The 288,358-nt window shown below is 40.7% G+C and overlaps 1 protein-coding gene across 4 annotated transcripts; it reads right to left on the bottom strand.

The window, feature by feature from the left end:
- Window positions 1-66,611: 66,611 nt before the first annotated feature.
- Window positions 66,612-261,949, bottom strand: TNFSF11 (TNF superfamily member 11). 4 transcript variants are annotated; one of them, XM_032150785.1, is made up of 7 exons: window positions 112,292-112,516; window positions 108,482-108,624; window positions 103,221-103,381; window positions 93,666-93,833; window positions 73,830-73,875; window positions 73,646-73,744; window positions 66,612-68,128 (listed from the first exon to the last, which is right to left on the bottom strand). In XM_032150785.1, exons 4-7 carry the CDS (start codon window positions 93,831-93,833, stop codon window positions 67,707-67,709), a joined length of 735 nt encoding a protein of 244 aa, XP_032006676.1. In that variant the 5' UTR covers window positions 103,221-103,381; window positions 108,482-108,624; window positions 112,292-112,516; the 3' UTR covers window positions 66,612-67,706. The 4 variants fall into 4 exon arrangements, with proteins under 4 accessions (XP_032006676.1, XP_032006674.1, XP_032006675.1 ...); XM_032150784.2 differs by lacking the exons at window positions 103,221-103,381; window positions 108,482-108,624; window positions 112,292-112,516 and adding exons at window positions 234,129-234,222; window positions 261,447-261,949 and having other exon boundaries at window positions 66,682-68,128; XM_032150786.2 differs by lacking the exons at window positions 103,221-103,381; window positions 108,482-108,624; window positions 112,292-112,516 and adding exons at window positions 234,129-234,222; window positions 245,671-245,829 and having other exon boundaries at window positions 66,682-68,128.
- Between the last annotated feature and the right edge of the window lie 26,409 nt (window positions 261,950-288,358).

Raw genomic sequence — 288,358 nt, 5'->3', positions numbered from 1 at the left:
AAAGACAATTACAGCCCAGGAAGGCAGTTTCTGCAAGGCAATCAGGATGTGACAGGGGCCAACTGACACAGCCCCCAGTTGAGACTGTGAGGAACAGTCGGACGCTAGTGGTAATTAAAAGTGCCAAGCAGCACTGGGGAGGCTGCCTGGGCTGGAGTTTCTGGGAGGAAGCTCCTTCCCTGCCCCTGCTCCCTGTCAGCAGGAGCAGAACAGATTCTCTTGCTGGGTTGAACTGCTCTAAATAAGACTTTTTGCATGCAATAAAGTATACATAACATAACATTTACCATTTTAACAATTCCGAGTGTACAGTTCAGTGGCATTAAGTATAGTCACATCATTGTGCAACCATCCCAATCATCACATCTCCAGAGCTTATTCATCACCCCCAACAGAAACTCTGTACCCATTACATAACTCCCCTTTCCACCTGCCCCCTCCGTCCCTGGGAACTACTATATTCTTTTCTGCCTCTGTGAATTTTCTAGATATAGCATAAGTAGAATCATACAATATTTGCCCTTTTGTGCATGGTTCATTTTATTTAGCACGTTTTCTAGGTTCATCCATGTTGTAGCACGTATCAGAATCTCATTCTCTTTTTAAGGCTGAATAACATTCCATTGCATGTATATAACACATCTTGTTTATCCATTCATCCTTTGATGCATGTTGGAGTTCTTTTTCCAGCTTTTGGCTTTTGTGAATAATGCTGCTATGGGTGTATAAATGTGTTTACATTTTTACTTTTCATTATTTTGAGTTTATACCCAGAATTGGAATTGCTGGATCATATGGTAATTCTATGTTTAATTATTCTAGGAATCACCATATAAATTAAAAAAATTTTTTTTGAAACAGAGTCTTCTTTTGTCACCCAGGCTGGAGGACAGTGGTATGATCATGACTCACTGAAGCTTTGAAATTCTGGGCTGAGTCAAGCCTCCAACCTCAGCTTCCCAAGTAGCTGGTACTACAAGGATGTGCCACTATGCCCATCTAATTTCTAAACATTTTTTTTAGAGAAAGGGTCTTGCTATATTGCCAAATTCCTAGGCTCAAGCAGTCCTCTTACCTTGGCCTCCCGAGGTGCTGGGGTTACAGGCATGAGCCACCGCACCCAGCCAATAGAAATTTTTAAATGTAGAAAACCTCATAATGTTTTAGAGAAGCCCTTTTGTGGCAGGTTGAGCAACTACCATATATTGTATGGGGAAAATTACTATAGGAAGAAGCTGGGCTGCCCCTCACATAGTAATCCTGTATCTATAATATAATCCTTGGCTGTCAAACATCTTTAGAGCTCTATTCATGTACACACACTACTAGGTGCTAGGGATGCAGCAGTGAAAAAGACAGGAGCCATCCCTGCCAAGGGAAACAGAGGGAGATAAGTTGGCATATGGGGGAAGGGCAGCTAGGGTGAGGGACACCAAAGCTCAGCTGAGAAGTGAAGCCAAGAAATGCCAGTTGCTGCTTATTGAATGCCTAATAGAAGTCAGAGCTAGCTGTTTCTTAACATAGCCTAATTTAATCTTCACAAGTATTATCATTACTCCATTTTACCAATGAGCAAACTGTGAGGCTCGAAGAGGGAGCAAACCCCAAGACATAAAAGATGACACAAATATCTTCACCATCTCATTGGTGTTAAGAGAGGCAGATACAGCCAGGGAGGCAGGGGTTTCAGGCCATTGCTTATAGTACTGAAAATAGTTTCTCCCAACTTCATTTCAGATCATGGTTCTATGATTTATTGGGCCTGTCCATTTATGTGAGGAGATGTGAAAACAAACCATGTGCTTAAATTTCCAGCCACTAACTCATTTCTAGCAATGAGTACATTTGGAACTGGTTAAGAGAGAAAATATAGAATTACAAGCTCTTTTGAGAAATTCTTTGTTAAACCATAAATTCCTCAAAGATAGGTACATCTGTAGTCTAATACTTAATTTGATGCACCACACACTACATACAGTAGGAATTCCATAAATCAATTTGATAAGTATTTATGGAGCAATTACTATATGTTCAATACTGAAATGTGAGCATCATTCTTTTGGCTTTAGGGAGCATGCAGTTTCACTCATGGAGCAATAAGAGGAAACCATAAGACTACATGCATTTAGGTGGTAATTTACATGATATTGGTACAAGCATCTGGATCCAACAGGAATGAAAATAGATGTCTTATATTGAGGGCTTACCTCATGCACTGAGTGACATAAGCTTTCTTATACACATAATCTACTATATTCCTTTTGCCAACCCACTGAAGCATGGATGTGTTGCCTCTCCAGAGGAAACATGGGGCATATGTAGGTTAAGCAGCTTGTGCAGTGTCACACAAATAGCAGATGATCGAGGTGGAATTCCATCTCAAGGCTTTCTGATTCTAAAGTCCATGCTCTTGACTATAAATGCTGAGTTTTAAAAATCACCTTTCATGAAATTCCCAAGCATAGGACAAGACAGAAATTATGGCAGTGATGCGAGGGGTCTGTGATGGCAAGTGACTGTGGATAAAAGAGGAGATTGGTGAGCCCATATCAGGCACTCCACAATAACATAAGTTCAAAGCACAGGGAGGCCCCAGTGCCAAGAATTCCCACCTCCAAGCATGAGTTTTCTGCTCTATAGGAAATAGAAGAGCAGCAAACCTCATTATTTCTTTATTTTTAATGGAGTCTAATTTTAAGAGCAGTTTTAGATTCTCATGAAAATTGAGAGGAAGATACATAGATTTTCCATATGGCCCCTGCTTCCCACACATTCATAGCTTCTCCCATTGTCAATATTCTGCACCAGAGTGATACATTTGCATTTATTTACAGAGTGATACATACAAACTGATGAAACTACATTGATACATCATTATCACCCAAAGACCATAGTTTATATTAGGGTGATAATCTTGGTGATGTACATCCTATGGGTTTGGACAAATGTATAATGGTACATATCATATCCACCATTATAGTATCATATAGAGGGTTTTCACTGCCCTAAAAATCTTCTCTGCTCCATCTATTCATTCCTCCCACTCCCCGACCCCTGGCAACCACTGATTTTTTTTACTGTCTCTATCATTTTGACTTTTCTAGAATGTCATATAGTTGGAACTACATAGCATGTAGCCTTTTCAGATTGGCTTCTTTCATTTAATCATATGCATTTAGGTTTCCTCCATGTCGTTTCATAGCTTAGCAGCTCATTTCTTTTTAGCACTGAATAATATACCATTTTCTGGATGTACCTCAGTTTATTTATTCATTCACCTACTGAAGGACATCTTGGTTGCTTCCAAGTTTTGGCAATCATAAACAAAGCTGTTATAAACATTTCTGTGCAGATTTTGTGTAGACATAAGTTTTGATTCCTTTGGAAAAATATCAAGGAAGGTGATTACTGGATCACACGGTAAGAGTATGTTTAGTCTTGTAAGAAACCACAAAATTGTCTTCCAAAAGGGCTGCACTATTTTTCTTTCCCACCAACAATGAATGAGAATTCCTGTTGTTCCATATCCTTTTCAGCATTTGGGGTTGTCAGTGGTCTGGATTTTGACCCCTCTAACACGTATGTAGTGATATATGATTGTTTCAATTGCATTTCCTTGATGACATGTGATAAGGAACATCTTTTTTGACATAATTCTGTTGTGAGGTGTCTATTAATGTCTTTGGCACATATTAAATCAGTCCGTTTGGATTCTATTCTTGCATTTTTAAGAGTTTTTTGTATATTTTGGATAGTAGCCCATTATCAGATACGCATTTTGCAAATTCTCCCCATCTGTGGCTTGTCTTTCATTTTCTTGACAGTATCTTTTGCAAAAGCAGAAATTTTTAATTTTAATGAAGACCAACGTATAATTTCTTTCTTACATGAAGAATTCCTTTTTATTTTTTTCTTAAACAACAAAAAATTATCTTCTCACAGTTCTCGGGACTGGAAGTCGAGGATCAAGGTGCTGGGGTATGTTTTCTCTGACGGCCGTAATGATGTCATCTGTAAACAATGACAGTTTTATTGTTCCCTTCACTCTCAGTATACATTTTATTTCCTTTTCTTGTCTTATGGCATTAGCTAAAATTTCTAGTACAGTGTTGAAGAGAAATGGTAAGGGACATATTTGCCTTGTTCCTGATCTTAGTGGGAAAACTTCTAGTTTCACACCATTATGTGTGATGTTAGCTCTACATATTTTGTAGATATTCTTCATCAAGTTCAGCAAAGTTCCCTCTATTCCAAATTTCCTGTTTTTTTTTTCTTTTTTCAATCAGGAATGGGTGTTGGATTTTGTCAAATGCTTTTTCTGTGTCTATTCATATAATTATGTGATTTTTCTTCTTTAGCCTGTTGATGTGATGAATTACATTAATTTTCAAATATTGAACCAGCCTTGAATACACGGGATAAATACCCAGGTGTTAAGAATAAGAAAAATAAGTTTTTATTTTACGTTCACTTTTTCATTCTTCAGTGCTCTTCCTTTCTTTATGTAAGTCCCAATTTCGGACCTATATAATTTTTTGTCTTTTTAAAGAACTTTTTTTTTTAGCATTTCTTGCAAGCAAGGCAGGTCTACTAGCAGCAAATTTCCTCAATTTTTGTTTGTCTTAGAAAATCTATTTCTCCTTCCCTTTTGAATAATTATTTCACCAGGAACAGAACTCTGGTTATGTTTTTTTCCCCTCTCTCAACACTTTAAATTTTTCACTCCATTCTCTTCTTGCTTGCATGGTCTCTGAGAAGTCAGACGCAATTCTTATCTTTGCTCTTCTGTAGGTGAGATGTTTTTTCCCTCTGACTTCTTTCAGAATTGTTTTCTTTACCTCTAATTTTACGTAGTGTAGATGTGATAATCCTACGTGTAGTTGTTTGGGCATTTTTTCTTTTTGGTGTTTTCTGAGCTTCCTGGATCTGTGGTTTGATATCTGACATTAATTTGGGAGGTAGTTCTCTGTTATTGTTTGTTTCAAGTATTTCCTTTGTTCCTTTCCCTCTTTCTTCTCTTTTTGGTATTCTCATTACATGTGTGTTACACCTTTGGTTGTTTTCCCACAGTTCTTGGATATTCTGTTCTGTTTTTTTTTCAGGCCTTTCTCTCTTTACTTTTCAGTTTGTGAGGTTTTTATTGATATATCTTCAAGCTCAGGTATTTTTCTTCAGTTGTGTCCAGTCTACTAATAAGCCCATCAAAGTCATTCTTCATTTCTATTACAGTATTGTTGTTGTTGTTTTAACTTTATTTTATTATGGTAAAAGCAATTAACATGACATCTACCCTGTCAACAAAATTTTAAGTGTGTGATACATTATTGTTGACTGTAGGTACAATATTGTACAGTAGATCTCTAGAGCTTATTCATCTTGCTAAACTGAAACTTCATGCCTGTTGGTTAGTAACTCCTCATTTCTTTCTCTTCCCAGGTCCTGGCAACATCATTCTACTCTTTGGTTCTACGATTTTGGCTTTTTAAGATATCTCATATAAGTGAAATCATACACCATTTGTCACAATATTTTTTATCCCTTTTTGATCTTTCTTAGAATTTCCATCTCAGTTTACATTGCCCATCTGTTCTTACATACTGCCTACTTTATCCATTAAAGCCCTTAGCATATTAATCATAGTTGTTTTAGATTCTTGGTCTAATAATTTCAGCATCCCTGCCATATCTGAGTCTGATTCTGATGCTTGCTCCATCACTTCAAACTGTGTTTTTGCCTTTTAGAGTGCCTTCTAATATTTTTGAACTTGGACATGATGCACCAGGTAGAAGAAAATGCTATAAATAGACCTTTCATAATGTAGTAATATGATGTTTGTGGAGGAAAAGCATTCTAAGGTTCTACGATTACTTCTAAAGTCTTTTCATGAGCCTGTACCTCTGGGACTATGAAGTTTTCAAGTGCTTCTCAGTTTTCCTTCCTTTAAGTGGGACAAGATGGCTAGATGACCTGGAGTTGGGTATTTCCCTTTTCCCACATCTGTTAGTCTTTGCTAAAACCCCAGCAGATTAGGCTGTGTTAAATAGTTTCTCCTGAGAGTAGACCTTGTTAAGAAGAATAGAAATCTCTGACATATTTCAAAATGGCTTCTTTTCCCTTCACCCTGCTGGAGCAAGAAGGAATTTTTCTCTGATATTCACCATGAGAAGCAGGTTGAACTCATGGAGGTAAAACTCACAAAGGTGTGAGGATCCCACTGTGACTGGAGACCCTGGAGTTTTTAATTCTCATTCTTGCCTATACTGAGCCCCCAGCAATTTATTAATTACAGTTCAAGATTTTTGAACCCAGCACTGGTTCTTATGGAGGTTTCTGCTAATGGATTTCCACTCTGATAGGTTTTAATTCTCCATATCCATCTCTGCCTCTGATTTGTGAGGGCAGCAGTTTGCCCTGTAACCTCACTTCTCTTACAGATCTGTATTAGGCCATTCTTGCATTGCTATAAAGAAATATCTAACACTGGGCAACTTATAAAGAAAAGAGATTTAATTGGTTCACAGTTCTGCAGGCCTTACAGGAAGCACAGTGCTGGCATCTGCTTAGCTTCTAGGGAGGCCTCAGGAAACTTACAATCGTGGCAGAAGGTGAAGTGGGAGTAGGCACATCACATGGCAAAAGCAGGAGCAAGAGAGAGAAGGGCAGGGAGAGGTGCCACACACTTTTAAATGACCAGATCTCATGTGAACTCAGAGCAAGAGCTCACTTATCACCAAGGGGATAGCCCAAGACATTCATGAGGGATCTGGCCCATGATCCAAACACCTCCCACCAGGTCCCACCGCCAAGATTAGGGATTACATTTCTTTTTTTTAAATTTGAGATGGAGTCTCACTCTGTCGCCCAGGCTAGAGTGCAATGGCGCAATCTTGGCTCACTGCAACCTCTGCCTCCCGGGTTCAAGTGATTCTCCTGCCCCATCCTCCCAAGTAGCTGGGATTACAGGCATGTGTTACCACGCCCAGCTAATTTTGTATGTTTAGTGGAGACAGGGTTTTGCCACATTGGTCAGGTGGGTCTCGAACTCCTGACCTCAAGTGATCCACCTGCCTAGGCCTCCCAAAGTGCTGGGATTACAGGCAAGAGGCACTGTGCCCAGCTAGGGGTTGCATTTCAACGTGAGATTTGGGCAGGGACAAGTACTAAAATTGTATCAAGATCTAAGAATATTTGTTGAGTTTTCAGTTTGTTCTGTTTTTTTGCTTATTGTTAGGAGATAGTGGCTACTTTCGAGCTTCTTATATGCTGGACCAGAAACTGAATGTCAACTGTCATCTTTTAAAGAATAGAAAGTTGTCCTCAGAGAACACTCCCTCCCATAACCTTGCTGCTAGTGCTTGGCAGCCCAAGCTGAGAGAGAACCCTGGGCTTGAAGACCTGATATAGCAAAACTCAGGACTTATAAGGATTTGACCGACCCCATTTTAACAGTTTGGCAGACTTTTTTGAAGCTAGGCTTTGTAATTAAAGCAGGCTAAAGAAATAATGACTTCATGCCTTGCGCTAAACTACTGTTGGAATAAAATTGAGCAAGTTGAGTAAGATATGAAGGAGCCACTGGGGAAAGCACTGGATTCAAACAGGCTTGATTTTAAATTCCAGGTCTTTTCTAGCTATTAATAGTGCAGCCATGGGCATGGGCTGCAGCTTCTCTAAGCTTTAGTTTTCTCATCTATTCAATGAAAAGACCAACAATTACTTCACAGGATTCTGATTTGATTCAGTGCAGCTGTTTACACATGGAGATCATCATTACTATTATCACCATCAACAACATCATCACCACTAATAAAGCTTGTTAAAGCAGAAAGGAGGAGATAATTGATAGAGTGAGGGCCCTAAAGGGACAGGAAGGAGTGAAATCCAAAACACAAGTAATAGGGTTTTTGTAGGTGGGAGGTGGCTACAGGAAGGATAACCCTTCCTCTTGGCTTTGATGTCATGAGGTACTGATGGAAACAAACATAGGAAACTTATCTGTGTGGGAAGGAAAAGAAAAGCAAACTACTTCTTCGTTTAAAGAAAATTTTAAGATTATTTTCTGCCTGGCTTACCTAGTCATGTTCACTTAAGTAATATTAAGCTTCACTTTCTCTTCCTGACCCTTTATCATATAACTGTAGGGACTGGGATCCAGAAAAGTCCTATGTGTTGGGGCTGGGGACACCATCTCAACATGAAACATTTGTGTTCAAAGTCAAGAGCCTGCTTACAGATGCTGAGATGCCAATGGAGGTACACACATTTGTGTGTGCTGATGCTTCAGTTTCAGAGCAGAATTTCTTCTTCTACAGGAAACCTCAGCTTTTGCACTTAAGACCTTCAACTGATTAAATGAAGCCCACTCACATAATGAAGAGTAATTTTCCTTAGCTAAAGTCACCTGATCATAGATGTTAACCTCATGTACAAAATATCTTCACAACACCACCTAGATTCACATTTGATTAAATCACTGGATACTATGGTATGGCTATTTAGATACATAAAACTAACTAACCATGGATGTAGATGGCTTACAGATGGGAGTGCTTATTAGTGTAACTATCCACATGGTGATGGCAGGAAAATTTCACTGAGCTGGACATCTCTAGACCTCAGCTTTGCACAATCTCCTCAGGTGACCTGAAAGTACATGCTTTAAACCCTCTGAGTCTCCGTGTCCTGCAGCAGAGCATAATAATACCTTTCCTGTTTACCTATCACAAGGTTTAAGGAAACAAAGAAGATTTTTTGGAAAAAAAAAATCATGTACTTTGATCATTAATAGCTAATATTTATTAACTACTTACTATGGTCAGACACTGTGCCTGGTTCTTTACATAAGTTATATTGTATAATTCTCAAAACAATCCTATGAGATTACCTTAATATTACTCAAGTGAACATGATTAGGTAAGCCAGGAGAGGAAACTAAAGCTCAGAGAAGTGAAGTGATTTAGACAAGATTACACAGTAAACAAATAGCATCTGGGCTTCACACTGAGCTATATGCAACTCCAAAGCCTATGACTTAACCTCTTTAGTGTATTCAAATACATTAAGACTTTTTGGGCCAGGCTCGGTGGCTCGCACCTGTAATCCCAGCTCTTTGGGAGGCTGAGGCAGGTGAATCACTGGAGGTCAGGAGTTCAAGACCAGCCTGGGCAACATGATGAACCCTAAACTAATAAATATACAAAAATTAGCCGGGTGTGGTGGTGGGAGCCTATAGTCCCAGCTACTCAGGAGGCTGAGGCAGGTGAATCACTTGAACCCAGGAGACAGAGGTTTCAGTGAGCTGAGATTGCACCACTGCGCTTTAGCCTGGGCAACAGAGTGAAACTCCACCTCAAAAAAAAATACATTAAGACTTGTTATGTATTCATATTCATTACGTAGCTTGTAGCAGGTGAACCATATTATTAAATTCACTTTTTGTTTTTATTATTAATTTACTTATTTTTAAATTTTTTTTGAGGAGACAGGGTCTCACTATTTTGCCCAGGCTGGTCTTGAACTCCTGATCTCAAGCAATCCTCCCACTTTGGCCTCCCAAAATGCTAGGATTACAGGCATGCGCCACTGCACCCAGCCCCAAGTTTACTTTTTAATGATCACCTAAAATGCATTATAGAAGTCACTGAACAGTTCTCATTGGATATACAGTATCAGAGAAAACAAATGTTCAACAACATTCATGCACACATGCACAGATACTAATAGGACACAAATCTATCCCAGTTAGTGTCTTAGTTTTTTCAGTGCTTTTTCTGCACCGAAGCAACTTCCCTATTCAAATGAATCTTATCTTTGTCTCCTTATACCCAGTTCTTCAGGAAACATAAAATATGAACAGATAATTCCAATACAAGTTATTACACTGAAGCCACTAAGAGAATGTTACAAAGTATTATAGATATTAAAGGATGCAATAGGAAGCAAGAAATAAAGAAAAGCAAACACATAGACACAAAATTCCTGGCATTGTCTACCATAAAATTTCAGCTGTTATCAAATATGCATAAGAGAAATCTTTATTGGTTCTTCAGAAGTTCGTAATTGCTACAAAACTCTTAGCAGGCTACTCCCTTGCTGCTCTTTTACATTGCTGGGAATGTATTTCAAATGCTACCTACCATAATAAAAGTATCTTAACACTGTTTGCTTTCTGTTGGTATCAAAAAGAACATTAGTTCCCTGAAAATTTTTTGCATAAAGGGAAAATGTTTTCTGCTCTATAAAGCTCTAATCTAGCCTTGGCTATAAGTGACTCTGTAGGAGTTGGAGTAAAAAACATTCTAATCCACTCTGGTATGTACATTAATGCAAATTCTGTGTCATTTCTCCCTGATGATTCTTTGTCATTAGGGAAAGGTTTTTTTTATGGAATTTTATTTATCTCCATATCTAACAAACCCTTTCTCTGCCAACTTGGTGAAACTACTCACTGGCTTTTGCTTCTAGGCTTATGCAAATCACACCCTGATTTAGGTAATAGTACACATTATCTAAATACTTCACCTTTCCCCCACCCTTTCAGGAACATAGCAGTTCGGCACTTCCACAACCCATTGAATTTAGGGTTGCCATTTGACTTGCTTTGGCCGATGAACAATGACTGCAAGTCACTTAAGAATGAGGAATGGTGATTTCCAAAAGACATGCTGTACAGGCAAAAATGTGTATGTCCACTACAACATCAGAGTGCTCCTAAAAAGCCATCTCTCAGCATGTCTCACTCCCACACAGAAGTATCCCCTAGTACATTTTGAGATTATAGAATGTTATTGGAGCTAATTTCCTATTTGCCCTCATAAAGTTATTTGGAGATTTCACCTTTTGCTGTGTTAGTAATTTCAAAGAACAATGTTTTTTAATAATTACTGCAACTACCAGTTGTGTGTTACATGTGTAGTCCCATTTAAATGATCAAGAAGTACTTATATTTGAAAAATCTAGCTTCCCAAGATTGAAAAGTTAAATATGTCACAATTATCCATCTTCTGTCGTGTATCTGTAATGATTTCAAAGGTAGGTTTTATAATCCCCTTTAAGATAGAAAAAAAAGTATTTGATAAATAAAAGCTTTGCTGACATTGCAGTTATTGCATTTAACAGCTTGGGCATATTCATTTCGTGAGGAACGAGATGAAGAGTTTGAAAGGGCCTATAATAAAGTAGCAGTCTAATTTGTGTGGAGGATGATATCTCTGCTCTGTCTTAATTTGGTTCATTAATATGCCTAGATAGTATAAAGTTTGCAATTAAACATGATAAAAACACAAACAGTGCCATCTTTTGGACAATGCTTAAACTCAATGCACATATACAGACACACATACCTGTGTCAGGCTATGTATTCAATACCCACAAGCATTCATCACAGATGCCAGCAAGATCTTGTTTTTTTTTTGTTGTTGTTGTTTTTATTATACTTTAGGTTTTAGGGTACATGTGCACAATGTGCAGGTTTGTTACATATGTATCCATGTGCCATGTTGTTTTGCTGCACCCATTAACTTGTTTTTATCATTAATTAATCTCCAGAGCATTAAAGCTTTTATTGGCATTATAGGAATGCAAGCCACCATGCTTAACTTGCACCTGTTCAACTTACCTGGAATAGCATGCTCAGATTGGCTAACATCTCTATGGAAATGCCACTGTGAACATGTGTTTATTTGGTTCTTAGAGCACCTGAGGAAGGTTTTTTCCTCATTTAAGTTCCTTTCTAAACCTAGGATGAGCTCTCCGTGCTTCTGGGGCCATGGCTTTGCTCTCACTGTGCAGGTTTTATCCCAGCCTCTCCAAAAATAAAAAAGAAAAAGAAAGAAAATAAAGCTAGGATGAAATCTATCTGGCTCAGATGTCAGGTTTTGAAAAACAGGTGGATGGATGTCATGTATAAAAATAGAAATGATATTGTTATTCTGCTTATAACTGTTATTCCTAACTGAAGTGAGAGAATAGACAAGAAAATCCTGTTTCCCAAAAACTCATTTTCTATTGAATAGTGCAGATCAGTTCAGTATGGGGCAATCTGAAAAGATGACCTGCACATCAAGATGCCAGTATTTTAAAAGAGGAATTCCAAATTGCCATTCTAGTCAAGCATTTAATAACTATCTAGCATTATGCTAGAGACTCTGCATGAAGCTGTCCTATGGCCCCTAAAATGATTGGGACAGTTATTGCTTGAAGACTTTGTAGGAGGAAAAATGTTTCAAAGAATGATTTTAAAGGAGTGTGGGATATAAAAACAAGATGGAGGTAATTTTGATGATGATGATATCCAACATTTACTGGACATTTACCATGTACTAGGTACTGTTTAAATATTGTACACAAATAAACTAATTTAACTCTCATGTCAATTTAATGAAGATTTAACCGCATGTCAATTTAATGAAGCTAGATTTCTCCTCACCAAAGGAGAAACTGAGACAGAGAGGGGATTAGCAACTTGTCCAATGTCAAATAGTTAGTCAGCAACTACTTACTAAAGAATCTCAGGTCAAAGAAGACTGAAAAAATAGGTATTTGCCGTGATGAAGTCGTAATGGACCAAAGCTAGGATCAGGGCATGAACATCAGATTCATTCACTCATTCATTCAACAAATATACAATTCCTTCAACACCTATCTTCTGCCAGGTACCATTGTCATGGCAATGGATTGAACAAAACAAACTCCCTGGCATTGCCTTCGAGTGGGGCAGATACTACACAGAAACATACTATAAAGTCTTGAATTGATTGAAAAAGCAGAATAGAGTGAATGAATGCTTGGGGACACTGTGCTAGGCTCAAATGAATACAAGATGAAATAATTGGTACCTGCCCCTCAAAGCACTTTGAGCCTGATGAGGAACAGACAGACTCAGTGACATGTGCTATGGGAGAGGAGAGCACAGGCCGCTTGGAAGCATGTAGGCTTCCCCAGCTAGACTGGCAATGAGGCTTTCAAAGGAGGCTTCTCACAGTTGGTGATGTCTCCACTGAGAATTATAGAATAATAGAATTAACTAGACAGGAAATGCGGGGACATTTAAGGAAAGAATAAATACAAAATACACAATTTGAGAGTTGGGCAAGCTCTGGTAACTGAAGGAAGCTCCATGTAATGGGATCTAAGGATAGATGCAGGAGAGTGGTTGAAAATAGTGGGGTCTGCAAGTTTGAGCAGAGGTCAAATCATACCAAGCCTCGCATGCCCTGAGATGAAGTAGATGCTAACTAATTCTGAGGGCCGTGAGTAGACACTGAGGGGTGGTGATGGGAAATGATGAGACAGATTCTGTTTTCTGCAGAGAGCACTCCAACAACAATGTGTCTCATAGGCTGGAGGGGACAAGGTAAAGACGGAAGGATAAGCACGGAGACCAACACAGCAGTCTAGGGGAGAGAAGAGGGGCTTGGAGAAGAGGATCCCCGTCTGCAAGACTCTTAGAAGAAAGGTGGTGGTTTATTGGATTCGGGGGAGGAATGGAAAGAAAGGGAAACAGGAAGATGTGCAGGTGGCTGGCATGGGTGACTGGGATGGCCACAGTGTCATTCACAAGAAGAGAGAATACAAAAGGAGGGGCAGAGTTAGATGCTGGAGTGCCTGAAACTTGCTAGACATTCCTGCCATCCCAAACGTCACTGTTTCTCCATCACACATGCCATCATCTCTGTCTTCTCTGGGTGTTTGAAAAGGCTGTGGCCCTTACCTGTTTTCCCGCATCTTCTGTGGCCTCTCCCTGAGCTTTCCTCTGGGCAATCCCTCCTCATATCTCAGGTCTAGACTCCAGTGTCACTTACTTCCTGGCCTCCATGGCCCCAGGCATGGTGGAGCCCCTGCATGTGCTCCCCTCGCAGTGATTCTCCCTCTCGGAGGTAACAGTTTCTTCTCACTTGTCTCTGTCCAAAACTAAATAATAAACTCAGCCCACATTCTCCACTACACACTTCCTGCCTCATGGTACATCCTCCAGAAATACTTGGACTTCTATATGAATGAGTGTCCTGTAAATCCCTAGATATATGGGCACCAAGCTCAAAAGAAGGATCTGAAATCAGAGGTATGGATTTGGACGTCATCAGCTGGTGGAAGCAATTTCCCTTCAGTTGATGACCCCACAGCCCTAGGAGAAGAAAGTGGTTGTTTTTTTTCCAACACCATCCTGAAGGGTAGTGCCAAAAAAAAAAAAACCATATATTTATTGTGCTCAAAACACCTTACATGTATCTTCTTTTGATGCTTTCTATCTTCCCAGGAAAGCAGGTGGTGGTGTGCACTCATTCGCCTTCTTTTCTTCCTCTCTCTATTGATTTCTTTTCTGCTCAAATAAAAGGCTTTTCACACTAACAGCAAAGACGACATACACACACTGAAATGATACACAAACAAGGTCTCTTTCCTCAATTTCAGGGAATGAGTTTTCTTTAAAAACAAAGGTAAAAGACGATCTCCTTTCTCCCACTCCCCTTCCAAATCCTCTCCCATCTCTGGGGACCTTCGTGTCTTTTAAGTCTCACATTTCTCTGTGTCCCGCTTAACCTAAGTTTCTCTTTTGAAATAGTCACTCCTCTCTAGGTTGCCTTCACCTAAGCCTGAAATCTTTTCTGTTTGTGGCACAGGACTTAGCACCAAGCATCATGGCATCATTATCCTATGAAGTTCCCCCACCAAGGTGAAGAGAGGCATCTTAGCTGGATGGGGTTAATGAAAATGCTGTTTCTGTGTACACCTTGTGTTCGCTGCCTGATCAAGATACAACTTAGTATGCTAATGAATGCTAATTGGGGTGGGCTATGGTGTGTCCATCTGTCACATCAGTTTATGTCACTGCAGCCCTCTGCGGGAAGGAGTTACACTTTACTACTCCTTTGAAGATTATTTAAATTGAATGTAGAATAAGGAGATTTCGTCCTCAGTTCAAATCTCTGTAATCATCATTATCCACATTTATTTGGTGACCTTTTCTATACCCCTCGAGATGGCTGAGCATCTCAGAAAACATGAAAAATGATAGTGAGACCAATTAATAAGTATTAAACAAATGCACAAAGAGAGTATATATTCTTGCACTTCATTCTTAATGTAGAATTAAGTACCTGACAGACTTTCTGAAATGTGTTGCTGTAGATGCTCTGAATCGCTTCTGAATTGCTGGGTGTAATTTTAAACTGGAATGAAAGCATGATTCTTGGTTGAATGGGTTATGACTTTCAGAAGTCTTTGAAAAAATTATTGTAATAGAAATCTTGAGATTTGTGTGTTAGAAGGTTTTTTGTTAAAGAGTATTAAAGGGAAGGCTTTTATTTTGAGTGTAGATGTGTATCTCTTCCAGTGGTTGGAGGAGTGACTTCAATGCAGGCTGAAATGATTTATCTTTTTTCCAGAATGTTAAAATGAGTCTCTCCTTGGTTCAGATTATGAGGCTGACTCTCCCCACATGTGGAATTTCAGCATTCTTGGACACTCTTCTTTAACTTTAACTAGAAAGGATATAACAGGAAGAGGACTTACTGAAGCAATTTCACTGAAAAGAACTATTGTCATACTGATTCTGTAGCATGATTCCCTCCCCCAGCTGCTTAAGAGGATCTGAAAGAGTGCTAGTTCCCTTAGATTAAGTCTGGTTGGAGGACTTTCTGCAAACTACTGGAAGAGTATTAATTATAAGGACGAGCGCCTGACCCTTCTTGGAAAGCTCAAGTTGCCTTGACAATGGGATAGTGGTGGCCGCATTGCTGTGGCCACTACTATCAGAGCTTAAAGGGTAAAGCCTTTTTGAGTGTTTCCTGTGGAACAGACCTGGGCCAGGCAGGAGATAGGGTCATTGGGAGGGTTATTAGCAGTAACCTTGGTTTAAGGACGGTTATCACAGTAGACCAAAGAAATTTTAATTTATATACAAATTTGCTATAAACTCCTCAGCCCAACATCTACCTTTTGGAAATCCAAGCTCTTTTTTTATACATATGGATGCTAAGGCCCAGTGAGTGATTTCCCAAAGCCACAAGTGGTAAGACTTAGAAACGAAAACATTCAGCAGAATTGCAGCTAGAATCTTCGGGTGAGCTACTAGCCTGCAAATGCAGACCAAATCTAGATAGACACATGGCATCTACAAATTTCCAACAACGACCTCTTTGTGTGCACAGGTATACTTGGATATACTTTAGCAAAAGACAGGTCCTGGGTACAGTCTAATAGAGTTAAGTGTACAAAGATAGCACTGCTTTAGCATTGGCTCAGCATGTGTTTTACATTGTTTTGGAAATGGACATGATGGATTCACTTTGACTCTGTATTCACCATGGGTGGGGAAGCTGCTAGGTCTGACTTTTGGACCCAGATACCTGAGCAATCTGATCAAAGTGGCGTGAGGTGGAAGATGGGGAGTTGTGACTCCTTGTTCTATGTAGGAGCCTTTTCCAGTCCTTCCATTTCTGCCACAACAAAACTGCATCACATCCCACAAAAGGACACATTTCACCATTGCCCTGTCGCTAAGAAGGAGCCAGAAAGGCAAAACCAACAAAACCGCACCAACCACTTTAAACACCCAGATCTTGGAATAATAGGTTTCCAAATAACAGGTTTCCAATAATCATGTTTTAACATCTGCACACAGACTTTCACTGTGCTTTGCGTGTTTACAACCATCTGAATCAATCTCATAGAGATATCCAAAGACTTAAAATGTAAACATTGATTCCTTTGGTCATTTCTTTTCTATATTCCTACACTATTTCATTTTGTATCAAAACCTTTAGATTTGAAGCACAGATCCTCTGACCCTTCAACTCATGCTTCTGGTCTCCAATAAATATCAGGGAAGCTTTCAGAGATGGGGTGAAGAAATCTAATTTTCCAAATTAGAAAGCCCTTTCATTCACAGGCAACAAGACTTCTAGGAAAAGCTAGATGCAACTGTTTAAAATCCTAACTATTAAATCTGGAAGGATTTTGAAGTTAAATAAATGATGAAATAGGTGCTTTCCTCATCTAGTGAGCAAGCTCTGCTTCACTGTGTCATGCAGCCATTCTCTTTAGTTTTATGAGTGTTTTCATTTTGAAAACTTGATATCTTATTACTAAAAATTCTACTCCTTGGAAGGAGGGGATTAGGAAGATACTGTTCCAAAGCAACAAAATTTGGGTTAGACAGGAGAAATAAACTCAAGATTTCTCTTGTATGACATGGAAACTGTAGTTAATAACAATGTATTGTATACTTGAAAACTGCTAAGAGAATAGATTTTAAGTGTTCTCACTGCAAATAAATGATAAGTATGTGAGGTAAGGCATATGTTAACTAGCTTGATTTACTTATTTCACAATGTACATATATATATATAGAAACATCATGTTGTATACCATAAATATATACAGTTTTTGTCAATTAAAAAATTAATTAATTCTGCTTTGAGTTGGTGTTTGCAAAAAAATCAATAAACAAAGAGGAATAAAAAGAAAAAAATGAGGAAAAAGAACAAAAAAAGAAAGAAAATTTAAAAATAAAAATAAATTAATGTTATTTAAAATTAATATTTTAAAATAATTTTTATTTAGTAATACAGATTATTACTAAATTAATAAAAATAACTATTAATTGATTGTTCACCTCCTTTTTCTGTTTTCCTGAGTTTTCCTCCTTTTCATTGACCATTGCTTTATGATCTCCTCCATACAATGATTACATTTCTCTTCTCCTATCACTTTCTCCACTCCAAGATACTGTTTTGGGGGAGAAGGACAGGACTTCTCCACATCCATTTCCCTTCAGGGGCTTTTTGGCCCATATTCTCCTTACCCAGAGGCATACAGGCAGAAGGATAAACCCCGGGGGTGCACACTCTATGACCCACTTCTCATCATGCTGTTCTTTAGGCAGTGACCGCATCAACCTATATTTAAATTTTTGCAAAACCAAGCCAGGTCTCACGTTGTCACACACACAGTAACAGACATCCTGAGTTGGCTTTTGTGCTGTGCTGGCCCCTAGTTTGTTTCTTGTCACTTTTAAGTCAACAGAAATCCATGCAAATGGGAAGGTGCTTGCCTGACACATGATTTATTACTCAGCCTTTGCAGGATCTGTACATTTCATTTGAATATTTGCAATCACATGCAAGTTGTGCCTGGGTGCTGTGTATCTTGAAGGCAGGAATCTTTACTGCACTAACTAAGATATATTATTCACTACTCTAGAGGTAACAAACGGATTGATTTATCCAGGTATCTACCGCTCACCCAGCAGCTGTTGGATTCAGAATCATTGGCTTAGAAAATCCATCAGAATTAAAGAGCAAATTTCAAAATAAATTGTTATCGTTTACATCTGCAGCCTGGCTGCATATACCCTGTGAAATGTTCTTTTTACCTAAATGTTTCTTAAAACCTCTTTTTAGTAAATACAGTTACGAAAGCAAGTGCCTCAGGAGCTTTTCCAGTGACGACAGCCACTGACTTTGTGATGTTGAGGTGGGCTTTCAACTTCATCTGATTTATGTTAACAACAAGCTGGCTCACCAAAATGTGTCAGAACTCTTGAATCATCAAAGGTCTCTTAACTCTGAAGGAGCAAACAATCTAGAAACAGAAAATGGCTGCTCATCCATTCTGCTGAATATTGACAGGAGCCTAGTCCAGTGTTCTCTTCCATGCTGTAAGAAACCATCCTGTTGCATGGCAAAAGTGACAACATCTTGGAGTGAAACCACCATGACAACTGATGTTTAATTCCTACAGACCAAGGTATTCAGCAAGGTCTTTAAACGATGGCTGTGGTATAGATAAGCCCTCATAAAGATGCTTATCTAACTTTCCTAGCGGTCATGTGTTTTGCAAGAAAGTCTGAAGTGTGATCAGCTGCTAATGCCTTTCACCTAAAATCATGCTGTTTAAAGGATGCTTTCTGGAGGGCAGGTTTTGGGGATCCACCATCTTAAGGCTGCCCAAGACATCGCTTCTGTTAATAAGCCCCCATTAAATATTTCTTTCTGAGAAACTGGAGTTGTCAGCCTCTTTCTTCAACCTCTCAGCTCCCTTGGCCTTCGGGGTGGGTTTTCATAGACCTGCTTACTGTGAAACACACATAGTAAGACAGACTTTTTGTGAAGTATGCCCCAGGTCCTAGACATTTCTTGCTAGAAATGTTGATTGTCTCTTCTCTTCTGAACCATTCAGCTTATGTATCCCTTCCAAAGTATCCTTCAGATGACCATGGTTATCATACCCATTTAACAGGAAAATATGAGACTCAGAGAGGAGTCACTTTTGGCAATTTTGTGGCAAATATGAAATGAAATGTTCAGAACTCCACTGACTTTCTACAAAAAATATTTTCTGAAGTGTCCTGATGTGATTGCCTTCAGTGACTTTTCAACCAGTCTGATAATCTCGGCCCCAAGGTCACCTGCTCTCATCTTTTAGCTAGAAGTAAGCCATGTTGCCTAGTGGGGTTTGGAGTGCGATGCCTTGGATAATTTCTGCTCCACACTTGCCCACTGTGTGACCTCCGACACATTATCAGGTTGAACCAGGTGAGATATGAGATTGCCATATCTGTGGGTCAAAAACAGTCAAACATTAGCAATTTTATATGATTCAGCTTTAATTTCTCTAAAATTTCGTTTCTTCCTCTGGGAAAAGAGACAAGCTAAAAGAACTTACTTTTGGGGTTCCTATGAAAATCAAATGAGATAATACCTGTCAAAGCCTAGCATAGTACTTGGTACAGGAGAAGAGCAGCTGCTTTTATCATTTCCAGTGGGGGTGTCAATTAGAAGTCATAATTTTTGATGTGCCTCACTTCAGCTGAGTCTGCTGAAGCTGTCATTGCAGTAAGATTTTGGTGTTCTAATATATTGTGCTATTTTACCTTTTTTTATTTTTCAAAGTTCTTAGAACCCTTTAAAAAAGGATTTTTTTTCTTTTTTTTTTTTCTGCAGAGACAAGTGTCTCACTATGGTGCCCAGGTTGGTCTCAAATTCTTGGACTCAAGTGATCCTCCTGCCTTGGCTTCAGAAGTTCCTAATTGCTACGGAACTCTTAGCAGGCTATTCCCTTGCTGCTCTTTTACATTGCTGAGAACATATTTCAAATGCTACCTACCATAATAAAAGTGTCTTAACACTGTTTGCTTTCTGCTGGTATCAAAAAGAACATTAGTTCCCTGAAAATTTTTTGCATAAAGGGAAAATGTTTTCTGCTCTATAAAGCTCTAATCTAGCCTTGGCTATAAGTGACTCTGTAGGAGTTGAAGTAAAAAACATTCTAATCCACTCTGGTATGTACATTAATGCAAACAACCCCATCAACAAGTGGGCAAAGGATATGAACAGACACTTCTCAAAAGAAGACATTTATGCAGCCAAAAAACACATGAAAAAATGCTCAGCATCACTGGCCATCAGAGAAATGCAAATCAAAACCACAATGAGATACTACCTCACACCAGTTAGAATGGCCATCATTAAAAAGTCAGGAAACAACAGGTGCTGGAGAGGATGTGGAGAAATAGGAACACTTTTACACTGTTGGTGGGACTGTAAACTAGTTCAACCATTGTGGAAGTCAGTGTGGCGATTCCTCAGGGATCTAGAACTAGAAATACCATTTGACCCAGCCATCCCATTACTGGGTATATACCCAAAGGACTATAAATCATGCTGCTATAAAGACACATGCACACGTATGTTTATTGTGGCACTATTCACAATAGCAAAGACTTGGAACCAACCCAAATGTCCAACAACGATAGACTAGATTAAGAAAATGTGGCACATATACACCATGGAATACTATGCAGCCATAAAAAATGATGAGTTCATGTCCTTTGTAGGGACATGGATGAAACTGGAAACCATCATTCTCAGTAAACTGTCGCAAGGACAAAAAACCAAACACCGCGTGTTCTCACTCATAGGTGGGAATTGAACAATGAGAACACATGGACACAGGAAGGGGAACATCACACACCGGGGACTGTTGTGGGGTGGGGGGAGCGGGGAGGGACAGCATTAGGAGATATACCTAATGCTAAATGACGAGTTAATGGGTGCAGCACACCAACGGGCACATGGATACATATGTAACAAACCTGCACATTGTGCACATGTACCCTAAAACCTAAAGTATAATAATAATAATAAAAAAAACCAGCATTAAGCAAAATAAATACCAAAATGTGAATATTGTTGTTTTGCTCCAGTATGCACACTACTGGATTGTCTCAGTCCTGTGAGGTTTTCATTCTAATTTAAAGCAACAAGTTGGTCCTGGTGCCCATTCACAGGTTTCTTTCCTAACCTGGAAAAGCAATTATTGCACCGCCCCTTTTCCCTCTAGAAAATGCTTCAATGCTGGTAAGTATCATTGAGTTGCATAATATGTCAGGCATGGCCCCTAACATTGATTTCATTTAATATAAATAGGCTAAACACATGAGTGATGGAGTGCTAAATTATGTGGCATAGCCTTTAAGTACTACAAATGTTCAGAGAAAGAATGAAGTATGGTGGCCTTCATGGAAGACCTGGACTCAAATTCTCTCCACCAAGTGATCCAGAAGAATGTGCCTCTTCTCTTTTCTGCTTCTGTTCTTGGCTTTATTCTATGACATCTGGCTGTTTGTCAGAAACCTTTAGAAATGCCTGTCTTAAAGCAAATTAAAACAATCTGGAATTCCAGAAGTTTAGACTCCATAACTTACCATCTCCCATACGAAACTGTCCTCACCCCTGTTGCTGGGCTTATGGCTCAAATCCAAGCAACCCTTGTCAGCTTTATTCACTTCTCATCCACTGTTCTTACCCCTGAGCCGGCCCACTAACCTCTGCTCCTTTTGTGAATGTTGCTGCTGCTTCTTCTGCTTTTGCTGCTGCTGCTTCTGCTTCTTTTTCTCCTTCTCCTTCTCCTTCTCTCCCTCCTCCCCTTCCTCCCCCTCCCCCTCCCCTTCCTCTCTCTTCCCCCTCCTCCCCTTCCTCCCCCCTCCCCTTCCTCCTCCTCCTCCACTTCTTCTTCTTCTTCTTCTTCTTCTTCTTCTTCTTCTTCTTCTTCTTCTTCTTCTTCTTCTTCTTCTTCTTCTTCTTCTTCCTCCTCCTCCTCCTCCTCCTTCTTCTTCTTCTTCCTCCTCCTCCTCTTCTCAAAATCTCCACATTTCCATCTAACTCTGTTTTATTTTGCTCACCCAATCATTCAAACCAACCCGACACAGCTAATTATGTCAGGAAAATGGCGGTGCTTTGGAATTTTGTTTTGGTGTGGTGGATTGGCTGTTTCTCTCACTTATTTTCTTACCCAGTTTCATTTGTGTGCTCCTGGCTGCCCCAGTAAATTTAAAGCTCTTCAAGAGCAGAAGCTGTGCTTTCTCTTTGCTCCGATGCTCCCCATAGTGCTCAATGCTCTGCACACAGTGGGCGCCACAGAGTTGTCCCTGACTGATGGATGTAATGAAAGCTCCAACAGCCTCATGAACCAATGGACCACAGAGTGGTGTAATCATGCTGCTGTTTATCTCAACCTCCAAACTCTGGGCAAAAAGCCAAAGCCCACCCAAGATGTTGTAATGGTCTTATAATGACACAGTATTTGTTTACAAGCCTTCTTAAGAGAAAGTCAATTTGTAGCCTCTGAAGCCTTTAAGACATATTGTCTTATTAGCCCTCCTGTTGTGGCTGGGGAGTGATATAACCCTCTGTAGAAAAGGAGCAACAACAGAAGGAACAAATCCTGCTTTATATGTTTCTTAGTGATAGTCACAAGACAATGAACAGAAAAATCTCTGGTCTCCCTATTATTTGAAGCCTTCTTTGATTTCCTGGGCCAGTGATGGCTATCTCATTTTTAAAACCGTAGCATGTAAATTGGTCTTGGGTATTTACAGCAATGAATAAACAATGCTGGCGAATGATAACGTCTGATGATAGTCAAGAAGTAAGTAGGAGATTCCTGTTCATTATCCCCTGAAGCAGAGTTCACAGACACCTTTTCCTTTTCATCTTTGTCTAAAATTGGATGGCAATTAGAAAGCAACAATACCCATTCTTGGTCAGCAATGACCTGCTGAGATGAAATAAGTGCATTTTCCTTCAAGTCTGTGTGGCCAGTTCTCCTCTTTTTACCCCTGGAAATGGATATTAGCTAGATTGAAACATGGGAAGTCTCAGTCATTGGATGGTGATGATATTAAGGCACTTAACTTGTTTTTTCAGATCTGATAGGTTTCCATGGAAATAACAGTTGGAAGCCAGCAACTGAGAAGTCAGAATTCTGGCTTTTTCTGAGCTCTGGCTGCTGACAGAGAGTCAGATTTTCAAACAAGCTGAAGAATCCATTAATCATTGATCTGAGACATCTACCATACTCCATTAAAATAAAAATCCTCATCGTTCATTATTTTTGTGACCTTCTGTTAATCTTCATGATTGTCAACTATTATTTAGATCACCCTCATTGATCTAGGAATTGGCACACAGTAAGGAAACAGCCATGGCCTATAGTCAGGATCCCTGGGTTCAAATATCACAAATTCCAGTGGCAGAAATGTGGGCAAGTTATTTGGGCTCCCAGAGTCTCCATTTCTTCTTACATAAAAGGTAAATTATTATTTTCAGGATCCATTGCATTAAATAAAAGAAAGTATGAGAAGCATTTAGTGTAGGGTACACTGTCAGTGATCAATAAATATTTGTTGGACCTTAAAGGAGAGACTAAAAAGCAAAAAAAAAAAAAATTTCTTTCTGCTTCTGCCCACACCTATATTCATCAACATCCTCACCAAGCTGAGAAGCAATGCACTGCTTTAATATCAGGTTATAACCCCTGACTCCAAATGAACTTCATGGTATATATTGGTTTCCTCTTGCTGCCATAACAAATAACCACAAACTTAGTGACTTAAAACTACACAAATTTATTACCTCGTAGTAGGTTAGACATTCAGCACCTGGGTGGTTGGATTCTCTGCTCAGGGTTTCACACGGATTAAATCAAGGTGTCAGCAGGAGGCGCGGTTCAAATCCAAGGCTTAGGGTCCTCTGCAAGCTCACTGGTTGCTGGCAGAATTCATTTTCTTCTTACACTTTTCACATAGCCCCCTCCGTCTTCGAGCCCCAACAGCACACAACTCCTTCTCATGTGGAATCTCAGACTTCCAATTGGAGCTGGGAGAAAATTGTTTTCAAGGGCTCATATGACTACAGTTGGTCCAACTAGATACTTCAGTATAATTTCCTATCTAAGGTCAGCTGATTAGTCACTTCATTGCATCGGCAAAGTCCCTTTTGTCTTGTAGCATAGCATATGCAAAGGTATAACAATAAGGCATGAAGATCATTGGGGCTAAAATTTGGCCAAGCACATGATGTATCATGTAGAATAGAAATGTATGTCACTCCGGGCATGGTGGCAGGCGCCTGTAGTCCCAGCTACTCCGGAGGCTGAGGCAGGAGAATAGCGTGAACCCGGGAGGCGGAGCTTGAAGTGAGCCGAGATGGTGCCACTGCACTACAGCCTGGGTGACAGAGCGAGACTCTGTCTCAAAAAAAAAAGAAATGTATGTCACTGCTCTTTACCTGTTACAAATAGGTATTGAAAAATGGTGGAAAGTAACTATAATCGCCCAACTGTCCAGGAGCAGAACCAAAGTAACCCAATTTTCTTTTAAATGTTTCTGATAAACTTGTGATCTCCATGCCAAGCACTCTTCATAGTACCCCTGAATGTTTCTCTTCAGGCATATTTTCAGTCTCAGTGTCAGCTACCTGCTCTCTTATCAGTCACCTTTTAATTTGATTCAACAGCAAGAAAAAGAATATTCAGAAAATTAAAAAAAATCTGTTATTTTTTAAAAATTTGATTATGAGACATTAAGAAAAAAACCCCAGTGCTTTGGGAGGCCAAGGTAGGAAGATCCCTTGAGGTCAGGAGTTCAAGACCAGCCTGGGCAACATAGCAACACCCCATATCTACAAATTAAAATATGAAAAAATTAGGTGTGGTGGTGCACACCTATAGTCCTAGCTACTTGGGAGGCTGAGGCCAGAGGATCACTTGAGCCCAAGAGTTTGAGGCTGCAGTGAGCTATAATCACACCACTGCACTCCAGCTTGGGTGACAGCAAGACCCCGTCTCTAAAAAAATTTAATAATAAAACAAAAAGTAAAAATAAAAAATCTAACAGTAAAATATAGTTGTTTTCTCTTTGGAAAAACTCACAATGGAGATAGATTTCAATGGTGTGGCTGTGTCCATGGCAGACCAGCTTCCCAAACCACTCTTCATAAAAGAGTTCCTTCAGGCCAGGCACGGTGACTCATGCTTATAATCCCAGCACTTTGGGAGACCGAGGCAGGTGGATCACCTGAGGTCAGGAGTTCGAGACCAGGCTGGCCAATATGGTGAAACCCCATCTCTACTAAACACAGACACACACACAAAATTAGCTGGGTGTGGTGGCGGGTGCCTATAATCCCAGCTACTTGGGAGGCTGAGTCAGGAGAATCACTTGAATCTGGGAGGCAGAGATTGCAGTGAGCCAAGATTGTACCACCGCACTCCAGCCTGGGCAACAGAGAGAGACTGTGTCTCAAAAAGAGAAAAATGGCTTCAGAGAGTCACATGTTCTCTGAAATATTTTGCAAAAGTCATGGGGCTTGGGCCAATGAAGCCTCATTCTTGACTCTCCCATCCACAAAGAGCAGTGTATTACTTCAGTTCAGCCAATAAGAAGTCTGGGCATGAAGAAAGTCAATAAACAGATGAAAAAGAAAGATCTGGGCTATAAATATGTGAAATCAAAGAGTCTCAGTAGCTTGCTTAAACCTTGCCTAAATCAAGACAAAATAGACATATGTATGCCCGGAGGTTTTCTGAAGTTTGGTCACATTTAATTATTCATGAGAAGGAAAAGAATGCCTCTATGCTTCTTGAGGATAATTGGTAGTTGTGGGGAGAGGGGAATTCTCAGAGATGTTACAAATAAGGTTATAATCAAATGTAAGCTTCCCAGAAAGGTTTACCTGATTTTGAACTACCATTTTCTCTACGTGGGTCATGAAACAAGACCTAAATAGAAAATGTGACCTACTTTAGAGAAAACGGCCCCTCCGGTCCCAGCACTGAGTTTGAACACTGATATTCTACAAGTGAGCTATGTTGTTCCTTCAAGGGAACCTTCTGGGACTGTAAATCTGCTGGAGTGTGGCTTCCTGTGAAGGTGCATGTTACATCTCACCACTCAGAGGGCATCTCTATGCAAATGGACAAATGGCCATAATTCACTTCTTCAGCACTGCTCTGTTCTCTTGGAAAGCAGGCATCCCCAAATCCCCAAGAGCATTTACATTTTGGTTGATAACGTGGTCATTGGGAAATACTCTTGCTCACTTTACAAATAGTGCACTGACTCAGGAACACCTACCTCTAGAGAAAAAATCTCTTACTCAGGGTATTGCCTGGACTTCCCCAGGATATGGTAGATTAAACCCAGTCACCAAGGCTATCTGACTTGTCCAACATTAACTCCCCATGAGAGAGAGACATCCAATGTGAAGCAAAGCTTGAATTTACAAAAGCATCCCTAGTGATATTCATGAATGTGGGCACCGTATGAGTCAGGGTGGAGTAATTGCTTCATAAACAACATCCTAAATTAGTGGAATGTCAAACACAATATCTCATTTCTGTCATAGGCCAAAGCAGTTGCTTCTTGTCGAGTGGTTCTCCTGGCTGCCTCTCCTTACATGGAGACCGAAGATTACACCTGGGATGATGGTCATTCATGTCCCAAGAACTGTCACTTTTAGGACATAATTTTCCTCTGCTTGTAGAAGAGGGAGACTCCATTTTGTCTTCACTGTCCTCCAAATCCTCAAAGTTCTCTCCATTCAACTGGCAAATGGAGAAAAAGAAGGGCGCTATGGTTCCCAAATTGTGCACCAAGGTGCCCTGCAGTGCTACACTGAATTCACAAGGGTGTCATGCTGTGATATTTTTAAAATTTTAGGGAAACCCAGCAATACTCCACATCTGTTGGACAATGCAAAAACTAGTATCTCAAGGTAGTTCCCAATTTCATCATGAAATCATCTGACATTAATTTCGATAATGCTATATCTTTTCGAATCTGGGTATTTAGCAACCACTGTAATAAAAGTCAAGTACTGCATTAAAATCAGTGTGCAATAGGAAATGAAGATAGTGGTGTCCAATGTGATTTACAGATTAAAGGAGTTATGCAATGCTTAAACAGGCGTATACATCCCATTAGGAAGTAATTGTGCTTATTTAAGAATGAAATAAAAATATCATTTGGCTTTTAATTCACATGTACTACTTTTTCAAAGCACAAAGTTATTAGGACATAAATATTTATTAAGTTGTTTGGACCTAACTACATTTTAATTGGAAATGTTAGGTGTTTCTTTGGATGAGGAGTACAACAAAAAATTTACTAAGTCCCTGAGAGCACCATGAACTGAGAATAGAGGATTGTGCTGAGAAATAATTAAGGGCCATCCCCACAAGTACTATAGTCACTTCCATTCACATTCCACTGGTCAGAGTTTACTCAGATAGCTACATCCAACAGCAAAGAAATATGGGAAATGTAGTCCAGCTATGTGCCTAGGAGAAGAAGGAAAATACTTTGATTAAAAATGTGTCATTCTTGGCAGGACACTGGCTCACGGCTGTAATCTCAGCACTTTGGGAGGCCAAAAAGGGTGGATCACCTGAGGTCAGGAGTTTGAGACCAGCCTGGCCAACATGGTGAAACCTGTCTCTATTGAAAATACAAAATTAGCCAGGTGTGGTGGCACACATCTGTAGTCCCAGCTACTCAGGAGGCTGAGACAGGAGAATGGCTTGTACCCGGGAGGTGGAGGCTGCAGTGAGCCCAGATCATGCCACTGCACTCCAGCAAGACAGAGTCTTGCTCTGTCTCAAAAACAAAAAAAAAAAGTGTCATTCTCTACTGCAGAAATGAACAAGCAGGGGCACAAAATTGTCTTGTATTCACAGTTTAACTTGCACTGAAAAATGATGCAGCATCCACTTTCAGGATCTCAAAGCATTCTCATCATCCCTTCTATTCTACAGCCCTTGGGCTCTACAAAGCACATACAAACCATGGCTTCATTACTTCTCATAACCTCATGAGCTGGGCAGAGCAAAGATTCCTCTCTTCACAGATTAAGAAATAAAGTGCAGACACTGGATTATTTTAGGTCACCCAGATAGTGTAATGGTAACAGAAGTCAGACCCAAATCCAAGTTTTACACCACCTCAAGGGTTCTTTCTACTACAGTCAATGGCCAGTCCAGTGGGAATCCACTGCAAAGGTGTAGTGCTTGTGTTTAATGACAGGAATATAATCTGTTTGGTAGGGGGATGGTAATACAAAAGAGGACTGTCAGACAAGCAGCCCCTCTTCTACAAGCAGAGGAAAATTATGTCCTAAAAGTGACAGTTCTTGGGACAGGAATGACCATCATCCCAGGTGTAATCTTCAGCCCCTACTATTCAGGGCAAACACACAGAAGGTGCCTGACCTCTGCCTCTCTCCAGCTGCTATGGTTTAAATGTATCCCCCCAAAGTTCTTGTGTTGAAAACTTAAATCCCCAAGATGGCTGATTAGAAGCAGCTGCAAGTGTTGGCCCCCACTGAGAAGAATGAAAAGGGCAAGTGAATCCTGCACCTCCAACTGTGGTATCCAGGTTCTCTCACTCGGGCTGACTAGGTGGTTGGCGCAACCCATGGAGAGTGAAGAAAAGCAGGGTGGAATGACGGCGCACCTGGGAGCCTCATGGGGTAAGGGGAGCTCCCATCCCCAGCCCAGGTGGTAAGTTACTGTGCTTCCATGGATCTGTGAAACCCACAGATCAAGAGATCCGCTCCTGAGCCCACATCACCAGGGCCTTGGGTCCCAAGCATAGAGCTGTGCAGACCCTCGGCAGCCACTTGGATTGCAGCCAGCAGCAGCAGGCTGGAGACTGCCTAAGACGACCTCGTTCCCAGGGGAGAGGCGACCACCATCACTGCGGCTCCAGTTGGCCATCCTCCCCTGCCAGTGCCAGGGAGACTGGGCGGTTTGGACAGGGAGGAATTCCCACAGCAGAGTGGCTGTGGCAGATCATGACCAGACTGCTTCTTTAGATGGGACCTGGATCCATCCCTCCTCACTAGGCAGGACCTCCCTGTGGGAATTTCAGCAACTCCAACCAGGAGTTTACAGACAGAATTCTGTCTATAATGATCTCCCTGATCTCCCTGAGATGGAGCCCCTAGCGGGAGAGACCGCCACGGTCTCTGCAGTGCAGTGGACTTAGTCTTTTCTTCCTGCTTTCTCTGAAGAGTCCAGGCAGTCTGGACGAGGGGTATTCCACCCAGCGCAGTGCACCCGCCATGCCAAGAGGCAGCCAGACTGCTTCATTAAGCGGGTCCCTGATCCCATGCCTCCTGATTGGATAAGACCTCCCAACAGGGGTTGCCAGACACCTTATACAGGAGTGTTCCCTCCAGCATCGGGGGATGGAACTCCCACAGGAAGGAGCAGGCTGCCATCTTTGCTGTTCTGCAGCATCCGCTGGTGATACCTCTGAAACTAAACAATTGAAAAGGAGAGACTCCTCACTAACTCATTTTATGAGGCCAGCATCATCCATACCAAAACGTAGCAGAGATACAACAAAAAAAAGAAAACTTCAGGCCAATATCCTTGATGAATACGAATGCAAAAATCCTCAATAAAATACTGGCAAATCGAATTCAGGAGCACATCAAAAAGTTTACCCACAACGATCAAGTTGGCTTCATCCTTGGGATGCAAGGTTGGTTCAACATATGCAAATCAATAAATGTGATTCATCACATAAACAGAACCAAAGACAAAAACCACATGATTATCTCAACAGACACATAAAAGGCCTTCATTTAACATCCCTTCATGTTAAAAACTCTCAATAAACTAGGTATTGAAGGAATATACCTCAAAATAATAAGAGCCATTTATGACAAACCCACAACCAATATCATACTGAATGAGCAAAAGCTGGAAGCATTCCCTTTGAAAACCAGCATAAGACAAGGATGCCCTCTCTCACTACTCCTATTCAACATAGCATTGGAAGTTCTGGCCAGGACAATCACGCAAGAGAAGGAAATAAATGGTATTCAAATAGGAAGAAAAGAAGTCAAATTGTCTTTGTTTGCAGATGACATGATCCTATATGTAGAAAACCCCATTGTCTCAGCCCAAAAGCTTCTTAAGCTGATAAGCAACTTCAGCAAAGCCTCAGGATACAAAATCAAGGTGCAAAAGTCAAAGAAGAGAGCCAAATCATGAATGAACTCCTATTCATAATTGCTACAAAGAGAATAAGATACCTACGAATGCAACTAACAAGGCGAGTGAAGGACATCTTCAGGGAGAACTATAAACCACTGCTCAAGGAAATTAGACAGTACACAAATGGAAAAACATTCCATGTTAATCGATAGGAAGAATAAATATTGTAAAAATGGTCATACTACCCAAGGTAATTTATAGATTCAATGCTGTTCACATTGAACAGCATTAACATTCTTCACAAATTGGAAAAAAATACTTTAAAATTCATATGGAACCAAAAAAGAGCTGTTATAGCCAAGACAATCCTAAGCAAAAAGAACAAAACTGGAGGTGTCATGCTACCTGACTTCAAACTATACTGCAATGTTACGGTAACCAAAACAGCATGGTCCTTGTACAAAAGCAGACACATAGACTAATGAAACAGAATAGAGAACTCAGAATTAAGACTGCATACCTGCAACCATCTGATCTTCAACAAAACTGACAAAAAAAAGCAATGGGGAAAGGATTCCCTATTTAATGCATGCTGCTGGGAGAACTAGCTAGCCATATGCTGAAAATTGACACTGGACCCCTTCCTTACACCATATACAAAAATTAACTGAAGATGGATTAAAAACTTAAATGTAAAACCCAAAACTATAAAAACCCTAGAAGAAAATCTAGGCAATACCATTCAGGACATAGGCACAGGCAAAGATTTCATGACATAAATGTCAAAAGCAATTGCAACAAAATCAAAAATTGACAAATGGGATCTAATTAAACTAAAGAGTTTATGCACAGCAAAAAAAACTATCATCAAAGTGAACAGACAAGCTACACAGTGGGAGAAAATTTTGCAATCTATCCATCTGAAAAAAGGCCTAATATCCAGAATCTACAGGAACTTAAACAAATTTACAAGAAAAAAACAAACAAAGAAAAAACATTAAAAAGAGGGCAAAGGACATGAACAGACACTTCAAAGAAGACATTTATGTGGCCAACAAACATGAAAAAAAGCTCATTAGAGAAATGCAGATAAAAAGCACAATGAGATGCTATCTCTTGCCAGTCAGAATGGTGATTATTGAAAAGTCAAGAAACAACAGATGTTGGTGAGGCTGAGGAGAAATAGGAACATTTTTACACTGTTGGTGGGAATGTAAATTAGTTCAATTATTGTGGAAGACAGTGTGGTGATTCCTCAAAGACCTAGAACCAGAAATACCATTTGACTCATCAATCCCATTACTGGGTATCCCAAAGGAATACAAATCATTCTATTAGAAAGATACATGCACACGTATGTTCATTGCAGCACTATTCACAATAGCAAAGACATGGAATCGACCAAAATGGCCATCAACGATAGACTGGATAAAGAAAATGTGATACATATACACGATGGAATACTATGCAGCCATAAAAAGGAACGAGATCATGTCCTTTGCAGGGACATGTATGGAGCTGGAAGCCATTATCCTTAGCAAACTAATGCAGGAACAGAAAACCAAGCACAGCATGTTCTCACTCATAAGTGGGAGCTGAACAGTGAGAACACATGGACACAGGGAAGGGAACAAGACACACTGGAGCCTGTCAGGGAAGGCAGGGAGAGGGGGAGCATCAGGAAAAATAGCTCATGTATGCTGGGCTTAATGCCTAGGTGATGGGTTGATCTGTGCAGCAAACCACCATGGTGCACGTTTACCTATGTAATAGACCTGTGTATCCTGAACATGTACGCTGGAACTTAAAATATATGAAACAATTTTTAAAAAGAAAGAAAACTTAGTTCCCATTACAACAGCATTGAGAGGTGGGAACTTTCAGAAGTAATTAGGTCATCAGAGCTCTGCCCTCATAAACTGATTAATGCTGTTGTGGCAGGAATGGGTTAGTTATCACAGGAGTGGGTTACTAATAAAAAGATGAGCCCAACCCCCTTCCCTTCTCTCTCTCTGTCTCTCTCTTTCTCTCTCTCTCTCTCTTTCGTTCTCTCTTGCCCTTCCACCATCTCTCATGGGATGATGTGGCAGAGGGTCCTCACCACAAACTTGGACTTCCCAGCCTCCAGAACCATGAGCTAAATAAATTTCTGTTCCTTATAGGTTACTGTGTCTGTGGTACTTCATTATTGCAGCACAAAATGGACTAAGACACCTGCCTTGTAACTTACATGGGCTTTGTACAATCAATTCTCAATCACAGTGACAATTGATTGGGAAAAAGACTGTATCAGGCAAGGGAAATGCTATGGGGTCTTATCTATCCAATGAATTGCCTTAGGAGTTTGGCAGATTTATCTTGAGGCTTTTTCCTAATATAATTGAGTGAAAAAAGTATTCTCTCTCTTCTTTAAACTCAGAATAATTAATGAAAAGAAGGGAGATCTGTCAAAAGCAGTCTTTTGGTGTTTGGAATTCACCAGTGATAACCCACAACATGAATAATTCTTATGTTGTCTTTATAAACATTTGTCCAACGGAGACAGCTGCTTAGCCTTGTAAAGTCTCTTCTGCTCCAGTAAACAAGAAGTTAAAAACCTGGAAGCACTGAACCCAAAGAAACTGAAATCTATAGTTTTCCTACTCTGAATGGTGGGCATGTGGCGAGAACTGATTGACTGGATGTAGTTGAGAAGGAATTCTCCTGCATGGCCAATTTTTATGTTATTGTATTTTCTGTTTACACTTATTTTCTTCTTCAAGCATCAAATGAAAGTCATTATAGTCAGAGATTTCATCACTGAGTGTGGGTCGGAGACCAATTGACTTTCTGATATGTTCTTTTTTTTCAGCAGTCAGCTAAAATATTCTGGTTTTGGGGGTATGTGTAAGAAATGGTTTGAGGCCAGGCTCTTGGAAGAAAACTGAGTTCACTTGTGTTCATCAATGATTTATAGCTGCTTGAATCAGAACTAGCTTCCCTGCAAAGCTATACTTAGAGCTAGGCCAACTGAGTCTGACAGGGGAGAATCTCAAATTACTGATGAAAGGACTAAGGACTACATTTGAGAAGTTTATTCTTTTGGTCTGGTTTCTAGATATGCATGCAACTGGCTCACCCGGCACATTTACCACCCTGCAGCTTTTTCTAGTCCCAAACACAAGCATTCTGGGCAGCTGTATGGAGTACAACACAAAGAATTCCCAGTTTTCTTTGCTAACCCTACAGAGAAATCTTTAAATTAGTGATTTAAGAAATCATTAAAGAAAATTTTTGTTTCTGTAAGATACCTTCACTGGGACTCCAGATGTGTTCCTAGTCATTCTACTCATAAAGATTCCTGGGGAGCCAGAGAAACAGCAGCATGGTCTTTGTTTCTAAGTGTAGGAAGGAAAAATCCCAAAGTTTCAGTGATTTCTTTGAACTCGTCTAGCTGGGAAGAGATGGTAACAAACTAGACCACTGAGTTTTCAAGACCTCGAAAGACTTTCCCAACGTATTAGAGCTTTGTCTGGCCCAACCTCACCCAACTTCATTCACTTACCCACTCAATTCTCAGTGTAAGAGTCTGCTAAGGCTGCCGTAACAAAATACCACAGACTGGGTGGCCTACGCAACTGTTTTCTCATAGTTCTGGAAACCAGAAGTCCAAGATCAAGGTTTCAACAGTGTTATTTTCTGGTGACGCCTCTCTTCCTGGCTTGCAGGGACCTCACATTGTCTTTTTCCCTCTATCTACATTCCTGATGTTGTTTCTTCCCTCTCTCTCTTTTTTTTTTTTTTTTTTTTTTTGAGACGGAGTCTCATTACTCTGTCACCCTGGCTGGAGTGCAGTGGCATGATCTGGGCTCACTGAAACAACTGTTTTCTGGGCTCAAGGCTAGATTCTCCCACCTAGCCTCCTGAGTAGCTGCAACTATAGGCTCGAGCCACCACACCCAGCTAATTTTTGTATTTTTTGTAGAGATGGGTTTTCGTCATGTTGCCCAGGATGGTCTCAAACTCCTGGGCTCAAGCAATCTGCCAGCTTCGGCCTCCCAAAGTGCTGGGATTGCAGACATGAGTCACCGCACCAGGCTGTCTCTTCCTCTTCTTATAATGATCCCAGTCCTATCAGATTAGGGACCCATCCTTATGACCTCATTTAACCTTAATTATACCCCAAAAGGCTGTATCTCCAGATACAGACATGTTGGGGGTTTGGGATCCAACATATGAATTGGGGCCATGGTGGGAGAGTGAGGACCTTTTGGTCTAAAATCAATTCTTTTTGAGAACTACCATTTACTATGGTAGGTGTGGTGCAAATGCCAGGTATGGTAAAAAATGTTTTATACACATTGTCTCATTTAATCCTCATAGCAATATAAAGGGATGGGTGAAGAAGAAACCCAAGCTTAGTGTACAGAGTGATTGGAAGAGTGGCCAACTTGAGCTGTTTGACTCCAAAATCCACACTCCAAACCAGCATAAATAACTGATTAGTTTGTCAGGTAGAAATAGTAATTTTCAATGTCTTTTGTGTTGTGACATCTTTTCTCCAATAACAGAACTTTAAAAAGTGACCTAAATAGATTTTAAGATTCAAAACTACATTAAGTCAGCAATCATTTAGATATAATCAGATTAGAGCATTACACTGTGTCACAGATTCCAATAAAAATGCCCACAATCAACATGCTATTCACCTGGAGGCCCTGTGGCCTGGCATTGCTGTTTAAGCAGAACTGTTGTTGCCCTGCTCAAGACGCCAAGTACACACATATTCCAGAAAGCACTGGATCTTCCTTGATGTTGCCTTGTTGTTCTGCTGTGCCTTGTTTCTCTTACGTAGAGTAAATTGTGCCCCGCACAATCCATAGCTACGCAGCAGGCACAGCATGATATTCTGAAGCCATCCTTACAGGGATAACAAGAATTCTAGACAGAAATATAGTTATAATTGAGCATTAATCAGGCTGCACTTTCACCCACTTCCTTGTAACTGAAAGTCACTAGATACTGACCACTTGCATCCCCATTGTTCCTATGGATAGGATTTCTGACCTTACAATCATAGGGCTTTTGTTTAAGAATTGCTTAAGATGTTGGCTGGGCGTGGTAGCTCACGCTTGTAATCCCGGCTCTTTGGGAGGCCGAGGCAGGCGGGTCACCTGAGCTCAGGAGTTTGAGATGAGCCTGGGCAACACGATGAAACCCCGTCTCTACCAAAAATACAAAAACTAGCTGGGTGTTGTGGCGGGTGCCTATAGTTCCAGCTACTCGGGAGGCTAAGGCAGGAGAATCTCTTGAACCTGGGAGTGGAGGTTGCAGTGAGCAGAGATTGTGCCACTGCACTCCAGCCTGGGCAACAAAATGAGACTCCGTCTCCAAAAAAGTTGCTTAAGATGTTTTTCAGATCCTGAATTTCAGGGAAACAGCTGACACCAACCAGTTTGAAGACCCCCACAGGGGAATGGGATCAGCATAAGACACTTTCTTCATCTCCCTGTCCCATGACTTCACCCTGCTCTCTTTGACCAATCAACAATCTCCACACTTCGACTGACTCCAAAACCCTTAAAAACCCTAGCCCCAAACTCCTGTGGAGATGGATTTGCAATTCTTTCCTATCTACTTGTTCTGTAATTAAACCTCTTTCTCTGCTGCCACTCAGTGCCTTAAAGTAGACTTGCTCTGTGCATTGGGCAACGAACCTATTATGATTACAGTTTCACTAACAGACATAGTTTTAATTACAACAAAACTGAGCTTTCCATGACGAAAATTTGGCATCCCTCCTAAGAATATCTGAGTGTGCTGCCACAGATCAAATGAGAAACACTCGGGTAAGGTAGAATTGGAAGTGACCTCGTTGAGCCTTGCTCCTTGGTTTCCAATGCAAGCAACTCAGTGAAATGCCCATCGGCTTTCATTTTAAAAGGGCCCTCAGCAAGGCAATGGCCTCACCAAGCAAACACAAAAAGCACAAATTCAATATCTGAGTTTGCTTAGTGAAGAGGGATGACATATTTATTTATGATTTATGTCCTTCCTCCATGTGTAGGCTTATATCATGGGTATGTGTGGCTACGTTCACGGTATTCATACACCATGCCAACATGTATTTTAATGTGTTCTTTACGTGTGACTTCTAGTTGTGAAAACATCTTGGTCAACTCATGGAGAGGGTAAGAGGTGCCTTCATTTTTTGGCATCCTCCTTCCACCCCCTCATCCCAACCATGATTTATAATTCAATGAGCCCTATGAGTTTTACAGTGTTTCTGCAGACTGGGTAATGTTTTTTAAGACAGTACAGCACTGTGGGAAGAAGGTTTAAAGACAATATAGTCCTTCAAATTATGACTTTGAAATTTTTGAGAACTGGGTGGTTTTGTGCAAGTGGGATCATTACAGAAATTTGAGGCAGTCAATGACTGTCAGTGGAGTACTTCTCCAAAGGTATTGATTCCTGAGCAAGTAGATGAGTGAAGTGTGTTGGGTTATACCAGACCAAGCTCTTGCACATTGAGAGTGCTCTGTTACCATCTCTTCCCAAGTAGGTGAATTCAAGCAAATCACCGACTTTTCTTTTCTACATTCAGAAACAAGGACCATGCTGTTTTCCCGCCTCTCCAGGAATCTTTATCAGTGGAATGGATGACTAGTAAAACGTACTGAGTTCCTTTCAAGGTACCTAGCACAATACCTGACCATAATGCTCCCAATAAATGATAGCAACTTCATCATTGTAATAATGAAAGGAGGCTATTCCTCGGTGAGAACATCTCTGGGTTTATAGTGGGGCTCAGGGATAATGAAAAATATTTACTGAATGAAAAGTTCTGAGGAAAAGGAGCAAACATTTGGGGTTATTTTTGTATAAAGAAATGAGAGCTCACCAAGAACCCTTGGTTTGTCAGCAACATTGTGGAATCCTTGATGTGTACTGAGGCTCTAGATTTAGGATGGTAGAAATATTTTAAAAAGTAAAGATCACGATGACTTTAGAACAGTTACCAAGCAATATAAAACACTCCTAAATGGAGACTAGGTGGTCAATGCCAACAGCCCAATGGCTATTTATTCAACACATGTTTACTGAGCACCTACCCTGACTGAGACATAGTGGTGACAAGGCACACATGGTTACTGACCTTATTGATCTCAATGACCCAGAGCCTAGTGCATTATACAGAGAAATAAACAGACATCCTCAATTTAGGATGATACCTGCTATGCTAGGGTATAGAAGAGAATGCTTCAGAAGCACCTAGAAAATATAACTAACCTACTGGAAGTGGCAGGTTGCTGGGATTATAAAAGACTTCCTGGGAAAGTAATTTCTAGGCTGTACCTGATAAATGAATAGTAGTTATCCAGGTAAACAAAGATGGAAGCACGTTCTAAGACATTGGGACAGTATGCTTGAAGGTCCAGAGATAAGGGAACCAACTAAGGGACATTTGAGGAATTAAAAGACACTCAGTGGTTGAAATATGTCTACACAAAAACCTGCTCACAAATGTATATAGCACCTTTATTCACAACCACCAACAACTAAAAGGACCCAAGGTGTCCTTCAACAGGAGATGAATAAACACATTGCGGTACATCCACACACTGGTTATTATTCAGCAATAAAAGGAAACGAGCTACCAAGCCATGAATAGATATAGAGGAACCATAAATGCATGTTACCAAGCAAGAGGAGTGGTCTGGAAAGCCTGCATACTATATTATTTCAACCATATGACATTTCTGGAAAAGTCAAAACCATAGAGTAAGTAGATCAATAGTTATCACGCAGGTGGGGAGGGAGGATGGAGGAAGCCTTGCATAGATGGGGAATAGGGGATTTTTAGGGCAGTGAATCTATTCTGTACACTACTGTGACGGTGGATACATATCATGATACATTTGTCAAAACCCATAAAATGTACAACACAAACAGTGAAGCTTAATGTAAACTATGGGCTTTAATTAATAATAATGTATCAATATTGGCCCATCAATTGTAACGAATATACCACACTAATGCAAGGTGTTAATAATAAAGAAAGCTGGAGTGAGGGGTAGGAGATATATGGGAACTCTCTCTGTTCTCTGCTCAATTTTTCTACAAACTTACTCTAAAAATTAAAGTCCATTGATAAAGAAGAAAGCATTCATTGTGGTTAAATCACTGAGTAGCAGATAGGATGTTTGTTCTGGGGTGGAGGGGGTGGTGCTTGCTGGTTGAGACTTTGGTGAACAATGTCTGGAGAGGAGACTGGAGATGTAAACACTAGTTGGATCATGGAGGGTCTGTGAGTCATCAGACTCCATCATAAATGTGATAGAGAAGCATTAGGGTGAACAGTGACAAAATCAGATATGCCTTTTTAAAGGACAACTCCGATTGCAGGGAAGAGATTTTATTAAAAGGAAGAAGGATGAGAGGCAGGGAGGGTGGCTGCTGCTGCAGTCATCAATGAGAGATGAAAGTGGCCAACAGTAGAATCATGGCAACAAGGACAGAGAGAAGGAGTGCAGTAAAGAGATGATTTAATCTGGAAGCAATTTACCTATTAGATGTTTGGATGTAGGGAGAGAGAAAGGTTTTGAGCAGATCATAAAAATGTTTCTTAAAAACAATCATAACAACCATGTGCAAACTATGAGAAGCATGCTTGCCAGAAGCTTCTGGAGAGGCAGCGATTGCAGGCGGGTTCCTCACCAGGACATTTGTCCTCCTTGTAATTCACCGCCCACTCTGTTAGCCCAGTCTGTCTGTAGGAGGGCCCTTCTACAAGCTATGGTCCTCAGCTGATAATTATTTTTCTAGTTTTTTCATGAAACATGAAGTATTTTGATAGATATCAACCAAGTGTTGAACAGGTCTTCTGGCACGAAAAGATAGACAAAGCACTTAGAGCTTCCTCAGGGTATTTATGTGGTCGAATGCTCCTAGCTTTGAAAAAACTGTGGCAGTTGGAGAAAATATTAAGAGTTCTGTCTCTCATAATACCAGAGACAGAAATGAGGGATCTGTGGTTATTTGTATTTTAATAATAGCATATACAGTTGCCTGTCTAATTATAAAAATAATATCTATGCAAAGTGAAAAAATGGAAAAGATGGAAAAACATCACCAAGAAATAACAAAGGATTGGGAATATTACTACCCAGAAATAAATGTCTTGATACTTAGCTTTTTAGGTTTTTTCTATACATATGTACTTCTTTTTAAGAAAATTTAGGTCATAATGCACATCTTGGTTTCTTTTTCTTACCTAAATAATTGCTTTATTAGGGTAGACTGAGTTTTGGGATAAGTGTCTATTACAAAGACACACAAGAATACAGTGGTTCCAATAAGATATAAGCTTTCTTCTCTCTCATGTAGGGAGAAAGAGGTCCTGGGCAGCTCTGCTCCTGCATTAGCCCAGAGACCCAGGTCTATACTGTCTTGCTCTACACTCCCCGGAACGTTGCACTAGTCCCTATGGTTGAAGCGGACCCAGCACTACCACATGGTATCACACCAAAGAGAGAAGGAGACGAAGAGAAAATGGGAGGCAAGCAGCTTCCTCTTTTAAGAAAATGCCCTGGTAGCTGCTACCTTCTCTTCTGCCCACTTCCATTTGCCAAAACTTAACAACATGTTGTAAATACACCTAGTTATAAAGGAGCCTGGGAAAAGTTGGTTGCCCATTGCACAGCCATATATCTTGCAAAACTCCTGCATGAAAGAGCTTATTTCTAAATAAAAGGGGAAAATAGATACTGAGGACATTTGTCAGCCTCTGCCTCAAGTCACCCAATCACTCAGTGTGCCTTCCTAACCACATAGAACATACTCCTCCTCCAAGTAGTAACTATCCAGTTACTACTCCCACTCAAAGTCCAGGATTTCTGGATGACATGAAGTCCTCTCCAGCAGGACTGAAGGTGGTGAGATCTGAGGACTTATAGACTAATAAGCATGTTTCCTGGCACCTTCCTCATACTTAATGGTTCAATAATCGAGTCAAACAGGAGAGCAGTGATAAAAACTCCCATATGGAAAAAAGGTGAATGGGAAACAGAGTCATTATGATCCTAAAGAATAATGCAATCTTATTGGGAAGAAATTGTGACAAGTCTGAAATTGTGACAAGTCTCAGCCAATGCACAAAATTCCTTGGTCAGTAGACACCAGTTCTCCCCTCTGGCAGAAACTCCTTTGTCCATTGACCTCTTGGAGACTCTGCTTGTCCATTCACTTCTGTGGCCACAACTAAAGTGAGTGTGGGAAAACACGCCTTCCTTGGGGATGGACAACTTTCCTTTCCTGGGGGTTGCCTTAGGGATCAGAAAATTACAGCTTTTGCAGGCCAGGTTTGTGGTTTCTTTGATCCCATAATTCTTTCAAAATTCTTAGCAGTTTTCTGGACTGGTTTGCTTTCAGTCATTTCCATGAACATGGAAGGATAGCCAAAGGTCTTGTCTGCATAAATCTTAAGTTTCTGGACACTCATTTATTTGCTTATCTCTGTCCTTGGACTATTTTCTTTCTAACTCAGTAGCAACTTTGAGGCCATCTGAAATAACAGGCTTGGGTGAGACCACAGTATGTTGAATTCTATATTTGCTATTGGATTGGCTCACCATGGTTCCATGAAGGGGCCCTGGAGGAAGGCTCATAGACACAGTATTATCTCTTTCTGCTTACGGTGCTGAAGCCGTCCAATTTTCCAGCTCCAGAAAGCTTAAATTACTGGACAGTCAATTCACATTGCAGTCCCAAGCACAGGAGACATCCTTATCAGGGTTGTATTTCCTTCCACCTCTACTTGCAAACTGACACATTCTTGCCAAACTTCATCTCTCTGTTCATCTCTCTCTACTAAAAGCAGCAAGGAGCAGCCAGCAGAAACCAACATTCCGATTTTGTTTCACTGTTTCCCCCAGAGCTCCAGGCTTGGTAAATAGATAACCTGCCTTCAGAGTTATCACAGGACCAGTTTTACCAAATGCTTTGCCGTGGTTTGAGAGAGGTCACCAGCTTTCCAGCCTGCAATATCTGTCTCCTTGCTGCCTATAACACAATTGTTACACAAGAATGATATAGTTTGCATTTTTGTTTCCCCTGCAGGGTACTATTTCTGGTACCAATTTTTGTTTAGCCATGATTCAGGCTAACCTATGTTACACAAGGCCCCAAAATACAGTATTGGAAGATAGATTGATTTTTTTCTCTCACAAACTAAGGAGTTGGGGATGTGAAAGCATCTCTGTTTATGAGGCCATGCAGGAACTCAGGTCTCTGTGGTCTTGTTGCTTCTTCACCTGTTAGAATACCAGCCTAGATGCCTTATTCAAGCTTGCTCACAAGTATCACATCTGCATTCTGGCCTAGGGTGAGTGGAGAGGAAGGAGGGGCAGGCAGTTGCTTTCTTTGATGGATGTGATTCAAGATACTCATGTCGTTTCTGGTCACATCTCAGTTTCAAGGCAGGCAGGGAAACCTTTGCCGTGTTAAAACTTGGTGGAAGTGGGAGTCTACTACTGAATCCAAGATGCCTAAATAGATAGCAGGAGCAACTCTTCCACACTGTTGAATGATGAGTATTTCCCAGTATCCTTAAATGATTTTGCAAACAGAATTTTTATTGGCTGTAGGATATTTCATCATATTCCTCTGTCATTGAACATTGTTTCCCAATTTTGGCAGCAGTATATAATGATTTAGTGAACATCTTTATTTAGCAGTTTTTGCATACATCTCTGGATCATTTACTTGAGAGAGATAGAGACTTAGAAATGGAAATGTTTTGTATAAACACTTTAAAGGAAGCCAAAATGCCTTATAGAAAGATTGTAGCAATTTGTAATTCTGGCTGCAGTATGTAAATCTGCTCCATCCTCACATAATCTCCAATACTTAATATTTTTATATTGTAAAACTCTTTAAAACCCAATTTAATATATTCTCAACTTTGTAAGTGCTATTTACTGCAAGAAATAAAATCATCAACAACAAATTTATTTATTGGCCACCTATAACGATATTTCTCTAAAGAATCAAGGTAATAGAATGATTTTTTAAAGCTTCTTCTTGCTTTAAGGAAATATTTGAGTGGCGGAGGGAGAGAAAAGAGCCAGCCCAGAGAATCCTAAACAAATTTTATGCTGTGTACATTTTTGTGTGAAACTTGTTTTCTAATTAAAGAAATAAATACAGTCTCATTGTGAGAAATTTGGGGGAGAAAACAGAAAAACATAAAGAAAATGAGAATTATGCTAATTAGACCAAACTAGAAAATCACCTTTTAATAGTTTATTGTACCTGTACTTTATTCTTCTTCCTAAGTATTTATACTTATGTTTTTTATAAACTTTGTTTTTTGGTGTATATATTGTTTCAAATCCTTTCTTTTTTACTTAAAAGCATACCTACACATTTTCCCATGATATTAGAAATCCTTCAAGAATCTAATTTTTAATAACTACATTATATGCCTATAATAAAACTAACATTTATTAAACATTCATTAAAATAAGAGCAATTGAATTTAATTATTCCAAACACAATATAAGGTCAATAATATTATAGCCCACTGTGGCAGATTTTATTATTGTACCTAATTCTTCACCCTTTTGTAGAACCAGGAACCGATTCTCCTGTCCACTCTCCAGGGCACATTTGACAATGTTTGGAGATATTTTTGGTTGTTCCAACTGTGGGGGTGCTACTGACATCTAATGTGTAAAGGGAGGCAGGGATGCTGCCAAACACCCTACAATGCACAGGAGAGTCCTACAATGAAGAACCCGAAAGGTCAGTGGTGCCAAGGTGCTGTAGAATCATGCCTTTTACTGTGCAATTTTGTTTTTCACTGCTTGACTTGGATTTGGCCAGTGTGACTTGCTTTCATCAATAGAATGAGGTGGAAATTACAATGTGACATTGTCTTATGTGTTTTCACTTTTCGCTCTTGTGGCTCTCCTATCACCGTGTCAAGAACATGCTCTGTCCATCCCACTAGGATAAGACAAGAGGATAAGCGATGTGGAGCAGTGAGAAGCAAAGCTGCCCAGCCAAGTCCAGCATACATGCACCTGTGTGAGCGATGACAATGAACGATTGTTGTTTAAGGCCTCCGAGTTGTGGGGTAGTTTTTTATTTCACAATAGGTAATTAATAATACATGGATGAGAACATTAACTTATCCCCCAGGTCACAAAATTAGTAAGTGAAAGAGCTGGCTTTCAGACTCAGACCTGGCTGACTTCAGAGCCCACTCTTAACCATTAGACTAGACTGTCTTTCTAATGCCATCACTTATATAACCATTCCTATGTGCCACACCTAAGTTGTTTTCTGTGCTTGGCAATTGCAAATAACACTTCGGTATACGTCTTATTACATAGAGGTTTATCACCAATTCTGATTTCTCTAGGATAGAATTTCTCTATGAAAGGACTTGGACTTTTTAAGGAACTTGATGCTTTTCAACTGAATAATTTTTAAAGGTGATTTATATCATCCAATTCATTCTATTAACTAACAAAAATTCCATTAGTTAATTAAGAGTTTAATTAATATTTCCTACAGCCAGCATTATAATTTTAGATAAAGTATGTAATGCATCAGAAATGGGCTCTTAGGCAATGTTCATACAATTTAAAATGCATGAGGAACACTTACAGTCAGCCATGGAGTATTATGCAAGATGCGATTTATTCGTGCTTTTATATTATACATAATAATATATAATATACCTGGAGAAATGAAACCCACTTCTATAGCAATTCATTTTCAGGAGGCATTTTTAGGAATAAATCCAGTAAAAAAAAAAAAATGGACCTGTCTAAACAAGACACTGCCTGAAGGTGAAGTTAGCAGCAATTGTGCAGCAGCAGAGGTGTTAAAGCTGGCTGAAGAGTGATAGTTTTTAGAGGGTCTATGTCTAATAAAATGCACGTCTAAGAGTGACATGTGAATAATGTGACTTTGTAAGCCTCAGTAAAAAATATAGATGGATGCAAATGTCTCCCCAAAGCCAGCATGTGACCCCAGTGAAGAAAGAGGGATTTATTTGTGTTGATTTTCACTTACCATAACCACTTCAGTCTGCAGAACATCACTGTCAAACCCCTCCTTCCATGGGTGATGGTCAGCAAAAACCAGTACCACAAAGAAAGACCATTGCAGTTTCTCTAAAGGGAAGGCAGAGGAGACGGAATAGGTAGACCTGAGGCAAGAAGCTGAACTGGGGTTTTACGTGTTGAAATACCTGTTTTGATGTTGCCTTTAGACAACATCAGGGGCTAAGCCAACACCACCTCCTCTGCCAAGCCCACTTGCCTGGGAGCGCCCAACTCTGCCACTTGTTGGAGGACAGCATAAGCCTGAGACCAGTGCAGTCACATAGGGCCCTGCATGCAGAAGGCCCCCCACATTTGGCACGGGAGGTTCTTCGTAATTTTATATTTTAATTTGTGTTTTACAACTGAAGTCTGATGGAACATTGGAGTATGCTTAGGAGGCTGGGAGTGTCACCCACAGCTCATCCCTCTCCTCATTCCTCCTCCCCTCACGACTAGTATAGCCCCCACTGAAAATGACGACTCTCTCCCTCCCTCCTTCTCTTATTAAATATTTCTTGGATAGCCCCTAGTTACTGGTCAGTGTGTAGATACCATTACAGAAACATGAATAAGACACAGGTCACACACTATCGAGGGAATAAATAAGGAACTGAATAATTACAATACAGCCCTCAAGCCCTGTGCCACAGGGGCCCAGAGAGGGATTGGCTGACTTATGGCCATGAGAGTGAAGAAAGCTTTATGTGGGCTGGGCACAATGGCTCCTGTCTGTAGTCCCTGCACTTTGGGAGACCTAGGATGGGAGGATCACTTGAGGCCAGAACTTAAAACCAGCCCGGGCAACACAGCGAGAACCCATCTCTACAAAAAATGAAAAGTAAAATAAATTAACTGGGCATGGTGGTGTGTTCATCCCACCTACTCGAGAAGCTGAAGTGGGAGGATTGCTTGAGCCCAGAGTTTGAGGTTATAGTGAGCTGACCCAGTAACTACACTCCAGTCTGAATGACAGAGTGATACCGTGTCTCAAACAAAACAAAACAAAACAAAACAAAACAAAAACAAACAAAAAAGGAAGGGAAAGGAAGGGGAGGGGATGTTAAAGAGGATGTTTGAGTGTACCTCGTGGTTGAGGAGCAGATAACCAGATAGAGAGGGGAAAGGCTGCCTGGATCAGAATGCACAATTACAGGTGTGGAAGGGCATGCACGATTAATGAGGCAGCAGGTGGTATTTTGGTGAGACTGGGGCACATCACATAGAGGCCAGGGGACAGAGAGTTCAGGAAAAAAGCTCGCATAAAGAAGTTGATGCCGGTAGATGTTTTGCACTTAATTTGTTGGCATTCAGAAATGACATGAGGCTTTGGGACAAGGGAGTGACAGGTCTGTAACTGTGTTTTAGAAAATTATCATGCTGGATGCTATGGAGTAGGGCTGAGAGTCTCCTCAAGGTGAAAGTTGGGTAAGAAGAGCAGACTAGGGCTTGGCCACATCAACTTGCTGACGTGAAATGGACTTGTTGAGTTGAAACATGTTTCTCAGTCATCTTAATGACCAATTTCTGCAGTCATTTGTGCTGGTTGTGCAGCTGATCCAAAGCAGTTGTCAAGTCATCTAGGAACCCAAAATGGTTATCACTGTCATGTTTTGAGCAGCCAAGTAAATTTGGAAAAACAAGCCTTGATTACGCTCCATCAGGCCTGAAAGGGCTAATGTTAAAAGAATGGAACATTTTCATCCCAGATCCTCAGTCTATTGGCTAGAGCAGAAAATTTAAAGGGAATTTTTGATTCCAGAAAAATAGACATGTGCTGGAAATTCAGCCCCAAAGCATTACATGTAAGCCAAGTAAGCATGGGGTGGGGGTGGTTCAGATGAGGGTCACACAGCTGTGAATGCAGAAGTGCTCAATGGGGTTTTGCTGCAGAGAAACCTTCGTTTGTGTTCTGTACACAAAAGTGGCATAAAAGTCCTTATCAGTATGCTTCTCCATAAGCTAAGCATATAGCTCCCTCTGCACTCCTTTGACTTCTGCCCAGAGGCTGGTTTATGACAATTGCCAAACCTATTCTTTTCACCACTGGGGGCCCCTCAAAGACACTGGGGCAAGCCCAGGCCAGTTGTGCTTCTTATTACTAAACAGCCATAAAGGAAGGCAACGTCTTAACTCCAAGGGAAATGGTAGCCCTCTGTATCTTTCAGGGTAGGCTCAATTAGGCTGCGTCAACAAGCAACTCCAAATTCAAAAAACCAAGAGGGATTTCTTGCTCACATTCCATGTCCACTGGGATCAGTGAGAGGCTCTGCCTTACTTCGTGCTCACTCCAGGACCCAAGATGTTGGGAGCTATGCCATATGGAAAGCTACTCATTTTGGTAGCAAAGGGAAGAGACCACTAGAGGTTTTTGCACCAGGAATTAAATGCTCTGGCCCAGATGTGACACACGTCACCAAGCCTACAACCCATGCTCTAGAACCAGCGTTGTGACCCCATCCAGTTGCAGGGTGGAGTAGATGTGTAATCTGCCCATGTATGGGAAAGGAAAAGAGAACTGAATGTAAATGAAGACTAGTAGTTACTACCAAAAGCAGAAGTAGGCATCCACTGAGCTGAGCTCCTAGGGAGAGCGTCTCACTGCGTAGTGTAGGAAAATAAACAGGCCGTGGAGGGGCTGATTCCCAAAGGCCTCAGGTGTGACGGCTCCATAGTGTGACCTGCCCCTTTCAGACCTTACTCTCAGTTTCCACAGGAGAATATCCCTCTGCCCTTTGCCAAACAAATGAGGGCAAGTTATACTACTGATGTTCAAAGAAAGCCATTCTGAAGGATAATGTTCCTGTTGACTTCGCTTTTGACTGTTAAGGAGCATGGAGAACTGCTCCCTGGTGTGACAGGGAGGATCTTGAAAGACATTGTGAATTTGCTGTTGGTCCTCAGCCCAGTATCCCTAGCTCCATACCCCCTTCTCTGCTCTATCTTTACTGGGGCTCCTTTCCTCTCTTCAATTGCCCAGTGGCTTCATATTCTTTCATTTTACTTCTCATCCATCCCAATTAAGTTCTACTCTCCACTCCTCTCTCCAGTCCTTCACTGCTTAACTTCTACCCAAAGTTTACGAAGATTGGCTCAGCTGTTATCTCCTCCTGGAAGCCCTCTCTGAACTTTCTGGGATGGACACTGTGCCTCTCTTTTGTGTTCCAAAAGCCTAAGGGGTATCCAACAGTACCCCCTTATCTGTGGTTTCAGTTACCCCGGCCTGAAAACAGGGGAGTACAGTACAATAAGATATTTTAAGACACAGAGAGAGGGAGAGAGAGAGACCACACTTAACTTTCATTACAGTATACTGGCATAACTGTTCTATTTTATTATTAGTTATTATTGTTAATCTCTTACTGTGCCTAATTTATAAATTGAACTTTGTCATATTCATGTATGTATAGGAGAAAAAAAACATAGAATATGTAGGGTTAGGTACTATCCGTGGTTTCAGGCAACCAGTGAGGGTCTTGGACCGCATACTCCATGGATGAGGGGTCCACTGTATTTATATTATGACATTTTTCACCTTACATGGAAATTTGCAGTCTCCTCCTCAAAGGTCCTAGAAGTCAGGAGGCCTGTCGTTCATCCTTTTGTCCACACTGCCTGTCTGGCACTAGCAGATGCTAAACAAATGAAGGCCTAAATTTCTGCAAAACTTCTTAGTCTAGGATAGTACCAACAAATGTCCTACAGAATCCCTCATGCTCCTTTCCTCCAGACAGAAATTTCAAACACTCCAAGAATTATGAGTTGCAAACCTGCCAAGGCTTTGCATCTTAGAGATCGGAGTATTAATCTATAATACCTAGAAAGAGCACCAGGCAGAAAACAGGTACCTGAACCAGGAAGACCATTTCCATCATGGGACTTGGAAGTTTGCTGAGCATTCCTAACATTTTTTTCTTCCATCACAGACCCTTGTTCTGGCATCAACTCATTATGGAAAGGGGAGAAGGGAAGTGAAAAGGAGAATGGAGAACCTGGGACTACTGCCAAAAAAATCTTAGACCACAGTGGGATCACACATAAAGAGCAAGAAGGTGCCAGCTCTCAGAAGAATTGATCTGTCCAATTCAAGGCATGCAGCTCTTGCTGGAAGAGGGAAACCAGCCAGAACACCCACCATCTCCGTTCTCACTTCACCAAACCCTGCTGGAGTGACAGCTATTCCCCACCTGGGATTTCATCAGTCTCCTACTTGGCAAAGCTTCCATGGGTTCTTTTATTAGCTAAGGAAGCCACCATTACATTTTATATAAATCAGCAATAGGCCGGTTTATTGTTCCCAGGAGACCAAAAATTACACTATTTGAAAGAAGAGGGACATGAAGAAGAAGAGTTAACTCTGCTCTGCAAAACAGGACACATGTCAATTGTTCTGAAAGCCAGTACCTTTCTTGCTCTATGGTAAAAGAGAGTCTTGCAAATTGTCTGAACAGCTGGTAATGTGTTCCTCCTCTTCCTAACGAATTTATACTATATGAGCCTAATGACTTATGCTTGTCTTTGGTAGAAGCATGTGTGGGTGTGTGTATGTCTTATTTAGTGGTTACTCACTGAAAAAGTAGTAGACTAAAAAAGACTGTCTGCAACTCCCACTATGATGGAATCTTCAAGGTGCATGGAACTGAAGTCCCATACTCTAGATCTCTCTGTGGGACTCAGAATGCAAAGAGCTTCCTACCCATGCTCCTGTCTCCACCATCAACCTCAAACTAGTTGAAAGATTTGTAGGGCAAGAGACTACAAACTGTCTGCCTGCCATCTGCCCAAGTCGGGGATATGTTTGAAATCCAGACTGGTCGCCAAGCGTTGGGACTCTGCTTGGTATTGGGAATTTAAGAGGTAGCATCTTGCCCTACATTTGGAACCCTCAGAACTTTCATACCTGGCACTACACAGGATTAAGAATGGACCCTTGACCCTAGGTCCATCCCTGGCCAGTCAGAAGTAGGAAGATATTACCTGGGGTGCTTTAGGAAATGTTTCCCTGCTCCTTAGAAAGTGATATAAAGGGATAGTTCCCTTCGTCCTCTGAACATTGCTGTAACTGATTTCGATGGCTGGAACTGCTGGGGCCATTTGGTTACCATCATGAGGGTGAAGCCAACACACAAAAGAGAAGAAAGCAAAGGCCATAATAAGCAGAGCTGGAGCCCTGACATACCACACCGGTAGCCTGATCTACCGGTGGGTTGCTTATTATGTGAGAAAACAAATTTCCTAATTATATTTCTTTAAGCCACTTTGAGTTAAGTTGTCTGGACTTACATTAATAAATAAAAGCATAGTAAGTTATACTCCCCAAATACACATGGACACATACATACACACACACACACACACACACACACCCCACACACACACCACACACACACACACACACCACACACACACACACACACACACACACAATCTATGTTCTCTAGACAGTTCTTGCTGTTGGAAATGCTATTCGTTAGTGAACCATCCCTTTCATTGGGGAATATTCTTTCTACCATTTCTGGGAAATGTTCTTTTAAGTCTGTTTATTTTTGTTTTGTTTTATTTTATTTTATTGATTTCAATAGTTTTTGGGAAACAGGTGGTTTCTGGTTGCATGGAAAAGATTTTTTGTGGTGATTTCTGAGATTTTGGTGCACCCATCACCTGCGCAGTGTACTGCACCCAGTGTGTAGCCTTTTATCCCTCACCTCCCCTCCCACCCTTCCCCCCAAGTCCCCAAAGTTCATTATATCATTCTTATGCCTTTGCATCCTCATTGCTTAGCTCCCACTTATAAGTGAGAACATACAATATTTGGTTTTTCATTCCTAAGTTACTTCACTTAGAATAATGGCCTCCAGCTCCATCCAAGTTGCTGTGAATGCCATTATTTCATTCCTCTTTATGGCTGAGTAATATTCCATGGTGTATATATGCCACATTTTCCCTATCCACTGGTTGATTGATGGGCACTTAGATTTGTTCCATATTTTTGCAACTGCAAATTGCGCTGCTACACACATGCATGTGCAAATGTCTTTTCCATATAATGTAAGTCTTATTTTTTTAAAGTTTGTTTTAAATTTTGTTTGATAATATATTGAGTCCTTACCAAATGTTAGACACTCTAGGCTCTGAAGAGTATAGGTTAAGAGACATGATGAAAAGAGGGAGGTGGTCTTTAATGATTTGGATCTTTTTTTAAATGAGGGAGAAGAATTGGAGAGGCCACTATCTTCTTGGACTCCCCTCATTTTCACCATGAGGCTCACTGCAGATGAATCAGCTCCACCAGGCAGAGAGGAAAGTACAGAAGTGCTCAGTGAAGAGGAAGAAGAAGATGGATTTGGCCCTGAGACCCTAATTCATTTCTACCTGGAGAACATTTTTATTTTGCCTGCAGCAAGGAGAAAGTGATTCATTGCAACTGTGATTCAAGGGTACTGCCTTCCTGCCTTCCTCCTTTCTCTTCTGCTTTAGAAGACAGAAAGGTTTGAAGAGACAAACTCATTCTCTAGAATGTAAAACCAGAGCTCAACAAGAGAAAAAATAAATCATTACAAATGTCAGATCAAGGTAGAATTAATTTGAGTATCTGGGTTACCATAGAGACCAGGGCATGAATTGATCCCACTGACCCCTCAACTTTTCCTGAAGATGATTTCTGGTTCAGAAAGTGGCACCAAAATCCCTGGAAATGATTGCTGGTTTGGGGGGGTATGAAGGAGCCAGAGTGGGAAGGCAGCTTAGGAAAGCTGCGAGATGTTCATTGGGTCAAACTGTTTAACTAACTGGTCTTACTGATTTTGAGAATAGGGCTCTATTCAATTCCTATTACATTTTATTCTTTATGATATGTTTGCACATCTATTGTTTTACTTGATCTCTCAACAACTCTGCAAGATAGGTGATGTGGCTATTAATATTTCAATTTTATGAATAAATAAGTAGAGTTACAGAAAGTTTAAGAGTCTTATCAGGCCTGGCCCGGTGGCTCACGCTTGTAATCCCAGCACTTTGGGAGGCCGAGGTGGGCGAATCACGAGGTCAGGAGATCAAGACCACGGTGAAACCCCGTCTCTACTAAAAAAAAATACAAAAAATTAGCCGGGCGTGGTGGCGGGCGCCTGTAGTCCCAGCTACTCAGAGAGGCTGAGGCAGGAGAATGGCGTGAACCCGGGAGGCGGAGCTTGCAGTGAGCCGAGATTGCGCCACTGCACTCCAGCCTGGGCCACAGAGCAAGACTCTGTCTCAAAAAAAAGAGTCTTATCAAAGGTAAGAAATGATTATTAAGGAGACAGGACTAGACCTCTTATCTCCCAACATCAAATTCACTCATCTTTTCACTGTGTCATACTTCACTGCCATGGGATTACATGTAAAGGCACTACACCTGAAAAAAACAACAAAGATAAATGGCCCCTTTGTCTCCATCCTAACCCCCTCCACTCACCTAATTCTATGTGGTTCTGGCAAGAAATTGGGGTGAGAATTTGAAGGGCCCTTAAGTGCCGCATGACAAAAGCTGGGCTGTGGATGCTCACAATTGACAGAGGACACAGGTGAATTCATCAGTCAGGTATTCAAGAGGCCTCTACGGTGCTCTTCTCTGCCCCCATTATGCACTCAGCACCTTTGGGAACACAAGAGAAGCACAGAGAACACACTCCCCCTGTGCTAAAGCAGCTCACACGCCTCTAGAAAGATGAGATAAGACTCGGGAAACAATTAGTGGGTGGTCCAGACAAGAGATAATCAAGTCTTAGATTGTGTGATTAAAACATAAAGAACAATAGGTGTTCACAGAAGAAATAGATCACTGATGGATTCATGGAGAGGTGAGGCTAAGACAGAGATTTGAATGATGGTGGGAATCTGGCCAGGTGAGAAGTAGGAGGACAGCTCAGGTAGAAGGAACTATCAGTCACATTGTCTGTGACAGCAGAGTGAAGAAAAAAAAGCCCTGTGCTCTTACATTCAGATCCCAAACACACACACACACTCCAGATGTCACTTAACATTTATGAGTCTGTAAACTGGGATAATGACGGTTACTGCATAGAAAATAGTGAGGGTTAAAAGAGATTATGTATGAGGTCAGCTCCTAGCATAATGCTCAGCACAGAGGAGATTCTTGATACTTTTTGGCTAACCAGAAGAGAAAAGGAGCATGTCCCGCTACTGCCCAATTCACAATTTTTAACCATGAGACATATGCTGTCATGGATCTTTGAAAAGAAACAAACGTAGATATTTCTTAAGCACTGATCCTGGTTTAAAACACAAACACACACACACACACACACACACACACACACACACGGCCGGGCATGGCATGGTGGCTCATGCCTGTAATCCCAGCATTTTGGTAGGCCAAGGTGGGTGGATCACTTGAGGTCAGGAGTTCGAGACCAGTTGGCCAACATGGTGAAAACCCCGTCTCTACTAAATATAACAAAAATTAGCCAGGCATGGTGTGGCAGGCACCTGTAGTCTCAGCTACTCCAGAGGCTGAAGCATGAGAATCGCTTGAACCAGTGAGGCAGAGGTTGCAGTGAGCCAAGATCACGCCGCTACACTCCAGCCTGGGCGACAGAGCAAGACTCCATCTCAAAACAAAACAAAACAAAAAACACACAAAAATGCTTTAATAGACAATTGATAATTTTTGACAATTGGATCTAAAATAGTCTATAAATCCTTTTCGGTGATGAGAGTGAAGTTATTATTTATGGAAAGACTGGTGACTAAGTGCTACCTTTTACAAAGCCAAATTGAAAGGAAGAGAGTGGCTGGTGCCTGAGGCACTGGAAATTTAAGAAGATGGGAATGGGGAGAATATATTTACTTCTCTACACAGAAAGAAATACATTTTTGGCTCCTGGGTTCACCTGTAGGATTCAGGCTCCTAAAGGGGAACTGTGGAGGAAAATAATAACCCCCATAAGTTCTTAGTTGGAGTGGACCCCTGCTACAAAAGACAGATTAACAAGAGAAAAACAAACAAGTGTATTAACATGTAGATATCATATGTAAGTGGCAGACACCCAGAGAAGGAGTAGTTCTCAAAGAGGTGGTTTGAATTCCAGCTTATATAACATCAACAAATAAGAGAACATTTTTAGATAAGTGACAAGATAAAGGAAAAAAAAAAAGAATTTGAATCTCTACAGGCAGCCACATGGGGGGAAGGGAAATAAATGAAAGGTAAAGGCTAGTTAGTCCCATTTGTTAATGTAGATTCCTCTGCTATTATTTCCAGGCTGATGAGGGTCTAAAGCTGTCTTCAGTGGCTAACCTTTGTTCTCCCTGGTAGAGTAGGGAGCCGGGCTGGATACATTTTGTTTTTGTAAATATCTGCCCTGCTTTTAAGCAGATAGAGGGAGGGCAGAGCGCTTTGCTGCATCTGCTTCTTAATTGCCTTCAGCTCTTCATATTTTGGTTTGACATATACCCATCTCCCGCAACAGATTCCTCCAACAAAGGGAGCTGCTCAGATACCAAGGGAGATTCTGATGGACTTCAGGAATCCTTTCACTGAGTGAGCTATGCAAGGCTGGGCCAGATGTGGACTGTTCAGGACAGCCAAAAGGAGCCTTCCTGCTTCCACCAGCAATGCAGCAACACTCTTCTCTGTCCTTTCATATACATTGTTCTTCTCTCTGCCAAACAAATCTTCAACAGATATTTTTAAATGTTTATTTATTTATTTATTTAATTTATTTTGAGACAAGTTCTCGCTCTATCATCCAGGCCGGAGTGCAGTGGTGCAATCTTGGCTCACTGCAACCTTCGCCACCGGGGCTCAAGCAATTCTCCCACCTCAGCCTCCTGAATAGCTGGGATTACAAGCGTGTGCCATCATGCCTGGCTAATTTTTTTTTTTTTTTTTTTGTATTTTTAGTAGAGATGGGATTTCATCATGTTGGCCAGGCTGGTCTCAAACTCCTCACCTGAAGTGATCCACCTGGCTCTGCCTACCAAAGGGCTGAGATTACAGGCGTAACCCACCACACCCAGCCTCAAAATATTTATTTAAAGTAGACTACATTGGTCTGCCCCATGTGGTTCAGGACTTGCATTCTGATACATCCGGGGCATTGAATGACAGCAAAAATCTCCCTAAATCTCCTGTAAAAACGAAATTATGTCATAAGAATTGCTTGTTTTAATAATTTAAAGGCTATAGATACTCATATTAACAGTGCATAAAATTTCCAAAGGATTTTATTGTGAAGCACAAATGAGAAAGATGTTCTCAACCCTGTTTGCTTGTTTTTCTCCCTTTAGCCAGCTCTCACTAACAAGAAATCTAAATTCTTGCAGTGCTCTTGAGCCAGAATCTTAACGCTCTTTTCAGGCCAGGAGATGCTCTACAGACATCGTAGCTTGTAGAGTTGCATGTTAAGGGCCAATATCTGAGGCTTACTTAGGAATTCCTAGGTTTAAAATGTCAAGGTTTCGGCCGGGCGCGGTGGCTCACGCTTGTAATCCCAGCACTTTGGGAGGCCGAGGCGGGCGGATCACGAGGTCAGGAGATCGAGACCACAGTGAAACCCCGTCTCTACCAAAAATACAAAAAAAAATTAGCCGGGCGTGGTGGCGGGCGCCTGTAGTCCCAGCTACTCGGAGAGGCTGAGGCAGGAGAATGGCGTGAACCCGGGAGGCGGAGGTTGCAGTGAGCCGAGATCGCGCCACTGCACTCCAGCCTGGGTGATAGAGCGAGACTCCGTCTCAAAAAAAAAAAAAAAAAAAAAAAAAGTCAAGGTTTCTATTTTAAAGAAAGACTTTCTCACAAACCCTTATTATATCCCACAAAACAATGTACGGCTGACTTTGAATTCCTTTCAACAATCCATTAAACACGCACGCACACACACACACACACACTCACACACACGCACACCTTATTAAACAGCCAAGCCACAAGGATACCATCTTTACCCGAGCAGCTTACATGCTACAGAGACATTTCAATTAATTTATCTCTGTCTGCCGTGCTTACTCCCTTGTTGATGTCAGTAAACAGGGTGAACAAGCTGTCAAGTCATCTTTAAAAAATTAACTCTCAGCCTCTTGGGTTTGTTTAAGGCATTTAGGAAAACATCCTCCTTTCATACTGCCCTGCTTCCTCATCTTGTCTTCCGGAATCAGGAAGAAAGGTGAGAAGATGGACAACAAGAGCAAAAACTCTGTCTCAAAACAACAAAAAAAAAGGTGAGAAGACAAGTGTTTGGAGGAAATAATGGGGTGTTGTATGCTAAGCCTGGTTCCTGCAGGGATTTCTTTTTTTTTTTTTTTTGAGACGGAGTCTCGCTCTGTCGCCCAGAGTGCAGTGGCGCAATCTCGGCTCACTGCAAGCTCCGCCTCCCAGGTTCACGCCATTCTCCTGCCTCAGCCTCCCGAGTAGCTGGGACTACAGCCGCCTGCCACCACGCCCGGCTAATTTTTTGTATTTTTTGTAGAGACGGGGTTTCACCGTTTTAGCCAGGATGGTCGCAATCTCCTGACCTCGTGATCTGCCCGCCTCGGCCTCCCAAAGTGCTGGGATTACAGGCGTGAGCCACCGCGCCCGGCTCCTGCAGGGTTTTCTAACCCCTAATTCTGAATACGATCTAAGTCAAAGGCTGTAAACAATGAAGGGCAGCACGCTGGGGAGAAGTCACTTCTTCCCATTCTAAACAGCTGGCTCCTCACTCCTCTCTCCTCTCCTCCAGCTGATGTGCTTTTCCCAAGCCCCTAGTGTATTCTTTTTCAAAAATGCACAGGCCAGCAGTCCTGAGCCTAGATTCATTTATCGCCAAAAGCTGCAATCTCATTTCTCTATTGAAAAGATCAGTTTTAATGCTCTTTATTACTGAATTCAATGGCGATGTAACAACAGTCACAGAAATTTTGAAAAGAAGAAAACATCCGTAATCTCACCTCTCCAACACAGCAACATTCTCATGTTTGTCTCTTCCCTCTGGGATTTGTCTCCCTGCAGTCACCCTTTTAGAAATGTGCAGACCTAGGCATTTGCATCATTCTTTATTTCACTTATTGTTTTCCAGTCTCAGACTCTTCCTAGTAGGTTTCCCTGCCTCTCTCTGGGATCCAGGGAAAGACCTCAGTGTGCTTGGCCCCATTAACAGTTAGGATTGGCACACAGTCCAGGGGAAGTTGTTGCAGGCTGAATGACCCCAACCTGCATTTGGGGTGACCCCAAAAAAGATATATTCATGTCTTAAAGCTTAGAACCTGTGAAGATGGCCTTATTTAAGAAAAGGGTCATTGCAGATGTAATTAAGTTAAGGATCTTGAAATGAGAACATCCTGGATTAACAGGGCAGACCCTCAATCCAATGACTAGTGCCCTTGTTACCAGTGGTGAATCCGTACAGGTCTGCAGCAGTCGCAATTCTTGCCTCCTCAGGAAGAATTTGACTGAGGGGCATAAAGCATAAGGAGAGACCAAGGCAAGTTTTAGAGCAGGAATGAAAGTCTATTAAAAAGCTATACCCCGTCTCTACTAAAAAAATACAAAAAATTAGCCCGGTAGCAGTGGGCACTTGTAGTCCCAGCTACCTGGGAGGCTGAGGCAGGAGAATGGCGTGAACCCGGGAGGTGGAGCTTGCCGAGATGTGCCACTGCACTCCAGCCTGGGTGACAGACTGAGACTCCATCTCAAAAAAAAAAAAAAAAGAGCTTTAGAGCAGGACAGAAAGGAAGTAAAGTATACTTGGTATACTTGGAGGAGGGCCAAGTGGGCAACTTGAGCGATCAAATGTGCAGTTTGACATTTGACTTGGGGTTTTATACCTTGGCATACTTCTGGGATCTTACATTCTTTCTCCCTTGATTCTTGGGGTGGGCTGTCCGCATGTGCAGTGGAACTGCCTGTACCCCCAGCCACCTGAGATCTGACCCACTTCAAGGGATTCTGCTAGTCTTCCTCCAGAGCTGAATCCCTGTTTCTGAGACCTTGACCATACATGAAAATCATTTCCATGTTAATTGCCCTTAGGCCTGAACCGACAGAGTCTCACCCTCAAGTTACACACTTATGTCTTTCCCACGGACCAGACACTCGTCACTGCTTCTATGCTATTGACTTGTGCCTGAACTCAGGATAAGATACGCCTTTTGGAGTATGTGCCACCTGTGTTTGTGATTTTGTAGAACAGAGGGAAGTAGCACTTGGGAGGGGCTGCATGTGCAGTGTGTTTACTAAAGCTGTACGCATGCTCACTTGATGAGTCATTCTCTTACCAGTTGAGCGTTCCTAGAGGAAAGTCATATGCCTATTAAACTCCGCTATTTTGCCTCTTAGTGCTCACGTGTGAGCCCACTCAGTCAACTCTTAGAGAGCTTACTGGGAAGCTGCTGATCACCAGTTTCAGCTGTTTCTATCTCTTGGGAGACTGCTGTTCCCTGGCGCCGGCCGCAATCTATTATTTTAGAGAGTTTGACAACCACCTGACCATCATGTGATGGTGGCCTGACATTCCTGGTTGGGGGTTGTTCTCCTGCACTACTCACGTCTGACTAGCTACCTATTGTAACACCCTTATAAGAAGTAAAAACAGGCTGGGCGCAGTGGCTCATGCCTATAATCCCAGGACCTTAGGTGGGCAGATAACATGAGGCCAGGAGTTCAAGACCAGCCTGGACAACCGGCAAAACCTCGCCTCTACTGAAATTACAAAAATTAGCCAGGCGTAGTGGTGCATGCCTGTAATCCCAGCTACTCAGGTGGCTGAGGCTTGAATGAGAATCGCTTGAACCTGGGAGGAGGAGGCTGCAGTGAGCCGAGACTGTGCCACTGCACTCCAGCCTGGGTGACATAGTGAGACCCTATCTCAAAAAAAAAAAAAAAAAAAAAAAGCAAAAACAGAAAAGACACAGAAAGAAGGGGAGAAGGCCACATGAAGATAGAGGCAGAGATTAGAGTGAAGTAGCCACAGAAACCCCTAGAGCCACCAGAAGCTGGAAGAGGCAAAGAGGGATTCTTCCCAGATCCTCCAAGAGGGACCCTGACCCTGCCAATACCTTGATTTCAGAAGTTCTGGCTCCAGAACTGCACAAGAATACATTTCTGTTGTTTTAGGTCACCAAGTTTGTCATTATTTGTTACAGCAGCCCTAGCAAACTAATACAGAAGTTAACAGCCTTTCACAGTTTCAGGGATGAGATTTCATAGCTGCTTTCTGAATCTACCCTACAGGGGAGCCTGTCTTCCTATCTGGCCCATTCTACCTGGGGATCATGGGCACCTGGAGTTTCCTCCCACACCTACAGCTCCCTGGTGTCTTGACAGGGGGCACTGCCTATACCCCCAGCCACCTGAGATCTGACCCACTTCTAGGGATTCTGCTAGTCTTCTTCCAGAGCTAAATCCCTGTTTTTGAGATCTTGACCACACACTAAAATTGTTTCCATGTTAATTGCCCTTAGACCTGAACGGACAGACTCTCTCCCCCAAGTTGCACACTTATCTCTTTCCTACGGACCAGACATTCATCACTGCTTCTGTGCTATTGACTTGCGCCTGAACTCAAGATCTGCCTTTTGGAGTATGTGCCACCTGTGTTGGTGAGTTTGCAGAACAAAGGGAAGTGGAAGGTGCTGCACCTGTCCTGCACCTGCTGTATGTATCTGATGCTCTCTGGGGGTCTTTTTTTCCCCTGCTGCTGTAGATAATGTCTCTCTGAACCTTGGCTATTTAGGCAAACTTACACAAATTCTTATCCCCTATTTCATGACTTAATTCTTCAGTTAGAAATTTTTTTAAAGTTTGGTTTATTATTGGGTTTCCCCTAGAGTTGTGTGCGGACTTTTCCCCTTTCATCTATTAGGGTTTGAGATGTTTTCCTTCTAAATTTGAACAAGCTACTTTATACCTGACCCAAGTGTCCTCAGTGCAGCATGATAGTTAACTTTAGGTGTCAACTTAACTGGGCTGAGGGATGCCCAGATAGCTGGCAAAACATTATTTCTGGGTGTGTCTCTGAAGGGCTTTCTGGAAGAGATTAGAATTGGAATCAGTGGCCTGAGTGCAGAAGACCCATCCTGCACAGAGTGGGTGGGCATCACCCAATCCATTGAAGGTCTGAATAGAACAAAATAGAGGAAGAGCTAACTTGCTCTCTCAACTTGAACTGGGATATTCATTTTCTCCTGCCCTTAGACATCAGCACTCCTGGTTCTCAGGCCTTCAGACTCAGACCTGGACTTACACCATCAGCTCTCCTAGTTCCCAGGCATTTGGGTTTGAACTAGGACTACACCACTGGCTTTCCTGGGCCTCCAGCTTGCAGGAAGGGGACTTCCCAGCCTATACCAATACACTATGATTCAGTATCTCTGGAGCACACTAACTAACAAAAGAAGGCCTCCCTGCCCAGAGAAGGTTCAAGGACCCCGCCTCAAGGCAGCAGCATCTCCACACCTGAGGTCGGGCCATGGCCTTGTGCTTCTCTCTGCTCCTGCTTCTGTAGCCTGCTCCATTCCGTATCTTGCAGTGCCAGTCAAACTCTGCCTCTCCACTGGCTTCCACCAGGAATGCAACAACAACAAACTCATGAGGATGCTGGTAACTTTGGTTCTGTCCTCTCGGCCCACCTGTGCCTCCTGCCATCACCCACATGATCGTCATGTGGCCCCCTGGCATGCAGGCAGAATATCATGCTAAATACCAGCCCTGCAGATCCCCCTGGGAAAAGCTCCATCTAGCTGGTCCACCTTCCTCTGCACTCTGGAGCTCCAGGGAGTAACATTTTCTCCATCTTATTCCGTATTTATTAAAGAGATGAACTATTTCAAACTGGTTAAACTCTAATCCTTAAGCAAAATCACATTCGCCATTAGAAGGAAGAAGCAAGTACAAATCCAGGTAGCAGTCACCTGCAGAGCCAGGATGTCCCAGTGTAGGGTGGGTGAATTGTGTGTGCGTGTGTGTGTGTGTGTGTGTGTGTGTGTGTGCGCATGTGTGTAGGGAGGCTCTTCTAAGGAATGGAGGTAAAAAGGAGTGCATATAAGCCTTGCCCCGACCCCAAAATAATCTCTTGAAAACACGCAGCCCACACTAGCACATTGTAGCTATTCAAATGTCATCAAAATATGGTTTCACTCATATTTCAATGAAAGCAAACCCTCACTGAGTTAGGTGAGTTCAATAGCTCATTGCTTGTGCTTCTATTGTGGCATTTATTTCATTCTAGTTTGTTTATGGCTTGGCTTTTAAATATTTATTTCACCCCGAACTCTAAGTTCCTTGTATCTATACTGGGTTGAATAGCGTTCCCCCAAAATTTATGTCCATCTGAACCGGTGCAGACTTAATCAAGGTAAGATGAGTGGGCCCTAAATCCAGTCGCCAGTGTCCTCATAAGAAGACAGAGATTTGGAGACACAGAGAACACACAAACACACAAAAAAACACACAGGGAGGAAGAACCATGTGAAGAGACACAGGAGAGAAGCCATGTGAAGACAGAGGCAGAGGCAGGAGTGATGCAGCTGCAAGGAAAAGAACACACAGGGGTGCCAGCAACCACCAAGAGCTGGAAGAAGCAAGGAAGGATTCCTCCCGAGAGTCTTCAGGGGGGTGGTCCCACTCACACCTTGATTTTGGACTTCTAGCCTCCAGAACTGTGAGAAAATATATTTCTGTTGTTTTAGGCCAGCCAGTTTGTGGTCATTTCTTATCTAGGCAGCTGTAGGGAATTAATACGGTATCTATTCCAGTATCACAACGCAGAGCACAGTACTTTGCTTAATGTGGGCCCTGCCCAGCATCTAGAGAAAAAAAGCATAAGCTTTGTGCAAGGATGTAGCAGATGAGCTAGGAGGATGGTGACAGTGGCTCCTATTTGTTGAGCCCCTGTTTTGCACCAATCCTTATGACTCAGCTCAGACAGGGTGACTCCTGCTTCACAAGGCAGGAAACTGAATCTAAATGATGGCTGCCTGCCAAGGGTACCAGGCTGTGGAGATCAGACTCCAGGCCTGGGTCTGGCTGACACCTAAATCTGCAATCTTTCTTTCGAAAGATGTTCACATCTCATGAGGCATTTTGTTCCACCAACCTGAGGTTGCTGAGATCATACTTCTGAGAAAATGAAGTGTCTGCAGAATCCATAGGAAAGGGAAGAAACTGGCGTTTGCCCAAGAGAGTGACATCCCATGATTCTAGGACCCTCTTTAGGGAGACTGAGGTAACTATCAACCTTTTTAGAAAAACTTCTTGCCTCTGAAACCACCTCTGACCCCCTGGGTGCTGCTAATGGAGCAACTTCTAGCTCACTCCTTTGCCAACTGGAAGAGACACATCTAAGAATTTTCAAAACAGAAGACTCTACAGGGTTTCCTTACAGACATTGAAAGCCAGTAGCAATATGAATAATGTTGTTATAACTTGTCCACATCTGATAATATCAAGAGACTGCCACTAGAAATAGCCAGAACACTGGTCAAGGTGCAATAATGACAAGGCCTTGCAAAGGAAATCAGTCGCCAAAGGAGAGGGGAGGTGATCGTAGATGATTAGGAAATAAAAATTTTAAATTACAGGAATAGAAGTGTAGAAGTATCATAAAAGTGTTATTAATCAAAAGGATAGATGTCTGCTTTATAGCTGAAATCTTACACTTACTGCGTATACACTTTTTATTGTAGAAAGTGACACAAGGCTAAATCATAATAATGTGAATCAATAACTTATTAGCATTTATAAATGCAGCTACTGGGAAACATATTTCAGTTTCATAGCAAGGAAGCTGAAGAATCGATTAACAAAGCCAAAAGTGAAGCAAGCACATGTTTGGCCAGGCTAAACGTAGAAGTGCAATTTGAGTCAAAGTTGTGCTCCCAAAATGTACAAGTATAAACTGATGGCACTAGCTCAAGCCAAACCAATAATCAGACCCAGAGGGAAAGGATATGCATGAGGCGCTCAGCTTCCCCCCAGAGTCACTGAGAAATAGATCTTCTCCGGATATTTTTTTCTAGGATGGCCTAATGAAGATGAATAGAGAAAAGGAAATAGGCAAAGAGGGGGAAACAAGTACACTAAACAAGAATTGGTGCACATGTAGCTCTCTGAAAGGTGCGAGGGTGCATGGTCTGGTGGAGTTGTAAGTCAATTCAAGAAGACAGATGGCTTCAAATTTGACACTCTTTCCTTCCTTCAGATTTGGCATGTGTTAGGAATAAGATTGAAATGAAGTCATTAAAATGAGCAAACAATTGAGTTTGCCATCATATGTGTTGATTTCCTGACATGATTTTGTCACACCTCAACACACTTAGCTGTCACTGAGTGTTGACATGACCTGGTTCCATCTCCATTAGATGCAGCAGCCTCCTTATTCCCCTAGGCCCACCACAAAAATGAAATCGTCATCTGAGGCAAGAGCCAGACATTGGGGGGAACAGGAAAAGAAAAAAGGGAAGAGTTCAAACACACACAAAAGGGTAAAAGGGATGAGTGAGAAGAAAAACATAAGTTAAAAAGTAGCATGTGAAGAGGAAAGTAGGGTATTTTGCATCCTGCATTTTAGACCCTACAACTCAGCCTGGCAAGCCTTGAGCATGACTACAAAAAAGAAAAAGTCTTTCCATACCTCCCGGCATATCCACTTGCTACCATTGCCTCCTTCAAGGCATAGTCCAGTTTATACTCACTTTTCATTAAGTCATAGATTCATGCCAGCAAAGCTCTAAAACATCTCTGACCTGCTATGGTGCTAACGTACATAAAATTCTCATTACAGGCAGGCTCCATTATTGGGGTCTTCTTTTTTTTTTTTTGAGACAGAGTCTCATTCTGTCGCCTGGGCTGGAGTGCAGTGGTGCAATCTCGGCTCACTGCAATTTCCGCCTCCTGGGTTCAAGCAATTCCCCTGCCTCAGCCTCCTGAGTAGCTGGGATTACAGGCGCCTGCCACTACACTCAGCTAATGTTTTGTATTTTTAGTAGAGACGGGGTTTCGCCATGTTGGCCAGGCTGGTCTGAAACTCCTGACCTCCTGATTCACCCACCTCAGCATCCCAAAGTGCTGGGATTACAGGTGTGAGCCACTGCGCCTGGCTTGGGGTCTTCAACAGAGTCTGTCCCTTGGCTTTGGAGGCCCTCTACCATGTTAGTTCTCCAGTTTGGCTGGTGCCACCATGTCTTGATATTGGGGGAAATTCAGCCAGATATCAGGTGAAATTCAACCCTGGTATTTCACGTAGGTTCTTTTCTATTTTCCCTAAGTGTCGACCAGTCTGAGAAATAAAGGGAAAGAGTACAAAAGAGAGAAATTTTAAAGCTGGGTGTCCAGGGGAGACATCACATGTCAGCAGGTTCCGTGATGCCCCCTGAGCCGTAAAACCAGCAAGTTTTTATTAGTGATTTTCAAAAGGGAAGGGAGCGTATGAATAGGGTGTAGGTCACAGAGATCACATGCTTCACAAGGTAATAGAATATCACAAGGCAAATGGAGGCAGGGTAAGATCACAGGACCACAGGACCACAGGACGGGGGCAAAATTAAAATTGCTAATGAAGTTTCGGGCACGTATTGTCATTGATAACATCTTATCAGGAGCCAGGGTTTGAGAGCAGACAACCGGTCTGACCAAAATTTATTAGGAGGGAATTTCCTCATCCTAATAAGCCTGGGAGTGCTACAGGAGACTGGGGCTTATTTCGTCCCTACAGCTTCAACCATAAAAGATGGCTGCCCCCCGAAGCAGCCATTTCAGAGGCCTACCCTCAGGGACACATTCTCTTTCTCAGGGATGTTCCTTGCTGAGAAAAAGAATTCAGCAATATTTCTCCCATTTGCTTTTGAAAGAAGAGAAATATGGCTCTGTTCCACCCGGCTCACCAGCAGTCAGAGTTTAAGGTTATCTCTCTTGCTCCCTGAACATTGCTGTTATCCTGTTCTTTTTTCAAGATGCCCAGATTTCGTATTGTTCAAACACACATGCTCTACAAACAATTTGTGCAGTTAACGCAATCATCACAGGGTCCTGAGGCGACATACATCCTCCTCAGCTTACGAAGATGACGGGATTAAGATATTAAAGTAAAGACAGACATAGGAAATCACAGGGGTATTGATTGGGGAAGTGATAAATGTCCATGAAATCTTCACAATTTATGTTCAGAGATTGCAGTAAAGACAGGCATAAGAAATTACAAAAGTATTAATTTGGGGAACTGATAAACATCCATGAAATCTTCACAATTTATGTTCTTCTACCATGGCCTCAGCCAGTCCCTCCATTCAGGATTCCTGACTTCCTGCAACATCTTACCTCACTAGATCCTGGGGTGTTTTGTTTTTTTTTTTCATTCCTAGACCTTGGATTATAGCTCATCTTTGAGAGACTGCACATTCAGTTACCTCTAAGTTAAAAATGTTAACAGGTATTCTATATCCACTTTCAAAGCTTTTTTTAACCCCACGTCCTATCCAGTCTGATATCCTTTTCAGACTTTCTGTGACTCCCAAGATGGGTTCCATAGCCTCCTCTCTGCTCCCACAGCCCGCTGTGTATGTCCACACCCTAGAGCTGACCACACACACCCTTGCTAGGCTGGCTCCCAGCTAGAATGGAAACTCCTCAAGGGCAGGGAGAGTGCCATAGCATCTGCATGCCTGGCACAGTGCCTAGCACATAGATGGTACTCACGAAATAATATGGAACAAACAAATGAATGTCATTCACCTTTGGAAATGACAGATTTGAAACTGTCCCTATAAACTTTATAAAATTTATCAGGGAAGCAAGGAGGGGGGAAAACAAAAATAAAGCAAGCTTGCAACACGCTCAGCATCTATCGCTAGGTCAGCTTGCTCTCTAATCCCTTCCTCATAGCTATTTGCCTATTGTCTTAGAATCATGTAGACTCTAAGATTATAGTTCGCTTTAAATGCTCCATGGATAACAGCTTGAACATCACAAAATGTTAAGTTTTCCCTTTGAGACATTTTTTCAGGTCCTGCATATCAGCAAAACTACTGACGCCAGCTGGTCTGAAGAGGACCCCATGAGAATCTCCCTCACCAAGGAATGCAGTTTCCACATCCTGATGATTTCATCCCTCTTACCCTAGCCAGTCAATGACCCCAATTTCTAACCCCTCACTCTCCCTAATCCCCTTAAAAACCTCAGCCCAGAACTCCTTGGGGGAGATGAATCTGAGTCTCCTTCCATCCCCTCACTTGGTGCCCTGAGATCATTAAACTCTTTCTCTGCCACAAATCCTGCTGTCTCAGTGTACTTGGACTGTTACTGTGCAGTGGGCACATGAACCTGTTAGTCCTATAACAGAATCGTATTATGAGAGCATGGGTAGCTAATGAGGCACTCTACATAATAAGACAGTGCCAATGGAGAGTGGGGAAACTCTCTGATTGCATATCAAAATTATTTTTTCCTTAAACTAAGGCTCAGCAATTGGGACATGCAACACAGAAGTCATATTTTATACCAATTGACCTTAGACGTACTGATGGTTTTTAAATAGTAGGTCTATTTTGGCCAATGATTGAGTTCCACCATTGTAGCTCTGCTGTTTGAATTTTACAATTTCTTCTTTGTAACATCTGCTGTTTCTTCTCTCCTTCTATCCTGTCATAGCCAACTAAAAACATTTATCCATAAATGAAAAGTGCCTTAGATTATGGTGTACAGTGCCTTCCCAAGCTGCTCATTTTCTTATAGCTCTCCCACATAAGTAATCAACCTGGGTAGACAGCTTTCCTGTATACATTTCCATGAGAACAAGAGTCCAGGACACCGTTAATTCTTCCTTACCATAATAAGGTATAAAATGTCCAGGTGTTCCTCCAGGTCAGTTATTCTTTTTTGTGTGTGTGCATTTTCTTACTATTTTTTATTACACTTTAAGTTCTAGGGTACATGTGCACAACATGCACAGTTATTCTTTAAGACATTATGAACTTATACAAAGCACCATGTTTTTCTCACAATATCAATATAATATAAATTTTGGCTTTTTTGAGTGAAGAAGCCTCCATTTTCTATCTGGATATATCCTGGCATACAAATTCCTCGCAAATTATTTTCCAAATTCCAAGGATCATTAATTTAATTGAATCTGCTTCTAATTTTTAATTAAATCTGCATTTCTCCCAGTAACCTTTGGAAAGAGATAGAAGCCACATTACCATATTGAAAATAATAGGATCACAGAGCAAAAGAGACATGAAGAAGAAGTACAAAATCACAAGGCAGGTTTTCTTATAAATTTATTTTTGTACCAAAAAATTAACATTCAAAGGCAATGTTTTTATTGTACAGTATAAAATAACATTTACTAAATTAAAATTGGACTTTTTTGCTGATAAACCACTAATAACTTTTCTATTTTGAAAAAACAAAAAAATGAACAATTTGCAGCACTTGTAGAAAAACACCTGTTCAACAATTATATAAATACTCTTGACAGATTTCAGTGGCCCATTATGTATCCTTTTAGGCAATGTCAGCTTTCTAAAGTCAATTAGTTTCTAAATTTGAAAGGCACCTGGTGGCCAACATCCTGCTTATTATTCAAGGCATCCATTTTAATTTTTTTGCACAGGCTTGACAAGTCTGAAAAATCTATTAACTTAAAAAGGATGAAGAAATATACTGCATTTGATATTAGGAAACAACATTTTTTTTCCCTCCTTAGCTGCAAGTTTTCCCCAGGGAATTTACAAAGTGCACCAGTTAAATATGTCTGTACATTTAAAACATTAAATATGTCAACAGCAAGACATTTTTAAATATTTTGAATCAAATACTATAGCACAAATATAATTTACAATACTTTGCAAAGAAAACATTACATCTGAAATATAACTTTAGATATTATATAAAAATACATATATTTTCTCTCCTCATTAGAAAAAGTATTTTTTGCAGGTTCCAGCATGATGTAACAATTCAAAAGAATTTACCCCTTCAGATGATCCTTCAATTGTGCTAGATGACACCCTCTCCACTTCAGCTGCGAAGGGGCACATGACCAGGGACTAACCCCTCCCACAGCCCACATGCAGTTTCTCATAAGGTCAACCCGTAATTGCTCCAATCTGGTTTAATTCTAGGAATTCATTACAAAATTTAAAAACCATTGTGTAACACACCATGAGTCTAACATCTCCCACTGGCTGTAAATATGCGTGTTCTCTACAAGGTCAAGAGCATGGATACTGAGTCTTGTACCGTTGGGGCCATGCCTCTTAGTAGTCTCACACACCTATATACATCTTTCTTGGCTTGTTTTAAAAAATGTTTCCAAACATCCAGGAAATATATAACACTCCAAAAACTGGGGCTCAATCTATATCTCGAACTTTAAAAGCCCCAAAGTATGTTGCATCCTGATCCGGATCCAGTAGGGAGGGGTTGGAGACCTCGACGCTGATTTCCTCACCAGACCGTAATTTAAAAAATCCACCAACGTTTATGGAATAAAAATGGAATTCAGAATTCCCTGACCAATACTTGGTGCTTCCTCCTTTCATCAGGGTATGAGAACTTGGGATTTTGATGCTGGTTTTAGTGACGTACACCATTAGTTGAAGATACTCTGTAGCTAGGTCTCCTGAAGTTTCATGATGTCGAAAGCAAATGTTGGCATACAGGTAATAAAAGCCATCCTGATTAACTATCAGTTTTCCATTGCTAAAAGTCATGTTGGAGATCTTGGCCCAACCCCGATCATGGTACCAAGAGGACAGACTCACTTTATGAGAACCTGTGGAGAAGAGAGGCATATGATTTAAAAGTCAGTCCTTAAATGAGAAGGACGTCTTCACAATTCTATGAGGTTAGGGAGAAAAAATAGCATACTAGTCATTATTTCAAAGGGAGAATAACTTCTTGGGATTTCTTTTCTAGAAGGGGAGAATACATTCAGATGCACTTGGTGCATTTTATTAGGCACAGTAGAGGCTACGAAGACAAAAACTCATTTTTCCTGCCCTCAAGGCGCCTATAGTGCACCAGGGGTAAGTACGATATGTGTTCAGAGCAGAAGTAAGGCATGAGTACCAATAGGCAAGGTTCAGTAACTCCCATGGGAGCTCAAAGGACAGAGAGACAAGAACAACTTTCCACCCAGAAGGGTAAAGAATGCCTTTGTGGAGTGGCTGCTAAGCCTGAGAACTTAAGAGAAATGGGATTCAGCCACACAGACAGGAGCAGAAAGGTCATTCCAGGTTGAAGAAAGAGATTAGCCAAAGGCAACTGAGACAGGAAAGCAAGAAACTAGGATAGGAAGACAATTTCCATATGTCACAAGTCTCAACCTTCTCTTCTAACTCATGAAGAGGGAAAGTAGGAGATGAAAAACTGGGTCACAGTAACTTTGGCTGAAAGGTCAGACGTCTAAAATCAATTCTCATAATCTATTTTCTTCACCTCCAGTAGCCCAAATGTCTCCCTCCTCGGCTTGCACAACTGAAAAGCTAACCCCAGAGAAGCTCAAAAAGAACATATTCTTAGCATCGCAATCCCTAGCTTAACAACTTCACACAATCCTTCTGACCAAAGGTCTGTAAAGCTTCTCCTGACTGACCAGAATTCTCATTTAGCCCTACTCACCCCTGAAATGAGGTGACACCTGGTCCTCTTGCTACAGCTTCTGAGCAGTAAAAATTTCTAAAGAACCTTCTAAACCAGCAGTGTGTCCAATCCTTTTCATATTTCAGGTCCTTGGTGTATTTTCCTGGGTCATTAAAAATTGGCAATACCTCTATGATAAACCCAATTAATCAAACATTTTTATTGATGTGGACACTATTATTCAACTGGAAAAGCTGGTAACTAATGGTGGGAAAGTTGTAATACTATGGAAAGTACAAAAATACATTTTTCCTCCAGAGGATTTTGTAAATATTATACTAAACTAAGGTGGTCAGCAGTTTGAAATCAGCAAAACAAAACAGAGTTGAGTCTCAGACTGGAGTTGAGAGAGTTCCTGCAGCCACAAGAAGTTCATTGCTGCCTGTCACACCCACCCACAACTTAGGTCAGGCCCTGAGATGCTGAGGGAGATAAATTAGCCCAGAGACGAAGACTTACAGTGGATTCCAGAGATCCATCAAAACTGACAACTCTCTGGTTAGAGTGAATCCTTACGAGAGCCTCATAGAGAAAGAAACACATGGCCGGGCGCGGTGGCTCATGCCTGTAATCCCAGCACTTTGGGAGGCCGAGGCGGGTGGATCATGAGGTCGGGAGTTCGAGACCAGCCTGGTCAACATGGTGAAACCCCATCTCCACTAAAACTACAAAAAATTAGCTGGGCGTGGTGGTGGGCGCCTGTAATCCCAGCTACTCAGGAGGCTGAGGCAGGAGAATTACTTGAATCCAGGAGATGGAGGTTGCAGTGAGCCAAGATCACGCTACGGCACTCCAGCCTGGGAGACAGAGCAAGACTCTGTCTCAAAAAACAAACAAACAAAACAAAACAAACAAAAAAAGGAAACATACATTAGTTACCTTCCAGCCTAGTCTGGTTTGGGGGGCCTTGAACATCTACATCCTTCTCTAGAGGCCCACAAGATAGAGAATGTTCTACTATTTTTATCTCTAAAGAACTGGGAGCCTGGGATATGATCTGGGAGCCTCGAAACTAAGCTGCAGGAACCAAACAGGCAGTTCTTTCAACCACTTCGGAGAAAAACTGCAGCAAGGGCCATCTGACAGTGGGGCAACCCATCATGAGAAGACCAAGAATTCAATGGTTCCAATCCCTCTGTCCAGAAACAGGATATATTTCCTGAACTCCACAACCTCTCTGCAGTGGGGTCATCACAGGCCCTCTTGCCTCCTGGGCTCACCACAATAAACACCCTTCTTTTTCATTGGAGGTCTTATTTCAGGTCATCCCCAATTAAAGCACCCAGATATAAATACCATCATCTGGTCCCAAGTGAGTGAGCATGATCATCACACTCTCACGAACATTAGTAAAAGCAATTCCTCTAATCCACTGACAAAACCCATGAAATTCAAGATGCTTCCCATCTCAAGTTATCCCATGCTGCCCTCATTCTTATCCCACTCTTGTAGTCAATTTGTTGTTCAGTCAATTATTTTTCTTATAGTTATCTCTTAACGGAAGAGAAGTCTACCCTCTCAGTGGGATGGATCAGCTGGCCTTAGAGCAAGATATGGCCTACGAAGGCAAGGAAAGAATATGAAATAGAGAGGCGGGAGAAGATAGGAACCTTGACCAATTACCACTCCCATTGTTAGGTAAGTCATGTGGAAGAAGTGCCCTTATTTCCTACTAAACATCTCTCTATTTTTTGTGCATTGACTTACTCATACATTCACTGGTTCATGCTTTTGATCAGTCACACAGTATCTATGTGGTGCTTTTAGAACAGTCACTCTGCCCGTAATTAAGAATTATATCAACCAACTGTACCCTAACGGCACTTGCACTAATAGTAGAGAAAATAGAAAATGAGCATATAAAACATGCATTTTCACTTCTGCATGTTGCATAGCACATGGTTGATATTCAGTTACAAGCAACTGCCAAGTGAAAGCTGCAGAAATTAACGGCAAGCCCGAGAGTTCAGCTCAGGAAGGGGGCAGAGAAGCCAGAGGACAGCAGGGCCTTGGGTCAGACTTGGGCTGAGAAAAGGGAAAGTATTGTCAGTGAGGGAAACTGAGCAAAGAATGAAATGTGCATGGCACGTATAGGCGAAAAGGAGGAGAGCCAGTCAGTGTGAAGAGAGGACTCAGACACAGACAATACCAGGAAAAAACATGAGAAAAGCATGCAGTGATCACATGGAGGGCCTCACATGGAAACCTGGATTTTCATCACTGAGGCACACTGACACCCTCTGACTGCAGCCTGCCAGCTTTCCTAGCCTCCCCTGCCCTACACTTCAGTCCCTGCTGCTAAGTGCTGCAGGAGAGGTCTCTGCAAATTATTTAGCCTGAGTATCCTCCTAAAGAAAGCCATGTATTCTGACCTCACAAAATACTTCCCAACGCATTTCATCTAAGACATTTTGAAAATGCAAGTGGTATCAGTCCATATAAGGCAGATTCTGATTTTACTTGTGTAAATAAGTATAAAACAGAGCCCCAAAATGAACATGCAAATTTAAAGCCACTTCCTCTGAAACCTCCAGTACTGGCCAAAACTGAGTAATAAATGGACTCAAGGAATTGTGGACCCAGCCAGAGCCACAAATTCTATTTTCTTAAACAGAAGTATACACTAACTCATTTCACTCAGTCACAAACTCAATAACTGTCAGAAAATAACCAGGAGTTTTGCTTTGTGTTTTTGGCAATGATTTGATGCTAGGTGCCTGCAGAGAGAGTTTTATAACTAAAACATGCTTGCTACTGCCAAACAGACTTTGGCACACAGTCTAATGCAATATTTATCATATGCCATTTAAAGTGAACTGAAAAGATAAATGTAGGGAACATTAATAGCACACACAGCTGATGCATTCGTATTAATTTGATTGCCTTTGCTAACATGCAAAATAGTTTTCCACTCAGAGAAATTAATACAGATGCATCCATATTTATTTGATTGCCTTTGCTAACATGCAAAACAGTTTTCCACTCAGAGAAAATTAGTGTAGCTCCACCACAAGACATGCATAGACACACAGAGAGAAAAATCATTTATGAAGCAAGTGTCTGGGACAGGAGAGGTCATTTGGAAAATCCTCTAAAAGCCAAAGAATTGGTTTCTCCCTTTCTGTGTCTTCGGTCAGGAAAAATCCCCCCTCTTGTCCATGCCGTAATAAAGTTTTCCAAATAATTTAGCAAAACTTGAACTTTCTTTCTTTAACTCCAAGAAAAACTTGCCTTAAATTATTTGTAGGAAAAAGGTGGAATATGTATAATTATTTAATTGAACTCAAAAATAACAAATCTCACTCCCAAGTGCTTACTATGGCTGTTCTTCCACACAAGAATGTTAGCAGTCTACCTCATTTCATCTTCATAGCTACCCCTTGAGGCAGATGCTATCATCATCCCCATTTTAGACAAGATGAAGCTGAAGCATATGTGATTCCAATAAATTGTACAAGGTCACAGAGCCAGGACAATGGAGCCTCAAACCCAGGCAGTCAGATTTTAGCACCCCTGTTATTAGACATTATATGAATCGACTTCTCACAGGAAAAGAGAAACATAAGGGCTTTGAATTCTTTCCCTCTGGCCAAGCCAACTGACCACAAGTACCTTGTGGCCTGCTTATGTGATAATAGAGAGCACAGAAAGCACAGACTTAGCAATCAACGGGACGGGAATTCAACTTCTAATCCTACCATCATCATGACTGGGAACAAATGACAACCTAGGTATCATGCAGTTTCCCTGTCCGCAAAATCTGCGTGATAATCTCTACCTTGCAGGATTGCAGGAAGGATAAGAGGTAATGAAAAAGGGGAAAACGCCTGATTGACAGGTGGAAGAGTTCATCAGGTAGTCACAGACTCAGCCATCTCCAGTAGAGTGCCAGGGAGGACACCTGAAGATCCCCTTTTAAGATCTTCAAGTGTCCCATTAGTGGCATGATGATAACAAGAATGTTCAATTGTCACTCTATCATAACGTTCTGTTATCTTTTTGATAGCTATCTAACCCATGGTGAAGTAACCAGTGGGGGTTGTATGATGGAATAACTGGTGTATTAGGGTAGCTGTAGGCAGAGAGCTCCGGGTTTCTTCATTTTCAAGATAATCAGGTCTCTAATCCATCGAGCTAAGCATTTACTCAGAGAAAATGATAAGCCCTTGGAGAAGGGGGAGGAGATCTCATTTTCTAGAGGGTTACTGTCTCTTAAGGATCTTAACAGGGATCTAAAGTGTCCTCCCTGGACCTCTGCAGGAGATAGCTGAGTATGTGACTACCTGATGAATTCATTCACCTCCGAGGTCAGCAGCAGGGCTGTGTCAACTTTAGCTTGGGAAAGTACAGATGAGCATAACAAAGGATTGTCCTTCCAGGTTACAGGCTTTCAGCTGACAGTCATTTAAAATGAGCATCCATTCTGATGATCTGAAAATGAATAGGGTGATGATGTCCATTCTGACATTTTTGAGAATCACAGTTTCCAGGATGTGAATCATCACCTGAGGATGAATGGTCTTTCCTTTGGCTTTGAAGTAAGGGCTCTCAAAAATTCAGTGACAGACTAAAAATAGGTTTCAGTATTGAAATGGGCTGATAAACGACTCTTAAAATATTTTTCAGGCTGGATGCAAATGGAGCTTACCAGATGGGATGTCAGTGGCATTAATAGTGAGATGAGCAAAAGGCTGAGCTTCAAGCTTGCTCCTCTTGGCCAGATCTAACCATGAACCATCCACCATCGCTGGAGATGAGAGAAACCATATTATTATAGCCAAAATAGTAGTGACCCTGTGGGATTTCATACAGATGTATGGATCCATGCTTACCTTTCTCTGCTCTGATGTGCTGTGATCCAACGATATGTTGTAATTCCTGAAATAAAAAGGAAAAATAACTTTATTTATAAAATCATTCTTTCTGTAAAGCAATAGGAATTCAGGGCTGTTACATACGCAACAAATTAACCCTCTTTTCCTACCAAACGTGCCATAATAGCATTGGCAGTGAAATTCCTATATGTACTAGGTGGCTATCAATGGAAGTTCACCCCAAAGAATTGGTGTTGACGTGTTTAAGACCATACCCAACTTCAAACAAAATACTTTGGACAGTAAGAGGAAGTAAAAGACGATGTAGATTATAAACCATGGCGTAATTGAACATAATTAAAAATCTGTAGCAGGTACACAAATGGAGATGAAGTTAACTAGGATAATAACATTTACACAGAATATATGATCCTCTTAAATCTTCTGGAAGGCTCTTTTTATGTCTATTTCATTAGTGAATTTCTGTTATAATACTAAAGCTCAGCCCACAGGAAAGAGAACGATGCTTAGCTCCCAGTGGTTAATTTTTTACTTTGAAGTTACAGTGTACTTAAAGCACTATATGGAAGTCTAAGAGCCTTTAGAGTACCAATAATTAAATTAAAATATGGCCACAAATAGAGGATTAGAAGCACAAGCCAGAAAAAAGAAAAAACATAAAGAGTATAGGTAATTGCATATCTCAATTTGAACCCTGAGAATAAAGGATGAAATAGGAAACCACATGCCCACCTCTATCCAGACATTAGCTGACACTAAAATGTCACATCTTAGGGCAAGAGTAAGGTGTAGGGGATGAAAGCTCAGGCTTTCACCTTGGTTCAAGTTCCTGCATAAACAGAGGATATTAACAGCACCCCATCATAGGGTGCTTGCTAAAGGAGATAATGTGTGTAGGCACTTAGCAGAGTGCCTGGTAAATTTAGATGTCTATTATATACCCATCATCCCAGCACTTTGGGAGGCTGGCATGGGCAGATCACTTGAGATCAGGAGTTCAAGATCAGCTGGGCCAACACGGTGGAACCCTGTATCTACTAAAAATACAAAAATTAGCCAGGTGTGGTTATCAGTGCCTATAATCCCAGCTACTCAAGAGGCTGAGGCAGGGGAATCGCTTGAACCGGTAGGTTGGTGGGGAGGTTGTAGTGAGCTGAGATCGCACCATGGTAATCCAGCCTGGGTGACAGAGTGAGACTCCGTCTCAAAACAAAAACAAAAACAAAAAACAAAAGAGATACCTATTATAAGGATACTGAAAAAAGCCACTCCGGAGAGATTCCTAATTTCCCCTGTTACTGGAATAACTATTCATACTAACCATTCTCCCCACGATGTTTGAAAGATAGGCCATGCAGCTTAAGTTCTTTAAGTGTCTAGAGAGGAGGGCTTTGAGATAGATAGATAGATAGATTAGATAGATGATAGATAGATAGATGATAGATAGATAGATAGATAGATAGATAGATAGATAGATGATAGATAGATAGATGATAGATAGATAGATGATAGATAGATAGAGGCAATAACATAATTTCAACTGTTATTAGCTGGAAGGATTTTGGAGATAACATTTATTCTTTCTGCTTCCAAACTTCTGAGAGAGAGATAAGAATCTACATTGTTTTTAATGAACGTTGGAGGAGACAGCACAGCTGTCTTCACTGGCCTGTTCTGAAGTTCTAGTCACAGTGTGGCTGACTCTTAGAAACCCTAGGACCCACCCAAAGCCACTTTCTGCTGTTGCCTAGACCCAGGGCACTATACTGCACAGCTCTGGGAGCGCCGTGTGTAGGGTGGGCATTTAGGCACATGGTAGACCCTTTTGAGTTGAGTGGCCCTTCCCAGGCCTCGTTTACTTCCCCGCTCCTGTCGACCTCCAGTCTTCCAAGATTTCCTCAAGACCTTGGTTCTCAATGGTGCCTAATTTCTGGAATTTCCTGGTTTTTTCTCCCCTGCCTTCACAATAGACTTATAGATACACGGTGTATCTTTTTTTTTCTTTCTTTCTTTCTGCAGGTTTTTATTTTCTCCCTTAAGGCTATAGGAAAATTTCATTATTAAGCTGCTCATGGTGCTCTACTACCTGCTGCAAATGTGAGTATAATTGTGCTGTCTTTCTCACATCAGCAGTTTCCCAGCCATTGAGCCCCTTGTCCTTCAAATGCTACTGCTTGTTTAGTTGGCTTTCGGGCATTTTTTTTTTGCTGCAGCAGGTGCAAGTGCTGCAGAAGTGTGGAAGTGTGTGGAGGGGTCTGACATGTAACAGGGACATGCCTTGATAGCAGTTTCTTCTTTCTACCCAGTTCTTGTCAGGCAGGTGGATGGGTGGCCTTAGGGAATAGACCTTCCTCTGTTCATCTCTTCACTTTGGTGCCAGCAAAGCTGGATACACAGTGTATCTTTAAACATTGTGTATATCTTTATATGGTTATACATACACAGTATATCTTTACTTGATTACTGGCTCTTAAAGATTGGAAGAGGAACCTTGGTGACAGAGTCATTCAGAGATTGAACGCTACCCCTCACTTTCCCTCTAGCTCTGATCTGCCTTTCCATCTGAGGAGAGACAGGGAAGGGGAGAAGGGAGCAGAACTAAGTCTGGCATATACCTACAAATGCCTGTTTTGTGATTTTCTATACAAACACACCTATAATCAAGAAAGCCAGGCCAGGCATGATGGCTTATGCTTGTAATCCTAGTACTTTGAGAGGTCAAGGTGGGAGGATCACTTGAGCCTAGGAGTTTGAGACCAGCTTGGGCAACATGGGGAGACCCCATCTCTATAAAAATAAATTTTTTAAAATTAGCTGGGTGTGGCAACATGCACCTGTGCTCCTCAGGAGGCTGAGGCAGGAGGATTGCTTGAGCCCAGGAGGTAGAGGCTGAAGTGAGCTGTGATGTGCCACTCACTCCAGCCTGGGTGACAGAGCAAGACCCAGTCTAAAAAAAAAAAAAAGGAAAAGAAAAGAAAGAAAAACAAGAAAAGTGCCTTTGTCCTAGCTCAGTGGTCCTCAAACTTGAGCATGTATGCATTGCACCACCACCTCCTGGAGGGCGTGTTAAAATAGGCTGCTGGGACCAGCCCCAGAGTTTCTGATTCAGTAGATTTGGGGTGGGGCCTGAGAATTTGCATTCAGCACCAGTGAGCTGGTGTTGCTGGCCTGGGGCCTCATCTGAGAATGACGATCCCTTTCACATCCTACGAGGTTCACAGAGGCAAAGATTGGAGATTTTCTGGAAGCTTGAGACCCAGGCCAAAGAAGCAGCAGACTCAAGCCACTGATTCAAGGGACAGGGAAAGTTTGTCTTCTTCTACCTGGGAATGAACTTTTCTTTCCCATTTAATCAGAAACTTCTAGGTCAGAGTTGCTACAGACCTATTTTGTTTCAAGAAACTTCAGCAGCACCTCTCAGATGCACTTTCAATGTCTGCTTTAAAAAAAAAAAAAAAAAAGAACAAAAGGCTTCATGACCCAGGATGAATTAAAACTCTAGCTAGAGACCCATGAGGTAATGCTGCTCTCATTTTATACCCTTTGGGTGTCAAAGGATTGCAATTCCCCTCAGAAACCTTATAGATAAGTTTCAGAGTTAAAAAGCACATGACGTGTCTATAACCTCAAGGTACAAAGAAAGTATTCCCAATATCTGTATCTGCACCCCAGCTTTTTGAGCTCTAAAACCATTGTTATTTATGTGCACAGATATCAATTATAAAAATAACATTCTTCTAAGACTACACTTTTAGGGTGTCTTCTGGCCTTGAGATTGTAACTGAAGTTTTGTAGGCAGTACTTGATGCATTCCAGTGATGGAGCTGGCTGCCAGCAGAGCCACCTAGGCAGTTTAGAAGATGCCCATACCCTGACCCCAACCTCAGCCAGGATAACAAACCCAATTAGTCTGATAGTGACTGGGTAGTTTTTTAAAGATGCTCTCAGATGATACTAATATGTAGCAGGTACTGAGAAACATTGTTACTAATTAAATGTTCCCATGAATAGTTGTTTGGTGACATCTCAATTTAGTTAAGGTTTTACTATAGTCTCACGACTTGCATATACATTCCACATATTGAAAATTTAATGACCTCTTACATTTGTAGACAGCAAAGTATTTTCCTTGTTACCATATTTGATTTTTATTAGAATCAGAGGCTGGAAAACTATAACTACTACTAACCTCATTTTTCAGACGGAGTAATGGAGGCAGAGAGAGAATAAGGGTTCACCTAATAAAGCTGAGACTTGAACTTTGGTCTCTGGATCTGTATGCCCATATCCTTTTACAAGGCATCATCATAAAATACACTCCTGAAAGCTGGGACAAAATACCACTAGCCTGCCCAGGAATCCTTAGCGTGACTCCCTCCCTGAAGTAGTAACTCTGAAAAGGTGGCTCACCTTGACTGGCATCTGGCTGCTGGGGATTCTGGGATCTGACAAAAAGGAGCTGGGACATCAGAAAATATGATCTCAGAATTCCCAGGGGCTTCAGAAAACAACTTGCTGAGAACTGGCCAACCCATGTTTATGGTTTGGCTGATGAACCCCCAAGACTAAGACCTGCAGGACATGGATAAGGGACATTGCATCTCCAAACATGACCCTATCGAGTCCACTCCACAGAGCTGGAGCCATTCCATGTTGCCATCTTCTCAAAGATCAGAGACCTTGCTATACACATGCCAAGCACAGACCTTTTGATAGCCCCCTAATATTTTTCATTTTCAGGATTATAGGAGTCCTTCTGAAGACGAACCCAAACTTCACCACAATTGAAAATTCCATTTATTTTCTAAGCTTTGCATTTATATTTCTTTTCATCCACATTAGTCCTCTACATCTGTCAGATTAATTAGAGTGTTTTAAAATTTCTATAGTTCTTTATTCCAAAATCTTATCATTCAGACGGCACTGCCGGTTTCTTTGAATTCAGAAACTTCTGATAATCTAATTTTGGGAAAACACTACAAAAGAATATCCCAACTCCTTTCTTCTGAACAAATTATTCACATGAAAGAGACCTTTTAAAAAATGTATGTATGTTTTATCTTATTTTAAGCCAGCTGTAAATTAACAAAAACCAGTTAGTTAACACTCTGAATAAACATCCAACACAACCACACGTTACCTACGCCATCAGAATGCCTGTAGATTTGCGTAGAGAAGTGCAGGTAACTTAAACAAACCTCTCAGCGAACAGCCTGGAGCAGAAGCCAGAAACAGTTACCAGGCTGAGGAAGCTGGGCAAAGGGCACCCCTATGTTCTTCTCTTGGCTAATGAGCACCCATGTCCAACTTCCCAGGAGGATTTGTGATCTACCTTCTCAGGATACAGCATATTCATCATCTGTTACATGCTAGGATCATTAATAATAAGTTACCAAGAAAATTCACATGAATGAATAAACTCATTTATGGTCACACTGTAACAAGTAGACCTTGCAATGAATTTATGCATTTTTAGATAAGAGCAATTTTAAATAAGTAAATTATGATAGCTTCATTTAACCCTTCAAAACAAGACAAAAAAAAGGAAACCGAACTACCAAAGAGAGCAACCAAAGGAATCTCTGCCTAGTCAAGAATAAAAGAAACCTTCTGACATACTGCCACCTAGTGGACGCTGTCCAACATTGACAAGCCTGGGACACCGCCGCAGTGAGCCTTTGCCGATTTGAAACCCCAATGTCTAAAAACAATAGAGATGAGGACATTTCACAATATTTTTTTAAAATCTTCTCATTGTGGTATTTTTCTATTTAGACTGCATTAACTTTTCATCTTTGCTGTCAGAGTACATTTAAACAGACAGGAAAACAACCAATGTGATTTTTTTTTTTTAATTTCAACTTCTATTTAACTCATAAAAAAATGCTGGGATTACACAATTTCTTCTCCAGGAAACAAAGTACACAAAAGATCAATGTGATTGTGTAACTGTGGTCTCTAGTAGTGCCTCTCCTGAACTCAGCATCCAAGAAGTGCAATTCCCAGGAGCCTGGCTGTGCAGACTTTGTCTCTGGTCCATTGAGACCAGCTTCCTTCAGATCTTCTAAACATCTTTTCAAACGTTTTAGGATATTTGCCAAACTTAAGGAGGAGGGAGATGTCTCAGAGCTGGTTCAATCTCAATAAACTAGGGCCACTTAGGAGAGATGGTACTGTGTAAGAATAAATATAAACACTTACGAGTATTTTCAACTCCTTTAAGTAGTTATGGGAATTTTGCTCCAGGCAATTTAAACATTTACAGCAAAGGATACACCCCTCTTTGTAAATTCAGCTGAGTAACTGCCCCAAACAAGACTTTGATAACATTCCAATTCAGGAGAGAATGTCATTAAATTGTTTTTAAGATTATTTGACTACAGTGGTTTTTTTTTTTTCAACTTACAAAATAATATAAATTGGCCTGGCGCAGTGGCTCACACCTGTAATCCGAGCACTTTGGGAGGCTGAGGCAAGTGGATCAACCTCAGGCCAGGAGTTCAAGACCAGCCTGGCCAATACAGCAAAACCTCGTCTCTACTAAAAATATTTTTAAAATTAGCTGGGCATGGTGGCAGGTGCCAGTAATCCCAGGTACTCGGGAGGCTGAGGCAAGAGATCGCTTGAGCCTGGGAGGCAGAGGTTGCAGTGAGCTGAGATCACACCACTGCACTCCAGCCTGGGCAACAGAGTGAGACTCCAACTCAAAAAAATGTAAATTAATAATAATAATAATATAAATAGATTTCAGCTCCAACTGAGAACATTCTCAGCTGCAAAGATATTCTGAAAAGGTCAAGTTGCTGGAGTCTGGGCTTATCAGACTGAAAATCTCACCTGTGCATTGTGATGTGAATTGTGTGATCCGTGTGGTACCTGTCAATCAGAGCACAGAAGAAGGAATTTGTACAGCCAGATGCTTTGGAAATCACTGGCACCAGCTCATAGCTGGGGTCTCAGGTGGCTGCCTCCCTCTGCAATACCAGCAGCAGCTGCAGAGACATCTGGCTGATTGAACAAGGATTTAACACCCCGTTTGCCAGATATAATACAGGGTTCATACACTTGTTAACATATGTAATGCATTCATTTTAACATCTTAATGATACCCTTCATGTAATTCTTCTCCAACCTAGTTACAAGAATAGTGCATTCATCAGCCGAGTTAGCACATGAATGCCACACATGGGTTATTTCTGAAAATGAATAGCCAGTTTCCAATTCCTGCAGAGAAGTCCTGCAGATTTCCACCTTGTAAATAGCTGGGAAATCCATTCCCTCCTCTGCAACCTGGGTACCACTGCCTTCCTTCAAGTTTTCATTATTTCTCATCAGGACTACCATAATAGCTTCCTACCTCCTCTTCCTGTCTCCTGCCCTCCTCAAAGTAATCCACTGCGGCTAGAGAGTGCATCCTAAAGTACATGTCCCTTCTTAAAATCCTCCAGGGGCTGCTTCCAGACTTCAGGTACAAGTCCACATTCCTTACCAGGGCTTAGAAGGCCCTGCATAAATGGGCCTGTGTAATATTGTAATATAATAAGAAACATGCAATTCGTCTTCATCCCAGGTTCCTGGCACCGAGCTCCTAAAGCCTTTGGAATTTCCCGCATGACAGGTGTCATAGAAGCATCCTTTGTTATTCATAATCAGCCCCTTCCAACCTTACCTGAGTTTATGCTAATGATGTGACCCTTGGAGAGTGGGGTCTGGTTTCCAGAGGGACCAGTCATGTGATTAGAAGATTGGACCTTTCAGTCCCAGCCTGTATTCGTCTGTTTTCACACTGCTATAAAGAATTGGCCAAGACTGGGTAATTTATAAAAGAAAGAGGTTTAATTGACTTACAGTTCCGCATGGCTGGGGAAGCCTCAGGAGACCTACAGTCATGGTGGAAGGCAAAGGAGAAGCAGACACCTTCATCACAGGGTGGCAGGACGGAGTGAGTGCAAGCAGGGGAAATGCCAGATGCTTATAAAACCATCAGACCTCATGAGACTCACTACCATGAGAACAGCATGAGGGAACCACCCCCCATGATCCAATTACCTCTACCTGGTCCCACCCTTGACACGTGGGGATTATGGGAATTACAATTGGAGGTAAGATTTGGGTGGAGACAAAGAGCCAAACCATATCACACCCCTTGACTTCCTGACCTCCCGGTTGACATCAACCACCAACGGCCAATGATTTAATAAACTATGTCTATGTAATGAAGCCTCCATAAAAACTCTCAACAGTGGGCTTCAGCCAGGGTACCACTGCCTTCCTAACGGGTGAACATGTCCAGATGCTGAGGGAGCGGCATGCCCTGAGAGGCATGGAAGCTCCACGACCCTCCCCATCCCCATAGCTGTCCCTAAGCATCTCTTCCACTGGGTGGATCCTGATTGTATCGTTTATAATAACCTGGTCATAGTAAGTCAAGTGTTTTCCTGAGTTCTGTGAGCTGTTCAAGAATATTACCAAACCTGAGTAGGAGGTCATGGGAACCCCCAATTTGTAGCTGGTTGGTCAGAAATACAGGCAACAACCTGGCACTTGTGACTGGCATCTGAAGTGGGACAGTCTTGTGGGGCTGAGCCTTTAACCTATTGGAGCTGTGTTACCTCCCAATAGTTAGTGCCATAATTGAATTGCAGAACACCCAATTAGTGTCTGAAGAGTTGGAGAACTGCTTTGTGTGAGGGCAAACGCCACATATTTGGTGTCAGACAGGTTATGAGAGTATAGAGAAAAACATTAATTTTTCACTTAGTCTGGTTACCACTCCGAAATCCCCTAATATTCTTCCCCTGTACCCCCAAACCTTATCACCTGGAAGGATGCTCTGGGATGCCATAGGTTCCAGCCACATGAAATTACAGTTAGTTCTACCTGCAAGAACCCCGCCCTCCTGTACATGCAGACTTTTGCACACACTGTTCCCTTGGAAAGATGCCTTAGCCAGTGTTACATCAATAGCTCATCCTTAATTGCAAGGCTCTTATTTCCACGGCATTCTTGGCTAACAAGGCACAGAAAGAATGGCCACCAGGTGTTGTGCAATAGCTAATGAGATAGGCTTTAGTATCGCTGCCCCAGCCTCTTGCTTTCCTCCCTCCCCTAAAGCTCACACTGACCTTGTAATCCACAGGATCTGGGGGAACACATATATGCACCTGGATGGAGCTGGTGACCCCCTGTTCCTTATGAAGAGCCCATAGTGCAAAAACACCCAAAGTGAAGAACTTTAAGAGCAGGATTCATTGGGTTCTCTGTTGCCTAAATACATATTATAAAAGATCATGGTGGATTGTCCTTCTCAGCCTAGGTTCCTTAGAGCAGAGCCCTATAAGACACTAAGAAGGGAGAGGACAGGAGCACTGGGGGAGGTGAGAGGGCAGGTCCTCACCCTCCCCAGAGGAGAGGGGAAAAATGATAAGGTGGGCGAGGGGTCCAGTGGCCCAGCAGGCAGACAGGAGGAGAGAAGGCAGGTAGGGTACAGACCCCACTCATCCCAAAGGTAAAAGCCATTTTCACCTTAAATTTGTAACTTCACATTCTGATCCCTATAATTCTTTATTTTTAATATAAAAGTACTGACTAATCAAATTCTCCCAAAGCCAAACTCTTCTCAACATGAATTCTACACACCCTGCACCACCACTACCACTACACTCAGCCTCCTAATTGCTCCAGCTCCTACTGAATCAGCGGCCACCATCCCATGCCCATCTATGAAAATTCTCAGTGAAAAACTTTTCCATGATGTGAGGTGGCCTCCTCCCCAAACCCAAATACAGTCACTGGTGGATCATTTCTTCCAAAAGAAGTCTGCTAATTAGAAGAGACTCATTTTTGCAAACAGCTCATGTCCTCTACCTACCAAAGGGCTAAAGAATAGCATGTCCTTGTTTTCATAAAGCAGACTGATGCTTTTCCTGGGAGTGCGACGGGTATGCTGGGAATAGAAAATTAGTTTTTATTGTTTAACCTTCATGGTTTAAATGAGGAAGCTTCTGCTACAGATAAAGGTCCCCTTGGGTTTTCATAAAGTAGTCTTATGACAGCAATATTAGTCTTCATAAAGAGCCCAATTTTCAAATGTCTTATACTATACTACTCGTTTAAAAAGTGTCATCTAAAAGTCTGGCAGAGTAACTGCAGTGTGGCATCTTGGGCTAATTGTGCTATTTACCACGTCTCTGTTTTCCTCTGCCACTTGAAAAATAATGCCACCTTCCATTGGCAGTGCTTTCTACATTGACAAAGCCTCATCTCTTCTGGAAAAGACTTTGCTCTCACAGACTTTTCCCTAAGAATGAGACACAAAGGGGGTCAGAGGTACCAAGCCAGCTGCTTTAGATCCATGAGGCTAGGAAGAAAAGGGCCAAGGCTACCAGTGAAGGAGCACCCCCAACCCCAAGGTCCCTAACGTGTTCACGCTCCAAAGAGGAAGAGAGCTCTCCTCTCAAAGAAGCAGGAAAACACTGAGCTTGCGAGTGACCTCCAGCCCCTTAAGAATCCTATGGATTGATCACATGGCTGGCTAGCTTCTGGCAATATTACACAACTCGCCACCCGAGCACACCAAGTGCACATAGGGCACAGGTCACTCGCGTGTTCATTAAACTTGTTCTTTAAACTTTCACTGAGCACCAACTATGTGCTTGCCACTGGGGCTGGAAATGTAGAAAGGAAACATCCCACAGACCCTGTCCTTGGGAAGCTCACATTCAAGTGAGCCAGTTCACCCCAGGTCCGTGTGGTTACTGCTGTTATAGGAAGCCCCGTGTGGGCCCAGGAGGGGCACCTAACCCCACAGGTGGGTGGACAGGCATCTGTGGGTTCCTCCTCCAGGAAGTAATGCCTGAGTTGGATTTTAAAAGACAATTAGAAAACCGACTACACAAAGAAGGGTGTGGAGTGGCATACAAAGGACTGTGCACAAAGACTCATCATTCATTCATTCATTCATTCATCCATTCAGCAAAGTTTACTGATGGAGGCTAGGTGTCAGGCGTCCTGTGGGTTTCTGAGGACACTGTTTGCATGACAGACATGTCCTTTGCCCTCTCTGCACTTGCTGATTATAGCAGAGAGGCAGAGAGGCGAAAGGGTATGGCTAGGTCAGGAGAGTTCAGCACCATAGTGTGGTGAGGCCGTGGAGTACAAGTTGCAATGGAGGCGATGACATGGAGCATTCAAGGTAACGAGCCTGAAGAGGCAGGGGCTGGAACGAGGCTTTCCAGAATACAGAGGACTTTTTGTTACATGTTCAGTAGCTCAGACTTCATCCTGACAACCACAGCGATCTACTGAGGGATGCTTTAAGCAGGAAAAGAAATGACCTGTTCAGACGTGCATTTTCGAAGTCCCTCAGCTATGGAAAGGATGGGCCAGTGGTAGTGACACCAGGAGGGGGTGGCCAGATACAAGGATGCAGGCAAGAGAGGATGATGACCTCTGTTCGTGTGACCACCACAGTGAGCAGAGTAGAGACAATAGTTGAAGGTTTTGTAAGGAATTCACAGGATGGGGGAGAGGTGAAGAGTGGGTGAGTAAAAGGATAAGACCATCTTCTGACTTCCAGTTTGGGGTGGTGGAGATAGTGGTATTTTCATTCACCATGAAAAACTAGATCAAATGAGAAGCAGCCACAGGCACTGAAGAGAAGAGTTCTGAGTGCTTTCAAACTTTTTGATGAATATGAGCCTTAGGGTTTATCATTATGATGATTATTTTTACTGGTACCACCACCACCACTACCTAGTGTTCTTGAAGGGCAAAGACTGAGGACAGGGGCAGCAGCCTAGTGATGCACAAGCTAAGTGAGGATGGAACTCCCCCACACCCTGAACTTCCAAAAGTTCGAGCAAGCATATGTTGTCTGGTCATCTCAGAAACAGACAGCTCTTGACAATTTCCGGGACCCACCTCTTTCATACCGCACAGGCTTCACCCTCCTTCTCAAATATAGTCACTTCATTCACCATGGCTTCCCTGTTCACCAGTGGCTCTCACCTCTTCCTAGGATGCTTTGAAGAAATCACAGAGTCCACCCCTGAACTACCAAATCAGAGTCACCACTGATAGATCTGGAGGACTTTTCCCTTCTCTTTTTAAAACAAGTGCCCCAACTGAGTCTTAAGATCCAGCAGGTTTGGAAACACTGCTCTAAGGCACATCCCGCTCTTCAATTACACAGGCTGTACCTCTCCTGCCGCTGCTGGTAGAACAATCCAATCTATCCCTTGCTGTCATGCTCGCCAACTAAGGACCCTCAGTTTCATCCACTTCTGGAAGGTTAGCCCAAGATCCCAGGCCACATAATGAAGGCTCCTCTTTCAAGCATGTCCTTCCAGCTCTCTGTTTCTTTAAAGATGTCATGCAGAATATCTTTTCTTCCATCCTGGGGTACTTGTAGCACAAAAAAAAAAGCCCACCTCTGACATAACTCACGGTTATTTTCCTCTTGCAAACCCTCCTGCTTCCTACCTTCTTCCCTGGGTCTCCCCTGAAATTGAGTACAAAGCCAATAACTTATTGTTGAGCTAAAGGCAATAGATGGCCTTGGTTTTGTAGGAAAACTCTGTGGGTCTTACTTCAGCTTTCCCATAAAGACAGCTTTTATAAACGCTAAATGTGATTGGGGTTGAATTGCAGTTTCCAAAACTATTATGGCAAACAGAGATGAAATCCTATTGGAAAACCACTACATGACTAACATCTTGACTTGGGAACATGAGTGCTCCAAAACCCAAGTACCCTTGTGGGTTTATGAGAAACTTTCTTCAGACACATACTCTTGTATACAAAGGCAAAGAGGCAATGAATGGGGTTTAATCCCTCCTCTCCTTTTTTTAACTAATAGGCAAATGAGAAATAATGGCATATAACAACTTCAATGATTACAATTTCACAAGCAGTTACAATCTATTTAAACTTCAATTGATTTCTTATTTACATTAGTTTAAAAATAGGAATGGGCTCCTTATAATAATGGAGATTGCAATTCAAGGGGATCTGTTTCCCATATATAGAAAACACAATCACTTAATCTGATGAACTTTCTAGTTTTTAATTAATGCTCTTTTTAATCTACAAAACCTAGCAAAAGCTGTGCAGGTGACAATCAAGGTTTATTCAACAATCACAGATGCAATCTCTAAACAGACCTTTGAAACTTCCTCAAAAAGATGAGTGCTATTGAATCTACTTTCAAATTTCTCTCATTCTCTCTTGCAATCTAAATAATCCCAAAGTATTTTAACCTTTTGAAAATACAATCTTGACCATTAAAATTTTTAATAGACTTATGTATTCTCAGAGTTAACTCTTGCTCATATATGGTGAGTCCTCCTTCCTACCTAAACGGGGTTTAGTGAATGTCAGAGACTGCTCATTGTCTCCTCATCTCCTTCCACTCCTTTTTGCCTATTAGTTATAGTCAACTCCCTTCCTCAAGCTTTGTGGAAAAATGGCTGCTCAGTTAGAGACTACCTTGTCTGGCCTCCCTTGCAGCAAGATGTGGTTTATGAGTAACTTCCCGCCGATATGATGCTATTGGAAGTGATGTCTCCACTCCCAGGTACTGTCTTCAGTTTTATTTTACCCTTCCCCTATCTAGAAATAACAGCAAATGGAGAAGCCAACTTAGAAACAGAGATGGAAGGTTCATGCTGAGGACAGAGGAGCATCCCTACTGGTCCTGGATGACTCATGTCTAGATTGTTATGTGAGAGGGAAAAAGTTTCCTAGTTAGTTCACTGAATGGATGGGTCTCTTTGTTACCCAGCTCAGACTATACCAAATAACAGCAAATACTTCATTGAGGATCAAAGTGCTACAAATCTTTGGATATATTAATCTTAATATCAGAGGATATTGTGAATTCTGAATTCTACATTATGAATTCTGAAGATGAGGCCAAATAGGTACCTGATCCCAAGGGAATAAAAAAGAATTTCAGGTAAGAATGAATTGTTTAATAATTACGGCTCCCTGGTCTTACTTCCTGTCCTCCAGTTAAGTCTTTAGAGACTCAAAAGCTTATACTCCAGGGAATGGTTTGTCAAGGATATGACAACAACATAACTTATGGGCAGTCATTACAATACCATTGGCTTTTCATATTCTGGAGGGAAGTTAGAGAGTTTTATAAAATTTAACTCATATATGGAGCTAGAATCATGTTTTTAGTTCACATTATAAGCCCACCTCTACATAGCAGTCAGGTTATGCAGGGCAAAGAAGCCTGATGAAAATGTGACTGATGTGAGAGGGCCAGCTGGGGGTAACTTCTAACAAAAATAAACCTGTGTTATTATTGTACTGAAGCATTACTGCCTCAGGCTATAATATTCCTAATTATCAATTGTAGGACTGGTAAGACAGCATAGTATAAATAAGAACAAGGCTTATAACATTCTGAATGGCTTTATGAGTTGGTTGATGTAAAATATTAGTTTACAGAGTTCAATAAGTCATTGATCATTTGTTCCTGCTTTTCTCCATTCATTCCTGAGAATAAATTAAGTGTGATATATTCAGATGTGCACAAAATGGCTGCGGCCCTTGTCCCGATGGAGCTTGCAGCTTCACTCCATGATCTTTAAAAATGGCTGCCTGTGCAGCTCCATCAGGGAAAAAATTTTTCATGCTCTCAAACGTACATATTTATTTATTTAAATATTAAATAAAATCACTCCCATATATTTGTACATTCCAAAATATTTACTAAAGCACAGCTTTTAAAAGCTAATATTAAAAAATACATATACAGAAAATCCCTATGCTGCTTTCCCACATCCCAGGGGATCATCTTGAATGCACTGAATATCCCATTTTGGCGAAGAAAGTGGTTTGTGCAATTTGTTTATTGACTTTTCTCCTGCACATTATTCTTTCAAATTACCTTTGCAAGTAAGTTTCAGGAACGTATCTGCAAACAGGTACCCAATGTAAAACTAACAAGCCAGCACACTAAAGTCAACTGCAGTCACAGCTCAAGTGCTCAGAATGTATAGTAAGTGCATAAACAGATGGCTTTCCACCCAGTCTGGCCAGGGAGTCTATGGGCTGAGTGTCCTGTCTGCCATTTTGGGAGTCCTCATTTGGATCTGAGCTCACTCCTTCCTCACCCACCAGCTGGCAGAAGCAGGGAGGCTGCCAAAACTGGAAACAAGAATCACTTTATAAATCAGACACCATATTTGTACTAGTGTTTTTTTTATTGTCATAGACTGTTATGATAGACTTTATAAATTGTGGTTGGTAGGGTTGGATCACTTAGAGGCTTTCAGAGTTCTGTGCTAAAGGAGGTGGGGGAAGCCAAGAAAACCCAGCCACAAACAAAAATGGGGAAAAAAACAGCATTACATGTCTGACCAAAGACATGTTGGGTAAACACCACTTTTCGCACACATATAATGTGATATTGTGCTTATGTCTGGTATCTGTTACCGCTGGAGGGGCTGATCTCCCAATAATGATTGCAGCCACACATGTAATTTTGTTTTAAGGGTTCACTCAATATCTATATTAGAAATAAAACTAAGATACCTACTTACTTAAGAATGCCTAATGCATCCATCCTATTTTTAGCATTGGCAAGAGAAATGAAAAATCTGATTATTTTGGCAAGATGTGTAGAATGTCACATTAACTGATAATCCTCATCAAAGGATAACACATTTGGCAAATCATTATCTGAATAGAGTAAGAGAAGGGTAAATCCTTGGGTATAGGGAAAGACATGGCAAGGTGCCTAGCACATTATATGTACTTAATGAACACTGGTTGATTCTAATGATAAGGTATAAATAAAACTTGTCTCTTTCCTAAAGATCCTGTCTAAGGGGAAGAAATGGCATCTTCTACCTCCAAACACACATTGGTATAACAGCTTTAATTTACAATTCTTTAAAAAGGATTACTTGTGTCTGATATTATTATCTATGCAAAAAGGCTAAGATCCTATAACAAAACAAAAGCGAATGTGAAATTGATGAAATAAAGTTCTACTCATCCTGTGAGTCACAATAACCTATCAGTATAATTGACTATGTGCCCTTAATAAGCACGGTTGATTATTCTTGCCTGACCACCAACTTTCTCCTTACGGTTTGCCAAGTAGTCAGTCTCTCATTATTAGTGTTATTCATTTGGAATGAGGCATCATGTCTCCAAAAGGATCCTAAAATAGTGAAAATTCTGCTGTTACTGCTCATTAACACCTTTACATACAAATTGCTTTTCCATACTACCTAAGGAGTCACTTAGAAACCTCAAAGGAAGTGGGATAATGTTCTGATGAGGCAGGAGGTGGTAGAAAAGTTCACTGAAGCCACACTAAGTGTTAAGGGACACGTTGCCAGTGAGCAACGATGGGCTACCAAGTACTCTCTCAATCTGGGATTTATTTTTACTTAGGACAAGAGAAATTACTAAAAAAAGTTTTTTTAAACATATTTTTTAACAATATGTTTTTTAAGAATTCAGAGTATGTTCACTTATTTAAAGTAATGTATTATATTAAATACATACATATAATAATGTATGTTCACTTATTTAAAGTAATGTATTATATTAAATTATATACACGCATACATTCACACACAGAGAGACACACAGTAAGCCGCTTGTTCTCTTCCATGGATTTGTCTGCTGTCCTTGGCCCAAGTTATACTGCAAAAATTATGATGACTGTGCATAGGTATGTCTTTACATTATCCAATCATATTTTAAATGCCTCTGTAGAGGTTTCTAGTTTTATTCCTATAAGCCTTGTACATTTCTTGTTACATTTATTTTTAGAGCATTTAAAAATTATGAATGAAATCTTTCACTCATGTTTTCTAGTTATTTGAAATAAGGACAGCTAGTGATTATTACTTATTAATTTTTACAAACTGATTTATTTTATCCTGCTTGTAGCATTTCAGCTTCTTTTGAATTTTCCTAAGTATATAATCATATCACATGCAAATTTTGCTGTATTTTCTCTATATATATTTTCTTATTTCATTCTCTTGTGTAATTACATTAGCTGGCACCTTCAGAACAACGTTAAATAACGTAGGGACAGTGGGCATCTTGGTCAGGTTCCTGACTTTAAGAAACATGCTCTTATGTTTAATCATTAGGTAACTTTTAGTTAAAACTAAATGTAAAAAGTTATTTTAAAATTTTACATTTATGTAAAAACGTAAAAAGTTATTACATTTGTAATAACATCAAGAATCCATCCAGTTCTGTTTTCTAATGGTTTTTTTTTTTTTTTTTTGAGACAGAGTCTCACTGTCGCCCAGGCTGGAGTGCGGTGGCGCAATCTCGGCTCACTGCAGGCTCTGCCCCCTGGGGTTCACGCCATTCTCCTGCCTCAGCCTCCCGAGTAGCTGGGACTACAGGTGCCCACCACCTCGCCAGGCTAATTTTTTTTTTTTTTTGTATTTTTAGTAGAGACGGAGTTTCACCGTGTTAGCCAGGATGGTCTCGATCTCCTGACCTCGTGATCCACCTGCCTCAGCCTCCCAAAGTGCTGGACCACAGGCGTGAGCCACCGCGCCCGGCCTCTAATGGATTTTAAACATCAGAAGTAGTGCAAAATTTTGTCAATCACTTTTCAGGAGCTATAAGATGATAATATATTTTTTTCTTTAACCCGTTGGTATTGAACCACTCTTGCAGTCTCATAAATAATGTTAATAATCTTTTTCCTTCCTTCCTTCTTTCCTTCCTTTTTTTTTTTGCAGGGTCTTGCTATGTCACCCAGGCTGCCAGGCTGGAGTGCATTGGTGCAATCGCAGCTCACTGCAGCATCCACCTCCCAGGCCCAAACAGTCCTCCCACGTCAGTCTCCTGAGCAGTTGCAACTACAGGCACAGGTTGCCATGCCCAGCTAATTTTTTTTTACTTTTTGTAGAGATAGAGGTCTCACTATGTTGACCAGCATGTTCTCAAACTCCTGGACTCACGTGATCCTCCCATCTCGGCCTCCCAAAGTGCTGGGATTACAAATGTGAGCCACCGTGCCTGCCCTTGTTCGTAATATTATTTATTTTCAGAATTAACTTGGCTGATTTTCCATACTTATTCTTCCATAAGAAACTCAAAGGGTAAATTTTAAGAACCAGCACACCAATGAAATAAAAAGTTTATCTCATCATTTTGAGGAGTTACAACATGAGTCAATCTAAATAGAACATTAGGGCACAATCTTTTGCCCAACCAGAATTACCTTAATATGAAATGCCATTTTGAACTAGTAGATTGCCCCTAGTGTATGTGAATAGGTTGTTTATAGACAGATTACTCAATATTTAAGAGATAAGCTTCACAAATGGGATAATAAGCAAACAAATGAAAATGAAATATAAAACAGAACAATAAAAATGAATACATTAACAGAATTGCTGTTGCTATAGCTCAAAAATTACACTGTAAGATTAAAGATCACTGAATTTAAACATATACATCTATTCTGCATGAAGCCAAACACCTACACACTAATTATAATGAAAAAGTAATTTTCATAAGCAATGTGTTTTCTTATAGACACATTAAACTAATAGGCACTTCAAGCATTCTATAATGCACAATTTTTAACGTTTTGATATCTCTGGAATTAAGATGCAACTTGAACCTATGATGACGATGTTAATTTTTTTAATCAACAGTTTCTTCTTTCTTAGTGATGCATGAAATAACAAAGTAGGCTGAAAATTGATATCTTAGATTCTATAAAATACAGCAAATCTCAACTATCAGGGTGTTACAGACGTTTACCTTCATTAGCTGGCTTTATAAAACAGCTACATCTTCCTTCCTCTACCTCTGATGGTATTACAGACGTTTACCTTTGTTAGCTGGCTTTACAAAACAGCTACATCTTCCTTCCTCTACCTCTGACACATGTCCTCTTTTTAAATAATTATATAACTATATGTGGATTTTTAAAAAATAAACTACATTAGAATTAAATTTAGAGGTAAGGGCTTTGAGAACTTCAAGAGTTACTCTGGAATGACCAGAGACCCAGGGAGTTGCAAGACAGAGGCTGGGATGTATAAGTGGATGCATGCATGCAGTTATGTAACGCACACACAGGTTTTGCACTGGGGTCACTGTTTGTGTTCTACCTGGGTTTTGGTGGAGTCAGTGAGTAAAATAACTCTTGGGCTGCAGAATTCTCAGGTGGCTTTGTCCAGGAAAGTAAAACTGTCAGTTATTACAGTGTTTCCCAACTGGGGCTGTCGGTGTAGGAGAAGTCATTGGTCTCTAATTCTTCTCGTCACTCAGCTCTCCCAGAAAATGAGAACACGGACACAGAATCTCCGTCTCACATTGTTTCCTGCTCTGCCTACTTCACCACAGATGACAGCAAAGGACCAAGAGTTACAACTGCTTCTCATCAGAGCCCTGGATCAACAGATGTGGAATAGGGGGCCCTGCCATTACGAAGCCAAACAGAAAGGAAACAGCTACCAGAAAGTCCTGTGAACCGAGCAGATGGTTTCTAGGTCAGGGAATTCAAACTAGCATACTGACTCATAGACAGGCCACAGCCACCTTAGTCTTTCTTAGAAGTGTGAATTTAAATCCCTCCTCTTTAAAAGAAAAAGGAAAATAAAGAAAAAAATATTTGCATGAACGTCCCTGGTTGCCATAATCAATCACTACCAACTTCAAAAGAATTCTGCTAATCTCTTTAAAGCATTCCCTGTAGCTCTTTTACAAATTATTAGAATAAAAAGAACAGAGTCAACAGCACTTAGCCAGTTTTAATTTTCAGTATTGGTAGAGTCAGCAAGGGCCCTTGACTTATCAGGCTCATTGTGGACTTACCTTTTGCACAGCTCCTTGAAAGGCCTGTTTAATTCTCCTACATGAATCAGGTATTAATTTTGCATCTTGACTCTCCAGAGTTGTGTCTTGAAAATCTGCATTTTCATGGAGTCTCAAAATTCTATAAATGCAGTGAGTGCCATCTTCTGATATTCTATTAGGATCCATCTGAGGAGGAGAAACAGTAAGGACATTAGAGTGCTTATCACTAATCATCCTGCTATTTAATATAGTGTGACTTAAGAACAAAAAATTCATACTTGCAAGAGTCTTTATGTCCCCAACAATTAATAGTTAATACAATGAACCTCAAGATGGTGAAAACGTTGACTTCTAATTCATTTGAATGAATATCTGACTATCATCCACAGGACAAGGCACAGTCAGTACTGCGATGGGCTTTTAACAATGACGGAAGCGTATGTGCATGATTCATAGGGGAAATTGTCAAAATTGTCTAACAACATGAAAGTGTTCATAGAGGGGAGGGGCACCAAGGAAATCACATGTGGTCACTGAAGACAGAGGAAGCTTTTTGTCTTTAAATCAACTATATGCAACATGCTAGATGGGATTATGAAGCCCACTTTGAAATTCAAAGCATGAAACCTACATAAAACAGGCGAAATCAACATCATCTTTAACCACCATGTTTGCCTGGCCTTTTTTCCTTAATCAGCCAAAGAAGGGAGAGAAAAATCCACTTTTTACATCCAAACAAAACTTGAAGTCAGACGTGTCATGTATCTTTTTTGTTGACTCTCTCATCAGTGTTTCTCAAGCTGGAATGGTATACCTGTCAGCGGGTGTTTGGGAATGGGTGTAGGTGATATTTGGTGTCATCACATTAGGGTGGAGAGGCTGCATGAACAGATATTACAGACATGTGCTGGAGGGATGCTAAGATTCCTGTAATGTAAGGAATTTTCCCACCCAAAATATATCCACTGAGTAATTAGCTGATTGCCTGTTAAGAATAGGTGTTCAGCATTAGAGTATCTTTAATCACTACTCTTTAAAATTGTCTGCCTGTTCCTTCCAAGCCTTTGTGGTGGTTTCAACTGCGAAGTAAAGGGTAGCAATAATTAGCTATCACCTGTTTTAATAATGAGAATTTAACTTGTCCTCTTTGTTAAATATTCAAGGTACTTCATCTGCATTTTCTTATTAGCAGGTACAAACTAGGCGAAAAAGAAAAGCTATGTAAGTTTACGAAGCTCAGTCAAATTAATGACAAGTCTCTCTTTCTCTCTTTCAAAAATTAATCAGAATGATGTGTTAGTTTATTAACCAACCATTAGAAATAAACTAAAAAGAGCCTATCCATATCTGAGATTCTCAAAATGAAATGACAGCCTTTTAACAAATGTACACTCACTAATACAAATTTTATTATTCCAGTCTTGCACATATAAGGACTATCTATAATCATTATGGAAGAGATACCACCGTGAAGCAAAACTGTGTACAATCTGTATTTTTCCTATATTCTTTAGAATAATTAATACAAGTCATAATATGTGAATTTTTATACAAGGAAAGTTTTCAATCAGACACTTAGCAAAAAAAAAAAAAAAAAAAAGGCTTACTTAGGCCAGTGTGTATCCCACAAGACCAGAAAAGTCTAAGCAACTGATAGGAAGGGATAGGAAGGGTCACTGGGTTTAGACCTCAGGAAAGAAGAATCATGCAAAGGCCTGAAATGACGCATCATTAGAAAACTGTTGAGCCAAAGGAATAATGTGGCCTTAGTGGGGAAATGCCTGGGGACCCTAGGTTAAGCTGGAGTCCTGCTGACAAGCTAAGAGCTGTCTAAGAGAAGCAGCAGTCCCCTTTATTATTTTTCTTTCTCCTTTTCTTTCCTTTTTTTTTTTTTTTTTGAAGACAGGGTCTTGCTCTGTCACCCCTACCCAGGCTAGAGTGCAGTGGCATAATCATAGCTCACTTCAGCCTCAAAATCCCCGGGCTCAAGCAATCCTTCTTCCTCAGCCTTCCATGTAGCTGGGACTATAGGTGCAGGCTACCATGCTTGGCTAATTGGCTAATTTCTTTCTTTCTTTTTTTCTCTTGGTAGAGATGGGGTCTCGCTGTGTTGCCCAGGCTTGTCTTGAACCCTTGGGCTTAAGCGGTCCTCCCTCCTTGGCTCCCAAAGTGCTGGGATTACAGGCATGAGCCACCGCACCTGAACCCTATATTCTTGATACTCAGGGTAGTCCAATGAGTAGCATCGTGGGCTCACTGAGGGATTGCTAGAAATGTAGAATTTCAGGCTTCACCCTGGCATACTGCCTAAGAATATGCATTTTAACTAGATCCCAGGTGATTCTTACACACATTAAAGTTTGAGAAGTCATGCTTTAAAATATTGATTTTCTACTATTAAAACGATTCCAAAGTTCCCTGACACCAATTTTAAAATTGTTTCACAAGTAACATCAATTAGTACAAAGATACTGCAACAGTTAATAATGGTTACTGATTTGAAGCAAATAAGTACAATGCAAAGATTTTGTCCCCTTTCTCTTAAAAAAATGCCCACACCCAGATCCCATCTCATTCCTACCCCACCCCTCACTGGCCAATTTCATCAACATCCCTAAGGGAAGGGTCCAATCATTGAACCTCTTCCCGAATACTTTGAATGTGCAGTTGAGAACCACTGTTTTGGAAGGCAGCATTAGAGCTAAAATATGTATAAAACCCCATCCACTGTTTTTTCCCCAAAAGAAATCAAGAATGCATGGCATAATTGCTTTTAATATACTCATTTATTTTGTTTTCTCAAGGATCACACATTAGAAATTTATTTTTAACCTACAACCACATGTCTTTCTCATTCCAATGCCCTTGCAGCTCTCCTTTCCTGAAAATGGAGACTAGGAGAAAAGGGAGGAGGAGAGGTTCAGGGTGCAAGGCCAGCCACACACACAGGTAAATAAGGGTCTCTAAGCTGAAGGAACTGCAGAGCAGGAAGGGAGCCAGACTGATGCTGGACCCTCAGCAAATGCCCACGAACTGACTGAATGAATGTTTCACCTACCCAACAACCTACCCACTAGCACACGTTAGTCTGGTTGGAGGATTGCATGACTGAAAAATGATACTATTTTAGCCACTAATCTGATAATTTGCATATTACAATCAGAAATGGACATATCTGTAGTGTTGCAAATCATTAGAAAAGGCTTTTCAGTAAATTAGACATGCCAGGCACTGGGCCAGATGCTATGAATAAGGTGGTGTGCAAAGCAAGCAGTCCCTGTCTTCATGGAACTTACACTTCATTGAGGAACACAGAAATTCAACCAAAAGTCACAGTAAATTGAATAACAAATGAATTCGTTGTACTTAGACATGTCTGAAAACATTATGTAAATCTTGAATATCTGACTTCAAATAGACTGTTAAAATGCATTTGTCAGATAATGTGGTGCCTATGAAATACACTGTCTCATTTTTTTTAACTTCCTTGAAACTTAATCATTTGTAGGGTTAAATGAGGCAGGATGCTTGACGTTTGTGTTTCATTATCTGTGTTTTCAAACAGGCAGTGCACACCTCTACATCAGATTTTCAGTAGTGACTGCTGTCCTGGGAAACAAACAACCAGTGAGGTTGGTTTGTGCATATTGGGGGACTGAGGGAAGAAGTTAAAAGGGCAAAACATCTTGAGTTTTCTGAAAAGCTTATCTTTATAGCTAAACCCTAAGCTTTGAATATGGTTATATGGATGTTAAAGACACACACACACACACACACACAGAGCAACTTTTTGAAAGGGTTATTTTTTTTTCTTTGTAAACCAAAGTATGAATACTATGTGGTAAATATATAGCAGAAGCCACACACTATTTTCTCTTTGGCAGGGTGGTGGGGGAAAAGCCAAGCTACACTGGATCTAGTAGATATGTATTTTTTACATCCAGGCACATGCAATCTGCAAACATTTAGGAGGCTGATTCAATTTTATCTATTCAGACATTTAAGAAAACAAAATTTTTTAATAGTCACCATAATTTTTACACTATTCTGGGCATTCTTCTAAATGCATTTAAAACCTCAAACTGCTTTTCCTTGAGGACTTGCATACCTTCTTTTCTCCACCTTTAAACAAAAACAATAAAACTAATTCGTCATTTTTAACTGTAAACTACAAACATGTTACTAGATACTTTGTTCTCATTCAAATGCATTTAGAAACCTCAAATAGTTGATTCACAACCTTAGTGGAAATCAAAAAACTACTGTGATTTATTTGGTACCAAGTTCCAATCCAAAAGAGCTGATAAAAGTGAAAATGTTAAATCAGCGGCAGGTCAAATGGAGACTATTCTCTTAGCTAAGACTTTGAAAGAAGGTCTCTAACACACATAAAAGGGGAAAGAATTACAGAGTGAACCACCTGGCACGCATCAGCCCTTCAGCTATTACCAATGTATGGCAAATCTTTTTTCATCTGTAAGCAACCAGAAATTATTTTGAAACAAATTCCAGACACCAAAGCAGTTTTATTTGTAAATATTTCAGAATGTATCTCAAAATGATTAGGACTCCTTTGGGTAACAATTGTAGACACAATATCCAGTAAAATGTATCCCGATCCAGTGGTATATTCATATGAACACATTGTTCCTAATATTTTTTCTTTACTGAAGGAGATAGCCTTTTTAAAATGCAGTACAAAATTGGGTTCGGAGTAATAGCTAAATTATTTTGCACAAGTCAAAGGAACCGAATTTTCATGGTATTTAAGAAAACCGTACCCAGAAGTCTGATGACATTAACTTCTCCAAAGGAATATTTTCTGGCTAGACTTACTAACTCACATGTTTACTTTGAAAAGGGGTTCTGAGTGTTTCACTATTATCCATACAGCATCAACACTACTAAAGAATGATGGGAGATCACCGAAAGCCCTGACTCCTCGCCCACGGGGACCACTGAGAATTCCTAGGGAAAAGCTGAACAACTCTAACAAGAGCCCAGCAGGTCACTCTTTCCTACACAGCCATGCCACCGATTTCCACAGCTCCTGCCAAGCCAAGCTGTTCACGGTTCCTAGAACTCCTTCATTGCCTACTGCTCTTTCAACATTGGACACTCTCTTCACTATTATGGCAATGAAAATGCCATATCCCGAAGGTGTCAGAAAAGATGAACAGTGGAGAACTACTGCATCTTTGATCCCTTTTCTGACTGTTGCTCTTTTGTTTGACTAAGAATTTTAATGGTTTTATTAGGCCACTCTGTTATCTGGCTCCATGCCCATAGTAAGTGGACACTGTGTGTTGAATAAATAATTCTTAACTCATTCCATCGCAGGTGATGGTGCCATGCACAATGCTGGCACTCCATGCACAAGCACTAAATGGGGGTTATTAACAAAATGCTGGATGAGAAAATGGGTAAGCCATTCTTATTGCAACACACTCCAATGAAAGAAAGACGTTTAGTCACTTTCATATAGATTTGTTATCTGTGTTGCAAGCAAACCACTCAAAAGTTGTCTTTTTAGAAAAAACAAAACTCTCAATGGGTAGATTATATTTAATGCAGATTTTCTGAAGTGTGGCTCATTGCATTTCCACTCTAAGTAGGTAATCACACTAGTTCTAGAAAATGCAAACTAGCGGATAATGAATACTTAACAAAAAGCCTATGATCAAAAGTAATGGAGTTCGAGACATTGGCACATGTCAAAAAACCATACAATCCAAGCAATGCCATGTTTTGATGCATCCCGTTTGGTTTAGTAATCACCTTTGAATCTGAAAACGAATGTAGTCCAAACCCAACTTTCTTTTCCCATAAAAAAAAAATGCACAGTCAGCCCCCCACTTCCTCTGAGAAAGAGTTCACAGCACCAGACAAGAATATTTGAATGAATCCAACCAACTGCACTGCAATTTCCAAGAAAACACAAGAGCATAAACCACCAGAAAGCATAATATTACAAATTTACCCCTTCCTTCCTACTATCTCTCTGCAGTTCCTAGCCGTCGTGCAAAGAACCTCTTCATCTTTTCGAAGGTTGGTTATTTGCTAGACTGTAGTAACACTGTGCCATCACACACACCTCGCTTCCTTCCTCCGCCCACATCCCTAGCAGGCACGTGGGGCTGTCCCTCTTCCTTCACCCCCACAGGACAGCGCCACAGCCGCAGAGCCCCCAACCCGAGCCCGCGCCTCTCTGGTCGCGCCGTGTCATTCTGCCCACCCACTGGGCGACCTGGGCACAAGCACCGCGACCTCCCGCTCCGCGCAGCCTCAAGCACTGTGGCCCCAGCACACCTGCAGAGCAGCCAGGCGCAGGAACCGAAACCCGCCGGGTGGTGGGCGGGAAGGGAAAGGTAGATGCCCAAGTGAAGGCGCTCAACTTTTTTCCTATGTGAACAGAAGTTGATTCTTAACTTCAAGTGAGAAATGACAGGGAGAAAAAGTATGCAATCACTACCAGAAGAGGTGAGAGTCCAGTGCTGTTTCCCAGCGTAGGGACGGGGTGAGATTCAAACCCATCGTCCAGCCAGGGGAGTCCGCCCCCGGCGCACCGAGGAGCTGGGGTGCGTGCGCGGAGAGAGAGCAGGGTGCGCCCGACAGCCCCGCGCCAGGTTGTCCCCAAACTCGACACTTCCTCTCTCAGAGTCACTTTCCCTTCCGGAATATGCAAGCTCTGGGGGGCCCAGCCCTGCGGCCAGACTCAGTTTCCAAGTGCGGGGGAAGGAGATGGGCGCTCCCCGCCGCGCGCCCCTGGGAAGGTGGCCACTCACCTGCGCTCTGAAATAGAGGAACAGGGCGACGCTGCAGACGACCTGGCCCAGCCCCAGCCCCAGGAGGGCCACGAACATGGAGCGGGAGGCGGCGGGGGGCTGGTGCGGCGCAGGCGGCGGCGGGGCGTGCAGGGGGCCCTCGTGCGGGGCTCCGGGGCCGCCGCCCATCTCCTCCGAGCCACGCAGGTACTTGGTGTAGTCTCTGCTGGCCCGGCGCATGGCGCTGGGCCCTCTCGCTCCGGCGCTCTCCTCCCTCTCCCGCTCCCTCCCCTTCTTGTCTGCGGCCAACTCCGGAGGCTGCGGCGGAGCCTCGACGTGGGGCGCCGACTTGGAGCCCGGCTTTGGCTCCTGGGGCGCGCGGGCGAGCGGGCAGGGCGCCCGGCAGCCCCAACTCTTATAAACCGCTTGGAGAGCCCTGGCCTCGGGAGCCAATCAGCCCCAGGCGAGGCTGCCTCTTCCACTCCCACCTCTGGCTCCCCTTCCTTCCTTTCGCCCTCCCTCTCTCTCAGTCTCTCACTGAAGGGCCTCCTTCATGGGGGCCCTCCCAGGAGGAGGCTGTGGGCGACTCCAGTGGTTCCAGACTCCCCTTACCATCCTCAGCTGTCTTTCTGGAGGTCCAAGAGATGGGCTAAGGAAGATGCAGAGGAGACCTTTGCTAAAGGATAAGGATTGCACCTCAGACATTCCTCCTGCATCGATTCTAGTTTGGTAGAGAAGGGACTTCACATCCTGGAGTCTCGGTTTCCTCCTTAGGATTTAGAAAGTTGAATTTGATGATCTCTGAAGACCCTTTCTGTCCAACCTCTCCCCCCAAAGTGCTTCCAAATATAGTTTCTCAAAGTATTTTGGAAGACTTCGAAAATTTCAGAATCCCCTTCCCAAATCCCTATTTCTGCATCTTGAAGGTGACATTGAGTGAGGCAGGTCATGGATGTGGCAGTAGAGAGCCTATAGACACCAACTCTGACTTTATAAAGATGAAAACAGTGCAGAGAAAAGGGTAAAGGGGCGTGTAGCCAGAAGCAAGCATCCGAGGAGGGCTCACCCAACCATCAGGAAAGAGATGTAACATGAAGCTGATGATATAGTTAAATGTTAGTTTCATTGCTAAAGAAACCTTGCTAGGGTTTTTTAAAAACCTCTATTCAGAACTGTGGCCCTTAGTGAGATAACAAAAATATTAACATTGCTCACAAATTCTGATACTTCTTCAGAAGGAAGTTGCTGACCAATTTAAACACCCATGAAACTTAGGATGTTTCCACATTTTTATTAATACAGTCAGCCCACAGTATCCATGGGTTCCACATCTGTGGATGCAATGAACCACGGATCAAAAATATTTGAAAAAAAATGGATGGCTGTGTCTGGACTAAACATCTGTAGACTTTTTTTCTTGTGATCATTTCCTAAGTGATACACAACTAGTTACATAGCATTTACATTGTATTAAGTATTATAAATAATCTAGAGATAATTTCAAGTATACAGGAGGATGTGTGTAGGTTAAATGCAAATACTATGCCATGATATGTTAAGAAACTTGAACATCCATGGATTTTGGTATTTGCAGGGAGGGGTTTGGTGGTGTCCTGGAACCAGTCTTCCATGGATATCAAGGGACTACTGTGCCTTTTTATTTTGCATCCTCTTTCTGCCTAATTCGCTAATGAGTACTTCTCTAGGCAAGATTTGTGACAAATGACAGGTCTCTGAGTTATTAAAGCATGTGTTCTAAATTGAACACTTAGAACTCAGTAAATGTTGAAGAAGAGTGACCAGGTTGGATTTTTTTTAAAGGCACCCATACAAAGAAAATAATGTGTTCAAATTCAAAAATGCCTTTAGCATTTATATGTGTATCAATATATAGGTTGGTGGAGAAGGGACAAAAAATTTTCAAACTCAAACATAGAAACAATTGACATTAATTCTACTCCTTGTAGTCTTTGGCCTCTTCCTACTTTTTGTTTGTTAACTTTGGGAAGTAGGTTTATTGTCTCCTCCTCCCCCTCCTCCTCCTCCTCCTCCTCCTCTTCTTCCTCATTCTCTCCCTGCTCCTTGACTCAGGAAATAATTCCATATTTCTTCTTTCTTATAAATATTTATTGGGATCAAAGATTTTTAAAATGTGTTATAACAACTAAACCCACGATGATTTTACTATAGTGTCTTCCATCCTTCTTAATGGGATTTTATACAACAATATTTTACACATGTTTTTAATTCCTTGACATCTTGATCCTCAGGTTACAAGAAAGTCCCTCAAATCCCTGAATTATGTTCAGATATACTTGACCCAGGAGCTTCCTATGTGGGACCATATGTTACATTCCTACAGAGTTCTTCATATGACATTTCTACTAGTACTCCAAAAATGTCATCCCACTGTATTCTGGCTTCCATAGCCTGTATTAGATACTCCACTGTCAGTCTACCTGCTGCTCTTTCACAGGTAATGTATCTTTCTTGCCTGTGTATTTACTTATTCCTTTGTCAACATTCACTCCCCAATTAATAGATAAATTCCATATGTTTAAAGACTCCTGCTGTATTATTCACCTCTGTAACATTCACCATTTCCTAAAAATGTTTTCTGCTATAGTAGGTGCATGGTAAATACTTGCTGAATAAAATTTGAGCAAAGGAATCTTCAAAGCTTCTGCCAGTCTCCCAGTCTAAGCCATGCTATATCTCATCAGAATGCATCACACTTGCCCCCTGAAGGATTCTGTGCATACTGATCAGGATTTTCCTTTAAAAGCAAAAGCATATGTCATTTCCATACCTGCAATTCTTTGATGGCTTCTAAGTGTTGTTGGTATAAAGTTGAAACCCTGAAGACTAAAAACCTTCAATAGGCCAGGCACAGTGGCTCACTTCTATAATCCCAGTGCTTTGGGTGGCCGAGGCGTGAGGATCATTGGAGCCCAGGAGATGGAGAATAGCCTGGGGAACATAGGGAGACCCTATCTTTACAAAAAATGAACAAATTAGCCAGGCATTTTGGTGCACATCTCTGGTCCCAGTTACTCAGAAGGCTGAGATAGGTGGATTGTTTGAGCCCAGGAGGTCGAAGCTGCAGTAAGCCACGATCATGCCACTGCACTCCAGCCTGGGAGACAGAGCAAGATTCTGTCTCAAAAATTTTAAAAAAAGATACAAATAAAAAAAACTCTCCAATAGTCTTTCACAAGCTGGCTCAAGACTCCTTTTCTACATCAGCTTCAAATGCTACCTAACTGGAGTGCTCATCTCTCCAACGTCTACACCTGGAGGACTCTCCCACTTGTCTTTCCTTTCTCAGCTCAAATGTCGCTTCTCCAGAAGTCTTTCTCAGCTCTACTCACCCAGGTGGCTCCCTCTGTTTTATGCTCCCGTGGCATCCTTAAATTCTCCTGTCATGTCACTCATGCATTTCTTCATTTACTCTACAGATATATTAGTGAGAACCCACTATATGCTAGCACTGGGTTAGAAACATGGTGATCAAGATAGAACATGGGGCTTACACCCTAGTGGGAAAAAAAAAGATTCAACAAATCATCACACAAATCACTAATAAAATTGTGATTAGTACTTTGAAGGCAAAGTGCAAGTACAATGAGAATCTTATAATAATACTAGGGTCTAGACCTATGTGGGGAGTCAGAGAAAGCTCTTAGTACAATGCAAATGTGGGGAGTCAGAGAAAGCTCTTAGGCAAAGATAATGATTTAAACTACTACTAGATAATGATTTAAACTACTCCCAGAGTAAAAACCACCCAGAGAGAAAGTGGCCAGGAGCTATCCTAAGCTGAGAGTGATTGTATTATTATAACGATTTGTTTAACATGTCTTCCCAATTGCATGTCTTATTTATCTGCCTTATTTATCATAAATTCATTAATATATTTATTTTAACAATAAATCGGCTAGTCAATTAATTCATTATCAAAATTATAAAATAGTTGAGTGAAAGCCTTGTAAGCTAATAGGTATTAAGAGATGCCAAGACCCCAGAACATAATTGAAGATTCAAAGTTTATGTCAATACACCACTATAAATAACACAATGTTTAGATCAACATTTCTCAAACTATATTTCCTAGTACCTTAGTGTATTAACATAGAATTCTTTTGGACTCATGTGAAAATTGATTGGTTCATGTTATTGAAAAATAGGGCTAAGTCTAGCTTCAGGAATTGTTGGATACAAGTCTGAATTGAATGCCTTTCCTTTGAACCAGGGAATTAAGTTAACCCCATGTGAACCTCATGTCATGGGCTGAGAGGAGGGAGAGATATTTGTCAAAGGAAAATTAAAGTGCAGATATGAGAAGGATAAGGAATTGCTGCACTGCTGGGCACGTACAAATACTATAGCTGTTCATGTTCAGTCATTTGCTAGATCAGCAATTTTCAAACTTTTTACATTCTTCAAAATTATTGAGACTACCAAAGAGGCTTTATTTGTGTGAGTTATATTTATAAATATTTGGTGTATTCAAAATCCAAGCAGAAAATTTTACCATATTAGCATGTTAACATAATGTTAATATAATTTTATAAATAATTCATAATACTTTTATAAAATTATTTTGTTAAAAAACAGATTTTCAAAAAAAAAGTAGGGAGAAAAGTGCCACTGTTTTACATTTTTTCACATCTCTACTATTGGCCTGATAGAGTCACATTCAGTCCTGCACTTACTCTGTTACAATATTGCACATGATGCAGCCTTTAGAAAACTTCACTACATGAATGAAAATGAAAAAGGAAGTCATTCGTTATTATTATGACAGACGTTTCACTTTGCTGAACTCCAGAGAGGATCCATCTTCTAGAGGTCACCTAAATTCCTTGGTTCCTTCATCTCCAAACCTCATCACTCCAGTCTCTGACCTCTGATTCTGTCCTCACAGCTTCTTTCTGACTCTAACTCTAATATCTCTTTTTTTCTTTTTCTTTTCTTTTCTTTTCTTTTTTTTTTTTTTTTGAGACAGAGTCTTGCTCTGTAGCCCAGGCTGGAGTGCAGTGGCACAATCTTGGCTCACTGCAAGCTCCTCCTCCCAGGTTCACACCATTCTCCTGCCTCAGCCTCCCGAGTAGCTGGGACTACAGGTGCCCGCCACTACGCCCGGCTAATTTTTTGTATTTTTAGTAGAGATGGGGTTTCACTGTGTTAGCCAGGATGGTCTCGATCTCCCGACCTCATGATCCGCCCGCCTTGGCCTCACAAAGTGCTGGGATTACAGGCGTGAGCCACCGTGCCCAGCTAATATCTCCCTCTTATGATAAGAACCCTTGTGATTACATTGGGCCCACCCAGACTATCCAGGATCATCTCTGCATCTCCAGATCCTTAACTTGATTACATATGGAAAGTCCGTTTTGCCATGTAAGGTAACATATTCACAGAGTCTGGGGCTTAGGATATGGATTCCTTGATGGTGGAGGGCATTAATCAACCTACTGCAGTGTGGGAAAGCCATCCCACTTTTGCTGGCCCCTGGGTTCCTTACCATCCGTTCTTAGTTTGCTTAACCCTGACCGCAACTCTTCAAATTAAAGTCTTTTCAGTTAAATCCCTTGGATTTGCCACCTATTTCCTGCCAGGACCCCGTATGATATACTTGCTAAATCTGAAGCCAGTTGCAACTAATTTATAAGTGTGGGTATTATAAAATATATATGCAGCCCCTCATGCTAACAACAATTTTTAAAATGTGTATAATCATAAGTAATAAGTCTGTGAAAATATCTCACCCTGGAAATGGAGTCAGCCCGAGCAACTTTATGAAACTGGTGGGCTTTGTCTTTTGTACTTACCACCTCTCCTTTGATCACTCTTCTTTTTCTGTCTGTTCCCACCTCTTCTGATCTCAGGTCCAGGCTCATATGCTGCTCACTGAAAACCTAATGAAACCTCTCACCTAGGACTGGCCTCCCTAATAATCTAATCCAGCTTACCCGTTACCCTTTACAAGCAACTTGGTCTTATTACATTCCCTTCAGCTAACAAATTAACTAATAAGTGATAACAAATTAACATTGACTATGTCAATGGGCAATTGAATTAAAATTTTATGTTGGCAGTCTTCTGGAAATATACTGCCTTACCCCTCTTAACTTAAATCACACAATTTATAAATTTAGAAAGGTGAGTTTTATTTCTTTTTATTTTTTTGAGACAGAGTCTCGCTCTGTCGCCCAGGCTGGAGTGCAGTGGCGCAATCTCGGCTCACTGCAAGCTCCGCCTCCCGGGTTCACGCCATTCTCCTGCCTCAGCCTCTCCAAGTAGCTGGGACTACAGGCGCCCGCCACCACGCCTGGCCAATTTTTTTGCATTTTTAGTGGAGACGGGGTTTCACCGTGGTCTCGATCTCCTGACCTCGTGATCCGCCCGCCTCGGCCTCCCAAAGTGCTGAGATTACAAGCGTGAGCCACTGCGCCCGGCCAAAGGTGAGTTTTATTTCTTAAGAATGGAATTACAACCTGCAGGCAGGAAGGGCACCCTGCCACCGGAAAAAACCTAAAGCAAGCCCTTCAACAGAGGGAAGAGTAACACAAGAATTTAAGCTGAAGGGGTTGGCAAAGCATACATATTCAACAGGACATAGGAAGAGCTATGAATATTCATGAAAGGGCGTAAGCATGCATAATAGGCAAACATGCATGTTACATGCGTCCCACAGGTCCGTTGGGATGGAGATTTAACATTTAAATGTATACAATTAGGTGAAGAAGGGACAGGAAGGCACTCAAATGTGCATCCTCTGTAAAACCAGCCAGAACTAGTCCATGGTTGGTGGTCTCTTATCAGGAGAAAGTTACAGAAATCAGTCTCTTGTCCAGTCAAAGCTGGCACTGTGGCTTGTGTAACAGGTGGGGCTCAGTTATTCAGTGTCTGATGGCTAGGGAGCTGCAACTGCTTCAACATCACTTATCTCAAAGCTAGTGTTGTTTAGCTGCTGGAGAAAGAGGAAGAAGAAACCCTGTGGGAATGAGAACATGGTTTGTTTGTTAAGTGTAAAGTGTGCGACTTAACCCTTACTTGGCATGGCCATAGCTCTTGTTTACAATTTGGAATCTTATTGCCATAAACAGTCTATTCTGTCAGTCTTATGATCTCTGTTTTAACATTAATGCTATCAGCTGTTGTGTCTAAACAGCAAAAGGAAGGGGATATAATGAGGCATCTGACTTACCAACCCATCATGGTTGGGAACTCAGGTGGATTTTTTTTATTATTATTTTAAGGTTTCTCTGAGGTCCTCTTGGCCAAACATGGCCTATTTGGTTGGTTTGGTTTAGCTCTCACCCCTAAAGGAGTGCATTTCTAATGGCAAATTATCAGACATTATGGAAAACTGGATGGGAGGTGGAAGAGGAAAAACATCTGGGTCATGTACGAAGATATATAACTGTTTATATCTTCTGTGCACAATGCTAGAAATATTTAGAGTAATTTTATCTCTTACTTTCTAGAAAGCAACTCTGTTTGATAGGTTTTTAATTCATTAATATTATCTCAGACTTATTCCTAAAATAAAATTAATCTAAAGTATTAGAGCTTTTAAATAAACTTTTGGGAAATACAAAAATTAATTAGAGAGATTGTAGCTGTTTCTGAAAATGTAATTAAATAATATCAAAGGGTCTTATTGTATTCATTTCCTAAATGTTTCCTGAATCTGTCTCCACTTCAGTTTTCCTCAGAAAATAATTTTTTATTGTTTCTTCTTTGAAACTCTTATTTTAGCCATATTAGGTCTTCTATAGTACATTGTTTAACTTGCAGTTTCATTTTATTTATTTTTTATTTATTTATTTATTTATTTTTGAGATCTTCTGTCACCAAGGCTAGAGTGCAGTGGTGCGATCTCGGCTCACTGCAACCTCTGCCTCCCGGGTTCAAGCAATTCCCCTGCCTCAGCCACCTGAGCAGCTGGGATTACAAGCATGTACCACCATGCCCGACTAATTTTTGTATTTTTAGTAGAGATGGAGTTTTGCTATGTTGCCCAGGCTGGTCTTGAACTCCTTACCTCAAGTATCTGCTTACCTCGGCCTCCCAAAGTGCTGAGATTCCAGGCATGAGCTGCCACACCTGGCCTTTATTTATGTTTTCATCCTGAATATGTTCCTTCATTTGATCTAGATCTATGTTCAATATTTCAGCAGTTTCTGTTCTATTATTCAGGTGATCTGTTGGACTTTAAAGTCCAAAATTAAATTTTATTTCAAGAAATCCTTTTTTCTCTTCAATTGATCTTTCACAATAGCTTCTTATACCCCCTCAATAATTCTCCTTACAATCATTTATAAAATTCACCTCTGTTTCTTTACCAAACCTTCTCTGTAAACAAGCTGCTGAGTTTATTTGATTCAAGTCCCTCTTTCAAGCTCCTGAGACCCTTTGGGTGATACCTGACCCTTCTTTTCCTACCAATGTCCATTGGTGTTGGTCCCCATTGCTTCTGGATATGTCAGATTATTAGAAGGGTCTTGGGCAATGGTAGACATCCATGAAGTGAGGGGTAAGGAAGATGCTTCCTCACCAGGATGGCAGCATAAGAAGGACTGGGGATCTCTCAGGGCTGGAAATTTCAAGTAGATTCCATATGTCTGTGAGGATGCATGGGATTACCTGGCCAAATGATTATAATCTCCCAATAAGCTATGGGATTGATTCTGTCTTCAGACTTCCCCAAATCTACTAATACTTAGGTCTGCTCATTGCTGTAAATAATTTTGTCCAGAAGTTGGCTTGTGCTCTTCTATTCCTATACTGTCTCCTTAGGTCCTAAAGCCTCAGGTAGACTTCCCATCCCCATATACTCTCTGTGTTATTGAGATGGGAGTGGGAGGGTGTCAAGGAATAAGGCTATGCTGCCATATTCCCAGAGTGCTTGTTCCCTCCTTCTTGTCTGTAAATGAGCCTCTCATCATTTCCTGCCTAAGTACTAAAATGTCTTCCCTTTCATCCTCCTTCCAGCAGTCTCCTCTCACTTAAATCCATCTTCCAGATTGATTCATTTATCACGAACAACTGGATGTATAACTTCCCCTCTTGAAACCACTCAGCAGCCTACCAACACTTAAGATAAAGTCCAGGCTCTTTACAAACTCTTCCTTAATTTTTTCCCATCTCTGTCTTTAGCCTCAACATCCATCACTGCCTTGCACTTAAAGTTCTAGTTTTAGAACATAAAGAATAACTTGTAATTTTCTTGAACATCATACTATTTATTTCAAACCTCTATTTCTTTGTTCATGCTGATAATTTAGTCATTCAACAAACACGTACTGCATACCAACCATGAGTCTGGTACTATGGTAGGCATAAGAGATATAATGCTGAATAAAATAGATAATTGTTGTGCCCACAAAGCTTATACTCTAAGGCAAATGTTGTAGTAACATTGAAAGAATAGAACCTAATAGATGCAAAGAGAAAATAAAGCATATTATTTCTTCCCTGCAACCAGAGTTTAAAACCATTCAGTAAACTGCTTTATTTATTACATGGAAGATCTCAGTAGACCATGGCATTACCATAACCATAACAACTAAACAAAGCCACCAGATAAACTAAATAAAAATATATATATATATATTTTTAAAGTTATTGATGAGCTGATAATGCAAAAAAAAAATCTAAAGGGAATTCCACATGAACATTCTTTTCTAGATAAGAAAGATTAACAGTCCCTTTCCTCCCTTGGAACATTTGTCAAGCATAAACACAGATAGGTGTAGTGTTGAGTTTGCTGTAGGCAGAGATATTTTACTGGAGCTGATGTAACAGATTAAAATCTACAAATGCCCAACTATTTTCTCCAATTACTGGTCTTCTTCCCCGACAGATTTTGTTGAGTACTGGGCAAAGTGGGTGGGGAACTGGGCTGGGAAGGTAGAGAGAGAAATCTTCTAGTGTATGAGAGAAGCTTGTCAGAGAAAGAGAACAAAATAAGAATATAAAAAAATATATCCTTCAAGATATTTGAAATAAGAGTTGCACTGAAACTACTTAAAGCTACAATCCAGCTCAGTTTCTAATTGGATTGAAGTCCTCACCTTAGCTGCAAAATAATATCTACATTAGTTCTTTTATATACAATACTTGGTATACAATTTTTAAAATCATATGATGTGACAAGAAGCTGAAATGCATGGTTCATAATGAAGAGGGAAAAAATATCCAATTAAAAACAGACCAACAGATGACCCAAATATTGGAAATAGTAGACAATAATTTTTTTTTTTTTTGAAACGGAGTTTCATTCTTGTTGCCCAGGCTGAAGTGCAATGGTGCAATCTCGGCTCACCGCAACCTTCACCTTTTGGGTTCAAGCAATTCTCCTGCCTCAGCCTCCCAAATAGGTGGGATTGCAGGTATGTGCCACCATGCCCAGCTAATTTTGTATTTTTAGTAGAGACGAGGTTTCTCCATATTGGTCAGGCTGGTCTCGAACTCCTGACCTCAGGTGGTCCGCCTGCCTTGGCCTCCCAAAGTGCTGGGATTATAGGTGTGAGCCACCATGCCCAGCCTACAATAATTTGTAAATAATTCTTTTACATATAGTAAAGAAAACAGAGGCAAAGGTAAACAAAATGGATGAAGAGACAGAAAATTGCAACAAAGAAATGGAATGTTTTTAAAAATAAGCATGTGGATGTTCTAGAACAAAAAAATAAAATATCTAAAATTAAGAATTAACTAGATTAACTTAATAACAGACTGGATAACAAAAAAATTAATGAATTCAAAGCCAATTCAATAGAAAACTTCTAAAATAGAGGAACAATAATTAGAAAATTTAACAGAAGAGGACATGAGAAATACATGAGACATTATCAGAAGGTCTGATATATGTGTAATTGGAGTTCCAAAAGGACAGGAAAAAAATGCAACAGAAGGAATATAGAAGTATATTATGGTGAGAACTTTCCAAACTGATTAAAGACATTAACTCATTGATTTAAAATGTCAGAAAATCACAAAGTGGGTAGGTACAAAGAAATCTACACCTAGCCACACCATAATCAAACTGCTGAAACCCAAAGACAAAGAAAAAAACCTTAAAACCAACAAGTAGTCCATATTTTTTCCCTCTAGCTGGAAATCTCAGGTAGGTTTCATAATTTCTTTGTTTTTTTTTTTTTTTTTTTGAGATGGAGTTTTTGCTCTGTTTCCCAGGCTGGAGTGCAATGGTGCAATCTCGGCTCACTGCAGCCTTCGCCTCCTGGGTTCAAGTGATTCTCCTGCTTCAGTCTCCCGAGTAGCTGGGATGACAGGGGTCTGCCACCACACCCAGCTAATTTTTGTATTTTTGGTAGAGACAAGGTTTTACCATGTTGGCAAGGCTGGTCTTGAACTCTTGACCTCAAGTAATCCACCTGCCTTGGCCTCCTAAAGTGCTGGGATTACAAGTGTGAGCCACCCTGTCCAGCCTAATTTCTTTGTTCTTACATAAATGATAAAAAGTCCTCTGGTCACTTTGAGTCCTGTGAACACACTCATTTCAAAAATTAAAAGAAGAGGTCCAAGTTAATAATAAAAGCTTTGATTGAATTTCAAGTTAAATCTTCTTTCCTCCCTCAATTCAGAACTTTCAGTCTGGAAACTTTACCATGGGAAGGGGAGCCTGCTATGGGTGGGATGGAACTGGAGGGGACTTATTTGACTAGTAAAGTTATAACCTAGGTTGGTGCTCTCTGAGCTTGGTAAAATGTTCAGCGTGAACTCTTTCATTCATGGTACTCTTTCGTGTTTTCTTAAAGATTTTCCCACTGGAAACATCTGACTGAAACTCCCTCTCCCTAGCTGACTGTTTACAATTCTCCCCTCAATTTCTGCAACTAATAGTACCTCTCATTCTTTTCTTCTGGCTACAGCCTGCCTCTGGCTGGAAACCTTCTTGGATGGAGTCCCTTTAAAAATGATCCTCAGACTGTCCCCTTCCTGGTTGCCCACGTCACATCTCTCGTACACATTCTGCCTTGTTGTCAGTGAAAACACAGTTTGTTTTCACTGCTTGCAGCTTGGTCTTAGCTCTGCCACCAGAGAGGCAGCTTCAGACACCATTTGCTTTCAATCTTCTTAGATGTGAGACAAATCCCAGGCTCTTAGTTACCTGAAACTTCACAACAAATATCAACCTCTCCAACTGCTTATCTCAAAGCCCCTCTCACAGATTCTCTAAACAAACTATGGCTTGATTACTTCAACCTCAATTATGTATATCCTTAACTTAGTTTCCAGATTCCTTCTCTACAAGTATCTTTCTTCGAAATATGGGAGTTTTTGCCACCTAGGATTTAGTTTCCACTTTAACATGCTGATACACAAGCAAACACAGTCACCATAAAGTGTAATTAGTAAAATGTGTCCTGGGAGCACATGAGAGAAGTTCTTAACCTAGACTTGGGAGTCCAGAAAAGAGTTTTTGGAGGAAGCCATATTTAAGATGAGGCTTGTGGGATGAGTCAGTTATCCAAGCAAAGTGGGAAGACACACATATAAAAGCCAAGAAGCAAAACAGGATGTATTCAAGGAACTGAAAGAAGTTTAGTGTAGCTTGATCAGAGTGGAAGGAAGAATAGTGAAAAATGAGACTAGAAAATGAGCAGGGATTGAGTCACAAAGCTTTTGTCACTCACAATAAAAATTTGAATTTTATTCGGGAGCAATGGAGAGTCATTGAAAGTTTTTTTCTCAGGAAAATGACATGTCTGTTGTGTAATTTAGAATGTGCTTTGACTGCAATGTGGAGAATAGGTTTGAGGGATGGTGGTAGAAAGAGATGGGCAGAGCAAGTCTGGACTCAGAGAGCTGGTCACTAGACCACGGGCCACATCCAGGCCAGGACCGAGCATGGTGGTGGCAGAAGGGATGGAGAGAAGCAATGAGTCTCGGAGGCACTTAGGAGTGGAGTCTATTGGGTTTGGTGACTGACTGGCCATGACATGGTGAGGAAGAGGAAGGAGTCAAAGATGCCACACAGGTTTCTGTCTTTGGCAACTGAATTGGTGCCACTAGCTGAAATGAAATGCTCTGGAGGAAGAGCAGGTTGGCCAAGCTCCACTTCACACTCATAGGTCTGAGATGCTGGTGAAGCCTTTCCTGCTTCTGTTTGTTTCATTGACAACCTTCTTCAACCTTCAAACCTCAGCCCAGAGGATATCCCCTTCTTGCTGTTCCCAAATTCCCAGAATTTTCTAAGAGCCCTTCGTCTCTTGCTCCTCACTCACCTTTATTTTTTATTTGTTTTATTTTACTTTTTTGAGACATTACCCAGGCTGGAATGCAGTGGTGCAATCTTGGCTCACTTCAACATCCACCTCCCAGGCTCAATCTTGTGCCTCAGCCTCCTGAGTAGCTGAGACTACAGGTGTGTGCCACCATGCCCGGCTAATTTTTGTATTTTTAGTAGAGATGGAGTTTCAGCATGTTGGCCAGGCTGGTCTTGAACTCCTGGCCTCAAGCAACCTACCCAACTTGGCCTCCCAAATTGTTGGAATTATAGATGTGAGCCGCCGCATCCGGCCTGTCATTCACCTTATCCTATCACTTTCCTCATTACAGTGACTTTAACTATATGAGGGTCTTCTCTAACAGATTATAAAAGCCTTAAAGATACAGAATCTGTATTATTCATCATTTGTACTCTCATCGCCTAGCAAAATTCCTGCACATAGTAGGCTCTTTATTAGTGTTGTTGAATACAGTGGATCCTCCTCAATCCGAAAATATTGAAGCAGTAATACAGATGCAAACATGTATATGGTAAGATGTTTCTGACAAACATATATCAGACATACCCACTGGGGCAGACATCATCATTACAACAATACACATGTATCACATGCAAACAAGGTACTGCCAGCCTTCTAGGAAAGGTAGAAGAAAAAGAGTAAAAACTGAGATATCCAGATGGAGCTTTGTTAAGAAGGATCGAATGCCTGAACCCATGTCATATCAGCTCTGTCTGACTGGGGATCTTATGTATCTCTGTTATAACAAGCTCCCTCTCATGAAACTGTACACAGGTTTTACCAAAGTTACCCCCTGCAAAATAAGAGGATAGAAATAAGTGATTGTCTTACACATGAATATATTCATGCTCCATTACAGAATGAAAGCTTTAGAAATCTATCCTAAAACAAAGTGGCTAAAAAGAAGGACTCTGAGCCCACATGTCCTGTGATTCATTCCAGGATCTGCCACTTAATGGCTGGGTGATATTTCTATGCCTTAGTTTCATCATTTGAAAGACAAAACACTCAATGGGAGTGGTTACAGGGTCCCACTGCTGGTACGCCTAAGTGGTGCAGTGATCTGATTCAGTACTTATGGAGTTGTTTTAAGTATAATATGAATCAATCTATACCAAATCCTTAGAACAGTGCTTAATATATGCATGTTGTTGTTCTCACCATTCTTCTTTTGATTATTACAGTTTTGTTGTTGTTGTTACAATGACTACTACACAGCATCATTATTCAGCCAATCAGATTTCCATCAACATCAGTCAGCCCTGTAAGTAGGAGGAAAGGCACCAAGGAAAAGCGTTGTCACAAAGTCCATGCACTTTCCTTGGTGGCAGCATAATGAATCTTGAGTAATCATTCTGGCTCTTATCTTTGAAAATAAATCCAGTGTATATGAAAAGAAAGAAAAATCGAAGCATTGGCTAGACATCCCCTATAGTAAAGGACAGCCACTGGCCGTTAGAAATGATAGGTGAAAGCTGGGGAGGAGCCAGAAGAATCCCACAGGAAACAAGGAACACGCAATAGGACAGCTGCAGGCTCGCCCAGCAGGTGCCCCTCAGCAGTGCAATGGTCCCATTCAGGCCTATGGTGCCGACCATGGCAAGAGCTTGAGGAAAAGTCGGAGTACATCAGCATACCCTGTTTACTCAAGCAGAGGCATTCTATGAAAATATGGCTGGGCGTGGTGGCTCACTCCTGTAATCCCAGCACTTTGAGAGGCCGAGGTAGGTGGATCACTTGAGGTCAGGAGTTCAAGACCAGCCTTGCTAACATGGTGAAACCCCGTCTGTACTAAAAATACAAAAAGTAGCCAGGTGTGGTGGTGTGTGCCTATAATCCCAGCTACTTGGGAGGCTGAGGCAGGAGAATCACTTGAACCCAGGAGGCAGAGGTTGCAGTGAGCCGAGATGTACCCTTGCACTCCAGCCTGGGTGACAGAGAGAGACACTGTCTCAAAAAAGAAAAAAAGAAAGAAAGAAAAGAAAATATTTAAGTATTTCTACTGTGATTGGTTATAATTCAAGAGGTGTGTTATAAAAGGTAAGATTAATTTTTTATCTAAAACATTTACTTATTTTTCAATTGTAAAATTTTTTTGAGAAAAAAATTATTGAGAAATACACAAGATCATTGTTCATACCAAGTCATCTGTTAGCATGTTAATATGCCTAAACTCTTTTTTGTTATTATTATTAACATATTTAAGGACACTGCAGGACAAGTGGGCAGACTGCATCACCTCAGTTTATTTTGGACATTTACACTTACATTTGACATTTACCCTTTCTATACACAATTTTTATGGAAATTGTGTGACTCATCTCTAAAGGCATTTATAAGAATATAAAATTTCTTAATATTTTCAAAGAAAAATTAGCATTTCTAAGAGCCATATACTGAATTATATTAACCATCTTGGACTACAGAAAGTTCAGCTAAAATTTACTGCCTTTGAAGGCAAATGTCTATTGCTGGAATTTTCAAGCCCAACATGGACAGAGGCTTGGTGGGGAAGCTGTAGAGTGGATTAATCACTGGGTGGGTCATTAATCTCGTAATCTTTAAGGTTATTTCCAGTCCTGACATATAAACTAGCGGTCTTAACTGTCCCTTCCAGGTGTCATAAACTGCAGTTTGCAAAATGTTTTGAAATAAAAATATTCTATATGAGTCCATATTTATTGTTCATTATCTGTATCCACTAGAACATTCTGCAATGATGAGAATGTTCTCTATCTGTACTGTCCAATACGGCAGCCATTAGCCATGTGTGGCTATGGACACCTGAAATGTGGCTGCCACAATGGAGAGCACAGATCTATATCCACTTTTTAGAATCTCTTATTTACATTTGCTTATTAGCATTTTGCATTTAAAACATTATTTTTCAAATAAGGGCCTGGCACAGAGTAGCTCTCAGTGAATATTATATAGTTTTGTTTAATTCCTTGAATCTTTGGATTCAAAGTCAAACATTTAATTCACCCAATCTTATAGGCTGCTTTAAATATAGTAGCAGTTTCTTATTTCATTCTCATTGTGTCAGAAGTCCAAGGATAATAAAAGTTCAAGAACTTCATGAACCAGCTCAGCACATGAACTCAGAGATTAGTCAACAACTTAAACAAACAAGGCTGGCCAGCTGGTCTCTGCTCTATTTTACCACAGTCTGGGGCAGGAAAAAGGCATTTAGGAAAGGACTTGAGAGTGTATCCCTCTCCTCATCACCCATCCCCCTCCCCCCAATCTATCAGTTTAACCTGCACTACTTTTGGCTGATGATAAAGGAGTTGGCTCTAGGGACCCCACCAGTCACACCAAAACTGTGCCCCATGGAACCTGGGGCTTGTAGGGCCCCATCCCAGTGAGACACAGCATGGTTCCCTGTGTCCCAGATCTTCCTATTAGTCTGGCTGGGCCTCCTCACCATAGACCTTCAGCCACAGATGACTACAACTGCATGGCTTCTCACTTTTCTGTTGTTTAATGTCCAAGGAGGGCAGTTTGGAAACACCAAGAAGAGTTTAGACAAATAAACATGATCAGGACACACCATAATGAATGGGCTCCACCACACAGCCAGACTGCCCAGCTTCATGGTTTCAGACTGTTTGGATTCACCATAGAACTTTGCTTTTTCTGCAATTGCTCCCTTTAGAAGGACAGCAGGTCCAACTAGGCTGGCATTGAGTACACGGTTCATTCAGTACTTGCTGTAAGAGTGAAGTCTTGCATGCAATGTTTGCTGGCTGAGTTTTACCACTGCTGTCCTACTGGTGAAAAGGACTGAGGACCTCAGACCTATAGGCACTAAAGATTAGGAGATACTCCTATGTCAGAGTTTACCATAGTCTAAAATAAATGGGCTTTGTCAATGGGCTGAATTTTGCACCTCTTCCCCCTAACCCCCACAAAAAATCCTCCTGTGTTGAAGTCCTAGCCCTCAGTACCCCAGAATGTGACCATATTTGGAGACAGGGTCATTATAGAGGTATTTAAGTTAAAATGAGGTAGTTAGGTTGGGATCTAATCTGATGACTGTCCTGATACAAAGAGAAAATCTGAATACAGCCACATACAGAGGGAAGACAATATGAAGACACAGGGAAATGACAGCCATTCACAAGTCAAGAGGAGCCCCTGGAACAGATCATTCCCCCCATGGCTTTAGGAATAAGTCAACTCTGCAAACACCTTGACTTTTGACTTGTGGTCTCCAAGACTGTGAGAACGTAAGTTTCTGCTCTTTAAGCCACCCAGTCCCTGGTACTTTGTTATAGCAGCCCTTGCAAACAAATACAGACTTTTTCTCATTCCATCTCTGTAAAGCCACAGACTTCTTAGTAGGGATACGACTTCTTTGCTTGGGATCCTCTTTTACTGTCTTGAATAAAGAGCCAGGAGGAACACAGGGAACTTCTCTGACCTAGGTTGGAGCTATTTTTCCTTCCTGGACTCTTTTGTCCTAAATGTAACAAATAAGTTGTGTCAATTTACTTGATACCCCTCTCCCTTTTCTTTCTCCTCTCCCATTTCCCAGAGTGAATTAGTCTTCCCAGGAAACAGCTCCAGAATCCAGTCTTTCCCCAGGGAGGCCAGGGAAGCTCTGAAGGATTCCCCAAGTCCAAGTCAATGCTTTCAAGGTTGGCCCTAAGAAAACCCAGGCTGCCATGAATAGTAACTCTTATCAGATTCTTCTTGTCCCAGTAGTATTTTGTCAAGATCTCTAGGAACAAACTACCTGCTCCATAAAATATTTTCTTCTGTGTACTGCCCCCAAATAATCAAATTTATTGATGAATTGAAAGGTATATTGCCTTTCATTTTACTTGAAAGATGAGATGTCTTTATTGCCCATCACAAGTAGTTGATTCCTTTTACCATTCGGGATGGTCATATTATAGCCATTCTATTAGACAGTTAGCCATATTTGGAGAACCCCAAAGGCTACTGAAGACCACAGAGGACTTTTCTGCCCTGTTCTGATGCCTACCCTGGTCTGGATCTACATCCCTGAGAAAATTGGACCTCACGGGTCAAGAGCAAGGGTCAGAGCCAAGCACAAGGCAAGAAAGCTTAGGCTGCTTCTGGTTTTGTTAACTAAAACTATCATTTACTTCATCAGCATGACTCATACACCAGTACAATACAACATATAGGAAACAGTGGGAGAAGTAAATCAACCCCACCACTCAGGGTTCTACCATCTGTAATGGGGGTTATACTGAAAGGGGACCTGAATGGAGGAAGGTGATAACAAGGAGGGAACTTATTAAGGAAGGTGAAAAATAGGAAACTTAGTAAGAGAGGGCATTATTATAAATACCCTGAGGCAGGTGTTTGAGCCTCCTCACTGGCAAAGCATTTGTCAAAAAAAAAAAAAGAAAAGAAAAACATGGCCCAGCAAGACAGTGACCCATTTCTGGCTGCAGCACTAAACCGTCCTTCCTGTGTCACCATCATTCAACAGGTGTTTAGAACACAAGAGGTGTCCTGTGGTCCAGGGTTGCCCAGCCCTCACATTCATTAATCTTTCAGGGAGAGAAATTGGCTTTCTCTCCCCATAACTCTCAAGGAGGAAGCAGCCACATATTTTACCTGAGGAGCTCATTTCAAGTACAATATTAAATACTTTTTGATTTTCCTTCAGTAAGTTTTTCTTTATAGTTAATGAAGCTCCATCATGCTATAATCTTAAATGTTTTTATAATTTTAATTTAATATCATGTTATATTTAATGTAAGTTTAATTTAATATAAAATTTTACTTTACTATGAATCAATGTGTATCTATAAAAAAATAAAAATGTTAAGAAGAAAGTAATAGTTATTCATAATCACTTACTGGTGAAAATCAATGTTAATAATTGAGTATATGATATCTGTATATATGTATATAAACGTATGCACATGTGTGTCTTGCTTTTATTTGATGTTATAAGAATTTCTCAATAAGTTATCCTTATAAGTATTTCTCAATAAGTTATCTCAATATCATCAATAAATACGTTTTATCATCAATAAATAGAATCTTCGTAAGTAAGTTTGACTCTGTTTTTGGTTGTTATGTTTCTTTTAACACCCACAGTTATTTGGTGGCACTAAGAATAAATCACTAAACTTTTTATTCTAAATCCCAAATTATGAGAATGGTAGATGGCCTAATCCTATCTCTAAAACCCACCCAATCCCCAATGCTCCTGGGGGGTTAGAGTCAAAAATAGAAAGAATTAGGGTTCCAGAGATTGGTAAGAATTAAACATATCACTTTTTTTTTTTGACTTAGAAATTCAGTGGTTTGTTCTTTAGGGACAGAAAACATCCATGGTATCAAAAGAGCCACAACAAAATGTCCTACTTCCCACTTTAATAGCTGCACCCCATAATTTTCTCAGCCATTGCCCATTGTTGGACATTAAACTTGTTTCCCACTTTTGGCTCGCATATGTAACAATGCGATGAATTTTACTGGGTATGGATCTTTTGCTGATTTCCATATGTTATCCTTAGGCTATATTCCTAGAAGAATTACTAGATGAAAAGGTAAAATTGTAAGGCTCTTGATTCCTGTGTTAAACTATAATTTATAGTCTTGCAGCCAACACAATCTTCAAAAGAATATAACCTTTTATCATCTTAAAATGGGCCATTCAACTTCCTCCTCACCAGATCCAGTAACTTCAGTTTCTTTAAACTTTTAACTTCTCTCCAAGGAGAGATGGGATTCCAGGATCTCAAGGAATTACAGTCAATCCCGGATGGAGAAGCCTGCATACGACAAGACTCCACAAATAGGATGGAAGAGCGTTTGGAGTCCATTTTCCCAGGAAATCTCAGGCTGCTTGGACATGCTGTTCTCAAATGTATATTCTTCCCAGCTCTTGAAGGGCCACTATCCCTGCTTCCACCATAGAAAAGGGAAAACAGATGCAGTGACCATATTGATAAAACCCCAAGCCAGCATGATTGTTCTGGCAAACACAAATGAAGATACAAAGGCAATGGGGCTTAATATATTTTAAATCAAGGCCATCCCAACTGACATGTATTTAGTCTCTTTGTAGACATTTCAACAAATAGGCACAAAGAGTCTGATAGTGCCAGGCACTGTGGTGATGCTGGGTGTGCAGGAGCCAAGAACATATGCACAGCCTCTATCCATGTGGAGTTTAGTTTCTGTGGGTAAGTGAGTATGTACAAGAAGTGCCATGATGCAGTCAGAGGGGGAAGCCTTCCTGCCCAGCTGGAAAGCCTGTGGACGACACAATGCAATCTGACCTTTCCATCATCAGCCCAAACAGCCCCAATCCCATGCCCTCCCACACCTTCAGAAGAGAAATCTTTGTGCATTTCTTTTACTTCTCTACACTTCACATGCTATTGAGAAGCACTGAGACAGAGCACAATCAAAGAGGCAAAGCACTGGATTTCACTGAGACACCAAATCTGAAAACAGGAGAGGAGACAGCCCTTGCTGACCCCTTTCAGCCCCCACATTAGATGTGTCCACAAAGGTAGACAGTAAACAGGAAAACTCACCACCACCCTCACTGTGACCTACTATCTTGGAGGCCAGACTGGCAAATTTCCTATGCAAATAAACCTCTTTGCTGGATGTCTAAGGCAGGTTTTATTTGCAGAGCAACTGACCAAATCCTGGGGCTCTGATGAGAGCCCAGACCTTCCCGGACCTCTCCGCAGGACCCTGGGTCGTCCTGAGCATGTCTGCTCATAGTGCTAGTCTGTCCAGGGGTGTTTGTCATCTGCTTCATTGTATGTCTGTCTGTTTGTCTTCTCTCCAAATCTTTAGCAATTCAACAATAAACACCAGAAACCTAACTCTACTCAAAACATTCACAGAGGCGCTGCAACCATGCTTAATGGCATTGAAGCGAAGGAAGTGGGGCTGGGGGAAACAGGGTGTTGGTGGGTGTTCCCAGTTCCTATGGTCACAGCCTTAGCCACAGCCTTGAAACACACAGTATCGGGTTCTCAGCTAGCCCCCTTGGCGGGGAGAGCTGGGAGTTTCTGACCTCCTTTGGGGTTAAGGCTGCTGGTCTCAGTCTGTGCGTAAGCGAGTGGTCACAGTCCTTAATTGCAAAGGGGAAGTGGTCAGAAAACACATTCTGTCCTGGCAACATTGATAACTTGTAAGATACTTTGGAAGAATGCCAGAAAGTAACACTGAGGTTGTCTATGAAACTAAATATACATACATCACTTATGTGTTTGCTTATAATTTCCAACATGTTCTGAAAAGAAAAAGAAAGGAAGCAGAGGGAAAGGAATTAGAGGTAGAGTTCACAATAAAGCCAATAGAATTCTCTGCCATTTCCTTTTTTCAGTGAAGAGATCACTTTAAAATAATAACATCTAACAAATCCAACAATTACTATGTCCAGGGTCCTAGTCAACGCATTTTACATGTATTGACTAATTAATTTATCATAACAGTTTTATACACCAGTCCTTTATTTAAAATAAATAAATGCTCCCATCTTATGGATAATGAAACTGAAGTCCAGAAAGTTAAGTCATATATAGGATCCCTAAGATCTAGTAAGTACTGGAGCCAGGATTTGTTCCCAGGCAAATGACTCCAGGTTAACACTAAAAAATTACACCCTGCTAAAAGGGCTGAATAATTTCTATCAAATTCAAAATGAATTATCCCATGGCAAAGGGACATAGGATTTGGATCATGCTGCTAATGAAGTTGTTGTTACCAAGATCAAGACACAAGGATCAACAGCAGTTTTAAACTGGACGCTGAGGCTCAGGCCCATAAGCTGGGAAGTATATTGCTTTGGCGCTACCTTCACATTTCTTATGAAGAAAGCAATCTAGAGAAATGCAGTAAACTTTGACCATACTAAGTTTCCAATTTGATCTCGAATGTTGTTTCTGTTTGGGGCCACCATGCTATCTGAGCTGTCATTTTGTTACCTGACCAAAGATAAAGGAGTTATTGCCAGGGCATGCTGTAATATTCCTCCTGGAGTTCAAAGTAGTTAAGTCTAGAAACAAAATAAAACCTTATAAGCTAGTAGACAGTGAAATTGAGACCACAAAGCACACTTGGTGATCATATGCCCACACTTTGTCTTCCAGGAAAAACATGAGAAAGAGTGATTCTGTCTTTATGAGCTGGCTGTGCTTAAAATGAAAGTGAAGGGTGAGGCTCCCGGTCTCCACTTTTTGTCTCTGAAGGCTGGTGAACTTTCTGGGGACTGCTTTGAAGCCTGCATTGGGGTGACCTAGATACTGCATTAAGTCCAACAACAGTTTATGGAGTATCCACTGTATGAAGAAGGCCATGCTAAATACTGTGCAGGACACAAAAATTGAAAAGCAAAGGCTGAGCCTTCCAAGAGCTCATGGGGCTAAGAGTCATAACTGCCTGCATTGGAAGTCTGGCTGGGAAACAAGTCCTGAGACTTTGAGTTAGAGGGGAAATAAATGAAGAGATGGGAGAAATGTCTGGGGATTGTGAGGTTTGAACTGGACTGTGTAAGTGAGTAGAATGTCTTTAGGTGAAAAAGAGAAAAGGAAGAAGTTTAAGTTCAAGAAAATATCTAGAGCCAGAGGAGAGGTGTGAGAAATACATGGTGAATCTTGGACTAACAGGGGTAGGCCAGCATGGCTGTGAGCCCAGAATGGGTCTGAGTGTGTGCATGCCTCCCCTTGTGCACATGTGGGGAGAAAAGGCATGGATATTTTAGCAAAGACTGAAAACAAAGGCCTAGCCAATGCTGTATAAGGTCTTGAATACTGGATAAAGGACTAACAATTTTATTCTGCATGTCAAGGAGATGGATGGCCATCCAAGCCTTTGAGCATTGAATGACATGATCAGGGATATAATTTAAGGAGACTTTAAATGCCTTAAAAAGTGTACCCTAGTCATAGGCTATAGTGACCCTAATCATCAGATCCAGAGGCTGACCTGGACAACAGCATCCCTGAAGTCTGTTTCTGGTGCTGACCCAGCGTGGGTCTTCAGATTATAGGACAAATGTACAGGGTCAATTGGCCCTGGCTTCTCCCTGGGGAATAATAATGTAACTGATATTTCACCAACAATGTAACATGGTAGACAAGTGGTTACCGTGTGATATTGAAAATGTATAGGAACCACGCACACCACATAGATGGACTCATCCATTTTCATGGAGCATGAAGCCTAGGAAGAGATTTCATTCCAACTCAGTAAGGACTGCAGAGAGTGGTGTCAAATTGAGCACAGGCTCCAGACTCAGACACCTAGGTTTTTGTGTCAGTTCATAACTTTAGTACATTAGTTTACTTAGGCTGCTATAACAAAGTGCTACAACCTAGGTGGCTTAAACATAAATTTATTGTCTCACAGTTCTGGAAGCTACAAGTCTGAGAGTTCCTTCCAAGTTAGTCCAGAAGCTAGAAGAAAGCCCCCTGTCAGCAGGGAAGTTTCGTCTGAGAGCTGTGAGAGAAAGTTGTTCCAGGCCTCTCTTCTTGGCTTATAGATGACCATCTTAATGTTAATTCTCCCTGCATGCCTGTCTGTGTCCAAATTTTCCCTTCTTATAAGGACACGATTAAGGCCTACCCTAATGACTCCATTTTAATTTGATTGTCTCTGTAGAAACCCTATCTTCAAATATAGTCATATCTTTAGGTGCTAGGGGTTAGGACTCCAACACATGAGTTTTAAGGAGACACAACGCAACACATAACACTCTGTTTCCTTATTGGTGAGATGGGCTAGTACTATTACCCACTTATTGTATGTGTTATCAGAAATAAGTGGCTCAAGCTTGTGAATTGCTTAGAACAGTCCTTGGGACACAGTAAGCCTGCAGCAAATAATAGCTACTGTTACACAAATTGACAGAGGAATGTAGAGTGTTCTCCATCCCGCCCCTCTGTCCTGACAGCTCCTATGCCTTGCTCCGAGGCAAAAGCCAGGCAGGTTGACAAGTAAGCAAACCATCAAAATTCTGTCACCATTCCTGATGAAAGCGATCACAGTGGCTCTTACCCACCTCTCACAGTTTTGAATGTAACTATTCTTCACCAAGCAAAGTTTCCTATCATAAAACGAAAAAAGGAAGCAAGCCACACTTTTCTATTTTTCCCTTGGAAAATATCAACCTCACTGCACCTTTAAACAGAGACTGACAGCAGCCTGATTGACAAGCTTGTACCTCCAAAGCCAGTTAGGGTTGCAATGTCCTGGCTCACTCAGCCCTAGCATCCCTCAAGCAGGACGGAAGGAACCCCGACAGCCCTGGGAAACAGGCTGTTTAACTGGCAGTGCCGAGTCAGCAGCAAGCGTGCAAGGCTGGTTATTTGTGGACGGCACCAAAGAGTGGCTATTATTTTAAAAGAAATTCTCATAGAAAGAATGTTGGATTTAAAACAAATAAATGGGCTCATGGAAGCAGAATGAAACTGTAATGTAAGTGAAATGCTGAGCATTAGACCGTGTCCATCCACACTCAGGAAAACAGCCGTCAGAAGGTCCAAGCTTTCAGCTCTTTCAGAATTCACGTGATAATTGTGATAAAACAGTATGTTTCTGAAATACTAGTTCATATCATTGACAATGCCTACTTTATAAAGCATGAAATGTAGCTTTCATTGGGAATGCCCATATTACTGGCTCTAACAATAGGTGAAATGAACATGTATGTTTTGTTGAGTTTTTTTCACATTTTAACATCTCTGAAATCAAAATATGTATTAAAATTATTGTGAGAAGCAGCATTGTGGCCTGGCATGGTGACTCATGCCTGTAAGTGAGAAGAATCCCTCGAGCCAGGAGTTTGAAGCCAGCCTTGGCGACATAATGACACTCCCATTTCTAAAAAATAAAAATAAATACAACAATATGTCCTGTAGAATTTCATTTTTTTCAAAAAAAAGAAGAAGCATTGTGTCATAGTTTAATTGGCTGCGTGTTTTTGTTTTTTCATGGAGTATAAAGTAATTCTGCAGTTAACAAACAATAGTGATGCAGATTCAATGAAATATGGGAGCAACCCTAAGTGCATTTGAATTTCCTCTGGGAATAGAAAACATGACTTGTTTCTTCTTCTTTACATCTCCCTAAAACTCCTAGACCTATACCGTGGCAAGAGTAAGAACATCTTCAAGTGGCAAATGTAAAAAAAAAAAAAAAAAAAAAGACAAGGTTAGTGTTCTAATTGATGTCAGACTGCAAATCAGCAGCAAGTGATTCAGACTCAAAAAATCGGTGGAGTGGTTCTATTAGATCATGAGTAGCCACGGAATTGCTTGTGTATGTGTGTTTCGTGATGTGACTTTGTAGCTTTAGCACCATGACATAGCCTGGGAATTAGAAAAGAGATAGAAGCAGGGAGTGGCAAATATAAGAAGCCTGAGTGGCAGGCAATTGTTGAGGCCCTGAACCTCAGAGAAGAATCAGAAGCCAGTCTTTTTATTGTGCAATATACTGTCCTTACCTAGCTTGTTAGCTTTATCACCACATTTGAGCTGCAAAAAGTAGACCATGCATTTTCAGTTCCTCACATCTTAAAGAGCAAGGCATCCAATCAGTGCTTAATGGACATCTCCCTTTCTTAAGAAAGTGTTTATAACATATTCCTTTGATGATGTCTACTATACATTAGTGGAGAAGAAAAAACAAAGATGGTAAACTTCCATCTCCAAGTGCCAGGAAAATTATTCCAACAGAACTAAGGCTTCCAGTGTCATGGAAGTTCAAAAGAGAAATTTAATTTGTTCATACAAATTGGGAACTGATCACTCCTGTATGTTACACTAGTCTAGAATACAATGTTTTCAATATCACAATTTTGTCCCTAACAGAACTTTCCAACGATGTTAGACAGATGTGTGCCTATGTAAGGTCAAAAAAGTAGCAAAAATATTTTGAAACAGAGAAAGGATTGAATAGACTCACTGTATCACTCAAGGAAACTCAGACTTTACGTTCTTTCTTCTCCACCACAATGGAAATAATAGCAATCCCTTAAGAAGCAATCCCTTTAAGAAGGTGTCTTAAAGACAGCCTGGGAAAGGTAATGTAATTGAATAAGGAATATTATGAAAGAAAATAATGTAAGCTCACCTGTTGCCACTCTCCCTCATTTTCCACATTTTCTCTTACTTCCCGTCTACATGGGAGGTTTCCCATCCATCTCCACGTTGTGTTTACTTTCCACACATACAGAAGATAAACATATTTTCTGGGAACATTAAATGCTAAGCACTCTGCTGGGCTCTAGGAATATGGTGTTGAACAAAACAGATGCAGTCTCTGCAATCATGGGGTTTAAGCCAGTTACCAGGACAGCAGCTAAATCCCCCATCTAGCTCCTCTGTGAATTTCTCAGTGAGTATTTCTCCTTGAGTTTGCAAAGCAAACAAGAATGTGGCCCCAGGAGCTAACACTAGAAATCCAAGTAAAAGGGAATTTCCAGTGGAGAAGAACACCTCTTCCATTTATGCCTGGGGCCTTGAACTTTCTCTTTGCATCCCACAAATGTCATTGGGATGCAATAATGGATGTGAAAAGTGTCATGTAACCTATAGAAATCTGTAATAAATTGCCATTATTGTTTCTGCATTATGATTATGAGCTCTATATTCCCATCACTGTCTTGTCAAGACTGGAAAACTCAAGGCTTCATTACTCCTTGGTGTATAACATGTTCTGAAGCATTTATATGGAAATAAATAGTGAATTTCAATAGCCTGCAGGGGCTGAGATGGAGGGTAGACAAAATGGAAACAAGGAGAGTTTGTTTAAAGTGGAGCTGTTGGCGGAAATAAGCTTCAGTTGAACATGAGGTGTGAGTTCTTAAATCAGTAGCAATCTATTGAATGAGGCGCATTTTTACTGACACGTTTACATCCTGTAAATTCCATGTGTTGTCTCGAGAAATGTGATTTGCAATGAGGAGGAATGACCAGGAGAAGTGGTCTATTATTTTATATGTCATTACAGACTTGGGATAGAACCACAAACCAGAAACTGAGGAGCCAGACAAGTTCACGACCCATCAGAAACACCACTATCAGCCATTACCATTAACTATTTTTTTTCTTGCCTACTGTGAAAAGCTCTGCTGAAGTACAGTTTGTCTGAAAAAAAAAAAAACCATGAATTAGATTTTACTTAATTGCCACCATCTGATTTTATAAAAAATCACCAATCATGCATGCTAGAGCCCTGGGCAGCACTGCTGTGGCTGAGATGTGATTGGAAGGCTTAGGACTACCTTTCCTTTGAACTAAAGACTGGGACTTTTTTTCTCACCTTGGAGGGGTCCCACAAAGAGAGCTTCCAGCACATCTTGCCAGCAGTTTTAATTCAAAAGACTGTAATGAAAAGTCCTTCAGCCGGGCGCAGTGGCTCATGCCTGTAATCCCAGCACTTTGGGAGGCCGAGGCGGGCAGATCACAAGGTCAGGAGTTTGAGACCAGCCTGACCAACATGGTGAAACCCTGTCTCTACTAAGAATGCAAAAATTAGCCAGGCATGGTGACAGACACCTGTAATCCCAGCTACTTGGGAGGTTGAGGCAGGAGAATCTCTTGAACCTGGGAAGCGGAGGTTGTAGTGAGCCGAGATTGTGCCACTACACTCCAGCCTGGGCAACAGAGCGAGAGGTCATCTAAAAGAAAGACAGACAGACAGACAGACAGAAAGAGGAAGGAAGGAAAGAAAGAAAGAAAGAAAGAAAGAAAGAAAGAAAGAAAGAAAGAAAGAAAGAAAGAAAGAAAGAAAGAAAGAAAGAAAAGTCCTTCAAAAGATTTCTTCACAGAAAAGTGGAGGGGCTAGGGAACAGCTTATACTTGGTAGAGAAGGAAAGGCTGGTTGGAAGATCAATAACTGAAAAAATGGATGTTGTATTTTAGAGAGCCCTGGGTGGCCATGTATCCTCAAAAACTGAAGGGAAGAGGAAAGAAGAAAAGAAGATAAAGAGAAGGAGGGAGGAAGTCAGTTAATACTAGCCTTCTACATCTTACAACCCAGAGGAGATAGATGTTAATTACATAATTACCCACTAGTGTAAAACCATGACTGTGACAAGTGCTACAAAGGAGCTCTCCATGATGATACCAGTGCATTTGGCAGGGGGAGCCTGATTCTTTCTGTGTGGTCAGAGAACTCTCTCCCTAGGAAGTGATGCCTGAGCTGACAGATGAACACCAGAAGCACATATCACTATAAGTGGGACAATGTCTCAGGCAGAGGAATGGCATGTGCGCAGGCCATGTGGCTGGATGGATCACAGCACACTGGAAGAATGAAAGTGGAGCAAGGTTGTTGGGGCCCAAAAGACAAGGGAGTAATGGGAGGAGAGGAGGACGCAGGACAGCTTGACCACACAGGGCCATGCCAGGCAGCAAAGGACTTTGTCTTCATCTTAAGGAAATAGGAAGGCCCAAAGGGCTTTAAGCCCTTAAGTGTTTTAAAAGATCACCATGGCTTCAGTGTGGAGAATAGGTTTTCAGAGGGTGCCTTAATGCATTTAGTGTTGCTATAAAGGAATATCTGAGACTAGGGAATTTATAAAGAAAAAAGGTTTCTTTGGCTCAAGATTCTGCTGTCTAGAAAAGTTCAAGATTTGGCATCTGCACCTGGAGGATCACTCATGGACAGGGCATAAGTTTGAGTCAAGCGTCTGGATGCAGATGCTTCCACTCATGACAGAAAGTTACAGGGAGCCAGCGTGTGCAGAGATCACATTGGAAGAGAGGAAGCAAGAGTTGAGGGTGGGGGGAAATTCCGGGCTTTTTTTAAATAACCAGTTTTCATGGGAACTAAGAAGAATGAGAGCTCACTCATACCCACCCCACAGAAGGCATTAATCTACTCATGAGGGGTTCACTTCCACAGCCCAAACACCTCCCATTAGGCCCCACCTCCAACAATGGGGATCAACTTTCAACATGAGGAGGTTTAGGGGGACAAACATCCAGACTATAGCAGAGGGTAAGAGGGAATATAGGAGACCCATTAGGAGGCAGCAGTGGTCCAGGCTAAAGAGGCTTAAAACTTAGCCTGCTCCAAACTCAGTGTTGGAGACAGAGCACAGAGGACAGACTTGAGAGGTGTTTAGGAGATTTTGTATATACATATATAATTACGAGATATAGTGATTATTGTAATGGACCAGTCTATTCACTGTTATCTTGGCTCAGTGGGAGATTTTAAACTAGTTCAGTCTAGACTAGTGGTTCCCAACTGGGGCAATTTAGCCTCCCAGGGGACATTTGGTGATGTCTGGAAACATTTGGGGTTGTTATAACTAGGGTGATGGTGCTGCTGATAGAGTATCTAGTAGATAGAGTTCAGAGATGTTACTAAACACACTACAATGCGCAGGTCAGCCCCCCACAAACAATTATCTAGCTGAAAATATCAATATTGCCAGGGTCTAGCAACCCTAGTCTAGACCCATCTTGTCACTGCACAGATCTCCACCTTTACATCACCCTTAGGAGTAATTGAGTCACAGAATGGAAATTGTCCACAAGACAGTGGCAAGAATGTCCAGTCAGTGGCTACTCATCATCTGCCAAGCTCTCAGCTCTTGCCAAGGAAGTGCCTTGCTACAGATGGTGGCATTCTGCACTGAACTCCCTCGTCTCCTCCCCTACCTCACTCCGTGCATCTGTCTCAAAGTCCATTAGAGCTGGGAAGACTTGCATCCTCTCATGCGTCTGCATCCAGATGCTTGACCCTCACTTATGTCCTGTCTGATATTTGCAGTCTCTGTTACTCCTGTGACAGTGGGTGACTAATGAGTGACCATGTCTTCCAGCTTGGGGAAGAAGAGGCCTTCAGGATATAAGTACAGGGATTTTTGGAGTGTCCAGGTTGGAGAGAAATTTACTAATTAGTACTTTGTATAATTATCACAACATATTATTTCTAATGAAACAACAGTTCACCTTCCTTTGCTGGCTGTACTTCGCTTCCATTACTTGGCAATATCTTATGCCATCCCTTGGAATCAGGAGGAAGACCCGACCCCAAATCCCTGGTCCTTCTATGCATTTCTTGTTGGGTACCTCCTTCACCTCTTCGTCAGCTGATGCTCCCCTTCTCCCAACTCCTCCCAGGAAAGTGAGCTCTCAACAAGCTCTCACAAAGGGTTAGTCACATTTCCTCCCAAAAGGTGAGTCACAGTCCCAGGCGGTAAACTTTTCTTAAAATTTCTGCCATTGTTCTTCTGTTGCAGACTTCCTTCCTCATTGTCATAGAGAATACTGCCTGGATACTCTGTTTCTATTGCAAGATATGGAATCACAGCCTCTGCTTCTTGCAATTTATGATACACATGATCTCGTGAGGCAGACCAAAAATCAGAAAAAAGAGCAGGCAAGTGAGTGAGAATGGATGAGAATAAGTGATTGTCAAAACATTGACAATAAAAAAGAAATATAGTAACTATGTTCTATCAATGAATATAAATTTTCAAGATTTTCATGCAGAGAAAAAAAAATCCCCCTAATAATGGTCTCCATTGTAGAAACCGAAACCATTTGGTATTTTATCACATTTCAGGTGGAGCTCATTTCTTTTCCAAAGTCCACCTTGCCCTTACATTATCATTGTCCTCCCATTTCTGAAAGGATGCAGTATTATTACCCTTGTAAGAACCATGATGACTCTGGAGGATTTATTGATGACAGTCTTTCACATGAATAGCTAAAAAAGAAAAAGACTTTGACTTTAGACTGATTGATTTTTCTGCCCTAATGTGATGGGTAGAAGACTGGCTTTCTTCCAGGAAGTTTCAGAGAAAAATTTGATTTTGTTTCCTTTCAGACTCTTAAGGAAACAATGATTCATGTTAACCTTGCTATTATGATGTTTGTGATGAATAGGTGAATTACACCAACACTCAAAGCAGATGCACACAGCAACACAAAGGCTATTTTTATTTATATGTGATTCTCAAACATTAACCCAGACTAAAAGAAATGTGTGTGGTATGCACCAATAGCTAAAGTCGTTTCTATGTGTGCCATGCACAGCTTCAAGTGAGGAGGAAATAAATCCAAATATGAACTAGCCCAGGGCTGTCTCATGAACAGACCACTGCTTATATGAAGTGATTTCAAAGTCAGTAGTAAGTACCCCTCCACTCTTAACTGGCTCTCTGATGGTGTTCAGAAATCTTCACATCACTCACTTTTTTTTTTTTTTTTTTTTTTTTTTTGAGACGGAGTCTCGCTCTGTTGCCCAGGCTGAGTGCAGTGGCGCAATCTCGGCTCACTGCAAGCTCCGCCTCCCGGGTTCACGCCATTCTCCTGCCTCAGCCTCTCCGAGTAGCTGGGACTACAGGCGCCCGCCACCACGCCCGGCTAATTTTTTTTGTATTTTTAGTAGAGACGGGGTTTCATCGTGGTCTCGATCTCCTAACCTCGTGATCCGCCCGCCTCGGCCTCCCAAAGTGCTGGGATTACAAGCGTGAGCCACTGCGCCCGGCCACATCACTCACTTTTTAAAGCTGAGACCTTATTAAAATGCAAATGTCAACAAAGGAAAATAAGACATTTAGCCATGATAAGTATTAACACCGTATTAGTCAGGGGGCTCCAGAGAAACAGAACCAATAGGAGATATACATATATATATGTAGGAAGGTTCATTTATAAAATTGGCTTATGTAATTGTGGGGACTGGCAAGTCAGAAATTCACAGGGCACACAGGCAGGCTGGGAATTCCAGCAGAAGTTGGTGGTGTAGTCTTGAGTCCAAACACAGTCTGGAGGCAGAATTTCCTTCCTCCTTCCTCCCCTTCTGTGGGAGAATCTCAGTCTTTTCTCTCAAGGCCTTCAACTGATTGAATGAGGCCCATCCACATTATGGAGGGTGATCTGCTTTACTCAAAGTATACTGATTTAACTGTTAATCCTATCTGAAAAATACTTTCACAGCAACATCTTAAACTTGTGTTTCACTAAACAACTGGAAACCGTAACCTAGCCAAGTTGACACACAAGATTAACTATCACAAACACCTTGGCTTTAATTAGTTTATTATGTTTATTTTTCAGCTTTCTGAGAGGTCAGTACTTGGGAAAGGCTAATTTTCACAAGGTATAAAAGAAGGGAAGGGTAAAAAGAACAACAGAACAGGAATCCCTGACATCAGGAAGCATAAGTCAAACACTGCTACAGGGAGTCCAAGACCAGGAGGGTGGCAGGGAGGACACGAGATGCAGATAATTTGTCTGTGGGAAAGGGGAGGCCAGGGATTCTAAAGGAAGTTCCCCCAAAAGTTGAAGGATGAGGAGGAATATGAAACATAGTTAGCCTAGAGCCTCTAAACTCATCTGTAGAGGACCTTGGGCAATTCTCGAACTAGATCTTTGTTGAACCCTCATCTCTGTTGAGGATTCCAACAAGAAACAGCAAGAACAGTAAAATTTATTGATTGGCAAACACCATGTGCCACAAACTACTTTAATATCTTTATATATTTAATCTTCCCAAGATGAAATGAAAGTGGTTCTACCATTGTCTCCATTTTACAAATGCAAGAACTGACACCTAGGGAAATTAAGCAACTTCTCTAGACATACAACTGGAAATTAGCATAGCTGGGATTTAAACCTGTACAACCAGCCATCAAAGCTTGTACTCATGAACACTATTCCATCATCTCTGAAACTGCTATTGAAGATATTATCTAGGCTGTTCTGTGTTCCTTGTGTTAGGACATACACACACAATATGTTCCTCTTAGTACCAGGAAAAAGATTGTATCTCCCAAGGACCTGGTTTATTTAGAAATATCAGATAATGCAACCTGTTTGGTTTTCTCCTTCTGCATAGTTTGTAATTTTCTTTTTCAATTTCAATAGTCTCAGTTTATGAACATTTATTTTTCAGGTTACCTCAAACTCTATTGTGAGTAGGAAGTATACAAATTCTAAAATATGTGTAGCATTATATACATTATATTATTGCTTAAAACACTCAAATAGCAATGGCCAGTGAGAAATTTCATGTTCTTAAAAAAAAAAGGTCCTGTTATCCAAGAAAACAAAGTAATAAAAGTGATTTCTCTGACAGCAACACTTGAGGCTTAAATAAAACCCACCAAGCTTTCAAGAACTCACATTCCAAGATGAAGTAGATGTAGACAGGAAGAATCCACTGGGAATTCCAGGCTTTGGAAGAACTTGCTCCCTCTCCAGCACCTAGAGGAGCCGGACTTCCCATATTAGCTCTGTAGGGGTCTAGTTAGAGAATACTAACCAGCACCCACAGTTTTTTTTTTTTTTTTTTTTTTCAGGGGAAAAAGAGATACAGAAAGATGTAGAGTCTTACCCCTCAAAAGCTAGAACAATGCCAGAAGTAGGCCAAGGGAAAATACATATTTGCAGTTGTCTTCAGTGTCCTGGCAAAGTAATAAATCCACTCATGGGGGCTGATCCCAGTTCTGCTTCTGATCTTGCTCCTGTTTCTGCTGCTTCTCCAACCCTAATTTCCCTTGCTATTCAAGCCTGATCTGTGCTATCCACTCCCTAGACTTGATTTTTGTGTAAAGAGCCTCCATGTCCTGTCAGGGCCTCAATCTGATAGCAAGACCATGGCCTCACTTCTGCCAATAAATCTGTCCACCCTCACTACTGCCTCCCTGACTTTTTTGGCCAACATTCTACCTTATCTCAGCTCCAGCCCACTGTGACTTGACCCACTGATACCACAGCAAAAACACTGCCCTTCTCCCAGCCCTGCATAGTGGGATGGCAGTTCCCACACTGTCCATGTACAGGAAAAAAGATCATGGACACAAATCTGATCTATCACCTAATACCCCATTGTCAGAACCACCACACTGAGGCCTTAGGGTCCCAGCCCTGGTTTCTTTCTGCAAGTACCTGAGTCAAGTGTGATGGGACTCAGCAGTGCTCAGCTATTTCCTAGACTGGGATGAAGTGTACATGGACCTGCAGAGAGGGCACCTGTTTCCTTAATACTGGGTAAGATTTTATATGAAACTGCTGCCAAAGGGGCACATGCCTATGTGCTCTGAACCAGTAAGAGTAGGAAACAACAGAAAACACCAGGTCAGAAAACACTACGACAAAGGTTATGGGACAATCTGGAAAATCCAGAGAAATTCACTAGGTTATACTTCACAAACCACACACAGTCTAGACAATAAAAATCCAGCCACGTGGTGGTACTTGCGGTGGACTAAAGAATACTTGAGATGCAGAAGTCTCAGAGGTCTTAAGTGACCACTGGAAACCAATGTTTTCAATGACTGATTGACTACTCCTTCAAGACTTCAAACTATCAAGTTCAGGAACTACTCACTGCTTGGATATCTCATGGTCCTACCTCCGAGTTTGAATGTTGGGCCATCCTGAAGGACTGCTGGGCCCACCCACACCAGAACTGTCCATGTGAAAGTATCACTTGGACCACCTTTACCCAAGAAGTGCTGTGATTAGGAGAGGGTGAAGGCTTCCTGCATCATCCTTATGATCGTACCCATCAGCCTAGTCATAGGTTCACCTATACCTTCTCCCTGTTCTCTTATCCAGAGAGTATAACCGTTGGGTACTTGAGAAAAAAAAATGTACACCTATGGCATTTTTATGGAGCCTGAGCCACCCTGGCTCAAAATTGGTAATGAGAGAGATTCTATGGAGTCTTATATCAGAAAATGACCCACCACATTGCAGATGACAGGAGACCCAACCCAAAAAACTGATATGGTTTGGCTGTGTCCCCACCCATATCTCATCTTGAATTGTAATAATCCCCATGTGTCAAGGGCAGGGCCAAGTGGAGATAATTGAATCATGGGGGTGGTTTCCTCTATACTTTTCTCGTGGTAGTGAATAAGTCTCACAAGATTTGATAGTTTTATAAATGGGAGTTCCCCTGCACAAGCTCTCTTGCCTGATACCAGGTAAGACGTGACTTTGCTCCTCATTCAACTTCCACCATGATTGTTAGACCTCCCCAGCCATGTGGAACTGTGAGTCAATTAAACCTTTTTGCTTTATAAATCACCCAGTCTCAGGTATGTCTTTATTAGCAGCATGAGAACAGACTAATACAGGTGCTTAAATTAAAATGGAATTTATTGAACCACATAATGGCAAAGACTAAGGATAGTACTTGATGGCTTCAGGTTCAGCTGAACTCAGGGGCCAAACAATGCCATTAAGGTTTAGTTTTTCTCTCTCCCTCCATTTCACAAGGCTATCTTTCTCTGTGTTGACTTTAGACAGAGTACACATGGTAATAAGATAGTGGCAGCAGATTCAGCCCTTACATCTTTTTGGGTTTTGGGTCCAGCCAAAGATATTGGGTCCACTTTCTCATCTACTCAAACAGTCATCCTGGAATTCAGTGTCATTGGCCCCTGGTTGGCCTTATTTGGGTCTTGTACCCATCCCTGAACCAATCCCAGGGGCTGGGGATGGAAAGCAATGATTGGCTTAGCCCAGCTTCACCCTGGACCCTAGTCAAAAGTCGGCTTCTCTGGAACCACACGTAGAATAGTGAGGGAGGAGTGGGCCTAATAGAATCAGAGTGCTGTAATCACAAGAAGAGAGAGTGGATGCTGGGTGGGAAAAACAGCAAAAGACAACCCAAGATTTGCAGGGCCTCCTTAGAAACAGGCCTTGGTTTCTGCCACAGTTGCTTCTGTGTTCCCACTCTAGGCTTAGCTCCAGTGTGCCTCATTCTCTTATCAGATCTTAACTCTTGTTTCTGAGCAGCCCACAATCCATCTGATGCTGCTGGCCCTGCCAGTGGGTCTGCCTTGGGCAGTCTCTGCCCATTGAACCCCAGTTCCACTGAAGCCTGACTGAGCCCATGTGCCAAGTCCAGCTGAAGCCTGCTATATGGTGTCTCCAACCTGATCTTCCTGACTCTGCCTGCTACTGATCATATGGAAAGTAGGCTGAACCTGATATTTCTGTGACTCAGTCCACGAGAGACAAATCTGCAAACATGCTAACCAAACAGATACCTGGCTTTGGATAATGGAAGATATTTCTTTAGGGCTGCTGCACCCCAGGGGAAGAAGGAAGATAATCAGGTGACAGCCACAAGAAAACAGCATTCCATTTAACTAAAGCTCTTTCCAATAACAGTTGACTGCAAGCCTGTTTATAGTGTGCAAATACTTGACATTTACATGTATGCATGCGATGTATATGGGAGTATGGAAGAGGGCTTGGGGAAAAAGTGCTTCCTGAAACTCTTTTTTCTAGTTCCATATGAATAATTAAGCCCTCCAGTGTAATCTCCTGCCGCCTCTAATGATAAAGTGGAAGGTGGTTCTGAGTTTGTTTTGCTGGGATCTGACTTAGTTCTAGTGTGTCCATCACTGTCCCTGAGTGGCTACTCTAATGTACTGCTCTGGTGTTTAAGTGATATATCATGATATACTGGTGACTTGAATAGAGCTAATGCCTTGCAATGGAGGCCTGGCTTATGCCAGGAGAAAATCTAAGTAATGGCGGAGGAACTTTCGTCTGATGCAAAAAGGAGGCTTTTATTACACATCCCTATACGGAGCCCCAGAACTCATGGATTCATACTGAAAAGTGTACTGAGGACGTATGGCATACTTAGCACCAGTTACGGCCTAGAGCTGAAGTACAGAAGAAGAAAAAAGAATTAGAAATGAGAATAGCAAACTCTAGGGCCACAGCATGGTACGAGAAGGGGAGAGCCAGAAAATGGTTTGTTTTAAGCAAAAGTGTTATCCTTTTGAAATTATTTCCTATATTTATCTTCTAAGAGCAGAATCCACACTAAATAACCATAAATCCAACTGAGTTCTGAGAAATAATACATTCTCAGACTTGTCTGAGGTAGGGTTTGCATGGCTGTATGTTTTTCTTGGTTTTATTTGCAGGAGAAAAAAAAAAAGAATAGAAAAAAAAGGCTTACCAAGCACAGCTGTAAGACTTTAGTTTCAACAAGCTATTAAAATTACTTCTCAGTTCAAAGGGTGGATTTTTATTTTTCATGTGCATGTCTTTTACAAAAAGGTAGCCTCATAATTTTCTCTCATATTTAAATTATTTTGTAGATTTTCAATCTTTCATTTTGTATAAGCATGAGTAAAGGGGAAAGAAAGCCAAGGGTTTTTTTTTTCTTTCTTTAAAGAAAAACTACTAAATGTATCACTTCAGACATGATTCTTTAGGTAGACTGGCTGCAGTAAAGATGGCTTTCAAATAACAGCTAACCACTTTTCTGTCTAATTTTTTTATTTGTTTACATTCCTCATCCAATAAATGATTTAAATCATTTTCCACTTCCTCTTCTACTATCAATTATTGTTTGCTCTGAGTAAGAAAGTTGTTTGTCACAAGGATGTAATACTGTCAAACATTTTAATCAGCTTTATTTATTAAAGCTGTGTAAAGTAGAATTACACATTGTTGAATGGAATGCCATACTTGGAAAGTATTGACTTGACCCCTCACATGTCTAACTTTGGGGGCAATGAGTGTCCTCTGAAGTGGAAGAGTGATCTTCCATGGGGAAGTGAAAGTTCGTGTTTCATTTGACGATGTGTTTGCTGATAACTTGCTTCCCAAGAGCATAAAATTGGCTAGAAAGCAAAACTAGTTGCAACACAATATTTTGGAGAAAATTTTGAACTGTAACAAATTTCCCCACTCTAATCATAATAATTTGTAAAACAAAAACTGTGGTCTATGAAGAGTCTATTTGAAAAAATTGGGGTATTTAAAAAAACTTCTCTTGATTAATGGCTACAAATACAGAGGTAAATAGAAGAAATAAGACTTGGTATTTGAATAGATCCATAGAGTGACTATAGTTAACATTAAGCTATCATACATTTCAGAATAGCTAGAAGAGAACAATTAAAATGCTCCTAGCATAAAGAAAAGATAAATATTTAAGTTGATGGATATCCCAATTACCCTGATTTGATTATATGAATGTGTCAATTTATCACATGTATCCTGAAAATATGTACACCTATTACATATCGATAAAAATATATATAAATAAATAAAAATAACTCCTCATCACTCTCTGCCAAGTCTCATGGAGCCGAGTTTAGACCCATAAACATTGCATGACATTTTAATGAGTTGATATCCAGCTTTCCAATCCAATGCGTGAGACGACTGAAATAAAAGGAAAGCCTTTGCTCCGTTGGATTCTTGTATGGAAATCAACAATACCATGACCTCTTGGCTGTTTGAACCTTCAGGAAAAAGAATGACAGGACATATATTCAAAACAAAAAACTTCTGGTGATTATACAGGATGTCTAAGTGCCTGCCAGTTTTGAGTTTTCCAAGTTTTATCCTGTAAGCCTAGTTCAAGGATTTCAATCATCATTTAGCAGACTTGTCAAGGGTGGTATTGGCAATGATAGATTTTGCCTCTGAATACTTTGTAATGAAAAGCAGCTTGATCTCAATGTAAGGATTTGTGTTCATTTTCAACAATCATTATTATATTTTATAAAATAAAGCTCTTTGATTTTCATTTCTAGTATTTTAACAGATTAATTCAATGCATTTGTCTCCTTCTAAATAACATGCTATGGTAGGAAGCATATTGACTTTAGAAGAAGAGGGAGATGGGCTGAAATGTGGTGTCATCATGTAAGAGCTGGGAAAAGAGTAGACAAGTTATTAACCACCTATCTCCCAACACTAAATGTTTCTCTTCTACATGATTACAGAGAGTCACTTGACTTAGATTGTTGAAGGTTAAAATGAGGTGATACATGAAAAGTATCTATTAATTTTTGGCACATAACAGCTACTTGATAAATACTATTTCTCTTCTCAATTATTTTTTGGTTCCAATGAGTCCTGTGCCCGTAAGTTAGACAGCTGTGCACTTAGGTTTTGTCTGCAAGTGCCCACCAGTCTTTGAGAGTCCTCCCAAAACCAGATGACTACACATGTTAGTGCATCTGCAATGGGACTCCTCTTACCACTCATATATACTCACTTGTTCAGTGGGCACCTGCTGAGCGTCTACTTACTAAGGTGAAGAACCCCCAGGGCCAGCACTCAAAGAGTCAATTACCTCCTTAAGAAGATGGGTCAGAAAACCAACAATTACCCCACAGAGTCCTACGTTCTCTCTAGAAGGTTTATCCAGATTTTTTCTAGATCTGCCCACATTTGAAGGAAGAGAAAAAGAGCTCCTAATGACAGTGGAGGGGAGAGAGAGGTCCAATAATACTCCAGCTCAATCTAGACCTACCAGAAATGTTAGCTAGGCAAGAGGGGAACAGGAAGAGACATGGGAAAGAGTGTTCTGGGTGGAAGAGATTGTCTCTTTTTTTGTAATAGAAAATTCGACACACACAGTGTCTATAATACTCTTGTACTTAGATTGACCATAGATAAAGATGAAGGAGCTATTTGAGCATCTGTTGTGGCCAAAGTAGTCTGCTAAAAGGATGGAAAGACTGAAGTAGTTCTTTCAGGACCTTCAGGAAGCTTGTAAGCTAGCTGGAAGAGTGAGAAACACACATGTGGCAAATAACCATATAAGGTTGGAATTGCCAGCGCTATCCAGGATTGGTAAGTGCTGCACAGTGATTTATCAAATTTGTATTACAGAATGAAAGCCCCCCAACAAGGCCAAAGGGATTGAATGTCAAAGTGTTAAAGCCACAGCTTTCCAACTCCGTTCTCTGAGATGAAGTTAGAGTAGATGCAAAAGCACTATTCCTACTCCAAAAAGATGCTTTCGAGTTCAGCACTTGAAAGTGAATGAATTACAATTCATCTCACATTTTAAAACACTAGAAAAGTTGCAAGAATGAAGATTTTAAAAACAAGCAATGGGGAAGAAAGCAATTAACCTAAGTATCTTTTTAAAAGTATTTTGACTGGAGTCTGTTAGGCTAAATATGAAAAGAACTGCATACAAACACTACAGTCTAGTTGGTAAATTTGTTCCTTACAGTGAGGTGGTTTCACAATTCTGAAACAATTTTGTAAGCATAATAGAGATGAGCTAATAAGTAAACATACTATAGATAATGAGAGCCAGCCTTCTCAAAATTGGAGACAAAAATTTGAAATAAATAAAAAGAAGGTTAAAATGAACCTTGTGGTGTGGGATTGAAGTTGGAAAAATCAGTGTGAGCTGATTTTTAAAATACATATATATGCATAGATAGATGCAGATACATACATACACATATATAATGTGTGTGAGGGGGATTGGGTTAGTAAACATACATGTATCTCGAGTTTTGTCTGCTGGGAGGGCCTGAAAGCAGTGACACTCCAGTAGCAATGAGAGCATCTGATGCTCAGATCTTGGTTTCTAAATGTTATTCTCCAATAAAAAGAAACAGGGTGCTCCTTGGAAAAGTGGTTGATTTCAGGGCTGGGACAGGGAAAATACAAAATGAGCAGTACTCAAAAAAAAAAAAAAAAAGGCATGGAGGGAGGGGGGACAAGGACATTTTGAAAGGGCACAGAAACCTACCTGAAAGAACTCCCAATGGCCAAATGCAAAACAGAGCCACAGAAAAATGATAGCATTAGATCATAACCCAAAGGATAACACAAATATCCTTGAGTCTATACTGATATAAATAATAACTGAATAAATAAAAGGCAGAGAAGAAATAACTTTTCTTTACAGACTCCCGCTAGTAAATGCAGAAGGCATAAGGGAACTCCACAATTACAGCACAGTGGAAATTGGTGAGGGCAAGATTTGTTAATGGATGATAAAATCAGTGAGCAAATGTTTAAGGAGAAACAGGATATTTGTATAGTCTCAAAGCACATCTTCCAAAATATGCACATAGTAATTTTAAAGGGAGAGATGGAAATTTTACATTGGAAAAACCTGTAGTCACGTGATCAAGCTTAACATGATCAGTAACAAGGCAAGTCAACATCAGGTACCTCTGGTGATGCATTGAGAAAGATACATGTCCTCTGTGATACCTCCCCAATAATACATGACCTCAATCTAATCATGAGAAAATTCCAGGCCGGGCATGGTGGCTCACGCCTGTAATCCCAGCACTTTGGGAGGCTGAGGCAGGCGGATCACAAGGTCAGGAGATCGAGACCATCCTGGCTAACACAGTGAAACCCCGTCTCTACTAAAAATACAAAAAATTAGCCGGGTGTGGTGGTGGGAGCCTGTAGTCCCAGCTACTCGGGAGGCTGAGGCAGGAGAATGGAGTGAACCTGGGAGGCGGAGCTTGCAGTGAGCTGAGATCGCACCACTGCACTCCAGCCTGGGCGACAGAGGGAGGTTCTGTCACAAAAAAAAAAAAAAAAAAGAAAATTCCAGACAAACCCAAACTGAGGAACATTTTACCAAACAGCAGTAGTCTTCAGGAGTGCAAAGGCTCTGAAAGACAAGGAAAGTCTGAGAGACTATTACAGATTGACGGAAACTAAGGAGATAGACAATTAAATGCAAAGGGGGATCCTGGGACAGAAAAAAAGAAAAGACCTTTGGTGGAAAATCTGGTAAAATATGAATAAAGTCTATAGTGTAGTTAAGTGTATTGAATCAGTGTTAATTTCTTAATACTGATCAATTTACTAGTATGTATGATGTTAACGTTATGGAAAACTGCATGAGGGGTATATGGAAACTCTGTTCTGATTTTGCAACTCTTCTGTAATTCTAATATTATATCAAAATCAAAAGTTTTAAAAATAAAAACCGAAAAAATTAAGCAGCATGTCTCTTCTTGCTACAAATGGATTTGAGATCCTTCAGGGACTATATGTGTTTCCTGTTGCTGCTGTAACAAATTACCAGAAACTTAGTGGCCTATCACAACACAAACTTGTTACCTTATGGTTTTGTAGGTCAGATTTGAGATAGGTCTCACAGGACTAAAGACAAGGTGTCAGCAGGACTGCGTTCCTTTCTGGGAACACCATGGAAGGATTTTCCTGACTTTTTTCAGCTTCTAGGAACTGCCTACACTTCTTGGCTCTTGACTCCTTCCTTCAAAGCCGGCCGTGGTTGGTCACACTGCCATCTCTCTGATCTGCCTCCCTGGTCACATTCCCCTCTCTGACTATAACCAGGAAGGGTTTTCCCTTTTTTTTTTTTTTGAAAGGAGTTTCTCTCCTGTTGCCCAGGCTGGTGGGCAATGGCACGATCTCGGCTCACTGCAACCTCCGCCTCCCGAGTTCAAATGATTCTCCTGCCTCAGCCTCCCAAGTAGCTGGAATTATAGGTATGTGCCACCACACCCGGCTAATTTTGTATTTTTAGCAGAGACAGGGTTTCTCAATGTTGGTCTGGCTGGTCTTGAACTCCTGAACTCAAGTTATCCGCCTGCCTCAGCCTCCCAAAGTGCTGGGATTACAGGCATAAGCCACCGTGCCCAGCCGGGTTTTCGTTTTTAAGGACACGGGTGATTAGATTGAGCCCACCTGAACAAGCCCATCTCAAAGTTTTTAACTGAATCCCATCTGCAAAGTTCCTTTTGCCATGTAATGAAACTCAGTCATAGGCTTAGAGGGTTGGGACATTTGTGAGGTAGGAGCCATTATTCTGCCTACCACAGAAACATGTCAGGGAAAAGAAGAAGCCAGCACCAGGGAATCCTCAAAAAGTAGGTGAGACAAATTTCCATAGCATCCTGCAGTGTCTTGCACATAAGAGGTTCTTCATTAATTAATGACTGCTGATTTATACTGAAAACGAAATGATCACACCGTTGCCACTAGTCCTTCAGTCGATGTACGACTGCCTCCTGGGTGGTTCATGTCTATCCAAATGGCGTTCCTCTTTCCACCATGAAGGCCCCACCTTTTTAGGATCTGTATCTTCAGACCTCCCCATTCTCGAGCAGGGCTGGGTCTGGGTGTCCTAGAAGTACCAGTAGTCATCCTGTCCTACGACATATCTGCTTCAGTGTCCCTCAAGCACAGGGTAAGTATTTAATGAATGATTGTTAAAGTGAACCCTCAGCCAGGAATTGCCTTCTGCTCTGTGTGCAGTGGGCCTACATATTCTTGCTTCAGATCTGTTTTGGCCTGTTAAGAATGGAAACCCGTTTTCACTCTACCTCCAAAAGAAGTGTGTGAGAGGGAATGGGAAGCGGTTCTATCCATAATTTTGATGTGGCAGAGCAGATAATGTTTTTATCATGGTCTTTGATGCAAACAGGGAGAGTCAGGCTGAAAACACAATTTTCATGGATGATTTAAATGTTTACAAATCTTAGCACTTTGAAGCATCTTATGCAACGCATGTACCCTCGAATTATTCTCAGAGATTTATGTGAATAAATACACATTTTATTCACGGGTCCTTCACAGGCTCTGTTAATAGTTTTTAGACCCATTTGGTAAAGCACCTAAACTTGGGCTGCACATTGGCACCACCAGAGGTGCTTTTATAAAATGCTGATATCTGCACTTGCCCTCAACAATTCTCATTTAATTATTCTGTTAACGTTTCAGATATTTGCATATTTAAGATCTCCAAATGATTCTAACATAAGACCAGGAAAGAAAACCACTATGCTAAAGAAATCACGTGTGTTTCTTCATATTAAAGCTGAAATGTACCTTGCTGGATGGGGTGAGGTAGCCACTCCTAGGTGAAAATATGCGTCTATTTCTTATGAGCAAGTAACACCCACACTTTAATCTGTCTCTGCTAAGGTCTAACCAGCAGTCTTTTCACTCCTGCTCCAAATTTTTTACTCACTCCTCTCCCAGTTGTTGTTCCTGCCCCCACCCTGCCTCTTTCTCTTAGATCTGTTGCTGAACCAGGACTAATTCTCCATCTAATGCCCTGCAGCCACCTTCACACAGCCCCATTTGCCACTCTCCTGACCCTGCTGCTTTCTTTCATCCTCCTGCCACACATCCTCACTCCTCACAATCCTTTGCTATTTCTCTTTTTTTTTTTTTTTTTTTTTTTTTGAGACGGAGTCTCGCTCTATCGCCCAGGCTGGAGTGCAGTGGTGCAATCTCGGCTCGCTGCAAGCTCCGCCTCTCGGGTTCACGCTATTTTCCTGCCTCAGCCTCTCCAAGTAGCTGGAACTACAGGCGCCCGCCACCACGCCCGGCTAATTTTTTGTATTTTTAGTAGAGACGGGGTTTCACCGTGGTCTCGATCTCCTGACCTCGTGATCCGCCCGCCTCGGCCTCCCAAAGTGCTGGGATTACAAGCATGAGCCACCGCGCCCGGCCAATCCTTTGCTATTTCTAAACACAAATGACGGGAAGAATCAGGGTGGGAAAGGAATTCAGGTGATGTACTGTGGCTGCCAGAAAAACATGCTTCTCAGATCTACAACTACAGCAAGCACATGGATTGCTGGCCCTGAGTGCTATGCTCTGAAATCCACCATTGCCTTAGCACAAGGCCAGCTCCTCACACCCCCACATCACCCTACTCGGTTGCTCCCCATCAATAGCTAAGACAATGGCAGGGTCTTAAGTCTGGCCCGTCCCTGGGAGCCTCAAGCTTCTCTGACTGGTGACTTTGACCCAAGGCTCCCCATCAGCCTTGCCAGGCTTACCTGCAACAGCACTCAAGTTAGGACTCTTCACCCACCCCTTATTCCTTCACTCTCTCCCTCCCAAAGGTCGCTGGCACAGCTGGCACTATCAGCTGTCACAGCCCTTCCTAGCTTCCTATTTTCCCTCCCAGGCATCTTGTTGGTAAATTTCTTGCACATCTAATTCCAACTTGGTGTCTGCTTCTTGGAAAATCCAGAGTAGCACATTACTACAGGAGGAAGCTGTAAGAATAATTGAATTTTACTCTAAAAGAAGATGACTATTTTTAACCATTTATTTAATAATCATAAGCTAGTATGTATATATACATATGCATGGATATCCTCTCATTTTTTTAAAAAAAAAAAGATATATTCAACAGAAACCAGGTGTCTTCAGAGGCTCCCTGATTAAATAAACCTTTTTTTGTTTTTTTCAAAACTGGCTACACATTGGGTCACCCAGAAAACTTTTTAAAAATGCCGATCCCGCTCTTGAGATTCTGATGCAATTAGTCTGGAGTAAGCCTGGAAATTGGCATTTAAATACCTCCCTAGATGACTCCAGTGTGCAGTAAGGTTTGAGAACCCTACGTTATAGGTACACATAGGGACAGGCCACAATTTACAGTACCTACAAGATGTCAGCTGCCCAGCTGCTCAGGAGAAATGTGGTTAATCATCATCCTGAGGGGAGAGAAAAATTTCCTCAGCAGATCATCATAAAGGAAACACTGTGGAATGTCATCAACCACATCCTTGACAACATCCCTGCAGTAAACACAGAAATAAGCTTCATAGAATTGCCTCCTATGACATTCCTCAGTGTCGCCAGGTTCTTTCCATGTGCTACCACAGTGCAAGCAGGTTCTGTTCCCGTACAAATTTGCAGAGGAATTTTCCACTTTGGTTAGTGGTATCTCTTCCTGAGCAGGCTTCACGCTGTTTCTGGGGGTAAAGTCTGTGGTTGGACACCAGGGATACCAGAGAACATCTACATTTACCTATTTTCTATACTGGAATTCTGCAGAAAGTTGTGTTTGACCAAAAGAGTCTACTGCTAAGGAGTGTTTGAAAATCACTCTCCAGTCAGCAGGAAGAAAGTAACCCTCTCGTTCTTTAATGATTCTAGGTTCATCCCAATTGAACTCACAACAGACCACGACTTCAGAGTCTCAGAAATAATTAACTTCACTGTGAGATGATCAATGAAGATGAACTTCAGACCATGACTCGATACCCAAGCACACAGTGCACACCTGGCCAGGAGTGACATCAATGCTGAGATGGATCCCCTCCAGCTGACACCAGGCCACATCAGACCAGAGAAACAAATTCCTCCCACATGGCCAGAAAGTTTTATAGCAGTAACCCGAAGACTGACAAAGTCACTATTTCATAGTTAATTCTTTTCATTTCCTCATAGCCATGGAGAGAAACTATCTAAAACCTTGAATTTGAGGAAATGAGTTTGTGAAAATCTAGCTCTCTTGGGACATGATACTACAACTCATCAAAAAGGCCAACCCATTGACATTCTCGACTCTAGGCTCCAATCAGGCTACCCACCATCTTCAAGAGGCATACCCTAGTAAACTGGCAGCTTGGGCACAAAACACACCTTCATCAGTTGGCTGTGCCTGACCCACACCAATGTTGCATGCTGAACTTCTGGATTCCTTTCCCTGAGCTTCCCTTCCCAGCATTCTTGCAACCAACCTGGAATGGCAGGGTTGAAGATGTTTAATAAATGAGTTTTCTCCATCAGTTATGGTGTTCTAACCTCCTTGCTTATTGAGCCGCTGTTCACAGCAACTTCAGTGAAATGGATTAGAAATGTTTTAATGTTCTACTACCTATGGATTAACATATGTTTCAAGGACATTGTTTTTTAACTGATGGAGAGTGCACGCTCTCAGTATTACAGATCAACCATGGTAGTGACGTTGAATAACTTAAGTAGGAGCTGAATTGAAAACTGTGAAAACAAATAGCAATAGTGGAATATAATTTCCAAAATGAGTCTATGCTAATCCAGATGAGTGAACAACATTGTTCAAAGAAGTAGAGTTCAAGGACACCCAGTAGAGGAGAGCAAAAGAAGAGGAAAATTATATCTGCTGATCAATTTGGATTCTTGTTATTATATCACCACTATTCTTGACTTTAAACAGACATACATAGAAAACTCTTATGTGGTACTAGAGTTTTATTTTTTAATTTATAACTTGAAATGCACATTCACCTACAGACTCCATTTCATTTTCTCCAACAAATTACTGTTCTCCAAGAATGGTGGAATAGGAAGAGCCATTGTTACTCTCCTTACAAGAAGAAAGGGAGCCCCCTTTGACTGGCAGCGTTTTGGAGGCAAGCCATCCTCACCTGCCCTGCCAGTTTATCAAGCCCTGACTTCTGCTAAAGGCTAAAGTGTGGAGATAATGAATCTATCAGATTCCTTCTGGAAAGAAAATCTTGATAATGCAGGTATATTTTAAAAATCCATGAGCATATGAGAAAAATAAAGCTACTAAAGTAGGATAAATGTGGAGAACGGCTAGAAGATCAACATCTCCACCATTTTGATTTTGCTCCATTTATCAGCATCTCCACCATCTTGGTTTTATTCCATTTTGCCAGCATCTCCACCATCTTGGTTTTGCTCCACCTCAGCCTTAGCTACAGACCTGATCCCAGCAGAGCATGGATGAGCCAAAGGGCTCAGCACTGAGATTCCTTTGGAGTGTTAATACTGTTCAGTTCCTGTTCGTTCTTTTCTCCCGCTTGCCACCATTCTGGGTCCCCATGCTGCTGCCTCAGTGTGGTCACATCAGGGCAGCTTGGGAAGCAGTCACATGAGACAGGTTCTGTCCGTGGAGTTCATTCAAGGCTTGTGGAAGGCTTACTGGTTACCAAAATAAAATCTGTTTTCTTTTCATTTCAAAGCCTGTTCAGTACTTCATGTGCCTAATGACATGAGTGGAATTTAAAACCTGACAATTTGCTAAATTCTTCACTTCTCTTAAAATCTGCAAAACCTTTACTGAGACAATGCAAAGACAGCTGTTGAGATCTTTTTTCCAACCCGAGTGAAAGGCAGGACCGGGAAGTTTAAAATGAAGGACTCCAGTAGTGCCAACCAGGCTGAGAGGAAATGAGCATAAAGCCAGCCTGTGGAAAATGTCAGTAAATCAGGTCTGGAAATTGGCTTTCTTTTTTCTTCCCCTAAGGCAGAGAAAGTGAAGGAAAGAGTGAGAGGTTTTATCACATTGGACTTTACTTCATTATTCTCACTAAATCATGAATTCCCCACTCCAGGGTAACCTCACCCGGAGTGATGCTTTTTTAAATGAGGTGTCTTTCTCAGACATGTCTAGTCACAATTCACTGGTGACTGCACAAGAAGGTTAAAAGTGGGAGATTCTGCCATTAAAGATTTGAGGTAGGCCTGGGGTATTCTGAAATTTATTGAATCTTTGCTATTGTGTGTCTGTGTCTGTGATTGTGTAGTTGGTGGCATTTTAAAAAATAATTTTTTAAAGATCTTTTAAGAGCATTTTTGTCGTGTCTATAAATTTTAAAAAATGTGATTACTGTAGAAAAGGTATCAAAAGGAAATATTCAGAAATATGCACAAAAGTTTAGGGACAAAGAGGTTTATCATCGCATTTTTTAAATATATACTTTAAGTTCTGGGATACATATGCAGAATGTGCAGGTTTGTTACATAGGTATACACGTGCCATAGTGGTTTGCTGCACCCATCAACTCGTCATCTACATTAGGTATTTCTCCTAATGCTATCCCTCCCCTAGCCCCCCACCCCACGACAGGCTGCAGTGTGTGATGTTCCCCTCCCTGTGTCCATATGTTCTCACTGTTCAACTCCCACTTATGAGTGAGAACATGCAGTGTTTGGTTTTCTGTTCTTGTGTTAGTTTGCTGAGAATGATGGTTTCTACCTTCATCCATATCCCTGCAAAGGATATGAACTCCCTTTTCTATGGCTGCATAGTATTCCATGGTGTGTATGTGCTAATTTTCTTTATTCAGTCTATCATTGATGAGCATTTGGATTGGTTCCAAGTCTGTGCTATTGTGATCAGTGCTGCAATAAATATACGTGTGCATGTGTCTTTACAGTAGAATGATTTATAATCCATTGGGTATATGCCCAGTAATGGGATTGCTGGGTCAACTGGTATTTCTAGTTCTAGATCATTGAGGAATCGCCACACTGTCTTTCATAATGGTTGAACATATGGTTCAACATTGGTTGAAAATATGGTTCAACAATGGTTGAACATAATGGTTCCATAATCTACACTCCCACCAACAGTGTAAAAGCATTCCTATTTCTCCACATCCTCTCCAGCATCTGTTGTTTCCTGACTTTTTAATGATCAGCATTCTAACTGGCATGAGATGGTATCTCATTGTGGTTTTGATTTGCATTTCTGTAATGACCAGTGATGTTGAGCTTCTCTTTATATGTTTGTTGGCCACATACATGTCTTCTTTTGAAAAATGTCTGTTAATATCCTTTGCCCACTTTTTGATGGGGTTGTTTGTTTTTTTCTTGTAAATTTGTTTAAGTTATTTGTAGATTTTGGAAATTAGCCCTTTGTCAGATGGATAGATTGCAAAAATTTCTCCCATTCTGTAGGTTACCTGTTCACTCTGATGAGTTTCTTTTGCTGTGCAGAAGCTCTTTATTTAATTAGATCCCCTTTGTCAATTTTGGCTATTGTTGCCATTGCTTTTGGTGTATTAGTCATGAAGTCTTTGCCCATGCCTATATTCTGAATGGTATTGCCTAGGTTTTCTTCTAGGGTTTTTATGGTTTCAGTTCTTACATTTAAGCCTTTAATCCATCTTGAGTTAGTTTTTATATAAGGTGTAAGGAAGGGGTCCAGTTTCAGTTTTCTGCATATGGCTAATCAGTTTTCCCAACACTATTTATTAAATAGAGAATCCTTTTCCTATTGCTTGTCAGGTTTGTCAAAGATCACATGGTTGTAGATGTGTGGTGTTATTTCTGAGGCCTCTGTTCTGTTCCATTAGTCTATATATCTGCTTTGGTACCAGTACCATGCTGTTTTGGTTATTGAAGCATTGTAGTATAGTTTGAAGTCAGGTAGCACAATGCCTCCAGGTTTGCTGTTTTTGCTTAGGATTGTCTTGGCTATATGAGCTCCTTTTTTGGTTCCATATGAAATTTAAAGTAGTTTTTTCTAATTCTGTGAAGAAAGTCAGTGGTAGCGTGAGGGGGATAGCATTAAATCTATAAATTACTTTGGGCAGCATGGCCATTTTCACGATATTGATTCTTCCTATCCATGAGCATAGAATATTTTTTCATTTGTTTGTGTCCTCTTTTATTACCTTGAGCAGTGGTTTGTAGTTCTCCTTGAAGAGGTCCTTTACATCCCTTGTAAGCTCTGTTCCTAGGTATTTTATTCTCTTTGTAGCAATTGTGAATGGGAGTTCACTCATGATTTGGCTCTCTGTTTGTCTATTATTGGTGTCTAGGAATGCTTGTGATTTTTTTGCACATTGATTTTGTATCCTGAGAGTTTTCTGAAGTTGCTTATCAGCTTATGGAGTTTTTGGGCTGAGACGATGGGGTTTTCTAAATATACAATCATGTCATCTGCAGACAGAGACAATTTGACTTCCTCTCTTCCTATCTGAATACCTTTTATTTCTTTCTCTTGCCTGATTGCTCTGGCCAGACTTCCAATACTATGTTGAATAGGAGTGGTGAGAGAGGGTATCATTGTCTTGTGCCAGTTTTCAAAGGGGATGTTTCCAGCTTTTGCCCATTTTCAGTATGATATTGGCTGTGGGTTTGTCATAAATTGCTCTTATTATTTTGAGATATGTTCCATCAATCCTTAGTTTATTGATATTTTTTGGCTTAAGGGAGTGTTGAATTTTATCAAAGGCCTTTTGTGCATCTATTGAGATAATCATGTGGTTTTTGTTATTGGTTCTGTTTATGTGATGGATTACATTTATTGATTTGCATATGTTGAAACAGCCTTGCATCTCAGGGATGAAGCCAACTTGATCGTGGTGGATGAGCTTTTTGATGTGCTGCTGGATTCAGTTTGCCAGTATTTTATTGAGGCTTTTCACCTCAATGTACATCAGGGATATTGGCCTGAAATTTTCTTTTTTTGTTGTGTCTCTGCCAGGTTTTGGTATCAGGATGATGCTGGCCTCATAAAATGAGTTAGGGAGAATTCCCTCTTTTTGAACTGTCTGGAATAGTTTCAGAAGGAATGGTATCAGCTCCTCTTTGTACCTCTGGTAGAATTCGGCTGGGAATCCGTCTGGTCCTGGGCTTTTTTTTGATTGGTAGGCTATTAATTTCTGCCTCAATTTCAGAACTTGTTATTGGTCTATTCAGGGATTCGACTTCTTCCTGATTTAGTTTTGGGAGCATGTATGTGTCCAGGAATTTATCCATTTCTTCTAAATTTTCTAGTTTATTTGCATAGAGGTGTTTATAGTATTCTCTGATGGTAGTTTGTATTTCTCTGGTATCAGTGGTGATATCTCCTTTATCATTTTTATCGTGTCTATTTGATTCTTCTTTCTTTTCTTCTTTATTAGTCTGGCTAGCAGTCTATCTATTTTGTTAATCTTTTCAAAAAACCACCCCCTGGATTCTTTGATTTTTTGAAGTGTTTTTTCATGTCTCTATCGCCTTTAGTTCTGCTCTGATCTTAGTTGTTTCTTGTCTTCTGGTAGCTTTTGAATTTGTTGGCTTTTGCTTCTCTAGTTCTTTTAATTGTGATATTATGGTTAATTTTTATCTTATCTGCTTTCTCCTGTGAGCATTTAGTGCTATAAATTTCCCTCTATACACTGCTTTAGCTGTGTCCCAGAGATTCTGGTACAATGTGTCTTTGTTCTCATTGGTTTCAAAGAACTTATTTATTTCTGCCTAATTTTGTTATTTACCCAGTAGTCATTCAGGAGCAGGTTGTTCAGTTTCCATGTAGTTTTGCTGTTTTGAGTGAGTTTCTTAATCCTGAGTTCTAATTTGATGGCACTGTGGTCTGAGAGACTGTTTGTTATGATTTCCATTCTTTTGCATTTGCTGAGGAGTGTTTTACTTCTAATTATGTGGTCAATTTTAGAATTAGTGTGATGTGGTGCTGAGAAGAATGTATATTCTGTTGATTTGGGGTGCAGAGTTCTGTAGATGTCTATTAGGTCCACTTGGTCCAGAGCTGAGTTCAAGTCCTGAATATCTTTGTTAATTTTCTGTCTCATTGATCTGTCTAACATAGAGAGTGGGGTGTTAAAGTCTCCCACTGTTACTGTGTGCGAGTCTAAGTCTCTTTGTAGGTCTCTAAGAACTAGCTTTACGAATCTGAGTGCTCTTGTATTGGGTGCATATATATTTAATTATATGCACCCACTTTAAGATAGTTAGCTTTTCTTGTTCCATTGATCCCTTTACCATTATGTAATGCCCATCTTTGTCTTTTTTTGATCTTTGCTGGTTTAAAATCTGTTTTATCAGAGACCAGGATTGCAACACCTGCTTTTTGTTTTGCTTTCCATTTGCTTGGTAAATATTCCTCCATCCCTTTATTTTGAGCTTATGTGTGTCTTTGCACATGAGATGGGTCTCCTGAATACAGCACACCAATGGGTCTTTACCCTTTATCCAATTTGCCAGTCTGTGCCTTTTAATTGGGGCATTGAGCCCATTTACATTTAAGGTTAATATTATGTGTGAATTTGATCCTGTCATTATTATGCTAACTGGTTATTTTGCTCATTAGTTGATGCAGTTTCTTCATAGTGTTGATAGTCTTTACAATTTGGTATGTTTTTGCTGTGGCTGGTACCAGTTTTTCCTTTCCATATTTAGTGCTTCCTTCAGGAGCTCTTGTAAGGCAGGCCTGATGGTGACAAAATCTCTCAGCATTTGCTTGTCTGTAAAGGATTTTATTTCTCCTTCGCTTATGAGCTTAGTTTGGCTGGATATGAAATTCTGGGTTGAAAATTCTTTTCTTTAAGAATGTTGAATATCGGCCCCCACTCTCTTCTGGCTTGCAGAGTTTCTGCCGAGAGATCAGCTGTTAGTCTGATGGGCTTCCCTTTGTGGGTAACCCAACCTTTCTCTCTGGGTGCCCTTAACATTTTTTCCTTCATTTCAACCTTGGTGAATATGACAATTATGTGTCTTGGGGTTGCTCTTCTCTTTGTGGTGTTCTCTGTATTTCCTGAATTTGAATGTTGACCTGTCTTGCTAGGTTGAGGAATTTCTCCTGGACAATATCCTGAAGAGTGTTTTCCAACTTGGTTTCATTCTCCCCATCAGTTTCAGGTACACCAATCAAATGTAGGTTTGGTCTTTCCACATAGTCCCATATTTCTTGGAGGCTTTGTTCATTCCTTTTCATTCTTTTTTCTCTAGTCTTGTCATCATGCTTTATTTCACTGTGTTGATCTACCATCTCTGATATCCTTTCTTCTGCATGATCGATTTGGCTACTGATATATGTGTATGCTTCATGAAGTTCTCATGCTGTGTTTTTCAGCTCCATCAGGTCACTTATGTTCTCCAAACTGGTTATTCTAGTCAGCAATTCCTCTAACCTTTTTTCAATGTTCTTACCTTTCTTGCATTGGGTTAGAACATGCTCCTTTAGCTCGGATGAGTTTGTTATTACCCACCTTCTGAAGCCTACTTCTGTCAATTTGTCACACTCATTCTCCATCCAGTTTTGTTCCCTTGCTGGCGAGAAGTTGTGATCCTTTGGAGGAGAAGAGGTGTTCTGGTTTTTGGAATTTTCAGTCTTTTTGCAATGGTTTTTCCTCATCTTTGTGGATTTATCTACCTTTGGTCTTTGACGTTGCTTACCTTCAGATGGGGTTTTTGTGTGGATGTCCTTTTAGTTCATGTTGATGCTATTCTTTTCTGTATGTTACTTTTCCTTCTAACATTCAGGCCCCTCTTCTGCAGGTCTGCTGGAGTTTACTGGAGGGCCACTCCAGACCCTCTTTGCCTGGGTATCACCAGCAGAGCCTGCAGAACAGCAAAGATTGCTGCCTGTCTTCCTCTGGAAGACTCATCCCAGAGAGGCACCTGCCAGATGCCAGCCAGAGCTCTCCTGTATGAGGTGTCTGTCGACCTCTGCTGGGAAATGTCTCTCAGTCAGGAGGCATGGGGGTTTGGGACCCACTTCAGGAGGCAGTCTGTCCCTTAGCAGAGCTTGAGCGCTGTGCGGGGAGATCCACTGCTGTCTTCAGAGCCAGCAGGCAGGAATGTTTCAGTCTGCTGAAGCTGCACCCACAGCTGCCCCTTCCCCGAGGCTTTCTGTACCAGAGAGATAAGAGTTTTATCTATAAGCCCCTGACTAGGGCTGCTGCCTTTCTTTAAGAGATGCCCTGCCCAGAGAGGAGGAATCTAGAGAGGCAGTCTGTCTATAGTGGCTTTGCTGAGTTGTGGTGGGCTCTGCCCAGTTCAAACTTCCCAGTGGCTTTGTTTACACCATGAGGAGAAAACCACCTACCTACTCAAGCCTCAGTAATGGTAGACGCCCCTCCTCCAACCAAGCTCCAGCATCCCAGGTCAACCTCAGACTGCTGTGCTAGCACGAAGAATCTCAAGCCAGTTGATCTTAGCTTGCTGTGCTCCATGGGGGTGGGATCCACTGAGCTAGACCACTTGGCTCCCAGGCTTCAACCCTCTTTCCAGGGGAGTGAACAGTTCTGTCTTGCTGGCATTCCAGGCACCACTGGGTATGAAAAAAAAAAAAAAAAAAAAAACCTCCTGCAGCTAGCTCAGTGTGTGCCCACATGGCCACCCAATTTTGTGCTGAAACCCTAGGCCCTAGTCATACAGGGACCCAAGGGAATCTCCTGGTCTGCAGGTTGCACAGACCACGAGAAAAGCATAGTATCTGGGTCAGAATGTACGGTTTCTCATGGCACAGTGCCTCATGGCTTCCCTTGGCTAGGCGAGGGAGTTCCTGAACCCCTTTTGCTTCCTGGGTGAGGGGATGCCTCACCCTGCTTCTGCTCACCCTCCATGGGCTGCACCCACTGTCTAACCCATCCTAAAGAGATGAGCCAGGTACCTCAGTTGGAAATGCAGAAATCACCCACCTTCTGTGTTGATCTCACTGGGAGCTGCAGACCGGAGCTGTTCCTATTTGGCCATCTTGCCAGCCACTGCCCATTGCATTATTTTTAATTCCAAAGCTATAAACAATGTAAATAACCCAAAATAGAGTTGTGATTTATATACCTATTTTGTGGAATTATTAAAAATCATGTAAGGATATGGGTCAGTGCTCACAATATACTAAGAGGGAAACTATAAGTTTACAAACAATATATATATATATTATGACCCCATCCATTTTAAGTACTTATTCATTACTTTATTTAAAAAAGAAGAAAATATTCCAAAATTAAATATGTTATAATTTCTGGATGATTCCATATCAAGTAATTCTTACCTGATTTATATTCTTCTGTATTTTTTTTTTTTTTTTTGAGATGGAGTTTTGCTCTTGTTGCCCAGGCTAGAGTGCAGTGATGTGATCTAAGCTCACTGCAACCTCCACCTCCCAGATTCAAACGATTCTCCTGCATCAGCCTCCCATGTAGTTGGGATCACAGGCTCCTGCCACTACTCCCAGCTAATTTTGGTATTGTTAGCAGAGAAGGGGTTCCACCATATGGGCCAGGCTGGTCTCGAACTCCTGACCTCAAGTGATCAACCTGCCTCAGCCTCCCAAAGTGCTAGGATTACAGGTGTGAGCCTCCATGCCTGGCCTATTTTTCTGTATTTTACAAAATGTCTGCAATCACTATACATTACCTTTAGAATTAGGAAAAAGAAGATTCTTTTTTTTTTTCAATTTTTAAGTTCAAACCAGCCAAATACCCCAGTACTTAAAGAGCTACTTGTGTTCTGAACTCTGCAACAGGATAATGGGTTACAATGGTCAAGTCAGCCTTCTGTGGGGCTGGGTCTTCCTGTTCCTCAGGAAGAGAAGTGAAATGTCCCTGCCTCCCCCATAGTTAATGTAAGAGAGCTTCTACTGAGGCTCCTAGTCTTCCAAGCTGTTTGGCTTCTCTAACTCCCCTGGATAAGAGACATTTTTTCCCTCCCAAAGCCTTTGCTCTCCATCTTCTTCCTGGACCAGGAAGACAGAAAGAAAACACATATGCCTGTTGCCCATTCATCTCTGAGGTCTTCTTAATGCGAGAGGGCACCACCACCCAGCCACCTTCACTGCAAGGTAACAGACCAACGTGTTCCAGGCAAGAACGCGAGGTCTAGAGAGATTATGTGATCAAAGTTCTCCTGCTTCTCCAATGCTGCATACTCGCACTTTCCTTTGCTTAAGGAAACCAGGGAACATTTGGTGAGAAAATGGCGTGCTGACAATTTTCTACGATAGTGAATCCAGGTTTCCTACCTACGTTCTTTCCAAGGTAGTTAGTGGCTAAGTCAATGTTCCAGAACTTGAATTCTAACACACTAGATGTATTCACCCTCATCAGCAAATTCTCATTGGGTACTATTGTGCCCTGCACTGGGCAAAGTCGCACATATAAAGAAGTGACTGCAATTTTCCTGCCCTTAGGAATTAGAATCAAGGGAAAGTCACATAACACTATGGAAGCATGAGCTTATTGTTGGTAGAATAATATATCTTTGGAATTTCCAGCTTTTTATTTTAAGTCTCCCTGTGCTATAAATAAAAAGAATGGCCAGAATAACCTTAGTTTTATTGTACAAAATTAACATTTAAAAACATTTGTGTATTCTCCCCCCAAATCACAGTGTTTCAAGAGACTGGAATTTAATTAATGTAGCTATTTAGAGATACAAACCAGCCATTACTTTTCTTTTTTTCATAAGGATATTGAGTTTAATTATGTCATTATCTTCACTAGCTTCTAATGCTAGATAGAGAACATAAGATTGATCCATTTTCCCCAAAGCTTTTGTGTAGTAAGTTTTTATGTAAGTGGAAAACTTAATGCTAACAGAAACAAATTCAACCACACTTTTAAAATTACAGGATAATTGCTAATTCTGTGGTCATTCATTCCCAGGCCATACTCCAACACAGGAAACTATGAGAAATGTAACCACTGGTAAAATTAAACCTGCAATTATAGCACCAATTTCTAGGATATGTTGATTTTTCTCTATTTTGCAACATGTGCACAAATATATAAAATTTTCTCATTTATTTATCATGTTGACCTTTTAAATTCAGAGTCTGTCGTATCATGATTACTTTAATAAACTTAAGACAGGTTTGTTTGGGTTTGTTTGTTTGTTTTGAGATGGAGTCTCGCTCTGTCAGCCGCCACACTGGCCTTAAGAAAGGTTTTGATGCTGGTTATAGTCTTCTTTATTGCTTAAATTTTTAAATTCTTATCGAATGTCAAGGGTAATAATATACTCGGTGAATTAGCACAATCTACCTTTGAAAATACTAATCAGAAAAATAAGAAAGAAGCATGTAGCAAACCCATGGTTTATCCTAATCCACCATCCTTTTAGCTAATAATTATCTTTGTCACCTAGCATTTGGATCAGTCTCTCTATTTGCAATAAAGTCTCAATGCACTCCATATCTTTACTAATATCCACCATCGGCTTCCAGAACTTTTTCTAGGTACTCTCTATTTCTCTCATCCACTACCCTCAGCATTTCCCAGTTATTGGAACAAAGTATCCAAGGCTTCACCATACCCTAACCTAGAACCATTTACATGCTCCCACATTTTCCTCATTGGTTGAAGCTTTCTCTAACCAGAATCCTTCTTCCATCACCATTAGCTACATCATTAGTTTTTGATCTTTTTCCTTTTCCATGGCCTTAGTAAACTATTAGTTTGTCATATTTCATCCAATTCTACATATGTGTTGTATGCCTCTCTGGATCAGAGTTTTTGGCTCTAGCGCATCAATTCTATTGGAAGGGGCCCTAGCTAATTCCAATGACACAACAGCACATCTGGTCTGACACAGCCCCACCCACATATTGGGAGTGAGGACGAGGGCACTTCTAGAAATAGTAAATACTGAGCGCTCAGTGTTTTGCACGTACTATCTGGATTCAAACCCAGACAATCTGAATGTAGAGCCAGTACTTTTCACACTGCACTATGCTGTTGTGATGAAGAGGAAAGAAAGTAAGATGCAGAAGAGGAGGAGGCAACAGAAGAGGAGGAGGAGGCAGGAGGTGGAATTCCAGTGGTTAAATCTCTGGATCCAGAAAAGTACTGTAATAGAATCCTCGTTGTGGCACTTCCTACTATATGGCTGCATATATGGCCCAAGGGCCTCATGTATTCAACAAATACAAAGTCTCATGTACTAGGTCATGTGCTATGTGCTGCATACTGCCTATTAAGCAAAAAGTCCTATGGTCCCTGCTCTTCCACGGCTGGCAGCTTAGTAATCCAGAAAGATACGGGGGCATAGAAGGACATGGAGACAGTGCAGTCTTCTCAGAGGAAGTAATGTCTGATGGGTGGCAGGATGGGCTAGTATTAATCAGATGGGTTAAGGATGGGCTAGTGTGCATCAGAAAGGGGCAGGGAAGGGCATTCCAAGCAAAGGAAATAGCCTGTGCAAGGCCCCCACTTCATATGAAAGTGAGGTTTATTAAGGCAGTGTAAAGAAAGCACTGAACATAGTTCCTGGCACATGGTAAAAGCTGATAATGTTTCCAATGATGACAATAATAACAATGATGATTGTGGTGGTGATTGACTTTGTGATAGAGGAACATATCCTTCTTAAATTATTGCCATTATGGTTTTTTATTTCTTTTGTTTTATTTTGTTTTTTAGTGACAAGGTCTTGCACTGTTGCCCAGGCTTGAGTACAATGAAGTAATCAAAGCTCACTGCAGCCTCGAACTCCTGGGCTCAAGCGATTCTCCCACATAGGCCTCCCAGGCAGCTGGTATTATAGGCCTGAGCCACAGTGCCCGGCTAATAATGTTTTTTAAAACAATTTTGGTAGAGATGGAGTCTTGCTTTGTTGTCCAGGTTGGTCTCAAACACCTAGACTCAAGTGATTCTTCTGCCTTGGCCTCCCAAAGTGCTGGGATTACAGGCATGAGACACCATGCCCATAATCAGCACAGATGGTTAAGTGAGATTTATTTTTCCCAGCTTTCGTCTCACTCTTTAATGAGGGCACTTTTTAAAGGTGCATTTCCCTAAGGATAGTCGAGAAAAGGAAAAAAGAAAGAGAACTAGAAGCCCAAATCATGGACCTGTGACTAATCTTTCTCTTATTTGTAAATTCGTTTAATTGCAGTATTATAAGGCTAGTTGGTTTAATCCTTACAAATGGAAAAAAATGTGGAGGTAATGTGAGGTGATCATTATCATATAGGTGATCAGTTTCTCCAGAGAAAAACCTAACTAGAACAATTAGATGAGACATTTACCTAGTGATGCAAGTTTCTCAGTAGTAGCAGAACAAAAAAAAAAATCTTTTTTTTCCAAAGTAAACAACATCTTCCAGACCACACCTTTTTCAGACCACTTCTAAGAGATGAATGTCAATGGCAATAGGGATTTTCGAACAGTCTTGCAAAGCGTATGGAAATCATGGTCCATATAGTTTCCTTGTTCATCTTCATATTTACCAGGCAATTCAAATACATAGATAGTTCCTACAAAAACTTCTGAAATGCTATGGTAATATATGCCATGAAATACAATTTGCATGGATGATTTAGTTCCTTTTATGGCCTTCACCTCTTTTTACAGCTGCTGTACAAATAACAAAGTTCAAAGGATGGAAAATCTAACAGTTATAAACACTGAATTCCCACACTCAAAAGATTTTCATAAAAGCCAAATAGAAACACACAGAAAGGAGCGGTTGCTCTCTCTCATTTTCTTTTAAGTTGAGTGACTGTTTCCTATTAGACTTCACCTGGTTTGTTTATTTAATGATTCTTTCCAGTAGGCTGTTATTACCTGAAGGAGCATAAAATAGAAACTACAAGCATGAGTTAGAGAAAACTACAATCTTCCTACCAAAGCGTGGGAAATAATTAAGACTCTAGGAACATTTTTCCACCCAAATCCTGAAATTATGCTCAGAACTGTGGTTCATATGCATAGGTGCACTGTTCCCCCTTTAGGAGAGGAGCCATAGCTTTTTTGGGGGTCTTCAATAAAGTCCATAGCTTCAAAGAATTATTAAAACACATCGTTCAACAGTGTTTTCCTTTTGCTATACTTTCACTCAGTAACATTTCCACACCTAGAAAGATACTTTAAAAAGGAAACACCTTTGCTTAAGTGCTCATAAATTAAGCCTGAGCAACATAATGTACAATAAGTATAAAAATAATATGGATGTTAAACAGCGTGGCAAAGTGGTCACCAGTCCAATCATCAGAAAATATCAAGAGGGATCCCAGATTAATTGGAATATATAACCCTATTTTTTTAATTGCTGTTTTAAAAGTTTGAAAACCTCAGGGTGTGAGTAGGTTATTGTGTGATGTCCTTCGGACAAAATTCTTTTAAGTTGACATGCAGGACAGGAATTTGAGTGCTGTAGAAAAATCACCACATTTGCTGATACCATCTTTTTTGCAATTGTCACGGTCTGTGAATTTTTGGAGTCATCGTTTCTTTTCCCCCACTTGGTCCTTCTATGCCTTGCTCATTTTTTCCAATGATCCTCATCCTTCAATGGTTACAATCCTAAATAACCTCAAAGGTGGGATGCTACAGATGATAATTGAGTTTACGTCTACCTATAACCAATAATTTATTTATACTGGGGAACTAAACTAGCAGTTCTGCAACAACACGAAATGCTGAGTCGGGGGTGGGCAGTTTGGAAGAAGTGATACTATTTGCTCATCAGCAGGGACGTAATAAATACCTGAATTCTTTTCCTATAAAAGTAAAAGATTCCACAGAGCTTGCATTACTTATGTGATGTCCTTTTTAAGATGCGTTGTAAGGCATATTATCATTAATGATGCAATTTTGTAAAATGATTTTTAAAAAGGTAGTTTTTGAAAGAAGAAGGAGGAGGTGAAGCAGGAGAGATAGAAGCAGCAGCAGTTGAGGTGAATCAGAGGCAGAGGAGGAAGAGGAGAAGGAGAAAGAGGTTGAGAAGACAAGTGAATGTCCAGAGAATTGCTGGCGCAATATAGCCTTCAAAGAATAAACTGGGCCAATAAACACTAGAGTCTTGGAGCTAAATTTCTGTATTTCTGTCTGTGGGAAGGAGAAGACCAAAAATGAGCAAAGTGGCAAGAAGACCCAGCCCTTTCAGCCAAACTCCAGACGGAATCATCATGGTGAAGGGTTCTGAGGAAATATGGACAGTGCCCCCATAGTGCCAGGCACTATTTCTCTAAAGCAGTGGTTCAGGGAGGAAAATTCCCCATACAAATCCTGAAATCATATTCAAAATGATGCATTCATATGCAGAGATGCATTTTTTGCCCTAAGGGAGGAGACATAGCTTTCTTTAGATACTCAACATAGTCTACAACCTTAAAAAACATGATGAAACCGGTTGTTCAAGGTTAGGGATTCCCAGAACCTCTTTCCAAAAGCATCCAAGTTGTCCTGCATCTATCTCCTAAGCCTTCTTCCATAGGGGGAATAAGTAACCCCTGGGGGTGTTGAAACAGCTTTTTCCTGAGGATAAAACCTAAGTAGCTTGAACTATTGAGTGACTTCAGCCTCCTTACGCTTATGTGCTAAATTGGTTAACAGGCTAGATTTCAGATGATCTGCCACGGCTATTTGTGGGCAGTATTTTGCAGTATTTCATCATCCTTTCCCATTTGCTATATCATTTGTTACTCACAACACCTTTGGAGTTAAGTAGGACACCGTCCCATTACTTCCCATTTACAGAACAAGAAATTGAGAGTCAGAGAAGTAAAGTGACTTGCCCAAGTTCCCAAGTAGCAGCCTGCCAGGCTGAGAATCTAGGCAGGGATTCCAAGGAGGGTAAGGCATGTCTGTCTGCAAGGAAGTTAGTCTAAATACAGTTGTTATTGTTGTTGTTATTGTTTTCCTCCAGTGGCAAAATGTTTTAATTCCCCTAACCCAACCCTACATACATTCTTCCACCACACCCTGGCCTTTCTCAGAGAGAAACTGAATCAAAATCACTCAAAGAGAGTCAGTGCTTTTCTCAGACAACAAAGAAATAGCCAGAGCATATCATGCTGCCAGCAAACTCCAGACACATCAGAAAAACAAACAAGCAAACAATGTTCCTCATCACATTTTTGAAGAAATATTTTGTTTAGAAATACAGAGCCAGAAACTGCTTCATAGGGAAAATCATCTTCCTTTAGTAAACATGTATTGTGCACATTAATTTTTTAAGAAATATGTTTATTTACTAGAATATTCAATAGATAGTGTTATTGGCTCCAATATTTTCCTCCTCTCTGTATCTGCATTGTACTACACGTAATGCTGCAACGCACCTGCAATGTGGGAAAGATGTACTTCTGAGATTCTTGGCTTTGGGTTTGGACATAGGACTTGCTTTTGCCAACATAATTAGGCCAAAGTCATACTGTGCTCATTCTGGGCAAAACCACAGAAACCTTGTGTTTCCTTTCCCCTCTTGTACTTCTGCTGTCACCTTGAGAAGACTATGTCAGACTAACCCATTGGTACCAGGAAGGGAAGAACAGACATTTAGGATAAACCTACATCAACCAAGTCACCCCCACTCATCGTAGGCTGCATTAGCCAATGCCCCAAAAGATACCTCTCTGAAGATGGCATGAAGACCAAACTATCAGCTGTGTTTGTTACAAAGCGAAGTTCTCTTCGCAATAAACCATGTATTTTTTTGTCCAAATGCAGCAGATAAGGCAGTGTTACTTGATCTCTGCTGTTGAGTTTTCATAAAGAATTTTTAGGACTCCTTGGTTGCCTTCCATGAGTTCTCTTTATGTAGGAATGACCAGATGTACCTAAGGAGTTTGGCCCAGTTGCTAACTAGACAGTTCACAAGTATCTCATCTTCCACACCAACACATTGTTCTTGTCTACATGAAAGTTTGTGGTTGGAAAGACAGAAGCAGAAGGAGAATAAATTACTGAGTTGATAAATAGCCTGTGATAAAAATTTAGATTCCATCACAATGTCTTGAAAATTCCAAGGGAAAATTATTTGTAACCAAAAGTTCTATACCCAGCTAAACTATCATGCAAGTATATGGGTAGATGTAAACATTTTCATATACATAAGAACTACCTGAGAGAACCTCTGGGACACAGCTAAAGCAGTGTTTAGAGGAAAATTTATAGCACTAAATCCCCACAGGAGGAAGTGGGAAAGATCTAACATCGACACCATAACATCACAATTAAAAGAACTGGAGAAGCAAGAGTAAACAAATTCAAAAACTAATAGAAGACAAGAAGATCAGAGAAAATGCAAAACAAATTCAAAAGCTAGCAGAAGAACTAAGATCAGAGCAAAACTGAAAGAGATAGAGACACGAAAACCTTCAAAAAATAAATGAATCCAGGAGCTGGGTTTTTGAAAAGATTAACAAAATAGATAGACTGCTAGCCAGACTAATAAAGAAGAAAAGAGAGAAGAATCAAATAGACACAACAAAAAATGATAAAAAGGATATCACCAGTGATCCCACAGAAATACAAACTACCATCAGAGAATACAATAAACACCTCTACGTAAATCAAATAGAAAATCTAGAAGAAATAGATAAATTCCTGGACACATATACCCTTCCAAGACAAGATCAGGAAGAAGTCGAATCCCTGAATAGACCAATAACAAGTTCTGAAATTGAGGCAGAAACTAACAGCCTACCCAGAAAAAAAAAAAAAAAAAAAAGCACAGGACCAGACAGATTCACAGCGAATTCTACCAGAGGTACAAAGAGGAGCTGGTACCATTCCTTCTGAAACTATTCCAATCAATAGAAAAAGAGGGATGCTTCCCTAACTTATTTTATGAGGCCAGCATCATCCTAATACCAAAACCTGGCAAAGACACGACAAAAAAAGAAAATTTCAGGCCAATATCCTTGATGAACATTGATGTGAAAATCCTCAATAAAATATTGGCAAACCAAATCCAAGAGCACATCAAAAAGTGTATCCACCATGATCAAGTTGGCTTCATCCCTGGGATGCAAGCCTGGTTCAACATATGCAAATCAATAAACGTAATCCATCACATAAACAGAGCCAATGACAAAAACCACATGATTATCTCAATAGATGCAGAAAAGGCCTTTGATAAAATCCAACACCTCTTCAACACCTCTTCACGCTAAAAATTCTCAATAAACTAGACATTGATGAAATATATCTCAAAATACTAAGAGCTATTTATGAGAAACCCACAGCCAATATCATACTGAATGGGCAAAAGCTGGACACATTCCCTTTGAAAACTGGCACAAGACAGTGATACCCTCTCTCACCACTCCTATTCAACATAGTATTGGAAGTTCTGGCCAGGGTAATCAGGCAAAAGAAAGAAATAAAGCATATTCAAATAGGAAGAGAGGAAGTCAAATTATCTCTGTTTGCAGATGACATGATTGTATATTTAGAAAACCCCATCATCTCAGCCCAAAAACTCCATAAGCTGATAAGCAACTTCAGAAAATTCTCAGAATACAAAATTAATGTACAAAAATCACAAGCATTCCTAGACACCAATAATAGACAAACAGAGAGCCAAATCATGAGTGAACTCCCATTCACAATTGCTACAAAGAGAATAAAATACCTAGGAATACAACTTACAAGGAACGTGAAGGACCTCTTCAAGGAGAACTACAAACCACTGCTCAAGGAAATCAGAGAGGACACAAACAAATGGGAAAACATTGTATGCTCATGGATAGGAAGAATCAATATCACGAAAATGGCCATGCTTCTCCAAGTAGCTATCCCCATCATGCTACCACTGACTTTCTTCACAGAATTAGAAAAACTACTTTAAATTTCATATGGAACCAAAAAAGAGCTCATATAGCAAATACAATACGAAGCAAAAAGAGGAAAGCTGGAGGCATCACACTACCTGACTTCAAACTATACTATGAGGCTACAGTAATCAAAACAGCATGGTACTGGTACCAAAACAGATATACAGACCAACGGAATGGAACAGAGGCCTCAGAAATAACGCTGCATGTCTACAACCATCTGATCTTTGACTAACCTAACAAAAACAAGCAATGGGGAAGAATTCCCTGTTTAGTAAATGGTGTTGGCAAAACTGGCTAGCCCTGTGCAGAAAACTGAAACTGGACCCCTTCCTTACACCTTATACAAAAATTAACTCAAGATGGATTAAAGACTTAAACATAAGACCTAAAACCATAAAAACCCTAGAAGAGTCCAGGCATGATGGCTCACGCCTGTAATCCCAGCACTTTGGGAGGCTGAGGCGGGAGGATCACAAGGTCAGGAGATTGAGACCATCCAGGCTAACATGGTGAAACCCCATCTCTACTAAAAATACAAAAAATTAGCCAGGCATGGCTGCGGGTGACTGTAGTCCCAGCTACTCGGGAGATTGAGGCAGGAGAATAGCATGAACCCAGGAGGCAGAGCTTACAGTGAGCCAAGATCGCGCCACTGCACTCCACCCTGGGCGACAGAGTGAGACTCCATTAAAAAAACAAAACAAACAAAAAAACCCTAGAACAAAATCTCGGCAATACCATTCAGGACATAGGCATGGGCAAAGACTTCATGACTAATACACCAAAAGCAACTGCAACAATAGCCAAAGTAGACAAATGGGATCTAATTAAACCAAAGAGCTTCAGCACAGCAAAAGAAACTAACATCAGAGTGAACAGGCAACCTACTGAATGGGAGAAAATTTTTGCAATCTATCCATCTGACAAAGGGCTAATATCCAGAATCTACAAGGAACTTAGACAAATTTACAAGAAAAAACAAACAACCCCATTGAAAGTGGGCAAGGTATATGAACAGACACTTTTCAAAAGAAGACATGTATGGGCCAACACACATGTGAAAAGAAGCTCATCATCACTGGTCATTAGAGAAATGCAAATCAAAACCACAATGAGATACCATCTGACACCAGCTAGAATGGCAATCATTAAAAAATCAGGAAACAATAAATGCTGGAGAGGATGTGGAGAAATAGGAACGCTTTTACACTGTTGGTGGGGGTGTAAATTAGTTCAACCATTATGGAAGACAGTGTGGCAATTCCTAAAGGATCTAGAACTAGAAATACCATTTGACCCAGCAATCCCATTACTGGTTATATACCCAAGGATTACAAATCATTCTACTATAAAGAAACATGCATATGTATGTTTATTGCAGCACTATTCACAATGGCAACGACTTGGAACCAACCCTAATGCCCATCAATGATAGACTGGATAAAGAAAATGTAGCACATATACACCATGGAATACTATGCAGCCATAAAAAAGAATGAATTCATGTCCTTTGCAGGGACATGGATGTAGCTAGAAACCATCATTCTCAGCAAACTAACACAAGAAGAGAAAACCAAACACCACATGTTCTCACTCGTAAGTGGGAGTTGAACAATGAGAAGATATGGGCACAGGGAGGGGAATATCACACACTGGGGTCTGTCTTGGGGTGGGGGGCAAGGGAAGGGATAGCATTAGGAGAAATACCTAATGTAAATGACGGGTTGATGGGTGCAGCAAACCACTATGGCATGGGTGTACCTGTGTAACAAACCTGCATGTTCTGCACATGTATCCCAGAACTTAAAGTATAATAATAAAAAAATACAAAAAAAGAACTACCTGAGAATATGATTCAGCAAAATAACAAAGTAAATAAAGAAATAGCAAGCTATAAGTGAACCTACTCCAGGAGATAAGTGAAGGAAAAACCTAGGATGACACCTATGCAGCAGACCTTAAGAACTATCAGATAGGATTGGAATGGAAAGGTGGGAGTCCTAGGAAGAAAGTCTATCAAGAATCTTAGAAGTCAATATGATGGAGTTTTAGAAAAAATAAAAAATAAATAAGCAGAAAGAAATATAATGAAGCAATTATATCCCCTAGGAAAAATCTATACAAGAAAGACAATCATAATACTTTACTTGGTTCTGCAGTGGATTTTACTTATGTAATCACAATACAATAAATCTCAAGTGATAGTTTATTTTTTTATTGTTTTGAGATAGGGTCTCACTCTGTGGCCCAGGCTTGGGTGCAGTGGCACAGTCATGGCTTACTGCAGCCTCAAACTTCCGGGCTCAAGCAGTCCTCCCGCCTCAGCCTCCCAAATAGCTAAGATTATAGGCATAAACCACCACACCTGACTCAAGTTTTAGTTTAATATAAACTAGTGATTAGTAGTATTTGAAGGATAGGAGGTAAGGGAATGGTGGAGGAATAGTCAAATCCTCATCAAATAACAGGAAATAAGTAAAGTATAAAATAGATATGTGAAGTAGCAGTATAGGCATATTCTATATACATATGACCATAAGTATGATATGAAGTAGTTAAAGTTAAGTTGCTTCTTAGGTGGGGAGGAATGGTAGATAGATAGAGGTCTTGTCTGTTGTCTTTACATTTATAAGCTTTTCAGTGTTGTTCGATTTTGTTTAATCATGTATTAGTATACATTATTACTCTGATCAAAAGAGGAGAAGGTGGCGGCAGCAGCAGCAGGGCAGCGGCAGTGTGCGTGGCAAACAGAGAGGAAGAGACAGAGTGGTGTGAGATGAGGCTGGAGAGGTTTGGAGTCAGACAGTCCGGGCTCTGGCAGAGGAGGCTGAGGATCCTGATCTTCAATGGAAAGCCACTGAAAATTCTTTGGCTGTGTGTGTGTCATGAAATAATTTTGAAAAGCACTCTGGCTTCAATGTGTGAATTGGTTTGGAGGGTTACAACAGCACATGAGAGGTAGCCAGTTAGAAAGCTATCGTTATAACTAAGATAGGATATAGAGGTACCTTGGATAGTTTGGTAGAAACAGAAAGGATTTGATAGAAGAGTGAAATTTAGAAAGCAAGACTGATAGGTTATGGCAATTGATAGCATATAAAAAGTTGCACAAAAATGGAAGATAATGGAATCCACACGATGGGGACAAAATTATGTATAGCTCATTCTAGATAACTTTAGCCTTGTTATACAAAAGTAATTTCAAATCATTTTCACTGGTAAATTACCACACCCTCCTACTTAGGGATTTGGTGGAAACACTTACATAGGTATGACAAACAGCCTTTCTCCAACCAGGGTTCCATGTGAGAATTAAGCTGTTAGAGAAAATTACTGAAAACTTTTTTTTTTTTCAATTCTCCTAAGGATACATAGGAGAGTACCATTGTAGATGCATATAACATCAGGGATTAATACTCCCCTAAAATCCTGGTTGATATGGGCTGGTAACAAGGATTGTTTCTGGTCTGATTCAATCCATATTTTTCTTCTTTTAATGCCCAATTGATAGTTCTTCTGTGGTTCCATATTTCACATGCTGTTGGGCCATATCTGTATGACCCATACCAGTGTATGCATCCACTGTATACATTTGTAGATTTGCAGCTGCTCAAAGTTCCCTAAGTACAGCTTTTTAATCAGTTGGATTGCCAGGATAGTGAGATTATTAGAGCAGTTCCCCAGATAGTTCCAGGTCTCCTTCCAGTTGCATGGTATGATTATATATTCCTGATCCCTTGAAGTTATGGGTGATCATGCAATTTCCTTTGATCACTAAAGTATGAATAAAAGTGAAAGGCGTCATTTCTTTTATTTTTTCTTTTTTTATTATACTTTAAGTTTTAGGGTACATGTGCACAACGTGCAGGTTTGTTACATATATATACATGTGCCATGTTGGTGTGCTGCACCTATGAACTCGTCATTTACATTAGGTATATCTCCTAATGCTATCCCTCCCTGCTCCCCCAACCCCACAACAGGCCCCAGTGTGTGATGTTCCCCTTCCTGTGTCCATGAGTTCTCATTGTTCAATTCCCACCTATGAGTGAGAACATGTGGTTGGTTTTTTGTCCTTGCGATAGTTTGCTGAGAATGATGGTTTCCAGCTTCATCCATGTCCCTACAAAGGACATGAACTCATCCTTTTTTATGGCTGCATAGTATTCCATGGTGTATATGTGCCACATTTTCTTAATCCAGTCTATCATTGATGGACATTTGGGTTGGCTCCATGTCTTTGCTATTGTGAATAGTACCACAGTAAACATACGTGTGCATGTGTCTTTATAGCAGCATGATTTATAATTCTTTGGATATATACCCAGTAATGGGATGGCTGGGTCAAATGGTATTTCTAGTTCTAGACCCCTGAGGAATCGCCACACTGACTTCCACAACGGTTGAACTAGTTTACAGTCCCACCAACAGTGTAAAAGTGTTCCTATTCCTCCATATCCTCTCCAGCACCTGTTATTTCCTGACTTTTTAATGACAGCCATTCTAACTGGTGTGAGATGGTATCTCATTATGGTTTTGATTTGCATTTCTCTGATGGCCAGTGATGATGAGCATTTTTTCATGTGTCTGTTGGCTGCATAAATGTCTTCTTTTGAGAAGTGTCTGTTCATATCCTTTGCCCACTTGTTGATGGGGTTATTTGTTTTCTTCTTGAAAATTTGTTTGAATTCTTTGTAAAGGAAAGGTGTCATTTCTAAGCAGAATCTTTAAGAGCTAGTACATACTTTACCATGTTCCCTTTTCCCACTTCAACAAACATGAACCCCATGTTCAGATAAAGCCTCTGTCCCAGAGTCACTACAGTGAACAGGGAGTCTCTTAGCATTCCACATTGAACAGGTACCATGGTGTGAAAAACAACAAACCAAAGAAAGTTGTGCTTATCCACTGAGATTTTTGTGTCATTTGTTACTGCAGCACAAGCCTACCTATCCTGTCTAATACAGATGCTTTTCCAAAATGCTCTGCAAAATTTCTATCCTTAATTGCATATGTACCAGGAGTGATTTATTTCTGTACATTTTAGTGACCCTGCTTTGTGACTCCCTTTCATGGGAATATTTTTGTGAATATTTTATGTTCTATGGGCCAGCTGACTCTGTCTTCTACCCTCAATGCTACGAGGAAGGCTATTATTTTTTCCCAGAACCATACCAAAGGCAAGGCAGTGGGAATGGCCCATGCCATGGAGGAAATAAGAAGGTGCATTTTCTGTAGAAATTTTTAAAACTGTAATAAAACCAACTAAAGATCAGCGTGCTTTTTATTATCATCATAGGACTACAGTGCAATGCAGTTTATAAGTGCCTGTTACATATCATGCTAGAGAACTTCCCCAGCAGTAAACAACCGAACTAGCTGGGATCCATAAATTAATTCATTCATTTACTAAATACCTCTTTTGAACAAGACATGGTGCTATGCACTGCAGATAAAGGAAGGAACAACACTGGCACTGTTCTGACCCTCATGGCGTTTATACTTGGAGCACAGGAGCAGGAATTCTACAAGTGTGCAAGTTGCCATGATATGCATTTTTCCTCCTTGAGGAGGTGCCATTTGAGTTAGACCTGAGTGATAAGGAAGAGGCAGCTGTGCAAAGATCTAGAAGAAGAGCATTCCAGGCAGAGTGACCATCAATGCAAAAGCTTTGAAACAAGAACAAGGTTAATGTGCCTGAATATTGTGAATGCAGTGGTGAGTGGGGAGAGAGGGGGTCAATGAGAGAAGCAGGGATCAGGCACTATGCGATATCTTTCAGGCCATCCATTATAAGGAATCAGAATTTTCATCTGGTTGGGAAGGGAAAGCACTGAAGAGCTTGAAGCAGGCAAGTGATATAATATGACTTGTTCTTTACAAAGACCTCTCTGGCCTCTGTGTGGAGACTGAGAGGCAAGACGGGGAGCAGGACATCAGGATTGGGGCTGTTGCGTTGATCCAGACAAGGGATGGTTGATATGCCTTGAATGAGAATCTTAACAGTGGATATGATGAAAATAGCCAAATTCAGAAATTGACAGGACAAGACTTACTGATGGATTGGACATCAACAGCGAGTGAAAGAGAGGACACATAAACAACTCCTGGTTAAAATTTTGGATTGGACAATTGAGTGGATGGTGAGCATCACTTACTGAGACATTTTTTTCTTCGTATATGTTCTGTTAAACTGAAAAAATTAAAGTTAATCCCCCTTTCCTAACTTCCTTCTACACTGGCAAAAAAAAAAAAATAATGAGAGAAATATTTTTCAGTTAAATGACATTATCAAATTAGACTACTAGAAAATACCATAGATCAAATCATCTGGGAATTACCACCCCAGAGCATCCAGGTCTGAACTCAGACAGGCAATTTGATTGGCTCACAATGATATCATATTTCTATTTCAGGGCAGAACTGGAGGTCTGCGTGTTGATGCCCAGAGCCTGAGGTCTGGCCACCCACGGGTCTCTAAGCCCTCATCTAGATTCATGCTGTGCTGAGACCATTCTGTGAGTTGATAAAAGGCTGTAGGGTGGCTGGGCCTTAGGGTAGAGGGTTGTGTAATGCAGTGCATAATGGCAGTGGAGGTAAGATTAGAAACCAGAAAATATATGTCAATGTGGTCTGACCCCTTTCTGGGTTCACATCAAAATCCCCGTTTGCTTTCCAGAAAGTAGTGGTACAAACCATTATTCCTGTTCATGACCTCCTTGGGACAGTTCTTCTAGGACACAATTCTCCCTTGCACTAGAAACTATTTTAAAAGTAAACAACACCAGACACCACTACTTAAAGAAAGTCTGGCACTAACATCCTTCTCAGAAACATTTTGTTGTTGTTGCACAAAAAGTGGCCTCATTACAAAGAGCTTTATTCACAGATCTACAAAGAAGATGGAGACCATAGGGTCACACATCCAGGAGACAGAATTAAACAGTGTCATTCCAGAAAGGCAGCAATGAATTCCAAAACAGATTTCAGCTATGAAGATAGATTTTTGCCTATTGCCTGCAATAGGAATAGGAAAACCATCGTGTGTCTAGTGTAATAATATAAGACTTTCAAAGGGTATGGTATTTATTCAAACCACACCATCAGTACAATCTGCATCTCAAATTGCAATGTCAATTTTCCCTCATTGTGCATGTTTCCAGTGCAGTGCCTGGAGCTGAAGAGTGGTGGGGCCATACGTCAATCTCTTTGGCTTTGGCCAACTCCTTTGGGTGTTTTGAAGGCATCTCCACCACTTGGCTCATAGCATGTGTCTGATTAAGCCATTGTAATAGGATAATGGGCAATCTCATATTGTGGAATCATGATATGGCATTGTAAGATGGACCCAGAGAATCATATCAACGCAATTCTCAAGGGTGGAGTACACACATACACACACACACACACACAAACACACACATACACACACACACACATATATATATGTACACAGTATCTAGACTACAGCAGGCTAATAACTTAGTGGGCAGTATCGCATAGTGGTTAAAGGCTTGGACTCGAGACAGTTCAAGTCCCATTTCTGAGTTCAAGTCCCATTTCTCTGAGTTCAAGTCCCATTTCTCTCATTTACCAGCTCTAATGTGAAACCTTGGCAAGTGTTAAATGGGGTGACAAAAGTAGAACGTATTTCATGGGATTGTTGAAATGATGAAATGAATTAATACACATAAATGACATAGTACAGCACCTGGCAAATAGTAGGGACTATTTGGTATTATTATTATTACACTGCGCATTTTTAATCTAAGGCCACACTTCATGTGTGTCCCCTTCATGACTTAATGTGCTGTCAGAAATCATCCTAGAGAAAAGGATGTGAGAAACTAACATGCACTGAGCCTCTACTCAATACCAGGAACTATTCCAGAGAATGTACATATGCACTATCTCTAAGTCTGAGTCATTTCCCCAAATGCAGTAGCCCATGACTCAAGTGGGGAGAAGTGTAGTATGATCCAGGTACTTAGTGTAGCCTTGCCCAGATTTAAAACCTGACTCCACCACTTACTAGCTGTGTGACCTTGGATGAGTTATTTCACCCTCTAAACCATCATTTCCATATCTGTAAAACAGGTATAACATCTAATATTCATAGTGCTTGTGAAGATCTAACAAATTGACATATGTATATGACAGTGGCTGGCACAGTGTGGGCTCTCAAAAGCAATGTTGCTCCTCTAGTCACTCTTAGCTTTTACCTCCCAGGGAACTGGTAGCCTTCCCTGGAAGAATTCAAGGCCAATAGGCATTTTACTATTTAAACATAATTTATTCTTTCATGGAAAAAAACATTTTAAATCATTACACGTATAGTGAAAGAAAAAATAAATTATGTAAACATCTGGAAAGAGTCCTAAATTTCCAATAGACATACGTTTTCTTATGTAGCCATATATTCACCTTTCAGCCCCATGTATTTGTCAATACAGAATTTCCTTTAATTCCCCCGTAACTTAGTTGTTTTAACCAAAAAGTAAGAGTTAATTGGAGCAAAGGGAAAGATGAGAGGATGATCAGCAGTTCTGAGATGACAGGCATTGATGATTTTCTCAGTAATCTGTGGGGGGCTCACCCTGACTACTCATTCTGAAATGAATCTGTAGCTTTCTCAACCAAATCTTACAGCTTTGAGGGATAGGCATTTTATAATTTTTTAAAATCTTTTTTTGAGACTGAGTCTTGCTCTGCCACCCAGGCTGGAGTGCAGTGGCACAATCTTGGCTCACTGTAACCACCCTCTCCCTGGTTAAAGCAATTCTCCCGCCTCAGCCTCCCGAGTAGCTGGGATTACAGTCACATGCCACCATGCCCTGCTAATTTTTGTATTGCTTTAGTAGAGATGGGGTTTCACCATGTTGGCCAGGCTGGTCTTGAACTCCTGACCTTGTGATCCACCTGCCTCGGCCTCCCAAAGTGCTGGGGTTACAGGCGTGAGCCACCGCGCCCGGCCTACAGTTTTAAAAACAGTGGTCAGAGTAGGTCTCATTGAGGAGATGACTTTTGAGCAAAGACTGTAAGGGAGTAAGGAAGTAAGCCACGTGGTCACCTGAGTCAAGAGCATGCAGGTGACCAGAATGGAAAGGACTATTTGTGGTGCAAAGGCCCTAGGATGGAACACACCCAAGGAGGCTAGTATGGGTGGAGAGCTGGAGGAGAGGGGGAGAGCTGTAGGAAATGACATCAGAGAGGTAACAAGGAGGGTGACCAGACCATGGAAGGTTCTGAGAACTTTCATTTTTACTGAGTGAAATGTGGACCTGCTGGGTACAGTGGCTCACACCTGTAATCCCAGCACTTTGGGGGGCCGAGGCAGGTGGATCACCTGGGGTCAGGAGTTTGAGACCAGCCTGGCCAACATGGTGAAACTCCATCTCTACTAAAACTACAAGAAATTAGCCGGACATGGTGGGGGGTGCCTGTAATCCCAGCTACTTGGAAGGCTGAGGCAGGAGAATTGCCTGAACCCGGGAGGTGGAGGTTGCAGTGAGCTAAGATAGCGCCATTGCACTCCAGCCTGGGCAACAAGAGTGAAACTCTATCTCAAAAAAAAAACAAAAAAAAGAAATATGGAACCAGAACCATGCGGGGTTTTCAACAGAGGAGTGACATGATCTGAGTAATGTTTTCAAAAGATTGGGAGGCTGTTGCAATAATCCAGGAAAGATACAGATCAGGGTGGTTCAGCAGCAGAGGTGGTGAGACATGGTCACATTCTGGATAATTTTTGAATCAGGATTTCCTGGTAGAACCAATGCTAGATGTGACAGAGGAGACTTAGGAAGAACTCTGAGGTTTTTGGCATGGATATCTGGAAGCTTCAAGTTGCTATCAACTGAGATTTAGAAGGAGGAGGTTAGGAGAGAAGTCAGAAGTTCACCTTTGGATGTGATAGGTTTCAGATATCTGAGAAGTATGCTGGAGGAAGGGTAGACACTTGTATACAATGACTCTGGAGTTCAGGAGAGAGGTCTACGCTGGAGATACAAAAGCAAATGAGAATGAGGTTTTCAAGGGAGGGGTTGGTGACAGAGAAGAAAGTCAAGGACAGGAGACTTCTATTTTAAAAGATAGCCAAGAAAAGAAGGAACCAACAAAAGAAGTGGATAAGGATTGACCAGAGGCAACTCTCTTTCAAATCAGGAGGGAGAAACTTCTCTCCAGGCTGTTTTCATAATTTGAAATGTGTGATTTGGGTATGTGATGTGATCCTTGTGTATGGCTCACAGTGGTTTCATGGAAGCTCTAGGTTTGGAGAAAACAGCCAGGGTTATATTTTCCTGTGTATGTTTCCAGTATGTTTGGATTGTGTGGCTAGGTGGACCCACATGCCCCAAGAGATAGAACCTTGAGACCAGGGACACCCTCTGAATAAGGCTGCTGAGGACATTTCCTTCCGTTTACCAAAGAGGGGGGCGGGGGAAGTTTTATTTTTCATTTTGTCTGCTGATAGCATTTAAAAAATAATATTCTAATATGAATTCTGTTGTGTGTAAATAGTCGACAAAAGCCTATTTTTCTGAATTTAATGTATCCAATCCTTTTCTTTAGGACGGGGGCTTTTCTAGACTCCTTATTGATTATTGTTAACTATCAGGGTTATTACTGACTTGTTGACTGTTAGTGTTTTTTTTTTTCCTTTTTTGAAAATAGTCCTCTTCATTAATTTATGTCCTTTTTATCATTGTTCCAAATGACGTCTTACTTCCTGTTACTCAGCTACACAACTGAGAGTTATGTCCCCATCCTCTTTAGAGAAATTTATTCACCAAATTGACTCAACCACAGCATCAGAGCTTGAGATATTATCTTTCAGGTTTTTCCTGGGGTTGAGCTAGGCAAAAGAATATAAATCCTCAGCTACTCGTAAGCTGAAGTGGGAGGATCACTTGAGGCCAGATGGTCAAGACCAGCCTGGACAACAGAGCAAGATCCCTGTCTCTAAAAAATAAAAACAAATAAAAATGTAAAAAACAATATAAATCCTTATGTTTCTTAACCTGTACATTTAATAATTATCATATAGCAACTATAGTTGGCCAGAATTAAAAGCTTGACACATAATAACTCATTTTATCCTCTCAAAATCCCTGTGAGGGAGGGACTATCATTGTCATCCTCACTTTAGAAATGAAAATGAAGTACAGAAAGATTAAGTCACTTGCTAAGGACACACAGCTAGTAGTGGCACAGCCTCAGTTTGAACCCACAAGGCTGGGCTCTAGAGCTTTGCTATACCCTTTGCCTCTTTTAGTAGCTTTCCACCATGTGAGCCACTTCTGGCTTTTGTGTTGTTGTCGTTGTTTGCTGATGTTTTTGTTTTTGGTAAGATCAGAACCTCGTATCCGGCACTTTCAGATCACCCTTAAAGTTAACCAAACAGCATCTGAAAAATGGTGATGCCATGAGCCAGGGAGGCCACATGAAGGGTCACACAGATGAAATTGCTCCGGCGGCCTTCCCTGCACGAAGGCAGCTGCTATTCTTGGTGCTACAAGGTATAACGATTGTAGCTATTGGTATTTTAAGCACATTCAATATAAAATTGACTTTTTTAATACCCTAAGGAATTCATCCATATGAAGATTTAAAATGCATTTCTTCTCAATATGATTTTATTATGATTTTTCTTTTTTAGAGACAGAGTTTTACTCTGCCACCAGGCTCGAGTACAGTGGCACAATCACAGCCTCGAAATCCTGGGCTCAAGTGATCCTCCCCACCTAAGCGTTCCAAGCAGCTGGGACTAGAGGCATGTGTCACCACACCTGGCTAATTTTTTTTTTTTTTTTTTTGAGGTGGAGTCTCGCTCTGTCTCCCAGGCTGGAGTACAGTGGCACGATCTCAGCTCACTGCAACCTCCACCTCCTGGGTTCAAGCGATTCCCCTGCCTCAGCCTCCCCAGTAGTCCCTAGTAGCTGGGATTACAGGTGCCCACCACCACACCTGGCTAATTTTTGTATTTTTATTAGAGACAGAGTTTCACCATGTTAGCCAGGCTGGTCTCGAACTCCTGACCTCAGGTGATGCACCCACCTCGGCCTCCCAAAGTGCTGGAACCACAGTTGTGAGCCACTGTGCCCGGCCTCAATTTGATTTATTAAGTGAAAGCCTCATTGCAAGAAACCATGTTTGGACACATTAAGAATCAATGTTGATATGTGGATTCAGTCACGAGCATATTCTATTGCCTGGTCTGAGTATCTGTTCCTTTCACACACTCTCCAGTGAGTCAGTACCAGCAGCAATTTTCCAGTTTCTGCAGATATTTGGTTCTTATCCTGTAGTGAGCATCTCAAAATCTCTCTCTGCTGGACTTGCTTCTCACTGCTTGATTTCTCTGCAGAGCTCCCAATGCACATGGAGGCTTGAGATGTTTGTTGTTTAGATGCAGGTGCTGACTCAGCAGCTTGGGCTGGGGCCTGAGATTCTGCATTCTAAGATGCTCCCAAGCAATGCCGTTGCTGCTGGTCTGCCCTGCAAAATTCCGAAGGAAGGGCCTACAGCTGTGATTCTCAAGCTTGGCTGCCCCATTGGAAACACCTGGGACTCCTTGAGAAATACTATTGCCTGGGTTCTGCCTTCAGAGATTCTTTGTAATTGGCCTGGAGTATGGCCGGGGAAGTAGGATTTTTCAAAGTTCCTCAGGTGAGTCTGCTGCTCAGTCATGATTAAGACTCACTACTTTTGTTTAAAGCAGTGACCCTCAAATGTGTGGGCCTGGACCATCAGCACTTGCATCTCCCGGGAATGAGTTAGAAATGCCAATTCTTGGGCCCCAACCCAGACCTGAATTAGAAACTCAGGGGCACCTGGCTTCCATGTTAACAAACCTCCATGTGATTTTGATGCACATTCAAGTTTGAGAACCACTGGTTTAGAGGCTCACACAATATATTTTCCACTTCTCTTCCTATCCCTCTTGGTCCCTTTCCCCCTCTTCTTACCTCCGTCCTTCTCCTCCCTATGAATCCCTCAACCCAATGTTTGCAAACTGTTTAGAACAGTAAGGCTATGCTAAAATATGATGATAAAAAGCTAAGAGTTTGGGGATGGGTGTAGAGAAAGCAATTCAATTTATGCCAAATATGCAAATATTTGGGTCATCTTGATAATTGACAGTTGATCACTGCTATGGTTTGAATGTATTCCCTCCCAAAATTCATTTGTTGGAATCTTAATCCCCAAATGCAAGAATATTGGGAGGTGGGACTTAATGGGAGGTGTTTAGGTCACAAGGGTGGTGCCCTCATGAGTGGATTAATGCTGCTTTAAAAGGGGCTTAGGGGATTGAGTTTGACCTGTCTTCTGCTCTGCTGCCATCTGAAGACACAGCATTTCTCCTCTCCAGAGGGTGAAATCTTCAAGACATCGCCTTAGAAGCAGGGACCAGGCCCTCATCAGACACCAAATCTACTGATCTTACACTTCCCTACCTCCCAAATAGTAAGAAAAAAAATTTTCTGATTTTTATAAATTACCCAGTCTGTGCTATTCTGTTATAGCAGTACAAATGGACTAAGAAAGGTAATCCACTTAGGGACTGTGTACCCCAAACTAGAGTGAACTGGATGCACCAAAATGTTGTAAATCCGTTGGTTACACCTTAAAGCCAATAACGTCCTACTACATATTTGGAAGGATACCAAATGGAAATTGTTCTAGTATATGCTTCTGCCAGTCACCATCTAGTGCTTTTGACAGTACTGCGTAGATCTACTCAATCAGAACCTTCCCAAGCCCAGGCTGACATGGTGCCACTGTCTTTAAGCCCCCACTAACGCCTCCGGGGTGATGTTCTCAAAGTCTGTAGAGCTAGATCTTCACCTGTGTTTTTTATAGCCCTTGATCCCCGAGGCTGTCAGGCCCTGTATGCTTGAATCTCACTGGCCTTCACATCTGAGGAAGAGGCTCCCTGTGGGCATCGCACCTAACTTTGTGCAGGTGACAGATATTCATGGAGAGCAGACTGTGGCCGGGCTGCCAGGGGATTGAGGAGGCAAAGCAGCTTCTGCTAAGGGATGTTCCAGTCCAGTGGGAGGCTGAGCCCAGCACACAGAAATGAATGACTCTGCAAGCCTAATGCAAACACCTGGCTCAGTGTTCAGGTCACTTGGCATGCTATTTACACAGAAGAGAGCAACGCGGGCCTACTCCTAGGAGAAGGAAGGATACCTTTTGCCTCAGAGCATTAATATTAGGCCATCTTTCTTTTACTTGTGGCAAGATACATATAACATAAAATTTGCCATCTTAATCATTTTTAAGCATATAGTTCAGTAGTGTTACATGTATTTAAATTTTTATGCAATCAAACTCAAGAACTTTTTAATGTCACAAAACTGAAACTCTATGTGAATATCCAATAAACAACACCTCCCTACTTCTCCCTCCCCACAGCCTCTGGCAACCACAATTCAAGTTTCTGCTTCCATGAATTGGGCTACACTTTGGCACCTACCTCATATAAGTAAAATAATACAGTAATTGTCTTTTCACGGCTGACTTATTTCACTTAGCATAATGTCATCAAGAGTTATCGATGTTACAGCATATGTCAGAATTTCCTTCCTTTAAAGCTGAATGATATTCCATTGTACGTACATATCACATTTTGTTTATCAGTTCAACAGTTTGATGAATACTTGTGTTGCTTCCACATTTTGGCTATTGTGAATAATGCTGCCATGAACATGGATGTACAAATATCTCTTTGAAACCCTGCTTTCAATAGATATATACCCAGAAGTGAATTGTTTCGATGATATGGTAATGCTATTTGTAATTTTTTGAGGATCTGTCATTCTGTTTTCCAAGGCAGCTGCACCATTTTCCTTTCCCAACAGTGCACAAGTTTTCTAATTTCTCCACATCCTTGTCAACACTTGGTATTTTCTTGTGTTTTGATAGTAGCCGTCCTAATGGGTATGAGGTGAGATCTCATTGTGGTTTTGATTTGCATTTTCCTAATGATTAGTGATGTTCAGCATTTTATTTTCATATGCTTATTTGCTGGCCATTTGTATGTCTTTTTTGGAGTAATGTCTATTCAAGTCCTTTGCCCACTTTTAAATAGTTTGTTTGGGTCTTTTTGTTATTACGTTATTATGTTGTTATGTATTTTTTTGTTATTATGTTGTAGGAGTTAGTTTTGGCACCTTTATTGAAGATCATTTGATCGTATAGAGGAGGGTTTATTTCTGGGCTCTATTTCATTCCATTGTTCTGCATGCTTGTCTTTATACCAGCACTACCCTGTCTTGATTACTGTAATTTTGGAATAAGATAAATCAAGAAATATGAGACCTCCAGCTTTGTTCTTCTTTTTGAAGATTGTTTTTGGGATAATATTAGGCAATCTTTTAAACCAAAATTCAGATTTCTCTCTCTTAATTTTTTAAACTAAGGCAGAGGAAATGAGGATAGCAAGAAGGAGCAAGAAGTGTGTGTGTGTGCGTGTGTATAATTTTTTGGAGGGAGGGGCGGGTTTAGAGACAGGGTCTCACTCTGTCACCCAGGCTAGAGTGCAGTGACATGATCATAGTTCACTTAAGGCTTGAACTCCTGGGCTCAAAGGATCCTCTGCCTCAACCTCCCAAGTAGCTGGGATTACAGGTGCATACCACCACATCTGGATGAATTGTAAGAGTTCTTTACATATTCTATACAGTAACCCCATATCAAATATATGACTTACAAATATTTTCTCCCATTCCGTAGGTTGCCTTTTCACTCTGTTGAGCGTGTCCTTTGATACACAGAAGTTTTTTTTTCTTTATGTTGATGTAGTCCAATTTACTCTTGTTGCCTGTACATTTGGGTAATATCCAAGAAATCATTGCAAAATCCAAAGAACCTTTTCCCCTATGTTTTCTTCTAAGAGTTTTACAGCTTTAGGTTTTATGCTTAGGTCTTTGATTCATTTCGAGTCAATTTTTGAATATAGTGTAAGACAGGTCTAAATTTATTCTTCTGCAGGGAGATCTAGTTTTCCCAACATTTGTTGAAAAGACTATTCTTTACCCCATTGTCTTGGCACCCTTATGAAAATCATTTGATCGTACACAGGAGGATTTATTTCTGGGCTGTATTTCATTCCACTGTTCTACATGTCTGTCTTTTTTTTTTTTTTTTTTTTGAGACGGAGTCTCGCTCTGTCGCCCAGGCTGGAGTGCAGTGGCGCAATCTCGGCTCACTGCAAGCTCCGCCTCCCGGGTTCACGCCATTCTCCTGCCTCAGCCTCCCGAGTAGCTGGGACTACAGGCGCCCGCCACTACGCCCGGCTAATTTTTTGTATTTTTAGTAGAGATGGGGTTTCACCGTGGTCTCGATCTCCTGACCTCGTGATCCGCCCGCCGCGGCCTCCCAAAGTGCTGGGATTACAAGCGTGAGCCACCGCGCCCGGCCTACATGTCTGTCTTTATGCCAGCACTGCCCTGTCTTGGTTACTGCAATTGTGTAATAAGATAAATCAAGAAATATGAGGCCTCCAGCTTTGTTCTTCTTTTTGAATATTTTTTGGCTATTTGGGATAATATTAGACAACCTTTTAAACCAAAATTCAGATTTCTCTCATCTTAAAAGTCTCCAATATCTTCCTGTGACATGTACAACTCAAACTTCTTACCAAGAGGATCCACAACCTACTGCGTAAGCTGTGTGTGACCTGCCTGTCTGCCCTCCCCTCTCAGCATTGTCCACAGTGCTCCAGTGCCACTGGCCGCCTGTCTGCTCTCCAGCCCAGTTCCTCTGCCCGAGTGCTGTTCACTCACACATCTGTCCATTCGTGCATTCTACATGTATTTATTGAGCTCCTACTCTGTGTTGGGTCCTGTTATAGGTACTATGGATAGAGCAATTGATGCTCATGGCTGATGCCTTCTCAGCCTTTAGCTGAGGGGCCTTCCTCCTCACCCTGTCTAAATTTGTTCTTCCTCTTATGCCACCCCCCGCCCCATTCTCCACTCCTATATTCTACTTTTACTGCTTTCATAGACTTACTCTTCATTTTTTTAAAAAACCTGCATAGTTTCTGTCTCTCTCATCAGACCTTAAGCTTCAAAAAGTCAGAGACTACAAAGACACTTGGGGGACACTCAGTACACATTTGTTGAAAGAATAAAGTGCGTTTGGTTGACGGTTTTCTGAGAGCACAGTAAACTTGGGTACATAAAGGCTTCCTTTTAGAGGACCGAGAGGTCATTCACCTCTCTGAGCCCCTGTCATGGCTGTCGGTTTGAATGTCACCAAATCGCCATTTAGAAAGCTAGGTTAAACTTGCACTGAACACAGAATAAAGCATTATAGCCGTAATTTCACTGTTTAAAAGGAGCAGGATCTCTGTGGACGCTGAACATTTGTTTTCTCATCGTCTGATCTGATCCTTTCCAAAGAAAATTGGAAGATAAGAAATGAACCCCTATGTGTCATCTGAGAGTGAGACCCTAATAGCTGAGTAAAGGAAAGAAATAATTTCCCCTGAAAAGCTAGCTTGTATTTTTTCTCATGAGTACCACCCACTGATTCAAAGTCATTGACTTAAAATAGCAAGTTGTTGGATTCCATTACTCTTCTGGACAAAAACGCTTTAAAATGTGAGTCAATCCAGGTTTAACCAAAAAGAAGAAGAAATGCTTCCTAAATAATCACATTTTGATGGTCATTTAATTAAATGTAACCACTGATGTTATAACTCCCTAAATTACAAATGTGCCCCTGCCACGTTCGTATTACCCGAGTAAACTGAAATTCATGAGGCAAAATAAGCCATTTTACCACTTTCTTCCCTTGGGTTCACAACCCAAAAGTATTTGCTCATAGTAGATGAATGTAATATGGACACGTATTTGCAAGTTTACCTCATAGCCAGCCACAAGGTAAACAGAGTCATCCATATTATAAACCCCCAAAACCATATTATAACTTTACACCATGAAACCTGCCAAAATTACATTTTATACCCTTACTGAATGTACACTCCAAAATTACCACTTCTTAAATGAAATAAGAATGTCAGACTTGGTTGTCCTGCAGAAGATGAATCATGTGAATTATATTATTTTATCATATTTTATTTTCATTCAGACAGTTTCAATCCCCTGCAACACGTTTGAGCTGAACTGTTTGTTTAGTACATTCCCCCAGCCTATTAGTCATGAAAGAACCAGATAATCTAGTGATTATCTTGCGGGGCTCACTCATTGCTTTTGGAAACAGGCCACAGATGAAGTAACAATAACCACACTGACGGAAAAAAACAAAAAAAGCCAAGCCAGCAATATAATATTATGACAGCAGATCACATCTTGACTTGAAAAAGCAGAACTAATTGTCTAGTTTTCTCCACTTTATACATATATATCATCTCCCTTGATGTTCTGCCCCTGTCTGCCACCAATCAATCCTCATCCAAGAAACATAGTCTAAATTTTCCCCACGGATCTTCAGGAATGACTCACTGAGTATAGCTGGAAGTACATGAGAAATTTTATTTCAAACATAAATATTTCCATTATGCTTCCTGAGGGGATACATAAGGTCAGGATATGTCACAGAATTTTGCTTCACAGCACATAATTTTCTCATTTTTACCACAATTATTTCTCTTCAGCAAACAGGTTAGAGTCCTTGCTAGAATGCTCATTACAAGATTGCTCAGAGTGACAAAAAATGAAAATCAACTCAAACGTCCAACATCAGAGGATGGGTTGAATAAACCATGGCCCATACATATCACTGGAATATGAGACAGGCATTAAAATAAATGATGATGTGAGAACATATTTGTTAATGTGGAAAGATGTTAATTTTATATTGTCCACTGAAGAGAATATATTCAGTAATATGTTCTCTTATACATATGTTACATTATATATGAGAGAAATATGTATAAGAAATATATATATGAGTACTAACCTATTTGTAATATAAAACTATGTGTGTATTATAATAGATGCAATATTATTATGTATTTAATACAAGATATGTGTAACATTATTTCTTTTGGAAAGTCTTTCCTGATTCCAGTTTATATCATGCCTTCCTTTTTTTTTTTTTTTTTGAGACAGAATGTCGCTCTGTCACCCAGGCTGGAGTACAGTGGTGCACTCTTGGCTCATTGCAACCTCCGCCTCCTGGGTTAAAGTGGTTCTCCTACCTCAGCCTCCCAACTAGCTGGGATTACAAGTATGTGCCACCACGCCCAGCTAATTGTTGTATTTTTAGTGGAGATGGGATTTCACCATGTTGGCCAGGCTGGTCTCAAACTCCTGACCTCAGGTGATCAGTCCGCCTTGGCCTCCCAAAGTGCTGGGATTACAGGCATGAGCCACCATGCCTAGCCTATGCCTTCTTTTTAAATATTAATATTATCCTAGAATACAGACTTTCCCTTTATAGCACTTATCACAATTGTAAATAAACATGTAATTGCATCATAGTTGTTTGAGCCTGTCTTCCTACCCAATTTGTTTCTTCATTTTGATTTTCTGTATTTTCTAATTTTTCAACAATGGTTATATACTTTTTTAATAAAAAGAACTTAATAGAATAAAAAATGGAATTGTATCAGTCAGCTTTTGCTGTAATGATGCTGCAATCAATACCAGAATATCAGAGTCTAAAACAGTAAGTCTTCATGTCTCGCCCAGTGTCTGTGGGTCATCTGGGTGGCTCTGTTCCAGACTGTAGGTCAGATTCAGGTTTTCTCCTATGGAGAGTTAGGCAGAAGGATTAGTCCTTACCTGGGACTTGCTATTCTCATGGTAGGAGGCAGGAGCACAAGCGAGACCTGCAGAAACATGCAAAGCCTTTTAAAACCTCCGACAGAATTGGCATTTACGTACGCCCACCCTCTATCGGTCAAAACAAGACACATGGCCAAGCCCAAGGACAATGGAGTAAGGGTGTATATTTTGCCTCCTGTGAGGCATGGTAAGTCAACTGACAACAAGAAGAAATGTATTATTACAGAGAAGAAGCAAAGATTTGAGTATAATAATCCAATATATCACAATACTAATATTTTCTAGTAACTAAGGCCAGTTTTGTGCTAGTAGTCCAAGTATAAAAGGCAGAATCACAAACAACATCAAGCTCTAAACACAAGGGCTGAGTCCTTGAACTAAACAACAGCCTTTCAGAAACATACACATCAGTGGAGATAATTAGCAACAGTGTCCGAATTTAAGAGTAACAACACAGCAAAGAAAAATACGCTGACCATATCAATTGTAGTATGTGGCAGATTGTTGCACTAATAGTCCTCAAAGTTTCACACCAGATTCACATCTCCCTGTAAACCAGTTATTTTCAACTGAAGGCAATTTTTCCATTCAAAGCTCACTGGCAATGTTAGAGACATGTTTGTGTGTTATGGTCTGGGGTGTGTGAAGCTCATGGTCTGAATTTTTACTGTTATCTGAGGGGTAGAAGCCAGGGATGCTGTTGAATGTCCTACAATGCACAAGACGGCCCACAAGACAAAGAATTTTCCAGCCCCAATATCAGTAGTGTCGCTGTTCAGAAACCCTGCTGTAAGTATACACCTTCCCACATTCACGCTTGGTTTGGCCATGTTATTTTTTTTGGCCAGTGTGGCATTACCAAGTATAACACAAGCAGGGGTGTAAAAAGTGATTGCTCACGGGGGCTTGCTATCTCTGGTTACATTTGGAATCCAGCCACCATGAGAAGAAGCCTGCACTTGTTAAATGCTAGAGACATGGAACTCAGTTGCTCCCATTGCCCCTGTCAATCACATGAATTAGGCCATCCAGAGCCAATTATCCCTTAGCACACCCACCAGCTACCTGTAGCCATGTAAGTGAACCCAGGCAACTGCCCAGATGAGCATAGCCAACACTGACAAACAACAGTATCAGGAGCTAATAAATGATTGTTTTTTTAAGTCACTGCATTTGGAGGCAGTTTATTATGAAGCAAAGATATTGTACTTATGGGAATACATCCTAAGATGCTGTGATCAAAGGGCTCAGACATACAATAGTTTAAGAAATTTTTACATAAAAGTCCGGGACTCCTCAACACAGGTTTTCCATCTCTGAGTCCAAAGTGGCTCCTCCAGTTCCTGCTATCACAACTACATCTCAGTCAGCAGAAAGGGAGAAGACACAATGGATGTTCACATAACAATCCGTTGAGGTCAGGACTTGAATGCGCCACATATCATTTTTGTTCATATCCCATTGCCAAAACATAATCACGTGGCCACATCTAGCTGCAAGAAGAAGCTGAGAAATACTGACTTTAGCTGTGGCAAAATTCTTTGCGCTCAGGAAAACAATCTAGTAGAGTAGAAGAAAAGAAGAATGAATTTTGGAAAACAGTTGACTGCTATAGTGATTTAAACTTCTCATGAAAAATTGTTAATTACATGTACATAATCAGATGAGGTGGTCAGGTGGTAGCCTGGGCTATCCAGAAAACTGCTTCAATCCTCCATTTCACTTTGCCATGTCACTTTAAAAATCACTTGCACTTGAATCTCTAATGCAATTTATATTTTTTAATGGGGAAAAAGTTGATTTCCATCAAAGTAGAAGATAACATGAATTTTCTTAACACAAATATTTTCTTCTAATTTCCACTATGAAATCCAATTATTTTCCCAAGGAAATATTCCCAGTATGTGGAAGTTTTTAAAGCAAAAGTGAGCACCCAGGCCATAGCCTTTGGAATGCTTTAGCATCGTTTTTCCATTTTTATCATCTCTCACAAATTTTCTCCTGTATTTTCTAATCCACAGAAAATTTTACACACCTGGGTACCAGATCATAAGTCCTTGTGGACCCTGGTAAGGGTTTGGTTTTAACAGGGTAATATAACCAATGTAATAGAAAACTAGACAAAATGTGTGAATGAGAGTAAACAAAAGGAAATATGAATGACCTATAAACCTAGAAACATGTGTGTCCTCCCTCCATTAAAGAAATAGAAATCAAAAACTACACTGAAATACCACTTTTCACTTATAGAATTATGTTTGATAACACATTGTTGGTGAGAATGCAGTTACTCTCATTCATTGCTAATAGGACTATAAATTGTTCAATCCTAGAGAAAAATTATCAGGAACTGTATAATTTTAAAAATGTATATGCCCTTTGAGAGGCCGGGCATGGTGGCTCACATCTGTAATCCCAGCACTTTGGGAGGCAGAGGCGGGTGGATCACGAGGTCAGGAGATCGAGACCATCCTAGCTAACACAGTGAAACCCCATCTCTACTAAAATATACAAAAAATTAGCCGGACATGGTGGCGGGTGCCTGTAGTCCCAGCTACTCCGGAGGCTGAGGCAGGAGAATGGCGTGAACCCGGGAGGCAGAGGTTGCAGTGAGCCGAGATTGCGCCACTGCACTCCAGCCTGGGCGACAGAGCGAGACTCCACCTCAAAAAAAAAAAAAGTATATACCCTTTGCGTTAATAATTCCATTTCTAGAAATTTATCTTACTAATATATTTATACACATAATGCTTTAAGATTATTTTCCGAAGCATTGTTTGGCCAAGGGAAAAGAGGGAAAAACCTAACTGTTTATTAGTAGGGGATTTGTTAATCATAGTACATCCACACAATGGAATATTATATAGCTACAAAGAAGAACCTATTTTAAATAATTTCTGAAATACTCTTTCAATTTAAAAAGGCATAGAGGTATAGAACACTGTGCATAATGCTGTCATTTGTTTAAAAGGAAGAGAATGTTTGAAACTACACAAAATTGTTAGAAGAATAAACGAGTTGACATCAGTGCTTACCTCTTGGTGGAGATGGGAACCAGGCTGACACAGGATAGAAAAGGAGTGTAAATTTTTCAATAAGCATATTTTTATACTTTTTTATATTTGAACCATGTGAAGACATTTTCTCTTCAAAGAAAATTACACAGGGTTTGGTGGATTTTTTGGTTGTCTTTTTTTGTGTTTGAGCTGGATTCTCGCTCTGTTGCCCAGGCTGGAGTGCAGTGGTGTTATCTCAGCTCACTGCAACCTCCACCTCCCAGGCTCAAGTGACTTTCCTGCCTCAGCCTCCTGAGTAGCTGAAACTACAAGAATGCTCCACCACACCTGACCAATTTTTGTATTTTTAGTAGAGAGAGTTTCACTATGTTGGCCAAGCTGGTCTTAAACTCCTGACCTCAAGTGATCTATCTGCCCACCTCGGCCTCCCGAAGTGCTGGGATTAAAGGCGTGAGCCACCATGCCCAGCCTACACAGGGCTTGTTTTTAAGTGAAAAGTACTATATCTCTCGTTGAAGATACTGTATTTATATTAATGCAGCCTAAAATTATATTTCTTTATTTTTAATCATTACATCATATTGAGATCTTAGCAAACTATCTAAGCCTCTATCTCCTTTCTGGATGTACTGCTCTTATATCAAGTCCTTTTATTTGTACTTACTTGATTTTTTTCATCCAAATATACATCTGTTTTTAAAAAGCTTAAAAACTTTTGGCCGGGAGCGGTGGCTCACTCCTGTAATCCTAGCACTTTGGGAGGCCGAGGCGGGTGGATCACGAGGTCAGGAGATCGATACCATCCTGGCTAACATGGTGAAACTCCGTCTCTACTAAAAATACAAAAAAAAATTAGCCAGGTGTTGTGGCGGGTGCTTGTAATCCCAGCTACTCAGGAGGCTGAGGCAGGAGAATGGCGTGAAGCCGGGAGGCGGAGCTTGCAGTGAGCCAAGATCACGCCACTGCACTCCAGCCTTGGCGACAGAGCGAGACTCCCGTCTCAAAAAAAAAAAAAAAAAAAAAACTTAAAGTAAGCTCCTTACAAAGGAGAGCTGCCCCTCCTGTCATTTGCATTTCCAACCATTTTTAATAAGTAAAATCCAGAATAGCACATACTTCCAACAATTATTTACCAATTATTGAAATACTAAAACTAATATTCTGGTACTAAGTTAAATTCTGTGGGTGATACAAAGATTTCATATATGTGTAAATGTATATTATATATGTAAATTTTATGTATGTAAATGTATATGATGTGTGTGTGTGTATATATATGTGTGTATACACATACACACATATGCCACAGCTTATATATGATAATCATATGGTTAAAGTTCTTAGATATACTACTTTTTTTTCTTTCTTTTTTTTTTTTTTTTGAGACAGAGTCTCGCTGGTCACCCAGCTGGAGTGCAGTGGCACGACCTCGGCTCACTGCAAGCTCCGCCTCCCAGGTTCATGCCATTCTCCTGCCTCAGCCTCCTGAGTAGCTGGGACTACAGGTGCCCGCCACCACGCCCGGCTAATTTTTTGTATTTTTAGTACAGACGGGGTTTCACAGTGTTAGCCAGGATGGTCTCGATCTCCTGACCTCGTGATCCGCCCACCTCGGCCTCCCAAAGTGCTGGGATTACAGGCATGAGCCACCGCGCCCGGCCTACTACTTATATTTTTAAACATTTTGAGTAAAATCTCAATTTGCATTTTCTTAGAAACTTCCAAGTATACAAGGCAGATTTACAAATAGGCAATCTATTTTTAGGGGCTCTCAGCTCTGTCATTCAAAAGAAACAGAACGGTAATTCCTTTCAATAAAAACTAAGCCATCTTTTCCCTAAAATTAAACGCATTTCACATAGCTATTAAAACTGGTGAATTTGAGAAGTATATATAATTTTACAGCAATGGCAATAATAAAACTGATTTTTCACCAGGTTTTTTAAAGAGCACGTGCTCATTGCAGAAAACTTGTAAAATACACAGACATACAAAGAAGAAAATTAATGCCACCTGTAACCTCACAAGTTAGAGATACCCACTGCTAACATTCTAGTTCACCACCAGCCAGTCATCCTAACCAGTTAACATTAACTCCATGTCAAACCATCAGCTTTGACTTTTGTCAGTGTTCTAAAGCTGGAGTTCATTCTCACTCACTAAGACTGGTTTTCTCATCTACTCATGAGACCTTCAGTAACTCAGCTTTACCTCCAGATATTGGTTTAACCTAGAAGATCAAGAGAGGCAAGAGATTTGTCCAGAGTGTGGGAGTGGGGAGGGCAGGTTCCACATCGGAAGGAAGGGCAGCACTTCCCTCCCCCTGCCTGTCGAGCACATTTTGGGATGCTTGTGTCTGCTCATCCAAGTCTCCTCTGCCTCCCCTTTAGGCCACATCATGGGTGTGGCTCCGAGTTATGAGTTCTGACCAGCACCCAGAAAGGGATGGAAACTCCTGGAATTAGGGGTAGAGAGAAGGAAAGGCAGAAAACAAAGGGGATAAGTAAAGCAATCTTCTCGACCAACATGCATTTCTTCAAGGCCGAAAGTGGAAAAACACAAGGATCAGTGATAAGTGATGACAGAGCACTGATAAAATATGGGGAAATCAGAAACATCTTAACTACAGTTCACTTCTATTATCTGAGTATAATATAACTATCTGCACTTTAATGTCTGTGAATCCATGACTACTCATCCTCAGTTTCTCCTTCCTCAGCTCCCATGGCACTCTATCACCAAACCCTGTCGATCACATCCCCTAAGTCGGCCTTAAATGTAATGCTTTCTATCTCCACTGCCACCATAATCTTTCACGAAAATTTATCTGGTCTCCCTGCTTCCACACCTGCCTCCCACAATCAGTTCCTCTCTGGCTGCTAGGTGGTCTTTGGGAAAACAAAGACCATGCCGTATCAGTTTCCCAGTCAAAACTCATCAAACTTCCCAGTTGCGCAAATGCTGGGCATGCCCCGAAAGGTCCCATGTGATCTGGCTGCCGACCTGCAACTTCATCCCATTGCTCCTGCTCTCACCCTCGACTCCAGCCCCCTGATCTTCTTCCAGGTCCTTCCACAGGCCAGTCTCTCCCCTCTCAGGGCCTTCCACAAACTCATCTCTGCCTGGAGGTACCTCCCATGTCTCTGCCACCACTCCCTTCTTAATCTTTAGGTCTCAGTTTAAACATCACAGAGATTAACATGGAATCACACCTAGGTGTTAAGAAACACATCAAAATGTTACAGTTCTTTCTCTGGGGAGAGATTCTGGAGGGTTTTTATTTTTTTAATACTGACATATATTTCCTAAATTAACTACAATAAAACTAGGTTGTTTTCACAATCAGAAAAAAAACAAACCTCTGTTAATCATTTTCCTAGCCTGCAGAGTGTTGTCATAGTTGATGGTCCCAGCACCTCCGTGAAGTAAGGTAGTACAGGCACAACACCTCACTGCTGCTGCGCTTCGCACTTCTGCCACTCTGTTTTTCTCCAGAAGCAGCATCTCCCTGTTCCAGATACTCTTTCACTGCTTCGTGTGACCAAACACACTTCCTCCTTTGTTCAGAATGCACTCACCCTGCTCCTGCTCCAAGTCTTGGCAGGATCCCAGCTCAACTTTTTAGCTCAGCTCAAAACATCACCTCTAGATGGAGCTTAAGGTCCCAGCAGAATAACTTTCTTTGGCCTCCATATTCCAATGACTCTGGGTTCTTTTCTCTGCAAGAGCACTTTGTTCTTTGCTCTGGGATTTGTCCCTGAATAATGACTCTGTTCCCTGGAACAGGAGCAGGACCCAGTCTTCTTCCCCACTGTACCCCTAGGACCCAGGCCAGTGCCCAGCAGAGAGAAAATATTCAACTGCTGTGTATTGAATGAATAAATGAACTCGATTATACAGGTAAGGAAATTGAGGCACAAAGACTTAAGTAACCTGATAAATTTGCAATCTCTTCACTCATTTTCTTTTTAATTTGAGAGATACTTCAATACAAAATAAAGTTATTAAAATAGGAACAGGACCAAATTTAAAATACATTGAAAACATTTCAAGGGCCCAGCTTATAAATGGTGAAGCAGAATATGCAGAGGCTTCCTGACTACAAGCTCAGTGCTTTTCAACTGCACCATGCTTTACCAAAAGTGGGTCTATGTAATCTGTTGTTGACTGGCAGGGTTTATCTCTTATTTATTGTTTAGGTGACTTCAGTCTTCAGGGTTGAACCAGAATACACTTGGGGCAGCATGTTTTCCCACTAATATTTTGCTACAGACACAACCGTGAAACCTATGGCTTCTGTCCAATGAACCCCCTCAGTCACCACAATTGCACAATGAGGCAAAAGCAATGTATAAACAAAATGGCTTGAAACACAGAACATAGACTTAGAAGTTACAGCCACATAAAGCAGTGAGATACTTAAGCTAGTGTGACCCCTGACTGTTCTGAACACGCCGACCAACACATTTATCCAGTGGCCAGTTGGCCCCCAGAAAGCAGCTCACCGACATGACTTGGCAGTACTCCCTGGGGCTACACTCATTCCTGGTGGCACCAGGCAGGGTGCCAGGCATCACCCTCTGCATGCGAGACAGCAGGGCAAGGTGCCCGAGGCTCTGAGACAAAAACATCTGTCGAAGTCACCAAGTTGTTGGTTGCCTGAGTTCACCCCGCTGGGTGAGTAAACTGCCAGGCCATTTCCAGGATCAGTCCCTGTCCCTGTGAGGGACATTGCAAGCTCCAGAACCCAAGCCCAAGGATCAGCTGACATGGAAACAAATGCAAAAGCCTCCGCATCACCATCAGCAGGTGGATAAGGGTTGGGGGCAGAAGCTAAGCCCCTCCTGACTCATGCTAAGATCGTAAACATAAGGCTTGAGCCATTTCTAGATGACAGCAAAGCAACTTGTAGAAATGCAAATTAAAAAACTTATCTCGTAATCTTTTTTTTTAACTGTGCTTGTTCAACAAGATGCCAAATAACAGCTTGATGAAGTTTTTTTTTTTGTTTTTTGTTTTTTTTTTTTTTTCACAGAAAAGACTGCTTCTGGAAGTGGGCTTTTTCCTTTTTTGTTGTCTTACTTTGTTGGTTTTTTAATAGGCTTAGAACAATTCAGGGACAGAAGGGTCCTTAAATATCATCCCCTCCAGCCCCCTGACTCATGGAGTGGCTGCAGTGTTTCCTACTGATTTAGTCACTACTCTGCTTTATAACAGAGCCATCAAGATATGCAAGAATCAGGCAGAGCAAGTGTTAGCTAAAGCAAGTTAGCTCACCTTACCAGAAGGAATTTAAAGTTCAGAATCAAATTCCTTACCAATGAACTGTCCAAAGGGATTCCTAATCACTTTGCCATTCAATGTACCACCTTATTTTTAGAATCAGAGTGGATACCTACTTCACATGATGCTTATGCCTATATTGCAATCTGTAGAAATAATGTGATTATTTGGAGGGTAATAGCATTATGACCAATTTATTTCCAAAGCATCCTATTTGCTAGTCAGCCAATGAATCAATACACACTAACTTTTCCTGTGTGGTCTACTTCACATGGGCACATCTAAATTTGTTTATTTATTCAATCAAAATACTTAAATTCCCACTATACATTAGGCACCATGCCAGACACTAGATTTATATAATGCTGCATAAGAGACAGAACCTTCCCTCAGGAAACTTAAGAGTTTAGCTGGAGACTCTTCATGCATCAAATCTGTCCATTCTAAACGTGGGGAAGGTATAGACGCTCCAGGTTGATGATGCGTGGAGGTGGTAGAGCAGAAGCCATGACCATGCTGGCCTCAAGACAGCCCCACACTAGCCTCAGAAAACTCAGGGGAAGCACTGGTATTTGTAAAATACGTCTTTGGTTGTTCTTCTATTTTAAATCACTCACCTCGAGTCAGGTTATAAATTCTTGAAGATTAAAATGGATAGCCATCACAATGCAATAGTAGAGTTTTCTGTACTGGGTAATAAGAAGCCATAAAGCTCATCACAGGAAGAGTGCCATAATGCAAACAGCATCCCCCAAATCAAAGGCCAAATCTGGATCATAAGGCTGATCCTTTGTAGCTTGCAAAGTTGGTTGCTGCAAATGTATCACTAGAACTGTCTGTGTGACAGTGATGGTCACCTAAAATGGAATTTAACCTGGTCAATGTCACTTTTATTTTAATTATCCCCAGCTCAGTATCTTTGGTGTGATCTCTCTATAGGCAAATCTTTTTCCCTTGGTTGTTCATGTGTATAAATTCAGAACCTGTTTTCCAAATGGGCATTTGGCTGTGTGATTTGGCTCACTCACACAACTAAGATGTCAGAAGTATCCTGAACTCTACGTGTAGTCCATGGAGACATTCCATGTGGATGTACTGTTTCACAGGAAGCTAGCTGTTGGGTTAAGAAAACATATAGGCCAAACATACAATGACATCAGGCCTTCTTCTCTGACGCCAGCTGCGTGTTTGATGTGGTGACATTCTAAAGCCATGTGATGCCAATTTCAGTTGTATGATTCATATTGTTAACCTTTGGAAATGCTGAACATAAATGAATGACCCTAAATTCTACCCAGCTGTACAAGAAACACTATTTGTAAATAGTCTCTTCCCTGTCATCATCCTCTAACTTAAAGAAATTCTTCAGTTAGTTCAGCAATGTAGGCAATTAGTTCAATAGTTCATCAAGCAACTACAGTCACAACTTGCAAATTGCTTCAGCTCAGCTCCCTTCTGCTAACAATGGACCTAATCAGCATTTATCCTATAGTATCATTATCCAAAAATATCTGCTTAACAGAAGTGAATCAGAAGCAATAGCTTCAAGGATTGGAAGTCAACCAAGTTCCCTTTATGCTAGCCCCTCATCACCAAGAAAGAAGACATCCTTCAAATCCATTATGAATTATCATTTGAATTCTCACTCACTCTTCTATCATGCAACTACAGAGAGTGTTTGGAGAGATGGGCCAGTACCATCCTGAGATCATTTGCTGTGCTTTCAAAATAAAATATGAGAAATACTAGCATAGTTTTGATGCCGATTAGATTTCTCGTGACCTATGTTCGGAAAAGTCATAAGCAATGGCACTTGTCTTGAAAATCTTTTCCTGATACAGACTCGTGAAGTAGGAATAATTTTGATATTTATGTAAAATGTTAACTTTAGTGCAATAGAAAAATTAATGAGCATGCACCATGCAACAGGTAAGTGTTCAATGAGTCCTTACAACAGGGATGGTAGCAGAGGTCAAATGTTTATAGCAATACTTCTGAGAGTAACTCATGGCTTAATTCTTTTATTAACACTTCCAGTCATAATTCCCGAACAAGCAAGACAGTGAGTAATTGACCCAAATTAGATCTTCATTGCATTTTTCCCCACATCTTTCATTCTCAAAAGACCAGTCAGCTTGATTTTTAATTTTTTGGGATATCTTAAATAGACAGACTTCATATAAAGTATCCATTTTAAGCACACAGTGAATTCCAGATGTGATCACAACTGCATACCTAAAGAGACACCTGATGCTGACTGAGCATTTCCTCTGTGTCAGCCACCGTGTTTAGTGCTTTATGGACCAGTTCTCTTAATCTCCCACCAGCCCTATTGTTTTATATGATATTGTACTGTATATTATTTTAGTTTATTTTTCTATTATTATTCCTGTTTCTTAGATGATGAGACTGAATCACAGAGATTTTCGTTACCCCTCTGCAGTCAGATAGCAAGTAAACAGCAGAGTTGGGGTTGAGATCCAGTTTTTAGAGGCTGTGAAAGGTCCAAGCATTTAACCCTTACCTTGTATGAATGAATTCTTGAGAGCAATTGTATCACCTTCACATTTCTTCCAGTGCAAGGAATACCATTTAACTCATTTCACATCGGCCAGTGATTGAAGTGTGGTAGAAAAAGGCTGATTGATCATTTGCCAAATGACACTTTAAAATTGGGAAAACTGAGGTGGTGTTGCTGCCATGGAAACTGACCAGAAGAATGTTCTGATAGTTTAGAAACTACTGGGGCAAGAGAGAGGTCCCCACTGGTTAACAGGCTTGCTTAAAATTAAACAAAATCGGCTGGGTGCAGTGGCTCATGCCTGTAATCCCAGCACTTTGGGAGGCTGAGGTGGGCGGATCACGAGGTCAGGAGTTCGAGACCAGCCTGACCAACATGATGAAACCCCATGTCTACTACAAATACAAAAAAAAAAAAAAAAATAGCCAGGTGTGGTGGCACGCACCTGTAATCCCAGCTACTCAGGAGGCTGAGGCAGGACAATTGCTTGAATCCGGGAGGCAGAGGTTGCAATGAGCCGAGATTATGCCACTGCACTCCAGCCTGGGCAACAGAGTGAGACTGTCTCAAAAAAAAAAAAATTAAAATCTTTTACGGCTGTTGTTGTTGTTGTTGTTGTTGTTGTTGTTGAGACAGAATCTCACATGCCCAGGCTGGAGTGCAGTGGCCCAATCCTGACTCGTTGCAACCCCTGCCTCCCAGGTTTTCAAGCAATTCTCCTGCCTCAGCTCCCTGAATAACTGGAATTATAGGTGTGCACCACCACACCTGGCTAATGTTTGTATTTTTAGTAGAGACGGGCTTTCGTTATGTGGCCCAGGCTGGTCTCCAACTCCTGGGCTCAAGCGATCCACCTGCTTCAGCCTCCCAAAGTGCTGGGATTACTGGCGTGAGCACCGTGCCTAGCCCAAAATCTTTTAAAGTCACAAAGTTGTAGCTATATCCTAATCACAGAGGTATTTTCAATATGTTCGATATTTTAGTGTGTTCTGAATTTGATTTCATCACCAGTGGAAATAAATAGACTACATGAAACTAAATAATCAACCTGACTGAATTTTTTTAAAATAAGAACAAGATATAAGAGTCCAAAGATTTTTTTAAAAATAACATTGAGAAATGGAAAGTATGCTGAGGTCAGACACTTGAGTAAAAAGATAGTTAATTTATTTAAAAGAATAGGATCTAAGAGAGTCTTTTGATGGAGGGTCTTTTAGTTGCAGTCCCAAAAACACAACCTGAACTGACTTAACACACACAAAAAAAAAACTTTACTGGCTCATGTAACTGGAAAGTCTAGGAGATAAATCTAGTTTGTCAGAAAAATCACACATTATCTTCAAGAATCTATTCCTCTTGTGTTGGCTTCCTTCTCAGACAGATTTTTTTCTCTGTGGTAGTCTGGATAATCCTTAGCAACTCTAGTCTTACATCCTATCAGCTTAACATCCATCGCAGAAACAAAGCTCCTCTTTCCTAACAGCTTTGGCAAAAGCCTCAGGACAAGCTCCCATTGGCTCACTTAGAGTCACATGTTTATTCCAGATCCACCAATCACTGTGGGAAGGGAGGGAGCTATTGGACTCTAGGTCTGGTCAGATAGTCATTTCTGAAATAGTAGGAGAGAGTGGGAGAAAGGGAGTCGCTAAAGGAAAATGAGGCTGCTATCATAAAAGGAAGGAAGAAATAGGGTTTTGAAGACAAAAACGACAGATTCCTAGGATCAGGGAGAAAACTATTCTAAGGTCCTAATTCAGTTTCTGACAGATAGTTTATTTGATTCCTTTGCTAACCTGTACGTTGTTTGTCTCTGATGAGTCTTTGTATGAGCAGAGCATCTCACATAGACAATAATCACTTTGCAAAATCAGGAATAGAGGTGAGGGGAACAGTTCCTCCTCTATCCACTTGCAACTTCTCCTCCACCAGGTCCCTGCAACTCTGCCGTTAGAGTCTAATTCCTTTGGGTCTTGAAAACTTAATCAGATTTTTAGAATCTCATATTAAAATGCAAGAATCTTCATAAAGAAGCTGTATCTTAAACCTTTACCAACTGTCAGACACATTGAAACGGGAATGAGAGGATGCTGAAAAGAGCAGCTGAATCTTACTGAGGAGAAAATTTGCTAACCGCAGTTTCACCTAGTGCTGAACCAGGCAACCATCCTTGTTATCTGATGGCTAGCAATGATGAATGAGTATACGTGTGTGCGTGTGTGTGTTCGTGTGTGTATGCATGATTTCATCATAACTGTTTTAGTACAAAAGTAAAACATGTTCATTTTAGTAAATAGATAAATTAATTAAAAGAATACAAAAATCAACTGTTCCTCCCCCAAACCCATAACCCCAGCCTAATCATAACAAAAACATAGACAGATTCTGTTAGTGGGGCATCCTACAAAATACCTGACCAATACTCCTCAAAACTGTCATGGTTAACAAAAACAAATGTCTGAGAAACTGTCACAACCAAGAGGTTTCTAAGGAGACATGATGCTAAATGTAATGTGGTATCCTAGATGGGATCCTGGAATGGGGAAAAAGACACTAAATAGAAACTAAAGAAATTCCAACAAAGTATGAATTTTAGTTAATGATATTTCAGTATTGGTTTATTAATGTAACAAACGTATGCTACTGATATAAGATGGTAATAATAGGGGAAACTGGATATGGGATATATGGTAACTCTCTCTACTATCTTCTCAACTTTCTGTAAATCTACAACCGTTCTAAAAAAATAGTCTATTTAAATTACATAAAAAAAATCAATTGTAATCTCACCATTCAAAGTAAACATGTTAATATATTAGTATCTATATTTCTAAATGTTTTATCTATGTATATATTTTCTTTTATAAAAATAAATTGAAATATTTTGGATTATGTTTTATTGCTTTTAACAATAAGTTATGAATATTGTCAGTGTCAATAAATTTTTCTACAGCTATATTTTTTCTGAATAAAGTTTTATCGGAACACATGAAATCCATTTGTTTATATATTGTCCATGTTTACTTTTGTTTATTTGTTTTTTTAATTTTTTATTTTATATTTCTGTGAGTTCATAGTAGGTATATATATTTATAAGGTACATGAGATGTTTTGATACAGGCATCCAATGTGTTTACATCACATCATGTAAAATGGGGCTTTCATCCCCTCAATTATTTATCCTTTGTGTTACAAACAATCCCATTATATTCTTTTAGTTATTTTTAAATGTACTATTAAATTCTTATTGACTGTAGTCACCCTGTTATGCTATCAAATGCTAGGAATTATTCATTCTTTCTAATTTTTTGTACCCATTAACCATCCCCACCGTGCCCCCATCCTAACCCTCCCATTACCCTTCCCAGCCTCTGTTAACCATCCTTCTGCTCTTTAGCTCCATGAGTTCAATTGTTTTGATTTTCAGATCCCACAAATAAATGAGAATATGCTATGTTTGTCTTTATGTGCCTGGCTTATTTCACTTAGCATAATGACCTCCAGTTCCATCCATCGTGTGCAAATGACAGGATCTCATTCTTTTTCATGGCTGAATAAGTACTCCATTATGTGTATACGGGACATTTTCTTTATCCGTTCATCTGTTGATAAATGGTTGATAACAGGTTGCCTCCAAATTTTGACTATTGCAAACAGTGCTGAAACAAACATAGGAGTGCAGATATCTCATCAATATACTGACATCCTTTCTTTCAGGTATATGCCCAGCAGTGAGATTGTTGGATTATATGGTAGTTCTATTTTTAGTTTTTTGAGGAACTTCCAAACTGTTCTCCATAGTGGTTGTGCTCATTTAAATTCCCACCAACAGTGTACATGTGTTCCCTTTTCTCCACATCCTCAGCAGCCTTTGTTATTGCTGTCTTTTGGATATAAGCCATTTTAACTGGGATGAAATAATATCTCACTGTAGTTTTGATTTGCATTTCTCTGACGATCAATAATGTTGATCATCTTTTCATATATCTGTTTGCCTTATATATGTCTTCTTTTGATAAATGTCTATTCAAACATTTTGCTGTTTTTAATCAGATTATTGTATTTTTTTCTATAGAGTTGTTTGGGCTGCTTATATATTCTGGTTATTAATCCCTTGTCAGATGGGTAGCTTGCAAATATTTTCTCCCATTCTGTAGGTTGTCTCTTCACTTTGTTGATAGTTTCCTTTGCTGTGCAGAAGCTTTTTAACTTGATGTGACCCCATTTGTCCATTTTTGCCTTGGTTGCCTGTACTTGTGGGGTATTACTCAAGAAATCTTTGCCTAGACCAATGTCTTGGAGAGTTTCCTTGATGTTTTCTTGTAGTAGTTTCAAAGTTTGAGGTCTTACATTTCAGTCTTCAATCCTTTTTTTTTTTTTTTTTTTTTTTAAGACGGAGTCTCTCTCTGTCACCCAGGCTGGAGTTCAATGGCACGATGTTGGCTCACTGCAACCTTTCCCTCCTGGGTTCAAGCGATTCTCCTGCCTCAGCCTTCCAAGTAGCTGGGATTACAGGTTTCCACCACCACGTCCAGCTAATTTTTGTTATTTTTAGTAGAGACGGGGTTTCACCATGTTGGCCAGGCTAGTCTTGAACTCCTGACCTCAGGTGATCCACGCACCTTGGCCTCCCAAAGTGCTGAGATAACAGGCATAAGCCACCATGCTGGACCTTTAATCCATTTTGACTTGATTTTTGTATATGGCAAGAGATAGAGATCTAGTTTCATTCTTCTGCATATGGATACCCAGTTTTCCCAGTATCATTTATTGAAGAGACTGTCTTTTCCCCAGTGTACATTTTTGACACCTTTCTCAAAAATGAGTTCACTGTAGGTGTGTGGATTTGTTTCTGGGTTCCCTATTCTGTTTCATTGGTCTACATGTATGTTTTTATGCCAATACCATGCTATTGTGGTTACTATGGCTCTGTAGTATAATTTGAAGCCAGGTAACGTGATTCCTCCAGTTTTGTTCTTTTCACTTAGGATAGCTTTTGTTATTATGGGTCTTTTGTGGTTCCATATAAATTTTAGGATTGTTTTTTCTATATCTGTGAAAAATGTCATTTGTACTTTGATAAGGATTGCATTGAATCTGTAGATTGCTTTGGGTAGTGTGGACATTTTTACAACATTGATTCTTACAATTCATGAACATGGAATATCTTCCCTTTTTTCAGTGTTGCATTTCTTTCATGGGTGTTTTATAGTTTTCATTATAGAGATCTTTCACTTCTTTGGTTAAATTAATTCCTAGGTATTTAATTTTATGTGTGACTATTGTAAATGGGATTACTTTTTAATTTATTTTTCAGGTTGTTCACTACTGGCATGTAGAAATGCCAAATTTTTGTGTGTTGATTTTGTATCCTGCAAGCTTACTGAATTTGCTTATCAGTTCTAATAGTTTTTTGGTGGAGTCTTTAGGTTTTCCCAAATGTAAGATCATATTATCTGCAAACAAGGATAATTTGACTTCTTCCTTTCCAATTTGGATGCCCTTTATTTCTTCTTTCTCTTGTCTGATTGCTCTAGCTAGGACTTCCAGTACTATGCTGAATAACAGTGGTGAAAGTGGGCATCCTTGTCATGTTCCAAATCTTAGAGGAAAGGCTTTCAGTTTTTCCCCATTCAGCATTATATTACCTGTGGGTCTGTCATATATGGCTTTTATAATGTTGAGTTATGTTTCTTCTATACCCAGTTTTTTGAGGGTTTTCATCCTGAAGGGGTTAATTTTATCAAATGCTTTTTCAGCATCAGTTGAAATGATCACATGGTTTTTGTCCTTCATTCTGTTAATATGATGTATCACACTGATTGATTTGCATATGTTGAACCATCCTTGCATCCCAAGGATAAATTTCACTTGGTCATGAGAAATCGCCTTTTTTAATGTATTGTTGTTTTGCTAGTATTTTGTTGAGGATTTTTGCATCAATATTCATCAGAGATATTGGCCTGTAATTTTCTTTTTTTTTTTTTTGATGTGTCTTTGTCTGGTTTTGGCATCAGGATAATACTGGCCTCACAGAATAAGTTTGGAAGTATTCCCTCCTCCTCCATTTTTTGGAATAATTTGAGTAGAATTCATATTAGTTCTTTTTAAAATGTCTGGTAGAATTCAGCAGTGAAGTCATCAGGTCCTGGACTTTACTGGGAGACTTTTTATTACAGCTTTGATCTCATTACTTGCTATTGGTCTGTTCAGGTTTTAGATTTCTTCATGGTTCAGTCTTAGTAGATTGTATGTGTGTAGGAATTTGTTCATTCTTCTAAATTTCCCAATCTATTGGCATGTAGTTGCTCATAGTAACCAATAATGGTCCTTTGAGTTTCTGCAGTATCAGTTGTAATATCTCCTTTTTCAACTTTGAGTTTATTTATTTGAATCTGCTTATTTTTTCTCAGTCTGGCTAAAAGTTTACCAATTACATTTAACTTTTCAAAAACCAACTTTTTGTTTCATTGATCTTTTGTATTATTTTCTTTATTTCAATTTCATTTTTGTCTGATCTTTGTTTCTTCTACTAATTTTGGCTTTGGTTTGCTCTTGCTTTTCTAATTATTTGAGATGCATCATTCTTTTTTATGAAGTGTTTCTTCTTTTTTAATGTAGGCACTTATAGCTACAAAATTCCCTCTTAGTACTCCTTTATACAGCCATATTTCAAGGCTACATATATATCTACCTCATTTATTAAGCCAGTGCTTTATAGTTAAACATTTAGGTGTTCCCCATTTTCTTTGCTCTGAAGTATGTTTTCATGTTTCAAATTTTCTAATATTAATAAACAATGTTGTTTAGTGTTTCATTTGCCTGTTTGTTTTGTTTTACAAAATGGGATAATTGGTGTTTTATACTCTGCTTAAGTCACTCACAATACGTTACAGACACCTCTCTGCATCAGTGAACATGAACTACAACATAAAGTCAAAACCTTGCCCCTTCTCAACAGCTGCATCCACTACTAAGCAATACCCAAAAAAGTTTTTTCAAGTTGGGGCTTTGTAAAAACCATTACAGAACATAGAATTACATCATGAATTAAATATAGCTTATTATCAGATGAACTGAATAGGAATTTGCATTAAACAACCCACAACCAGAATATTTATTTATTTATTTAATATGGAACTCTCTTCTTAACTAGTAATGGCCCCTACTTAAGAGGTGTGGCCAAAAGCAAGTTTTCTGTTCTGGTTATTGACCCGGACCTATTTAAGAGGTTATTTGCTGGTCCTTATTACACTCTACCTGGGCCCAGAAACCACAGTAAATATCATTAGATAGTATCAGGATTTATCTACAAATTGTAGAAAATCCCAGGCCTTTCTGCAATTACTCAAAAGTTGCTTTTTTAAGTGCAGAATCTTCATTTCCTTAGTTCTAACCACTTCTAATTTTATTTGCTACTTCCTTGGTTCTAACCACACTATTTCCTTGGTTCTAAGCATGTCTGTCATTTGCTACTTTATAGATTCTAATTATATAATGAGACAAAGTATATGAAGGACTCAGTGTGGCACATAGCAATTACTCCAATTACTCAATAAGAGTTGTTGGTTACTATTATCTATATGAATGCTGTAAATACAACTCTCCTATGAGTCTAGAGAAAGACTGCTGTCAAATGTCTCACTGTGGGAGGAGGAAGGGTTTTGAAGCCTCCCTTAGCTTTTGGCAAGACAGGATCAATTTCTAATCTGTGTAGTTCCTGAAAGAATTTAACCTCTCCATTGTGTAGTGTTATCTACTTTCTCTATATTTCTCATTCTCACAATAGCCCTCCCCAGCAGCTATAATTATACTTCAGAGGCAACCTTTCTTCTGCTCCACCAGACCCCTTCTATAGAACATTAATCATAATGATATGTATGTATATTTACACATCTGAACAGAAAATTGGATTTCGGACAGACAGACACAAAAGGAATATGTGTATCTGTTACACAAGTCATAATCTAGCTGTTCCTTCATCATCCCATTTGTGAACTGGAAATGACAAAGTATTTGCAACATTCCTAATTATGTAACAAATATGAAAATATTTAAATGACAATAATTAAGCTCTGATGAATAAAAAGCTTTCAGAAAGAAGTGCTGAAGTATGTAAACTCACCTATTAAAGTAGTGTTGGTTTTGCTACTGTGGTATTTAGACACCAGAGGGTTTTTTAAAATAATTTCAAATTTCATTTTAGATTCAGGGAGTACATGTGTAGGCTTGTTACATGAGTATATTGCATAACGCTGAGGTTTGACATACGGATGATCCTGTCACCCAGGTAGTTAGTTTCTCAACCCATGCCCCTCTTCCTCTCTCTCCACTCTAGTAGTCCCCAGTGGCTATTACTGTCATCCTTATGCCCATGAGTATCTAATGTTTAGCTCCCACTTAAAAATGAGAACATGCAATATTTGGTTCTCTGTTCTTGTGTTAATTCACTTGGATAATGGCCTCCAGATGCATCCATGTTGCTGCAAAGAACATGATTTTATTCTTTATAGTAGAATGATTCTAAAAAAGAAAACTGCACAGTATTATATAATATTGCATAGTATTATATAATACTGCATAGTATTATATAATATTGCATAGTATTATATAATACTGCATAGTATTATATAATGCATATGTACCAATTTTTTTATCCAAGCCTCCATTGATGGACACCTAGGTTGCTTCCACGTCTATTGTGAATAGTGTTGTGATAAACATATGAGCGAATCTTTTTGATAACATATGAGTGTGTCTTTTTGGTAGAATGATTTATTTTCTTTTGTATATATACCCAGTAATGGCATTGCTGGGTCAAATAATAGTTCTGCTTTAAGTTATTTGAGAAATCTTCAAACTGCTTTCTACATGGCTGAGCTAAAAACATTCCCACCAACAGTGTGTGTTACCTTTTCTCTACATCTTTGCCAGCATCTGTTTTTTTTTTTTTTTTTTTTACTTTTTAATAGTAGTCATTCTGACTGGTGTAAGATGGTATCTCACTGTGGTTTTTATTTGCATTTCTCTAATGATTAGTGACATTGAGCATTGTTTCACGTTTCTTGACCACTCATATGTCTTATTTTGAGAAGTGTCTGTTTACGTCTTTTGCCCATTTTTTTATTATACTCTAAGTTCTGGGATACATGTGCAGAACGTGCAGGTTTCTTACATAGGTATACACGTGCCATGGTGGTTTACTGCACCATCAACCCATCATCTACATTAGGTATTTCTCCTAATGCTCTCCCTCACCTAGCATCCCACCCCCCAACAGGCCCCAGTGTGTGATGTTCCCCTCCCTGTGTCCACATGTTCTCGTTGCTCAACTCCCACTTATGAGTGAGAACATGAGGTGTTTGGTTTTCTCTTCCTGTGTTAGTTTGTGGAGAATGATGGCTTACAGCTTCATCCATGTCCCTGCAAAGGACAAAAACTCATCCTTGTTTATGGCTGCATAGTATTCCATGATGTATATGTGTCACATTTTCTTTATCCAGTCTATCATTGACGGGCATTTGGGTTGGTTCCAAGTCTTTGCTATTGTGAACAGTGCTGCAATAAACATATGTGCACATGTGTCTTTATAGTAGAATAATTTATAATCCTTAGGGTATATACACAGTAATGGAATTGCTGGGACAAATGGTATTTCTGGTTCTAGATCCTTGAGGAATTGCCACACTGTCTTCCACAATGGTTGAACTAAATTATACTCCCACCAACAGTGTAAAAGCATTCCTATTTCTCCACATCCTCTCCAGCATCTGTTCTTTCCTGACTTGTAGATGTGTAGTGCTATTTCTGAGGCCTCTGTTCTGTTCCATTGGTCTATATATCTGTTTTGGTACCAGTACCATGCTGTTTTCGTTACTGTAGCCTCATAGTATAGTTTTAGGTCAGGTAGCGTGATGTCTCCAGCTTTGTTCATTTGCTTAGGATTGTCTTGGCTATATGGGCTCTTTTTTGGTTCCATATGAAATTTAAGTAGTTTTTCTAATTCTGTGAAGAAAGTCAGTGGTAGCTTGATGGGGATAGCATTGCATGTATAAATTACTCCGGGTAGTACAGCCATTTTCACGATATTGATTCTTCCTATCCATGAGCATGGAATGTTTTTCCATTTGTTTGTGTCCTCTCTGATTTCATTGAGCAATGGTTTGTAGTTCTCCTTGAAGAGGTCCTTCACATCCCTTGTAAGTTGTATTCCTAGGTATTTTATTCTCTTTGTAGCAATTGTGAATGGGAGTTCATTCATGATTTGGCTCTCTGTTTGCCTGTTATTGGTGTCTAGGAATGCTTGTGATTTTTGCACATTGATTTGGTATCCGGAGATTTTTCTGAGGTTGCTTATCAGCTTAAGGAGATTTTGGGCTGAGATGATGGGGTTTTCTACATATACAATCATGTCATCTGCAAACAGAGACAACTTGACTTCTTCTCTTCCTATTTGAATATGCTTTATTTCTTTCTCTTGCCTGATTGCCCTGGCCAGAGCTTCCAATACTATGTTGAATAGGAGTGGTGAAAGAGGGTATCCTTGTCTTGTGCCTGTTTTCAAAGGGGATGTGTCTAGCTTTTGCCCATTCAGTATGATATTAGCTGTGGGTTTGTCACAAATAGCACTTATTATTTTGAGATATGTTCCATCAATACCTAGTTTATTGAGAGTTTTTAGCATGAAGGGGTGTTGAATTTTATCATAGGTCTTTTCTGCATCTATTGAAATAATCATGTGGTTTTTGTCATTGGTTCTGTTTATGTGATGGATTATGTTTATTGATTTATGTATGTTGAACCAGCCTTGCATCCCAGGGATGAAGCAAACTCGATCATCGTGGATCAGCTTTTTGATGTGCTGCTGGATTCAGTTTGCCAGTATTTTACTGAGGATTTTCACCTTGATGTACATCAGGGATATAGGCATAAAATTTTCTTTTTTTGTTGTGTCTCTGCCAGGTTTTGGTATCAGGAAGATGCTGGCCTCATAAAATGAGTTAGGGAGGATTCCCTCTTTTTCTGTTGATTGGAATAGTTTCAGAAGGAATGGTACCAGCTCCTCTTTGTACCTCTGGTAGAAGTCGGCTGGGAATCTGTCTGGTCCTGGGCTTTTTTTTGGTTGGTAGCCTATTAATTAGTGCCTCAATTTCAGAACTTGTTCCTGGTCTATTCAGGGATTCGACTTCCTGGTTTAGTCTTGGGAGGGTGTATGTGTCCAGGAATTTATCCATTTCTTCTAGATTTTCTAGTTTATTTGCATCGAGGTGTTTATAGCATTCTCTGATGGTAGTTTGTATTTGTGTGGGATCAGTGGTGATATCCCCTTTATCATTTTTTATTGTGTCTATTTGATTCTTCTCTCTTTTCTTCTTTATTAATCTGGCTAGCAGTCTATCTATTTTGTTAATCTTTTTGAAAAACCAGATCCTGGATTCACTGATGTTTTGAAGGGTTTTTTGTGTCTCTATCTCCTTCAATTCTGCTCTGATCTTAGTTATTTCTTGTCTTCTGTTAGCTTTTGAATTTGTTTGGTTTTGCTTCTCTACTTCTTTTAATTGTGGTGGTAGGGTGTTGATTTTAGATCTTTCTTACTTTCTCCTGTGGGCATTTAGTGCTATAAATTTCTCTCTAAACACTTCTTAAGCTGTGTCCCAGTGATTCTCTCAGGTAGTTCTTATGTATCTGAAAATGTCTTTGTCCAGATGACGAGTTAATGGGTGCAGCACACCAACATGGCACGTGTATACATAAGTAACTAACCTGCACATTGTGCACATGTACCCTAAAACTTAAAGTATAATCAAAAAAAAAGAAAAAATGTCTTTGTCGACCCATATACTTGCATAATATTTTAGCTGGGTATAGAATTTCATGTTACAAATCATTTTCCCTTAGAATTTTCAAGACATTGCGATGGAATCTAAATTTTTATCACAGGCTATTTATCAATTCAGTAATTTATTCTCTTTATGTTTCTGTCTTTCCAACCACAAACTTTCATGTAAACAAGAACAATGGGTTGGTGTGGAGGATGAGATACCTGTGAACAGTCTGGTTAGCAATTAGGCCAAACTCCTTAGGTACATCTGGTCTTTCCTACATAAAGAGAACTCATGGAAGGGAACCAAGGAGTCCTAAAAATTCTTTATGAAAACTCAACAGCAGAGATCAAGTAATACTGCCTTATCTGCTGCATTTGGACAAAAAAAATACATGGCTTATTGTGAAGAAAACTTCACTTTGTAACAAACATAGCTGATAGTTTGGTCTTCATGCCGCCTTCAGAGAGGTATATTTTGGGGCATTGGCTAATGCAGCCTATGACGAGTAGGGGTGACTTGGTTGATGCAGGTTTGTCCTAAATGTCTGTTCTTCCCTTCCTGGTACCAATGGGTTAGCCTGGCATAGTCTTCTCAAGGAGACAGCAGAAGTACAAGAGGGGAAAGGAAACACAAGGTTTCTGTGGTTTTGCGCAGAATGAGCACAGTATGACTCTGGCCTAATTCTGTTGGCAAAAGTAAGTCCTATGTCCAAACCCAAGCCAAGAATCTCAGAAGTACATCTTTCCCACACTGCGGGTACATTGCAGAGTTATGTGGAGAACAATGCAGATACAGGGAGGAGGAAAATATTAGAGCCAATAACACTATCTATTGAAGATTCTAGTAAACAAAAATATTTCTTAAAAAATTAATGTGCACAATACATGTTTACAAAAGGGATATGCTTTTCCCTATGAGGCAGTTTCTGGCTCTGTACTTCCAAACAAAATATATCTTCAAAAATAATGAGGAACATTGTTTGTTTGTTTGTTTGTTTTTCTGATGTGTCTGGAGTTTGCTGGCAGCATGATATGCTCTGGCTATTTCTTTGTTGTCTGAGAAAAGCGCTGACTCTCTTTGAGTGATTTTGATTCAGTTTCTCTCTGAGAAAGGCCAGGGTGTGGTGAACGAATGTGTGTAGGGTTGGGTTAGGGGAATTAAAACATTTCGATTAGGTAAATGACGAGTTAATGGGTGCAGCACACCAACATGGCACATGTATATATATATGTAACAAACCTGCACGTTGTGCACATGTACCCTAGAACTTAAAGTATAATAAAAATATATATAGATATAAAAAAATTTGCCACTGGAGGAAAACAACAACAACATAACTGTATTTAGACTAACTTCCTTGCAGACAGACATGCCTTACCCTCCCTGGAGTCCCTGCCTAGATTCTCAGCCTGGCAGGCTGCTACTTGGGAACTTGGGCAAGTCACTTTACTTCTCTGACTCTCAATTTCTTGTTCTGTAAATGGGAACTAAAGGGAGGGTGTCCTACTTAACTCTAAAGGTGTTGTGAGTAACAAATGACATAGCAAATGGGAAAGGATGATGAAATACTGCAAAATACTGCCCACAGATAGCCGTGGCAGATCATCTGAAATCTTGGCTGTTAACCAATTGAGCACATAAGCTTAAGGAGGCTGAAGTTACTCAATGGTTCAAGCTACTTAGGTTTTATCCTGGGGAAATGTTGTTCCAATACCCTTAGGGGTTAGTTATTCCCCCTAAGGAAGAAGGCTTAGGCGATAGATGCAGGACAACTTGGATGCTTTTGGAAAGAGAGGTTCTGGGAATCTCTAACCCTGAACAACCTGTTTCATCATGTTTTTTGAGGTTATAGACTATGTTGAGTATCTAAAGAAAGCTATGTCTCCTCCCCTTAGGAGAAAAAATGCATCTCTGCATATGAATGCATCATTTCGAATATAATTTTAGGATGTGGATGGAGAATGTTCCTCCCAAAACCTCTGCTTCAGACAAATAGTGCCTGGAACTCTGGGGGCACTGTCCATGTTTCCTCAGAACCTTCACCAGGATGCCTCCATCTGGAGTTTGACAGAAAGGGCTGGGTCTTCCTGCCTCTTTCTTCATTTTTGGTCTTCTCCTCTCCACAGACAGAAAGACAGAAATTTAGCTCCAAGACACTAGTGTTTATTGGCCCAGCTTATTCTTTAAAGGCTATATTGCACCAGCAATTCTCTGGACATTCACTTCTATTCCCAATCTACTTCTCCTCTTCCTCCTCTGCCTCTGATTCACCTCAACTACTGCTGCTGCTTCTATTTCTCCTGCTCCACCTCCTTCTTCTTCATTTAAAAACCAACTTTTTAAAAATTATTTTATAAACATACATCATTAATGATAATGTGCCTGAAAAGGTATCTTAAAAAGAACATCACATAAGTAATGCAAGCTCAGTGGACTCTTACTTTTATAGGAAAAGAATTCAAGGTATTTATTATGTCCTGGATGATGAGTGAACAGTATCACTTCATCCAAACTGCCCACCCTGCGTCCCAGCATTTCGTGTTGTTGCAGAACTGATAGTTTAACTCCCCAGTATAAATTATTGGTTATTGGTAGACATGAACTCAGGTATCATCTATAGCATCCCACCTTTGAGGATATTTAGGATTATAACCATTGAAGGATGAGGATCATCGGAAAAAATGAGCAAGGCATAGAAGGACCAAGTGGGGGAAAAGAAACTATGACTCCAAAAATTCACAGACCGTGACAATTGCAAAAAAAGATGGTATCAGCAAATGTGGTGATTTTTCTACAGCACTCAAATTCCTGTCCTGCATGTCAACTTAAAAGAATTTTGTCCGAAGGACATCACACAATAATCTACTCACACCCTGAGGTTTTGAAACTTTCAAAACAGCAATTGAAAAAAATAAATAGGCTCATGTATTCCAATTCCTCTGTGATGCCTCTTGATATTTTCTGATGATTGGACTGGTGACCACTTCGCCACACTGTTTAACGTCCATGTTATTTTTATACTTATTGTACATTATGTTGCTCAGGCTTAATTTATGAGCACTTAAGCAAAGGTGTTTCCTTTTTAAAGTATCTTTCTAGGTGTGGAAATGTTACTGAGTGAAAGTATAGCAAAAGGAAAACACTGTTGAACGATGTGTTTTAATAATTCTTTGAAGCTATGGACTTTATTGAAGACCCCCAAAAAAGCTATGGCTCCTCTCCTAAAGGAGGAACAGTGCACCTATGCATACGGACCACAGTTCTGAGCATAATTTCAGGATTTGGGTGGAAAAATGTTCCTAGAGTCTTAATTATTTCCCACACTCTGGTAGGAAGATTGTAGTTTTCTCTAACTAATGCTTGTAGTTTCTATTTTATGCTCCTTCAGGTAATAACAGCCTACTGGAAAGAATCATCAAATAAACAAACCAGGTGAAGTCTAATAGGAAACAATCACTCAACTTAAAAGAAAGTGAGAGTGAGCAACTGCACCTTTCTGTATGTTTCTATTTGGCTTTTATGAAAATATTTTGGGTGTGGGAATTCAGTGTTTATAACTGTTAGATTTTCCATCCTTTGAACTTTGTCATTTGTACAGCAGCTGTAAAAAGAGGTGAAGGCTGTAAATAGGAACTTAATCATCCAATGGGCAAATTGTATTTCATGGCATATATTACCATAGCATTTCAGAAGTTTTTGTAAGAAGTATCTATGTATTTGAATTGCCTGGTAAATATGAAGATGAACAAGGAAACTACATGGACCATGATTTCCATACGCTCTGCAAGACTTTGAAAATCCCTACTGCCACTGACATTCATCCCTTAGAAGTGGTCTGAAAAAGATGTGGTCTGGAAGATGTTGTTTACTTTGGAAAAAAATTGTTTTTTGTTGTTGTTGTTGTTCTGCTACTACTGAGAAACTTGAATCATTAGGTAAATGTCTCATCTAATTGTTCTAGTTAGGTTTTTCTCTGGAGAAACTGATCACCTATACTATAATGAACACAACACATTATCTCTATACTTTTATCCATTTGTAAAGATTAAACCAACTAGCCCTAAAACACTGCATTTAAACAAATTTACAAATAAGAGCAAGATTAGTCACACATCCATGATTTGGGCTTCCAGTTCTCCTTCTTTTTCCCTTTCTTGCCTATCCTTAGGGAAATGTACCTTAAAAAATGCCCTCATGCCGGGCGCGGTGGCTCATGCTTGTAATCCTAGCACTTTGGGAGGCCGAGGTAGGCGGATCACGAAGTCAGGAGATCGAGACCACAGTGAAACCCCGTCCCTACTAAAAATACAAAAAATTAGCCGAGCGTGGTGGCGGGCGCCTGTAGTCCCAGCTACTCAGAGAGGCTGAGGCAGGAGAATGGCGTGAACCCGGGAGGTGGAGCTTGCAGTGAGCCGAGACTGCGCCACTGCACTCCAGCCTGGGCGACAGAGTAAGACTCTGTCTCAAAAAAAGAAAAAAAAAAAAGAATGCCCTCATTAAAGGTGAGATGGAAGCTGGGAAAAATAAATCTCAGTTAATCAGCTGTGGTGATTACGGGCATGGTGTCTCATGCCTGTAATCTCAGAACCTTTAGAGGCCAAAGCAGAAGCATCACTTGAGCCTAAGTGTTTGAGACCAACCTGGACAACAAAGCAAGACTCCATCTCTACCAAAATTTTTTTAAAAAATTATTAGCCAGGCATTGTGGCTCAGGCCTATAATGTTAGCTACCTGGGAGGCTGATGTGGGAGAATCGCTTGAGCCCAGGAGGTCGAGGCTGCAGTGAGCTTTGATTACTTCACTATGCAGTGATTACTCCAGCCTGGGCAACAGAGCAAGACCTTGTCAGTAAAAAACAAAACAAAGCAAAACAAAAACCATGATGGCAATAATTTGAGAAGGATATGTTCCTCTATCACAACTTTGGTCACCACCACAACCATCATTGTTATCATTGCCATCATTGGAAACATTATCAGCTATTACCATCTGCCAGGAACTATGTTCAGTGCTTTATTTACACTGCCTTAATAAACCTCACTTCCCTATTAGGTGGGGGCCTTTGCACAGGCTAGTTCCTTTGCTTGGAATGCCCTTCCCTGCCCCTTTCTGATGCACACTAGCCCATCCTAAACCCATCTGATTAATACTAACCCATCCTGCCACCCATCAGACATTACTTCCTCTGAGAAGACTGCACTGTCTCCATGTCCTTCTATGCTCCCTTATCTTTCTGGATTACTAAGCTGCCAGCCGTGGAAGAGCAGGGTATTTACTCAATAGGCAGAGTGCAGCACATAGTACACGACCCGGTACATGAGAGTTTGTATTTGTTGAATACATGTGGCCCTTGGGCCATATATGCATCCATATAGTAGGAAGTGCCACAATGAGGATTCTATTACAGTACTTTTCTGGATCCAGAGATTTAACCACTGGAATTCCACCTCCTGCCTCCTCCTCCTCTTCTGTTGCCTCCTACTCTTCTGCATCTTACTTTCTTTCCTCTTCATCACAACAGCATAGTGCAGTGTGAAAAGTGCTGGCTCTACATTCAGACTGTCTGGGTTTGAATCCAGATAGTATACGCAAAACACTGAGCGCTCAGTATTTACTACTTCTGGAATTGCCATCGTCCCCACTCCCAATATGTGGGTGGGGCCGTGTCATACCAGACGTGTGGTTGTGTCGTTGGAATTAGCCAGGGCCTCTTCCAATTGTATTGATGCTCTAGGGCCAAAAACACTGATCCAGAGAGGCATACAACACATATGTAGAATTGGATGAAATATGACAAACTAATAGTTTACTAAGGCCATGGAAAAGGAAAAAGATCAAAAACTAATTATCCATCTAATTATGATTAGAAGAAGGATTCTGGTTAGAGAAAGCTTCAACCATTGAGGAAAATGTGGGAGTTGTGTGAATAATTCTAGGTTAGGGTACAGTGAAGCGTTGGATGCACTGTTCCAAGAACTAGGAAAGGCTGAGGGTAGTGGATGAGAGAAATAGAGAGTACCTAGAAAAAGTTCTGGAAGCCGATGGTGGATATTAGTAAAGATATGGGGTGCATTGAGACTTTATTGCAAATAGAGAGACTGATCCAAATGCTAGGTGACCAAGATAATGATTATCTAAAAGGATGGTGGATTAAGATAAAGCATGGGTTTGCTACATGCTTGTTTCTTTTTTTTTCTGATTCATATTTTCAAAGGTAGCTTATGCTAATTCACTGAGTATATTATTGCCCTTGATATTCTATGACAATTTAAAAATTTAACTAATAAAGAAGACTATAAGCAGCATCAAAACCTGTCTTAAGGCCAGTGTGGCGGCTGACAGAGCGAGACTCCATCTCAAAACAAACAAACAAACCCAAACAAACCTGTCTTAAGTTTATTAAAGTAATCATGATACGACAGACTCTGAATTTAAAAGGTCAACATGATAAATAAATGAGAAAATTTTATATATTTGTGTACATGTTGCAAAATAGAGAAAAATCAACATATCCTAGAAATTGGTGCTATAATTGTAGGTTTAATTTTACCAGTGGTTACATTTCTCATAGTTTCCTGTGTTGGAGTATGGCCTGAGAATGAATGACCACAGAATTAGCAATTATCCTGTAATTTTAAAAGTGTGGTTGAATTTGTTTCTGTTAGCATTAAGTTTTCCACTTACATAAAAACTTACTACACAAAAGCTTTGGGGAAAATGGATCAATCTTATGTTCTCTATCTAGCATTAGAAGCTAGTGAAGATAATGATATAATTAAACTCAACATCCTTATGAAAAAAAGAAAAGTAATGGCTGGATTGTATCTCTAAATAGCTACATTAATTAAATTCCAGTCTCTTGAAACACTGAGATTTGGGGGGGAGAATACACAAATGTTTTTAAATGTTAATTTTGTATGATAAAACTAAGGTTATTCTGGCCGTTCTTTTTTACTTATAGCACAGGGACACTTAAAATAAAAAGCTGGAAATTCCAAAGATATATTATTCTACCAACAATAAGCTCATGCTTCCATAGTGTTATGTGACTTTCCCTTGATTCTAATTCCTAAAGGCAGGAAAATTGCAGTCACTTCTTTATATGTATGACTTTGCCCAGTGCAGGGCACAATAAATACCCAATGAGAATTTGCTGATGAGGGTGAACACATCTAGTGTGTTAGAATTCAAGTTCTGGAACATTGACTTAGCCACTAACTACCTTGGAAAGAACGTAGGTAGGAAACCTGGATTCACTATCGTAGAAAATTCTCAGCATGCCATTTTCTCACTCAAATGTTCCCTGGTTTCCTTAAGCAAAGGAAAGTGCAAGTGTGCAGCATTGGAGAAGCAGGAGAACTTTGATCACATAATCTCTCTAGACCTTGGGTTCTTGCCTGGAACACGTTGGTCTGTTACCTTGCAGTGAAGGTGGCTGGGGGGGTGGTGCCCTCTCGCATTAAGAAGACGTCAGAGGTGAATGGGCAGCAGGCATGTGTGTTTTCTGTCTGCCTAGTCCAGGAAGAAGATGGAGAGCAAAGGCTTTGGGAAGCGAAAATTGTCCTTTATCCAGGGGAGTTAGAGAAGCCAAATAGCTTGGAAGACTAGGAGCCTCAGTAGAAGCTCTCTTACATTAACTATGGGGAAGGCAGAGACATTTCACTTCTCTTCATGACGAACAGGAAAACCTAGCCCCACAGAAGGCTGACTTGACCATTGTAACACATTAGCCTGTTGCAGAGTTACAGAACACAACTAGCTCTTTAGTGGTGTTTGGCTGGTTTGAACTTGAAAATTTTAAAAATTAAAAAAAAAAGGATCCTGTTTTTCCTAATTCTAAAAGTAATATATAGTGATTGCAAACATTTCGTAAAATACAATAAAATAGGCCAGGAATGGTGGTTCACGCCTGTAATCCCTGCACTTTGGAAGGCTGAGGCGGGCCAATCACTTGAGTTCAGGAGTTCAAGACCAGCCTGACCAACATGGCAAAACCCCATTCTACTAAAAATACAAAAATTAGCCAGGCGTGGTGGCCAGTGCCTATAATCCCAGCTACTCAGGAGGCCGAGGCAGGGAATCCCTTGAATCTGGGAGGTGGAGATTGTAGTGAGCTGAGATCTACCACTGCACTCTAGCCTAGGCAACAAGAGTGGTACTCCATCTCAAAAAAAAAAAAAAAAAATACAGAATAATATAAAGCAGATAAAAATTACTTGGACTGGAATCATCCAGAAATTATAACATATTTAACATTTTGGAATATTTTTTCTTTTTTAAATAAATTAATGTATAAGTACTTAAAAGTAAGTGGGATCATAATTTATATATTGTTTTTAACCTTACAGTTTCCCTCTTAGTATACTGTGAGCACTGACCCATGTCCTTACATGATTTTTAATGATGCCACAGAATAGTTATATTTATCACAACTCTATTTTGGGCTATTTACATTGTTTACACCTTTGGAATTAAAAATACTGCAATGGGCGGTGGCTGACAAGATGGCCAAATAGGAACAGCTCCAGTCTACAGCTCCAAGTGAGATTAACATGGAAGGCGGGTGATTGCTGCATTTCCAACTGAGGTACTGGGTTCATCTGATTGGGACAGGTTAGACAGTGGGTGCACCCCACGGAAGGCGAGCAGGACCAGGGTGGGGCATCGCCTCACTCAGGAAGCACAAGGGGTCAGAGAGGGAGTTCCAAGGGAAGCCATGAGGTACTGTGCCATGAGGAACAGTGCACTCTGGCCCAGATACTATGCTTTTTGCATGGTCTTTGCAACCCGCAGACCAGGAGATTCCCTCAGGCACCTACACTAGCAGGGCCCTGGGTTTCAAGCACAAAACCAGGCGGTCATGTTTGGGCAGACACCAAGTGAGCTGTGGTTTTTTCTTCATACCCCCAGTGGTGCCTGGAATGCCAGCAAGACAGAACCCTTTACTCCCCTGAATAGGGGGCTGATGCCAGGGAGCCAAGTGGTCTAGCTCAGTGGATCCCACCCCCACAGAGCCCAGCAAGCTAATATCCACTGGCTTGAAATTCTCGCAGCTAGCACAGCAGTCTGAAGTCAACCTGGGATGCTGGAGTTTGGTGGGAGGAGGGGCGTCCACCATTACTGAGGCTTGAGTAGGTGGTTTTCCCCTCACAGTGTAAATAAAACCACCTGGAAGCTCAGACTGGGCAGAGCCCACTGCAGTGCCACAAAGCCACTGTAGCCAGATTGCCTCTCTAGATTCCTCCTCTATGGACAAGGCGCATCTGAAAGAAAGCCAGCAGCCCCAGTCAGGGGCTTATAGATAAAACTCCCATTTCCCTGGGACAGAGCACCTGGGGGAAGGGGCAGCTGTGGGCGCAGCTTCAGCAGACTGAAATGTTCCTGCCTGCCGGCTCTGAAGAAAACAGCAGATCTCCCAGCACAGCATTTGAGCTCTGCTAAGAGACAGACTGCCTTCTCAAGTGGGTCCCTGACCCCCGTGCCTCCTGACTGGGAGACACCTCCCAGCAGGGGTCAACAGACACCCCATAGAGGAGAGATCTGGCTGGCATCTGGTGGGTGCCTCTCTGGGATGAAGCTTCCAGAGGAAGGAACAGGCAAAAATCTTTGCTATTCTGCAGCCTTTGCCTGTGATACCCAGGCACAAAGGGTCTGGAATGGACCTACAGCAAACTCCAGCAGACCTGCAGCAGACAGATTTGACTGTTAGAAGGAAAACTAAGAAACAGAAAGGAATCGCATCAACATTAACAAAAAGGACATCCACACAAAAACTCCATCTGAAGGTCACCAACATCAAAGACCAAAAGTACATAAATCCATGAAGATGAGGAAAAACCAGTGCAAAAAGGCTGAAAATTCCAAAAACCAGAACACCTCTTATCCTCCAAAGGATCACAACTCCTAGCCAGCAAGGGAACAAAACTGGATGGAGAATTAGTTTGACGAATTGACAGAAGTAGGCTTCAGAAGGTGGGTAATAACAAGCTCCTCCGAGCTAAAGGAGCATGTTCTAACCCAATGCAAGGAAGCTAAGAACCTTGAAAAAAGGTTAGAGGAATTGTTAACTAGAATAACCAGTTTAGAGGAGAACATAAATGACCTGATGGAACTGAAAAACACAGCACAAGAACTGCATGAAGCATACACAAGTATCAATAGCCGAATCGATCAAGCAGAAGAAAGGATATCAGAGATTGAAGATCAACATATTGAAATAAAGCGTGAAGACAAGATTAGAGAAAAAAGAATGAAAAGGAATGAACAAAGCCTCCAAGGAATATGGGACTATGTGGAAAGACCAAACCTATGTTTGATTGGTGTACCTGAAAGCGAAGGGGAGAGTGGAACCAAGTTGAAAAACACTCTTCAGGCTATTATGCAGGAGAACTTCTCCAAACTAGCAAGACAGGCCAACATTCAAATGCAGGAAATACGGAGAAACCACAAACATACTCCTCGAGAAGAGCAACCCTTTTGTCCATTATTTAAGGAGATTATTTGTTTTTTGCTTCTTGAATTAAGTTCCTTGTTGGTTCTGGATATTAGACCTTTGTCAGTGCATGGTTTATAAATATTTTCTCTCATTCTGTAGGTTGTCTGTTTACTCTTTTGATAATTTCTTTTGTCTTGTAGAAGCTCTCTAGTTTAAATAGATCCTACTTGTCAATTTTTGTTTTTGTTGCAATTGTTTTTGAGGATGTTGCCATAAATTCTTTTCCAAAGCCAATGTCCAGAATGGTGTTTCTTAGGTTTTCTTCTAGGATTCTTATTGTTTGAGGTCTTACATTTAAATCTTTAATCCATCTTGAATTAATTTTTGTACCTGATGAAAGGTAGGGGTCTAGTTTCATTCTTCTGCCTATGGCGAGCCAGTTATCCCAGCACCACTTATCAAACAGGTAGTCCTTTCTCCATTGCTTGCTTTTGTCAGCCTTGTCAAGATCAGATGGTTGTAGGTTTGTGGCTTTATTTCTGGATTCTCTATTCTGTTCCATTGGTCTATGTGTCTGTTTTTGTACCAGTACTGTGCTATTTTGGTTACGGTAGTCTTACAGTTTGATGTGGGTAATGTAATGCTTTCAGCTTTGTCTTTTGCTCAGTATTGCTTTGGCTATTCAGTCTCCTTTTTGATTCCACATGAATTTTAAAACAGTTTTTCTCATCTATGAAAAATGACATTGGTAGTTCAATTGGAATAGTGTTGAATATGTAGATTGCTTTGGGCAGTATGGCCATTTTAACAATATTGGTTCTTCCAATCCATGAGCATGGAATGTTTTGCCATTTGTTTGTGTCATTTATGATTTCTTTCTGCAGTGTTTTATAGTTCTCCTTGCAAAAATCTTTCACCTACTCAGTTAGAGGTATCTTTAGGTATTTTATTTTTGTGTATGGCTATTGTAAATAGGATTTCATTCTTGATTTGGCTCTTAGCTTGAGTGTTATTCATGTATAGAAATGCTACTGATTTTTGGACGTTGATTTTGTATTCTGAATCTTTACTGAAGTTGTTTACAGTTCCAAGAACCTTTCAGCAGGGTCTTCAAGGTGCTGTAGGTATAGAGTCATATCATCAGTAAAGACAGATAGTTTGATGACTTTTTTCCTATTTGAATGATTTTTAATCTTTCTTTTGTCTGGTTGCTCTGGCTAGAACTTCCAGTGCTGTATTGAATGGAAGTGGTGAGAGTGGCCATGCTTGTCTTTTTCCAGCTCTCAGGGGGAACACTTCCAGCTTTTGTCCATTCAGTATAATGTTGGCTGTGGATTTATTATAGATGGCTCATTATTTTGGGTATGTTCCATCAATTCTCAGTTTGTTAATGGTTTTTATCTTGAAAGGACGTTGGATTCTACCAGAAGCCTTTTCTGCATCTATTGAGATGATGATGTGGTTTTAGCTTTTAGTTCTGTTTGTGTGATGAATCACATTTATTGACTTGTGTATGTTTAACCAACCTTGCATCCCGGAAATGAAGCCTACTTAATCATGGCAAATTCCTTTTTTATGTGCTACTGGATTCAGTTTGCTAATATTTTGCTGAGAATTTTTGTGTCTATGTTCATCAGGGGTGTTGGTCTGTAGTTTCCTTTTTCATTGTGTCTTTGCCAGGTTTTGCTATCAGGATGATGCTGGCTTTATTGAATGAGTTAGGGAAAAGTCCATCCTTCTCGATTTTTTGGAACATTTCAGTAGAATTGGTACCAGCTCTTCTTTGTACATCTTGTGGAATTTGACTGTGAATCCATCTGTTCCAGGGGCTTTTTGGTTGGTAAGTTTTTTTTACTGATTCAATTTCAGAACCCAACATTGGTGTGTTCAGCGTTTCAGTTTCTTCCTGATTCAATATTGGGAGGTTATATGTTTCCAGTAACTTATCTATTTCCTCTAGATTTTCTAGTTTTTGTGCATGGAAGTACTCATAATAGTCACTGTGGATCATTTGTATTTCTGTGTGATTGGTTGTGATGTCACCTTTCTTGTTTGTGCTTATTTGTATTGTCTCTCTTTGTTAATCTATCTAGTGGTCTATCAATTTTGTTTATCCTTTTAAAATCTAACTTTTGTTTTCATTGACTCTTTATATGGATTTTTGGGTCTCGGTTTCATTCTGTTCTGCTCTGATTTTTGTTACTTCTTTTCTTCTGCTAGCTTTGGAGTTGGCTTGTGCTTGTTTCCCTAGTTCCTCTAGGTGTGATGTTAGATTATTACTTTGAGATCTTTCTAACTTTTTAAGGTAAGCACTTATCACTGTAAACCTTCCTCTTAACACTGCTTTTGCTGCATCCCAGAGGTTTTGGTATGTTGTGTAACTGTTTTTATTTATTTGCAATAATTTTTTGATTTCTGCCCTAATTTTCTTGTTTATTCAAAAGTCATTCAGGAGCAGTTTGTTTAATTTCCATGTAATTGTGTGATTTTGAAAGATCTTGATATATATTTCTATTTTTATTCCACTGTGGTCCAAGGGTGTGCTTGGTATAATTTAGATTTTTAAAAAAATTATTCAGACATTTTTATGGCTGAGCATGTAGTCAATCTTGGAGCATGTTCCGTGTGCAGATGAGAAGAATTTATATTCTGTGGTTGATGGGTGGAGAATTCTGTAGATGTCTATTATGTCCAGTTGGTCACATGTCAAGTTTAAGTCCCAAATTTCTTTGTTACTTTTATGCCTGAATGATCTGTCTAATGCTGTCAGTGGGGTGTTGCAGCCCCTGAATATTATTGTGTGGCTGTTCAAGCCTTTTTGTGGGTCAGAAGTATTTGCTTTTGGAAACCGTGTGCTTCAATATTGGATGCATATATATTTAGGAAGTTAAGTCTTCTTGTTGAATTGAACTCTTTATCATTATGTAATGCTGTTCTCTATCCTTTTTTACTATTATGGTTTAAAGTCTATTTTATCTTTATCTCTTTTTGTTTTCTGTCTGCATGATAGATCTTTTCCCAGCCCTTATTGCTGAGCCTATAGGTGTAGTTACATGTGAGGTGGGTCTCTTGAAAACAGCAGAAAGATAGTTCTTGTTTTTCTTATCCAACTTGCAATTCTGTTCCTTTTAAGTGGGGTGTTTAGATCATTTACATTCAAGGTTCATATTGATATATGAGATATTGAACCTATCATGAAGTTGTTAGCTGGTTGCTTTTGTAGTTTCTACTGTGTGGTTATTTTATAGGGTCTGTGGGCTATGTACTCAAGTGTGTTTTGTAGAGGCAAGTGTATTAGTCCATTCTCACACTGCTATAAAGATACTACCCAAGACTGGGTAATTTATATAGAAAAGAGGTTTAATTGACTCACAGTTCTGTATGGCTGGGGTGGCCTCAGGAAACTTACAATCATGGCAGAAGGGGAAGATGCACATCTTACATGGCAGCAGGAGACAGAAAGGGGTGAGTGAAGGGGGAAGAGCCCCCTGTAAAACCATCAGATCTTGTGAGAACTCACTCACTATCACGAGAACAGCATGAAGGAAACCACCCCCATGATTCAATCACCTCTCATTAGGTCTCTCCCTTGATATGTGAGGATTACAATTTAAAATGAGATTTGGGTGGGGACACAAGCTAACCATATCATTTCATCTCTAGCCCTCTCAAATCTCATGTTCTCACATTTCAGAACCAATCATGCCTTCCCAGCAGTCCCCAAAAGTCTTAATGCATTCCAACATTAATTCAAAAGTCCCAGTCCAAAGTCTCATCTGAAGCAAGGAAGTTCCTTCTGCATATGTTTAACAAACTTGCATCCCAGAAATGAAGCCTACTGGATCATGGTGAATTCTTTTTTAAAGTGCTGCTGGATTCAGTTTGCTAATATTTTGTTGAGAATTTTTGTGTCTATGTTCATCAGGGATATTGGCCTGTAGTTTCCTTTTGTCATTGTGTCTTTGCCAGGTTTTGGTATCAGGGTGATGCTGGCTTCGTTGAATGAGTTAAGGAGAAGTCCCTCCTTCTCAATTTTTTGGAAAGTTTTGGTAGAATTGGTACCAGCTCTTCTTCATACATCTTGTGGAATTTGACTGTGAAGCAATCTGTTCCAAAGGATGGATAAAGGAAGCCTGTAAAATCACAAGCAAGTTAGTTCCTTGTATTATACAATGGGGGTACAGGCATTGGATAAATGCTCCCATTCCAAGTGGGAGAAATTGACCAAAACAAAGGGGCTACAGGCCCCATGCAAGTCTGAAATAAAACAGGGAAATCATTAAATCTTAAAGCTCCAGAATTATCTCCTTTAACTCCATATCTCACATCTGGATCATGCTGATGCAATAGGTGGGCTCCCGTGGTCTTGGGCAGCTCTGCCTCTGTAGATTTGTAGGATACAGCCCCCCATCCCAGCCACTTTCACGGCTGGCATGGAGCATCTGCAGCTTTTCCAGGCATGCAATGCAAGCTGTCAGTGGATCTACCATTCTGGGATCTGGAGGATGGTGGCCCTCTTCTCACAGCTCCACTAGATAGTGCTCCACCCAGTGAGGACTCAAAAGCAAGTTAGTCCTCAAAAGCAAGTTAGTCCTCAAAAGCAAGTTAGTGTGCAGGCTTCAACCCCACATTTCCCTTCCACACTGCAGTAGCAGAGGTTCTCCATTAGGGCTCCACCCCTGCAGCACACCTTTGCCTGGACATCCAGGCACTTCCATACATCCTCTGAAATCTAGGCAGAGTTTCCCAAACCTTAATTCTTGTCTTTCTGTGCACCCACAGGACCAACACCACATGGAAGCTGCCAAGGCTTGGGGCTTGCACCTTCTGAAGCAATGGCCTGAGTTGTACCTTGGCCCCTTTTAGCCATGCCTGGGTGGCTGGCACCAAGCTCCAAGGCTGCACACAGCAGAAGGGCACTGGGCCCAGCCTACGAAACCATTTTTTACTCCTAGGCTTCTAGGCCTGTGATGGGAGGGGCTGCCATGAAGGTCTCTGACATGCCCTGGAGACATTTTCCCCATTGTCTTGGTGATTAACATTTGGCTCCTCATTGCTTATGCAAATTTCTGCAGCTGGCTTGAATTTTCCCCAGAAAATGGGTTTTTTCTTTTCTATTACATCATCAGCCTGAAAATTATTCAAACTTTTATGCTCTGCTTCTCTTTTAAACATAAGTTCCAATTTCAAACCATCTCTTTGTGAATGCATAAAACTGAATGATTCCAGAATAATCCAGCTCACATCTTGAAGGCTTTGCTGCTTAGAAATTTCTTCCACCAGATACCTTAAATCATCTCTCTCAAGTTCAAAGTTCCACAGATCTCTAGGGCAGGGGCAAAATGTCACCAGTCTCTTTGATAAAGCATAGCAAGAATGACCTTTGCTCCAGTTCCCAAGAAGTTTCTGATCTCCATCTGAGACCACTTCAGCCTGAACATCATTGTCGACATCATTATCAGCATTTTAGTCAAAACCATTCAGCAAGTATCTAGGAAGTTCCAAACTTTCCCACATCTTCTTGTCTTCTTCTGAGCCCTCCAAACTGTTCCAATCTCTGCCCATTTCTCAGTTTCAAAGTCACATCCACATTTTCAGGTATCTTTATAGCAGTAACCTACTCTACCAGTAGCAATTAACTGTACTAGTCCATTCTCACACTGCTATAAAGATACTACCCAAGACTTGGTAACTTATAAAGAAAAGAGGTTTAATTGACTCACAGTTCCACATGGCTGGGGAGACCTCAGGAAACTTACAATAATGCTAGAAGGGGAAGAGGCACATCTTACATGGCAGCAGACGAGAGGGGGGTAGTGAAGAGGGAAAAGCTTCTTATAAAACCATCAGATCTTGTGAGAACTTGCTCACTATCACAGAAACAGCATGGGAGAAATAACCCTCATGATCACGTCCCACCAGGTCTCTCCCTTGACATGTGGGGATTACAATTCAAGATGAGATTTGGGTGGAGACACAAAGCCAAACCATATCAGCAGGTATCATTCTTTCATTTCTATGTTTAGAACTCTCTTAAGGGTCTCTTGTGATCAATTAGTTGTAAACACCAGTGTACTCGAACCAGCCATTAAGGATCTCTTGTAAGCCTGGTCTAGTGGTAACAAATTCCCTTAGTGCTTGCTTGTCTGCAAAAGATTTTATTTCCCCTTTGTTTATGAAGCTTAGTTTGGCAGGGTATAAAAATTCTGGATGGAATTTCTTTCCATAAAGAATTTTAAAATAAGTTTTCAGTCTCTCCTGGCTTGTAAGTTTTCTGCAGAGAAGACTGCTCTTAGACTGATGGGGTTCCCTTTGTATGAGATCTGACCTTTTCCTGTAGCTGCTTTTACAATTTTTTCTTTATTGGACATTCTGGTGACCATATGCCTTGGTGATACTCATTTTGTATAATATCTCACAGGTGTTCTCTGGATTTTTCATATTTGGATGTCTACCTTTCTATCGAGATTAAGAACGTTTTATTGAATTATTCCCTCAAATATGTTTTCCATGTTGTTTGCTTTTTCTCCTTCTCTCTTGGGAATATCAATAATTCATAGATTTGGTTGCTTTACATAATCCCATATTTCTTGAAGACTTTGTCCATTTCCTTAAATTCTTTTTTCTTTATTTTTGTCCAACTGGATTAATTCAAAAGACCAGTCTTTACGCTCAACATCAGAGTTTAAATACAAAAGGAGCTCTTTCTGCATAGCTTGCTGTTCCTCAAACCCTGTTTCTTAAGGCTTAAAAAAAACTTTGTATTTTCATTTCTTATTTGCTATCAACCTATCCTCAGACATCCTGACTTTCCACCCCTTCTATGTGTGACATTGGAGTTACATCATTACCTTTGTTTTCTGAATCCCCACATGTGAACTCCAGTCTCTGTGAGTTTTTAGTTCTGTGAGTACTTGACCTGATCTAGCTATACTTGGTATTTCCGTCATGCTCTTTATTCTTTCTGTGACCCATTTCACACAAACATCCACCAAAGTTAGGCACTCTCCAATTTGCATTTGATAAGACATGACAGAGCCACATCAGAACCTATCATTATAATTTGCTACTGCCTTAGGCTTAGTGAGCAGTGTCCATGTTGCTGAACTCCACCATCTGCAGAGTCCTTAGATGCCTCCAGAGAGAGGTTCTCTGGGTCTTCTCAATCTCTGCTCCTTCTTACAGGGGAGCTCCCAAGGCAAATTGTGGAAGTAGACCAAGTCCACCCTTGGCCCATTTAGGAAACTCCTGTCTGCTTAAGCCTATTACTGCTTCTCTAGACAGCTCCATATTTTATAGTTCTTCTTTCTTAAAATTCACCATTCCTATATTCCAGTCCTGCATAGTCTTTACTGGACTAATCCATGCTGATGTGTGAATGACAGGGTATATGTTACCCTACTCAGGTAAGACAACTGTACTTTAACAAAAACTTTCTGGAGATAGTGTTGTAACCCAAAGGAAATCCTCTTAAAAAGCTCTATTCCAACTCTAAGAAGTCTGCTAGAGGATAGGCATTTGTGGCAAATACAGCTTGCAGTGCTTCTGAAATTATAGGATGTAACCAGCTCTTTATTCTGCCTGAACATAATGCCAGTCCTCATGGCATATGAATCCTTGTAAGAAGTGTCACCAGATGCAAAGTAGTGGAAAATGGAGAAGTGTTAATCTTATGCATATTAGCTTGAAGGGGAAGACAATCATTAAGTATCCAATTTATTTTGCTGCTTCTTCCTGGGAGGGAAGAAAAGGAATTAACATTTATTGAAACTCAACTGTGGGCTAGTTATTATGCTGGAAACTTGATATTCACCATCTCATTAGTTCTAAGAATAGCTATCATTTGTTAAGTGCTTGCTTTGTGCCATATTCTAGACTAAGAGCTTTAAATATATTACTTGTTTGAATCCTACTAACAATCCTATAAAATAAGTATTATTAACTTTCATTTTACTAGGCAGAAACAAGGCTAGAGAAGTTAACTTGCGTAGTACTATGCAACTAATCAGTTGCAGAGTAGGAGTCAGACTTTGATCTAACTTCAAAACCTGTGTCCTTAACACAGTCCTCTAAGATAGCTATAATAATCCCATTCTTCAGATGAGGAAACTGAGACTCAAAAAAGTTAAGTAATTTGCTCTTTGTCACAGAGCCAATTGGTGATGAACCCAGTTTCCTCAAATTCGGGTCTACCTTAGTATAAAGCCCTTATGTTCCCACTTGTTGACCCTTGGCAGGAATTGAAGAGATGCCCTCCTCTCAAAGACCTTTATTTCAGCAGATGGGTCATTCCAGGATAAATAATGTGGGTGAATATCAGAAAATATGTACAAAATGCACAAGGACCACTCCTCAAGATAAAAGTTGACCTAAATGTCTGGGGTTTAAACTTTGTCAATAATACTATGCTGACCTTCAAATGTCTTTCTCTAAATTTCACCATCACCACACTTCAATGTATGATGAGGAGGGGCTTGGTTATTGAGAGAAGGCTCCAGTCATATTTGCTATATATACATAATTGCTTATATTGCTTAATCCAATGAAATAACGAATACCAGGAGTGCACAGGGTGGAAAATAGGGTACAGCCAATGTTGAAATGAAGTTCAAAGCAATGACTAAAGGTGTTAACATAAAATTATTCTGGAAGAAGAGATCTGTTGGGGTGGAAGGGATGTGGACAACTGTGAAAAGAACTATGGCTGAGAGGTGGTGGTGGCAAAGACAGACAGAAACAGGTCAGAAAGATAAACAGGCTTCAAGCCATTCTGTGTCAGGAAAAAAACCAACAAGGCCTTTACATCTTTCCCCAGAGCTGTCCTTGGGTAATTTCTAGCTCATGAATTCTCCCTGAAGGCACCCAGGTGGCCTTGGCCTGCACTTCTTTGAGGCTGATTTTGTGACTTCACTTCCCAATTATAACCTATGCTGGGAGCACATAGGATCTGGCAGACCCACTGTGAATTCAAGGCAGACATTCATGTAGATGACTGCATAAGGTGAAGTGTGTTGACTAGGGGAAAGAGCACTGATTTGGGAACTAGCATACTAGGTTTTAATCTCATCTCTACCACTGAAAGTTTTCTAACTTCTCAGTGCCTCAGTTTCCCTAAGGTTGGAGGAATAAGTGCAAATTATTGTAAGAAGTGTCACATGAAACCATTTAGGACAATGCCTGGCACATGGCAGATATTCTTTCACCTTGCATAGGTCTTTTTAATATAAGAAGGTATAAATCCTACCTACCTTGAACTTAAAACAAATTTTTCCCTTCCTCCCATAGGTTTTAGGTGAAAATTATAGTCCTCTTCAGAATCCATATCAAATTATTTTTAATATTTTTATTATACCAAATTTTAAACCTTTAATCATGGGCATGATTCTTTGGAAATATCTAAAAATCATTTAGCACCAAGCCTGGTGAATAAACTAGATAATATGTTTTTTTTCATTAACAAGGAAAGAAGGGAGAGAAGAAAGGAGGAAGACAGAAAATTGCCCAAAGTACTGATTTTCTTGGGTGACTCAAACTGACAAAATGTTAGTCCAAAAAGAAGTTTCTAAAAATGGCAGCAATTTGGAATAAGAACCTACTTTGAAAGGAACAAGAAGATAACATTCATTTGGATATGAATGTCCTTTTGAACTTGACAAAAAAAAAGTATGCAGTCACACCTTGTAAGCCTCTGAAAACAGGAAAGAGGGAAGGGATCAGATGATGCAAAATCTCTTATTCATCCTGTCTCAGATTCTACTGGGTTGGCTATATCCTCCTTGTTGGCTATGTGTATATAGTACCTCTATAAGGAAAAATAGACTGTAACATATTTACTCCTATTGTTTTCTTTGGTTTTACAAGCTTTCCTGGGAAATAGCACAGAAATAACCAGTCTGAAAATGGAAGTTAAAGGAAGCAGATTCTAATACTGATTGTATATGTGATGTCGGGTGTTACTTGTCCTCTCTGAACCCCAGTTTCCTCCTTTCTTCATCTGTAAAAGGGCAGAATTCATTTTAGATCTGATTGGATTAATACAGTATTTTGCTCCTGCCACACTCCGTTCTTCTCAGGGAAGCAACATGATTCTCACGTGTAGATGCAGAGGTGGATTTACCAGGAAGTCATAAAGCATGAGTTTCAGGGCCACTCATCTGCGCAAACTATTCCCGGGCCCTGGAGGTGATGATGTGTTCACAGGGTCATATATTTTTGTAAAATTTGCCAATGTAGGTACCTTTGTGTGTTTTTTAAAATTATTTCTTTCTTTATTATTATTATTATTATTATTATTATTGAGACAGGATCTCTCTCTCTCACCCAGGCTGGAGTGTAGTGGCCTGATCACAGCTCACTGCAGCCTTTAACTCCTGGGCTCAAGCCATCCTTCTGCCTCAGCTTCCCAAGTAGCTGGGACTACAGGTGTGCTCTACCATACCTGGTTAAATTTTTTTACTTTTTGTTTTTGTAGAGATAAGGTCTTTCTATGTTTCCCAGGCTGGTCTCAAACTCTTGGCCTCAAGGGATCCTCCCTCCTTGGCTTCCTAAAGTTCTGGGATTACAGGCATAAGCCACCATGCCTGGCCTGTATTCTTTTTCTTAAAGAGGGTTTCCAACATTGCTTAAGGCTCAAGCTCCACAAAACCTGGATCTGCCCATATACAGAAGATATGTTTCTTCCAAACCCACCATAAAATTTAGACTTCATGGAAAATAGACAAAACCATCAAGTGATCAAATAAGAAAAGTCCAGAAGCTAGCTTTAAAAGCAAGCACTTTCAAGTTCCTCTACCTCTCATCTCCTCTTTGACTTATTCTGTTTTTTTGTTTTGTTTTGTTTTGTTTTGTTTAAGAACAAGAAGTGGAGATTTTAAACGGTAAAATGGCTGACCCAAATTCACAACCTAGATTGAAGTCATAAAATGCACTCCTGATAATAGTTCTCTGCTCCAGTACCAGGGGCAACAAAAACTCTGAAAGCATGTGATGATCTACTTCACTAACTGCACAAATCACAAACTGCAGAGCAAAACCAGTGAAACTGGATATACAGCCAGTTGCCATTCCTTGAAGGCCAGTTGTCACATTCACCTCATGTTTTTCTACATCATATAAAATAGAATATCCAAGAGCTGTTTTTCAGGCACAGTGGAGATTATTTCTACTCTCAATTACAGTGACTAAAATAGTAAGAAGTGCACTGGGAAGAGAGAATGGGCTGGCATTTATTTAATTAGTTTTCAAGACAGAGTCAGTCTTCATAAAAATGAGTTGGGGGTGTGTGTGCTTAGGGTTCCTCCCAGTTGCTGCATGCTCCTACAGCCTGCCTTCCTCACAGACGTCTGTGGCTTGCCATCTTCACAGCCCCTGCCTCTGGCTTGCTTTGGGGGTACAACCAGTAGTATGTGTTCTCCTGCTGCAGCCTCACAGGCCATCTCCAGGTTCTTGGAGCTTGAACCAGTTCCCTGGACTGTCTGGGTACCCACACCTCACCAAGCTGCACGGAGTCTCAGCTCCTCTCCACAGGGGGGCATCAACCCTGGTGTATTCTATTCCCGCAGGGAAAACATAGTCACCACGAGATTACTAAACACAAATCTGACTTCAGCTGCAAGGAAGCCAGAAGAATTGTCCTTGGGGGGTAAACTACACACACACACACATATTTATTCAAGTTGTTGGGAATGTGAGCTACGATGTGATGTTTCACAAGCCACTTATGCAATGGTCAGCCTACTTCCTGAAATTGATTCTGCTCGTGGTGCCAGTAGGAGAAATATATCACGGAATTTTTTTAAACAAACAATAAGTATGCATGTATTAAACTCTACATTCCTTTGTCCATGAAATTCTTTCCTTCCCTATCTTGTTCACTGCTGTGCTTCTAGTTCTTTGCTCTGCCTCTACCCATAACCAACATTGTCCTCTGGAGACATCAGTTGTCAAACTCTCTTAACATTCATTCATAAAAATGTCTATTGAGTGCCTACCTTGTATCAACACTGTGTTTTGCTCTTGGGGAATGAAAATTAAGAAGAAATGGCTCCTGTCCTTATGGACTATACAGTCCAGTCAGAACGATGAAGTAAAAGAAGCCACAGTGCACTGCAGTTAAGTATTGAGATCAGGTTTACTCTAGGATGTCTATATCTGAATCCATTCAAATGCTTTCAGGGGATGCCTGGAAGAGATGTTCAGTGGAGTCTCACACACACTCCCTAGATGTGACCAAAGAAGCTCTGCAGTGATCCAAATATTTCATTTGGAGAAAACATTCTAGTGTTTTCAACACATATAATGAATATCTAGTGCTTTGGTTTTCTATTGCTGCCACAATAAGTTACCACAAACCTGGCAGCTTAAAACAACACTCATTTATTATTTCACAGTTTTATAGGTCAGATGTCCAGCAGACTTGGCTGGGATTCTGCTTAGGATCTCACAAGTCCAAACTCAGGGTGTCAGAGCTCTTCACGGGAGGTTCTAAGGGAGAATACACTCTCTGGTCCATTCATGTTGTCAACAGAATTCATTTCCTTCTCATGGTTCCCATGTTTCCCCTCTGTCTTGAAGCCAGTAATGGTGGATTTAGCACTTCTCATGCTTCACAGCCCTCTGACTTCCCCTGTACCTTCCTCTTATGATTTCAAGGGCTCATATGATTATACCTGGCCCACCTGGATAATCCAGGATAATTGCCCTACTTTAAAGCTTTTTAGGAATAATTCATTGATACATAATATCTCACAAGTCTATTTCTCTTCCTTAGGAAATATTTCATTTCCCCCATATTTTGTCTGTAGAATTTTTGTCCCAGTCCTAAATAGGAAGTTGGCTGTTAACCCTAACACAATGAAAAACCAAATTCTGTGGAAGTTCAGTCATGAGAAAGAAGTCCGTGAGAGAGATTAACAAGTTCTAAATTCTACACCTCATACCTGTTAGAATGTCTGTTATTTAAAAAGAAAGAAAAAAAGAATAACTGTTGGTAAGGATGTGGAGGAACTGGAACCAGTGTTGGTAGGACTGTAAAATGGTGCAATTGCTATGGAAAATAGTGTGGTAATTCCTCAAAAATTAAAAATAGAACTACTATATGATCCAGCAATCCCATTTCTGGGTATATATCCAAAAGCATTGAAAGCAGGGTCTCGACATGTTCATAGCAGCATTATTCCTACAATAGCCAAAAGGTAGAAGCAACCCAAGTGCTCATCAAAGGATGAATGGATAAACAAAATGTTCTATATACATACAATGGAATATGATTCAGCCTTAAAAAGGGAGGAAATCCTGTCACTTGCTACAACATGGATGAACCTTGAAGACATGCTAAATGAAATCATCTAGTCACAAAAAGACATATACTATATGATTCCACTCATATGAGGTACCTAGAGTAGTCAAATTCATAGAAACAGAAAGTAGAACGGTGGTTACCAAGGGGCTGAGAAGAGGAAAACTGGAGTTGTTATTTAAAGGGTATAGAGTTTCAATTCCGCAAGATGGAAAAGTTCTGGAGATCTATTTCACAACAATGTGAATATACTTAACACTACTGAACTGTATGCTATAAATGGCTACATGGCAAATTTTATATAAGTATTAATATCATATTTTTTAAAGCAGAATATACCAACACCAAGAGTGAACCCTAATTTAAACTATGGACTTTGGGTGATAATGATTTCTCAGTTTAGGTTAGTTGGTTGTAACAAATGCACCATTCTGGTACAGGATGTTGCTAGTTTGGGAGGCTGTGCTTGTGTAGGGGCAGAAGGTATGGGAATTCTCTATACTTTCTGATCAATTTTGCTGTGAACCTAAAACTTCTCTAAAGAATAAATCTAGTTAAAAAATAGTTCTGCATTTTAGACTATGCAAACATTGTAAACATCCAATAATACCTTCAGAAAAACTTGCTCATGCCATGGGTGAGGACATCAGTGGATGGCCTCAAAGACAACATCAGTGTGTGGTAACACAAGCCATAACCTATGGTCAATTCTTGCTCCTTTGGGAGTCACTCCTTTGGAAGAAGCAGAACTCCTTCTTTCTTCTTCTGCAACATAAGGGAACACATTAAGTGACCACTAAGGCCAATTTGACCAGTACATAACTTTATGAGACTATGATTGTAGGTTCCATACGTAATTTTTGTTGAGTGAAAGGTTGTAAAATAGATGACTTAACTTAGGATTTATGTTTGTGATTCATGATTATGTAATACTTCCCAGATTCCCCATTTAGAGATATAACAACAATGACTGTGTCCATGAATTCACACCTAACTATAATTTGAATTTTCATATGCAAGACGTAAAAGCAATTAAGCTGTCCTTCCTTAAAAAAAATATACAGCCACAAAACAAAGCTCAACAAATTTTAAAAGATCAATATTATAGAAACTATCTTTTTCTAAAACTGGTAAAAATAAACTAGAAATCAATAGCAGAAGGAAAACTGGAAATACACAAATAAGTGGAAATTTAAAAACACCATCTTAAATAACCAACAGGTCAAAGAAGAAGTCATAAGAGAAATTAGAAAATATCTTGAGACAAATAAAAATAAAGCTTATGAGATGTAGGAAAAGCAGTGCTAAGAGGAGAGTTTATAGCTATAAACATACAATTAAAAGAAGAAGAAAGATCTCAAATTAAAAACCTAACTTTACACGTCAAGGAACCCAAAAAAGAAAACAAACTAAACCTAATGCTAGCAGAAGGGAGAAAATAAAGATTAGAGCAGAGACAAATGAAATAGATAATAGGAACACAATAGAAAACTACATAAAACTAAGAGTTAGTTCTTTGAAAATATCAAAAATTGACAGTCCCTTCAACAAAAGGTATTGGGAAAACTAGATATCCTCATGCAAAAGAATGAAATTGAACTCTTATCTTACACCATGTTCAAAAATTAACCTGGGCTAATGACCCAAAGGTAAGAACCCAAACTTACAAAACTGTTAGAAGAAAAAGGGGGAAAGCTTTATGATATTGAATTTGGCAATGATTTCTTAGAAATGACACAAAATAGGCAACAGATGCAAAATAGGTAAATGAGACTATTTCAAACTCAAAAACTGTTGTTCATCAATAGACACAATCAGCAGAGCGAAAAGACAACCTATGGAATGGGAAAAATATTTACAAATTATATGTCTGATAAGGGGTTGGTGTCCAAAATATACAAAGAATTCCTACAACTTAACAACAACAAATCAAACAACTTGATTTTTAAATGGGTACAGGACTTGAATAGACATTTCTGCGAAGAAGATAGATAAGTGGCCAAGAAGCATATGAAAAGATGTTCAACATCACTTATCATTAAAGAAATGCACTTCAAAACCACAATGAAATATCATTTCACACCTATTAGGATGGATACTATCAACAACTCAGAAAGTAACAAGTGCTGACAAGAATGTAAAAAAAAAAATGGAACTCTTGCATACTGTTGGTAGAATTGCAAATGGTGCAGCTGCAATGGAAAACAGTATGGCAATTACTCCAAAAATTAAAAATAGAACTATTATATGATCCAGTAAGCCCACTTCTGGGTATGCATCCTAAATAATGGAAAGGAGGGTCTCAAAGAGATATTTGCACACCCATGTTTATAGCAGCATTATCCACAATAGTTAAGAAGTGGAAGCAACCCAAGTGTCCATGGACAGATGAATGGATTAATAAAATGTGTATATCCACATAATGAAATATTATTCAGCCTTAAAAAGGAAGGAAACCCTGTCACATGCTACAACATGGATGAATCTTGAGAACATTATGCTAAGTGAAATAAGTCAGTTACAAAATGACAAATACTGTGTGATTCTACTTACGTTAGGTATCTAAAGTAGTCAAATTCATAGCTATAAAACATATAATGAAAGTTACTAGGGAATGGGGATAGGAGACAAATGAGAATTGTTTTTTAATGGGTATGGTTTTAGTTCTGCAAGAAGAAAAAATCCTGGAGATCTGATTCACAACAATGTGAATATACTTAACACTACTGAACTGTACACTTAACACTAGAAAGTTACGACATGTGCTTTTTCCACAATAAAAAAATACTTACAGTTCATATTTTTCATTCCAACTGGATACAACCACATGGTTTTCATCTCTATCTCCAAATATATAGATATTCATTATGATTTGGTGGGTGAGACCTGTAAAAGAGGTGACAAGAGTTAACGCTACACTTAGGAATGGCCTCAAGAGCAGTAGAGCACCCTGGGCAACAGAGAGTACCAGATTACAACTCAAACTCATTGTCTCCAGCCCCACCAAGTCATGGCACGGGCCACAAAGCCAGTTCATTCTATCAATGGGCAAATCTCCTACTTCATTATGTCAGGGTTGGATTCTGTTCCTGTCTTCATGAGACTCATAATTTCTCTTCAAGTTTTTGTGTTCTCTCTGCTATTTTCTCTTCCAACTTGTTTTTCCTAGCTGTTGATGTTTCTATTCTCAAACTCTTCCAGAAACACATTCTCCACCCCCCTGAATGTTGAATGAATATTGGTTCTCCCTAAAGGATACCCCTTCTAGTGGGAATCCTCTAGAGAGATGCTGAAATTTTCTCAACAGTGGGCCTATAATATTGGTTGAATGAGTGAATGAATGAACAAATGAATGAATAAGAGCCAGTCCATCAGTGTGGCTCTGCAATATTTTGTGGCCCCTGATAAGCCATATCTCCCACCATTCTCAGAAGTTAAAGTCTTAATCACTTCTCACCATTCCTTTATCTTCCTTTATTTGTTCCTTCCCTTCGATATGTAGACATGTCCAAGTCTCTCATCTTAAAAAAAGTTTTCCTGGGCCGGGCGCAGTGGCTCACGCTTGTAATCCCAGCACTTTGGGAGGCCGAGGCGGGCGGATCACGAGGTCAGGAGATCGAGACCACGGTGAAACCCCGTCTCTATTAAAAATACAAAAAATTAGCCGGGCGTGGTGGCGGGCGCCTGTAGTCCCAGCTACTCGGAGAGGCTGAGGCAGGAGAATGGCGTGAACCCGGGAGGCGGAGCTTGCAGTGAGCCGAGATCGCGCCACTGCACTCCAGCCTGGGCGACAGAGCAAGACTCCGTCTCAAAAAAAAAAAAAAAAAAAAAAAAAAGTTTTCCTGGCCAGGCACAGTGGCTCATGCCTGTAATTCCAGCACTTTGTGAGGCCGAGGCGGGCAGATCACTTGAGGTCAGGAGTTCGAGACCAGCCTGGCCAACATGGTGAAACTCCGTCTCTACTAAAAATACAAAAATTAGCTGGGTGTGATGGCACGTGCCTATAATCCCAGCTACTGGGAAGGCTGAGGCAGGAGAATCGCTTGAACTGGGGAGGTGGAGGTTGCAGTGAGCCAAGATTCTGCCGTTGCACTCCAGTCTGGGCAAAGAAGTGAGACTCTGTCTCAAAAAAAAAAGTTTTCCTTCAAACCCTACATCCTCTCTATCTTCCACTTTCTTGCCTTCTTTTCAGGCTTTCTTTAAAATTGTGTCAGGACAATTTTAAAGCACAATTTTAAAGTAGAGTTATCTCTACTTTCACATTTCCTATTCTGTTATTTTTGAAAAATCTACTATGACAAAATTTATACATACAGACAAGCATACAGAATAATAACACTCCACGTACATATCACACATTTTTAAATCTTAAATTTTATATTGGCTTCAACTCTTACTTTTTAAGAAATACAACATTTCAGGTGCAATCAAAGTTCCTGTATATACCACCATAATCTTACTTTCCCCTTTTCTCCAGCAATAATTGCACCCCGATTTTAATATCTATCAGTCTAATGAAAGTTGCTGTATATTACTAATACCAACATGTATATTCATATACAATTCATATTTATAAATTTTTGAAACTTTTTGTAAATAATATTCCTCTGTCTGAATATATTTCATTTATTAATTATTCAAAATATATGTATTGCCTCCTTACTATATGTCAGGCACAACTTTGGGATCTTAGAATATATTAGTGAAACACAATCAAGACCCTCACCCTTCTGGACCTTATTTTTTTTATGGAATTAGATCATCACAAACAATGAGTGTATTAGTCTGTTTTCACACTGCTATAAAGAACTACCTGAGACTATATAATTTTTTGATTCACAGTTATGCATGGCTGGGGAGGCCTCAGGAAACTTACAGTCATGGCAGAAGGCAAAAGGAAAGCAAGGATGTCTCACATGGCAGCAGGAGACAGAGTGTGAAGATGGGGTGCCACACACATTTTTTTTTTTTTTAGACGGAGTCTTGCTCTGTCACCTAGGCTGGAGTGCAATGGCGAGATCTTGGCTCACTGCAACCTCAACCTCCCGGGTTCAAGCAATTCTTGTGCCTCAGCCTCCCCAGTGGCTGGGATTACAGGTGTGCACCATCACGCCTGGTTAATTTTTGTATTTTTAGTAGAGACAGGGTTTCACCATGTTGCCCAGGCTGGTCTTGAACTCCTGACCTCAGGTGAGCCATCTGCTTCAGCCTCCCAAAGTGCTGGGATTACAAGTGTGAGCCACCGTGCCTGGCCATGTTAGAAAGTGATAAATACTATACAAAAGGTCATGAAAGCAGGTAAGGTGGGTTGGTAGTATCAGTTGTGGAGGAGGTGGCAATTTTAAATAGAGTGGTCAAGGCAGGCCTTATTGAGTTTGTGACATTGGATCAAATACTTAAAGAAGGTGAGAAATATGGAAGAAATGTGCTTCAGGCAGAAGGAAACATCCAGTGCAAAGGCCCCTGAGGCAGAGGAATGTCTACAATGTTTAAGGATCAGCAGAGAGGCCAATGTGGCTGGAATGAAGCAAATCAAAGGAAGATCAATAAGATTGTAATGAGGGCCAGATTATAGACAGCCTTGAAGGCTATGGTAAGAACTTTAACTTTGACTCTGAGTGCAATAAAGAGCAACTGCAGTTTTGACCAGAATACCCCAGGTTAGGTGAATATGCTCTTGTTGATGAATATCTAGATTGTTTCCAATCTTTTATTGTTACAAATGACGCCCTAATAAACATTCTTGAGCATGTCTTCTTGAGCCCATGTGCAAGTTCCTCTGGAGAATATACCTAAAAGTGGAATATCTAGATCATAAGTATATGTATTTTCAGAGCTTATCAAATTACTCTGAAAAGTGGTTGTATTAATACCAATTTGTTATTCTACTTAGCACTGTATGAGAGTTCTAGTTTATCCACTCATCCACAACATTGAGTATTTTCAGCTATTTTCTAATTTTTTATTTCAATGTTAACTAGTAAAGTTGGGCATTTTTAAATATGTTTAATGGCCATATGCATTTTACTTTTTGTTAATTGTCTATTTATATCCTGTTTTCATTTTGTATTTCTTTTAATGCACTTCTTATTGATTTGTGGGAGTTATTCATATATTATTGATATCAATATTTTATCAGTTATATGCATATATTGCTTTTCGTTTCCTACTGTAACAAAATGTCACAAACTTAGTGGATTGAACAACACATATTTATTGTTTTACGTTGCTGTAGATTGGAAGTTCAACATGGATCTTAATGAAATAAAATCATAGTGCTGACTGGGGTGCATTTATGGAGCTTAGAAGGAAGAATCCCTTTTCTTGCCTCTTCCACCTTCTAGAGGCCACCCCGTTCCTTGCTCACAGCTCCTTCCTTCATCTTCAAAACCCAGCAATGTTGCATCTCTGACCATTCTTCCATAGTCATACCTCATCTGACCATAGCCAAGAAAGGTTCTCCATTTTTAAGGATTCATTCAGGATTATCTCCCCCATCTCAAGGTCCTTAACCTTAGTCACAAATACAAATTCCCTTTTGCAATGTAAGGTAACATATTCACAGATTCTAGGGATTAGGATGTCAAGAGAATGGTTTGATAAACCCCCATAAGCCCATTCCCCAGATTCAACAATTACCAACATTTCATCACATTTGCATGAGCTCTTTGGTCCTTGCTTTTTAAAGTATTTTTTCAGTGAGGTACAGCTTACCTACAATAAAATACATAGATTCTAAGAGCAAGATATAGGACATTCTATCCCCCAGAAGGTTTCTTCCTGCCCCTTTGCTGAATCCTAACCCCCACACCAGCACCGCCAGCATCCCCTAGGCAGCCATTGTTTTTATTTCCATCTTAAATGTAGTAATAGAATCTTTTGCAGCTGGCTTCTTTTATTCAAAATAATGTCTTAGAAGTGTGTTCATGTTGTTCCATGTATCAGTAGTTCCTCCCTTTTTACTGCTGAGTATTATTCTAATGCCTAAATATGCCACAATTTGCTTATTTATTCTGCTAGTCGAGGGACATTTTAGTTGTTTCAAGTTTGGGTCATTATGAATAGAGCCACTATTGATATTCTCATAAAAGTCTTCTTATGGACATATGTGTTCATTTCTCTTGTGTAAATACCTATAAGTCATGGGGTAGGTATATACTTAACTTTATAATAAAGTTCAGAAGAAATTGCAAAATAGTTTTTCAAATTACCTAATTTTACTTTCTCAGCAGCAATGTATGAGAATCACAGTTGCTCCACATCCTTGCTTACGTTTATTATTGTACATCTTTTTTATTTTAGCTATTTTACCTAGTATGAAGTGGTATTTTCTTGTGATTTTTATTATATTTCCCTAACATCTAATGATTTGGGCAGCCTTACATGAGCTTACTGGCCTTTCATAACTCATTTGTTTTTGTGTCATTAAACATTTTATTTTTGAGTTGTTAGAGTTCTTTATATAGTCCAGATCTAAGTATTTTGTCAGATATAGGTATCACAAATATTTTCCACCAGTCTATGGTTTTGTTGATTCATTTCTTGTACATCTTTTAATGAGTATACTTTTTTTGCTTTTTTATTGAGGTGTAAGTTACATACGATAAACTGTACATGTTGAAAGGTTTCAACTTGATGAATTTTGACACAGGCATACACCTTTGAAAACATCACTACAATCAAAATAATGAACATTTCTATCACCCTAAAATTTCCTGGTGCCCTTTAATAATCCATACCTCCCTCCACCCCATCCTCACACAACCACTTATCTTTCTGTCACTATATATTAGTTTGCATTTCTTAAAATGTTACATAAAATACATTGAATCACTCGGTATGTATTCTTCGTTATACCTAGCTTCTTTCACTCAGCATAACGACTTTGAGATGGATCCTTACAACTGTCTATATCAATAGTTCATCCCTTTTCATCACTGAGTAGTATTTCATTATATAGATATACCATAACTTATTTATTTTACCAGTTGATGGCTATTTGCATTTTGGGAGGTTTTGGATATTACACAAACAGCTGCTGTGAACATTCATGTACAAGTCTCTGTGTGGATGTGTTTTCATTTACCTGGCATAAATACTTTGGAGTAAAATGGCTGAGTTGTATGGTAAGTGTATATTTAGTCTTTTAAGAAACTGTCAAACTGTTCTCAAAGGGTTTTATAGCACAAATTGTCAGCAGGGCTATGCTCTCTCTGAAGGCTGTGGAAAAGAATCCTTGCTTGCCTCTTTCCTAGCTTCTTACGGTTGTTGGCAATTTTTCGTGTTCGTTGACTTGCAGCTGCATCACTTCAATCTCTGCCTCTGCCTTAATATGGACCTCTTCCCTGTGTTTCCTTTGTATCTGTGTATCCAAATATCCCTCTTCTTCCTCTTACAAAGTCACCATTCACAGAATTAGGGCTTATCCTAATCCAGTATGATTTGATTACATCTCCAAAGATCCTATGTGCAAAAATAGATTCACAGGTACCAAGGGTTAAGACCTCAACATACCTTTTGCAGAACACAGTTCATGACCTCAACATATCATGCAGAACACAAATCCCACAACAATGTGGATTTATCTTTACTAGTCCTACTTGTAATTTTGAGTTCATAAGTGCACACTTGCTGTAAGGATTCATGTCTTTCTTTAATTCAGAAAAAAATGTCAAATACCTCTTAAAATATCTAGCATTTTATTCAGTCTCTTTCTTTGGAACTCCTCTTAAAAATATGGAAAATCATAAATCTACTTGCTGTGTCTCTTAACACCTTTTTCATATTTTTTAATATCTTTTTTTGTTCTGTTTTCTGGGTTAATTATTCTATACTATCTTCCAAATTTCTAATGCTGTTTTTAACTGTGTTAAAACTATAACTCATTATACCTATTGAGGATTTTTGCTTTTGTTTTCATTTTCTCATTTCAGTTACTGTATCTTTTAGCTTAAATGTATCATTTCAATTTTATTCTTTTATATTTTAGCTGTCATTACTATGTGTTAGGAGCAGATAAAAGGGTGTCAAAGTAACAATTTATGTAATCATCTAGATCAAAAGTCTTCTTAAACTCCCTCCCAACAGGTTCCTAACCCTAAGAATTTGGCACTGTTTACCAACCCTTCTATTTTGAAATGCTCTTCTCCATTGGCTTCAAGATAAAACTCTATCCCTCTTCTCTTGTCTTCCTTCTTAGATTTCTTCTGGGTTAATTTTACCCTGGTCTCCCTTCAGATGTTGGGTGATCTCATACAATTCTATTCTTCTGTAGCTAAGAAAAAGTTATTAAAGGTTTTTGAAAAGAAGAATAGAATACTTCAGACATCTCTGTGAAAAGGATTTTTTAAACCCCATATTGAAGAAACTCTTTGCTACATTCAGCTATAGATATAGATTCAGATATCCACAGGAAAATTGCTCTAATCATTCTTCACTGCGGAATCAGCGTGACAAATTATCTTGTACTGACACAGATTCTTTCTCCAGAGTGACTGTAACTCACCTTTGATATCTCACAGGATTAATGCAAGTACTGTCAGGTTGGCAACTGACAGAAATCAAACATGGGGCTACTCTGAAATGCAGATGGTTCTTCTTGGCAATTAATCTTTTTCAAGGCAAAATGGGTGCCTTGGTTTGGAGGTTGTCTGTTACCCAATAGTAGCACCAAATAATAGCCACATGTATAACTCCCTTAGAAAAGTGGGGGGAAGGGATTCCTCATTTGCTACCCTTCCAAATGATAAAAGTAAAGTTAATTTCAGTAGTCCAAAAGAGAAAAGGCCAGACCAAGATGCACCCAGTTGCCTTGGAATTATACTTATAGTCCTAATAATAATAATAATAGCTAACATGGACAATGTTTTTACGTAGTCAGGTATTTTTCTGAGTACTTTATATACATTAACTAACAATCCTCATAACTTCTCTATAAAGTGAGTATTATTTTTACCCCCACTTAACACCTGACAAAACTCAGGAACAGAGAGATTAAATAAGTTGATCACAGATGCAATACATCTTATAGGCCCCCAACTCTTGGTCTTCTTTTCTCTTCTTCAAGAATTACCTTCACCTTCTCTAATCACTCGGAGACAGAGTGACCAGATAAAATATAGGATGTCCAATTAAATGTGAAGCTCCAATAAACAGCAAATAACTTTTTAGTAGAAATATGTCTTATATTTGGGACATACACTAAAATACTATTTCTTGCCTATCTAAAATCCAAATTAACTGGATGTTCTGTATTTTTATTTGCTAAATCTGGCAACCCTGCCTAGGGACTTTGTGTTCTCCCTACCTCATCAAAATTGCTCATTAAGAAAATTATAGGCTGGGCGTGGTGTTTCATACAAGTAATCTCAGCACTTTGGGAAGCCGAGGGCGGGTAGATCACTTGAGGTCAGGAGTTCGAGACCAGCCTGGCCAACGTGATGAAATCCCATCTCTTCTATAAGTACAAAAATTAGCCAGGCATGGTGGCACATGCCTGTAATCCCAGCTGCTCAGGAGGAGAATCACTTGAACTGGGAGGCAGAGGTTGCAGTGAGATGGCACCAGCCTGGTTGACAGAGCCAGATTCTGTCTCAAAAAAGAAAAGAAAAAAGAAAAGAAAATTATAACTGCCCATGTATTTTTTTTTTAATTGAAATCAACCTGTCCTCCTTCTCAGATATAGTCACAATTTAAATCTCATTTCAAATTTTGATATAATTTTAGAACTCAGTAAACAAGTGAGGGAGATCTTGGGGAATAATGAGAAAACTTATTTCCCTGGCCCTGAGAGTTCACTGGATACCTTTCTGGACTAAGCCCTATCTAGAGCTATTCTGTATGGAGATTCAGGATAAGCACCAGAAGGAGCCTCACCCAGACTATCCCGCCAGGCCAAAAACATCTATTCCAGGGTCTTGCAACTGCATTTGGAGCTGGACAGTCCTCTGCTGTGGTGGCCTGTCCCATGCATTGTAGGATGTTCAGCAGCATCCCTGGCCTCTACCCAGTAGATGCCTGTAACACCCACCCCTTTAGTTGTAAAAACTAAAAACATCTTCAGATATTGCCAAATGTCTTCCAGAGGCGAAATCCTCCTTGGCTAAGAACCACTGATCTAGGGCAATCCCAAACACAGGAGTCTTCTGGAAGGTAAATCCAAGAAATCTTTGAATGAAATAGATACACTCCCATCCTACTTGAAACAAATCAGGTGAGCATTTAATTGGCATTCTTATCACCTTGGCTGGTCGGTGACAAGGGTTCTCTTGGCTGTATTTGTCTAATTTCCCTTCAGTGGGCCACTACAGAATGCACAGTTTTCAAAGGATTGCTCACTCATATAAATAGATAAGAAAAAAGTGCAGATGCTGCCTTATCTAATTAACTTTTATACAAAAATGGTATAGTTCTAGAAAGCTCAATTTAAAATCATTAAGATAATGGGCACTCTTTAGGAATATAAAGCCATTTATTTAGGCCTAAGAAAATTTAGGGATGGAGAGCATTACAAAGTTTTTAAAGCTATCCTTTGAAACATAATTACTTTCCCTATACTTAGTTTGTATATTGAATTTTTTAAAGTCATAGAATTTCTGTTTACAGCTGCAGAGTCCAAATGATGAGGTTTTGATGCAACAAGGTGGAGACTACAAATGTGTGAAATATTAGTACCTGTATAGCCCAGAGACATGCCAGTTTTTACAGGCTTGGTGCCCCTATGCCCTGCTGGACTTAGAGAAAGTCAGCCTGGTTTAGACTGATCTAGAACCTGTTAAATTCATTTTTCACTCTTGGTTTCAGTTGTGGTAAAAACCACTCCACTGCATTACATCTCTAGCTGAAGTGATACATCAAATTACATCTTCATCTCCTCCTTTCCCTCCCACGCACACCCACTCCAGATGCTAGTGTCATCTCCTTAGTATTTTTCAGATTGGGGATCAGAAATGATGGAGTTCTTTAATATCCTTCAGCTCCATTTTCATTGCAGATATTGAAGGAAGAAAGTTAGATTTCTAGACGACCTAAGCCTTTTGCCAGTACCCCAGCCAGGACAGCAGTGGGAGATTAGGGCATCTGCACTTAGCCGTGCAGCAGTTGCAGTCGCAGTAGTTAACATTTTGGAATGCTTAATATATATATATCAGGCTCTGGTCAAAGAACTCTACATGTATCATCACATTTACTCTTCACAACAATCTTATGAAGTACTATTATTATCTCTATTTTGAGATAACTTGAGACACAGAAAGGTAAAGCAACTCATTTAAGATCACAAAGCTAGTAAGTGATGGTGCCATCCTTTGAACCCATATGCCTGACTTTGAGGTTCAACCTGTGACCCACTGTGCCATGGTGCACCATGCTGTAAGTTCCACTGAAGAGCATGCAGTTTATCCACAGGACAACAAGGCATCATTGGTGATCAGATGTGTGTTTCAGAAAGATGACTCTCTCTGCAATATTTGCGAAAAGACTGGAGGCAGAGAGGTCAATCCAGAAGCTCTGTGGGTGGCAAGATAAGGTGGCCTGGACTAGGACAATGCCTGTGGGGAAGGAAAGAAGGTAAAGTCAAGGAGGATTGTGGAGGCAGATGCAACAGAATCTGAAGGTTGAGTGGCTGTAAGGGTAAGGATGAAGGGGATCAAAGATGATGGCGAGATATCAACTTGCTGGTGCTATCATGCTATCATGCTCCAGGGAACACAGAAAGTATGAGAGTGAGAGAGATAGAGAACTAAATGTGGGATATATTTCCAACAGACAGGCTTCTGCTGCAAAAGGTACTTTTAGAAGTCTCATTAAATGGTGCAATGCTGATCTAACGGTGAACTAATGGGCAAGTAGCATCTGCCAGCAGGTGAGGGTAAAGGTGTATGGGGCCCCATGAGATCAAGCTGCCTGTTTGAAGAACAAAACAAGAACTGTGAGCCTAGTAGAGTGCTGACAGCCAATACCCAGATAGGGATGAGCTGGAGGGAGAAATGAATGACTCTCACTATGGACTGATCCTTCCCTTTCAATAGCCTCCAGATGGTCTGGGTACCAAGCCTGGAAAAGACAGAAGTCTCTCAAGTAAACCTGAGAAAAAGGGATAATGAAGCTCTTGTCCTGTAAGGGGGTCAGAAGGATGGGAGGAGAAGTGGGAAAGAATGAAGATGAAAATCACTTTTGACATGTGAATATTTCACAGATATAAAGGGGATTTCCACAGAAATAGCACATGCATTCTAAAGCAAACATCAAACTATCAGCCAATGCCCCCATCACCCAAGCTATCTAATGTGCAATTCCAGAGGGACCCAAGTTACCAGAGAACATCCATTAGATGCTAACTCCTTTGAGTAACAACTGCCTCCTATCAAATGAATCTTCAGACATTAACGCAGGAAGGGAGGGAAAAGTTTTGGAGTTTTAGCATACAGAGAATATTAGTCATCCAACATCTCCAAAATTTGTGTAAATGATACCTAGACAATATTAAAGCAATGTTTATTGAATGATGATTAAGTACCATTAATATTAAGTACTCTGTGCTGAGTGCTTTCTATTCAATTTTCTTTTTTTAAGGATGTGAGGCTTTTAACATTGTCCAGGTTGGCCTCGAACATGTAGCCTCGCCTCCTTGCGTGCCAGGACAACTGGCCTGAGCCACCATGGCTCCCAGTCCATTCAATTATCACAGTGAGGTAGATGGTGCTAATACCATCCCAAATAAGGAAACTGATGCTTAGAGAGATCATCAACTTAACCAATATCATACAGCTAATCAGTGGCAGAGTTAGGATTTGAACCCAGGTCTGTCTGACTTCAGAGGTCAAGCTCATCAGAACAGTATTGTTACCATGACTTTGAAGCTTATGAGAGAAATAACACGTTTCTCGGACTGTCTGTCCATATCTCCATTGTGAGGAAATCAGCATGGAGCAGCCTTATGCAGTGCTAGGTGAAGGGGTGGCTATTTCCTGCCACAAGAATGAGTTTCATTTTCCCTTCTCCACCCAGTGCAAGGAACTGCCAGGGAAAATTAGGCTCACTAAATTGATCACACCTCTACAGCCTTCAATTTGAGAATAAAGAATGAAGATATTTCACAATGAATATAGCAAAGCACTCAGGCCCTGTCACTAGACTCTGTTTAAAAAGATTTATGCAAGAGAAAAATGTAGATATTTTAAAGAAAGAATCTGAAAAGACTCTGAAAGTAGAGGGCTTCTACAAAGCTAGTCTAGACATTTACTTGTTATTCATGAACTCTAAAATGTATTGGAATAGAATCTGAATACGCTTAATAGATTTCATGGAGACTTAAATTAAACTTATGGAACTTACCTAATTCAATTCCCATTGAAAAAGCAAGTCATATTCTCCAGTGCTGGATCGAGCATGTTTCTGGAAGTCAATGGAAAGTGTTCAGAAGTAGGAGAGCTATGCCTTCACACATGAAAGAAGGCTGTGGCAGGCAGCTTTGCGCCTGTGGATAGAGGCTGGGCTGGCTCTTTACACTGCTTGACATTCACTTGGTAGCTCTGGGTTTCCTTCACATACCCACAATGGTACTTTCCCCTGTTGCCTTCGGAACAGCTAAGAACAACAGAACTATGCCTTGATAGCCCCCAAATACATGTACCTCTCTGTACATCTGTATATCATGCAAAATTACCAATGTGCTTTTAGGAGATCTCATCTCCCTGCTTTTTTGACCTTAAAGATTTATTGGCCAGATGCAGTGGCTCACGCCTGTAATCCCAGCATGTTGGGAGGCCAAGGAGAAGGATTGCTTGAGCCACGAGTTCAAGACCAGCCTGGGCAACATGGTGAAACCCTGTCTCTACAAAAAATATTTTAAAATCAGCTAGGCATAGTGGCACACATCTGTAGTCACAACTACTCAGGAGGCTGAGGTGGGAGGATCACTTGAGCCCTGGAGGTCAAGGCTGCAGCAAGCCATGATTCCACTACACTCCAGCCTGAGTGACAGAGAAAGACCCTGTCTCAAAACAAACAAAAAACTTTCTTCATTTAATGGAATGATGGAACATATAGATGATTGTATTCATTTTCTGTTGCTACTGTAACAAATTACCACAAATGTGACAGATAGCTCAAAAAACTACAATGTATTATTTTCCAGTTCTGGAGGTCAGAAATTCAAAATGGATGGGCAAGACTGTGCCCCTTCAGGAGGCTCTGGGGAGAACCCCTTTCTTTACCCTTCCTGGCCTACAGAGTTTGCCTTCATCCTTGGCTCATGGACCCTTCCTCCATTTTCAAAGCCAACAGCTTAGCATCTTCCAACCTCTGTCTGACTGTCACTCTCCTGCTTCCCTCTTAAAAAGATTTTTTGATTACACTGGGCCCACCTGGATAATCAAGGATCATCTCCCCATCTCAAGATCCTGAACCTAGTCACATCTGCAAAGTCAGTTTTATTACATAAGGGTAACATATTCTCAGGTTCCAAGGATTAGGACATACACATCTTTGAAGGCCATTATTCAGCATAGCACAGTGCTAGTTGTTTTTTTTTGTTTTTTGTTTGTTTGTTTGTTTTTTGTTTTTGTTTTTGTTTTTTTTTGAGATGGAGTCTCGCTCTGTCACCCAAGCTGGAGTGCAGTGGCGTGATCTCTGCTCACTGCCCCCGGGTTCATGCCATTCTCCTGCTTCAGCCTCCCGAGTAGCTGGGACTACAGGCGCCTGCCACCACAGCCGGCTAACTTTTTGTATTTTTAGTAGAGATGGGGTTTCACCATTTTAGCCAGGATGGGCTTAATCTCCTGACCTCATGATGCGCCCGCCTCAGCCTCCCAAAGTGCTAGGATTACAGGCGTGAGCCACCGCGACTGGCCAATGCTGGTTATTTTTAATGAACTTTCTTATTTGGAATAAGTTGGAAACAGTATGTTAGTCCCCAGGGGTTTTGTTTTGTTTTGTTTTAAGCTTTACTATCCATGAATTGCAAAAGTTGAGATACGATTATTATGAACCTCTGGCCAGTTTAAAGTTGAATATGAGCTTGGATAGGAAAAAGAACAGCAGAGTACAGAGAAGCTGTCCTGTGACCACCCAAAAAAGGAGTACAAAAAGATTATTGGTTTTTATTCATGCATTCAATAAGCATTTATTTACCAAAGCGCAGTCAGAGGTTTTTATGAGATACTTTGTAAGTACTGAGCACCATGTAGATGTAAAGAAAGATAAAACATGATTCCCAAAAGGCTCATAGTACAGCCGGTCCTTCCTATCCATGGGTTCCACATCCACAGATTTAACCAACTGAGAATCAAAAATATTTTTTAAGAAACAATAAAAAAATACAAATAAAAATACAGTATAACAACTATTTACTTAGCATTTACATTGTGTTATTAAAAGTAATCTGGAGATGATTTAAAGTATACAGGACGATTGGGTGGATTACATGCAAATATTATGACATTTTATATAAGGGACTTAAAAGCACCCAGGGATTGTGGTACCTAAGGGGGTCCTAGAACCAATACCCAGCAGATACTGAGGGACAACTGTATAGCTGGAGCAACTGTAACTAGGAACCAGAAAACAATCTAAGGCAAAGGGATTTGTTTACATTTCATTCGGAATGCAGAGCCTCATTTTCTATTATTCTTTATCCTGGCTGCAGCCAGGCAGAAGAACTAAATCACACTGAAACAGTGAGACATGCCCACCAGCATTTTGGTGGTGGATATTCAAGAGTTGAACACCATCAGAATCAGAATACATACATGAGATTCGCCTTGGAACTGCAATCACATTTTGGCTACCAGAACAGGGAGTCAAAACAAAAAACAGTTGTTGACCCAAAGGTTTCTACAAATACGGGTTTAAAGGGCAATGAACTAATGCTTCCAAATGGCTTTAATTCAGGGAAGACACACAAGTGGAATTTTAAAGAAAATATTATAGCCGAATGAATATAAAAGTGGTATTTTTAATTTCATGATACTTTTAAAATAATGAATCTATAGCATAGTCTGAGAAAGCCTAGTTGACTGAATTTATTCCCAAGCTATTGTTTTACATGAAAGCTGCAGAAATAGCCACAAGTCCAAGTTCACCTGACCAACGCCATCATTTCCAGGTGACACCACCCCCAGGAAGAAATTCTGTGGCTCAGCCACTGGAAAGGGCCTCATCCCGGCTCAGAGATATGGCAGGATGGGCTCCATCAAGCTCATTCTGCAGGTGCCTCCCTCCTGTGAAGCCTCAGCAGCTCAACAGGGCAAGAGGTGCGTACTGCCCCAGGGCTTGACATCTGCATGAGAAACAATCCTCCCACCTCCACTTTCACTGCTTTAGTAAATGCTGTGAGTGAAATAAAGTGAATGATGTGATGATAGTAACAGCTAATATTTACTTAGAATCTACTGCATATCAGGCAACATTCTAAGTGCTTAACATGTATTAGGTCAATGTAACGGTTAATACTAGGTGTCAACTCTATTGGATTGAAGGATGCCTGATGGCTGGTAAAGTATCGTTTCTGGGTGTGTCCGTAAGGGTGTTGCCAGAGGAGACTGACATTTGAGTCAGTGGACTGGGAGAGGAAGAATCACCCTCAATGTGGGTGGTCACCATCCAATCAACTGCCAGCATGGCTGGAAGGAGGGATAAGCTGGCTTGCTGGGACTTCTGGCTTCCATCTTTTTCCCTTGCTGGATGCTCCCTTTTGCTCCTCCTGCCTTTGGACATCAGACTCCAAGTTCTTTTGCCTTTGGACTCTGGGACTTGTACCAGTGGCTTGCGGGGGTCTCGCAGGCCTTTGGCCACATACTGAAGGCTGCACTGTTGGTTTCCATGGTTTTGAGGCTTTCAGACTTCGACTGAGCCACTACCAGCTTCTTTCTTCCCCAGCTTGCAGACAGCCTATTGTGGAACTTCACCTTGTGATAGTGTGAGCTGATTCTCTCTAAGAAACTCCCTTTCATATATACATATATCCTATTGGCACTGTCCCTCTGGAGAACCCTGACTAATAAAGTCATTTGATCTTCTGGAAATCTTATGAGGTTGGTAGTATTATAACTCCCCACCCGGCTCTTATTGATGCAAAACTAAAGCACAGATAACTTATGTGACTTGCCCAGTTAGTAAGTTGTGAAATTGGTATGTGAACCTAAATAGTGTGGCCCAGAGCCGTACTCTCAACTATACATTAGACCACCTTGCTTTACAGCTAAGGCCAGGAGTGTGGCCTCAGCTTGGGGAGTAGAGTGGCTCTTTAGAGAAACAATCCAAGTGGACGTAAAAGACCCCAGGAGTAAGAGCCATGCAAACCAGGCTGCGATCCATAAGAGCCATGAGCCTTTGAGAGCTTGGCAGAAGTATCTGTAAAGTTCATGTTACGGTTTTGCAGGGCTGCTCTCATCTGGCCTGGAGTGCTGCAGTAGGCAGGGTACCTCCTGGCCTCTGGATGAAGTCCCAAAAGGTCATTTTCAGTGGAAGAACCCAGCTAACACACATGAAGAGGTCTGCTTTCTTCATCCATACTGACTGAAGAGCTGGAGCACTGCTTTCAATTCTTAAAAATAAATTCAAAGCAAGCTACAGAAATACTGATACAAAAAGAGGGCTGTTTCTTCAGTGATCACAGAATGGGAACATTTCCAGTTTGCTGGGCCCGGCTCCAGAAGTGGTACCAGGCTATCACAAAGGACTCCGAAATCCTTAAGGAAGTTTATTACAGCTCTTGGAATCCAATGGCTAGTAGAAGAAAAGACTTTCTTAAAGTTTCTCAGACATCTGTTTCTTCCACAACAACAACAACAACAACAACAACAACAACAACAACAAAAGATTTTTTCATCTATCAAAATTGTCAGTTAATTCCCCATACAACAAGCAGTCCATCAATATGTTAATGTTTTACTTTAAGATGATTGCTTAGTCAAATGGAGAAAAACAAAATATGCATGTCATATATATACCAGATTCAAGAAATAAAGACAGCCTTCTTGCTGCATGTTTATTGGGTAGATTTTTGCTATTTTTTTATTGCATTTATCTTTCATATGTGACCTCAGTTTTCAACCATAGGAAAAGTGTCATGAAAAATCTGATGCCAAGGCCACTGATACCTTCGTGAATCTCATCTACCTCAGTGGATTCCAGGGGAAGTACATGGAACAGCATCACAAGTGAGCTATGGGGCTGCCACCGACATTCACAAATCACCATCAAGGCTGCTGAAACCTAGCTGTTAGACATTGGTTTCTGAGTACAAACTTAGTTTTTTTCAAATGAATTTGAGCAGGCCCTAGAACTAATTTTAAATTTCTTTTTAGTTGATTCATAGTGAAAGTATTGATTCATTAGGGAGTTTCTAGGGCCAAAACTGCATTTTTCATTGTTATTAAAGGACTTTCAACTGTGTGTTTTGTGTGTGCATTTTGAAAAAATATTTAGAACACCTGAAGCCATTCTCTCTTGTTTATACAGATGATTTGTGCTTCAAAACCCCCAAAACCTAAGTCTCACCTGAACGAGGTGGTTACATATTTGAAGGAAATATGGATATTTTGTCAGATTGTTACATATTTGAAGAAAAAGAATCAAAACCTCATATAAAGTACTACCAAATAGTTGGAGAAAGACATGTATTTAAATGTTAGTGTACAACTATTGCTTTTCTTTCATGGAGAGCTAAGAGTCTGAAAAAAAATGACATCTTTGTGTGTTTATATGTGTGTGTGTGTGTGTGATGTGAGAATGTTTGATACACTTCATTGATATGAAAATCATTGGGAAATGGGAAAAGAGCCAATGATGAGGTGACATTTAGGCACTGGTGGTCTTTAAAGCATAAACCAGTTCAAAGTCTACAGGGAGTAGATGAAAAAAATTTAGTCATATTTTTCCCAATGGAAAGAGTGGGGACACGGATGGAAATGGTTAAGGCAGTGACTACTACCTTGAGAAAGCCAGGCTGGAATTCTGGGAACTGACCTTGAATGCTATTCAGTCTTCGTACTCTGACATTTATATTTGAAAGCCAACATTTGAAGTGCAAGTATGCACCTGGCCATCTTTTAGGAATGGTATTAAAGCACCCAATAGGATCAATCACGCAGCTTCTTGAGAGTAACTGTGGCCTTGACAAGAAAGGGAAAGGGGAAGCCTCTGCTTTTTCTAGGTATTTCCTTTCCTCTTCTTTTGTCATGAGCACACCCTAGCTCCTCATGTACTTTATTTCCAATGGTTCCTTCAGGCTGCAAGCAATCCAAGACCATGCAGACAGGCAGCCAGCTCTTTACAAAAATCACTCCTGCCTTAGAGAGCCCAGGTGAATCTGCAGAGCTGCTCCAGGGACAAGCAGAAATGAAGTTACATTCCTACTTAATTCTGTTTGGAGAAAGGCAGAGAATAACTCAGCACAAGGTTTAGAGCACTAAACCTTGCATGCTGTTTAATAGAAAATACGCACTTTATTCTACAAATTTCAGTGAAATTTGCCTACCAGAAACAAAGAAGGTGCTGGCTACATTGAATAGTACACACATTATGAGCCATATACCCAGTGCTCAAGATGTTTGCAACCTTGTTGAGGCTGAAACATTTACATGGAAAATCCAATCAGGTTATGAGCAAACTACAAGAGATATAGACTGGGAGTCACCAGTGTATGGTGGTGTGTTAATTAGTTCTATGGGTCAACTTGACTGAACTAATGAATGTCCAAACAGCTGGTAAAATATTTCTGGGTGTGTCTATGAGGGTGTTCCTGAAGGAGATACGTATTTGAATTGGTAAACTAAGTGAAGAAGATCACCCTTACCAATGTAGGCAGGCATCCTCTAAAAAGGCAAAGGAGGGGCAAAATTCTCTCCTTCTCCTGTGGAGAAGCAGAGGCTTCTCCTATCTCCACCTTCTTCTGGTCATCAGAACTACAAGCACTCAGGACTTCAGACTCCAGGACTTACACCAGCAGCCCCCTGAGTTTCTTAAGCCTTCGGGCTTGGACTGAATTACATCACAGCTTTCCTGGTTCTCCGGTTAGCAGATGGCAGATCATGGGACTTCTCGAGCTCCATAATCACATGAGCTGATTCCCATAATAAACCTCCTGTTATATATCTGTGTATACACCCTATTGGTTCTGTTTCTCTGGAGAACCCTGACTGACACAGCTGGCAACTGAAGTCACACAAGGAATGGCTGATGTTAGCTGAGGGGACTTTCTTGTTCCAACTTTGCTGACCTTCCCCCAGTCTCCCATATTGCAGACCTCTCTCAAACCTCCAGATCTTTGTAGATGCCCTTCCCCCCAGTTCTGGCTAGCTGCTAGACCATATTTTCTTTGAAAAATTTTTCTTGCCCCCCGTTATGTATTCCCACAACCCTGTGCATTTCCCTACCATAGCATTTATCACATAGCATTGTAATTTCTTATTAATTTATCTCCCTGATGAGACTTCAGCACTGTAGACTAGAAACTACATAGCATAAGGTTATGCTCGCTTTAAATCTTGGCTCTACAACTGTTAAGCTATGTAATATTGGATGAGGTTCTTAGCCTCTCTAGGAATCTATATCCTCAGGAATAATAATTGTACTCAACTTTACATAGTTGTGTCAACTGATAAAATGTGTGGAAATTCTAGCATGAGCTTGGGACATGGAAAGGGTTCTGGAAATGCTGGAAATGTAGACAGGTATAATAATTGCATTCTAAGTTGTTCCTGTTGTATTCTGAGTTCTATAAAGGCATTTGTTTATTCATTTATTATTGTGTAAACTTGTTCTTTGTTGCATGTTAAGGGTCAACATAAGGTTTGCATACACGATGTACTCCAGCATTCATTCAATGAATAAACGAAAGGATGAAAATTGTATTCATGAAACTTGAGCAGACCAGAGAACAATACTTACGTCACAATTCCACTAACTCTGCATTTCTGAAGTTGTTCTGTATTAGGAATTCGTACGTGTGTGTGTGTGTGTGTGTGTGTGTGTGTCTGGATGTGTGTGTGGCTCTGGGTGTGTGTGAATCTAGGTGTGTCTGTGTATGTATGTACATGAACATACATGCACAACATATAAAACTGGTAAAGACTCCTACTCAGGAAATAGTCCATGACTTAAACAAATCAACAAAGTGGCAACTCCCCCTAAAAACATACAGCTTAATCCCTTATTTGACTTCAAATGTAGATCCATTGTCAAAGACCACACATCTGGAAAAGCTATCACACAATGCAGGCCATAATTCAGGGTTCGTCTGCTTCACAGCACACCTTAACATCACCCTCCTGTGTTCCCACTATGCCTATGCTCCCACTTCCCACAGTTCTTATCTTCTTATATTATTTATGAGCCTGAACTATAAATACATTGAAATAGGGAGGATTTTGTTGGCTTGGTGCAGTTTAAAGTGCTTTTCAGTACTATATATATTTACAACATCTTATAAATATTTAAAATTGTCACAATAATGACTCCATTGACTCATAATAAATTCTGTGCTTAGTGCAGGGATGATTGCCAAATTGATAATCCAGAAAATTGGAAAACCCCGTCAAACTTTGTGACCTGATGGTCCCCAAAGAATATCTTTCTAATTACTGGAAAAGCCTAAGCAGTAAGCTTAGCTGTCTTAGAAGTTGATCTTAATAGATAAACATCCTGAAATTTACCTCTTTGGGAAAGATAAGTAAAAGAAATATTTTCTGCTGAAAGAAGTATTTTCTGCTGAAGAATTTGTTTATTGGACTGTATCTTAAAAGTCAAATAATTTTTAGGAGTTATCAGGCAGTGTATAAAAAAATCACAGAATCAAGAAGTGCCCTCCGTGCTCTGAATGGAGAATTCTAAGCATGATGGAGAATAAAGTGTGTGAGAACACTGAAAAATGATGCTGCAGATGTACAGTGGGGACCCTTGGGAAAGAGCCTTGAATGCCATAAAGGAGTTTGGACTTTATACCAAAGGGCAGTGATTCTCCAAGTGTGGCCACTGAGCAGTCAGCAGCATCAGTGTCACCTGGGAGCTTATTAGAAATGCAAATGGCCCAGCCCTAACCTGGGCCTATGGAATCAGAAACTCTGGGGCTGAGGCTAAAGCACAGTCATCTATGTTTTCACAAGCCCTCCAGGTGACTCCGATGCACCTCTGCCATACAGAATATTTCTAAGTATTGGAATTATATATAATAAGATCTGGGTGTGCCAATGGCAACGTGAAAAACGGATCAGAAGAGAAGACACTGAAGGTGGGAGGGGCTGAAAAGAGTAATGAATGTATTGATTGATCAGAGATTTTTGCATTTTATCTGTATTTTTTCAAGCCTAAGATGACATTGATGATGTCACACCACTATTATATTCACCTCTAGAAAGAACACGTCTGCCAATTAAACAATAACATAATGTTTCTTATCACTTGGAATTTGTATTTTGTACTTACTAAAAGGGATCCTTTATACTTATACTGTCAGATTTTTATCATATATCACCCTTGCACATACATAAATGGGAAAATACAAGCAAAATAATTTGGTCAAGGTATTTCTAACATTTATTTTCTATTCAGAATCTGACTCTTCTGAAGCACTGTCCACTCAGAAGCTATCTAGAATGTGAATGGAGGGAGCATTCTGTGTTTTTATAAAGCTCCACTGTTGCTTCTGGGATTTTCTTCCAAGTGCCCAATGCCCATTCTGCAAGTCTGGATGCACACGCACAGACCATGACGTCCACCTCATGACTGCTGCCTGTAAGTTGCTTCCTGGTTTTGCAGATGATAAAGTGTGGGATGTGAAGGACATTTTAAAATTGATGATATCCCAATGAGCACTCACCTGAGCCTCTACTAGGGCAGTAATGGGAGTAATAGGAATAAGGGGACAAAGGCCAATCAGAATCCATCAGAGGTGGGTTCTAAAAGTTGTGTGCCCAACTAGATGCAGAGAAAGGGAAGAGGTACATGACTCTGAGGTTTCTAATTTGAGTGACTTAATGGATGGCAATTCCCTGGATCAGAAACTCAGGAGGAGTGGGTTTTATAGCAGAAGGAAAGCAGTGGATAAAGTAAAATGGATTTGGTTTATGGTTTTTTGAATGGGAGATCCCAGAGGGGTTCCCAGGTAAAAATGACCAGGATGCAGACATAAATAAAACTTCATAACTCAAGGATGAGTGAGGGTGAATCATGGTTAAAGAGAAATAGTTTTTAATCAACATCTAAATGGTAGTTGAAACCAGGGTGATGTGTACCATTTTCCAAGGAGGATATACAGAGAAGTTGAAGACAGTTATCGAAGAAAAACAGAATTAAAGAAGTAAATAGAGATTTGAAGGAAGGAGCAAAGAGAGAAAAAAAACTGTTAGATGATGTTTACATATCTTGTGGGCATCTCAAAGACAAAAACTGTCTTACATGTATTCTCACTCCCTAAGACAATGCCTAATCCAGTAACGTTTGTTGAACCAACATGAAAATGGTGACCCAAAAGCCAAAAAGGTGAATATTTTAAGGAGAAAATGATCAATAATATTAAATGTTATAGCTGATATATAAATAAAATGACAAAGAGGCCACTGGATTTAGTAAATCCAGTTTAACTTGCACCGCTACCACCAACTTCATTTTACAGGTGAAGAAAGAGAGGCCTAGAGACTTGAACACACATGTCCAGGACCACCAGTTGGCTGATGGGAGAGTCAGAGGCAGGACTCTGGTCTCCTGGCTCTTTTCCTGGGGCTGTTTTCTCTACACTGAGCTTCTCCTCTTAGAAGAGGTTTACATCCACTGCAGATGAAGCTCTGGATCCAGGCAATCAGATAGGCTCTTTCCTTAGTCCATTTTCTGTGGCTATAACAGAATACCACAGGTTGAGTAACTTACAAAGAAAAGAGATTTATTTGACCACAGTTCTGGAGACTGAAAGTCCAAGATTGAGGGGCCACACCTGGTGAGGACCTTCTGCTATGCCATGACTGACAGAAGGGCATCATATGGTAAGAGCAGAAGAGACAGAGAGAGATAGTGGAGGCTAAACTTCACTTTTTATGAGGAGCCCACTCCCGAGATAATTAACCCAGATAGCAGCATTAATCTATTAATGAGGACACAGCCTTCATGACCTCATCACCTCTTAAAGGCTCCACCTCTTAATACTGCTAAAATGGCAATTCAATTTTTTTTGTTGTTTTTTTGAGACGGAGTTTCACTCTTGTTGCCCAGGCTGGAGTGCAATGGAATGATCTCGGCTCACTGCAACCTCTGCCTCCTGGGTTCAAGTGAATCTCGTGCCTCAGCCTCCCGAGTAGCTGGGATTACAGGTGTCTGCCACCACACCTGGCTAATTTTTTGTATTTTTAGTAGAGATGGGGTTTCACCATGTTGGCCAGGCTGGTCGCGAACTCCTGACCTCAGGTGATCCACCCACCTCAGCCTCCCAAAGTGCTGGGATTACAGAGATGAGCCACTGCCCCCGGCCAGCCATTCAATTTTTAACTCATGAACGTTGGGGGACATATTCAAACCACAGCAGCTCCTACTGACCAAATCCATCCGCAACAACAAACCACTAAGAGCCACATCACCTCCACGGAGCAGGAGAGAACACAGCAAGGGGTCTGGTCCTGGGCATGCATTTTAGGGCTTGCCCTAACACCTGATCATTCATCGCCAGTGGAGTACCCAATGGAAGAAAAGTTCAGGGGACTTTACTCTCTGGGTTCTATCTTGAGCCAGAATTTCCTCTGATTCTGGTTAAGTGTAATAGAACAGAAAGTGATGCCACAAGCAGGCAGCAGAAAAACAAAACGGACTTCTTTCTATAGTATGTGGTCATTAACCAGGATGTTCATACCAGCTTCTATATGAAGAAGAGCAAAATTTGAATTCGGTGAAGTCAAAACAAAGATAATGGCATTATTCTTTTTGATGTCAATTAAGTTGTATCACTGTTTATTGGGCTGATGACATCCTGAGAAAATGAGTGATTTCTTCAAAGCAGTGATTCTCAAACATCAGAGCTTATCAAAATCACCTGAAAAGGCACCTCTTTCAGAGCTCCCAGGGTAGCTCAAAGTGGGCTCTGCCCTTAAAGCTCAAAATTCTCTGGAGGTTTATTCCAAGAGAAATAGTGAACATTACATCTCCCACATTTCAAAAGTAAAACCATTCAAAGATCAGGCTCCATGACTTATTTCCCTCTTTGTAATCCTTGCAGGGCCAGAGGGTCGACAGGATGAGACATGTGTGGCCAAAACCCATGTGGCTTCAGTGTTTTTATTAATACAGACATGTACAGCCATGCGGAGGTGTCCGGAAGCCCCCATCTGGCAAAGATGACTAATGGGACTTTCCCACTGACATCCTAGTAAAGGTGCCAGAAGTATATTCATTCCAGATCACAGCCGTAATAGGGCAGTTTCTCTTGGGACATTACCCTGACAGACAGCCGTCTTCCTTTTACAACCTACGTGACACCCCCATGTGGTACCTTCCTCTCCACAGTGGTGAGCACAGAAATGCATATCTGACCAGAACCTTGGAACTGAACCGTTCACAGCAAATGTCAACCTTTCTATAAACTAGTAGGAGTGCAATTTTTCTTCCGTTATGCAGACTGCAATTTTCACCCACTTTTATATTCCATGTCCCAAAAAGTGAAAAGCAGATACTGTAGTTAGAATCTGTAATCAAAGGAGCACTAAGTGGGTACAAAAGTAGATGCAAACTCAAGCAGATACTATTGGCTGTTTGCAGTAAATCATCAAAGACTTTCTCACAAAGCAGTGGGAAGGAATTGAGTGAAGAGTGATGTATTCACTGATGGGTTCTATGGAGTCAGAACTTGCAAATACATATTAGGCTAAGAAATACAGAGTACATTTATTCAGAGCCTACTCTCACAAAGATAGGCAAGATTTCTAACTAGAGATAAAACTCATATAACCATTGACACAATCCTAGTCCATTAATAATTGCTTTTTTTCATATTGTGAAGAGATGAACCAACAGCCTTAATAAGAAAGAGGTACCTGGAGTATGAACTGTCCTATTAACTGAGTGACCTTAGGAAAGTCATATAATCTTTCTGGGCTTCAGTTGTATCATAAGTAAAATAAGATTGAACTAGGCCAGGTGCAGTGGCTCACACCTGTAATCCCATCACATAGGGAAGCTGAGGTAGGAGGATCACTTGAGCCCAGCAGACAAGCCTGGATAAAACAGTGAGACTTTGTCTCTACAAAAATTTTTTTAAAAAATAATTAGCTGGATGTGGTGATGCATACTTGTGGTCCAGCTACTTGAGAGGCCGGGGAGGGAGGATCACTTGAGCCCAGGAGGTCAAGGCTGCAGTGAGCCGTGATCATGCCACTGCATTCCAGCCTGAGCAATAGAGTGAGACCCTGTCTCAAAAATAAGAATAAAAAAATTGAACTATATGCTTTCTAAGACTTCTCCCAACCCTGAAGTTCTGTGTCTATAACCGAGGGAACACTGGCTATTGGAAGATTTAACAGAGATATGAAGAATCGAGGGATATGTCTTATAATAGCAAAAGAATTATCTTTCAGCATGGACAAGAACACAAATAAATATGACTCTGGTCGTAACGGAAGCAGGATTTGAAAAGCTGCAAAGATGCAGGAGCTGCAGAGCAGATTCCTAGAACACCATACTCAGGCAGAAAAAATCATCTCTCCAAGGATGCCAAACTACATTGTCTAAACAGTGTCTTACAGAATGGCAACCCTGCTGGGTACTAAAAGGCTTGAGAAATGAACAAAGTTAAATAAGTAATTTTGCTGCAAGAGGTCTCAGAGCCTTTTCTGCACTGTCCAACATAACTTTCTGCAATGATGGAAATGTTCTATGTATGTACTTTCCAATATGGCAGCCAAGAGCCACATATGGCTATTAAGCATTTGAAATGTAGCTAGTGTGATGGAGAAATTGAATTTTTTGTTTTATTAATTAGTTTGTAGTTAAATAGCTAGATGGGTCTAGTTTCTATATTTCAGAAAGCAAAACTTACATCACACATACACATTTATAATGCTAGCTCTAAGAGGGAGCCAGCACATACAGCATTTACCAAACTTGTTGAGCCATAGAATTCTGCTTCCAAGGGACTGGAATTCTTTGCAAAACCATTTGGGAAAGACTAGGCTATGAGCTATCTGCTAGGTGGCTGAAGCCCCAGGAGACCACTCTAGCTTTGACATTCTAACTAGCCAGCACAACCATGGGCATCAGTCCCCACCAACTGATAAAGACTGGGCTGTTCTCTGTTCTCAACATGTGATAATATCACCTCACGATTCAATCACATCAAAATTTCCCAAGTCCCAACAGACACCCTTAGCAGAGGTAGCCCAGTGCAGGTACAGTCAACAGGAATCAAGCAATGTTAAACAACTGGCTGGCCCTTTCCACCAAACATAAAACAATGATAATCTAGTGCAACTGGGCTTTTAAGTTCACCAGGCAATCTTGGATGCAATGATACATCATTATCTCAACAACCCAATGAGATAGGCAGCATTCTATTTTGTAGGTGATGAAAATGGTGCTTACACAGCTGAAGTGACTTAGTTGCTCAAGGTCACACAGTTAATGGGACTTAACCTCAATTTTTGAACTACACCTCCTCAGTCATTCTAACAAAACCATTTTGAACTGAATCTTTCCTTACAATGCCTATGGCCCATAAAAATATTGAATTAATACATTCTCAAAATACCAAAACATTATAGATCCCTAAGGGAAGTAGTTTGTTTTACAAGCTTTGCTCACACATACCTTGAGAAGTATAACAAATGCAAGAAATGTGTAATGATAATGGAATATAAGAGACTGACATGATTATTCATGAATATGTATAATTCCTATTCTCCAAGAAATCCTCCACTGGACCTGTAATAATTACGTGCCTCTCAACTGAAAAATCCACACTGGTGTGTAAATAACCAGCTACAAACTTCATTCGCCCAATTATTTCTACTTTCCTGGGTATGCAATCAATTTAGTGCTCTGAATACCATTTATTCAGACTGCAATAGCACACACAACTGCCCATTTGTGCATCAAATTCAGGCTTGACTCCTTGAGTGGTAGCCTGTGGGCCAAAGCCCTTGAACTAATTTGTCATCACATCAGATGAGTGCATTTGACTCTGACCTACACAATTGCAGAAATCAAGGTTACTCCATGGATTATTGTTTCTTGAATCATCATTTGGCCTTGTAGGAAATTAGGATTTGCAGCTATGACTCCATGTTCCAAATCCAAGCATTGCCAAAAGAAGACAATACAGGTCTTGAAACAGCATGTCAAAGAGGTGACCCTCTACAAATTACACAGGCATGGCTGGCTATTAGCAGGGCTCACTGCACTCATTTTGGCTTTTAGATTAAAATATAATCACTTTCAGTCAAATATATAGCAGTCATTATTTTCTCTTTACTAAAATTATATACATTTAATATAAATAATAGACTTTATTATGTCATACTGTACTCTGAAAATAATTTATACTACAGTTTTCATTACAATGTGGCATACAAAATGCCATCTGCGGTTATCTCAAGGGTTCTGAGGAACTTAAAGGAAAGGAAAAGTGGGAGGTAAAATAGCAATGAAAGAAGAACAAAAGGTCAGCTGGAAGGAAGATACGAGGACATTTAAAGGCGAAGGCTGGGTTGTCAGGCAGCTTGAACAAAGTGATGAGATACATGGAGGGCCTGGAAAATCTGAGAGAGAGATGATTTAAGTAATCAGCACTCTCAAAGGCACAGTGGAGAACACAGGGAAAGTTGTGGGAAACAAAAAGGCTGGTTAAAGGGGAAGTTGGAAACACATGAATGGGAAAGGAGAAACAAAACACCTCTGCATACAAATCCACACATCCAGCTAAAAAAGCTCATGGGCTGGAGAGCTCTGGTACACCACCACCAGATCTTACCACCTGGGACTTTGTTAATATCTCAGATTCCTGGTTCACAGGAATCTGTTTTTAACAGGCACCTCCAGGTGACTCTCATGATGGGCCAGTTTGGGAGGCAGTGCTAGTGAAGAATGGCACAGATGAGGGGCTGACAGCCTAAAGTTTGAAACCAGACCCATCCACTCACCAGCTCCGTGAACTTGGAAGACACTTGACTTTCTGAGCCTGGGTCTTCTTGTCCATAAAAGTAAGAGTATGTTTTGCCCCGTAACGATCCTCCAGGTTAGGTCTCATTATCAACATCCCTACTTTACAGATTAGGAAGCCAAGGTAAAGAGTGATGAAGTACTTCGCCCAAAGCCATGCTGCTGACAAGTGGCAAAGTTGGTATCAAAGCAGAAGACACCTGGCTCCAGGTGCTATGCTCTCAGTCAGACACTGTTCTGCCTTTCCTCCCAGAAAGGAACGCTCTGCTGAGAAAGGCAGGAGAAAAGCTTTCCAGGCAAAGCACTTTATGTTAATTCTTATTCACATCAGATAGCAACTGATGTCCCACTTATATAAGTTACTCTGTAAACTAGCAAGTTTACTCAAATTAATTTTTGAATCAAGCGTTTCTTCCCCAAGATTAATCATTTATAGGAATCAAGCCTTGACTCCACCTGGGAGATGGCTCTAGCATATTAATGCTTCACCAAAAGTCACAGCTAATAATGGTACCACAGGTGGTAGAAATGAGTATTCAATCAGGCACCCTTAGTCTACGTGCCCAGACTTGAATCTGCCCTAATGGGATTCACTGATGCAAGACCATGTGCCTTGAGTGGGTTCACCTCTACACTATTTTACATAGGCTTCTAATCTCCTCAATATATTCCTGGGCTGCAAATTTGCATTCTCTTTGAAATTGGGTCTTACTAGTTCATTTCTGAAGACACTGCAGCATATATCAAAATGAAGATCTAATCACCTGCTGTTCCGACAAAGAATATTTATTTTACCAGGATGTGTGAAATGATTCTTTCTCATTTGTCATCATGCTCTTCACTCTGGGCTGAAAGAAGATGCACATCATGCATCCTGAAAGATAGAACATGATGCCGGAAACGAATTCTGAATGTTCTGTCTTTCAAAATACATATGTATATATAAATATAAATTTTAAAAAAGTATGTATACTGCAGAAGACAGAGTCCATTGGACTCTGAACCAGAAGAATGACTTTTTCTAATTCCTTCCCACTGGCAGATATTCTGCCTTCTGGAGGTTTTACACCATTCCATGTGAAATATTTAAAGGTAGCTGCCATGTTCTGGAGTTCTGGATAGTGAGCTTTCTGCCATAAGAGGTATTCAGACCAAGTCAGTTGATCATCTGGCAGAAAGGTGTAGCACTTAAAATCGAACACCAGAAGCAGTATTTAAACTGGGTCACCTTTACCTCCTAACCTTCAGCTTCTAGGACCATCCTGGCCTCTTCTGTCAGACTTCAAAGGTTCAATTCTTCCATCATTACTCCTAGAACACTGTCTTCATAGTTCATCAATCTAGTTGCCCCACCCTCATCTGGATATGCCCTCATTGATCAACGTCCCTCTTAAAGGGTGCTCCTCAGAACTAAACAAATGTGGTCTGACCAATGACGAACACCCTAGGACTGCCACCTCTTTAATCAACATTCACTTCTGTAATGTGCTCTGGAAGAGCACTTCCTGTTGTTAAAGCTATGCCTCACCAGTGGCTCTAGTTGAGCTTGGAGCAACCTCAAGTGTCCAAAGTTGTAGCAACTTGGACACAGATTTTGACAGGAGGCTGGGGAAGAAGGTCATCTGTGCAATGAGCACCTGTTTAGAGAGATTATCACCATGGGGAAAAGCAGCCAGGAGATGGAAAGGGAGGTGAGAAACTTTCAGAGGTAAATTTTACTTTTTCAGTTTTGCTTCTGATTGGCCCTGGGATTCAGGACCATGGAGACAGTCAATCCAAAATCTCCAAAACAAAGTTCATACCTGCCTTTAGTCTAAATTATATCAAGAAACATTCCCCCAACCCTTCTTCATCTCTACATCTCAAGACTTACTGTCTGAGCATACTTGAACTTTGGATAGTCAAATATTTCACTAAGGAAGTATTTTAGGGCTCAAAAATAGAATCAGAGAAAAGGATGCCCCAACACACAAGAAAGTATCCCAAGATATAGCATAATGGGATGAAGTGATGGAAGCTTCCTCCAAGTTAGGAATCAACTGTGTCCCGCTTCACTGCAATGCAGTGACAAGATCCAATGTAGACTTCCACACATATACACATGCACACACACACACACACACACACACACACAAATCCTCATATTGCATCTTTGAGCAATAGGGCAGACAAGGAGCAGAGGCTCTTGCCTTTGCCCTAATGCTCAAAGATGCAATATCAATTAAATGACTCCCATATTAAGTTCAATCTGTCAGCCAGGAATGATTGACCAACTAATTTTCTTGAAAATTATCCACAAAGGTTCTACACTGGTTCCTTCTTCGACTTCATCCTGATCACACCTTATATCATGCATGTCCACAGGGACACATCACAAACAGGCACTCAAAATATTTCAAAGGAATGCGAAATCCATCTCTGTTCATTCATTCAAAAGTACTCAGCATCTACTAAGTGCTTATCTAAAGAAGTATGAGAAGTTTCTTTTCCTCCAAGAACTTACCCTGTAGTCACAAGATGCCTCTATACTAAATATTTCAATCCAGCACACTTGGCAACCAGATGACCCCATGTCCAAAGGAGTTGTAAATGCATAATAAACTGGAGGAGTTTAAAGGAGGGGAAGGTTGAGGGCTGACCAGCTACAACCTCCTGAAAACAAGGGGATCAGAGCTGCATGGCGTAGGCCCAATCTTACAACCAGGTTACAAGAGCCTGGAGGAGTCCAGCTGCCATTTCCACTGCCAGCCTGGAAGGCTGCAGGGAATCACAATCATTATAAGCCTGAAGAATTATGTCTTGAGTATTCCTGGCAACTCAATTACAGCATGCAAATTTTCCGCGGAGTTGACTTCTCGGCTTCAGAACCACGCACACGCTCCTTTGGGCTTTTTGCACGAGGAAAACATTGTTGGGAAAGGAGTCTGAGGATCAGCCACTGGGAAGTGTTCTCAATAGCACTTTGGTTGAGATAATTGCTGCTGTTTTTTTTTTAAATTGCAGGCTTTTAGAGATGACCACAAGCAAAATTTGTGACAGACATCTGACACTGAGAAACTCTGCTGTGTATGGGTGAAATTTTTCACATCCCCCACCCCAAAGCCTGGTTTATTGACCAACAAAGGGAAATTATCTAAAACCACTAGAATGTGTTAGCCAAGTTTTCTCTTTTGTCACAATGCTTCTTTGCTAGGTACCAACATTTCTCCTTGTGTACAGTCAAGTGGATTCCTATCCAGGCAAGCCTGTTCAACTATACTGCTTCAGGTGATGGCACAGCAGCTCAGCTGCATGGGTTTAGCGTTACTCTGTGAGCACAGACATGCACATTTGCAGCAAGACCCCTCACCCACCGTGGACTCAAGGGATTTCAAAGCCCTGTTCAGTGTCTGCAGAGCTGCCTTCCTATCCTCAGGGCCAGCTGTTCTTTGTCCTTTCTGCCTGTGGCAAGCTCTGTCTAGAAGAAAGCTTACGGCGTAACAGTGCACAGGACACAAGTGCATCAAGAGGAAAGAATCCCATGCCAGGGAAAATAAAAGAGCTTTCAGAGGCACGCTCCTTGCCTATGGCCATCAGAACCCTGGATATCAGCATAACAAGGCTATAGTCAGAAGAACTGAGCAGAGAGTTTAGAGACACTCCTAAGAGTCTCTAGCCCCCAAGAGGGCTGTGGGAGCTTGCCAGCAGCTTGCACAGTCATTCCCTGAGGACACCTCCAACAGGTCCCAGGGCTCCTGAGGAGCTGACTTCCTAAGCAGGCTTTCCCACCTGTAAAAGGAAGCATCCCTGCCCCCTGGCCTTCTTGATGATTCTTATTGTGAAGATGGCATTGCAAAAGAAGTATTAGACTGGGAATTATACTGAATTTGGCTCTGCCATTTCCTGGCTTGGGGACATCAGGGAAGCTCTTTGTGGATTAGTTCTGTCACCTAAAAATTATAATAATGCCTATCTCCTAGAGTCCCTAGAAAGATTCAATTAGACAGTGGAGGTGAAAATGCTTAACAGAGGGTCTCGCACATGGTTTGCTCTACATGAAAGTTAATGAACACACGAACTACATTAACAAATCATTTCCAGGGTGCCTATTGTGTGTTAGACAGTGACATTTATAAAAATGAGCGAAGCATTTTTTTCCTTTGCTGATATTATGGACTAGTTAAGAAGATTATATGAACACATGCAAGAGAACACATTAAAAAACAGTGACCAAGCATCCAGAATGGATATACATGACGAGACAAGTGCCAAGGAAATCTCAAAGAAGAAAGGACAGGGGAAGAAAGAAAGTCAAGGAAAGAGATATTTTAGCAGAACCACAGAGTTTAAGGAGGATTTTGATGGAACAAAAAAATATCCCAGATGGAGAAAGCCTTTCAGAACAGAGAGACATCCCAGACAGAGACAGGCTTTCAGGAAAATAATTGTCTCTCATGAATTTACATAATAAAAGTTGGTTTTCCAAGGGCCCAGCACAATTGCATTTAATAACTATTAAAACTCAAGACCAATCCAAGCATATAGAGAAAGAACATCTACTGACCATCTCCTGCGTGAAGGCACCTTTGATTCAGTACAAGAGAAAGTGTATCAATGGTTTTCCAATCTCAGAGAACAGAAGGCAAGAAAAAGAAAGCATGCAGGCAGATAGCCATCTGTGTGTGCTGGTTTCAGCTTCCTTCAAATGTGTAATTATGATTTCAAGAGCTGAGTTGGCCATTTTGAGAACTGATGGTCCAGGTCAAACAAGTAACCAACAAAGGAGGAAATCAACATACAGACAATATACCATGGTTTTTTGGCATGGTTTTCTCTTAAAGGAGATTTATGTTCGTCAGCTAGAAACTAAGTACTCCCTCAATATGTTTTAATTTGGTAGGAAACATCAAATTCACAAGTCTTCAGCAAAGCCTAAAATGGTGCCAACCACCTCATCCCTAGAATAAAACATAAAACTGCATTATTTTCATTTTGTATGAAACACTCAAAGTTCAGGGCTGGAAAATTGTGTGTGGGCTGATGCCTGATGGTGTAGCCGGTTATTATGTGTGACTCACGATAAATTTCCAGAGCTACCACACCTTAAAGTTAAACTCACCCAAGCCAGACAGTAAACTATTAGCAAAGATATTTTGTAACCATAATTTCTAGTCTTTTAACTAGTTTTTTGTTAAACTTGCAGCATGGCCAATTTCATAAAAGTCATAGAGCTCTCTTTTCTGGCATCCATGTTTTCAAGTATTTATCCTTTCAGAAACAATACAAAATAAAAACAGGCCCCTGGGGTATTTTAAGGAATTTTTCAGCTGACCAACTTGGTCAACCAGCATAATCCTGGAGCACCGGCACACTCATGTCAGCCGGCCTCAGCTCCTCGCCACAACTAGCACTCAGCAAAGGACGCCTGTGGTTGTGGCAGTGTCTGCCCCAGGTACCCAAAAAGAAGTCTCTTCATGGCAAGGCCACGCAGGAGATGGCACCACCCAGAAAGGGCTGATGACAAGACACAAGAGTTCTGAGAGAGGCTACGATATAGAGGAGGAGCTGCCAAGCTTTCTCCTGACACAAAACAAAGCAACTAGTAAAGCACTCATATCTCAGGGAGAGTCCTCATACCTCAGCCCAAGTCCAGTTTCGGTCACCTGCAGTAACACACTTCACAGGAATCCACAATGAACTCACATCAGCCTGTGCCCAAGAACCTAGAGCTGGAAGCTCCTGTTTAACATAAATGTGGGTTCAAAGAACAAGTCTACAGATCTCATTAGAGCACCTGAATCAACTGGCTTTTCTTTTCTTTTTTTTTCTTGTCTTTAAAAAAAAAAAATTCGTAGGGATTGAGTCTATGTTGACCAGGCTGGTCTTGAACTCCTGACCAGAAGTCATCCTCTGGCCTCGGCCTCTGAAACTGCTGGGACTACAGGCATGAGCCCTTGCAACCAGCCTCTTTATTTTTAATTATTTTAATGACATACTAGGGGGTCAGTGATGTAGAGGGTGCTTGTGGGCTATGGTGGTCAGTCCTTTGATTCTGATTTTTGAGCTCTGGTTTTCACATGGACATATCCATTGTTCAGATGGAATGGATGAAATAAATAATTTATAATGTGGGTTTGTTGTCCATTTAGTCCTTTCTCTGACACCACAAGGGTCTCAAATTCATTCCTAGAGTAATATCCCCCACCCTTTTTACACATCTAATTAACGTAGTGAATAATTATTTTGAGGGTCTCCAAAAACTCTCCCCATTTGGGAGCAGGGCTGGGGGTGTGGAGGGAAGACCTTGATCAGCCAGGGGTAACCAGAAGGCTCCCTGTCGGCGCTGGCCAGCCAGCTGAACTGCATTGGGCAGGGCAGAGGCTGGCAACAGGAGATGGGGGAGGATGCTGACGTGCCACAGACAGAGCACAGAGTTTTTCCTTGGTCAGGAACACAAGCTGTGCACACACCTCAGTCGTTAAGCTCTTAAAAAGGGGAATCTGATGCAATGAATTAAAGGGCATAGAGGAGCCAGAAAGGTGGGAGCAGAAGCCACGTCTGTGCCCTGCTTGGCTTTGCCCTGGCCCTGAGCTGACAGGCAGCACGTAGGCGCTGAATCAATCTCCCACAGATGAGTTTCTGGATTAAAAGCCAGCGATGGTTGAGGGAATTGATTGTAGACTAGAGGAAGACACACAGAGTGTACTGGCCTCACAGACAAAAGGTGTCTGTCTGCCTCCTACACAGCGTGGGTGGGCCACGCTCCTCAGTGTTCTCTGTGTGCTCTTTTCTGTCTAAATGTCAATTGTGGCCAGGTCTGGTCAGGGCAGTGAGACTGCCTTGTGGTAAGAAATCCCACACTTTCTCAGCAGGTTTCCTCTGATCTCAGCCCTCTGGGCTCCACCTGGATCAGGGCCTAAGGTCCAGGATCTTTCTAGAAGCCCAGCATTCCATGCCTCGCTTACCTGGCTTGAGGGCAGCTTCTGGTGAAGAAACCATCTTCACTTGCTTCTTTTTTGTTCTCCTACAAAACCACTGCCTCTCTCCATCCCGTCCACTTGGCAACCCCCACCCCAACACTGCCATGCTTCACTCCTCAATGACAGTTTCAAGGTTTCTATTCCAATCCATATTCGGACTTAGGGGTCCCATTGGAACACAACACTTAGAAGAGAAGAGCAAGATTCTAATCAGCAATCAGTCCCCTCATTCGGCCTTGCCTTCTACTGATTTCTATGTCTTCTCCTCCTGCTGTTCCTCCTGCCCCACACAGTCTTACTGCACTGAGTCAGAACCTCCACAACTTTTGGTGGGAAGAGGCAAGCTCAGAGGTTCTCTGTCCTGTCTTCCTTCTCTTGAACTTCTGAAAGCCCACCTATTCTACAGGAGCTCCCAGCTACACAGACCACGCACATTGTGCTGTTTTTCTACAGGACATGTTCTCCTGTTGTTTGTAGAATCTTGTGCCCAATTGTGCTTTCTGACTGCTAGCTTATTTTGTTCTCAAGACAGGAAGGAAGTGTGATCTGGTAAACAGAGCACTTGCCTGGAAATTGGGATACTTGCGTTCTCAATTGGTCTCACTGTGGAAAAAGTACGTTGACTCTCTGGGTAAACTGATATCTCGACAGGCTTGGGTGAATGAGCAGGAAACGTGGCAGGCATCCAGAAGGCACATCCTCAGTCACTGGCCCTTCCTGTATTTAGGCACACAATAGTCGCAGTTCCTGGATGGCTCCTAGGATCAGTAGGTGCCCTACTTCATGGTCTTCTTCCTCCTCTCCTTTCCCCAGTCTTGACTATTTGGCTCCTGCAGCACTAGTTGATCAAAGAAACTCAAACCTTAGACACACAAAAAGTCAATTATTGTCCAATATGCTTCATAAACAGCTACCCTGAGAGTGCCTAAGGGCCAGGCATGCATCATAAGTAGCCTGGGCTTGAAATGAGTGAAGATGTACATAGAGCATGCTCTCAAGAATTCTGTTAAATGATTTCTCACTCTTAACTCCTACACATAAGGGTCAGGACACTTTCAGTCTTGAGTGACAGAAATTCAACTCAAATTAGCTTAAACCAAGAAAGAAATCCATGAGTTTATTCACTGGAATGCATTTGACCTCGGGCAAGGCTGATGTAAGGTTTCAGACAATGTCATCATACACGTGCCTCTGTCTGCACCTGCTAGACAGGTGCTCTCCAAAAGGTGAGAAGGTGGTTGCCAGCATAGAATTCCAGTGGAATGAAAATAGTTTCCAATAGTTCCAACAGAAAGGTCCTGGGAAGCCTCTGCTTGGGTCATGTGCCCATTTCTAAACCACTCCTGGGTCACGTGGCTTCCTCTGTGGCAGGGTGGGTCTGGCTCCAGTTGTGGAATACGTTCTCCACAAGACAGAAACATCCAGTTCCTAGAAGAATGGAAATGGATGCTGGACAGGCAAAACACCCAATGTCTCCCACACCACCCTGAGCCAGCAGTGAACCAGAACTGTAGAAACTCTCAGCAAACTGGGATGCCAAATGCATCCAGGGAGCAGTCTTCCAAATCTCACAAGTTTCCAATAAAAGACAAAGAAAGAGCGGAGGCTGGATCTCTGGAACATAACAATGTGGCACTCTATTTCTTTCTATTACTGGATAAAGCGTTTCCAGTGTGGTAGAGCTAAATAGCCACAGACTTTGCTGCAATCATCAAAATGTTTTTATGACTCATGAGATAAATGAGAAAAACACACAGAAGAGTCAAAGTTACACTGAAGTTAGATTGTAATCACACCCTTTACTTCTAACAACCCGCTGACAAAGTTTCCTTCTGAGAGCACATTACTGACTTCTTTTCTCCATAGAGGGCATCTGTCGATCCTAAAGCAGATTATCGCCTGGATGGATTGTGTGAGACCTGGTTTTCACACAGGTTGGTGTCCTGTCAACAATCAATGCAGCTCCTGTCTCTACCACTGAGGCAGTCTGCTGAAGAGAAACACTGACCCACTGGCCCAAGAATCCAAATTTGGGGATATTGAGTCTTCTGATGGGCCACAAATCAGCTTAAACGACAACACTTTCTTTAAACACTACAAGAAAGGCTCATAGGTGGATGACGATGCTTTTCTGCACTAAAAGGATCAGTCCTCTCTCTAGTAGCGAGGACACTTTAACACCCTGATAGTCTTTCCAGGAAGTAGAGCTTTCTGAGACAGGCCTCCAAGTCATAGAATAGGGCCTCAGACAGAGCTTTCCCTGACTTTGTGGTAACCGGGGTTTTCTCACCATCAGGCCTCTGTGCCTCCAGTAGGCCCATGTCTCAGTAACAGCAAACCACCAAAATTCATAGAGCACCTGCTGTGTGACAAGCATGGGAACACAAAGATTAATGGGGAGAGATATTCCCTGGCAAGATGGCATTTTGAGCTCAAGTTGTGGGCCCCCTCATCTCTGCTCCAAACACAGCAATAATATGTAAAACATATATTTCTGTAATAAATATAAAATCACACTGAAAAATCAGATAAATACTTCCGTGAAAAAGAAAGAGTAATAAACAGTGTCAAAACCATGGGCCTCTTGGTCTCTTGGTCACGAAGGCATAGATGACCAAAGTCTGATTCTTTTTGGGTAACAGGGAGCAAAACCTTCCAGATATGGCAGAGGACCCAAGTCAGGATCACCACCTGAAGCCAGGCATGGTGCTGAGCTCCCTTGTTTGTAAAAGGAGGTGGAAAAGCTAAAACACTGGCCCTTCTATAGGCCAGTGGACTGGCAGGAAGCAGGCACAGCCCTGGAGCCCCATCCTGGGGGAAGCCACCCACCAGCTGAGTGGCTGCATGTATGTATCCCCGGTACATGAGGTAAGAGCCCATCTACCAACATTCAACCTGGATCCAGAACAGAGTTCCTGGGAACCAGAGAGAGGCAATGTCAAAACCACTAACTGGAGAGGAAAATAACCCAGAGCTGTGGGGAGAAGTGCGCTGCTCAGGAAGAGCACACAAACCTAAATTTGAAAGAAAATTTAACAGGAAGAAAGTTAGACAGCAAGCTCAAAGACCAGCAACATTTACACCCTCCAAATAGAAACACCTGAGCAATCTCAAAATCATTTAAAAGAAGCATGCTTAAAACCCTCAGAGATAAAGGAAGTAATTACATCTATGAGAAACAAACAAACAAAAAAAAGCAGATATGAATAAACAATATATGGTTCTGAAAAGCAACCAAATACTAGTCCTGAAAAGAGAATATACTGTCATTGAAATTGAAAGCTCACAGACTGCCCAGAAGATAGCACAGAAGATAAAAAAGAAGACATGAAAAGTGTCATCAGAAGCCAAGAGGACAGACTGAGGGACTCCAACAGAAGACTCACAGCAGCCCCAAAATGAAAGAATAGAAGAATTGGTGTAGAAAAAATATATAGAAGGAACTAACAGTTCATAATTTTCCAGTATTGAAAAAAATCATAGATTTATAGTGACCACTGGGCACCAAATATATATATTCCTAACTAGACGCATTGTAATGAAACTGCAGAACATTGCTATAGAGAAAAAAATTTAAAATCTAACAGAGAAAAAGACAATCCACAAAAGAATAGCAATAAGACCAACAGCAGACTTCCCATCATTAACAATAAATATCAGAAGACAGAAGAGTGATGTGATCAAAGCTTAAGGAAAAATAAGTATTCTTTACCTATTCAAACTGTCATTTAAGAAGAATGTGAGGTAGATATTTTTAGACATATGAAGTCTAAGAACTTTTAACACCTATGGGCACCCACTAAATGAAAAATAGTTCCTCAAGAGGAAAAAGGATCACAAAGAAGGAGTACAAATTTATTTTAAATGGTGAGCAAAGAAACTGGTAAATTATATTGATAATTTAACTACTAACTGTCAAAAATAACTCTTTTATTTTAAATTCTAGATGACAAAAATAAGGAGATAGAGGAATGAGAATGAATGAATAATTTTAGATGTTATTAGAAAATTCATGTATGGTAAAGATATAACCTACCAAAAAGTTAAATGTATAGTTTCCAAAGCAATGGAGAGAAAAAAGTGTTGGGAAGAAATTAAAATGTATGTATTTTTAAGATGTTAACAACAAGTCCAAATATGGTGATAATCACAATAAATATCAACATATTAAATTCATGTATTAGAAGACAATCAATCAGGTTGAATTTTTTTAAAAGCTCATGTATTTTAGAAAGTGCACACTGTTGGCAAAGTGGTAGAGGGAGTCAAAGTAGATGTCAGGGTTTCCACCACAGAGACTTGGCTCTGCCACACATGAGATGAGGAAGACCTTACCTAAGGCAGCTCTGGGATGGGGCTGGAGAGAAGAGGAGGGCCTGAAAGGACATACAGCAGGAAGAACTGATGGACATACCAGCCAACTGGATTGAGCTAAGTTCAAAGAGCCTCCTTACAAAGATAGCACAGTTTTATGCTGCGTAACATCTACAAATGGGTGGTGGTTAAAAGTCAAGATACTGGCCAGACAGGGACTCACGCCTGTAATCCCAACACTTTGGGAGGCCGAGGCAGGTAGATCACTTGAGGTCAGGAGTTCAAGACTATCCTGGCCAACATGGTGAAACCCCGTCTCTACTAAAAATAGAAAAAATTAGCTGGGCATGGTGGCGGGCGCCTATAGTCCCAGCTACTTGGGAGGCTGAGGCAAGAGAATGGCATGAACCTGGGAGGTGGAGCTTGCAGTGAGCCGAGATCTTGCCACTGCACTCCAGCCTGGGCAAAAGAGCGAGACTCTGTCTCAAAAAAAAAAGAAAAAAGAAAAAAGAAAAATTGACTAGGCATGCTGGTGCATGCCTGTAGTCCCAGTTACTTGGGAGGCTGAGGCAGGAGAATCGCTTGAACCCAGGAGGTAGAGGTTGCAGTGAGCCTCGATCACACCACTGCACTCCAGCCTGGTGACAGAGCGAGACTCCACCTCAAAAAAAAAAAAAAAAAAAGTGAAGATACTGATCAAATTGCTTACACAGACAGGAGAACACTAAGGCCCAAATCCTTGGCAACACTCTTAAAAGCCATACAGAAGAAGACCCAACCAAGAACCCCCAAAACAGATAAGATCAAAAGAGAATTTTGTTGTATCAGTCACTGATTTAAGGGGTAGAGGGTCACCAACATCAGTTAATTTTAGAGGCCAAGATAAAGCAAGAACCAAGAAGCATATAGTGGATTTGACAATATGGAGGTCACTGGGGAGCTTTGGCCTCATTGATTAATGAGTCTTGTGTCAGATTGAATCCCAGAAACCTGATCCCATCTACCCACAGATTTTCTCCAGATGACCTTGGTTATTAATTAGACAATTTAATGCCCATAATTAAACATCATCTTCTTGTAGCCAGGATTCTCCTTGACCACTCTTGACGCTTCTTCAAAATTCTCATGATAGACATATACACAATGGAATATTATTCAGCCTTTTAAAATAAATAAAATCCTGTCATTTGTAACAACATGGATGGAGCTGGAGGTCATTATGCTAACTGAGATATAGAAAGAGAAATACTGAACAATTTTACTTACATGTGGAATTTAAAATAATCAAATTCATAGTAGGATAGTGGTTGCCAAGGGTTGGCAGAAGAGGGAAAGGGGTGATGTTGGTCATGAAGTATAAAAACTGTAACTACAGGCCAGGCACAGTGGCTCACACCTGTAGTCCCAGTACTTTGGGAGTCTGAGGTGAGAGGATTGTTTGAAGCCAGGAGTTTGAGACTAACCCAGGCAACAGAGCAAGACCCTATCTACACACACACACACACACACACACACACACACACACACACAATTAGCCAGTCAAGGTGGCACACACTTGTAGTCCCAGCTACTCAGGAGGCTGAGGGGGGAAAATTGCTTGAGCCCAGGAGTTCGAGGTTAGAGTGAGCTAGGATTGCACCACTGCATTCCAGCCTGGGCAACAGAGAAAAAAAAAAAAAAAAGGCTTAACTTTGTAGAGGCAATATATATGTTAATTACGTGGAAAGCAGCGATTATTTCACAATGTATACACATATCAAAACATCAAGTTGTATGCCTTAAATATATACAGTCTTCATATGTCAATGATATCTTAAAGCTGTTACCGAAAAATCAAGAGTTCCCAATTCCCATAATATCTACTTCAAAGCAGCTGGCTTCAAGAACAGATGTTTGAGCTCTGCTGCCTGACTTCTCTGCCCCTAGTTTCAGGATTTTCTCACTTTTTTTTTTAAGGAAGGGATGCACCTTCTTTTGTTTTGGAGGGGTAGACGGAATCAGTCATCTTATGTTTATGTTCACGGTAGCCAATATTTACCAAGCACCTTCCATGTGCCAGGCACTGACCTAGGGGTTTTCATATACTGCATTTAATTTTCTCCTTACAAGCTTGCAGTAAGGCAGGAATTGTTGTTCCATTTTACAGAAGAAGGAATCCTCAGAGAAAAATTACAAACACTGCTTCTTTTCAGCTAAGGGTGAACAGAAACACTTCAGATGCCATCACTCCAGGGTCCGAGTTCTACTGTAGCCACGCTGAACATAAATAACATGCCATGGGTCCAATAACATGAGCTGAATTGTGGAATGATGAATAATTTTTTAAACATTTTGGGTAGAGTGTGTGAATGGAACTGCCTCAAGAAAGCAGACTTGGGGAGGGAGGGAAAAAGTAAGCGGGGAAGGAGGGGAGAAAGGGAGAAAAGGCAAGAAGAGATTGTGGGAGTAGTGGGGAAGACCAGTGGCACCAGGGACTTGGGCCAGAATGCGCAGCCACCACAGGAAATACTCAACCCAAACAGCCTCCCCGCCAGGAAGAGCAGACAGCTTACACCTGGCTTCAATAAAGAGCTCATCCTGCAAACCCTGCCTTGGTCTTGCAATGGTCATGAAATATTGGGTTTTTTAAAACCCAAAAGGCAACTTGCCTGGTGCTCTGCCACTTCAATCTCTGTATTGTTTTTGGAAGCAATGAATTTATTTATGTTCTGCTCATTAAAATGCTGTTTGAAAAAAAAATACTGCTATTTATGATGGCCCAAATTGAAAGATCCTTTTCCAATGAACAGAATGCAGGTGGAAAAGCTCATTGATAATTAATTGCTCCTTACCACCAAACACATTAATTTTTCAGTGAACCTTCAGGTAAGACAAACTAAAAAACATGTTCCTTGACAGCCCCTTTGCTTTCTGCTGACACAGGCATGTGAGAATAATGCTTTAATGGTCTTTTACAGTCTCCTTTATAGCACCTGCATCATCAATACCATTTCAATGTTCTCCATGTCATTGCCTGGACTTGGACAAAAGCTATTGTCAGTCTGATCACTTATGGTTTCTTTAAGTTGATGATTAAGCCAGCAAAATTCTGTTTGAAACTGCATCTAATTTAAGGTTTCAAGATCCAACCGTGTATTTCCACTTGTCTGTGGTCCCAGTATTCTACTTGTCTTAAAGCCTCCCCAAATCAGTAGATATGAGCTCCTAGCTGCCCCACTCAGCAGCCTAAGGACATTGGTGAAGTACTTTCTCCATGTAAGATCACAGTTTCTGAAACCATTTCCTCTCCTCACTCTCCTTGACCTCTCTTCATCATTTGGCTCTATTAACCACACTCTCCTTGAATCAATCTCTCTCTCTCTTTCTCCCTCTCTCTCTCTCTCTGTCTCTCTGAGACAGAGTTCTCACAGATCTGTTTGTTTAAAATCTCTCTCTCTTGCGCCTTCTCTCACCATGTGACGCCTGCTCCCCCTTTGCATTCCACCATGATTGTAAGGTTCCCAAGGCCTTCACCTGATGCAGATGCTGGAGCAATGCTGCAGAACCATGAGCTAGTTTCTTTCTAATATTACCCAGCCTCAGTTATTTCTTTAGAGTAATGCAAAAACAGCCTAATACATCATACCTTCGTCTTCCCGTCTTTCTCTCCCTCATCTCTGAGGCCTGGAATAGAATTTGGACAGTTTACCAGGTTGCAGTAGTCTAGGTTGGGATATAGTAGCATAAGATTCTGTCTCTTAGCTCTCATCACCCAGCACGGCTGTGGCTTTGGAGATGTGGAGTAACTTGGATGCTTCTGATAGGAAACTTTCTTAAGAAACTTAGTTCAGCTTAGTGAAGGGCATAAAATTCATGAAGATACTAAGGTGTTTCCTCCCACCTTAAAGCTAAGCTACATATGGTAATAAATCATTTTCATGAGAGAATAGCTTTGTGCAGCCATTCCGGAAAGCAATCTGGCACTACTTAAGCAAATTGACTACTTAGTTACACTGTATGACTCACCAATTCCACTGCAGGTGTGTGAGTCCATGAGGGAAGCTGTATGAGAATGGTTGTCGCGGCAGAGACTTGGAGGCAGTCTTGGTGTCCACTGGCTGAGTAGATAGGTGAAAGGGGTTATACACACCATGAAGACTCTTCAGCAAGTAGAAGCTAAAAACCAGATGTACACACATCATTATGAATAGATCTTTAAAACAAGGTACTGAGTTTCTGAAAAGGAAATAAACAGAATACAGTATTTAGCACAATAGTATTTACATAATTAACAATACCTGCCCATGTAATTGACCACCATTGGAGAATGCAAGGGAATCAACTTACTAGTTTTTAAAACTGGTAAGTAAAAGGGAAAAATCAAGCATTTATTCTGATCCCTTTCTAAAATATACCATGGATAGTCAAACAATACAAGGAGAAGTTTCTTTTTATAGAAATATTCCAGCTAGTAAACAAAGAAGAAATCCCAGAATTATAATATCATCAGTTTACAAACTCAACTGTGGCAAATAGACTCTAAGACAGCCTGCAATTATCCCTGATACTTACACCATTGTGCAATCCCCTCCCCTTGAGTGTGGATGGGACCTGTGATTTACTTCCAACCAACACAATATGTAAAAGCTATGGGTGTCACTTCCATGATTATGTTACATACAACTGTAGCCTCTCTCTTGCTAGCAGACTTTCTCTATAGATATCTGTCCTGCTGACTTTGATGAACTAAGCTGCTATATGGGAAGGCTCACAGGGCAAGCAACTAACGGTAGCCTCTGACCAACAGCCAGCAAGGAAATAAGGCCCTTAGTTAGACAACCCCCAAAGAATGAAATCCTGCCAACAGCCACATAAACTTGAAAGTGGATCCTATATTAGTCAAGCCTCAGGTGACACCCCAGCCCTGGTCAACACCTTGTTTGTAGACTTCTGAGACATCTGGAAGCAGAGGAATCAGCTGATTCATGCCTGGATTTTGATCCACAAACACTGAGATAATTAATATGTTTTGCTATAAACCACTAAGTTTGCATCAATAGTGTTACACAGCAATAGATAAGTAATACAAAAATAAATAGTCCTAGGCTTTGATCATCAGTGGCTGCTAATGTCACATAAAAAAGAGACAACCACACATTATGCACATCCTGATGAAAGAACACAAGACAAACCATGAAACACTCTTGTTAAAAAAAATTAAATACAGATGTGATGAGATCCCTAGATTCAGCTACCAACTCAAAGAAACTACAAAAGAACAGAGGAACTCGTTAAACTACACCACAGGGATGCAATCAGCAAAATCTACATTTTGTTAAATTCTATGGGACAAAACACCTGAGTTTCTCAACAAACAAACTGTAGGGGAAAAAAAAACAGATTCAGTAAGAAACCTACTAATTAAAAGAGACTTATATAAACCAATCACTATGTTTGGGCCTTATTTAAATCTGGATTCATATAAACAAACTGTGGAAAAAATAATACTCATTAGAAGATTGGAAATTTGAGGATTAGCTTTTTGATATTAAGAAAATATTGTTCTTTTAAAGCTATTGATGAGGATTTTGTGGTTGTGTTATCTTGCAGAAAAACACACTCAAATATTTATGGGAGAAATGATCTGATGTGTGGAAGGCAGGCAGCGGATGGGATGTAGATGAAGTAAGACTGGCCATGGCCTGATGGTAGTTAAGGGTGAATGATGGGCACGCGGGATTTATTATATTCTTCTATGTCTTTTTGGATATGTTCAAAATTCCCCTCCATAATAAAAAGTTTTTAAAATAACATACAAACAAGAAAACAACAAACACTTTGAAACAACACTCACAAGCAAAAAGGCACAAACATTAGACAAGCTGCATATGGGGGGGAGAAAAACAACAGTGCAGAATGGGGATTAAAAAAATGAATAAATAAGCAAATGAACACATAAACTAAGTGAGGGCCCCAGTGAACCAATGATGACGGTGATTATACACAGAAGAGTATGATTAACTCAACCCGCTACTCACTCAGGTCCAAAAGAAAAAAAGTTTCTCAGGGATTTATTTGTTAGAAGCTCCCCAGCCTGCCCTTTGTCTGAAGCCTGATGCTAGGACTGTGTACTTCTCTAAACTTCATCCAATTCCCCGAGGCTACATGCTAATCTAGATGTGCATCACATGTCCTTCAATGGTCTCCCTTCCTCTCTTAGATCCATTCTCTCCCCGCAATCCTCCCTGGCCCCCACCCCCACACTGATTTACAATTTTCGTGAAATACAACCTTGTCACTGTTCTGCTCAAGATCCAACAACCGTTTCCCAGTAACCTACAAGATACAACACAGTTAAAATCTGTTTCCCAATATTCAAGACCTTCAACAACTGGCCTGCCACTCCTTTCCTACTTTCGCCACTTCTCAACATGAACTCAGCACCCCACCCAACTCCCAGCACCCCACACTCCTGTTTCCCAGCTCAGCCACAGCCAGCCAACCCGATTACACCCTCCTTAGCACGCGCAGTGGTTCTCCCTTGATTGCTCCTAATCTTTTCTATAACAGGGACACACCCCTCTTAGCTCTGCCCCAAGAGGAGGGGTCGCTAATCTGATTGGGCTGCATTACCAATGCACCAGCGAGTGTGTCCAGGAATTTGTTCCTTCTGGTGGGTTCGCGGTCTCACTGACTTCAAGAATGAAGCTGCAGACCTTTGCCATGAGTGTTACAGCTCTTAAAATTGGCAGGGACCCAAAGAGTGAGCAGCAGCAAGGTTTATTGTGAAGAGTGAAAGAACAAAGGGTAGAAACGGACCCAAGCAGGTTTCTGCTGCTGACTGGGGTGGCCAGCTTTTATTCCCTTATTTGTTCCTGCCCATGTCCTGCTGATTGGTCCATTTTACAAACCCCTAGCTAGCTATAGAGCGCTGATCGGTGCGTTTTTACAGAGCACTGATTGGTGCATTTTACAAACTTCTAGCTAGCTACAGATCGTCCACTGGTGCATTTTTACAGAGCATTGATTGGAGCATTTTACAAACCTCTAGCTAGCTACAGAGTGCTGAGCGGTGCATTTTACAATCCTCTTGTAAGACAGAAAAGTTCTCCAAGTTCCACTCGACCCAGGAAGTCCTGCTGGCTTCACCTCTCACGAGGGGGCGTGGTCCGCAGCCCCACGCTGGGATGAGGTTCTCTGACACTGTGGACTCCAGTTGGCTGAGGCCATAAGCAGAACGGAGCTGCTTCCCCAGCGCAGCTGAATCAATTCGCTCTCTTTCTAGGGACCTTGTTCATCTCTCATCCCTGAGACAGAATGAGTAAACTGAGGTAAGACTGTCTGGCTCTGAGCTGGCCCAGTCGTCTTGCTCTCTGCCCCCTCCCCCCCTCTGTGCACCCTGCGCTCACGGGCAGGTGAGTAGGAGGAAGTAGCAGCTTCCCTAAAGCTGTGAGCCAGCTGATAACCTCAGCCTCCACGGAGCAGAGAACCCCCGCCGGTTCTCAGGGCGTTTTAAGATGACGCGAAGTTAGGTTAAAACCTAAACAGCTTCTGCACAGCAAAAGAAACTACCATCAGAGTGAACAGGCAACCTACAGAATGGGAGAAAATTTTTGCAACCTACTCATCTGACAAAGGGCTAATATCCAGAATCTACAATGAACTCAAACAAATTTACAAGAAAAAAACAAACAACCCCATCAAAAAGTGGGCAAAGGACATGAACAGACACTTCTCAAAAGAAGACATTTATGCAGCCAAAAAACACATGAAGAAATGCTCATTATCACTGGCCATCAGAGAAATGCAAATCAAAACCACAGTGAGATACCATCTCACACCAGTTAGAATGGCCATCATTAAAAAAGTAGGAAACAACAGGTGCTGAAGAGGATGTGGAGAAATAGGAATACTTTTACACTGTTTGTGGGACTGTAAACTAGTTCAACCACTGTGGAAGTCAGTGTGGTGATTCCTCAGGGATCTAGAACTAGAAATACCATTTGACCCAGCCATCCCATTACTGGATATATACCCAAAGGACTATAAATCATGCTGCTATAAAGACACATGCACACGTATGTTTATTGTGGCACTATTCACAATAGCAAAGAGTTGGAACCAACCCAAATGTCCAACAACGATAGACTGGATTAAGAAAATGTGGCACATATACACCATGGAATACTATGCAGCCATAAAAAATGATGAGTTCGTGTCCTTTGTAGGGACATGGATGAAGCTGGAAACCATCATTCTCAGTAAACTATCGCAAGGACAAAAAACCAAACACCGCATGTTCTCACTCATAGGTGGGAATTGAACAATGAGAACTCATGGACACAGGAAGGGGAACATCACACTCCGGGGACTGTTGTGGGGTGGGGGGAGGGGGGAGGGACAGCATTAGGAGGTATACCTAATGCTAAATGACGAGTTAATGGGTGCAGGAAATCAACATGGCACATGGATACATATGTAACAAACCTGCACATTGTGCACATGTACCCTAAAACCTAAAGTATAATAAAAAAAAAAAAGTAAAAAAAAAAATAAAAAAAAAAACCTAAACAGTACTCAAGTGAAAATCGTAAAAAGTGGAAAATGCCCTTAAAAATGTCTTAAACTGTTCCTAGAATACTGCCTGGAATAAAAGGCTATACGTATACAATTCTGTGTCTGTTCTCCCAATTCTTTGTTGGTCATTGTTTCTCTCTGACTTTCAATTAATTCTTCAGTTGATTCCTCCACTCTCCCACCAGCCTCGGCCAGGCCTCCTGAACAAAGTGCTTCTCTTCTCTGAGGGAGGCTGGAAAATCATTAAAATCATTTACAAGAGGGAGTAAGAGAAACCGGGGCTGGCAGTGAGTGGGACAAGGGAACCTCTGGGGTTGTGATGAAGTTCTGTTTCTTGACCTTGGCTGTGGTTAATACAGGTGTGTTCACTGTGTCATAATTCATCAAGCTGAACACTGGTGACTGTGTGCTTTTCTATATGATCATAATACTTCAATTTTTTAAGGTTTATTTTAAACCCAAAATTCTTCCCCTAAACTTTCCAGCAATGCTGGACTGTTCCAGGCTTAATGGTCCAGGACCCATGATATCTGCCCCCAGCCCTCTCTGTTTTCCTTTACCCAGTAGTTGAATTCCAGTAAATTAACTGAGGGTAGGATGAAAGTAAATTATAAAGTAGCTCCATTACTAACTTGCTGTAACTTTTGCAGTTACCATGTTGTACAACAGATCTCTTAAGCATATTCCTTCTTTTAGTTTTAGAAAAATTTAAATATTTTTCTTAGTGTGACAGCTCTTACATAATATTCTAAAATGAATTTCTGTGCTGCTTCTTATCTTTCTACCGTTGGCTACCAAGTTATAACCCAAGAGTGCTGTCCTGGGCTACACTGCATCTTCCCCAAATTTATATGTCGAAGTCCTAACCCGCCAGTACCTCAGAATGTGATTGCATTTGGAGATAGGGTATTTAAAAAGGTCATTGCATTAAAACAAGGGCACATAGAGTGGGCCCTAATCCAAAATAACTGGTATCCTTATAAGAAGAAGAGATAAGGACACAGACAAAGACAGAAAGAAGACCAAGTGAAATCACAGAGAGAGGACAGCCACCTACAAGCTAAGGAGGGAGGCCTCAGCAAAAAACAACTCAGCTGACACCTTGATCTTGGACGTACAGCCTCCAGAATTGAAAGAAAATAAATTTCTGTTATTTAAGCCAACTTTATTATGGCAGCCCTAGCAAACCAATATAAGTATCAATCTCCCTTGCAAGTGAACTATTGCTGTAATAAATAACACACAATTTCATTGTGTATGTACCATCTCCAAGTAAACTGGAAACTTTTTGATGTTAGTGAATGTGACTTTTATTCCTTAGACCATCTCATAAAAAAAAGCACCATTTATATACATAATAGATGCTCAGTAAATATTTAAAACCCATTTCTTAAACTGCAGGATATATGAAGACCTCTTTGTCTTCCTCTGTTTCAGGGTTTCAGCCTTATTGACATTCTGAACTGAACAGTTCTTTGTTGTAGAGGGCTGTCCTGTGTGTTGTAAGACATTTAGCAGCTTCCTGGGACCTTCCCACTAGACACCAGTAGTACAAACCCCCTTCCCATTGTCGTGAAAACCAAAAACATCTCCAGACATTGTCAAACCTCCCCTGAGATTCAAGCCACTCCTGGTGGAGGACTGCTCATTTCTTTTTCTCCTCTTCTTGGATATTTTGTTTCAAGTATTATACAAATCTGGAGATTCCTTAGAGTTACGTATGATGAATCCTGAGCATCATCAGGGTAACAAGAAATAAGACCAAATTGATTGGGGGAGGGTGGCTGGTGCACCTCTGATTATGATTTGGTAGGGCTATTTTGTCAAATCTGGCCTGTAGGAAGAAGTTTCTATAGTAGGACAAGACCAAAGAAAAGACTAAAAATGTCAAGACGGTGGTTTCTGCTGAGTCAGAAGCCCAGGCCTCTCTTCCCAAGATTTCACCTCCTGGACACTGGTCACTAGCTAGGATCAACACAAGCAAGGAGTTATTTCTATCTCCAGTAGGATTGACTATTTTAAATGATTTGCGGATTCAGCCATTTCATAGCAAACAAATCCCACATCACAAAAACCACCAGGGAAATTGCCACTAATGAGTATGCTTGTTAACGACCTTAGTAAAGAAGGCAAGAAGGCAGTGGCTGAAACGGCTGGGCCCCAGAACTGTGGTCTCCCCTCTGAAGCTGGCCTCACACCCTGAGGCTGAGGTTAGTGTGAGAAGACAGTGTGACCTCTCACTTCCTACCCACCTCCCTCCTGGAGAACCATTTCAGGACCTCAGGATTGGCCTCTGGATCTCACCAACTAGTGCCCATGACTTTCACGGGTGTAAAAATAAAATTATGGTGGTGAAGCTCATGGGGTCATCCTATCTACTAAGAATCTGAAAGAGTGATGGGTCATGCTTTGTGGCCCAAACCCACAATCTAGTCTGATGGTTCCATTGCCTCTACCATCTGATACAATATCACATGGAGGGAAGAGGCAGAGCCTAGGAATAAGGCAGCCTGGAGCCAGATTATGGATGGGCTCCATGCCAAAAATAATAAATATAGATTATTTCTGGACGTATAAACTTCCCATGCCAAGAAGTCATTTTCTCTGATGTTTGTGGGGGAAGCATGGACATGGTATTGAAGACACCAGTGATTTAGTTAAATCACAGGAAACTCCTATAATCCCTGTGCTACTAGAATTCCCAGCAATACATTTATGTAAGTAACTATAACATGAGATAATAAAAACCTACCTAGAAAGAAGAAGAAGAAGCCCAATACTCTTCAAGTCTCTTTAGAAGCAAAGGAAGTACTTTTCTGATGCAAAGCTTAGTAGCAGATATAGTAACACTTTCCATTTCCACTTTCTGAATTACTCATCACACTATTTACCATCCCAGAGGTACTGAGGGTAACAGTGAGACAAAAATGTACCCCCCACTGGGACTAAAAAGGAAGTCTAGGTCGTATTTCACACCTGCTCCCTCTCCTTCAGCTCTGCATTGGGTGACAGATGCAAAACTCCTTCAGATTTGACTAAAGGTAACCCACACTCCTGGAGTCTGAGTGAATACCCACAAGCCACAGGCTAAATATGTCAGAGGGAGTTTTATAGGGGTTCCCACAGCTTCCCCATTTCCTTCCAGCTAAGCAACATGATGCCCAGGGTTCTTTTGGTGCGGTGCAGCTTGGAGATTTGATATATGCAAAGGGGTGCATCTGTTTCCAGAAGGGTATAGTTAGCTGCCATTGGCCATCATGCTCGACACAAACTACTCCACGTTCACATCATCACAATTTACATTATCTTCTATATCATTTTCTGTGACACACTAAATTCCCCATGCAAAAGCCATTTTCCTATCTCTTTCCTTTGCTAGAAAAAGAAGTCAATAATGACCACATTGCTTAGTGGTTACAATAGTTTTATTGCTTTTGTACTAGGTTATGATAGACACTGCACAGACATTTTAATTCCATTTAACAAAAATAAAACAGAAATACAATTTTCAAAATGAAATTGAGTACTGGCTGGGCACAGTGACTCACATGTGTAATCCCAACACTTTGGGAGGTCAAGAGCAGGGAGTTCAAAACCAGCTTGGGCAACATAGTAAGACCCCATTTCTACAAAAATAGAAAATTAGCCTGGCATGGTGGCATGCACCTATAGTCCTAGCTACTCAGGAGACTAAGGCAGGAGGATTGATTGAGCACAGATGTTCGAGGCTGCAGTGAGCAAGGATGGACGTACTGTATTCCAGCCTGGGCAACAGAGCTAGACCCTGTCTCAAGAAAGAAAGACAAAGGGGGTGGGGGGAGGAAGGAAGGAAGGAAGGAGGGGAAGGAAGGAAAAAAGGAAGGAGGGAAGGAGGAAGGGAGGGAGGGAAGGAGGAAGGGAGGCAGGGAGGGAGGGAGCCAAGTACCAGTGCTGAGGACATGTAATATACTAAAAGAGCCTATAATGTGAATTTGAGCTTTGTCTGCCACCTTGAAAAAGAGTAATAGAAAAGTCTTTTTTTTTTTAATATATGCTGTGTCTCACAAGCCCTTCATCCAACGGGAAAACAGCAAGTGTGGAAAATTTAGAACATGTCTAGTATTAGGGCATAGCCCAAGTTGCTGTAGCAAAGTTACACAAAACACAGTGCCTCAAGCAGAATGGAAGCATATTTCCTTTTAACAGAGGAGCACATATGTTGTGGGTAGGGCAGAGCCAAAAACCTGACTCTGCTCCATGAGGTCCTCCAGGGACCCAGGATCACCTTCTTTTTTTAAAAAAAATTAAATCTAATTTCTATAGAGCCAAATACACTTTTCCAAGTGTTTCCACTTGCCCTAGCAACATTTCCTAGAATGTTGCTCTCATCTGCAGCACCTCCTCTTTATTCTGCCCCAAAGGAAGGGTAAAAGAGAGTACAGAGCAATCAGTTTCTTTTTAAAGGGTATTAGTAAGAAGTTGCAACTCACATCCCATTGGCCAGAATTTAATCACATATCTAGCTTAAGTTACTCCAGGAAATGGAGTTTGTGTGCCCAATTAGAACTTGGAAGATTATAATACAAAAAGGATAAAGGGGGAAATGAATACAATTATGATATGCCACAACGTCAAAATCTTTACAAAGCTTGGGGATTGGATTCTTTTCTAATATATTTCAACAAATGAGAATATAGTACTAGAACGCAATTTGCAAACAATCAACACAGCAAAAGTTTCATGCAATGATAGTCACTTCTGGTGTCTTTGTTGTTAATTTTTGTCTATTGCTTACTTCCACTTTTTTGCAAAGATTGGAATCAATTAAAAGCATGAAATTGTCTGTCAAATCTGAGAGACTGATGCCAGATAGTATGTTTGTTATTTCCCTTTAGCACTATCCAAAATTTATTTTCAATGACTCTGGCAATCATAAAATGAAGAAGTCTGTGAAGCAAGAACACTTCAGCCCAAAGCATTTCTGCAGTGTTTGGCAAGGGTCTACAGTTCAGAGTTATCTGGTGACCACATCAAATACCTTGTGCTGTTTTTGAACTATGTATTTCCTATGCTATAAGCTATGACTCTGATCTGATCTTAATTTCCCATGACAATTACAAAAATGCAAGAAGGACATAGTTCTGTAGAATGTCAATATTCCTTTAGGTAGTCCTTGCTTTTGATGAAAGCATGACTAATTGTTGGCAGAAAAAAAAACAACTCTGAGTGAAGGAAAATAAAAGATGCTATCAGTGTGTTAATGAAGAGATTTTTATGGTGTGCCTACAAACAAATATATGATGATGTCATTTCCAAATTATCAAAACAGCAGTTGATACAATGTTTTATTTGTTTAGAAAATGTCAGTGCCTTAGAGCAATAACTGCTATAATCCATTGTCATGATGTATTGCACTGATGGCACAGCAGAAGTCGATATTCTTCCAGCCTCAGTAGTGATAATAATAGTAACAACAACATCAGTAATAGTGGTAGTTATATTTTCCTTGATTCTACTCTTTATTGGACACTATGCAAATTACTTTTTATGCAACCTTTCTTATAATTTTCACAATAATATTGCAAGGTAAATAAAATAGGCATCACTCTCAGGAAGCCTCAGTGAACAGGTTGACTAAGCTCATCTGGTAGTTGTGGCAGTGGTGATAATGAAGATATATGAAGTGCATTCTCTGTTCCAGACCATGTACTGAGCACAGTGAAGCTGGGATTCAGAGCCATGGCATCTTTGCCGTGGTGCCTCATAGACACAGGCAGAAGCCAGGTTTGTCATAAGCCAGAGGATTCATCCTGCTGTAGGCAGCCACTCAAGTTGCCTCAGAAAGCATAAGTTCTGAGCATGCCAACAAGTCTTGAAGTGATGTGACATTCTAAAATTAATCCAATCTGTGGGATGGTTAATACCCATTCCATCACATGAAGCACCTACTTCCTCCTACAATGTATTACATCTGGTCTAAGGGGGATGGATAATGGCCAGACTATATAGTAAAGAAGTGCTGGAATGGAATTTGGGGCTATCGACAGCTGTGCTTTAAGTCAAATTCTCCAAATTTGTCTGAAGCAGACAAATACAATGGTGATCAGAATACCATACTCCACTGCTATAGTTTGAACATGTCCCCTCCAAAATTTAAAATAGTATTAGGAGGTGGGGCCTTTAAAAAGTGATTAGGCCATGAGAGCACCTCTCTCAAGAATGGGATCAGGCACCCTTACAAAACAACTTGACAAAGGGAGTTTGTCCCTCTTTGCCTTCCGCCTTCCTCCATGTGAGGACACAGTGCTCCTCCCTCTGAAGGATGCAGTTTTCAAGGAGCTGTCTCGGAAGCAGACAGCAGCCCTCATCAGAGGCCCGAACCTGCAGTCACCTTGATCTTGAAACTCTAACCTCCAGAACTGTGAGAAATAAACTTCTATTCTATATAAATTACCCAGTCTCAGGTATTTTCTTATAGCAGCACAAAATGGACTAAGACATCTCAAATACTTTAAAGTGGGGGAAAAAATTAAAGGAAGCATGAACCAAGTGCCAGGGAAGAGATTCCATGTCATTTTATAATTCTTTCCAGTACCTAGCCCAGTGCCTTTCCAATTGTCAGTGCTCAATAAATAATTGTGATTGTATTTTAAGGGGGAAAAACTGAATTAACTATGCAGGTCATTTTATCTGTTTTCTGAATTTTAAATAATTGGGTTTATGACTAGTAAATTGAACAAAGAGATTTTGGTTAGCTGATTACATTAAGGTGATGCTACCTTACATGATTAAATGGCAGATTTCTATGTTTTGATTTTCTTCTATTAAATAGATAGAAATAAGGACCCTCTTGTTGGCAAATTGGTTTTTTTTTTTGTTTGTTTGTTTGTTTTTGTAAGCACCTGCATCCACTCATCTAAAATGTAAACTTCCATTTGTAAAACATGTTTTAACAGCTTTTAGAAAGTCATGACAAATGGCAGGAGGAAGGCATAATGAAAGTCAAAAATTATTATTAACTACTTTGGATATAAGTGAGTTTAAAATAAACTTCCTGAGTTTTATTACTGTCATTATCACTATTA

Source organism: Hylobates moloch, unplaced genomic scaffold (genome assembly GCF_009828535.3).
Source record: "Hylobates moloch isolate HMO894 unplaced genomic scaffold, HMol_V3 SCAFFOLD_4, whole genome shotgun sequence".
Lineage (NCBI taxonomy): Eukaryota > Metazoa > Chordata > Mammalia > Primates > Hylobatidae > Hylobates > Hylobates moloch.
Note: the sequence above shows the minus strand (reverse complement) of the source record. Positions and strands in the feature narration are given on the sequence as shown.

What these genes read in the sequence shown, in the direction of transcription:
- TNFSF11 (XM_032150783.2), bottom strand. Translation starts at nt 100,651, where the DNA reads ATGCGCCGGGCCAGCAGAGACTACACCAAGTACCTGCGTGGCTCGGAG. An exon ending in GCACATCAGAGCAGAGAAAG is followed by an intron (nt 73,745 to 73,829) that starts GTAAGCATGGAT and finishes TCTCATCTCCAG; the next exon opens with CGATGGTGGATGGTTCATGG. An exon ending in TGCCACTGACATCCCATCTG is followed by an intron (nt 68,129 to 73,645) that starts GTAAGCTCCATT and finishes TCTTCTCCACAG; the next exon opens with GTTCTCATAAAGTGAGTCTG.